Genomic DNA, 286,831 nt, shown 5'->3' on the forward strand with positions numbered 1-286,831 from the left:
CCCTGGGTCCCCTAACCATAGCTCCGGGGGCCAAACCCCTGGGGTCCCTAACCCTAGCTCCAGGGGCCCAACCCCTCGGTCCCCTGACCCTGGCTCCAGGGGACCCACAACTGGGGTCCCTAACGCTCACGACAGGGGCCCAACCCCTGGGGGCCCTTACCATGGCTCCAGGGGCCCAACCCCTGGGGGCCTCTACCCAAGCTTAAGGGGCCCAACCCCTTGGGGCCAAAACACTAGCTCCTGGGTTCGAACCCCTGGGGACCCTAACCCTAGCGCCAGAGCCCCAGCCCCTGGGCGCCCTAACCCTAGATCCAGGGGCCCCACCCCTGGGTCCCATAACTCTAGCTTCAGGGGCCCCACCCCGGGGGGTCTTAATCCAAGCTCCAGGGGCCCAACCCCTGGGCCCCCTAACCCTAGCTCCTTGGGCCCAACCCCTGAGGGCCCTAACCGTAGCTGTAGGGGCCCAACCCCAGGGGGCCCTAACCATAGCTCCTGGGGCTGAACCCCTGGGGTCCCTAACCCTAGCTCCGGGGGCTCAGCCCCTGGGTCCCCTAATCCTAGCTCCGGGGGCCCAACTCCTGGTGGTCCTATCCATAGCTCCTGGGGCCCAACCCCTGGGTCCCCTAACCCTAGCTCCAGGGGCCGACCCCCTGGGGGCCATAACCCTAGCTCCAGGGACCCAAACCCTGGGGGCCCAAACCCTAGCTCCAAAGGTCCGACCCCTGGGGGCCCTAACCCTAACTTCAAAGGCTCGACCCCTGGGGGCCCTAACCCTACCTCCGGGTCACGACCCCTGGGGGCCCTAACCCTAGCTCCGGGGGTCCAAACCCTGGGTCTCCAAAACCTAGCTCCAGGGGCTGAACCCCTGGGAGCCCTAAACTTAGCTCCAGGGATCCAACCCCTGGGTCCTCTAACCCTAGTTCCAGGGTCCTAACCCCTGGGGGCCTTAACCCTAGCTCCAGGGGCCCAAACCCTGGGTCCCCTAACCATAACTCTGGGGGCCCAATCCCTGGGGGCCCTAACCCTAGCTCCAGGGGCGCCACCCCTGGGGGCCCTAAAACTAGATCCAGGGTCCGAACCCCAGGGGGCCCAAACTCTAGCTCTGGGGGCCTAACCCCTGAGGAACCTAACCCTAGCTCCGGGGGCCGAACCCCTGGGGGACCTAACCCTAGCTTCCGGTGGCCCAAACCTTGGGACCCCTAACCCTAGCTCGAGGGGCCCGAACCCCTGGGATCCCTAACCCAACTCCAGGGGCCCAACTACTTCCTGGGGGCAAAAACCTTAGGTCCAGAGGGCCCAACCTATGGGTCCCCTAACCCTAGCTTCAAAGGCCCGACCCCTGGGGGCCCTAACCTAGCCTCCAATGATCCGACCCCTGGGTCCCCTAACCCTAACTCCAGAGAGAGAACCCCTGGGGGCCCTAAGGCTAGCTCCAGGGGCCCACCCCCTGGGTCCCCTAACCCCTAGCTCCAGGAGCCCAACCCCTGTGGGCCCTAACCCTAGCTCCAGAGGCTAAACCCCTGGGTGCCCTAACTGTAGCACGGGGGCCCAAAACTCCAGGAGCCCTAACCCATAGCTCCGGGGCCCAACCCCTAGGGGCCCGAACCCTAGCTCCGGGGGCCTAACCCCTGGGAGACCTAACCCTAGCTCCAGGGGCGGAAACCCTTGGGGGGCCCTAACCCTAGCTCCAGGGGCCCAACCCCTGTGTCCCCTAACCTTAGCTCCAAGGGTCGAACCCCCTAGGGTCCCTAACCTTAGCTCCAGGGCCCTAAACCTTGGGGGCCCTAACCCCTAGCTCCAGGGGCCCAAAACCCTGGGTCCCCTAACAATAGCTCTGGGGGGCCCAACCCCTGGGTCCCCTAACCATAGCTCCAGGGGCCCCACCCCTGGGGGTCCATAACACTCACGACAGGGGCCCCAACCCTGGGGGCCCTTACCATGGTCCAGAGGCCCAACCCCTGGGGGCCTCTACCCTAGCTCAAGGAGTCTCACCCCTCGGGGCCCAAACCCTAGCTCCTGGGACGAACCCCTGGGGACCCTAACCCTAGCTCCAGAGACCCAACCCCTGGGTCCCATAACCCTAGCTTCAGGGGCCCCACCCCGGGGTGTCTTAATCCTAGCTCCAGGGGCCCAACCCCTGGGTCCCCTAACCCTAGCTCCAGGATCCCAACCCCTGTGGGCCCTAAACCCTGGGTGCCCTAACTGTAGCACCAGGGGCCCAAACTCTGGGGAGTCCTAACCCTAGCTCCGGGGCCCAACACCTAGGGGCCCTAAACCTAGCTCCAGGGGCCTAACCCTTGGGGTCCCGTAACCCTAGCTCCAGGCGCCCAACCCTTGGGTCTCCGAAACCCTAACTCCAAGGGTCGAACCCCTGGGGGCTCTAACCTAAGCTCCAGGAGCCCAACCCTTGGGTCCTCTAACCCTTGCTCCAGAGGCCTGACCCCTGGGGGTCTTAACCATAGCTCCGGGGGCCCAACCCCTGGGGTCCCTAACCCTACCTCCGAGGGCTCAGCTCTTGGGTCCCCTAATCTTAGCTCCGGGGGCCCAACCCCTGGGGGGCGCTAAACCTAGCTCCTGGGGCTCAACCCCAGGGTCCCTTAACCCTAGCTCCAGGGGCCGAACCCCTGGGGGCCGTAACCCTAGCCTCCAGGGGTCCGAACCCTGTGTCTCCTAAACCCTAGCTCCAGGGGTCCAACCACTGGGGGCCCAAACACTAGCTCCAGAGGCCCGAACCCTGCGTCCCATAACCCTAGCTTCAAAGGCCCAAACCCTGGGGGCCCTAACCCTACATCCGGGGCCCGACCCCTGGGGGCCCCTAACCCTAGCTCCAGGGGTCCGACCCCTGGGTCTCCTAACCCTAACATCAGTGGCCGAACCCGTGGGGGCCCTAACCCTACCTCCACGGACCCAACTCCTGGGTCCCCTAACCCTAGCTCCAACGTCCCAACCCCTGGGGGCCCTAACCCTAGCTCCAAAGGTCCGACCCCTGGGGGCCCTAACCCTAACTTCAAAGGCCCGACCCCTGGGGGCCCCTAACCCTACCTCCGGGTCACGACCCCTGGGGGCCCTAACCCTAGCTCTGGGGGGTCCAACCCCTGGGTCTCCAAAACCTAGCTCCAGGGGCTGAACCCCTGGGGGCCCTAATCTTAGCTCAAGGGACCCAACCCCTGGGTCCTCTAACCCTAGTTCCAGGGGACTAACCCCTGGGGGCCTTAACCCTAGCTCCAGGGGCCCAACCCCTGGGTCCCCTAACCATAACTCTGGGGGCCCAATCCCTGGGGGCCCTAACCCTAGCTCCAGGGGCGCCACACATGGGGGCATTAAAACTAGCTCCAGGGTCCGAACCCCAGGGGGCCCAAACTCTAGCTCTGGGGGCCTAACCCCTGAGGAACCTAACTATAGCTCTGGGGGCCGAACCCCTGGGGGACCTAACCCTAGCTCCGGTGGCCCAAACCTCGGGACCCCTAACCCAACTCCAGGGGCCCAACTCCTGGGGGCAAAAAAACCTTAGGTCCAGAGGCCCAACCTATTGGTTCCCCTAACCCTAGCTTCAAAGGCCCGACCCCTGGGGGCCCTAACCCTAGCTCCAGTGGTCCGAACCCTGGGTCCCCTAACCCTAGCTCCAGAGAGAGAACCCCTGGGGGCCCTAAACCCTAGCTCCAGGGGCCAATCCCCTGTGTCCCCAAACCCCAGCTCCAAGGGCTCAACCGCTGGGGGCCCTAACTCCAGCTCCACTGCCCAACCCCTGGGTCACCTTATTTTAGCTCCAGGGGCCCCACCTCTGGGGGCTCTAACCCAAGCTCCAGGGGCTGAAACCCCTGGGGGCCCTCACCCTAGCTCCAGGGGCCCAACCCCTCGGTCCCCTAACCCTAGCTCCAAGGACCCAACCCCTGTGGTCCTAACGGAAGCTCCAGGGGCCCCCACCCCTTTGGGCCCCAGCCCTAGTTCCAGGAGCCCAACACCTGGGTAGCGAAACCCTAGCTCCAGGGGCCTAACACCTGAGGGCCCTAACCCCAGCTCCAGGGGCCCAAGCTCTGGATCCCCAAACCCTAGTTCCAGGGGCCCCACCCCTGGGAGCCCTAAACCCAGCTCCAGAGTTCGAACCCTTGGGAGCCCTAACCCTTGATCCAGGGGCACAACCCCTGGATGCCCTAATCCTAATTCCATGGGCCGAACCCCTGGGTCCCCTAACCCTAGCTCCAGGGGCCCAACCCCTGTGGGCACTAACTTTAGCTCCAGGGACCCCATCCCTGGGTCCCCTAACCTTAGCTCCAGGGGCCCCACCCCTGGGGTCCCTAACCCTCACTCCAGGGGCCCCACCTCTGGGGTCACTAACCCTGGCTCCAGGGACCCAACCCTTGGGGCCCTAACCCTAGCTCTAGGGGCCCAACCTCTGGGGTAACTAACACTAGCTCCAGGGGCCGAACCACTGGGGGCCTAACCCTAGCTCCAGGGGCCCAAACCCTGGGTCCCCTAAGCCTAGCTCCAGGGCCCGAACCCCTGGGGGCCCTAACCATAGCTCCAGGAGCCAAACCCCTTGGGACCTTAACCCTAGCTCCAGGGGTCCAACACCTGGAGACGCGAACCTTAGCTCGAGGGCCCCAACCCCTGGGGGCCCTAACCCTAGCTCCAGGGGCCCCACCCCTGGGTCCGCTAACCCTAGCTCCAGGGATCCCAACCCTGGGTGCTCTAACTTTAGCTCCTGGGGCCCAAACACTGGGGTCCCTAACCCTAGCTCCGGAGGCCCAGCCCAAGGGGGCCATAACACTATCTCCGGGGGCCTAACCCCTGGGGGACCTAACCTTAGCTCCATGGGCCGAACCCTTGGGGGCCCTAACCCTAGCTACAGGGGCCCAACCCCTGGAGGCCCTAATCCGAATTCCAGGGGCACAACCCCTGGGTCCCTAACCCTAGCTCCAGGAGCCCAACCCCTGTGGGCCCTAACCCTAGCTCCAGAGGCTAAACCCCTGGGTGCCCAAACTGTAGCACCGGGGGCCCAAACTCCGGGAGCCCTAACCCTAGCTCCGGGGCCCAACCCCTAGGGGCCCGAACCCTAGCTCCGGGGGCCTAACCCCTGGGAGACCTAACCCTAGCTCCAGGGGTGGAACCCTTGGGGGCCCAAACCCTAGCTCCAGGGGCCCAACCCCTGTGTCCCCTAACCTTAGTCCAAGGGTTGAACCCCTAGGGTCCCTTACCCTAGCTCCAGGGGCGGAACCCTTGGGGGCCCTAACCCTAGCTCCAGGGGCCCAAACCCTGGGTCCCCTAACAATAGCTCTGGGGGCCCAACCCCTGGGTCCCCTAACCATAGCTCCAGGGGCCCCACCCCTGGGGTCCCTAACACTCACGACAGGGGCCCCAACCCTGGGGGCCCTTACCATGGCTCCAGGGGCCCAACCCCTGGGGACCTCTACCCTAGCTCAAGGAGTCCCACCCCTGGGGGCCCAAACACTAGCTCCTGGGACGAACCCCTGGGGACCCTAAACCTAGCTCCAGAGACCCAACCCCTGGGTCCCATAACCCTAGCTTCAGGGGCCCCACCCCGGGGTGTCTTAATCCTAGCTCCAGGGGCCCAACCCCTGGGTCCCCTAACCCTAGCTCCATGTGTCTGAACCCTTGGGGGCCCTAACCCTAGCTACTGGGGCCCAACCCCTGGAGGCCCTAATGCTAATTCCAGGGGCACAACCCCTGAGTCCCCTAACCCTAGCTCCAGGATCCCAACCCCTGTGGGCCCTAAACCCTGGGTGCCCTAACTGTAGCACCGGGGGCCCAAACTCTGGGAGTCCTAACCCTAGCTCCGGGGCCCAACACCTAGGGGCCCTAAACCTAGCTCCAGGGGCCGAACCCTTGGGGTCCCTAACCCTAGCTCCAGGGGCCCAACCCCTGGGTCTCCTAACCCTAGCTCCAAGGGTCCAACCCTGGGGGCCCTAACCCAAGCTTCCAGGAGCCCAACCCTTGGGTCCTCTAACCCTTGCTCCAGAGGCCTAACCCCTGGGGGTCTTAACCATAGCTCCGGGGGCCCAACCCCTGGGGTCCCTAGCCCTACCTCCGGGGGCTCAACTCTTGGGTCCCCTAACCTTAGCTCCGGGGGCCCAACCCCTGGGGGCGCTAAACCTAGCTCCTGGGGCCCAACCCCAGGGTCCCTTAACCCTAGCTCCAGGGGTCCGAACCCTGTGTCTCCTAACCCTAGCTCCAGGGGTCCAACCACTGGGGGCCCCAAACACTAGCTCCAGAGGCCCGAACCCTGCGTCCCATAACCCTAGCTTCAAAGGCCCAAACCCTGGGGGCCCTAACCCTACATCCGGGGCCCGACCCCTGGGGGCCCTAACCCTAGCTCCAGGGGTCCGACCCCTGGGTCTCCTAACCCTAGCATCAGTGGCCGAACCCGTGGGGGCCCTAACCCTACCTCCACGGACCCAACTCCTGGGTCCCTTAACCCTAGCTCCAACGTCCCAACCCCTGGGGGCCCTAACCCTAGCTCCAGGGGCCGAACCCCTGGGGACCCTAACCCTTGCTCCAGGGGCCCACCCCTGGGTCCCATAACCTTAACTCCAAGGTCCCAAACCCTGTGGGCGCTAACCCCAGCTCCAGGACCCCAACCCTTAGGTCCCCAAGCCCTAGCTCCAGGGGCAGAAACCTTGGGAGCCCTAACCCTAGCTGCAGGGAACCAACCCTTGGGTCCCCAAATCCTACCTCCAGTGGCCCAACCCCTGTGGCCCTAACCATGGCTCCAGGGTCCCCGCCTCTGGGGGCACTAACCCTGGCTCCAGGGGTCCAACCCCTCGGGGCCCTAACCCTAGCTGCAGGGGCCCCACCCCTGGGGGCCCCTAACACTAGCTCCAGGGGCCGAACCCCTGGGGGCCTAACCCTAGATCCAGGAGCCGAACCCCTGGGGTCCCTAACACTAGCTCCAGGGGCCGAAACCCCAGGAGGCCCGAACCCCTAGCTCCAGGGGCCTAAACCCTGGGGGCCCTAACCCTTGCTCCAGGGGCCCAATCCCTGAGGGCCCTAACCCTAGCTCCAGAGGCCTAACCCCTGGGTCTCCTAACCCTAGCTCCGGGGGCCCAACCCCTGGGGATCCTAACCCTAGCTCCGGTGGATCAATCCCTGGGTGCCCTAACCGTAGCTCTGGGGGCCCAAACCCTGGGGGTCCTAACCCTAGCTCCGGGGGCGTAACCCCTGGGGGACCTAACCATAGCTCCATAGCCTGAACCTTTGGGGTCCTAACTCTAGCTCCATGGGCCCAACCCCTGGGGGCCCAAACACTAGCTCCTGGAGTCAAACCCCTGGGGGCCCTAACCCTACCTCCAGGGGCCCAAACCCTGAGGGTCCTTACCTTAGCTCCAGGTTGCCCAACCCCTAGAGCCCCTAACCCTAGCTCCAGGGGCCCCACCCCTCGGGTTCCTAACACTCACTACACGGGCCCCACCCCTGTGGGCCCTAACCGTGGCTCCAGGGGCCCAGCTCCTGAGGGCCCCTACCCAAGCTCCAGGGTCCCCACCCCTGTGGACCAAACACTAGCTACTGGAGTCGAGCCCCTGGGGGCCCTAACCCCAACTACAGGGGCCCAAACCCTGGGTCCCCTAAACCTAGCTCCAGAGGCCCAACCCCTGGAGGCCCTCACCCTAGCTCCAGTGGCCCAATCCCTGGGTCCCCTAACCCTAGCTCCAAGGCCCCAAGCCGTGGGGGCCCTAACCCTAGCTCCAGGGGTCCCACCCCTTGGTCCCATAACACTAGCTTCAGGGGCCACACCCCTGGGGGCCCTAAGTGTAGCTCCAGGGGCCTAACCCCTGTTGGCCCTAACCCTAGCTCCAGGGGCCCCAACCCTTGGGGCGCTAACCCTAGCTCCAGGGACTCAACCCCTGGGGGCCCAATCCTAGTTCCAGGGGCAAAACCCCTGGGTTCCCTAACCCTAGCTCCTGGGGACCAACCCCTGGAGTCCTTAACCCTAGCTCCAGGGGCCCAACCCCTGGGTCCCCTAGCCATAGCTCCGGGGTCCCAACCCCTGGGGTCCCTAACTCTAGCTCCGGGGACTCAACTCCTGGGTCCCCTAACCCTAGCTCCGGAGGCCCAATCCCTGAGGGCCCTAACCCTAGCTCCGGGGGCCCAACCCCTGGGTGCCCTAACCCTAGCTCCAGAGGCCCAACCCCTGGTTCTGCTAACTCTAGCTCCAAAGGCCCGAACCCTGGGGCCCTAACCCTACCTCTGGGGCCCCACCCCTGGGGGCCCTAACCCAAGCTCCAGGGGTCCGACCCCTGGGTCTCCTTACCCTAGCTCTAAAGGCGGAACCGCTGGGGGCCCTAACCCTAGCTCCAGAGGCCCGACCCCTTGTTCCCCTAACCCTAGCTCCAAAGGCCTGAACCCTGGGGGCCCTAACCCTAGCTCCGGGGGCTCATCCCCTTGGTCCCCTAACTGTAGCTCCCAGGGCCCAATCTTTTAGAGCCCTATCCCTAGCTCCGGGGGCCTAACCCCTGGGGGACCTAACCGTAGCTTCGGGGGCCTAACCCTTGGGGGCCCTAACCCTATTTCCAGGGGTCCAACCCCTGGGGGCACTAATCTTAATTCAAGGGGCACAACCCCTGGGTCCCCTAACCCTAGCTCCAGGGGCCCAATACCTGTGGGCCCTAAGTTTAACTCCAGGGACTCATCCCCTGGGGGACCTAATCCTAGCTCCTGGGGCCCAACACCTACGTCCCCTAACCCTAGCTCTTGGGGCCCAACCCCTGGGAGCCCTAAGCCTAGCTCCAGGGGCCTAACCCCTGGGGGCCCTAACCCTATCTCCAGGGTTTCCAACCCCTGGGGGCCCTAACCTTAACTCCGGGGGCCCAACCACTATGTCCCCAAACCCTAGCTCCAGGGGCCGAACCCCTGGGCGCCCTATCCTTAGCGCCAGGGGCCAAACCTCTTGGCCACAAACCCTAGCTCCAGAGACCAGACCCCCTGGGTCCCCTAACCCTAGCTCCAAGGGCCCGACCCGTGGGGGCCCTAACCCAACCTCCGGGGACCGACCCCAGGGGCCCTAACCCTAGCTCCAGGGGTCCGACCCCCTGGGTTTCCTAACCCTAGCTGCAGGGGTCGAACCTCTGGGGGTCCTAACTCTAGCTCCAGGGGCCCAACCCCTGGGTTCCCTAACCTTAGCTCCTGGGGCCCCACCCCTGGGGGCCTTAACCCTAGCTCCAGGGGCCCAAACGCTAGGGGAGATAACTATAGCACCTGGGACCAACCCTGAGGTCCGCTAACCCTAGCTCCAGAGTCCCAACCCCTGAGTCCCCTTACCCTAGCTGCAGGGGTCGAATCCCTGGGGGCCCTATCCATAGCTCCAGTGGTCCAAACCCTGGGGGCCCAATCCCTAGCTCCAGAGACCCGACCCCTGGGTCCCCTAACCCTAGCTCTAGGGGCCCGACCCCTGGGGGCTCAAACCCTAGCTCTAGGGCTCCGCCCTTGGGGGCACTCACCCTAGCTCCAAGGGCTCAACCCCTTGGTCCCCTAACTCTAGCTCCAGTGGCCGAACCCCTTGGTTCCCTAACCCTAGCTCCAGGAGCCGAATCCCTGGGGGCCCTCACCCTAGCTCCAGGGGCCCAACTCCTTGGTACCCTAACCCTAGCTCCAGAGGCCCAAGCCCTGGTTGCCCAAACCCTAGCTCCATGGGCCCCACTCCTGGGTCCCCTTACCCTAGCTCCAGGGGTCCAACCCCTGGGTCCTCTAACCCTAGCTCCAGGGGCCCCTCCCTTGGGTCCCCTTACCCTAGCTCCAGGGGCCCAACCGCTGGGTGCCCTAACCCTAGCTCCGGGGGCCCAACACCTGGGTCCCCTGGCCAAGCTCCAGGGGCAGCATCCTTAGGGGCCCTCACCCTAGCTCCAACGGCCCAACCCCTGGGTGCCCAAACTCTAACTCCATGGGCTCCACCCCTGGGGGCACTAACCCTAGTTACAGGGGCCTAAACCCTGGGGTAGTAACAATAGCTCCTGGGCCCCACCCCTGGGGGCCCTAACCCTAGCTCCAGGGGCCCCACCATTGGGTCCTCTAACCCTAGATCCAGGCACCCAAGAGCTGGGTGCCCTAACCGTAGCTCCAGAGGCCCAAACCCTGGGTCCCCTGGCCCAAGCTTCAGGGGCACCATCCCTAGAGGCCCTAACCCTAGCTCCAGGAGCCCCACCAATGGGTCTCCTAACCGTAGCTCCAGGGGCCCAACCCCTGGGGGCAATAACCCTAGCTCCAGAGGTCCACCCCCTTGGTCCCCTAACCCTCGCGCCAGGAACCCAACCCCTGGGGGCCCTAACCCTGGTTCCAGGGGCCCCACCCATGGGGGCCCTAACCTTACCTCCAGGGGTCCACCCCTGGGTCCTCTAACCCTAGCTCCAGGGGCCCTAACCTTGGTTTCCCTAACCCTAGCTGAAGGAGCCCAACCCCTGGGGGCCCAAACCCTAGCTCCAGAGGCCAAACCCCTGAGGGCCCTATCCGGAGCTCCTGGGGTCCCATCCCTGGGGGCCCAAGCCCTAGCTCCAGGGACCTCACTCCAGGTCCCTTAAACCTAGCTCCAGGGGCCCCATTACTAGTGTCCCTAACCCTAGCTCCAGGGGCCCAACAACTGTGTCCCCTAAGCCTCGCTCCAGAGGCCCAACCCCAGGGGTCCCTATCCCTAGCTCCAGGGGCCCCAACCCTGGGTCCCCTAACCCTAGCTCCAGGGGCCAAAACCCTGGCGGACCTAATTCTACCTCCAGGGGCCCAATCCCTGGGTCCCAAAACCCTAGCTCCAGGAACCCAAACCCTGGGTCCCCTAACCCTAGCTCCAGGGGCCCAGCTCCTGGGGGCCCTAACCCTAGCTCGAGGGGCCCAAGCCCTGGGGGCCAAAACCCTAGCTCCAGGGACACAATCCCTGTGTCCCTTAACCCTAGCTCCAGAGGCCCCACCCCTGGGGAGCCTAACCCTAGCTCCAGATGCCCCACTCCTGGGTACCGTCACCCTAGCTCCAGGTGCCACACCCCTTGGTCCCCTAACCCTCCCTCCAGGGGCCGAATCCCTGGGGCCCTAACCCTAGCTCCAGGGCTCCAACCGCTGAGTCCTCTAACCCTAGCTCCAGAGCATAACCCCTGGGGGACCTAATTCTAGCTCCAGGGGGCCAACCCCTGGGTCCCCTAAACCTACCTCCAGGAACCCAACCCCTGGGGGCCCTAACCCTAGCTCCAGGGGCCCCACCCCTGGGGGCCCTAACCCTAGCTCCAGGGGCCAAACCCCTGGTTCCCCTAAGACGTGCTGCAGAGGCCCAACCCATGGGGGCCCTAATCCTAGCTCCAGGGGCCCCACCCCTGGGTACCTAAACCTTAGTTCCACGGGCCCAACCCCAAGGTCCCCTAACCCTAGCTCCAGGGACCCAACCTCTGGTTCCCCTAAGACGTGCTGTAGAGGCCCAACTCCTGGAGGCCCTAACCCTAGTTCCAGGGGCCCAACCCCTGAGGGCCCTAACCCTAGCTCCAGGGGACCAACCCTTGTCTACCGCAACCCTAGCTACAGAGGTCAAACCCCTGGGGGCCCTAAACCTAGCTCCAGCGGCCCCACCCCTGGGTCCCTTAACACTGGCTGCAGGGGCCCAATCCCTGGGGGCCCTAACCCTAGTTCCAGGGGCCCCACCCCTTGGTCCCCTAACACTAGCTCCAGGGGTCGCACCTCTGGGGGCCCTGACCCTAGCTCTAAGGGCCCAACCCCTGGGGGCCCTAACCCTAGCTCCAGGGGCCCCACTCCTGGGTCCCTTAACCCTTGCTCCAGTAGCCCCACCCCTGGGTGACCTAATTCTAGCTCCAGGGGCCCAACTCCTGGGTCCCTTAACCCTAGCTCCAGGAACCCAACCCCTGGGGGCTCAAAAACTAGCTCCAGGGGCCTAACTCCTGGGGGCCCTAACCTTAGCTCCAGCGGCCCAACTCCAGGGTCCCCTAACCCTAGATCCATGGGCCCCACCACTGGGGACCCTAAACCTAGCTCCAGGGGCCCAACCCCTGGGTCTCCAAACCCTAGCTCCAGTGGCAAATCCCATGGGTCCCCTTTTCCTAGCTCCAGGGGCCCAACCCCTGAGTCCCCTAACCCTAGCTCCAAGGGCTGAACCCCTGGAGGCCCTAACCCTAGTTCTGAGGGCTCAAACACTGGGGGTCGTAAGCATAGCTCCGGGGCACAACCCCTGAGTCCCGTAACCCTAGCTCCAGGGGCCAAACCCCTGGGGGCCCAAACCCTAGCTCCAGGGGTCAGACCCCTTGGTCCCCTAACCCTACCTTCGAGGGCCCGAGCCCTGGGGGCCCTTACCCTAGCTCCAGGGACCGAACCCCTGAGTCCCCTAACCCTAGCTCCAGGGGCCGAATCCCTAGGTGCCCTAACCATTGCTCCAGTGGCTCAAACCCTGGGGGCCCAAACCCTACCTCCAGAGACCCGGCCCCTTGGTCCTCTAACCCTAGCTCCAGGGACCCGACCCCTGGGGGCCCAAAACCTAGCTCCAAGCCCGCCCCCTGGGGGCCCTCACCCTAGGTCCAGGGGCCCCACCCTGTCCCCTTACCCTAGCCCCAGGGGCCCAACCCCTTGGGGCCCTAATTTTAGCTCCAGAGTCCCAACCCCTGGGTCCCCTAACCCTAGCTCCAGAGTCCCACCCCTGGGTCCCCTAACCCTAGCTCCAGGGACCCAACCCCTGGGGGCCCTAACCCTAGCTCCAGGGGTCCCACCCCTGGGGCACTAACAATAGCTCCTGGGCCCCACCCCAGGGGGCCCTAACCCTAGCTCCAGGGGCCCAACCCCTGGGGGCCGGAACCCTAGCTCAAGGGGCCCCACCCCTGGGTCCCCTAACCGTTACTCCAGTAGCTTCACCCCTGGGTGACCTAATTCTAGCTCCAGCGGCCCAACCCCTGGGTCCCTTAACCATAGCTCCAGGAACCCAACCCCTTGGGGCCCAAACCCTAGCTCCAGGGGACCAACCCCTCGGTCTCCAAATCCTATTTCCAGTGGCCCAACCCCAAGGTCCCATAACCCTAGCTCCAGAGGCCCAACCTCTGAGTCCCATAACCCTAGCTTCAGGGGCCGAACCCCTAGGGGCCCTAACTCTAGCTCCAGGGGTCCGACCACTGGGTCCCATTACCCTAGCTCCGAGGGCCCGAGCCCTGGGGTCCATAACCTTAGCTCCAGGGGCCCGACTCCTGGGTCCCCTAACCCTAGATCCACGGGCCCGACCACTGGGGACCCTATCCCTAGCTCCAGAGGCCCAACCCCTCGGTCTCCAAACCCTATTTCCAGTGGCCCAACCCCTAGGTCCCCTAACGTTAGCTACAGAGGCCCAGCCCCTGAGTCCCATAACCCTAGCTACAAGGGCCGAACCCCTGGAGGCCCTAACCATAGTTCCTGGGTCACAAACCCTGGGGACCCTAACCGTAGCTTCGGGGGTCAACCCTGGGGTCCCCTAACCCTAGCTCCAGGGGCTCCACCTCTGGGGGCCCTAACACTAGCTCCAGGGGCCCAAACCTTGGGGGCCCTAACCCTAGCTCCAGGGGCCCAAACCCTCGGTCCCCTAACCCTAGCTCCAGGGGCCCAAAGCCTGGGGGCCCTAACACTGGTTCCAGGGGCACCACCCCTGGGGGCCCTAACCTTCGCTCCAGGGGCTCTACACCTGGGTCCCCTAACCCTAGCTCCAGGGGCCCAACCCCTGGGGGCCCTAACTCTAGCTCCAGGGGCCCAAACCGTGGGGCCTCTATCCCTAGCTCTAGTCGCCCCACCCCTGGGTCCCCTAATCCTAGCTCCAGAGGCCCAACTCCTGAGTTTCCTAACCCTAGCTCCAGGGACCAAACCCCAGGGGGCCTTAACCCTAGCTCCAGGGGCCCAAAACCTGGGGGCCTTACCTATAGCTCCGGGGGCCAGCCCTGGGGTCCCCTAACCCTAGCTCCAGGGTCCCAAACCCTGAGTCCCCTAACCCTAGCTCCAGGGGCCGAATCCCCAGGTGCCCTAACCCTAGCTCCAGTGGCTCAAACCCTGGAGGCCCAAAACCTAGCTCCAGGCCCTGCAACCTGAGGGCCCTCAACCTAGCTCCAGGGGCCCCACCCCTGGGTCCCCTCACCCTAGCCCCAGGGGCCCGACCCCTTGGGGCCCTAATTTTAGCTCCAGAGGCCCAACCCCTGGGTCCCCTAACCCTAGCTCCAGGGGCCCAAACCCTGGGTCCCCTAACCCTAGCTCCTGGGGACCAACCCCTGGAGTCCCTAACCCTAGCTCTAGGGGCCCAAACCCTGGGTCCCCTAACCCTAGATCCAGGGGCTCCACCATTGGGGACCCTAACCCTAGCTCCAGGGGCCCAGCCCCTATGTCTCCAAACCCTATTTCCAATGGCCCAACCCCTAGGTCCCCAAACCCTAGCTCCAGAGGCCCCATCCCTGGATCCCCTAACCCGAGCTCCAGGGTCCTCACCCGAGGGTCCCCTAACCATAGCTACAGGGATCCCAACCCTGGAGGCTCTAACCCTAGATCCAGAGACCCCACCCCGTGTCCCTTAACTCTTGCTCCAGGTGCTCCATCCATAGGGGCCCTAACCCTAGCTCCAGGAGCCCCACCAATCAGTCTCCTAACTCTAGCTCCAGGGGCCCCACCCCTGGGGATCGTAACCTTAACTCCAGCGCCCAACCCCTGGGGACCCTTACCCTAGCTCCAGTGGCCCACCCCTGGGTCATCTAACCCTAGTTCCAGGGGCCCAACCCCTCCGGGCCCTAACCCTAGTTCCAGTGGCTCAAACCCTGGGGGCCCTAACCTTAGTTCCAGGCACTCAACCGCTGGGTCCCCTAATCCTAGCTCCATTGGCCTCACCCATTGGTCCCCTAACCCTAGCTCCAGGGTCCCAAACCCTGGGGGCCCTAACCCTAGCTCCAGGAGCACAACCCCTGTGGGCCATAACCCTAGCTCCAGGGGCCAACCCCTTGGTCTCTTAACCCTAGCTCCAGGGGCCCAACCCCTGGAGGCTCTAACCCTAGCTCCAGGTGCCCCACCCCTGGGGGCCCTAACCCTAAATCAAGGGGCCCCTCCCCTGGGGGCCCTAACCCTAGCTCCAGGGGCCCAACCCCTGGGAGCCCAAACCCTAGCTCCAGGGGCCCAAACCCTGGGGACCCTAACCCTAGCTCCAGGGCCCCAACCCCTGAGGATCCTAACCGTACCTCAAGGGCCCAACCCCTGTGGGCTCTAACACTAGCTTCGGGGGCCGAACCCTTAGGTCCTCTAACCCTAGATCAATGGGCTCAATCCCTGGGGTCCTTACCCTAGCTCCACGGGCCCAACCCCTGGGTCCCCAAAACCTAGCTACAGGAGCCCAACCCCTGGGGTCCCTAACCGTAGCTCCAGGAGCCCAACCCTTATGGGCCCTAACCCTAGCTCCAGGAGCCAACGCCTAGGTCCCCAAACCCTAGCTCCAGGTGCCCAACCCCTGGGGGCCCTAACCCTAGCTCCAGGGGCCCAGTCCCTGGGTCCCCTAATCCTAGCTAAGGGCCTCAACCCCTGGTTCCCCCAAACCTAGCTCCACTCTCCCCACCACTGGGGGCCCTAACATTAGCTACAGGGGCCCCAACCTTGGGTCCCCTAAACCTAGCTCCAGGGGCCCCACACCTGCAGTCCCTAACCCTAGCTCCAGAGGCCTCACCCCTGGGTCCCCAAACCATAGCTCCAAGGGCCCTAATCCTGGGGACCCTAACCTATCTCCAGGGGCCCAACCCCTCGGTCCCATAACCCTAGACCCAGGGGCCCCTGCCCAGGGTCCCCTAAGCCTATCTCCAGGGGCCCCACCCCTGGAGCCCTAACCCTAGCTCCAGGGGCCCGATCGCTGGGTCCCCTAACCCTAGCTCCAGGGGCCCAACCCCTCTGTCCCCTAACCATAGCTCCAGAGGCCCCATCCCTGGGAGCCCTAATCGTAGCTCCAGAGGCCCCACCCCTGGGTCCCTTAACCCTACCTCCAGGGGCCGCACCCCTGGGTCTCCTAACCCTAGCTCCAGGGGTCTAACTCCCTGTGGGCCCTAACCCAAGCTCCAGGGGCCCAACCCATGGGTAACCTAAGCCTCGCTCCAGGGGCCGAACCCCTAGGGACCCTAACACTAGCGCCAGGGGCCCCACCCCTGGGGACCCCAACCCTAGCTCCAGGGGCCCAAACCCTGGAGGCTCTAACCCGACCGCCAGGGGCCCAATCCCTGGGTTCAATAACACTAGCTCCATTGGCCTCACCCCTGGGTCCCTACCCTAGCTCCAGGGACCCAAACCCTGGAGGCCCTAACCGTAGCTCCAGGAGCCCAACCCATATGGGCCCTAAACCTAGCTCCAGGGACCCAATCCCTGGGTTCCCTGACACTCACTCCATTGGCCTCACCCCTGGGTCCCTAAACCCTAGCTCCAGGGGCCCAACCCCTGGGGGCCCTAACCCTAGCTCCAGGGTTCCAATCCCTGGGTCCCCTAACCCTAGCTCCAGGGGCCCTACCCCTGGGTCCCCCAACCCTAGTTCCACTGGCCCCACCGTTGGGAACCCTAACATTAGCTCCAGGGGCCCGAACCCTGGGTCCGCAAATCCTAGCTGAAGGGGCACACCCCGTGGGGGCCATAACCCTAGCTCCAGGGGCCGCTAACCCTAGCTCCAGGGGCCACAGCCCTGGTTCCCATAACCCTACCTCCAGGGGTCCCACCCCTGGGGCCCTAACCCTAGCTCCAGGTGCCCCACCCATGGGTTCCCTAACCCTAGCTCCAGGGGCCAAACCCCTGGGGGTCTTAACCCTAGCTTCAGGGACCCAACACCTTTGGGCCCTAACCATCGCTCGAGAGGCCCCAACCCTGGGTCCCCTAACCCTAGCTCCAGAAGCCCAACCTCTGAGGGCCCTAACCATAGAGCAAGGGCCCCAACCCTGGGTTTCCTAACCCTATCTCCAGGGGACCAACCCCTGGTTCCCCTAACCCTAGCTGCAGGGGCCCTACTCCTGGGGGCAATAACTCTAGCTCCAGGGGCCTAACCCCTGGGGGCTCTAACCCTAGCTTCAGGGGCCCAACCCTTGGGTCCCCTAACTCTAGCTCCATTGGCCTCACCCCTGGGTCCCCTAAGCCTAGCTCCATTGGCCCAAACCCTGGTGGCCCTAACCGTAGCTCCAGGAGACCAACCCCTATGGGCCCTAACCCTAGCTCCAAGGGCCAACCCCTAGGTCGCCAGACCTTAGCTCCAGGGGCCCAATCCCTGCGGGCCCTAACCATAGCTCCAGAGGCCCAATCCCTGGGTCCCTTAACCCTATCTCGAGGGGTCCTACCCCTGGGTCCCCCAACCCTAGCTCCACTGACCCCACCCCTGGGGGCCTGAACATTAGCTCCAGGGGCAACACCCCTTGGTCCCCTAACCCTAGCTCCAGGGGCCTAACCCCTGGGGGTCCTAACCCTAGCTCCAGGGGCCCAACCCCTGGGTAACCTAAGCCTCGCTCCAGGGGCCCAATCCCTTGGGGACCCTAACCCTACCTCCAAGGGCCCTACTCCTGGGGGCCCTAACCTAGCTCCAGGGGCCAAACCCCTCGTCCCCTAACCCTAGCCCTAGGGGACCCAGCCCTGGGTCCCCTAACCCTACCTCCAAGGGACCTACTCCTGGGAGCCCTAACCTAGCTCCAGGGGCCATCCCCTCGTCCCCTAACCCTAGCACCAGGGGCCCCAGCCCTGGGTCCCCTAACCATACCTCCAGGAACCCCACCCCTGGGGCCCTAACCCTAGCTCCAGGGGTCCCACCCCTTGGTCCCCTAACCCTAGCTCCAGGGGCCCAAACTCTGGGGGTGCTAACGGTAGCTCCAGGGGCCCAACCCCTTTGGGCCCTAACCGTAGCTACAGGGGCCCGAACCCTGGGTCCCCTAACCCGAGTTCCAGAAGCTCAACCCCTGGGAGGCTCTACCCATAGATCCAGGGGCCCTCCCCTGGGTGCCCTAAACCTATCTCCAGGTGCCCCACCCCTGGGGGCTCTATCACTAGGTACAGCGGCCCCACCCCTGGGGGTCCTAACCCTAGCTCCAGTGGCCCAAACCCTGGGTCCCCTAACCCTAGCTCCAGGGGCCGAACCCCTCTGTCCCTAACCATAGCTCCAGCGGCCCCACCCCTGGGGGTCCTAACCGTACCTCCAGGGGCCCCACCCCTGGGTCTCCTAACCCTAGCTCCTGGGGCCCAACCCCTGGGGCCCTAACCCTAGCTCCAGGGGCCCAGCCCCTGGGGGTCTTATCCCTAGCTCCAGGGGCTCAACCCCTTTGGGCCCTAACTGTAGCTCCAGGGGCCCCAACCCTCGGTCTCCTAATCCTAGTCCCAGAAGCCAAACCCCTTGGGGCACTAACCATAGAGCACGGGGCCGCACCCCTTGGTGTCCTAACCCAATCTCCAGGGGCCCCACCCCTGGGGGCTCTAATGCTACCTCCAGCAGCCCCACCCCTGGGGATCCTAATGCTAGCGCCAGCGGCCCAACCCATGGGGGCCCTAACCCTAGCTCCAGAGGCCCAAGCATTGGTTCCCCTAACCCTTGCTCCAGGGGCCCAACCCCTGGGGCCCCTAACCCTAGCTCCAGGGGCCCAACCCCTCGGTCCCCTAACCCTTGCTCCAGGGATTCAACCCCTGGGGGCCCTAACCTTAGTTCCTGGCACTCAACCACTGGGTCCCCTAACCCTAGCTCCATTGGCCTCACCCCTGGGTCCCCTAACCCTAGCTCCAGGGGCCCAAACCTTGGGGGCCCTAACCCTAGCTCCAGAAGCCCAACCCCTGGGGGCCCTAACCGTAGCTCCAGGAGGAAACCTCTAGGTCCCCTAACCCTAGCTCCAGGGGCCCGACCCCTGGGGGCTCTAACCCTAGCTCCAGGGGTCCAATCCCTGGGTCCCCTAACACTAGCTCCATTGGCCTCACCCCTGGGTGCCCTAACCCTAGCTCCAGGGGCCGAACCCCTGGGGGTCTTAACCCTAGCTTCAGGGACCCAACACCTTTGGGCCCTAACCATCGCTCGAGAGGCCCCAACCCTGGGTCCCCTAACCCTAGCTCCAGAAGCCCAACCGCTGGGGGCCCTAACCATAGAGCAAGGGCCCCACCCCTGGGTTTCCTAACCCTATCTTGTGGGGAGCAACCCCTGGTTCCCCTAACCCTAGCTGCAGGGGCCCTACTACCTGGGGAAATAACCCTAGCTCCAGGGGCCTAACCCCCGGGGGCTCTAACCCTAGCTTCAGGGGCCCAACCCCTGGGTCCCATGACTCTAGCTCCATTGGCCTCACCCCTGGGTCCCCTAAGCCTAGCTCCATTGGCCCAAACCCTGGGGGCCCTAACCGTAGCTCCAGGAGACCAACCCCTATGGGCCCTAACCCTAGCTCCAGGGGCCAACCCCTAGGTCGCCAGACCTTATCTCCAGGGGCCCAATCCCTGGGTCCCTTAACCCTATCTCGAGGGGTCCTACCCCTGGGTCCCCGAACCCTAGCTCCACTGACCCCAACCCAGGGGACCTGAACATTAGCTCCAGGGGCCCCACCCCTTTTTCCCCTAACCCTAGCTCCAGGGGCCAAACCTATGGGGGTCCTAACCCTAGCTCCAGGGGCCCAAACCCTGGGTAACCTAAGCCTCGCTCCAGGGGCCCAACCCCTTGGGGGCCCTAACCCTACTTCCAGGGGCCCTAATCCAGGGGGCCCTAACCAAGTTCCAGGGGCCAAACCCCTTGTCCCCTAACCCTAGCCCTAGGGGCCCCAGCCCTGGGTCCCCTAACCCTACCTCCAGGGGCCCCACCCCTGGTGCCCTAACCCTAGCTCCAGGGACCCAACCCCTGGGTCCCCTAACCCTTGCTCCAGGGATTCAACCCCTGGGGGCCCTAACCTTAGTTCCTGGCACTCAACCACTGGGTCCCCTAAACCTGGCTCCATTGGCCTCACCCCTGGGTCCCCTAACCCTAGCTCCAGGGGCCCAAACCTTGGGGGCCCTAACCCTAGCTCCAGAAGCCCAACCCCTGGGGGCCCTAACCGTAGCTCCAGGGGCAAACCTCTAGGTACCCTAACAATATCTACAGGGTACCAACCCCTGGTTCCCCTAACCCTAGCTGCATGGGCCCTACTCCTGGGGGCAATAACCCTAGCTTCAGGGGTCCAACCCCTGGGTCCCCTAACCCTAGCTCCATTGGCCTCACCCCTGGGTCCCCTAAGCCTAGCTCCATTGGCCCAAACCCTGGGGGCCCTAACCGTAGCTCCAGGAGACCAACCCCTATGGGCCCTTACCCTAGCTCCAGGGGCCAACCCCTAGGTCGCCAGACCTTAGCTCCAGGGGCCCAACCCCTGGGTCCCTTAACCCTATCTCGAGGAGTCCTACCCCTGGGTCCCCCAACCCTACCTCCACTGTCCCCACCCCTGGGGGCCTGAACATTAGCTCCAGGGGCCCCACCCCTTGGTCCCCTAACCCTAACTCCAGGGGCCCAACCCCTGGGGGTCCTAACCCTAGCTCCAGGGGCCCAACCCCTGGGTAACCTAAGCCTCGCTCCAGGGGCCCAACCCCTTGGGGACCCTAACCCTACCGCCAGGGGCCCTACTCCTGGGGGCCCTAACCTAGCTCCAGGGGCCAAACCCCTCGTCCCCTAGCCCTAGCCCTAGGGGCCCCAGCCCTGGGTCCCCTAACTCTACCACCAGGGGCCCCACCCCTGGTGCCCTAACCATAGCTCCAGCGGCCCCAACCCTGGGTCCCCTAACCCTACCTCCAAGGGACCTACTCCTGGGGGCCCTAACCTAGCTCCAGGGGCCATCCCCTCGTCCCCTAACCCTAGCACCAGGGGCCCCAGCCCTGGGTCCCCTAACCATACCTCCAGGAACCCCACCCCTGGGGCCCTAACCCTAGCTCCAGGGGTCCCACCCCTTGGTTCCCTAACCCTAGCTCCAGGGGCCCAAACCCTGGGGGTGCTAACCCTAGCTCCAGGGGCCCAACTCCTTTGGGCCCTAACCGTAGATACAGGGGCCCGAACCCTGGGTCCCCTAACCCGAGTTCCAGAAGCTCAACCTCTGGGGGGCTCTACCCATAGAGCCCTGGGCCCCTCCCCTGGGTGCCTTAAGCCTATCTCCAGGTGCCCCACCCCTGCGGGCTCTATCACTAGGTACAGCGGCCCCACCCCTGGGGGTCCTAACCCTAGCTCCAGTGGCCCAACCCCTGGGTCCCCTAACCCTAGCTCCAGGGGCCGAACCCCTCTGTCCCCTAACCATAGCTCCAGCGGCCCCACCCCTGGGGGTCCTAACCGTACCTCCAGGGGCCCCACCCCAGGGTCTCCTAACCCTAGCTCCTGGGGCCCAAACCCTGGGGCCCTAACCCTAGCTCCAGGGGCCCAGCCCCTGTGGGGTCTTATCCCTAGCTCCAGGGGCCCAACCCCTTTGGGCCCTAACTGTAGCTCCAGGGGCCCCAACCCTGGGTCTCCTAATCCTAGTCCCAGAAGCCCAACCCCTTGGGGCACTAACCATAGAGCACGGGGCCGCACCCCTTGGTGTCCGAACCCAATCTCCAGGGGCCCCACCCCTGGGGGCCCTAACGCTAGCTCCAGCGGCCCCACCCCTGGGGGTCCTAACGCTAGCTCCAGCGGCCCAACCCCTGGGGGCCCTAACCGTAGCTCCAGGAGCTCAACCCCTATGGGCCCTAACCCTAGCTCCATGTGCCAAACCCTAGGTCCCCAAACCCTAGCTCCAGGGGCAAATCCCTGGGGGCCCTAACTCTAGCGCCAGGGGCTCAATCCCTGGGTCCCTAACCCTAGCTCCAGGGGCCCTACCCCAGGGTCCCCCAACCCTAGCTCCACTGGCCCCACCCCTGGGGGCCCTAACATTAGCTCCAGGGGCCCCAACCCTGCGTCCGCTAACCCTAGCTCCAGGGGCCCCGCCACTGGGTCCCTAACCCTAATTCCAGGGGCCCTACTCCTGGGGGCACTAACCTAGCTCCAGGGGCCCAACCCCTTGTCCCATAACCCTAGCTCTAATGGCCTCACCCCTGGGTCCCCTAACCATAGCTCCAGCAGCCCAAACCCTGGGGGTCCTAACCACAGCTCCAGGAGAACAAACCCCTATGGGCCCTAACCCTAGCTCCAAGTGAAAACCCCTTGGTCCCCAAACCCTAACTCCAGGGGTCCAATCCCTGGGGTCCTAACCCTAGCTCCAGGGACTCAATCCCTTGGTATCCATAACTCTAGCTCCAGGGGCCCTACCTCTTGGTCCCAAAGCCCTAGCTCCACTGGACCCACCCCTGGGGGCACTAACATTAGCTCCAGGGGCCCTAACCCTGCGTCCGCTAACCCTAGCTCCAGGGGCACTGCCCCTGGGTCCCCTAACCCTACCTCCAGGGGCCCTACTCCTGGGGACCCTAACCTAGCTCCAGGGGCCCAACCCTTCGTCCCCTAACCCTAGCTCCAAGGTCCCAACCCCTGAGGGCTCTAACTCTAAATCCAGGGGCCCAATCACTGGGTCCCCTAACCCTAGCTCCAATGGCCTCACCCCTGGGTCCCCTAACGCTAGCTCCAGGGACCCAAACCCTGGGGGCCCTATCCGTAGCTCCAGGGGCACAATCCCAGGGTCCCCTATGCCTAGCTCCAGGGGCCCAACCCCAGGGGGCCCTAACCCTATCTCCAGGGGCCAAGCCCTAGGCCCCCTAACCCTAGCTTCAGGGGCCCAACCCCTAGAGGCTCTAACACTAGCTCCAGGGGCCCAATCCCTTGGTCCCCTAACACTAGCTCCATTGGCCTCACCCCTAGGTCCCCTAAACCTAGCTATAGGGATCCAAACCCTGTGGGCCCTAACCGCAGCTCCAGGAGCCCATCCCCTATAGGCCCTAAACCTAGCTCCAGGGGCCAACTCCTAGGTCCCCAAACCCTAACTCCAGGAGCCCCACCCCTGGGGGCCCTAACCTTACCTCCAGGGTCCCCGCCCCTAGGTCCCCTAACCCTAGCTCCCGGGGCCCCAGCCCTGGGTCCTCTAACCCTACCTCCTGGGGCCCCAACCCTAGGGCCCTAACCCTAGCTCCAGTGGCCCCACCCCTGGGTCCCCTAACCCCTAACTCCAATGGCCCAACCGCTGGGGGTCTTAATCCTAGCTGCAGGGGCCCAATCCCTTTGGGCCCTAACCGTAGATCCAGAGGCCCCAACCCTGGGTCCCCTAACCCTAGCTCCAGAAGCCCAACACCTGGGGGCACTACACATAGAGCAAGGGGCCCCACCCCTGGGGGCCCTAACCATAGAGTAAGGGGCCCCACCCTGGGTGTCCTAACCATATCTCCAGGGCACCCACACCTGGGGGCTCTAACGCAAGCTACAGCGGCCCAAACCCTGGATCCCCTAACCCTAGCTCCAGGGGCCCAACCCCTGGTTCCCCTAACCCTACCTTCAGGGGCCCTACCCCTGGGGGCAATAACCCTAGCTCCAGGAGCCCAACCCTTGGAGGCCCTAACCCTAACTTAATTGGCCTCACCCCTGGGTCCCCAAACCCTAGCTCCAGGGGCCCAAACCCTTGGGGCCCTAACCCTAGCTCCAGGAGCCCAACCTCTATGGACCCTAACCCTAGTTCCAGGGGCAAACCCCTAGGTCCCCTCACCCTAGCTCCAGGGTCCCAACCCCTGGGGGCTCTGACCCTAGCTCGAGGGTCCCAATCCCTGGGTCCCCTAACCCTAGCTCCATGGGCCTCACCCCTGGGTCCCCTAATCCTAGCAACAGGGGCCCAACCCCTGGGGGCCCTAACCTAGCTCCAGGGGCCCAACCCCTCAGTCACCTAACCCTATTCCAGGGGCCCCAGCCCTGGGTTCTCTAACCCTACCTCCAGGGGCCCCATCCTTGAGACCCTAACCCTAGCTCCAGGGACCCCACCCCTGGGTAACGTAACCCTAGCTCTGGAGGCCCAACCCATGGGGCCCCTAAACCTAGCTCCAGGGGCCCAACCCCTCTGTCCCCTAACTATAGCTCCAGAGGCCGCACCCTGGGGGCCCTAATCCTGGTAGTGGTAACCCTAGCTCCTAGCTCCTAGTTCCAGATGCCCAAGCCCTTTGGGCCCTATCCGCAGCTCCAGGGCCCCCAACCTTGGGTCCCCTAAACCTAGCTCAAGAAGCCAAACCCCTGGGGGCCCTAAACCTAGCTTCAGGGGCCCAACCCCTCTGTCCCCTAACTATAGCTCCAGAGGCCGCACCCTGGGGGCCCTAATCCTGGTAGTGGTAACCCTAGCTCCAGCGGCCCAACCCCTGGGGCCCCTAAACCTAGCTCCAGGGGCCCAACCCCTCTGTCCCCTAACCATAGCCCAGAGGCCCCACCCTGGGAGCCCTAATCCTAGCTACAGGGGCCCCACCTCTGGGTCCCTTAACAAAAGCTCCAGAGGCCCAAACGCCTGGAGGCCCAAACCCTAGCACACGGGGCCCTACCCCTGGGAGCCCTAACCCTAGCTCCAGGGGACCCACCACTTGGTCCTCTAATTCTAGCTCCAGGGGGGCAAACCCTGGGGGCCCTAACCCTAGCTCTAGTGGCCAAACCCCTGGGTCCCCTAACCCTAGCTCCAGGACCCCAACCCCTGGGGGCCTTAACCCAGCTCCAGGGGCCACATCCCTGGGGGCCCTAGCCGTAGCTCCAGGGGCATACCACTGATTCTCCTAACTCTACGTCCAGGGGCCCAACTCCTAGGTCTCCTAACCCTAGTCTCAGGGGCCTAACCCCTGTGGGCCCTAACTCTAGCTTCACGGGCCAAACCCCTGGGTCCCCTAACCCTTGCTCCAGGGGCCCCACGCCTGGTGACCCTAACCCTAGCTCCAGAGGCCCCAATCCTGCGCCGCGTAACCCTATTTCCTGGGGCCCCACCCCTGGGTCCCCCAACATTAGCTCCAGGGGTCCTACTCCTGGGGGCCCTAACCTAGCTCCAGGGGCCCAACCCCTCGTCCACTAAGTCTAGCTCCAGGGGCCCCAGCCCTGGGTCCCCTAACCCTGCCTTCAGGGGCCCCACCTCTAGGACCCTAACCCTAGCTCCAGGGGCCCCACCCCTGGGTCCTCTAACCCTAGCTCCAGAGGCCGAAAGCCCGTGGGTCCTAACCCTAGCTCCAGGGGCCCAACCCCTTTGGGCCCTAACCATAGCTCCAGGGGCCCCAATCCTGGATCCCCTAACCCTAGCTTCAGAAACCTGACCCCTGGGGGCCCTAACCATAGAGTCATGGGCCCCACCAATGGGTGCCTTAACACTATCTCCATGGGCCTCACACCTGGGGGCCCTAACGCTAGCTCCAGTGGCCCCACCCCTGGGGGTGGTAACATTAGCTCCAGCAACCCAACCCCTGGGTCAACTAAACCTAGCTCCAGGGGCCCAACCCCTCTGTCCCCTAACCATAGCTCCAGAGGCCAGACCTCTGGGGGCCCTAATCCTTTCTCCAGGGGCCCCACCCCTGGGTCCCTTAAATCTAGCTCCAGGGACAGAAACCCCTGGAGGCCCAAACCCTAGCACATAGTGCCCTACCCCTGGGGGCCCTAGCCCTAGCTTCAGGGGCTCAACCCCTGGGTCCCCTAACGCTTGCTCCTGGGGCCCCACCCCTGGTGGCCATTACCCTAGCTCCAGAAGCCCCACCCCTGGGCCCCCTAAGCCTATTTCCTGAGGCCCCACCCCTGGGTCCCCCAACCCTAGCTCCACTTGCCCCACCCCTGGAGGGCCTAACGTTAACTCCAGGGGCCCCAACCCCTGGTCCAATAAGCCAAGCTCCAGGGGCCCCAACCCTGTGTCCCCTAGCCCTGCCTTCAGGGGCCCCACCCCTCGGTCCCCTAATTATAGCTCCAGGGGCCCGACCCCTGGGGGCCCTAACACTAGCTCCAGGGGCCCAAACCCTGGATGCCCTAACCCTAGTTCCAGGGGCTCCACCCCTTTGCCCCCTAACCCTATTGTCTGGGGCCACACCCCTGGGTCCCCCAACCCTAGCTCCACTCACCCCACCCCTGGGGGCCCTAACATTAGCTCCAGGGGCCCCAACCCTGGGTCCCCTAACGCTAGCTCCAGGGGTCCTACTCCTGTGGGCCCTAACCGTAGCTCCTGGCGCCCCAACCCTGGGTCCCCTAACCCTAGCTCCAGGGGCGAAACCCCTCTGTCCCCTAACCATAGCTCCAGAGGCCCCAACCCTGGGGGCCCTCATCATAGCTCCAGGGCCCCACCCCTGTGTCCCTTAACCCGAACTCCAGAGGCCCAAACCCCTGGTGGTCCAAACCCTAGCACACGGGGCCCTACCCGTGGGAGCCCTAACCCTAGCTCCAGGGGCCCAACCCCTCGGTCCCCTAATTCTAGCTCCAGGGGCCCAAACCCTGGGGGCCCTAACCCTAGCTCCAGTGGCCAAACCCCTGGGTTCCCTGACCCTAGCTCCGGGGGCCCAACCCCTGGGGGTCCTAACCCTTGCTCCAGGGGCCCCCCACCGCTAGTGGCCCTAACTCTAGCTTCAGAGGCCCCACCCCTTTTCCCCCTAACCCTATTGTCTGGGGCCACACCCCTGGGTCCCCCAACCCTAGCTCCACTCGCCCCACACAAGGGGGCCCTAACATTAGCTCCAGGGGCCCCAACCCTGGGTCCCCTAACCCTAGCTCCAGGGGTCCTACTCCTGGGGGCCCTAACCTAGCTCCAGGGGCCAAACCCCTCGTCGCCTAGCCTAGCTTCAGGGTCCCCAGCCCTGGGTCCCCTAACCCTACCTTCAGGGGCCACACCCCTGGGTCCCCTAACCCTAGCTCCAGGGGCACCACCACTGGGTCTCCTAACCCAAGCTCCAGGGGCCTCACCCCTAGGGGACCTATCCCTAGCTCCTGGGGCCCAACCCCTTTGGGCCCTAACCGTAGCTCCTGTGGCCCCAACCCTGGGTCCCCTAACCCTAGCTCCAGAAGCCCAACTCCTGGGGGCCCTAACCATAGAGCCAGGGGCCCCACCCATTGGTGCCCTAACCCTATCTAAAGGGTCCAAACCCCTGGGGGCCCTAACGCTACCTCCAGCGGCCCCACCCCTGGGGGTGGTAACCCTAGCTCCAGCAGCCCAACCCCTGGGTCCCCTAACCCTTGCTCCAGGGGCGCAACCCCTCTGTCCCCTAATCATAGCTCCAGAAGGCCCACCTCTGGGGGCCGTAATCCTAGCTCCAGGGGCCCCACCCCTGGGTCCCTTAACTCTAGCTCCAGGGGCTCAAACCCCTGGAGGCCTAAACCCTAGCAAACGGTGCCGTATCCATGGGAGCTCTAATCCTAGCTCCAGGGACCTAACCCCTCGGTCCCCTAATTCTAGCTCCAGAGGCCCGACCCCTTGGGGCCCTAACCCTAGCTCCAGGGGCCCAAACCCTGGGGGCCCTAACCCTAGCTCCAGGGGCCAAACCCCTGGGTCCCCTAACCCTAGTTCCAGGGGCCCAACCCCTTGGGGCCCTAACAAGAGCTCCAGGGGCCCCACCCGGGTCCCTTAACCATAGCTCCAGGGGCCCCATCCCTGGTGGCCCTAGCCCTAGCTCCAGGGGCATCACCTCCGAGTCCCCTAACTCTAGGTCCAGGGGCCCGACTCCTAGGTCCCCTAACCCTAGCTCCTGGGGCCCAACCCATGTGGGCCCTAAACCCAGCTCCAGGGACCCCAATCCTGCTTCCCCTAACCCTAGCTCCAGGGGCCCCACCCCTGGTGGCCCTATCCCTAGCTCCAAAGGTCCCACCCCTGGGCCCCTTACCCTAGCTCCCGGGACCCAACCCCTGGGGGTCCAAACCCTAGCTCCAGTGGCCCAACCACTGGGTCCCCTAACCCTAGCTCCAGGGGCACCACCACTGGGTCTCCTAACCCAAGCTCCAGGGGCCTCACCCCTAGGGGCCCTATCCCTAGCTCCAGGGGATTCACCCTTGAGTCCCCTAACTCTTGCTCCATGGGCCCCACAACTGGGGGCCCAAACTCTAGCTCCAGGGGCCCCACCCCGGGACCTTTAACCCTAGCTCCAGGGGCCCCATCCCTAAGGGCCATAGCCCTAGTTCCAGGGGCCCCAGCCCTGTGTCCCCTAACCCTGCCTCCAGGGATCCCAACCCTGGGGCCCTAACCCTAGCTCCAGGGGCCCCACCTCTGGGTCCCCTATCCCTAGCTCCAGGGGCCCAACCCCTGGGAGTCTTAATCCTAGCTCCAGGGGCCCAACCCCTTTGGGCCCTAACCGTAGATCTAGGTGTCCCAACCCTGGGTCCCCTAACCCTATCTCCAGTAGCCCAACCCTTGGGGGCCCTAACCATAGAGCAAGGGGCCCCACCCCTGGGGGCCCTAACCACAGAGAAAGGGGCCCCAACCCTGGGTGTCCTAACCCTATCTCCAGGGGCCCCACCCCTGGGGGCTGTAACGCTAGCTACAGTGGCCCAAACCCTGGGGGCCCTAACCCTAGCTCCAGGGGCCCAACTGCTGGTTCCCCTAACCCTAGCTTCAGGGGCCCTACCCCTGGGGGCAATAACCCTAGCTCCTGGGGCCCAACCCCTGGAGGCCCTAACACTAGCTCCCTTGGCCTCACCCCTGAGTCCCCTAACCCTAGCTCAAGGGGCCCAAACCCTGGGGGCCCTAACCCTAGCTCCAGGAGCCCAACCACTGTGGGCCCTAACCCTACCTCCAGGGGGGCAAACCCCTAGGTCCCCTAACCCTAACTCCAGCGTCCCATCCCCTGGGTACTGTAACCCTAGCTCCAGGGGCCCAACCCCTGGGGGCCCTAACGTAGCTCCAGGGGCCCAAACCCTCAGTCACCTAACCCTAGCTCCAGGGGCCCAACCCCTGGGGGCCCTAACTAGCTCCAGGGGCTCAACCCCTGGGGGCCTTAACCCTAGCTCCAGGGGCCCCAGCCCTGGCTTCCCTAACCCTACATCCAGGGTCCCCACCCTTGGGACCCAAACCCTAGCTCCAGGGGTCCCGCCCCTGGGTAACCAAACCCTAGCTCCAGAGGCCAAAGCCCTGGGGGTCCTAACCCTAGTTCCAGAGGCCCAAACCCTGGGGGTCCTAAACTTAGAGCCGGGGGACCCACACATGAGTGCCCTAACCCTATCTCGAGGGGCCCCACCCCTGGGGCCCCTAACGCTAGTTCCAGTGGCCCCACCCCTGGGGGTTCTAACCCTAGCTCCAGGGGACAAACCCCTCGGTCCCCTAACCATAGCTCCAGAGGCCCCAACTCTGGGGGCCCTCATCCTAGCTCCAGGGGCCCCACGCAGGGTCCCTTAACCCTAGCTCCAGGGACCCCATCCCTGGGGGCCCTAGCCCTAGCTCCAGGGGCATCACCACCGAGTCCCCTAACTCTAGGTCCAGGGGCCCAACGCCTAGGTTCCTTAACCCTAGCCTCAGGGGCCCAACCCCTGTGGGCCGTAACCCTAGACCCAGGGGCCCAACCCCTGGGTCCCCTAACCCTTGCTCCAGGGGCCCCATCCCTGGTGGCCCTAACACTAGCTCCAGAGGCCCCAACCCTGGGCCCCCTAACCCTATTTCCTGGGGCCCCACCCCTGGGTCCCCCAACTCTAGCTCTACTGGCCCCACCCCTGGGGGCCCTAACATTAGCTCCAAGGGCCCCAACCCTGGGTCCGCTAACCCTAGCTCCAGAGGCCCTGACCCTGGGTCCCCTAACCCTATCTACAGGGGTCCTACTCCTGGGGGCCCTAAACTAGCTCCTGGGGCCAAACCCCTCTTCCCCTAAGCCTAGCCCTAGGGGCCCCAGCCCTGGGTCCCCTAAACCTGCCTTCAGGGGCCCCACCCCTCGGTCCCCTAATTCTAGCTCCAGGGGCCCCAGCCCTGGGTTCCCTAACCCTACATCCAGGGTCCCCACCCTTGGGACCCAAACCCTAGCTCCAGGGGCCCCACCCCTGGGTAACCAAACCCTAGATACAGAGGCCCAACCCCTGGGTGTCCTAACCCTAGTTCCAGAGGCACAACCCCTTTGGGCCCTAACCACAGCTCCAGGGGCGCCAAACTTGGGTCCCCTAAACCTAGCTCCAGAAGCCCAACCCCTGGGGGCCCTAACCTTAGTGCCAGGGTCCCCACTCATGAGTGCCCTAACCCTATCTCGAGGGACCCCACCCCTGGGGCCCCTAACGCAAGTTCCAGCGGCCCCACCCCTGGGGGTCCTAACCCTAGCTCCAGCGGCCCAACCCGAGGGGCCCTAACCCTAGTTCCAGGGGCGAAACCCCTCTGTCCCCTAACCAACTCTGGGGGCCCTCATCCTAGCTCCAGGGGCCCAACTCCTAGGTCCCCTAACCCTAGCCTCAGAGGCCCAACCCCTGTGGGCCATAACCCTAGCTCCAGAAGCCCCAACCCTGTTCCCCCTAACCCTATTTCCTGGGGCCCCACCCCTGGATCCCCCAACCCTAGCTCCACTGGCCCCGCCCCTGGGGGCCCTACATTAGCTCCAAGGGCCCCAACCCTGGGTCCGCAAGCTCTAGCTCCAGGGGCCCTGCCCCCGAGTCCCCTAACCCTAACTCCAGGAGTCCTACTCCTGGGGGCCCTAACCTAGCTCCAGGGGCCCAACCCCTCGTCCCCTAAGCCTAGCTCCAGTGGTCCCAGTCCTGGGTCACCTAATCGTGACTTCAGGGGCCCCACTCCTGTTACCCTAAACCTAGCTCCAGGGGCCCAACCCCTGGGTCCCTTAACACTAGCTCCAGGGGCCCAAACCCCGGGGGTCCTAACCCTAGCTCCAGGGATCCAAACCCTGAGTCCCCTAACCCTAGCTCCACAAACCCAACCCCTGGGGGCCCTAACTATAGAGTCAGGGGTCCCACCCATGGGTGCCCTAACCCTATCTCCAGGGTCCTCACACCTGGGGGCCCTACCGCTAGCTCCAGCGGCCCCACCCCTGGGGGTGGAAGCCCTAGCTCCAGCTGCCCAACCGCTGGGTCCCCTAACCCTAGCTAAAGGGGCCCAACCCCTCTGTCCCCTAACCATAGCTCCAGAGGCCCCACCTCTGGGGGCCCTAATCCTAGCTCCAGGGGTCCCACTCCTGGGTCCCTTAACCCTAGCTCCAGGGACCCAAACCCCTGGAGGCTCAAACCCTAGCACACGGTGCCCTATGCCTGGGGGCACTAGCCCTAGCTCCAGGGGCATCACCACTGAGTCTCCTAACTCTAGGTCCAGGGGCCCAACTCCTAGGTCCCGTAACCCTAGCCTAAGGGGCCCAACCCCTGTGGGCCCTAACCCTAGCTCCTGGGGCCCAACCCCTGGGTCACGTAACCCTTTCTCCAGGGGCCCCACCCCTGGTGGCCCTAATCCTAGCACCAGAAGCCCCACCCCTGGGCCCCCTTACCCTATTTCCTGGGGCCCCACCCCTGGGTCCCCCAACCCTAGCTCCACTGGCCCCACCCCTGGGGGCCCTAACATTAGCTCCAGGGGCCCCAACCCTGGGTCCGCTAACTCTAGCTCCAGGGGCCCTGCCCCTGGGTCCCCTAACCCTAACTCCAGGGGTCCTACTCCTGGGGGCCTTAACCTAGCTCCAGGGGCCCAACTCCTCATCCCCTAAGCCTAGCTCCAGTGGCCCCAGCCCTGGGTCCCCTAACCGTGACTTCAGGGGCCCCACATCTGTTACCCTAACCCTAGCTCCAGGGGCCCCACCCCTGGGTCCCTTAACACTAGCTCCAGGGGCCCAAACCCCGGGGGTCCGAACCCTAGCTCCAGGGGCCAACCCCTTTGGGCCCTAACCGTAGCTCCAGGGACCCAAACACTGGGTCACCTAACCCTAGCTCCAGAAGCCCAACCCCTGGGGACCCTAACTATAAAGTCAGGGGTCCCACACATGGCTGCCCTAACCCTATCTCCAGGGGCATCACACCTGGGGGCCCTAACGCTAGCTCCAGCGGCCCCACCCCTGGGGTTGGTAACCCTAGCTCCAGCGGCCCAACCGCTGGGTCCCCTAACCCTAGCTCCAGGGGCCCAACCTCTCTATCCCCTAACCATAGCTCCAGAGGCCCCACCTCTGGGGGCCCTAATCCTAGCTCCAGGGGCCCCACCCCTGGGTCCCTTAACCCCAGCTCCAGGGGCCCAAACCCCTGGAGGCTCAAACCCTAGCACACGTTGCTCTACCCCTAGGGGCCCTAGCACTAGCTCCAGGGGCATCACCACCAAGTCCCCTAACTCTAGGTCCAGGGGCCCAACTCCTAGGTCTCGTAACCCTAGCCTAAGGGGCCCAACCCCTGTGGGCCCTAACCCTAGCTCCTGGGGTCCAACCCCTGGGTCACCTAACCCTTTCTCCAGCGGCCCCACCCCTGGTGGCCCTAATCCTAGCTCCAGAAGCCCCACCCCTGGGCCCCCTAACCCTATTTCCTGGGGCCCCACCCCTGGGTCCCCCAAACCTAGCTCCAGCGGCCCCACCCCTGGGGGCCCTAACATTAGCTCCAGGGGCCCCAACCCTGGGTCCGCTAACCCTAGCTCCAGGGGCCCCACCCCTCGGTCCCCTAAACCTGCCTTCAGGGTCCCCACCCCTCGGTCCCCTAATTCTAGCTCCAGGGGCCCGACCCCTGGGGGCCCTAACACTAGCTCCAGGAGCACAAACCCCTGAGATCCCTAACCCTAGCTCCAGGGGCCCAACCCCTGGTTCCCCTAACCCTAGCTTCAGGGGCTGTACCCCTGGGGGCAATAACCCTAGCTCAAGGGGTCCAACCCCTGGGGGCCCTAACCCAAGCTCCAGTGGCCCCAGCCCGGATCCCTTAAACCTAGCTCCAGGTGCGCCATCCCTGGGGGCCCTAGGCCTAGCTCCAGGGGCATCACCTCCGAGTCCCCTAACTCTAGGTCCAGGGGCCCAACTCCTAGGTCCCCTAACCCTAGCTCCAGAGGCCCAAACCCTGTGGGCCCTAACCCTAGCTCCAGGGGCCCCAATCCTGCGTCCTCGAACCCTAGCTCCAGAAGCCCCACGCCTGGTGGCCCTAACCCTAGCTCAAGAGGCCCCACTCCTGGGCCCCTTAACCCTAGTTCCAGGGGCTCAACCCCTGGGGGTCCTAACCCTTGCTCCAGGGGCCCCACTCCTGTGGGCCATAACCCTAGCTCCAGGGGCCCCACACTTGGGTCCCCTAACGCTTACTCAAGGGTCCCCACCCCTAGAGGCCCTAACCCTAGCTCCACGGGGTCCAGCCCAGGTCCTTTAGCCCTAGCTCGAGGGCCCCCATCCCTACGACAGTAGCCCTAGCTCCATGGGCGCCACCACTGGGTAACTAACCCTAGCTCCAGGGTCCCCACCCTTGGGGCTCTAACTCTAGCTACAGCGGCCCAAACCCTGGGGGCCCTAACCCTTGCTTCAGGTGCCCAACCCCCGGTTTCCCTAACCCTAGCTTCAGCGGCCGCACCCCTGGGGGCAATAACCCTAGCTCAAGGGGCCCAACCCATGGAGCCCCTAACCCTAGCTCCATTGGCCTCACCCCTCGGTCCCCTAACCCCAGTTCCAGGGGCCCAAACCCTGGGGGCCCTAATCCCAGTTCCAGGGGTAAACCCTTAGGTCCCCTAACCCTAGCTCAAGGGTCCCAACCCCTGAGGACTCTAACCACAGCTCCAGGGGTCCAATCCCTGGGTCCCCTAACCCTAGCTCCATTGACCTCACCCTTTGGTCCCCATACCCTAGCTCCAGGGGCCCAAACCCTGGGGGCCCTAACCGTAGCTCCAAGAGCCCAACCCCTATGGGCCCTAACCCTAGCTCCAGGGGCCAACCCCTAGGTCCCCAAACCTTAGTTCCTGGGGCCGAATCCGTGGGGGCCCTAACCCTAGCTCCAGGGGCCCAATCCCTGGGTCCTGTAACGCTATCTCCAGGGGCCCTACCCCTGGGTCCCCCAACCCTAACTCCACTGGCCCCACTCCTGGGGGCCCTAACATTAGCTCCAGGGGCCCCAACCCTGGGTCCGCTAACCCTTGCTCCAGGGGAATCACCCTTGGGTCCCCTAACCCTACCTCCAGGGGCCCTACTCCTGGGGGCCCTAACCTAGCTCCATGGGCCCAACCTCTCGTCCCCTAACCCTAGCTCCAGGGGCCCCACCTCTGGGTCCCCTAACCATAGCTCCAGTTACCCAACCCCTGCGGGTCCTAACCCTAGCTCCAGGGGCCCAACCCCTTTGGGCCCTAAACCTAGCTCCATTGGACTCTCCCCTGGGTACCCTAACCCTAGCTCCAGAGGCCCAAACCCTGGGGGCCCTAACCCTAGCTCCAGAGGCCCCACCCCTTGGCCCCCTAACCCTATATCCTGGGGCCCCACCCCTGGGTCCCCCAACCCTAGCTGCACTGGTCCCACCCCTTGGCCCCTAACATTAGCTCCGGGGGCCCCAACCCTGGGTCCGCTAACCCTAGCTCCAGGGGCCCTGCACCTGGGTCCCCTAACCCTAGCTCCAGGGGTCCTACTCCAGGGGGCCCTAACCTAGTTCCAGGGGCCCAACTCCTCGTTCCCTAAGCCTAGCTCCAGAGGCCCCAGCCCTGGGTCCCCTAACCCTGCCTTCAAGGGCCCCACCCCTTGAATCCTAACCCTAGCTCCAGGGGCCCCACCCCTGGGTCCCCTAACCCTAGCCCCAGGTACCCAAACCCCAGGGGTCCTAACCCTACCTTCAGGGGCCCAACCCCATTGGGCCCTAACTGTAGCTCGAGGGACGCCAACCCTGGATCCCCTAACCCTAGCTCCAGAAGCCCAACCCCTGGGGGCCCTAACCATAGAGTCAGGGGCCCCACCCATGGGTACCCTAACCCTATCTACAGGGGCCTCACCCCTGGGGGCCCAACCGCTAGTTCCAGCGGCCCCACCCCTGTTGGTGGTAAACCTAGCTCCAGCGGGTCAACCCCTGGTTCTCCTAACCATAGCTCCAGGCACCCAACCCCTCTGTCCCCTAACCATAGCTCCAGAGGCCCCACCTCTGGGGGCCCTAATCCTAGCTCCAGGGGCCCCACCCCTGGGTCCCTTAACCCTAGCTCCAGCGGTCCAACCCCTGGGTCCCTTAACCCTAGCTCCACGGGCCCAAACCCCTGGAGGCCCAAACCCTAGCACACGGTGCCCTATCCATGGGAGCCCTAGCCCTACCTCCAGGGGCCCAACCCCTCGGTTCCTTAATTCTAGCTCCAGGCGCCCGACCCCTGGGGGCGCTAACACTAGCTCCAGGGGCCCAAACCCTGAGGGACCTAACCCTAACTCCAGGAGCCAGACCCCTGGGTCCCCTAAACCTAGCTCCAGGGGCCCAACTCCTGGGGGCCCTAACCCAAGCTCCAGTGGCCCCAGCCCGGATCCCTTAAACCTAGCTCCAGGTGCGCCATCCCTGGGGGCCCTAGGCCTAGCTCCAGGGGCATCACCTCCGAGTCCCCTAACTCTAGGTCCAGGGGCCCAACTCCTAGGTCCCCTAACCCTAGCTCCAGAGGCCCAAACCCTGTGGGCCCTAACCCTAGCTCCAGGGGCCCCAATCCTGCGTCCTCGAACCCTAGCTCCAGAAGCCCCACGCCTGGTGGCCCTAACCCTAGCTCAAGAGGCCCCACTCCTGGGCCCCTTAACCCTAGTTCCAGGGGCTCAACCCCTGGGGGTCCTAACCCTTGCTCCAGGGGCCCCACTCCTGTGGGCCATAACCCTAGCTCCAGGGGCCCCACACTTGGGTCCCCTAACGCTTACTCAAGGGTCCCCACCCCTAGAGGCCCTAACCCTAGCTCCACGGGGTCCAGCCCAGGTCCTTTAGCCCTAGCTCGAGGGCCCCCATCCCTACGACAGTAGCCCTAGCTCCATGGGCGCCACCACTGGGTAACTAACCCTAGCTCCAGGGTCCCCACCCTTGGGGGCTCTAACTCTAGCTACAGCGGCCCAAACCCTGGGGGCCCTAACCCTTGCTTCAGGTGCCCAACCCCCGGTTTCCCTAACCCTAGCTTCAGCGGCCGCACCCCTGGGGGCAATAACCCTAGCTCAAGGGGCCCAACCCATGGAGCCCCTAACCCTAGCTCCATTGGCCTCACCCCTCGGTCCCCTAACCCCAGTTCCAGGGGCCCAAACCCTGGGGGCCCTAATCCCAGTTCCAGGGGTAAACCCTTAGGTCCCCTAACCCTAGCTCAAGGGTCCCAACCCCTGAGGACTCTAACCACAGCTCCAGGGGTCCAATCCCTGGGTCCCCTAACCCTAGCTCCATTGACCTCACCCTTTGGTCCCCATACCCTAGCTCCAGGGGCCCAAACCCTGGGGGCCCTAACCGTAGCTCCAAGAGCCCAACCCCTATGGGCCCTAACCCTAGCTCCAGGGGCCAACCCCTAGGTCCCCAAACCTTAGTTCCTGGGGCCGAATCCGTGGGGGCCCTAACCCTAGCTCCAGGGGCCCAATCCCTGGGTCCTGTAACGCTATCTCCAGGGGCCCTACCCCTGGGTCCCCCAACCCTAACTCCACTGGCCCCACTCCTGGGGGCCCTAACATTAGCTCCAGGGGCCCCAACCCTGGGTCCGCTAACCCTTGCTCCAGGGGAATCACCCTTGGGTCCCCTAACCCTACCTCCAGGGGCCCTACTCCTGGGGGCCCTAACCTAGCTCCATGGGCCCAACCTCTCGTCCCCTAACCCTAGCTCCAGGGGCCCCACCTCTGGGTCCCCTAACCATAGCTCCAGTTACCCAACCCCTGCGGGTCCTAACCCTAGCTCCAGGGGCCCAACCCCTTTGGGCCCTAAACCTAGCTCCATTGGACTCTCCCCTGGGTACCCTAACCCTAGCTCCAGAGGCCCAAACCCTGGGGGCCCTAACCCTAGCTCCAGAGGCCCCACCCCTTGGCCCCCTAACCCTATATCCTGGGGCCCCACCCCTGGGTCCCCCAACCCTAGCTGCACTGGTCCCACCCCTTGGCCCCTAACATTAGCTCCGGGGGCCCCAACCCTGGGTCCGCTAACCCTAGCTCCAGGGGCCCTGCACCTGGGTCCCCTAACCCTAGCTCCAGGGGTCCTACTCCAGGGGGCCCTAACCTAGTTCCAGGGGCCCCAACTCCTCGTTCCCTAAGCCTAGCTCCAGAGGCCCCAGCCCTGGGTCCCCTAACCCTGCCTTCAAGGGCCCCACCCCTTGAATCCTAACCCTAGCTCCAGGGGCCCCACCCCTGGGTCCCCTAACCCTAGCCCCAGGTACCCAAACCCCAGGGGTCCTAACCCTACCTTCAGGGGCCCAACCCCATTGGGCCCTAACTGTAGCTCGAGGGACGCCAACCCTGGATCCCCTAACCCTAGCTCCAGAAGCCCAACCCCTGGGGGCCCTAACCATAGAGTCAGGGGCCCCACCCATGGGTACCCTAACCCTATCTACAGGGGCCTCACCCCTGGGGGCCCAACCGCTAGTTCCAGCGGCCCCACCCCTGTTGGTGGTAAACCTAGCTCCAGCGGGTCAACCCCTGGTTCTCCTAACCATAGCTCCAGGCACCCAACCCCTCTGTCCCCTAACCATAGCTCCAGAGGCCCCACCTCTGGGGGCCCTAATCCTAGCTCCAGGGGCCCCACCCCTGGGTCCCTTAACCCTAGCTCCAGCGGTCCAACCCCTGGGTCCCTTAACCCTAGCTCCACGGGCCCAAACCCCTGGAGGCCCAAACCCTAGCACACGGTGCCCTATCCATGGGAGCCCTAGCCCTACCTCCAGGGGCCCAACCCCTCGGTTCCTTAATTCTAGCTCCAGGCGCCCGACCCCTGGGGGCGCTAACACTAGCTCCAGGGGCCCAAACCCTGAGGGACCTAACCCTAACTCCAGGAGCCAGACCCCTGGGTCCCCTAAACCTAGCTCCAGGGGCCCAACTCCTGGGGGCCCTAACCCAAGCTCCAGTGGCCCCAGCCCGGATCCCTTAAACCTAGCTCCAGGTGCGCCATCCCTGGGGGCCCTAGGCCTAGCTCCAGGGGCATCACCTCCGAGTCCCCTAACTCTAGGTCCAGGGGCCCAACTCCTAGGTCCCCTAACCCTAGCTCCAGAGGCCCAAACCCTGTGGGCCCTAACCCTAGCTCCAGGGGCCCCAATCCTGCGTCCTCGAACCCTAGCTCCAGAAGCCCCACGCCTGGTGGCCCTAACCCTAGCTCAAGAGGCCCCACTCCTGGGCCCCTTAACCCTAGTTCCAGGGGCTCAACCCCTGGGGGTCCTAACCCTTGCTCCAGGGGCCCCACTCCTGTGGGCCATAACCCTAGCTCCAGGGGCCCCACACTTGGGTCCCCTAACGCTTACTCAAGGGTCCCCACCCCTAGAGGCCCTAACCCTAGCTCCACGGGGTCCAGCCCAGGTCCTTTAGCCCTAGCTCGAGGGCCCCCATCCCTACGACAGTAGCCCTAGCTCCATGGGCGCCACCACTGGGTAACTAACCCTAGCTCCAGGGTCCCCACCCTTGGGGGCTCTAACTCTAGCTACAGCGGCCCAAACCCTGGGGGCCCTAACCCTTGCTTCAGGTGCCCAACCCCCGGTTTCCCTAACCCTAGCTTCAGGGGCCGCACCCCTGGGGGCAATAACCCTAGCTCAAGGGGCCCAACCCATGGAGCCCCTAACCCTAGCTCCATTGGCCTCACCCCTCGGTCCCCTAACCCCAGTTCCAGGGGCCCAAACCCTGGGGGCCCTAATCCCAGTTCCAGGGGTAAACCCTTAGGTCCCCTAACCCTAGCTCAAGGGTCCCAACCCCTGAGGACTCTAACCACAGCTCCAGGGGTCCAATCCCTGGGTCCCCTAACCCTAGCTCCATTGACCTCACCCTTTGGTCCCCATACCCTAGCTCCAGGGGCCCAAACCCTGGGGGCCCTAACCGTAGCTCCAAGAGCCCAACCCCTATGGGCCCTAACCCTAGCTCCAGGGGCCAACCCCTAGGTCCCCAAACCTTAGTTCCTGGGGCCGAATCCGTGGGGGCCCTAACCCTAGCTCCAGGGGCCCAATCCCTGGGTCCTGTAACGCTATCTCCAGGGGCCCTACCCCTGGGTCCCCCAACCCTAACTCCACTGGCCCCACTCCTGGGGGCCCTAACATTAGCTCCAGGGGCCCCAACCCTGGGTCCGCTAACCCTTGCTCCAGGGGAATCACCCTTGGGTCCCCTAACCCTACCTCCAGGGGCCCTACTCCTGGGGGCCCTAACCTAGCTCCATGGGCCCAACCTCTCGTCCCCTAACCCTAGCTCCAGGGGCCCCACCTCTGGGTCCCCTAACCATAGCTCCAGTTACCCAACCCCTGCGGGTCCTAACCCTAGCTCCAGGGGCCCAACCCCTTTGGGCCCTAAACCTAGCTCCATTGGACTCTCCCCTGGGTACCCTAACCCTAGCTCCAGAGGCCCAAACCCTGGGGGCCCTAACCCTAGCTCCAGAGGCCCCACCCCTTGGCCCCCTAACCCTATATCCTGGGGCCCCACCCCTGGGTCCCCCAACCCTAGCTGCACTGGTCCCACCCCTTGGCCCCTAACATTAGCTCCGGGGGCCCCAACCCTGGGTCCGCTAACCCTAGCTCCAGGGGCCCTGCACCTGGGTCCCCTAACCCTAGCTCCAGGGGTCCTACTCCAGGGGGCCCTAACCTAGTTCCAGGGGCCCAACTCCTCGTTCCCTAAGCCTAGCTCCAGAGGCCCCAGCCCTGGGTCCCCTAACCCTGCCTTCAAGGGCCCCACCCCTTGAATCCTAACCCTAGCTCCAGGGGCCCCACCCCTGGGTCCCCTAACCCTAGCCCCAGGTACCCAAACCCCAGGGGTCCTAACCCTACCTTCAGGGGCCCAACCCCATTGGGCCCTAACTGTAGCTCGAGGGACGCCAACCCTGGATCCCCTAACCCTAGCTCCAGAAGCCCAACCCCTGGGGGCCCTAACCATAGAGTCAGGGGCCCCACCCATGGGTACCCTAACCCTATCTACAGGGGCCTCACCCCTGGGGGCCCAACCGCTAGTTCCAGCGGCCCCACCCCTGTTGGTGGTAAACCTAGCTCCAGCGGGTCAACCCCTGGTTCTCCTAACCATAGCTCCAGGCACCCAACCCCTCTGTCCCCTAACCATAGCTCCAGAGGCCCCACCTCTGGGGGCCCTAATCCTAGCTCCAGGGGCCCCACCCCTGGGTCCCTTAACCCTAGCTCCAGCGGTCCAACCCCTGGGTCCCTTAACCCTAGCTCCATGGGCCCAAACCCCTGGAGGCCCAAACCCTAGCACACGGTGCCCTATCCATGGGAGCCCTAGCCCTACCTCCAGGGGCCCAACCCCTCGGTTCCTTAATTCTAGCTCCAGGCGCCCGACCCCTGGGGGCGCTAACACTAGCTCCAGGGGCCCAAACCCTGAGGGACCTAACCCTAACTCCAGGAGCCAGACCCCTGGGTCCCCTAAACCTAGCTCCAGGGGCCCAACTCCTGGGGGCCCTAACCCAAGCTCCAGGGGCCCCACCCTGGGTCCCTTAACCCTAGCTCCAGGGGCCTCATCCCTGGGGGCTCTAGCCCTAGCTTCACGGGCATCACGTCCGAGTCCCCTAACTGTATGTCCAGGGGCCCAACTCCTAGGTCCCCTAACCCTAGCTCCAGGGGCCCCAACCCCTGTGGGCCCTAAACCTAGCTCCAGGGGCCACAACCCTACGTCCCCTAACCCTAGCTCCAGGGGCCCCACCCCTGGTGACCCTAACCCAAGCCCCAGAAGCCCCACCCCTGGGCCCCTTAACCCTAGTTCCAGGGCCCCAACACCTGGGGGTCCTAACCCTAGCTCCAGTGGCCCTACCCCTGGGGGCAATAACCCTAGCTCCACGGTCCCAACCCCTGGAGGCCCTAACCCTTGCTCTATTAGCCTCACCCCTGGGTCCCCTAACGCTAGCTCCAGGGCCCAAACCCGGGGGGCCCTAACCCTAGCTCCAGCAGCCCAACCCCTGTGGGCCTTAACCCTAGCTCCAGGGGCAAACCCTTAGGTCCCCTGACCCTGGCCCCAGGGTCCAACCCCTGGGGACTTTAACCATAGCTCCAGGGGTCCAATCCCTGGGTCCCCTAACCCTAGCTCAATTGGCCTCACCCCTGGGTCCCCTAACCCTAGCTCCACGGGCCCAAGCCCTGGGGGCCCTAGCCGTAGCTCCAGGAGCCCAACCCCTATGTTCCCTAACCCTAACTCCAGGGGCCAACCCCTAGGTCCCCAAACCCTAGCTCCAGGGGCCGAATCCCTGGGTCCCCTAACCCTATCTCCAGGGGCCTTACCCCTGGGTCCCACAACCCTAGCTCCACTTGTCCCACCCCTAGGGGCCCTAACATTAGCTCCAGTGGCCTCAACCCTGGGTCCGCTAAACCTTGCTCCAGGGGAACCGCCCCTGGGTCCCCTAACCCTACCTCCAGGGACCTTACTCCTGGGGGTCCTAACCTAGCTCCATGGGCCCAACCTCTCGTCCCCTAACCCTAGGTCCATGGGCCCCACCCTTGGGGCACTAACCCTAGCTCCAGGGGCCCCACACTTGGGTCCCCTAACCCTAGCTCCAGGGACCAAACCCCTGGGGGTCCTAACCCTATCTCCAGGGGCCCAACCCCTTTGGGCCCTAACCGTAGCTCCAGGGTCCAGAACGCTGGGACCCCTAACCCTAGCTCCAGAAGCCCAACCCCTTGGGGCCCTAACCATAGAGCCAGGAGCCCAACCTCTGGGTGCCCTAACCCTATCTCCAGGGGCCCAACCCCTTTGGGCTCTAACACTAGCTTCAGCGGCCCAACCCCTGGGGGTCCTAACCCGAGATACAGAGGCACAAACCCTGGGTCCCCTAACCCTAGCTCCAGGGGCCCAACCCATCTGTCCCCTAACCATAGTTCCAGATGCTCCACCACTGGAGGCCCTAATCCTAGCTCAAGGGGCCCCACCCCTGGGTCCCTTAACCCTAGCTCCAGGGGCACCACACATGGCTAACCTAACCCTAGTTCCATTGGCCTCCCCCCTGGGTCCCATAACCCTAGCTCCAGGGGCACCACCCCTGGCTAACCTAACCCTAGCTCCATTGGCCTCACCCCTTGGTCCCCTAACCCTAGCTCCAGGAGCCCAACCCCTGTAGGCCCTATCCTACCTCCATGGGCCCAACCCCTCAGTAACGTAACCCTAGCTCCAGGGGCACCAGCCATGGGTCCCCTAACACTACTTCAAGGGGCCCCACCCTTTCAACCCTAACCCTAGCTCCATAGGACCAACCCCTGGGGGCCCTAACCTAGCTCCAGTGGCCCAACACCTCAGTCACTTAACCCTAGCTCCAGGGGCCCCAGGACTGGGTCCCCTAACCCTACCTCCAGGGGCCCCACCCTTGGGACCCTACCCCTAGCTCCAGGGCCCCCCCCCTCGGTTACCTAACCCTAGCTCCAGAGGCCCAACCCCTTTGGGCCCTAACTGCAGCTCCAGGGGCCCCAACCTTGAGTCCCCTAACCCTAGCTCCAGAAACCCAAACCCTGGGGGCCCTAACCATAGAACCAGGGTCCCCACCCATGGGTGCCCTAACCCTATCTCCAGGGGCCCCACCCCTGGGGGCCCTAACGCTAGTTCCAGCGTCCCCACCCCTGGGGGTCCTAACCCTAACTCCAGTGGCACAAACCCTGGGGCCCCTAACCATAGCTCCAGGGGCCCAAACCCTCTGTCCCCTAAACATAGCTCCAGAGGCCCCAACTGTGGGTGCCCTAATCCTAGCTCCAGGGGCCCCACCCCTAGGTCCCTTAACCCTAGCTCCAGGGGCCCAAACCCCTGGAAGCCCAAACTCTAGCACATGAGGCCCTACCCCTGGGAGCCCTAACCCTAGCTCCAGGGGCCCAACCCCTCGGTCCCCTAATAATAGCTCCAGGGGCCCAAACCCTGGGGGCCCTAACCCTAGCTCCAGTGGCTAAAACCCTGGGTCCCCTAACCCTAGCTCCAGGGGCCCAACCCCTGGGGGCCTTAACCCAGCTCAAGGGGCCCCACCCAGGGTCCCTTAACCCTAGCTCCAGGGGCCCCATCCCTGGGGGCCCTAGCCCTAGCTCCAGGGGCATCACTACCGTGTCCCCTAACTCTAGGTCCAGGGCCCCAACTCCTAGGTCCCCTAACCCTAGCATCAGGGGCCCAACCCCTGTGGGCCCTAACCCTAGCTCCAGTGGCCCAACCTCTGTGTCCCCTCACCATTGCTCCAGGGGCCCCACCCCTGGTGGCTCTAACCCTTGCTCCAGAGGCCCCACCCCTGGGCCCTTTAACCCTATTTCCTGGGGCACACCCCTGGGTCCCCCAACAGTTGGTCCACTGGCCTCACCCCTGGGGGCCCTAACATTAGCTCCAGGGGCCCCAACCCTGGGTCCCCTAACCCTAGCTCCAGGGATCCTACTCCTGGGGGCCGTAACCTAGCTCCAGGGGCCCAACCACTCGTCCCCTAAACCTAGCTCCAGGGGCCCCAGCCCTGGGTCCCCTAACCCTGCCTTCAGGGTCCCCACCCCTGGGACCCTAACCCTAGCTCCAGGGGCCCCACCCCGGGTCCCCTAACCCTAGCTCTAGCGGCCCAACCCCTGGGGCCACTAACCCTAGCTCCAGGGGCCCAACCCCTCTGTCCTCTAACCATAGCTCCAGAGGCCCCACCTCTGGGGGCCCTAATCCTAGCTCCAGGGGCCCCACCCTTCGATCCCTTAACCCTAGCTCCAGGGGCCCAAACCCCTGGAGGCCCAAACCCTAGCACACTGTGCCATACCCATGGTAGCCCTAACCCTAGCTCCAGGGACCCAAACCCTGGGGGCCCTAACCCTAGCTCCAGGGACCCAATCCCTGGGGGCCCTAACCTAGCTCCAGGGGCCCAACCCCTCAGTCACCTAACCCTAGCTCCAGGAGCCCAACCCCTGGGGGCCCTAACCTAGCTCTAGGGGCCCAACTCCTCAGTCACCTAACCTAGCTCCACGAGCCCAGCCCCTGGGTACCCTAACCCTACCTCCAGGGGTCCCACCCTTGGGACCCAAACCCTAGCTCCAGGGGCCCCACCCCTGGGTAACCTAACCCTAGCTCCAGGGCCCCAATCCCAGGGGGGCCTAACCCTAGCTCCAGAGGCCCAACCCCTTTGGGCCCTAACCGCAGCTCCAAGGGCCCCAACCTTGGGTCTCCTAATACTAGCTCCAGAAGCCCAAACCCTGGGGGCCCTAACCATAGAGCCAGGGGCCCCACCCATGGGTGCTCTAACCCTATCTCGAGGAGCCCCACCCCTGGGGGCCCTAACGCTAGTTCCAGCGGCCCCACCCCTGGGGGTCCTAACCCTAGGTCCAGCTGCCCAACCCCTGGGACCCCTAACCCTAGCTCGAGGGGTCCCACCCCTGGGTCCCTTAACCCTCGCTCCAGGGGCCCAACCCCTAGGGGTCCTAACCCTAGCTCCAGTGGCCCAACCCCTGGGGTCCCTAACCCTACCTCCAGGGACTCCACCACTGGGTCTCCTAACCCAAGCTCCACGGGCCCCACCCCTAGGGGCCCTAACCCTAGCTCCATGGGCTCCACCCCGGGTCCTTTAACCCTAGCTCGAGGGCCCCCATCCCTACGACAGTAGCCCTAGCTCCATGGGCCCCACCACTGGGTCCCTTAACCCTAGCTCCACGGGCTTCACCCTTGAGTCCCCTAACTCTTCCTCCAGGGGCTCCACCCCTGGGTCCCCTAACCCTACCTCCAGGGGCCCAACTCCTGGGGGCCTTAACCCTAGCTCCAGGGGCCCAACTTCTGGGGGCCATCACCCAAGCTCCAGGGGCCCAACTTCTGTGTCCCCTAACCCTAGCTCCAGGGGCTCAACCCCTGGGGGACCTAAATCTACCTTCAGGGACCCAACCTCTGGGTCCCCTAACCCTAGCACCAGTAAATCAACCCCTGTGGGTACAAACCCTAGCCCCAGGGGCCCGACTCCTGGCGGTCCTAACCCTAGCTCCACGGGCCCAACCTCTGGGTCTCCTTAGCCTCGTTGCAGGGCCCCAAATCCTCGGGGCCCTAACCCTAGCTCCAGGGGACCCACCCCGGCGTCCCCTATACCTAGCTCCAGGGGCCAAAGCCCTGGGGGACCTAATTCCAACTTCAGGGGCCCAAACCCTGGGTCCCCTAACCCTAGCTCCAGTTACCCAACCTCTGGGTCCTCTAACCCTACCTCCAGGTACCCAACTCCTGGAGCCCTAACCCTAGCTCCAGGGGCCCAACCCCTGGGGGTCATAACCCTAGCTCCAGGGGCCCAACCCCTGTGTCCCCAAACCCTAGCTCCAGAGACCACACCCTTGGGGGCCCTAATCCAAGCTCCAGGGGCCCCACCCCTGGGTCCGTTAACCCTAGCTCCAGGGGCCCAACCCTTGCGTCCCATAACTCTAGTTCCAGGGGCCCTAACCCTGGGGGCCCTAACCCTACCTCCAGGGGCCCACCCACTGGGTCCCCTAACCGTAGCTCCAGGAGCCACACCTCTCAGTCCCTTAACCTTAGCTCCAGGAGCCCAACCCCTGGGGGCCCTAACCCTAGCTCAAAGGTCCCAACTCCTCGGTCCCCTAACCCTAGCTTGAGAGGCCCAACCCTTGAGAGCCCTAAACCGAGCTCCAAGTACCCAACCCCTCGATCCCCTAACCCTAGCTCCAGGTGACCAACCCCTGAGGGCCCTAACCCTAGCTCCAGGGGCCTCACCTCTGGGGGCCCTAACCCTCGCTCCATGAGTCCAATCAATGGGGCCCTTACCCTAGCTCCAGGGGCCCAACCCCTTGGTCCCCTAAGCCTTGCTCCGGGGGCCCAACTCCTGGGGGAACTAACCCTAGCTCCAGGGGCCGAACCCCTGGGTACCGTAACCCTAGCTCCAGGGGCCCCACCCCTGGGAGTCCAAACCTTAGCTCCAGAGGCCCCACCCCTGGGTCCTAAAACCCTAGCTCCAGAGGCCCAACCCCCAGGGGCCCTAACCCTACCTCCAGGGGCCCTCCCCTGTGTCCCCTAACCCTAGCTCCAGGAGCCCAACCCCTGGGGGCCCTAACCCTAGTTCCAGGGACCCCAACCCGAGTCCCTTAACCGTAGTTCCAGGGGCCCTATCCCTAGGAACCCTAACCGTACATCCAGGGTCCCCACCCCTGGGTCTCCTAACTCCAGTTCTAGGGGCCAAACCCCTCGGGGCCCTAACCCTACCTCCAGGGGCCCCACCCCTCTTCCTCTAACCCTAGCTCCAGGAGCCCTACCCCTGGGGGCCCTAACCCTAGCTCCAAGGGCCTCACCGCTGGGTCCCCTGACCCAAGCACCTGGGGCCCCACGCCTGGGGGCCCTAACCCTAGCTCCAGGGACCCCACCTCGCGTTCCTTAACCATAGCTACAGGGGCCCCATGCCTAGGAACCCTAACCGTAGTTGCAGCGGCCCCACCCAGGGTCCCCTCAGCCTAGCTCCAGGGGCCAAACCCCTGGGGGCCTTAACTATAGCTCCAGGTGCCCAACCCCTGGTTTCCTTTACCCTAGCTCCGGGGACCCAACCCCTGGGTCCCCTATCCCTAGATCCGTAGGCCCAACCCCTTGGTCCCCTAACCCTAGCACCAGGGGTCCCACCCCTGGGGGCCCTAACCCTAGCTCCAGGGACCCCACACCGGGTCCCTTAACTCTAGCTCCAGGGGTCCCATCCGTAGGGGCCCTATCCCTAGCTCCAGGGGCCCCACCCCTGGGTCCCCTAACCCTACCTCCCGGGCCCCAACCCCTGGAGGCCCTAACCCTACCTCCAGCGGCCCCACCCCTGGAGGCCCTAACTCTAGCTCTAGGGGCCCCATCCCTTGGTCCCCTAACCCTTCTTCCAGAGGCCCAACCCCTGGGTCCCATAACCCTAGCTCCAGGGGCCAAACCCTTGGGTGCCCTAACTCTAGCTCCAGGGGCCCAACCCCTGGAGGTACAAACCCTAACTCCAGGGGCCCGACGCCTGGTTCCCCTAACCCTAGCTAAAAGGGCCCAACCCCTGGGGGCCCTAACCCTAGTTCCAGAAGCCCAACCGTAGCTCCAGGGGCCCCACCCATGGGGGTCTAAACCCTAGCTACAGGGGCCCCACCCCTGGGTCCCCAAACCCTAGCTCCAGAGGCCCAACCCCTCGGGGCCCTAACCCTACCTCCAGGGGCCTCACCCCTCGGTCCTCTAACAAAAGCTCCAGGGGTCCTACCCCTGGGGGCCCTAACCCTAGCTCCAGGGGCCCCACCATTGGGTCCCCTAACCCTAGCTCCTGGGGCCCCACCCCTGGGGGCCCTAACCCGAGCTTCAGAGGCCTCACCCCTGGGTCCCCTAACCCTAGCTCCAGAGGCCCCGTCCCTGGGAGCCCTAACCCTAGCTCCAGGGACCCCACCCGGGTTCCTTAACCCTAGCTCCAGGGGCCCCAAACCTTGGAACCCTAACCGTAGCTCCAGGGGCCCCACCCCTGGGTCCCCTCAGTCTAGCTCCAGGGACCCAACCCCTGGGGGCCTTAACCCTAGCTCCAGGGGCCCAACCGCTGGTTTCCCTTACCCTAGCTCCGGGGACCCAAACAGTGGGTCCCCTATCCATAGCTCCATGGGCTCTAACCCTAAATCCAGGGGCCCGACGCCTGGTTCCCCTAACCCTAGCTAAAAGGGCCCAACCCCTGGGGGCCCTAACCCAGCTCCAGGGGCCCCACCCCTGGGTCCCATAACCCTAGCTCTAGAGGCCCCACTCCTGGGTCCCCTAACCCTTGCTCCAGGGGTCCCACCCCTGGGGGACCTAATTCTAGCTCCAGGGGCCCAACCCCTGGGTCCCTTAACTGTAGCTCCAGGAACTCAACCCCTGGGGGACCTAACCCTAGCTCAAGGGGCCCAAACCCTGGGGACCCTAACCTTAGATCCAGGGGCCTAACCCCTGGGTCCCCTAACCCTAGCTCCAGGGGCCAAACCCCTGGGTCCCATATCCCTAGCTCCATGGGCCCAAACCCTGGGGGACCTAATTCTAGCTTCAGGGGCCCAATCCCTGGGTCCCCTAACCCTAGCTCCAGGGGACCCACCCCTGGGTCCCATATCCCTAGCTCCATGGGCCCAGACCCTGGGGGACCTAATTCTAGTTTCAGGGGCCCAACCCCTGGGTCCCATATCCCTAGCTCCATGGGCCCAAACCCTGGGGGCCCTAACCCTAGCTCCAGGGGACCCACCCCCGAGACCCTTAACACTAGCTACAGGGGCCCCACCCCTGGGTCCCCTAACCCTTGCTCCAGGGGTCCCACCGCTGAGGCACCTAATTCCAGCTCCAGGGGACCAAACCCTGGGTCCCTTAACCGTAGCTCCAGCAACCCAACCCCTGGGGAACCTAACCCTAGCTCCAAGGGCCCAACCCCTGGGGACCCTAACCTTAGCTCCAGGGTCCCAACTCCTGGGTCCCCTAACCCTTGTTCCAGAGGCCCAACCCCTGGGTCCCATAACCCTAGCTCCAGGGGCCAAACCCTTGGGTCCCCTAACTCTAGCTCCAGGGGCCCAACCCCTGGAGGTACAAACCCTAGCTCCAGGGGCCCGACGCCTGGTTCCCCTAACCCTAGCTAAAAGGGCCCAACCCCTGGGGGCCCTAACCCTAGTTCCAGAAGCCCAGCCGTAGCTCCAGGGGCCCCACCCATGGGGGTCTAAACCCTAGCTACAGGGGCCACACTCCTGGGTCCTCAAACCCTAGCTCCAGAGGCCCAACCCCTCGGGGCCCTAACCCTACCTCCAGGGGCCCCACCCCTCGGTCCTCTAACCCTAGCTCCAGGGGTCCTACCCCTGGGGGCCCTAACCCTAGCTCCAGGGGCCCCACCATTGGGTCGCCTAACCCTAGCACTAGAGGCCCCACCCCTGGGTCCCCTAACCCTTGCTCCAGGGGTTCCACCCCTGGGGGACCTAATTCTAGCTCCAGGGGCCCAACCCCTGGGTCCCTTAACCGTAGCTCCAGGAACCCAACCCCTGGGGGACCTAACCCTAGCACAAGGGGCCCAAACCCTGCGGAACCTAACCTTAGATCCAGGGTCCTAACCCCTGGGTCCCCTAACCCTAGCTCCAGAGGCCCAACCCCTGGGTCCCATATCCCTAGCTCCATGGGCCCAAACCCTGGGGGACCTAATTCTAGCTTCAGGGGCCCAACCCCTGGGTGCCCTAACCCTAGCTCCAGGGGCCCCACCCCTGGGTCCCATATCCCTAGCTCCATTGGCCCAAACCCTGGGGGACCTAATTCTAGCTTCAGGGGCCCAACCCCTGGGTCCCCTAACCCTAGCTCCAGGGGCCCCACCCCTGGGTTCCCTAACCGTAGATCCAGGGGCCCCACCCATGGGAGCCCAAACCCAAGCTCCAGGGGCCTCACCCCTGGGTTCACTAACCCTAGCTCTAGGGGCCCCATCCCTAGGGGCCCTAACCCTATCTCCAGGGGTCCGACCCCTGGGTCCCCTAACCCTAGCTTGGAGCGCCCGAGCCCTGGGGGCCCTAACCCTAACTCCAGGGACCCAACCCCTGGGTCCCTTAACCTTAGCTCCAAGGGTCCAACCCCTGGTTATCCTAACCACAGCTTCAGGGCCCAAAACCTGGGGGCCCTAACCCTAGCTCCAGGGCCCCCAACTCTGGGGGCCCTAACCCTAGCTCTAGGAACCCAACCCCTGGGTCTCCAAACCCTAGCTCCAGGGGTCCAACCCCTGGGTCCCCTAATCCAAGCTCGAGAGGCCCAAAACCTGAGTCCCCTAACCCTAGCTCCAGGGGTCGAACACCTGGGGGCCCGAACCCTACCTCCGGGGGCCCAAACCCTGGGGGTCCTAACCATAGCTACGGGGGCCAACCCTGGGGTCCCCTAACCCTAGCTGCAGGGGCCCACTCCTGAGTCTCCTAATCCTAGCTCCAGAGGCCAAACTCCTGGGGTCCTAACCCTAGCTCCAGGGGTGCGACCCCTGGGTCCCCTAACCCTAGCGCCGAGGACCGGAGCCCTGGGGGCCCAAACCCTAGCTCCATGGGCCCCACCCCTCGGTCCCCTAACCCTAGCTCCAGTGGCCCAACCCCTGGAGGCCCTAACCCTAGCTGCAGGGGCCCCACCCCTGGGTCCCTTAACACTTGCTCCAGGGGCGCCAGCCCTGGGTCCCCTAACCCTAGATCCTGGGGCCGAAACCCTGGGTCCCCTAACCCTAGCTCTAGGGGCCCTACCCTTGGGGGCAGTAACCCTTGCTCTAGGGGCCCAACCGCTGGGTCCCCAACCCTAGCTCCAGGGGCCCTAACCAGAGCTCCAAGGATCCCACCCATGGGGGCAGTAACCCAAGCTCCAGGGGCCAAACCCCTGGGTCTCCAAACCCTACCTCCAGGGGCCCAAGCCCTGGGTCCTCTAACCCTAGCTCCAGGGGCCTCACCCCTGGAGGCAATTACCAGAGCTCCAGGGCCCTCACCCCTGGGGACCTTAACCCTAGCTCCACTGGCCCAACCCCTGGGTCCCCTAACCCTAGCACCAGGAACCCAACCCTTCGGGGCCCTAACCCTAGCTCCATGGGCCCCACCCCGGGGAGCCCTAACCATAGCTCCAGGTCCCAACCCCTGGGTCCCCTAACCCTTGCTCCAGGGGCCAAACCCCTGGGTCCTATAACCCTAGCTGCAGGGGCCCCACCCTTGGGGGCCTGAACCCTAGCTCCAGGGTCCCAACCACTGAGTCCCCTAAAACTAGCTCCAGGGGCCTAACCCCTGGGGGTCCTAGCCCTATCTCCAGGGGCCCGACCCCTGGGTCCCCTAACCCTAGCTCCTAGGGCCCGACCCCTGGGGTCCGTAACCCTAGCTCCAGAGACCCAACCCCTGGGTCTCCTAACCCTAGCTCCAAGTGTCCAAACCCTGGTTGCCCTGACCCCAGCTCCAGGGCCCAAAACATGGGTCCCCTTACCTTAGCTACAGGGTCCCCACCCCTGGGGACCCGAACCCTAGCTCAAGGGGCCCAAGCCCTGGGGGTTCTAACCCTAGCTCCAGGGCCCCCACCTCTGGTGGCCCTAATCCTAGCTCCAGGGGCCGAACCCCTGGGTGCCCTCACCCTAGCTCCAGGAGCCCAACTCCTCGGTCCCCTAACCCTAGCTCCAGGGGCCCAACCCTTGGGAGCACTAACCCCAGCTCCAGGGGCCCAACCCTTCTTTCCTCTAACCCTAGCTCCAGATGCCCATCCCCTTGGGGCCCTAACCTTAGCTCCAAGGGCCCCAACCCTGGGGGTCCTAACCCTCGCTCTAGGGGCCCCACCCCTGGGACCCCTAACCCTAGCTCCAGGGGCCTAACCCCTGGGGGCCCTAACTCTAGCTCCAGGAGCCCAACACATGGGTCCCCAAACCCTAGCTCCAGTGGCACCACCACTGGGTCCCCTAACCCTAGCTCCAGGGACCCCACCCCTGGGTGCACTAACCCTAGCTCCAGGGGCCTAACCCCTGGGGGCCCTAACTAAAGCTCCAGGGACCCAGCCCCGGGGTCTCCAAACCCTAGCTCCAGTGGCTCCACCCCTGGGTCCGCTAAACCTAGCTCCAGGGGCCCAACTCCTGGGGGCACTAACCCTAGCTCCAGGGGCCCCATCTCTGGGGGCACTAACCCTAGCTCCAGTGGCCCAACCCCTGGATGCCCTAATCCTAGCTCAAGGGGACCTACCCCGTTGGGTCCTAACCCTAGTTCCAGGGACCCAACCCCTCTGTCCCCAAACCCTAGCCCAGGAGCCCCACCCCTGGGGGCCCTAACCCTAGCTTACGGGACCCCACCCCGGGTCCCTTACCCCTAGCTCCAGGTGCCCCATCCCTAGGAGCCCTAACCCTAGCTCCAGGAGACCCACCAATGGGTCTTCTAACCCTAGCCCCAGGGGCCCAACCCCTGGGGCCCTAACCCTAGCTGCAGGGGCCCACCCCCTGGGTCCCTTAACCCTAGCTCAAAGGGCCCAACCCATGGGGGCCCTAACGCTAGTTCCAGGGACCCAAACTCTGGGTCCTCTAACTCTAGTTCCAGGGGTCCCACCCCTGATCAACTAACACTAGCTCCAGAGGCCCCACTCCTGGGGGCCCTATCCCTAGCTCCAAGGGCCCATCCCCTGGGGGCCGTAACCCTAGCTCAGGGATCCGAACCCCCGGGAGCCAAAACCCTAGTTTCCATGGGCTGAACCCTTGGGGACTCTAACCTTTGCTCCAGGGGCCCAACCCCTGTGTCCCCTAACCCTAGCTCCAGGGGCGCCACCCCTGGGGGCCCTAACCCTAGATCCAAGGGCCCCACCAATGGGGGCCCTAACCCTAGCTACAGGGGCCCAACCCCTGGGTCTGCAAGTCCTAGCTCCAGACGCCCAAGCCCTGGGTCCCCTAACCCTAGCTCCAGGGGGCCAACCACTGAGTCCCTTAACCCTATCTCCAGGGGCCGAACCCCTGGGTGCCCTAACGCTAGCTCCGGGGACCCAAACCCTGGGGGCCCTAACCATATCTCCGGGAACCAAAACATTGGTCCCCTGACTCAAGCTCCCAGGGCCCAACCCCTGAGTCCTCTAACCCTAGCTCCAGGGGTCGAACCCCTGGGGGCCCTAACCCTAGCTCCAGGTGTCCGACCCCTGGATCCCCAATACCTAGCCAAAGGGCCCGACCCCTGGGGGCCCTAACTCTAGCTCCCGGGACCCAACCCCTGGGTCCCCTAACACTAGCACCAAGGGTCCAACCCCCGTGGGCCCTAACCCCAGCTCCAGGACCCAAAACCTAGGTACCCTTACCTTAGCTCCAGGGGCCCCACCCCTGGGGGCCCAAACCCTAGCTCCAGGGGCCCAAACCCTGGGGGCCCTCACCGTAGCTCCAGGGGCCTCACCTCTGGGGGCCCTAATCCTAGCTCAAGGGCCGAACCCCTGGGGTCCCTCACCCTAGCTCCAGGGGCCCAATCCCTCGGTCCCCTAACCCTAGCTCCAGGGGTCCGACTCCTGGGTCACCTAAACCTAGCTCCGAGAGCCCGACCCCTGGAGGCCCTAACCCTAGCTCCAGGGACCCAACCCCTGGGTCCCCTAACCCTAGCTCCAAGGGTCTAACCTCTGGGTTCCCTAACCCTAGCTCCAGGGGCCCCACAACTGGAGACGCTAACCGTATCTCCAAGGGCCCCACCCATGGGGGCCCTAACTGTAGCTACAGGGGCCCAACTCCTGGGTCTTCAAACCCTAGCTCCAGGGTCCTAACCCTGGGTCCCCTAACACTAGCTCCAGAGGACCAACCCCTGAGTCCCCTAACCCTAGCTCCAGGCGCCGAACCCCTGGGGGCACTAACCCTAGCTCCGTGTGCCCAAACCCTCGGGGCCCTAACCATAGCTCCGGCGGCCAACCCAGGGGTACCCTATCCCAAGCTCCAGGGGCCCAACCTCTGAGTCCCTTAACCCTTGCTCCAGTGGCCGAACCCCTTGGGGCCCTAACCCTAGTTCCAGGGGTCCAACCCCTGGGTCCCCTAAACCTAGCTCCGAGGGCCCGACCCCTGGGGGCCCTAACCCTAGCTCCAAGGGCCCCACCCATGGGGGCACTATCCAGCTCCAGGGGCCCAACCCCTTGATCTCCAAACCCTAGCTCCAGGGGACGAACCCCTGGGTCCACTAAACCTAGCTCCAGGGGTCCCACCCCTGGCGGCCCTAACCCTAGCTCCAAGGGGTCGAACCCCTAGGGGCCCTAACTCTAGCGCCAGGGGCCCCACATCTGGGTCCCCTAACACAAGCTCCAGGACCGCCACCCCTGGGGCCCTGACCCTAGCTCGAGTGGCCCTACGCCTGGGTCCCCTAAACCTAGCTCCAGGGGCCCAGACACTGAAGGCCTTAACCCTTGCTACAGGGGCCCAAACCCTGGGTCCCCTAATCCTAGCTCCAGGGGCCCCACCGCTGGGTCCCCTAACCCTAGCTCCAGGTGCCTAAACCCTTGGGGCCCTAACCCCAGCTCCAGGGTCCCAACCACTGGGAGCCCTATCCCTTGCTCCAGGGGCCCAACAACTCGGTCCCCAAACCCTAGGTCCATGGGCCCAATCCTTGGGAACCCTAACCAGAGATCCAGGGGCGCAACCCCTTGGTTCCCAAACCCTAGCTCCAGGGGCCCCATCTCTGGGGGCCCTAACCCTACCTCCAGAGGCCCTACCCCTGGGTCCCCCAACCCCTGGGGGAACTAACCCAATCTCCAGGGGCCAAACCCTGGGGCCCCTAACCCGTGCTCCATGGGCCCAACCCCTGTGGGCCCTAATCCAAGCTCCAGGGGCCTAACTCATGGGTCCTCTAACCCTAGCTCCAGGGGCCCGAAGCCTGGGTCCCCTAACCCTTGCTTCAGGGAATCCACCCCTGGGGGCTCTAACCCTAGCTCCAGGGGCCCAAACTTTTGTCCCCTAACCCTAGCTTCAGGTGCCCCACTCCTGGTGGCCCAAACCCTAGCTCCAGGGGCCCAACCCCTGGGTCTCCGAAACCTGGCTCCAGGGTCTCAAACCCTGGGTCCTCTAACCCTAGCTCCAGGGTCCCAACCCCTGGTTCCACTAACCATAGCTCCAGGAGCCCAACCCCTGGGGACCCTAACCCTAGCTCCAGGGGACTAATCCCTCGTTCCCCTAACCCTAGGTCCAGGGGCCAAACCCCTGGGTCTCCTAACCCTAGCTCCAGGGTCCCAAACCCTGGGTCCTCTAACCCTAGCTCTAGGGACCCAACCCCAGGGGGCCTTATGCCTTACTCCAAGGGCCGAACCCCTGGGGCCTTCACCCTAGCTCCAGGGGCCCCACCCCTTTGTCCCCTAACCCTCGCTCCTTGGGCCCAACCCCTGGGGGCCCTAACCCTAGCTCTAGAGGCCCAACCCCTCAGGGCCCTAACCCTAGCTCCAGGGGCCGAACCCCCGGGTCCCCTAGCCCTAGCTCCAGGGGACCAGTCCCTGGGTCTCCTAACCATAGCTACAGGGGCTCAACCTCTGAGTCCCTTAACCCTTGCTCCAGTGGCCGAACCCCTTGGGGCCCTAACCCTAGTTCCAGGGGTCCAACCCCTGGGTCCCCTAAACCTAGCTCCGAGGGCCCGACCCCTGGGACCCCCAACCCTAGCTCCAGGGGCACAACCCCTGGAGTTCCTAAAACTTTCTCCAGGGGCCCAATCCCTGGGTCCCCTAACCCTAGCTCCAGGTGCCCAAACCCTGGGGGCCCTAACCCTAGCTCCAGGGGCCCAAACCCTTGCTCCCCTAACCCTAGCTCCAGACGCGGAACCCCTGGAGTCCTTAATCCTACGTCCAGAGGCCCAACCCCCGGGTCCCGTAACCCTCGTTCCAGGGGCTTAAACCCTGAGGGCCCTTACCCTAGTTCCTTGTGCCCAACATCTGGGGGCCCTAATCCTAGATCCAGGTGCCCAACCCCTAGGACCTCTAACCCTAGATCCAGGGGCCTAACCCCTGGAGGCCCTAACCCTAGCTCAAGGGGCCAAATCCCTGCGTCCACTATCCCTAGCTCCAGGGGCAGAACCCCTGGGTTCCCAAACCCGAGCTCCAGGGACCCAACCCCTGGGGACCCTAACCCTAGTTCCAGGGGCCAAACCCCTGCATCCACTAACCCTAGCTCCAGGGGCCGAACCCCTGGGTGCCCAAACCCGAGCTCCAGGAGCCCACCCCTGGGTCCCCTAACCCTAGTTCCAGGGGCCCAAAAACTAGGGGCCATAACACTAGCTCCAAGGGCCCAACCCCTGGGACCCCCAACCCTAGCTCCAGGGGCACAACCCCTGGAGGTCCTAAAACTTTCTCCAGGGGCCCAATCCCTGGGTCCCCTAACCCTAGCTGCAGGTGCCCAAACCCTGGGGGCCCTAACCCTAGCTCCAGGGGTCCCACCAATGGGGGCCCTAACCTTAGCACCAGGGGCCCAACCCCTGGGGCCCCTATCCCTAGTTCCAGGAGCTCAACCCCTGGGGACCCTAACCCTAGCTCCTGGGGCTCAACCCCTGGGGGCCCTAACCCTAGCTCCAGGGGCCCAACCCCTTGGTCCCCTAACCCTAGATCCAGGGGCCCAACCCCTGGGGGCCCTAACACTAGCTCCAGAGTCCCAAACCCTAGCTCCCCTAATCCTAGATCCAGGAGCCCAACCCCTGGGAGCCCTAATCCTAGCTCCAGGGGCTCAACCCTGAGGGCCATAACCCTAGCTCCAGGGGCCTAACCTCTGGATCCACTAACTCTAGCTCCAGGGGCCGAACCCGTGGATGCCCAAACCCTAGCTCCAAGGTCCCAACCCTTGGGGACCCTAACCCTAGCTCCAGGGACCCAACCCCTGGGTCCCCTAACGCTAGTTCTAGGTGCCCAACAACTGGAGGCCCTGACCCTCGTACCTGCGGCCATACCCCTGGGGGCCCTAACCCTAGCTCGAGGGGCCTCAACCCTCGGAGCCCTAACTCTAGCTCCAGGGACCCAACCTCTGGGTCCCCTAACCCTAGTTCCAGGGTCCCAACCCATTGGGTCACTAACCACAGAGATAGGTGCCCCAATCCGTGGACCTCTAACCCTAGCTCAAGCGGCTCCATCCCCTAGGGGCCCAAACCGCAGCTCCAGGGGCCCCACTCCTGGGTCCTCTAACCCCAGCTCCAGAGGCCCCACCCCTTTCAGCCCAAACCCTAGCTCCAGGGGCCCCACCCCTGGATCCTTTAACCCCAGCTCCTGGGGCCCTACCCCTGGGTCCCCTAACACTAACTCCAGGGGCCTCAACCCTGGGTCCCCTAACCCTATCTCCGGGGCCCGATGCTTGTGTCCCCTAACTCTCGCTACAGGGGTTCAACCCCTGGGGGCCGAAACCCTAGCTCCTGGGGCCCAAACCCTGGGGACCCTAACCCTAGCTCCATGGGCCCAAACCCTAGGTCCCCTAACCCTAGATCCAGGGGCTCAACCCCTAGGTCCCCTAACCCTAGATATAGGGGACCAACCCCTAGGGGCCCTAATGCTACCTCCAGAGGCCCAACCCCTGGGTCCACTAACACTTGCTCCAGGGTCCGAACCCCTGGGTGCCCAAACCCTAGTTCCAGGGTCCAAAAAACTAGGGGCCCTAACCCGAGCTCCAGGGGCCCAACCCCTGGGACCCGCAACTCTAGTTGAAGGGGCCCCATCCCTAGGGGTCCTAACCCTAGCTCCAGGGGCCCCATCCCTGTGTCCCCTAACCCTAGCTCCAGGAGCCCAACCTCTGGGTTCCCTAACCCTAGCTCCAGGGGCCCCACCACTGGGTCCCCTAGGCCTAGCTCCAGGGCCCCACCCCTGGGTACCCTAACCCTAGCTCCAGGAGGCTCACCCCTGGGTCCCGTAACCCTAGCACCAGGAGCCCAACCCCTGGAGGCCCTAAAAATAGCTCCATTGCCCCACCCATGGGGGTTCTAACACTAGCTTCAGTGGTCCAACAACTGGGGGCCCTAACCCTAGCTACAGGGGCCCAACCCTTAGGTCCCCTAACCCTAGCCCCAGGGGCCCAACACCTGGGGGACCTAAATAAAGCTCCAGGGGCCCAACCCCTGGATTCCCTAACCCTAGCTTCAGGGGCCCAACCCCTAGGTCCCCTAACCCTAGATCCAGGGGCTCAACCCATGGGGGCCCTAATCCTAGCTCCAGGGGCCCAACCCTGGGGGCCATAACCCTAGCTCCAATGGCCCAACCCCTGGGGGCCCTAATCCTAGCTCCAGGGGTCGAACCCCTGGGTGACAAAATCCTAGCTCCAGGGGCCGAACCACTGGGGGCCCTAACCCTAGCTCCAGGGAGCCAACCCCTGGGTCCCCTAACCCTAGTTCCAGGGGCCCAAAAACTGGGGGCCCTAACCCTCGCTCCTAGCTCCCCACCCCTGAGGGACCGAAGCCCAGGTCGAGGGGCCCCACCCGTCGGGGCTCTAACCTTAGTTCCAGGGACCGAACCCCTGGGTCCCAAAACCCTAACTCCATGTGCCCAATCCCTGGGTCCCCTAACCCTAACTCCAGGTGCCCAACCCCTGGGGGCCCTAACTCTAGCTCCAGGGGCCCCACCACTGGGTCCCCTAAACCAAGCTACAGGGGCCTCACCCTTGGGTCCCTTAACCCTTGCTCCAGGGGCCCCACCCCTAGCTCCCCTAACCCTAGCTCCAGGGTCCCCACCCCGGTCTTCTAACCCTAGCTCCAGGGGCCCCATTCCTAGGGGCCCTAACCCTAGGTCCAGGGGCCCCACCCCTGGGTCCCCTAACCCTAGCTCCAGGAGCCCTACCCCTGGGTTCCCTAACCCGAGCTCCAGTGTTCCAACAACTGGGGGCCCTAACTCTAGCTGCAGGTGACCAACCGTTCGGTCCCCTAACCCTCGCCCCAGGGGCCCAACACCTGGGAGCCCTAACCGTAGCTCCAGGGGCCAGTCCCTAGGTCCCCCAACCCACGTTCCAGTGGCCACAACCTTGGGGGCCCTAACATTAGCTCCAGGGGCCTTACCCCTGGGGGCCTTAACCCTGGCTCCAGGGGCCCCACCAATGGGGGCCCTAACCTTAGCTCCAGGGGTCAAAACCCTAGGGGTCCTATCCCTAGCTCCAGGGGCTCAACCCCTGGGGACCCTAATCCTAGCTCCTGGGCCTCAATCCCTGGGGGCCCTAACCCTAGCTCCAGGGGCCTAAACCATGGGTCCCCTAACCCTAGTTCCAAGTGCCCAATAATTGGGGGCAATAACCCTAGATCCAGGTGCCCAACCCCTGGGGCCCTAACCCTAGCTCCAGCAGCCCATGCCCTGGGGGCCATAACCCTATCTCCAGGGCCCCACCCTTGGGGGTTCTAACCCTAGCCCCTGGGGCCGAACCGCTGTGGGCCCTAACATTAGCTCCAGGGGCCCCACCCCTGGGGGCTCTAACCCTAGCTCCAGGGGCCCCACCAATGGGGACCCTAACCTTACCTACAGTGGTGCAATCCCTGGGGGCCCTAAACCTAGAGACAGGGCCCCCACTCCTGGGTCTCCTAACACTAGTTCCAGGGGTCCAACCCCGAGTCCCCTAACATTAACTCCAGGGGCCCCACAACTGGGGTCCCTTACCCTTGCTCCAGGGGCCCAACCCCTGGGTCCCCTAACCCTAGCTCCAGGGACCCAACCCCTGGGGGCCCCATCCCTAGCTCCAGGGGTCCAACCCCTGGGTCCCCTAGCCCTAGTCTCAGGCTCCCAACCCCTGGGGGCCCTAAACTTAGCTCCAGGAGCCCCAGCCCTAGGTCCCCTAACCCTAGCTCCAGGGGCCACACCCCTGGGTCCCTTAACCCTAGCTCCAGGGGCCGAAACCTGGGGGCCCTAACCCTAGCTCCAGGGGCCCAACCCCTGGGTCCCCTAACTCTAGCTCCAGGAAACCAACCCCTGGGGGTCCTAACCCTAGTTCCAGCTACCCAAATCCTGGATTATATAACCCTAGCTCCAGGAGCCTCATCCGCAAGGGAACTAACCCTTCCTCCACGGGCCCCACCTCTGGGTCTCCTAGCCCTAGCTCCAGGGTCCGAAACCCTGGGGGCCCTAACCCTAGATCCAGGGCCCAACCCCTGGGTCCCCTAACTCTAGCTCCAGGAAACCAACCCCTGGGGGCCCTAACCCTAGTTCCAGCTACCCAAACCCTGGATTATATAACCCTAGCTCGAGGGTCCCAACACCTGGGTTCCCTAACCATAGCTCCAGGGGCACCACCCCTGGGTCCCCTAACCCTAGCTCCAGGAGCCTCACCCCTGGGTCCCCTAACCCTCGCTCCAAGGGCCCAACCACTGGGGGCCCTAACCCTAGCTCCAAGGTCCCAACCTCTGGGAGCCCTAACCCTAGGACCATGGGACCCAGCACAGGGGGGCCTAACCTTAGCTCTAGGGGCCTATCCCCTGGGGGCTCTTACCATAGGTCCAGGGGCCCAACCCCTGGGTCCCTTAACCGTAGATTCAGGGGCCCAACCCCTGGGGGCCTTTACCCTAGCTCCAGGGGCCCAACCCCTGGGTCCTCTAACCATAGCTCCAGGGGCCCAAACCCTGGGGGCCTTTACCCTAGCTACAGGGACCCTAACCCTAGAAGCCCTAATCCTAGTTCCAGGGGCCCCATCCCTCGGGTCCCTATTTCTAGCTCCAGGGGCCTAAAGCCTGGGGGCCCTAACCCTAGCTCCGGGGGCCCCATCCCTGGGGGCACTAATCCTAGCTCCAGGGGCCCCACAACTGGGTAACCTAACCCTAGCTCCAGGCGCCTCATCCTTGGGTCCCCTAACCCTTGCTCCAGGGGCCCTAACCCTAGGGGCCCTAACCCTAGCCCCACGGGCCCCACCCCGTGTCCTTTAACCCTAGCTCCAGGGGCCACATCCCCAGGGGCCCTAACCCTAGCTCCAGAGGCCCCACCTCTGGGTCCCCTAACCCTAGCTCCAGAAGGCCAAACCCCTGGGTGCCTGAACCCTAACTCCAGGGGCCCAATAAGTGGGTCCACTATCCCTACCTCCAGCGGCTAAACCCCTGGGGGCCCTAATCCTAGTTCCAGGGGCCAAACCCATGGGCCCCTAACCCTAGCTCCAGGGGCCCCACCCCTGGGGATTCTGGCACTAGCTCCAGGGGCCTAAACCCTCGGGGCCCTAACCCTAGCTCCAGGGGCCCAACTCCTGTGACCCTAACCCTAGCTCCAAGGGCCCCACGCCTGGGGGCGCTAACCCTCGCTCCAGGGGTCCCATCCCTGGGTCCCATAACCCAAAATCCAAGGGCCCCACCCCTGGTACCTTAACGCTAGCTCCAGTGGCCCCATCCCTGGGGGCCCTAGCTCATGCTCCGGAGGCCTCACCCCTGGATCCCCTAACCTTAGCTCCAGGGGCCCAACTCCTGTGTCCCCTAGCCCAAGCTCCAGGGGCCCCAACCCTGAGGGTCATAACCCTATCTCCAGGGGCCCCACCCCGTGTCCTTTAACCTTAGCTCCAGAGGCCACATCCCTAGGGGCCCTAACCCTAGCTCCAGGGGCCCCACCCCTGGGTCCCCTAAGCCTAGCTCCAGAGGGCCAAACCCTGGGTGCCCGAACCCTAACTCCAGGTCTCAAATCCGTAGGTCCCCTAATCATACCTCCTGCGGCCCAACCCCTGGGGGCCCTAATCCCAGCTCCAGGGGCCCAACTCTGGGTCCCCTAACCCTAGCTCCAGGGGCCACACCCCTGGGGTCACTAACCCTTCCTCCAGCTGCGCAACCCCTGGGTTCCATAACCAGAGCTCCAGGGGCCAAACATCTGCGATCCTGAACCCTATTTCCAGGAGCCCCACCACTGGGTCCCCTAACCCTAGCTGCAAGGGCCCCGCCCCTGGGGGCCCTAACCCTAGCTCCAGGTGCCCCACCCCTCGGGGCCCTAACCCTAGCTCCAAGGGCATCACCCATGGGGGCTCTAACCCTAGCTCCAGGGACCCCACCCCACGTCCCTTAACCCCATCTCCAGGTCCCCCATCCCCAGGGGAACTAACCCTAGCTCCACGGTCCCCAACCCTGGGTCCCCTAACTTTCGCTCCAGGGGCCCCACCCCTGGGGACATTAACCCTAGCTCCAGGGGCCGCACCCCTGGGGCCCCTAGCCCAAGGTCCTTGGGCCTCACCCCTGGGTTCCCTAACCCTAGATAAAAGGGCCCAACCCGTAGGTCCCCTAACCGTAACTCCAGGGGCCCAACCACTGGGATCCCTTACCCTAGCTCCAGGGGCCCAACCCCTGTGTCCCCTAACCTTAGTTCCAGGGCCTCAACCCCTGGGGGCCCTAACCCTAGCTCCAGGAGCCGAACACATGGGTACCCTCACCCTAGCTCCAGCTGCCCCACCCCTGGGTCCCCTAAACCTAGCTCCAGGGGCACCACCCCTGGGGGCCCTAAACCTAGCTCCAGGGGCCCAACCCCTAGGTCCCCTAATCCTGACTCCAGGGGCTTCACCGCTGGGGTCCCTTATGCTAGCTCCAGGGATCCAACCCCTGTGTCCCCTAACCCTAGCTCCAGGGGCACCACCCCTGGGGGCCCTAACCCTAACTCCAGGGGCCCAACTGATGGGTCCCCTAACCCTTGCTCCAGGATCCCCATCTCTGCGTCCCCTAACCCTATCTCAGTGGCGCAACCCCTGGGTCCCCTAACCCTAGCTCAGGGGTCCCAGCCCCTGTGTCCCGCAACCCTACCTCCAGGGGACCGACCCCTGGTGGCCCTAACCCTAGCTCCAGCTGCCCCACCCCTGGGTCCCCTTACCCTAGCTCCAGGGGCCTGACACCTAGGGGCCCTAACCCTAGCTCCAGGGATCCAACCCCTCGGTCCCTTAACCCTAGCTTTAGGGGCACCAGCTCTGGGTCCCCTAATGCTAGCTCCAGGGCCCACACCTCTGGGGAAATAACCCTAGCTCCAGAGGCCAAACCTTTGGTTTCCTTATCCCTAGCTCCATGAGCACAACCCCTGGGTCTCCTAACCCTATCTTCAGGGGCCCAACCCCTGTGGGTCCTAACCCTAGCTTCAGGGGCCCAACCCCTCGGTACCCTAACCCTAATTCCAAGAAACCAACCCCTGGGGACCCTAAACCTAGTTCCAGCTGCCGAAACCCTGGATCATATAACCCTAGCTCCAGGGGTCCAACACCTGGGTTCCCTAACTATAGCTCCAGGGGCACCACCCCTGGGTTCCCTAACCCTAGCTCAAGGGTCCCAGCCCCTGTGTCCCGCAACCCTACCTCCAGGGGACCGAACCCTGGTGGCCCTAACCCAAGCTCCAGGGGCACCACCCCTGGGTCCCCTAACTCTAGCTCCAGGGGCCCCACCCATGGGTTCCCTAACCCTCGCTCCAGGGGCCCCACCCCTGGGGGCCCAAATTCTAGTTCCAAGGTCATCACCCCTGGGGGCTCTAACCCTAGCTCCAGCGGCCCAACACTTGAGGGCCCTAACCCTAGCTCCAGGGGCCCAACCCCTGGGGGCCCTAACCCTAGGGCCAGAGGCCCCACCACTGGGTCATCTAACCCTAGCTCCAGGGGCCCAACCCCTGAGGGCCCGAAACCTAGCTCCAGGGGCCCCACCATTGGGTACCCTAACCCTAGTTGCAGAGGCCCCACCCCTGGGGACTCTAACCCTAGCCCCGGGGGCCCCACCCCTTGGGGCCCTAGTCCTAGCTCCAGGAGTCCAAACCCTGGGGGCCCTAACCCTAGCTCTAGGGGCCCAACCACTGAGTCCACCTAACCCTATCTCCAGGGGCCCCATCCTTGGGGGCCTTTACCCTCGCTCCAGGGGCCCCAGCCCTGTGTCCCCGAATCCTAGCTCCAGGGGCCTCACCCGTCGGTCCCCAAACCCCAGCTCCGGGGGCCCCACCCCTGGGGGCCCTAACCCAAAATCCAGGGGCCCCACCCCGGGTCCCTTAACCCTAGCTCCAGGAGCCCCATCCCTGGGGGCCCTAGCCCAATCTCTGGGAGTCTCACAACTGGGTCCCCTAACCCTAGCTCCAGGTGCCCAACCCCTGGGTCCCCTAATCCTAGCTCCAGGGGCCCCACCCCTGGGGGCCCTAACCCTCGATCCAGGGGCCTCATCCCGGGTCCCTTAACCCTAGCTCCAGGGGCCTCATCCCTGGGGGCCCTAGCCCAAGCTCCGAGGGCCTCACCCAATGGGTCCCCTAACACTAGCTCCAGGGGCCCCAACCCTGGGTCCCCTAACCCTGGCTCCAGGGGACCCACCCCTGGGGGCCCTAACCCTAGCACGAGTGGCCCCAACCCTGGGTCCCCTAACCCTAGCTCCAGGGGACACACCACAGGGGCCCGTAACCCTAGCTCTAAGGGCCCCACAACTGGGTCCCCTAACCCTATCTCCAGGGGTCCCACCCCTGGGCCCTAACCCTAGCTCCAGGGGCTCAACCCCTGGGGGCCCTAACCGTAGCTCAAGGGGACCAACCCCTAGGGCCCCTATACCTAGCTCAAGGGGCCCAAGCCCTGGATCCCCCAACCCTAGCTCCAGTGGTCCCACCACTGGTGGCCCTAACATTAGCTCCAGGGGTCACAATCCAGGGTCCTGTAACCCTAGTTCCAGGGGCCCCACACCTCGGTCCCCTAACCCTAGTTCCAGGGGACCCACCACAGGGGGCTGTAACCCTAGCTCTAAGGGCCCCACCACTGCGTCCCCTAACCCTAGCTCCAGGGGCCCCACCCCGCGTCCCTTAACCCTAGCTCCAGGTGCCCCATCCCCAGGGGAACTAACCCTAGCTCCACGGGCCCCATCCCAGGGTCCCCTAACCCTATCTCGAGGAGCCCAACCCCTGGGGGCCCTAACTCTAGCTGAAGGGGTCCAACCCCTGGGTACCCTAATTCTAGCTCCAGGAACTCAAGCCTTGGGGGCCCAAACCGTAGTTTCAGCTGCCCAAACCCTGGATTATATATCCCTAGCTATAGGGGTCCAACACCTGGGTTCCCTAACCATTGCTCCAGGGGAACCACCCCTGGGTCCCCTGACTCTAGCTCCAGGGGCCCCACCCCTGGGTCACCTAACCCTCGCTCCAGGGGCCCCACCCCTGGGGGCCCTAACTCTAGTTCCAAGGGCATCACCTCCGGGGGCTCTAACCCTAGCTCCAGGGGCCCAAAACTTGGGGGCCCTAACCCTAGCTCCAGGGGCCCAACCGCTGGGGGTACTAACCCTAGGCCAGGGGCCCCAACCCTGGGTCGCTTAACCATAGTTCCAGGGGCCCCAACCCCGGGGGGCCCTAAACCTATCTCCAGGGGCCCCACCCCTCGGTTCCTTAACCCTAGCTCCAGGAGCCTCAGCCCAGGGGGGCCTAACCCTAGCTCCAGGGGCCCAACCCCTGCGTCCCCTAACCGTAACTCCAGGGGCCCAACCCCTGGGGGCCTTTACCCTAGCTCCAGGGGCCCAACCCTTGTGTCCCCTAACTCTAGCTCCAGGGGCCCAAACCCCTGAGTTCCCAAACGATAGCACCAGGGGCCCTATTCCTTGGAGCCTTAACCCTAGCTCCAGAGGCCCAACCACTGGGGGCCCTAACTCTAGCTCCAGGGGCCCAACCCTGGGTCCCCTAACCCTAGCTATACGGGCCAAATCCCACGGTCCCCTAACCCTAGCTCCAAAGGCTGAACCCCTGGGGGCTCTAAACCTAGCTCCAGGGACCCCATTACTGAGAACCCTAACCCAAGCTCCAGGGGCCCCACACCTGGGGGGCCTAACCCTAGCTCCAGGGGCCCCAGCCCTGGGTCCCCTAACCCTAACTCCAGGGGCCTCATCCTTGGGTCCCCTAACCCTAGCTCCAGGGTCCCAAGTCCTGGGTCCCTTAACCCTAGCTCCAGGGGCCCCACCGCTGGGATCCCTTACCCTAGCTCCAGGGGCCCAACCCCTGAGGGCCCTAACCCTAGCTCGAAGGGCTCAGCACATGGGTCCCCTCACCCTAGCTCCAGCTACCCCAGACCTGGGTTCCCTAACCCTAGCTCCTGGGGCCGAACCCTGCGTCCCCTAACCCTAGCTCCAGGGGCCCAACCCCTGGGGGTCCTAACTCTAGCTCCAGGGACCCAACCCCTCGGTCCCCTAACCCTACCTCTAGTGGTCCAACCGCTGGGGGCCCTAATCCTAGCTCCAGAGGCCCAAGCCCTTTGTCCCCTAACCCTAGCTCTAGGGGCCACACCCCTGGGGTCCCTAACCCTTCTTCCAGGGGCCAGATCTCTGGGTTCCATAACCCTAGCTCCAGGGGCCCAACCCCTGCGTTCCCCATCCGTTGCTCCAGGGGCCTCATCACTAGGTCCCCTAACCCTAGCTGCAGGGGCCCCACCCCTTGGGGTCCTAACTCTAGCCCCAGGGGCCCCACGCCTGGGTCCCCTAACCTTCGCTCCAAGGGCCCCACCCCTGGGGACCCTAACACTAGCTCCAGGGACCCCACGCCTTGGGGCCGTATCCCTAGCTCCAGGGACCCAACCCCTGCAGGCCCTAACCCTAACTCCAGGGTCTCCACCGCTGGGATCCCTTACCCTAGCTCCAGGTGCCCCACCCCTGGGGGCCCGAACGCTAGCTCCAAGGACCCCACGAATGGGGGCCCTAACCTTAGCTCCAGGGGCCCAACCCCTGGGGGCCCTCTCCCTAACTCCAGGGGTTCAACCCCTGGGGGCCCTAAGCCTAGCTCCTGGGGCCCAACCCCTGGAGCCCCTAACCCTACCTCCAGGGGCCACATCCCTGGGGTCCCTAACCTTTGCTCCAGTGGCCAAACCCCTGGGTTCCATAACCCTAGCTCCAGGGTCCCAACCCCTGAGTTACAGAACCCTTACTCCAGGGACTCCACCAATGGGTACCCTAACCATAGCTGCAGGGGCCCCGCCCCTGGGGGCCCTAATCCTAGCTCCAGGGGCCCCACCCCTCGGTCCCTAAAACTTCGCTCCAGGGGTCCCACCCCTGGGTCCCCTAACCCAAGCTCCGGGGGCCCCACCCCTAGGTCCCCTAACCCTAACTCCAGGGGCCCCACCACTGGGATCCCTTACCCTAGCTCCAGGGGCCCAGCCCCTGGGGGCCCTATCCCTAGTTCCAGGGGCTCAACCCCTGGGGGCCCTAACCCTAGCTCCTGGGGACCAACCACTGGAGCCCCTAACCTTACCTCCAGGGGCCCAACCCATAGTTCCCCTAACCCTAGATCCTGGGGCCAAACCCCTGGGGTCTCTAACCCTAGCTGCAGGGGTCCAACCCCTAGGTCCCCTAACCCTATATCCAGGAGCCCAACCCCTGGAACCCTAATCCTAGATCCAGGGACCAACCCTGGGGGCCCTAACCCTAGCTCCAGCGATCCAAAAACTGGGGGCCCTAACCCTAGCTCCAGGGGCCCAGCCCCTGGGGTCCCTAAGCCTAGCTCCAGGGTCCCAACCCCTAGGTCCCCTAACCCTATATCCAGGAGCCCAACCCCTGGGGCCCTAATCCTAGATCCAGGGACCCAACCCCTGTGACCCCTAACCCTAGCCCCAGGGGCCACATCCCTGGGGGTCCAAACCGTAGCTCCAGGGGCCCCACTCCTGGGTCCTCTAACCCCAGCTCCAGGGGCCCCACCCGTGGAGGCCCTACCCCAGCTCCAGGGACCCCACCCCTGGTCACCTAATCCTAGCTCCAGAGGCCTCACCCCGGGGTCCCCAAACCCTAGCTCCAGGGACCCCACCCCTCGGGCCCTATCCCAAGATCCAGGGGACCCACCCCTGGGGGCCCTAACCCTAGCTCCAGGGGCCCCATCCCTGGGGGCCCTAGCCCTAGTTCCAGGGGCTCAAACCCTGGGGGCCCTAACCCTAGCTCCTGGGGCCCAACCCCTGGAGCCCCTAACCCTACCTCCAGGGGCCCAACCCATAGTTCCCCTAACCCTTGATCCAGGGGCCCAACCCCTGGGGTCTCTAACCCTAGCTGCAGGGGCCCAACTCCTAGGTCCCCTAACCTTATATCCAGGAGCCCAACCCCTGGGGCCCTAATCCTAGATCCAGGGACCCAACCCTGGGGGCCCTAACCCTAGCTCCAGCGATCCAAAAACTGGGGGCCCTAACCGTAGCTCAAGGGGCCCAACCCTTAGGTCTGCTAACCCTAGCTCCAGGGGCCCAGCCACTGGGGTCCCTAAACCTAGCTCCAGGGGCCCAACCCCTAGGTCCCCTAACCCTATATCCAGGAGCCCAACCCGTGGGGCCCTAATCCTAGATCCAGGGACCCAACGCTGGGGGCCCTAACCCTAGCTCCAGCGGTCCAGAAACTGGTGGTCCTAACCGTAGCTCCAGGGGCCCAACCCTTAGATCCCCTAACCCTAGCTCAAGGGGCCCAACCCCTGGGTCCCCCAACCCTAGCTCTAGTGGCCCCATCACTGGTGACCCTAACATTAGCTCTAGTAGTCGCAACCCAGGGTCCCCCAACCCTAGCTCCATGGGCCCCACCCATTGGTCCCTAAACCTTCACTTCAGGGGCCCCACCCCTGGGGACCCTAACCCTAGCTACAGAGGCACCACCACTGGGGGCCCTAGCCCTAGCTCCAGGGGCCCAACCCCTGGGGTCCCTAACCCTAGCTCCAGGGGCCCAACTCCTGGGTCCCCTAACCCTAGCTCCTGGTTCCCCACCCCTGGGGACCCTAACCCTCGCTCCAGGGGCCCCACCCCTGGGTTCCATAACCCTAGCTCCAGGGTCCTCACTCCTCGGTCCCCAAACCCTAGCTCCAGGGGTCCAACCACTGGGGGCCCAAACCCAAGCTCCAGGAGCCACACCCCGGGTACCTTAACCATAGCTCCAGGGGCCCCATCACTGGGGGCCCTAGCCCTATCTCCAGGGGCCTCACCCCTGAGTCCCGTAACCCTAGCTCCAGGGGGCCAACCCCTAGGTCCCCTATCCCTAATTCCAGGGGCCCCACCCCTGGGGGCCCTTACCCTAGCTCCAGTGGCCCCTCCCCTAGGTCCCCTAACCCTAGCTCCAGCAGCCCCACCCCTGGGGGTCGTAACCCTAGCTCCAGGGGCTCAACACCTGTGTCCCCTAACCCTATCTCCAGGGGCCAAACACCTGGGTCCCCAAACCCTAGCTCCAGGGGCCCCACCCTTGAGGGCCCTAACCCTAGCTCCAGGGGCCCCACCCCTGCGTCCCCTAACTCTAGCTCCAGGAACCCAACCCCTGGTGGCCCAAAAACTACCTCCAGCAGCCCAACCCCTGGGGACCATTACCCTAGCTTCCGGGGCCCAACCCCTAGATCCACTAATCATAGCTCCATGGGCCACACCCCTGGGGGCCCTAACCCTAGCTCCAGGGGCCCAACCCCGGGGGCCCAAATCTTAGAGCCAGAGGCCTCACCCCTGGGTCCCCTATCCCTAGCTCCAGGGGCCCACTCCTGGGGGCCCTAAATCTAGCACCAGGGACCCCACCCCTGGGGTCCCTAACCTTAGCTCCAGGGGCCAAATCCCTGGGTCCCCTAACCGTATCTGCAGGAGACCAACCCCAGGGGGCCCTTAACCTAGCTCCAGGAGCCCAAACCTTGTGTCCTCTAACCCTAGCTCCAGGGGCCCAAACCCCTAGGGGCCCAAACCCTAGCACCAGGAGCCCTACCCCTGGGAGCCCTAACCCTAGCTCCAGGGTCCCCACCCCTCGGTCCACTAATTTCAGCTAAAGGGTACCCACCACCGATGGCCTTGACCCTGGCTCCAGGGGCCTAAACCCTGGGGGCCCTAACCATAGCTCCTGTTGCCGAACCCCTGGATCCCCAATCCCCAGCTCCAGGGGCCCAACCCCTAGGGGCCCTAACCCAAACTCCAGTGGCCCAACCCCTGGGGGCCCTAACCCAAGCCCAGGGGCCCCACCCCAGGTCCCTTAACCCTAGCTCCATGGGCCCCACCCCTGCATCCCCTAACCCTAGCTCAAGGGGCCTCATCCTTGGGTCCCCTATCCCTTGCTCCAGGGGCCCCACCCCGTATCCTTTAACCCTAGCTCCAGGAGTCACATTCCCAGGGGCCCTGACCATAGCTCCAGTGGCCCCACCCCTGGGTTCCCTAACCCTAGCTCCAGACGCCCAACCCCTGGATGCCCGAACCCTACCTCCAGGGGCACAACCCCGGCGTTCCAGAACCCTAGCTCCAGGGGCCCGACCACTGGGTCCCCTAAACCTAGCTGCAGGGGCCCAGCCCCTGGGGGCCCTAACCCTAGCTCCAGGGGCCCCACCCCTGGGGGCCCTAGCCCTAGCTCCAGGGGCCCAACCCCTGGGGACACTAACCCTACCTCCAGGGGCCCAAACCCTAGGGACCCTAACCCTAGCTCCAGGGGCCCAAACCCTTGGGGCCCTTACCATAGCTCAAGGGGCCCAATCCTTGTGTCCCCTAACCCTAGATCCTGGGGCCCAAACCCCTGGGGGCCCAAATACTAGGACCAGGGGCCTGACCCCTGGGAGCCCTAACCCTAGCTACAGGGGCCCCACCCCTCCGTCCCCTAATTCTAGCTCCGGGGGCCCCACCCTTTGTTGCCGTAACCCTGGCTCCAGGGGCCCAAAACCTGGGGGAACTAACCCAAGCTCCAGTTGCCAGACCCTTGGGTCCCCAAACACCAGCTCCAGGGGCTCAACCCCTCTGAGACCTAACCCAAGCTCCTGGTGCCCCACCCCGGGTCCTTTAACCCTAGCTCCCGGGGCCCTATCCCTGGGGGCCCTAGCGCTAGATCGAAGGGCCTCACCACCGAGTTCCCTAACCCTAGGTCCAGGGGCCCAATTCCTAGGACCACTAACCCTAACTCCAGGTGCCCAACCCCTGAGTCCCCTAACCTTAGCTGCAGGCACCCAACCCCTGGGGGCTCTAACCGTAGCTCCAGGAGCCCCACCCCGGGTTCCCTAACCCTAGCTCCACGGGCAGCACCCCTTGGCCCCCTAACCATAGTTCCAGGGGCCGAACTTCTTGGGCAATAACCGTAGCTCCAGGGGCCAAACCCTGGGTCCCCTAACCTTAGCTCCAAGGGCCCAAATCCTGGGGGCCTTAACCCTACCTACAGGGGCCCAATCCCTAGGTCACGTAACACTAGCTCCAGGGGCCCAACTCCTGGGGGCCCTAACCGTAGCTCCAGGGGACTCACCCCTTGGTCCCCTAACCCTAGCTCCAGAGGCTCCAACCTTGGGGGCCCTAACCCTAGTTCCAAGGGCCCAACCCCTGGGATCGCTGACCTTAGCTCCGGGGGCCAACAATGGGGGGCCCTAACCCTATCTCCAGGGGCCCCACCCCAGGGTCCCCTAACCCTAGCTCCAGGGGTCCCACCCCTGGGTGCCCTAACACTAGCTCCAGAGGCCCCACCCCTGCGGGCCCTAACCCTAGCTCCAGGGGCCCAACCACTGTGTCCCCAACTCTAGCTCCAGGCGCCCCACCCTTGGGGCACTAACCCTAGCTCCAGGGGCCCCACCCCTGGGGGCCCTAACCCTCGCTCCAGGGACCCAACACTTGGGGGCCATAACCCTATCTCCAGGGGCCCCACCCCAGGGTCCCCTAACCCTAGCTCCAGGGGCCCCACCCCTGGGTGCCCTAACACTAGCTCCAGAGGCCTCACCCCTGCGGGCCCTAACCCTAGCTCCAGGGGCCCAACCACTGCGTCCCCAACTCTAGCTCCAGGCGCCCCACCCTTGGGGCACTAACCCTAGCTCCAGGGGCCCCACCCCTGGGGGCCCTAACCCTCGCTCCAGGGACCCAACACTTGGGGGCCATAACCCTATCTCCAGGGGCCTAACCCCTGGGTCATCTAACCCTAGCTCCAGGGGCCCAACCCCTGGTAGCCCTAACCCTAGGGCCAGGGGCCCCACCCCTGGTAGCCCTAACCCTAGCTCTAGGGGCCCCACCCCTGGGGACCCTATCCATACCTCCAGGCGACCAACTCCTGGGTCCCCTAACCCTAGCTCCAGGGGCCCCACCCCTGGAGGCCCAAACCCTAGCTCCAGCTGCCCCACCCTTGGATCCCCTAACCCTAGCTCCAGGGGCCCAACTCCTAGGGGCCCTAAACCTAACTCCAGGGGCCCAACCCCTCGGTCCCTTAACCCTAGCTCCAGGGGCACCAGCCCTGGGTCCCCTAACCCTATCTAAAGGGCCCAAACCTGCTGGGGCCCTAATCCTTGCTCCACAGGCCCGACCCCTGGGGGTTCTGACTCTAGCTCCAGGGGTCCAACCCTTGGGTCCCCTAACCTTAGCTCCAGGCGCCCAACCCCTGGAGGCGCTAACCGTAGCTCCAGGAGCCCCACCCCTGGGTCCCCTAACCCTAGCTCCAGGGGCCTCACCGCTGGGGGCCCTTACCCTAGCTCTAGGGGCCTCACCGCTGGGGTCCCTTACCCTAGCTCCAGGGGCACACCATTGGGTCCCCTAACCCTAGCTCCAGGGGCCCCATTACTGGGGGCCCTAACCCTTGCTCCAGGGGCCCCACCCCTGGGTCCCATACCCTAGCTCCACGGGCCTCACCCTTGGGTCCCCTAACCCTAGCTCCAGGGGCCCCACCCCGCGTCCCTTAACCCTAGCTCCCGGTGCCCCATCCCTAGGGAAACTAACCCTAGCTCCAGGGGTCCCACCGTTGAGTCCCCTCACCCTAGCTATAGGGGCCCAACCCCTGGGGGCCCTAACCCTAGCTCCAGGGGCCCAACCCATGGGTCCCCTAACCCTAGCTCCAGGAACAAAACCTCTTGGAGTCCTCACCCTACTTCCAGCTTCCCAAACCCTGGATCATATAACCCTAGCTCCAGGGTCCCAACACCTGGGATCCCTAACCATAGCTCCAGGGGCCCCACCCCTGTGTCCTCTAACCCTTTTTCCAGGAGCCCCACCCCTTGGGGCCCTAACCCTAGCTCCAAGGGAATCACACCTGGGGGCTCGAACCCTAGCTGTAGGGGCCCAACACTTGGGGGCCCTTAACCTAGCTCCAGGGGCCCAACCCCTGGGTCTCCTAACCCTAGCTCCAGGGGCCCAAAACCTGGGGGCCCGAAACTTAGGGACAGGGGCCCCACCCCTGGGTCGCCTAACTCTAGCTCCAGGGGCCCCACCCCTGCGGGCCCTATACCTAGCTCCAGAGGCCCCACCCCTGGGTCCGCTATCCGTAGCTCGAGAGGACGAACCACTGGTTCCCCTAACCCTTACTCCACCGGCCCCACCCCTTGGCACCCTCACCTTAATTCCAGGGTCCCCACCCCAGCGTCCCCTAACCCTAGCTCCAGGGGCCCAACCCCTAGGTCCCCTAACCCTAGCTCCAGGGGCACCACCCCTGGGGCCTTAACCCTAGCTCCAGGGGCACCACCCCTGGGGCCTTAACCCTAGCTCCAGGGGCCCGAACCCTCTGTCACCTAACCCTAGCTCCAGAGGCCCAACTCCTGGGGGTCCTAACCATAGCTGCAGGGGCTCGTCCCCAGGAGGCCCTAACCCTAGCTCCAGGGGCCCCAACCCTGGGTCCCGTAACCCTAGCTCCAGGGGACCCACCCCAGGGGGCCATAACCCTAGTTCTACGGGCCGCACCATTGGGACCCTAACCCTAGCTCCAGAGGCCTAACCCCTGGGTCCCCTAACCATACCTCTAGGGGCCAAACCCTTGGGTCCCCCAACCCTAGCTCCAGTGGCCCCACCCCTGGGGGCCCTAACCCTAACTCCAGCGGTCCAACAACTGGGGTCCCTAACAATAGCTCTAGGGGCCCCACCACTGGGTCCCCTTACCCTAGCTCCAAGTGCCCCACCACTAGGGGGCCTAACCCTCGCTCCAGGGGCCCTACCCCTGGGTCCCCTAATCCAAGCTCCCCGGGCCTCAACGCTGGGTCCCCAAACCCTAGCTCCAGGTGCCCCACCTCTGGGGGCCCTAACCCAAGCTCCAGGAGCCCCACCCCGTCTCCCACAACCCTAGCTCCAGGGGCCCCATCCCTTGCGGCACTAGCCCAAGCTCCAGGGGCCTCACCCCTGGGTCCCCTAACCCTAGCTCCTGGGGCGCAACACCTAGGTCCCCTAACCCTAACTCCAGGGGCCCCACCGCTGGGATCCCTTACCATAGCTCCAGGGTCCCAACCCCGGGTCCCTTAACACTAGCTCCAGGGGCCCCATCCCTGAGGGCCCTAGCCCAAGCTCCAGGGGCCTCACCCCTGGGTCCCCTAACCCTAGCTCCAGGGGCCCAACCCCTAGGTCCCTTAACCCTTACTCCAGGGGCCCCACCTCTGGGATCCCTTACCCTAGCTCAAGGGGCCCAATCCCTGGGTCCCCTAACCCTATCTCCAGAGGCCCCACCCATGGAGTCCCTATCCCTAGCTCCAGCTGCCTCACCCCTGGGTCACCTAACCCTAGCTCCAGATGCCCGACTCCTAGGGGCCCTAACCATAGCTCCAGGGGCCCAAACCCTCAGTTCCTTAACCCTAGCTCCAGGGGCACCAGCCCTTGGTCCCCTAACCCTAGCTACAGGGCCCGAGCCCCTGGGGCCCTAACCCTTCCTCCATGGGCCCAACCCCTGCAGTTTCTACCCCTAGCTCCAGGGACCCAACTCCTGGGTCCCCTAACCCTAGCTCCAGGAACCCAATCCCTTGGGGTCCTCACCCTAGTTCCAGCTGCCCAATCCCTGGATCATATTACCATGGCTCCAGGGGCCCAACACCTGGGTTCCCTAAGCATAGCTCCAGGGGCCCCACCCCTGGGTCCCCTAACCCTAGCTCCAGGGGCCCCACCCCTTGGGGCCCTAATCCAAGTTCCAAGGGAATCACCCCTGGGGGCTCGAACCCTAGCTCCAGGGGTGCAACACTTGGGGCCCAAACCCTAGCTCCAAGGCCCCAAACCCTGGGTCCCCTAACCCTAGCTCCAGGGGCCCAAACCCTGGGGGCCCTAATTTTAGGGACAGGGGCCCCACCCCAGGGTCGCCTAAACCTAGCTCCAGGGGCCCCACCCCTGCGGGCCCTATACCTAGCTCCATAGGCCCCACCCCTGGGTACCCTATCCGTAGCTCCAGGGGCCCAACCGCTGGGTCCCCTAACCCTTTCTCCACGGGCCCCACCCCTTGGCCCCCTAACAATAGTTCCAGGGTCCGAACCCCTTGGGCAATAACCGTAGCTCCAGGGGCCAACCCTGGGTCCCCTAACCCGAGCTCCAGGGGCCAAACCCCTGAGGGTCTTAACCTTACCACCAGGGGCCCAATCCCTGGGTCCCGTAACCCTAGCTCCAGGGGCACAACTCCTGGGGGCCCTAACCGTAGCTCCAGAGTCTCCAACCCCTGGGAGCCCTAACCCTAGTTCCGGGGGCCAACAACTGGGGGCCCTAACCCTATTTCCAGGGGCCCCACTCCAGGGTCCCCTAACCCTAGCTCCAAGGGCCCCACCCATGGGGGCCCTAACAGTAGCTCTAGGGGCCCCACTCCTGGGGGCCCTAGACCTAGCTCCAGGGACCCAAGCACTAGGTCCCCTAAACCTAGCTCCAGGCGCCCCACCCTTGGGGTCCTAACCCTTGCTCCAGGGTCCCCACCCCTGCGTGCCCTAACCCTATCTCCAGTGGCCCAACCCCTGGGTCCCCTAACCCTAGCTCCAGGGGCCCAACCCCTGAGGGCCGTAACCCTAGCTCCAGGGGCCCAACCCCTGGGTCCCCTAACCCTAGCTCCAGGGCCCCACCCCTGGGGGCTCTAACTCTAGCTCCAGCGGTCCAACAACTGGGGGCCCTAAACCTAGCTCCAAAGGCCCAACCCCTGGGGGCCCTAACCCTAGCTCCAGGGCCCCACCCCTGGGGGCCCTAACCCTAGTTCCAGCTGTCCAACAATTGGGGGCCCTAACGCTAGCTCCAGGGGCCTCAACCCTGGGAGCTGTATCCCTAGCTGTAGGGGCCCCATCACTGGTTACCCTAACCCTAGCTCTATGGTCCCCACCCCTGTGGGGCCTAAACCTCGCTGCAGGGGACCCACCCCTGGGTCCCCTAATACTAGCTCCGCGGGCCTCACCCCTGGGTCCCAAAACCCTAGCTCCAGGGGCCCACCCCTGGGGGCACTAACCCAAGCTCCAGGGGCCCGACTCCGGGTCCCTTAACCCTAGCTCCAGGGGCCCCATCCCTGGGGTCCCTAGCCCAAGCTTCAGGGGCCTCACCCCTGGGTCCCCTAACCCTAGCTCCAGGGGCCCAACCCATAGGTCCCCTAACCCTAAATCCAGGGGCCCCACAGCTGGGATCCCTTACCCTAACTCCAGGGGCCCAACCCCTGGGTCCCATCACCCTATCTCCAGGGGTCCCACACCTGGGGGCCCTAACCCTAGCTCCAGGTGCCTAACCAATAGGGGCCCTAACCATAGCTCAAGGGGCCTACCCCTGGGGGCCCTATCCCTAGCTCCAGGGGCTCAACCCCTGGGGGCCCTAACATTAGCTCCTGGGGACCAACCCCTGGGGGCCCTAACCCTGGATCCAGGGGCCCAACCCGTAGGTGCCCTCACCATAGATCCAGGGACCCAACACCTGGGGGACCTAACCCTAGCTCCAGGTTCCAACCCCTATGTCCTCTAACCATAGATCCAGGGGCCCAGCCCCTGAGGGCCCGAATCCAAGCTCCAGGGGCCCAACCCAGGGAACCCTAACCCTAACTCCAGGGGCCCAACCCCTGGGTCCACTAACCCTAACTCCAGGGGCCGAACTCCTGGGGGCCCAAACCCTAGTTCCAGGGGCCCAACCCTTAGGTCCCCTAAGCCTAGCTCCAGGGGCCCAACCCCTGGGGACCCTAACCCTAGCTCCAGGGGCCCAACCTCTGGGTCCCCCAAACCTAGCTCCAGAGGCCCCACCCCTGGGGGCCCTAACCCTAACTCCAGCGGTCCAAAAACTGGGGTCCCTAACCTTAGCTCTAGGTTTCCCACCAGTGGGTCTCCTAACCCTTGATCCAGGGGCCTGACCCCCAGGTCCCTTAACCCTAACTCCATGGGCCCCGCCGCTGGGATCCCTTACCCTAGTTCCAGGGGCCCAACCCCTGGCTCAGCCCCTGGGGGCCCTAATCCTAGCTCCTAGAGCCCAACCCCTGGGGGCCATAACCCTAGATCCAGGGGCCCAACCCTTAGGTCCCCTAACCATAGCTCCAGGGGCCCCACCCCTGGGTCGTCTAACCCTATCTCCAGGGTCCTCACCCCTGGGTCCTCAACATTTAGCTCCTGGGGCCCCCACCCCTGGAGGCCCTAACCCAAGCTCCAGGGGCCCCACCCCGGGTCCCTTAACCATAGATCCAGGGGCCCTATCCCCGGGGGCCCTAGCCCTAGCACCAGGGGCCTCACACCTGGGTCCTCTAACCCTAGCTCCAGGGCCCCAACCCCTGGGTCTCATAGACTCATAGACTCATAGGTCAGAAGGGACCAATCTGATCATCTAGTCTGACCTCCTGCACAAGGCAGGCCACAGAACCCCACCCATCCAGTTTTATACAACCCCTATCCCAGGACCGAGTTATTGAAATCCTCAAAAATGGTTTGAAGACCTCAAGCTGTAGAGACACCACCAGCAAGCGACCCGTGCCCCACGCTGCAGGGGAAGGCGAAAAACCTCCAGGGCACCTGCCAATCCGCCCTGGAGGAAAATTCCTTCCCGACCCCAAATATGGCAATCAGCTAAACCCTGAGCATGTGGGCAAGAGTCACCAGCTAGCACCCAAGAAGGAGTTCTCCGCAGCAACTCAGTACCCATCGCATGCAACATCTCCCCGCAGACCATTGAGCAGACCTGTCTGGTGGTAATTCAAGATCCATTGCCCAAATTAACGATCGTATCATAACATCCCCTCCATATACTTATCAAGCTTTGTCTTAAAGCCAGGAAAGTCTTTTGCCCCTACTACTTCCCTCGGAAGGCTATTCCAGAACTTCACTCCCCTAATGGTCAGAAACCTTCGTCTAATTTCAAGTCTAAACTTCCTAATATCCAGTTTATACCCATTCGTCCTCGTGGCTACATTAGTACTAAACTTAAATAATTCCTCTCCCTCCCTAACGTTAACCCCCTTGATATATTTATATAGGGCGAGCATATCCCCCCTCAGCCTTCTTTTGGCCAGGCTAAACAAGCCAAGCTCTTTGAGTCTCCTTTCATAAGGCAGTTTTTCCATTCCTCGGATCATCCTCGTAGCCCGTCTCTGAACCTGTTCCAGTTTGAATTCATCCTTCTTGAACATGGGACACCAGAACTGCACACAGTATTCCAGATGGGGTCTCACCAACGCCGTATACAACGGTACTAACACCTCCTTGTCCTTGCAGGAAATACCCCGCCTGATGCATCCCAAAATCGCATTTGCTTTTTTAACAGCCGTATCACATTGGCGACTCATAGTCATCCTGTTATCAACCAGTACCCCAAGGTCCTTCTCTTCCTCCGTCGCTTCCAACTGATGCGCCCCCAACGTATATCCAAAATTCTTATTATTAATTCCTAAATGCATGACCTTGCACTTTTCAGTATTAAATTTCATCCTATTTCTATTACTCCAGTTTACAAGGTGGTTCAGATCTTCCTGAATAGCATCCCTGTCCTTCTCCGTGTTAGCAATACCCCCCAGCTTCGTGTCATCCGCAAACTTTATTAGCACATTCCCGCTCTTTGTGCCAAGGTCAGTAATAAAAGGTTGAATAAGATCGGTCCCAAAACCGATCCTTGAGGGACTCCACTGGTGACCTCCTTCCAGTCCGACAGTTCACCTTTCAATACGACCCTCTGGAGTCTCCCCTTTAACCAGTTCCTTATCCACCTTACAACTTTCATATTCACTCCCAGCTTTTCCAATTTAACTAACAGCTCCCCGTGCGGAACCGTGTCGAACGCCTTACTGAAATCTAGGTAAATTATATCTACCGCATTTCCTTTATCTAAGTAATCCGTCACCTTCTCAAAGAAGGAGATCAGACTGGTTTGGCACGATCTACCTTTAGTAAATCCGTGTTGCAATTCGTCCCAATTACCATTGACCTCTATGTCCTTAACTACTTTCTCCCTTAAAATTTTTTCCAAGACCTTACATACTACAGACGTCAAGCTAACAGGCCTATAATTACCCGGATCACTCTTTTTCCCTTTCTTAAAAATAGGAACTACATTAGCAATCCTCCAGTCATATGGCACAACACCCGAGATTATCGATTGCTTAAAAATTCTCGCTAACGGGCTCGCAATTTCACGCGCCAGTTCCTTTAATATCCTCGGGTGGAGATTGTCCGGGCCCTCCGACTTTGACCCATCGAGCTGTTCAAGTACGGCCTCTACCTCAGTTGCAGTAATATCCACTTCCATATCCACATTCCCGTTTATCATCCCTCCATCATCGCAAGGTTCCTCACTAGTCTTATTAAAAACCGAGGCAAAGTACTTGTTTAGATGTTGGGCCATGCCTAGGTTATCCTTAACCTCCATTCCATCCTCAGTGTATAGCGGCCCCACTTCTTCTTTCTTTGTTTTCTTCTTATTTATGTGGCTGTAGAACCTTTTACTATTGGTTTTGATTCCCTTTGCAAGTTCCAGTTCAATGCGGCTTTTAGCCTTCCTCACTTTATCCCTACATGTTCTGACCTCAGCAAGGTAGCTTTCTTTACTGATCCTGCCTTCCTTCCACTCCCTGTAAGCTTTCTGCTTTTGTCTAATCCCCTCTCTGAGTTGCTTGCTCATCCAGTTTGGCCTGCAACTCCTGCCCATGGTTCTTTTCCCCTTTCTCGGGATGCAGGCTTCCGACAGTCTCCGCAGCTGCGACTTAAAGTAATTCCAGGCCTCCTCCACATTTAAATCCACTAATTCCTCCGTCCAATCCACTTCCCTAACTAATTTCCTTAACTCTTTAAAATTAGCCCTCGAGAAGTCAAAAACCCTAATCGCAGATCTACATTTGTTTATCCTTCCATCTAGTTTGAACTGGATCAGCTCATGATCACTCGAACCAAGGTTGTCCCCTACCACCATTTCTTCTACGAGGTCCTCACTGCTCACCAACACCAAGTCTAAAATGGCATCCCCTCTCGTAGGTGCTTCAACTACTTGATGAAGAAATCCATCCGCTATCACATCCAGAAAAATCTGACCCCTATTATTCGTGCAAGTACTCGTCCTCCAGTCTATATCCGGGAAGTTGAAGTCCCCCATAATCACACATTTCCCCTTTGTGTTTACTTCATTAAAGACATTAAAGAGGTCTCTATCCATATCCCAATCCGATCCCGGCGGTCTGTAGCACACCCCAAGCACTATCTCAGGGGAAGCTCTAGTTGCTTTTTTACCCAGCGTGATTTTTGCCCAGACGGACTCCGTCTTATCCATTCCATCGCATCTTATTTCGCTACATTTAATTTCATCATTGATGTACAAGGCTACTCCCCCACCTTTGCCTTTCTTCCTGTCTTTTCTGAACAGCACATAGCCTTCAATACCCGTGCTCCAGTCATGAGTACTATTCCACCAGGTTTCGGTAATCCCTATAATATCCGGCTTCACTTCCTGCACGAGTAACTCCAGTTCCTCCATCTTGTTACCTAGGCTCCTCGCATTAGTGTACAAACCTTTTAATTTTCGGCGTTTGGCGTCAGTGACATTCTTTCCCCCGTCGTGCACAAACTGTCTGCCACCAGCATCACCCATTACTCTGGTTTCTACTCCACTATTCCTCCTTGGATCAAATCTTGGGGCTGCAAGGGTATCCCCGCTCACTTTGTTTACTTCCCTCTCCAGGTTATGTTCTGGCGTGGAGATCTCCCGAACGTTTCCCAACCATCTCCCCCAACTTTCTAGTTTAAAGCCCTCTTGATGAGGTCGGCGAGCCTCCATCCTAGAATCCTATTTCCCTCCTTGCTGAGATGAAGTCCATCCTGAGCAAACAGTTGTCTATCCGTAAATGCGTCCCAGTGACCGTACATCCCAAAGCCCTCCTTGTAACACCACTCCCGGAGCCATCTGTTGATCGCCATAATCTTGTCCCTCCTTCGTTGCCCCGCTCTAGGAACCGGCAGAATCCCACTGAAGATCACCTGAGCCTCGATGTCTTTAAGCCTCTTCCCCAGTCTGAAATAGTCCTCCTTGATACAGTCCAGTGAGTAACTAGCTGTATCGTTCGTTCCCACATGAAGGATAATCAACGGATTTTTTCCCGCTCCCGCTAAGATCGTATTCAGGCTCAAGTCCACATCCTGTATCTTAGCCCCCGGCAGACAGCACACTCTTCTGTTCTCCCGATCCGGTCTAGTTACAGGCCTGTCTACTCTTCTCAATAGAGAGTCTCCAATCACGTAGACTTGCCTTTTCCTGGTGACAATGCGATTCTCCGGTCTATCCCCCACAGCAGCTGGCCGTGATTCCTCCTGATCTGTATTCGCCCTCACAATCCTCCTAGGGCTCGTACTTGATGTCGCCTCCACTGACTGCTCCCCTCCATCTGCAGGACTAGCTGCTTGCCTCTTCTTCCTTGCCGTTACTCCTTCAGCAGCCTGCTGTGTTCCATCTTCATTTCCCAACTCAGCAAACCTATTCCTGAGTTCTATTTGTCCATCGCTGGCCCGTCTTATCCTCTGTCTGGTTCTCCTAGTGACATGCTTCCACCGTCCACTTTCCTCACCCAGCAGTCCTTCCTCAGAGTCTTTAGGTCCTGCTTTTATCCGCTCTCCTGAGCTTGTCCCCTGTGCCTCATCATGTCTGTGTTCCATCATCTGCTCAAATCCCCTTCTAAACTCAGCCAGAGTTTCCACTTGCATCTCCAGTCCCCTTACCTTTTCCTCCAGCAGCTCTATCAGACGACACTTCATGCAGATGAAACTCCTTTCAGGTGCTCCCTCTAGGACCATGTACATGCCGCAGCTGCCGCACCCAGTCATCCTCAGTGTGTCTGCACCTGCTGCCTCTGCCTCCATCATAGCGCTGCAACTCTGTGCCTGGCAATCCACAGCTCACACCGCACCGCAGGACACCGACCAGCGCAGGGCTGCCTCTTCCCTGGTCTGCCTTCCCGGTTCCTCTGCCTTGGTCTCCCCTGCAACCTCCCCCTGGAAACTCCCACTGAAACTCCCCTGTTAGCCGCTCTGTTCACCGCCTCCTGTGCCGCTGCAGCTGACTGTGCCGCTGCCTGAGTGCCTGGCTCCTTATATAGGACCCCTAATCAGGTAAGCCCCGCCCCCAACTCAGGGCTCAGCCTCGCTCTCAGCACACAGCCCCTAGCAGCCTGCACACACACTCACTCACACACAAACACCACAAACTACAAAAACCACAAAAACCTGCTCCTCCAACAGCACTCCCACTGAAACTCCCCTGTTAGCCGCTCTGTTCGCCGCCTCCTGTGCCGCTGCAGCTGACTGTGTGTGATTGAAGGTCTTCCCACACTCACGGCATTCATAGGGCCTCTCCCCTGTGTGGATACTGAGATGAACAGAAAGGCTTGATCTGTGAATGAAGTTTTCCTCACACTTAGTGCATGTATTTTTTCTCTTTTGCCTAAGGATTTCCTGGTGTGTTGTGGTTTCCATGAGGACCTTCTGAGTTCCCTGAGAGGAAATACATTTACCCAATTTCTCCCCTGCCTGGTTTCCTTGCTCTCTTTCTGGTCTGTGCTGAATCTCAAAGGAGTTTCCCTGCTCATTACTCCTGGACACATTCCTTTTCAAACTTTGCAATAATGCTCTGTGTTTATCCACTTGCTCAACATTTCCCTGCTGAGAATTCTGCTCCTTTCTCACATGTCATTGCATCACCTGCTGCGATAGAGACAGAAACCTCAAAACAGGGATGGAAAGGGGAAGACCTAACCAAAACAGGCGCTGAAGACAGGTCAAATAAAAATCAGGAACTGAACTCCCCCAAACTTTTCCCCTAAATAGGATAGAGGAGGGGGATGAATTCAGCCTTCACATCCTATCCAAATACGCAGGAGGAAGGGAAGAAGCTAATGCCTGGTGTCTGCTAGGATCTAGAGGAAGCCATGAGCTATATTTACCCTGAGGATACAACCCCTGCTAGGGATAATAATGAACTGAGAGACCTCCCAAGGGCTTTACTGGGCATACCAGATGTTTCCTTCAGGCACTTACAGATTCTGACTTGGTTTAATGTTTTCTCACCTGTGCGGGGAGCTCTCAGGATCTCTCTTTCCTCGAGCCCTGGAGGTCTGGGACCCATGGCTCATCTCCTTGTTCCAGCTGGGAGATCACATCAGGCTGGGTAAGATTAAATCTTATGAGATGAAAGAAAACAAAGGAGTTCAGTTGATTTCATAAGACTTTGTCATAAAAAACATTCTGTTTATTTAATTTCAGTGCTTAGTGTGACCTGGTGGGCCAGAGGCAGTTTTCACTCAAAATGCCAAGATCGGGGCAGGCTGAAAAAGAGATCACCCACACAGGCTATCGAAAAGCTGAAAAAAAGAAATCACACAGTCCCCTTATTGAATCCCAGTTCTCTGACTCCCAGTCAGCACCTAGATCCAGCACAGTGAGAGGTTATTTAAAAACTGCTCACATAAACAAAATAATCTTCTGACCCCAAAAGTCAGCCACGTTACCAGGTCAGTATAGGTTTGGATCTTACCCAAAATACCACACTCCCAGCCAATCCTTTAGCATCTAAACTAAAGGTTTAAACGAAATAAGATAGAATGAAGTGAAATGGGAAAGCAGTCAGATACATTCCAAAATGGATAGATCAGGTTCTTAGCAGTATTAGTAAGTTGCCGGTGTGAAAGTCTGTCTGGAACACATTCACAGCTTGGATGGCTCATTCAGTCCTTTGTTCCAGGGTTCAGTTTGTAGAGAAGTTGCTCCAGAGGCAGGAAGGAGGATTGATGACAAAACGGAGATGATGCAGCTGCGCTTTATATTCCTTTTGCTATGTGGCTTGTTCTTCCTGTGTCCCAAACACAAGATTCACAGCACATGGCATGGAAAAGCCTTGGAGTTCTCATTACACAGGCTTACCCGGGAATGTCTTACTGACACAATAGGTGTATCCCCTTGGTCCTTTCCATGCGCTCATTGTACAGCTGATGACTCTCAATGGGCCATCAAACAGGCTAGGCAGTGTTGATGCCAATATGTCTGGAGGTGTCACCCAGAAACACTGCCCAAGTCTGGAAATACAGATATATCCTACATATCTATAACTCACAATACAAAGGTGATCGAAACATAGAAACAAAATGATCATACTTGGAAAATCATAACATTTTCACTGATACCTTTCATGGTTTATCTAGCCCGATTCATTGCAATTTTATCAGATTTTATTATTTTATTATTAATACCAAAGCGTCTCACAATTCCATACAGGGTCACACTTGGAAACAAGAGAATTTCCAGGTCCATGAAGATGCCGAACACTATGCTTAGAGGGATTGAAATACCCACAAAACTGCTGGGAACACAAACACAGACACTGTGTCAATCTGTACCCCTGTGTTCACTCTTCTAGAAAATTATGATCAATTTTACACACAGTATGGCTAGTGAGGTATCATTTGAAAACCTATAACCTATGGAATATTATCCTCCTGTTAAAATGTGTAGTAACACTGTATGTAAAGTTATGAGATTCTGCAGTATGATATTACTGAAAAAGTTACAGTTCTGGGGAACACCCACAGACCAGTTCCTCAGAGACAGCAAGGCAAACAGCTGGTCAAAAAGTCATTCTCCTGCAGGAGAAAAATGTGAAGAAGACATTTACATTCCATCACAGGGACCTCTTGAAGCTGTTGTGGAAAATGACCACACGACTGATTTTGAAACAGCTCAGCCTGAGGCTCTTTTCTTGGCTACAAGCATGCAAGGGCGGACATCTATTGGAATACTGTCCCCCTGAGCTAAAAATCACACAAGCCTTTTAAAGCTTAAAACCACAAACACATAGGTTGCACATTAATTACCTTATTTGGAATATATTGCAAAATATGATGCAGGTCAAAAACAAGCTGAACAATCAGTTTTCCATATTCGGCCTATCCTCATTGTTATTCTTACTCTAGTTTGTAGTTTGACTTTTCTAACACTTACACTGTGGTTATGTTTCACAATCTTGGTTATTGCAAATCAGTGTGTTTGGGGACTTTCCACTTCACCTGCTTAGGCCGCTTCGGCACACTAAGCCATTGTTCCCCAATTTTGGGGACTTTCCATTTCACTTTGCCTTTCTCTGCCCCTTACACAGAGAAACAAGCTCAGCTAATACTTTAGGCCTACTAGCTTGACCAAAGCTCCAAAACTCTTTCTGTAGACTTTCCCGCACAATTCTCACATCTCCAACAGACAGCCTGTCTCCGTGACTGAGCTGAGAACTGAAGTGGTTTCTAGTACAAAGGACTGAATTCTAAAAACAGGTGAGGAAAATGCTTGAGACTCTCTCTCTGCCCTTTCCCTCTGCTCATGACAACACCTGCAGAGCTGAACGCAGGCGGCAGGGGTGGGTTAGGCCGAGACCTGGCTGAAAGGAAAACCAGCCTGTTTCAGCACAGGGTGAGAGAAACATTTGCCTTGAATTCGTTTCAGCTTCTTAACCTGGACATTAATCTGTGTTTTATCTTGCATTTCTTTTGTAATCAATTCTGAGCTTTATGCCTCATTATCAGTATCTTAAAATATGTTTTTTGATAGTTAACAATCTTGTTTTATTCTTTATCTAACCAGTGTGTTTGTATTAAAGTGTTTTGGAAACTCCATTTGGGATAACAAGGCTGGCGCATGTCATTTTCCACTGATGAAATGACAGACTTCATATGAGCTTGCGTTGTTCAGGAGTGTGCTGGACAGAGAAAGATGCACATTTCTGGGGAAAGTCCGGGAGCAGAGAATTTTCTGTGGTTCACCTGTGAGGTACTGTAATTTGTGAGTCACTGACTAGCAGCACTCAAAACTGTGTAGCTGGGAGTGAGTTACATGCTGGAGGCTGTGTGTGAACTGCCCAGGAGTGGCTGCTCTCACAGTAGAGCAGTGGAAAAGGCACCCTAGCTTGAAAACTGAGGGGACAGAGCTGTTCAACAGTCCAGGTTGCACTGTGGTTAATATCACAGACACTCAATTTCAAAGAGTCTCCTAAAACACAGAGAAAGTAAATCTATGTCCCAGAAATCAAAGACTCCAGAGAGAAGGCAAGTCTCCCTGGCACTGCTTCTTGTTGATAGAGAGGTCCAGAGGTAGAGACAATGAGAGAGTCATGGGGAAGCTGGGAACAGTAACCATGGGCTGATGGGGTTTGGTGGAGAAAGGGAACAGGAAGGGCAGGGATATCATTGAATTCAGGATCTCAGCAGTACTAGATGTCAGGATAACACATACTGCAGCCCATTGGAAAACATAATCCCAACTATACATACAAAATGATGGGGTCTAAATTAGCTGTTTCCACTCAACAGAGAGATCTTGGAGTCACTGTGGATAGTTCTCTGCAAACATCAACTCAATCTGCAGCAGCAGTGAAAAAAGTGAACAGAATGTTGGGAATCATTAAGAAAAGGATAGATAATAAGACAGAAAATATCCTATTGCCTCTATATAAATCCATGGTATGCCCACATCTCGAATACTCCGTGCAGATATGGTCATCCCATCTCAAAGAAGTTCACTTGAGCAAACAGGAGCTATTTGACACTGTGCGATATGGCTCCTGTGCTCTGTTCCCAAAATGTACTGCAACAGGGGAGAGCCTGTGGCAGTGTGTGTGTCACTGGCATATTGAGGTGATGCTGAAACAGGGCACAGTAGAGGTGGCATTGTGGGGTTGGCATGAACCATATCTCTTCATTTCCTATTCCAAGAACCAAGGGGACAGGAATCATTACCCAACGAGGTCACATTCTCATAGTTCTCCTGCATGACATCTCTGTAGAGCGCTCTCTGAGTGGGGTCCAGCAGAGCCCACTCTTCCCTGGTGAAATACACAACCACCTCCTCGAAGGTCACCGGCCCCTGAAAGAGTAAGAATCCAACACTCAGTATGTGATGTCCTATTCTCAGCCCCACTCTCTGTGGGGGAGAGGAGCCAATTAAATGCAAGCTCTGGGTGGATCATAGTTAACAGAGTCCCACCCCCACCCTGCAAAGAGCATCCTGGAAACACCACGTTAAGGGGATCAAGAGAGAGCCCCTTGTCTCTCCCAGCAGATCCATCACCCCCCTACTAGCCACCGATCGATATAGGAGATGGAGGTCCGAGCAGGGTCCAGAGAGAGCTCCCTGGTAGGAAGCCTAATAACCTCATCGTGAGGAGCTGGATATGAAGGGAGAGGCAGCTCCCCTAAACCTCACTGATGGATGCCCCCTTCATATCTCACAGCAGCCCCTGGTTAGTCAGGTCGGGCTCCAACACTGGGAGACTCGTCAGTTTGACTAGCTCTATGAAGGTGGGTTATTCTCAGTTTCACAAATTAGGGTATTTCCACCACCTAATTTCATGGGCCTGTTCCTAGAATCTAGGTCACTTAATAAACAACTCCCAGCAGGTTTATCTCAAGCTGTCCTCCTCCCTTCCCCACCCTGTGCATTTCCTGCCCCGCTCCAACCTCCAAACAAAACTGTGCAAATCTTCCCATCTCTGGTGTATTTGCTGTCCCTCTCCCGCCCTGCAGGAACCCACCAGCAACCTCCCGATAATCCCTACCTTAATAGGCTCCCCTGCACCCATTTCTCTTCCCTCTCCCATGGGAGGATGGGATGAGCTGGAGCAAAAAAAAGGACGTCATTCTACAACCTGTCTGGGTGAGAAGGGCAGTTGTGGGGGTTTCAGAACAGGCTTTAGTTAATTTCACCAGATGATTCTCCCAGGCCCTTTCCCTGCAGACAGACACCCTAGATTCTGCCATGCTGAGAAAGAGATCAAGCATGTTATTACACTGTAGACCTGGCCCCTGCTGCCAGGCTAAGCCCACAGAGAGATTTCTAACCTCCCTTCTCCCTCCCCTCACCTCATAACAAAGTCTCTGAACACAAGACTAGAAAAGAGCAGAACCAAAGGAGTCACTGTGGGGGATCCCTCGGACACTGACCCCACGGCAGCCACACCCCAGCAGGGGAATATGGAGTCAGGACCTGGCTTTTCCTCTCTGGTCCTTGTTTTGTTCACTGGAAAGTGGTTCTGCCCAGGGATGCAGCAATACATGTGTCTGGGTGTACTAGAGAGCTGGAAATCTCTCCCTCCACTCATTTCTCCCACTGCCCCTTTCAGTCTCTCCTTCCCTTGTCCTCTCTCCCTGCCCCTCTGGCTGGGAAAGTCCCATTCCTGGGGGCTTTGCTCTCCTATGGCTGGATTTTCTCCTGGCAATTGCTAATGGGAGGAGAAACGAGGAAGGGCTGTTTGTGCAGAGTCACTTTCTTGTCAATCCCCAGCACTTTCCCTGAGGTCTTTCAGTTACCTGGAGTCTGTGGTAGAATTGGTATTAACAGGGCCCAGGTCTCCCACAAGGGGCTAGTACGAGCTGGAGAAAGCCATCACCTGGGCTGGGCAGAAAAGAAGCTTTAGCTAAGGTCACTTGCCAGCACAGAACCCCACTGGGGGAGCAGCAGCTGCCAAGCCTGGTCTCCCAGATCACAATGGAGGCTACAGCATCTGACCCAGGAAGCTGAACCCCAATATCCTGAGCAGAGAGGGACAGAGCATCTAAGCAGCTTCCCTCCTTTAGCTCTCTGGGGAGAGCAGCTAATGAGAACCCCACCTCACAGGGAGAATTGCTGATCTCATTTGCCCTACTGTCCATCTGGAGTCACTCCTTGTCTTTCCATACAGTGACTCTGGATTAACAATGGTCTCAATCACACCAGATTTCAGAAATGAGTCTAGAATAGATTCATAGATTCATAGACTCTAGGACTGGAAGGGACCTCGAGAGGTCATCGAGTCCAGTCCCCTGCCATCATGGCAGGGCCAAATACTGTCTAGACCATCCCTGATAGACATTTATCTAACCTACTCTTAAATATCTCCAGAGATGGAGATTCCACAACTTCCCTAGGCAATCTATTCCAGTGTTTAACTACCCTGACAGTTAGGAACTTTTTCCTAATGTCCAACCTAAATCTCCCTTGCTGCAGTTTAAGCCCATTGCTTCTTGTTCTATCATTGGAGGCTAAGGTGAACAAGTTTTCTCCCTCCTCCTGATGACACCCTTTTAGATACCTGAAAACTGCTATCATGTCCCCTCTCAGTCTTCTCTTTTCCAAACTAAACAAACCCAATTCCTTCAGCCTTCCTTCATAGGTCATGTTCTCAAGACCTTTAATCATTCTTGTTGCTCTTCTCTGGACCCTCTCCAATTTCTCCACATCTTTCTTGAAATGCGGTGCCCAGAACTGGACACAATACTCCAGTTGAGGCCTAACCAGCGCAGAGTAAAGCGGAAGAATGACTTCTGGTGTCTTCTTTACAACACACCTGTTAATGCATCCCAGAATCACGTTTGCTTTTTTTGCAACAGTATCACACTGTTGACTCATATTAAGCTTGTGGTCCACTACGACCCCTAGATCTCTTTCTGCCATACTCCTTCCTAGACAGTCTCTTCCCATTCTGTATGTGTGAAACTGATTGTTCCTTCCTAAGTGGAGCACTTTGCATTTATCTTTATTGAACTTCATCCTGTTTACCTCAGACCATTTCTCCAACTTGTCCAGATCATTTTGAATTTTGACCCTGTCCTCCAAAGCAGTTGCAATCCCTCCCAGTTTGGTATCGTCCGCAAACTTAATAAGCGTACTTTCTATGCCAACATCTAAATCGTTGATGAAGATATTGAACAGAACCGGTCCCAAAACAGAACCCTGCGGAACCCCACTTGTTATACCTTTCCAGCAGGATTGGGAGCCATTAACAACTACTCTCTGAGTACGGTTATCCAGCCAGTTATGCACCCACCTTATAGTAGCCCCATCTAAATTGTACTTTCCTAGCTTATCTATAAGAATATCATGCGAGACTGTATCAAATGCCTTACTGAAGTCTAGATATATCACATCCACCGCTTCTCCCTTATCCACAAGGCTTGTTATCCTATCAAAGAACGTTATCAGATTAGTTTGACACGATTTGTTCTTTACAAATCCATGCTGGCTATTCCCTATCACCTTACCACCTTCCAAGTGTTTGCAGATGATTTCTTTGATTACCTGCTCCATTATCTTCCCTGGCACAGAAGTTAAACTAACTGGTCTGTAGTTTCCTGGGTTGTTTTTATTTCCCTTTTTATAGATGGGCACTATATTTGCCCCCTTCCAGTCTTCTGGAATCTCCCCCGTCTCCCATGATTTCCCAAAGATAATAGCTAGAGGCTCAGATACCTCTTCTATTAACTCCTTGAGTATTCTAGGATGCATTTCATCAGGCCCTGGTGACTTGCAGGCATCTAACTTTTCTAAGTGATATTTAACTTGCTCTTTCCTTATTTTCTCTTCTAAACCTACCCTCTTCCCGTAAGCATTCACTATACTAGACATTCCTTCAGACTTCTCAGTGAAGACCGAAACAAAGAAGTCATTAAGCATCTCTGCCATTTCCGAGTCTCCCGTTACTGTTACCCCCTCCTCATTGAGCAGTGGGCCTACCCTGTCCTTCGTCTTCGTCTTGCTTCTAATGTATTGATAAAAAGCCTTCTTGTTTCCCTTTATTCCCATAGCTAGTTTGAGTTCATTTTGTGCCTTTGCTTTTCTAATCTTGCCTCTGCATTCCTGTGTTATTTGCCTATATTCATCCTTCGTGATCTGACCTAGTTTCCATTTTTTATATGACGCCTTCTTATTTTGTAGGTCACGCAAGATCTCAAGGGTAAGCCAAGGTGGTCTTTTGCCACATTTTCTATCTTTCCTAACCATCGGAATAACTTGCTTTTGGGCCCTTAATAGCGTCCCTTTGAAAAACTGCCAACTTTCCTCAGTTGTTTTTCCCCTCAGTCTTAATTCCCATGGGACCTTGCCTATCAGCTCTCTGAGCTTACCAAAATCCACCTTCCTGAAATCCATTGTCTCTATTCTGCTGTACTCCCTTCTACCCTTCCTTAGAATTGCAAATTCTATGATTTCATGATCACTTTCACCCAAGCTTCCTTCTACTTTCAAATTCTCAACAAGTTCCTCCCTATTTGTTAAAATCAAGTCTAGAACAGCTTCCCCCCTAGTAGCTTTTTCAACTTTCTGAAACAAAAAGTTGTCTGCAATGCAGTCCAGGAACTTATTGGATAGTCTGTGCCCCGCGGTGTTATTTTCCCAACATATATCTGGATAGTTGAAGTCCCTCATCACCACCAAATCTTGGGCTTTGGATGATTTTGTTAGTTGTTTGAAAAAAGCCTCATCCACCTCTTCCGCCTGATTAGGTGGCCTGTAGTAGACTCCCAGCACGACATCACCTGTGTTTTTTACCCCTTTTAGCCTAACCCAGAGACTCTCCACCCTTCCGTCTCCTATGTCCATCTCCACCTCAGTCCAAGTGTGTACATTTTTAATATATAAGGCAACACCTCCTCCCTTTTTCCCCTGTCTATCCTTCCTGAGCAAACTATACCCATCCACACCAACATTCCAGTCGTGTGTATTATCCCACCAAGTTTCAGTAATGCCAATAATGTCATAGTTGTATTTATTTATTAGCACTTCCAGTTCTTCCTGCTTATTACCCATACTTCTTGCATTTGTATAAAGGCATCTAAGATACTGGTTTGATTTTGCCTCCCAGCTTTGCCCTGACCCTCCTTCCTCTCTGCCATTATAGCCCGTGCTCCCTCCTGTTTCCATCCCATCTCCCAGGTCTTGTTCCCCACTTACCTGTGGGCTTTGCTCACCTGTCCCCGTCGAACCTAGTTTAAAGCCCTCCTTACCAGGTTAGCCAGTCTGTGTGCAAATAAGGCCTTTCCCCTCTTCGAAAGGTGAACGCCATCTGTTCCTAGCAGTCCTTCCTCAAGTAGCATCCCGTGGTCGAGGAAGCCAAAGCCCTCCTGGCGACACCATCTTCGCAGCCAGGCATTCACCTCCACGATGCATCTGTCTCTGCCCGGACCCCTACCTTCAACAGGAAGAATCGAAGAGAATACCACCTGCGCTCCAAACTCCTTAACCCATACTCCCAGAGCCCTGTAGTCACTCTTGATCTGCTCAGCGTCACACCTCGCAGTATCATTTGTGCCCACATGGATGAGTAGCATGGGATAGTAGTCAGAAGGCCGGATAATCCTCGACAAAGCCTCTGTAACATCTCGGATGCGGGCCCCTGGCAGGCAGCATACCTCCCGGGATGAACGGTCAGGGCGACAGATGGGTGACTCCGTCCCCCTCAGCAGAGAGTCTCCAACCACCACTACCCTACGTTTCTTATCAGTGGTGGCAGCAGACCTCCCAGCCTTAGGGGTACGAGGCTTCACCCCCTTAACTGTTGGGGGTGATTTCTTCTCTCCTGTATCTTTTACCACAACAGGAGGGTTTGCAGCAGCGGTGGAGCACTGCCCGCTGCTAGAAGTAATCAGCTGGCTGTGTCCACCCTGAGCCTCCTCCTCCACTGGTGTGTCAGGTACACCCTGAGGCATCTCCTCTTCCACTGGAGTGTCAGTAGTCCTGTCAACTGGGACAGCACCATCAGCTATCTCCACATGGATACTGTCCAGGAATTGCTCATGGACATGGATGTTCCTCAGCCTGGCCACCTCCTCCTGTAGCTCTCCCACCTGCTGCCTGAGAGATTCCACCAGTAGGCACCTTTCACATTGGATGCCACCCCCAGCCTGGATTTCAGTAAGTGGAAATTGCAAATTACAGTCTTTGCAAGCCCACACCAGAATCTGGGTAAAAGCATCCATGCTTTGGTGCTCTGTCTGGCTACAGGCGCAGGTGGAGGAGACAGAAGCAGTGCTGGCACAGGTGTTGCGGGTCCTCCTCACCATTGTATGCCTCCCTCTGTCAAACTCTCAAATTCCCGTCTACAGCTCTCTGTCCACTCCTCTTTGCTGTAAACAGAAAGGTTTTTGATGTGGCTCTGGTTATGAGTTCAGGGGACCAATGGGTCACAGATGAGACCGACAAGGGACACCCCCTCCCTTCCTACTCCCCTTCCAAACTCCCTTGCAAAACTCCCTGTTAGCAGCTCCTGTTCGCTGTGAAAAAGACCATTGTGTGGCAGTGCTGACCCCCTTCCCACCTCCCTCACCCCCAGATCTAGGATAAGGGCTGGGGGGTAGGGAATGAATATTCCCAATGGAACTGGAAGTTTCTGCAGTTTTCAAGAGAGGAGAAAAGAAAAATCAGTGATTTCACCTCACAGTGTTTGACAAGTGGATAGAAAGTTATGACAGTAACTGGGCCTGGCCGGGGACTGCCTGGCAGTGCTTGGAGCCAGGATTCTGGCACAAACTGATCAGGGAGAAGGATCAGGGTTAGTAATGGCCCCCAGACACCCCGCCAGTACCTAGAGCCCAGACCCCCCAGCCAGGGTCCCCAGATACCCCCACAAACACAGCCAGGAGCCAAGCAGATATTCCCTGGCACCCAGTCCGCAGAGTCCCTGGCCAGGGATCCCAGATACCCCTCAAAACCCCACCAGCCACGATGAGAGCTGGACACTGGCGAAATGGAGAGAAAATGGGGCACAATGGGGGGAGGGGAACAGGGAACTTCTCAGGGGTTTGAGGGAAGGGGAGGTCACCCTGGGTGTTGCTCGTTGCTCTCTAGGGAGAAAGGGAGCAGGACATAAGGAAACCATCTGTGCTCCTGAGTAGAAGTGAGGGCAGAGAGAGGGCAGCGGTGACAGCAAAGGTTACTGCACATGCTCAATTCATGTGTGCATGCTCAGTGCAGCCAAAGTGGGGAATCTGGAGCGGTAACTGATTCTGTCATTACACCAGCATCTCGCAGCGCCGGGATCTGCTCCCGCGGGGGGCAGCGCCCGCGGGGGGCTCTGAACTGCTGTCCCCGCAGGAGCCCAGCACCCCCCGGGCCCAGCCAGGCTCTGCCCTGGGGCCCCGCTGGGGGATGGCGGGGGGAGGTGCCTGGTCCCACTGGGGTCCCTGCATGGGGCCGGGCGGGGGCTGGGGGGTGAGACCGGGCTGGGGGGCTGGGAAAGGGGCGGGTGGGAAATGTCTGCACAGCCCGGACATGGCCGGGGGGGAGAAGAGCAGGTGACCCCCGAGGAGCAGGGAGAGAAAGAGGGGGGCTGAGATCCCCTCGGATTTACCGCTGCCCCCTCCCGTGGGGACCCCCCTCCTCTCCCGTCCTGCCCCCTTTCACCCTAGAGAGCAAAGAGCAACACCCAGGGTGACCCCCCTTCCCTCAAACCCCTGAGAAGTTCCCTGTTCCCCTCCCCCCATTGTGCCCCATTTTCTTTCCATTTCGCCGGTGTCTATCTCTCATTGTGGCTGGTGAGGGGTTGAGGGTTATCTGGGATCCCTGGCCAGGGACTCTGTGGACTGGGTGCCAGGGAATATCTGGTGGGACCCTGGCTGGGGGGTCTGGACTCTGGGTACTGGGGGGTGTTGAGGGGCTGCTACTAACCATGATCCTTCTCCCTGATCAGTTTGTGCCAGAATCCTGGCTCCAAGCACTGCCAGGCAGTCCCCGGCCAGGCCCAGTTACTGTCATAACTTTCTATCCACTTGTCAAACACTGTGAGGTGAAATCACTGATTTTTCTTTTCTCCTCTCTTGAAAACTGCAGGAACTTCCAGTTCCATTGGGAATATTCATTCCCTCCCCCGCAGCCCTTATCCTAGATCTGGGGGGTGAGGGGGGAAGGGGGTCAGCACTGCCACACAATGGTCTTTTCCACAGCATTCTAGACTCATTTCTGAAATCTGGTGTGATTGAGACCATTGTTAATCCAGAGTCACTGTATGGAAAGACAAGGAGTGACTCCAGATGGACAGTAGGGCAAATGAGATCAGTAATTTTCCCTGTGAGGAGGAGCTCCCATTAGCTGCTCTCCCCAGAGAGCTAAAGGAGGGAAGCTGCTTAGATGCTCTGTCCCTCTCTGCTCAGGATATTGGGGTTCAGCTTCCTGGGTCAGATGCTGTAGCCTCCATTGTGATCTGGGAGACCAGGCTTGGCAGCTGCTGCTCCCCCAGTGGGGTTCTGTGCTGGCAAGTGATCTTAGTTAAAGCTTCTTTTCTGCCCAGCCCAGGTAATGACTTTCTCCAACTCGTACTAGCCCCTTGTGGGAGACCTGGGCCCTGTTAATACCAATTCTACCACAGACTCCAGGTAACTGAAAGACCTCAGGGAAAGTGCTGGGGATTGGCAAGAAAGTGACTCTGCACAAACAGCCCTTCCTCGTTTCTCCTCCCATTAGCAATTGCCAGGAGAAAATCCAGCCATAGTAGAGCAAAGCCCCCAGGAATGGGACATTCCCAGCCAGAGGGGCAGGGAGAGAGGACAGGGGAAGGAGAGACTGAAAGGGGCAGTGGGAGAAATGAGTGGAGGGAGAGATTTCCAGCTCTCTAGTACACCCAGACACATGTATTGCTGCATCCCTGGGCAGAACCACTTTCCAGTGAACAAAACAAGGATCAGAGAGAGGAAAAGCCAGGTCCTGACTCCATATTCCCCTGCTGGGGTGTGGCTGCCGTGGGGTCAGTGTCCGAGGGATCCCCCACAGTGACTCCTTTGGTTCTGCTCTTTTCTAGCCTTGTGTTCAAAGACTTTGTCACGAGGTGAGGGGAGGGAGAAGAGAGGTTAAAAATCTCTCTGTGGGCTTAGCCTGGCAGCAAGGGCCAGGTCTACAGTGTAATAACATGCTTGATCTCTTTCTCAGCGTGGCAGAATCTAGGGTGTCTGTCTGCAGGGAAAGGGCCTGGGAGAATCATCTGGTGAAATTAACTAAAGCCTGTTCTGAAACCCCCACAACTGTTCTTCTCACCCAGACAGGTGATAGAATGACGTCCTTTTTTTGCTCCAGCTCATCCCATCCTCCCATGGGAGAGGGAAGAGAAATGAGTGCAGGGGAGCCTGTTAAGGTAGGGATTATCGGGAGGTTGCTGGTGGGTTCCTGCAGGGCGGGAGAGGGACAGCAAATACACCAGAGATGGCAAGATTTGCACAGTTTGGTTTGGAGGTTGGAGCGGGGCAGGAAATGCACAGGGTGGGGAAGGGAGGAGGACAGCTTGACATAAACTGCTGGGAGTTGTTTATTAAGCGGCCTAGATTCTAGGAACAGGCCCATGAAATTAGGTGGTGGAAATACCCTAATTTGTGAAACTGAGAATAACCCACCTTCATAGAGCTAGTCAAACTGACCAGACTCCCAGTGCTGGAGCCCGAACTGACTAACCAGTGGCTGCTGTGAGATATGAAGGGGGCATCCATCAGTGAGGTTTAGGGGAGCTGCCTCTCCCTTCATATCCAGCTCCTCATGATGAGGTTATTGGGCTTCCTACCAGGGAGCTCTCTCTGGACCCTGCTAGGGCCTCCATCTCCTACATCGGTCGGTGGCTAGTAGGGGGGTGATGGATCTGCTGGGAGAGACAAGGGGCTCTCTCTTGGTCCCCTTAACGTGGTGTTTCCAGGATGCTCTTTGCAAGGTGGGGGTGGGACTCTGTTAACTATGATCCACCCAGAGCTTGCATTTAATTGGCTCCTCTCCCCCACAGAGAGTGGGGCTGAGAATAGGACATCACGTACTGAGTGTTGGATTCTTACTCTTTCAGGGGCCGGTGACCTTCGAGGAGGTGTCTGTGTATTTCACCAGGGAAGAGTGGGCTCTGCTGGACCTCACTCAGAGAGCGCTCTACAGAGATGTCATGCAGGAGAACTATGAGAATGTGACCTCGTTGGGTAAGGATTCCTGTCCCCTTGGTTCTTGGAATAGGAAATGAAGAGATAAGGTTCATGCCAACCCCACAATGCCACCTCTACTCTGCCCTGTTTCAGCATCACCCCAATATGCCAGTGACACACACACATACTGCCACACATCCTCCCCTGCTGCAGAACATTTTGGGAACAGAGCACAGGAGCCATATTGCACAGTGTCAAATAGCTCCTGTTTGCTCAAGTTAACTTCTTTGAGATGGGATGACCATATCTGCATGGAATATTCGAGATGTGGGCATACCATGGATTTATATAGAGGCAATAGGATATTTTCTGTCTTATTATCTATCCTTTTCTTAATGATTCCCAACATTCTGTTCACTTTTTTCACTGCTGCTGCAGATTGAGTTGATGTTTGCAGAGAACTATCCACAGTGACTCCAAGATCTCTCTGTTGAGTGGAAACAGCTAATTTAGACCCCATCATTCTGTATGTATAGTTGGGATTATGTTTTCCAATGGGCTGCAGTATGTGTTATCCTGACATCTAGTACTGCTGAGATCCTGAATTCAATGGTATCCCTGCCCTTCCTGTTCCCTTTCTCCACCAAACCCCATCAGCCCATGGTTACTGTTCCCAGCTTCCCCATGACTCTCTCATTGTCTCTACCTCTGGACCTCTCTATCAACAAGAAGCAGTGCCAGGGAGACTTGCCTTCTCTCTGGAGTCTTTGATTTCTGGGACATAGATTTACTTTCTCTGTGTTTTAGGAGACTCTTTGAAATTGAGTGTCTGTGATATTAACCACAGTGCAACCTGGACTGTTGAACAGCTCTGTCCCCTCAGTTCCCAAGCTGGGGTGCCTTTTCCACTGCTCTACTGTGAGAGCAGCCACTCCTAGACAGTTCACACACGGTCTCCAGCATGTAACTCACTCCCAACTACACAGTTTTGAGTGCTGCTAGTCAGTGACTCACAAATTACAGTACCCCACAGGAGAACCCCAGAAAATTCTCTGCTCCCAGACTTCCCCCAGAAATGTGCATCTTTCCCTGTCCAGCACACTCCTGAACAATGCAAGCTCATATGAAATCTGTCATTTCATCAGAGGAAAATGACATGTGCCTGCCTTGTTATCCCAGATGGAGTTTGCAACACACTTTAATACAAACACACTGGTTAGATAAAGAATAAAACAAGATTGTTAACTATCAAAAAACATATTTTAAGATACTGATAATGAGGCATAAAGCTCAGAATTGTTTACAAAAGAAATGCAAGATAAAACACAAACTAATGTCTATGTTAACAAGCTGAAACGGATTCAAGGCAAATGTTTCTCTCACCCTGTGCTGAGACAGGCTGGTTTTCCTTTCATCCAGGACTCGGCCTAACCCACCCCAGCTGCCCACATTCAGTTCTTCAGGAGTTGTTATGAGCAGAGGGAAAGGGCAGAGAGAGAGAGTCTCAAGCATTTTCCTCACCTCTTTTTAGAATTCAGTCCTTTGTACTAGAAACCACTTCCGTTCTCAGCTCAGTCATGGTGGCTGTCTGTCTGTTGGAGATGTGAGAATTGTGCGGGAAAATCTATAGAAAGAGCTTTGGAGCTTTGGTCAAGCTAGTAGGCCTAAAGTATTAGCTGAGCTTGTTTCTCTGTGTAAAGGGCAGAGAAAGGCAAAGTGGAATGGAAAGTCCCCAAAATTGGGGAACAATGGCTTAGTGTGCCGAAGCGGCCTAAGTAGGTGAAGTGGAAAGTCCCCAAACACACTGATTTGCAATAACCGAGATTGTGAAACATAACCACAGTGGAAGTGTTAGAAAAGTCAAACCACAAACTAGACTAGGAATAACAATAAGAGGAGAGGCCGGATATGGAAAACTGATTGTTCAGCTTCTTTTTGACCTGCATCATATTTTGCAATATATTCCAAATAAGGTAATTAATGTGCAACCTATGTGTCATTGTTTGTGGTTTTAAGCTTTAAAAGGCTTGTGTGATTTTTAGCTCAGGGGGAGTGTATTCCAATAGTTGTCGCCCCCTGCATGCTTATAACCAAGAAAAGAGCCTCAGTCTGAGCTGATTCAAAATCAATCCTGTGGTCGTTTTCCACAACAGCTTCAAGAGTTCCCTGTGATGGAATGTAAATGTCTTCTTCACACCTTCCCCCTGCAGGAGAATGGCTGTTTGACCAGCTGTTTGCCTTGCTGTCTCTGAGGAACTGGTCTGTGGGTGTTCCCCAGAACTGTAACTTTTTCAGTAATATCATACTGTAAAATCTCATAACTTTACATACAGTCTTACTGCACATTTTAACAGGAGGATAATATCCAGTAGGTTATGGGTTTTCAAATGATACCTCACAAGCCATACTGGGTACAAAATTGATCATAATTTTCTAGAAGAATGAACTCAGGGGTACAGACTGACACAGTGTCTGTGTGTGTTTTCCCAGCAGATATGTGGGTATTTCAATCCCTCTAAGCATAGTGTTCGGCATCATCATGGACCTGGAAATTCACTGCTTTCCAAGTGTGACCCTGTATGGAATTGTGAGACACTTTGGTATTAATAATAAAATAATAAAATCTGATAAAATTGCAATGAATCGTGCTAGATATGCCATGAAAGGTGTCAGTGAAAATGTTATGATTTTCCAAGTATGATCATTTTGTTTCTATGTTTCGATCACCTTTGTATTGTGAGTTATAGATATGTAGGGTATATCTGTATTTCCAGACTTGGGCAGTGTTTCTGGGTGACACCTCCAGACATATTGGCATCAACACTGCCTAGCCTGTTTGATGGCCCATTGAGAGTCATCAGCTGTACAATGAGCCCATGGAAAGGACCCAGGGGATACACCTATTGTGTCAGTAAGACATTTCCGGGTAAGCCTGTGTAATGAGAACTCCAAGGCTTTTCCATGCCATGTGCTGTGAATCTTGTGTTTGGGACACAGGAAGAACAAGCCACATAGCAAAAGGAATATAAAGCGCAGCTGCATCATCTCTGTTTTGTCATCAATCCTCCTTCCTGCCTCTGGAGCAACTTCTCTACAAACTGAACCCTGGAACAAAGGACTGAATGAGCCATCCAAGCTGTGGATGTGTTCCAGACAGACTTTCATACCGGCAACTTACTAATACTGCTAAGAACCTGATCTATCCATTTTGGAATGTATCTGACTGCTTTCCCATTTCACTTCATTCTATCTTATTTTGTTTAATCCTTTAGTTTAGATGCTAAAGGATTGGCTGGGAGTGTGGTATTTTGGGTAAGATCCAAACCTATACTGACCTGGTAACGTGGCTGACCTTTGGGGTCAGAAGATCATTTTGTTTATGTGAGCAGTTTTTAAATAACCTCTCACTGTGCTGGATCTAGGTGCTGACTGGGAGTCAGAGAACTGGGATGCAATAAAGGGGGCTGTGTGATTTCTTTTTTCAGCTTCTCGATAACCTGTATGGGTGATCTCTTTTTCAACCTGCCCTGATCTTGGCATTTTCAGTGAGAACTAGCCCAGGCACACCAGGTCACACTAAGTATTACAGTTAATTTAATAGAATGTTTTTTATGACAAAGTTTGATGAAATCAACGGAACTCCTTTGTTTTCTTTCATCTGAGCAGGGTTCCCAGTTTCCAAACCTAATGTGATCTTCCAGCTGGAACAAGGGGAAGAGCCATGGGTCCCAGACCTCCAGTGCTCTGAGGAAAGAGAGATCCTGAGAGCTCTCCGCACAGGTGAAAAACATTGAACCAAGTCAGAATCTGTAAGTGCCTGAAGGAAACATCTGTTATGCCCAGCAAATCCCTTGGGAGGTCTCTCAGTTCATTATTTTCCCTAGCAGGGGTCGTATCCTCAGGGTAAATATAGCTCATGGCTTCCTCTAGATCCTAGCAGACACCAGGCATTAGCTTCTTCCCTTCCCCCTGCGTATTTGGATGGGATGTGAAGGCTGAATTCATCCCCCTCCTCTGTCCTATTTAGGGGAAAAGTTTGGGGAGTTCAGTTCCTGATTTTTATTTGACCTGTCTTCAGCACTTGTTTTGGTTAGGTCTTCCCCTTTCCATCCCTGTTTTGAGGTTTCTGTCTCTATCGCAGCAGGTGATGCAATGACGTGAGAAAGAGGAGCAGAATTCTCAGCAGGGAAATGTTGAGCAAGTGGATAAACACAGAGCATTATCGCAAAGATCGGAAAGGAGTGTGTCCATGAGTAATGAGCAGGGAAATTCCTTTGAGATTCAGCACAGACCAGAAAGAGAGCAAGGAAACCAGGCAGGGGAGAAATTGGGTAAATGTATTTCCTCTCAGGGAACTCAGAAGGTCCTCATGGAAACCACAACACACCAGGAAATCCTTAGGCAAAAGAGAAAAAATACATGCACTAAGTGTGAGAAAAAGTTCATTCACAGATCAAGCCTTTCTGTTCATCTCAGTATCCACACAGGGGAGAGGCCCTATGAATGCCGTGAGTGTGGGAAGACCTTCAATCGCAGCTCAGACCTTTCTAAACATCGGAGAATCCACATAGGGGACAGGCCCTACGAATGCAGTGATTGTGGGAAAACCTTCACTCACAGATCAACTCTTTCTGTGCATCAGAGAATCCACACAGATGAGAGGCCCTATGAATGCCGTGAGTGTAGGAAAAGCTTCACTCACAGATCAGCCCTTTCTAGACATCAGAGGATCCACACAGGTGAAACACCCTATGAATGCAGCAAGTGTGGGAAAACCTTCAATAACAGCCCAAGCCTGATTACCCATCAAAGAACTCACACAGGGGAGAGGCCGTATAAATGTTGTGAGTGTGGGAAAACCTTCACTTGCAGATCTGGCCTTTCTGTTCATCAGATTATCCACACAGATGAGAGGCCCTATGAATGCCGTGAGTGTGGGAAAAGCTTTATTACTAGCTCAGCCCTTTCTATACATCAGAGGATCCACACAGGGGACAGGCCCTATATATGCAGTGAGTGTGGGAAAACCTTCAATCACAGCTCAAACCTTATTACCCATCAAATAATTCATATAAGGGAGAGGCTGTATAAATGCTGTGAGTGTGGAAAATGCTTCACTCACAGATCAGCCCTTTCTAAGCATCAGAGAATCCACACCGGGGAGAGGCCCTATGAATGCCGTGAGTGTGGGAAAAGCTTCACTGACGGATCAGCCCTTTCTAGACATCAGAGGATCCACACAGGGGACAGGCCCTATGTATGCAGTGAGTGTGGGAAAACCTTCAATCGCAGCTGAAACCTTATTACCCATCAAAGAATTCACACAGGGGAGAGGCCGTATACATGCTGTGAGTGTGGAAAATGCTTCATTAAGAGTTCGGCCCTTTCTGAGCATCAGAGAATCCACACAGGGGAGAGGCCCTATGAATGCTGCGAGTGTGGGAAAACCTTCTCTTGGCTCTCAGCCCATGTTAGCCATCAGAGAATCTGCAAGGGAGATCAACATTTTAACAATCTCTAGGGCTATCAAGACTTTCTTTTCTTTAATACTTTTCCTGATTCCCACCCACATAGTAACTTCTAAAGCTCTTTGAACTGTTTGCAGCACCGTTATCCCTCTGCTTGTCCAGATGAGTGGCCCATTTTTGCCTTTTCCAGTTCGCCCTTTTTTGAGATGGACCTATTTGTCCTTTCTATTGTCCCACAAGTAATTTGAGTGTGCCCTTCCTATGAGGAACTAGGGAACGTCACATTTGTACCATTCCTCCTATTGCAAAGTTACTGTTAGTCACCAATGATACAGATTGTATCATTGCCAGTTGTTCTCACGTTGCTCTGGGATGTGCTGAAGAGCTGTTATATTGGGAATTTTTCAAATTAGATGTAAATGAAGAGGAGCAGGGGCAGGAAAAAAGTATAATTTCAGCTTCCGTGACACTGGAAGGAGATAGGGTGACTCAAAGATTCCCTCCTTCCCCTTCACTGCAGAACTGTTACCTTTTGCCTGGGCCATGCAGAGTTTATGTTCATCACATTCTATCCATCCACTTCTCATAAGTGTCATGTGATGAAGCATTCTCTGTTGTCTGTGCTTGCAGATGATGTTTTTACTACTTTAATCCTATATCAGAATCGCTGTGACTGGAGATGAGTGTCAAAAGTCCTGGGAGGGGAATTCAAATGGATTCCAAATAGAGTGTGATCATTTAGAGTTTAAATCCCAGGTTCCATCTATTGTATAGCCACTTCTGGCAAGAGGGCTGTTTTTCCCTTATTATGGGGATGCTAGAATACTAAACATTTTGTAAATAACATAACTGACTATGGAGACAGGGATGAGGGAAGCAGGTTTGAATGGATCAGAGGACAATGTGGTGGGAGAATCTCTTGTCCTGGTTCTGAATAATCAGATGTAACCTGCTCTGGAATTTCACTTGACACTTTCTTTGTAATGTATTCTCTCTCTGTGATATGGGTTTCTATCTTTCCTGAAGGCTGTTTGGTCACCCAATTGGATATTAGTTCAGTTTGATAGGATGTAGCTCAGATTTATTGAAGAATTTAAGACAATGACCCTTTGCTAAAATCCTCATTTATGATTTCAGCTTTGCTTTTTCCCCATCCCTCCATGATGACATGGAGAAAGTTGAAGTGCAGTTCTATCAACAGGAGAGAACTCTCTAATTTACTGGATAGGCTAACAAAGAAACAGCAGTGATTTAAAATCTCCACTCAGAAATGGTGAACAACAGCACAACCCCAACTAACTGAAGGAAGTGCATATGATCACAGTGTATTTCAGTTGTTTAAGGTAATATTGTCTCCGATGATCTGGGAAGAGAATTCCATGGTAAGTGGTTTTGAACTAGGCAAAATGTTCATGTGTTTGGTTCCCAAAGTGTTTCTAACCCAGGCCCTACAGAAGTTCTCTCCTAGCTAATCCTATGCTATGGGAAATGCAGCCGTTCATGACACAGATGTTGAGGAAATAGAAGTGGAGTTTTTGTCGAATTTATCCTTTGTAGGTTCTAAAGATGTGTATAAAAAAGCAGTGTTGAAAATGTAATATCTTCAGAAAAATAGCCATTTTTTAATAGAATCTCGAGCTCTGGTAACTAACGAAGATTCTGATCCAGGCCTATATCCTGTCCCTTCCCTGGACCTGTGCCACTGAATTAAAGAAAAGCTGGGCATGTTTCAGGAAGCCATTCCTCATTAACACTGCTGAGATTTTAAGTGGTTTTGTAAAATATTCTACTTCAGAGAAGTTTAACTTAACCCTATCCAAGACCAAGGATTTGGAAAGAGCTGAGGCTGAAAGAGTCCACACCCAGTTCTTGGTTTCCACCCCAGTAAAGGAAGCTATGGTGACACAAGGAAAATTGTTTGTACAACTCCACTTCCTACTTCAGTGTCCCTGATTACACTTCCCAAGTACGCCAGGGTTAGACTGAGAAGAGTCATCCTTCACTGTTTGGATGCAAAGAGGGAGTGCTTCATAGGACATTCCTTCCCTGTGGATCCCAAACTGGCTGCCTGGTTGGGTAACAAGGACTTTCAGGCTGTAGAAATGATGGTAACCAATGAGGCAACGAATTTGTCAGCTTCCGATTTCAGATTTCCGCATGTTGAGTCCTGATACTATGGTTTTGTGTCTGACGCTGTGGCTACACAATTAAATTGATGTTGGCAAAGTTGCACCAACGTAGCTGCGCTGCTGTAGCACTGCTATTACAGATGCTCTAAGCCAATGGGAGAGATTTCTCCCATCGGACTTGATTAGTGCAACCCCCGCAAGCAGCGGTGGCTTTGTTGGCAGGAGAAGCTCTCCTGCTCATGTAGCACTATCTACACAGGGGGTTAGGGCTGTGTAACTACGTTGCTCAGTTGTGTGGATTTTTCACACCCCTAAGCAATATAGTTATCCTAATAAATGTCTTTAGTGTAGACCAGAGAAGTTTCTCTTGTGCTTTATGCATTTACATTACTTCTCTAACTCCTCCTACTTTGAAAGATTAAAAAGTGTGAAAAGAGAGGTATTTTTCTCCATGATGCAAACATTCCGACATAGAAGACCCCTTCTACCAACACATATGGCAGAAATCCTGAGATATATGAACTCACAGAAGTGGTTGGGGCAAACCACAATAAGAACCAGGGGTCAGTTGTTGGAAATGGGGATTAAAAGAAAACTAGCACATACGACAAGAATTTGTGATCTTTGAATATTGTGATAGACCCAAGCCAGCTGGTACAGCAGAATAGCAGAAAGCAGATAAACTGGCCACTGAATTAACAGTTTTCTGTTCCCTGACTGAGCAGAGAAGGGGCTGCTCCAGGCTAATGAGAACACCTGACTCTAATTAACCTGCAAAGAGTCAGGTGAGGCCATTCAGTTAATGTGACCACCTGACTCTAATTAAGGCCCTGCTGATACTATAGAAAGGGCTCACTCCAATCAGACAGGGAAGAGTCAGGGAGCCAGAGGTGAGGAAGTGCAGCTGAAGGGCTGGTTACTGAAGACAGCCTCAGACCATCGTTGAAGAAGCCCTAAGGTAAGGGTGAAGAAGGGAGAAGCAGGAGAGCTGTGGGGAAGTGGCCCAGGGAAATGTAGCAACTCTGGCAGTGAAAGATTGGCTGCCAACAATTGCTACCATTAGGGTCCCTGGGCCGGAACCCAGAGTAGAGGGCGGGCCCAGGTTCCCCCCCACCCACCACTACAGGAACATCTACTGGGAGGGGAAGTCAGGCCCCTATCAGGACAGGCGGCTGAACAGAGACTGTGGGAGTTCTCTCACCAACCTCCTTGCAGGCCTATGATGAAAAGGGCTCAGTAGACTGTAACCCTGGCCCTAGAGAGAGAAGGGCTATGTGGAGGGTCACAGTGAGCCACTGAGGCTAGCATAAACTGCCTAGAAGTGCAGGACCCACGGGAGCAAGGTCAGAGCTCTGCCACAATATATTCTTGTTACCAATTAAAATGAAATTATAAATGAAGTTATTGATTAAAGAGTAAGAGACTGTGTGATAATCTGAATTATTTTGGAAAACTGAAAGCTGTCTTGTTTTTGTGTTTTGTTAGTCATACAGGAAATCATGGCTAATCTTGAAAAGTTAATTTGATTTAATTTACCCTGGTTCCTCAACTGTTGCTACAGCTCTAGTACCCATCAATACAAAAATGGAGAGAAATGGAGAGTTCCAACCATTGTCCTTTCAGTATCTTATTGTTCCTCTCTCTGTTTTTTGTGCTGGCCTTTCTCTTCTATCATTTTCTGCCTTTGTTTAGTTGGTAATGGTTGGTTTCCATCGCTCACATTTGTTTGTTTAAATATCTATCCGTTGTGAAATAATTTTTTTTGCTTGTTCAATAACGGTACTCAAGTGCTGTGTGAGATACCGTAGCAATGGTCCACAGTAATATTAGTTACCTGGAATACTTTGGGAAGAGAGGATCTAGGATTTCACTGAGGATCTGGTGATCCAGGCTGGACCCCAGAGGGGGACACACTGAAGGAACTCAGGGGTTAGGGTGGCTGCTGTAGCTCAGAGGAGGGTCCTTGAGTTCCAGCAGGCTGGTGAGTTTGGTCACTAACATCCAGCTGCCAAATGCAAAACTCCCTCTTCCTTGTGGCAAGTGGCAACAAGGAGACTCACAGTCCTCAGTACCCTGAGAAAGGTCACAATGTCTCTCTATGCTGATTCGCCTGTCAAATTCACACAGGGAAAGCTCCCGATAGCACAGAACTCTGTCCTATGAAATCATGGAACATATGCTCTTCGCTCTGTGAAAGCATGTAAAGAATCCAAGCGCTGGAGGACAGGGTTTGGGTCCAGAGTGACCTAGACAAATTGGAGGATTGGGCCAAAAGAAATCTGCGGAGGTTCAACAAGGAGAAGTGCAGAGTCCTGCACTTAGGGTGGAAGAATCCTATGCACTGCCACAGACTGGGTACTGACTGAGTGAGGGGGGATTTGATAGCAGCCTTCAACTACCAGAAAGAGCAGCATTGTGGGCTTTCTCCTGGCCACTTTTGCTGGGCTGGGCAGGCATCCCAGAGGCCTTTCTAGAAGAGAATTAGGAACTGAGTTAGAAAAACCAATGTGAAAACTAGAACCTCAGGTTTAGACTCATTTATTTATAATATTAAATCTTCAATTCTAGTGTCACAGTCAATATAATTGCTTCAGCCTGATAGTTGCCCAAAGGGAAACTTAACTTCTCTCCAAAGGGAGTGGAGAGAAAACACTTTTCAGAGGCCAAGAGAGACAAGGTGAGTGAGGGTAAGCGCTTGTCAAGGAGCAACCTCTGTTGGTGAAAGAGACAAGTTTTGGAGCTAACCCAGCACCCTGCTCCAGTTCTGTGTAGCCTGAAAGGTCGTCTCTTTCATAAACAGCAGTTAGAACATAAGAACAGCCATACTAAGTCAGACCAGTTCATCTAGCCCACTGTCCAGTCTTCTGAAAATGACCAATGTCAGGCGCCCCCCAGAGGACCCCTGGGACCAACATAGATACAACACCACTGCAACCAAGGTTAAAAGTCAATGCACATGGGAGAAGCATCTTGTGTTTCATTCCTTATGTGCAAGGCCCATTGGGTTGCCATCTCCTTTTCTTCCTTTCTGTTAAAAGCTTTGGTGTTTTGCACAGAAACATTATTTCCCCAGGAGAGACCCAGGAGTGGTGGCTGCATTCCGGTACCAAACAGTCACTAGAAGGGGGCAGACAAAGGCCTTTAGGATGAGGCGTCTGTCACTGTCAAAAGGTCATCTCCCTCCTGCAGGTCACTGGCAGCCTGAATTTGTTCCTTATCCTCCCAGAGTCTGGGGGCTGGAATCAGCACTACCCAGCCCCTCCGTATGTAGCAGGAACAAACACAAACCTGGTCTTTAAAACAAGCTGTCCCCTTCCTTCTCAGCGAAGATTTTTCTGTGAGTGAAGTTGATCTTCAGTTCCCCTCTCCTGGGAGTGGGACCAGCTCCCAATGAGCTCTGTTTTCACCTTTGCCCCTTTCAGTCACTCTGGGATCCTAACTCTGCTCCCAGCTGTCAGGCAGCTTCCAGCCCATCCACCCTGCTCACCAACTCTGTGGTCAGGTGTCACCCCCTTTGCCAGCACACAGAGCCTGTAGGAAAGCTATTTTTACCAGATGCATTAGTGGTATACTGGTGAGCATAGGTGCCTTTCAAGCAGTTGATGTGGGTTTGATTCCAAGCCAATGCAATAATGGCTTTTCCTCTTCTGGAAGTGACTTAATTTTAGTCACATTGTATTACAATCACATTATCAATAGAATAAGACAATAAATGTCTCAAAGCCCAGAAGGTCATACAGGATAGAGGCATACAAGGGGCTGAAATGTGCCATCTGAGACGGACAGAACATTTGGAAACCTGCATCTCCCATCCCTGGCCTTCCATGTTATGATTCCAGCTGTGTGAGCTGTTTGTATGATGTTCTGGCATGATGGGGAAATAAAGTATTGAGTCAGTTTTTGCTCCTGCAGATTCCTTTGCAATTACAATTATAATGACATGAACAAAAGGGAGGCAAAATAAAAATAATCCCCAAATTGCAATACAGGTGGGGAAAGAGAAGATCACGGTTAAGCCAAACACGTCAAAATAAAAATTAATACTAAAAGGGGAGGGGAGAAGAGATCAGGTCTGTGGAGATCCCCTTGATATTTGAACTCAAATTGTTAGAATCAAAGTTCAGACTTGACACTGGAAAACCTGCAACTACCTGTCTCTCTGAACATCTGTGATGAGCAGGATCAAGTTGGGACACCTGTTCTGCTTCAACCATTTATTATCTCTCTGTTCTCTCCTTCTCCCTCCAATTCCTCGTCTACAATGTCTCTGCCTTTCTCCTCTTGCTCCCTCTCCCCTGCCCTTTCCCAGTGGCAGCGACTCACAGGGCTTCTCCCCTGGTAGCAGGTGCTCATTTTCAATCAAATAAATCAAAACGCTTCCACCTGCAAGTGGATTTAGCCCAGGACCCTCAGAGTCAGCAGCTGTTACGTCCCCAACTCTCTGGTCAGGTGTCTTAGCACTGAAAGCCTCCTGTTTAGATCCTAAAATAGCATTTTTGCAGCAGGGGGCTCAAATTTTGGACCGGACGTTATAGCTCCACCGTTATTTTATTGAATTGCTTCAAAACAGCAAGTGTAGAAAGTCTCCTAAGTGCCAGGCTCTCTTCCCTGGAAACAGCTGCCCCTGCTCTGCAGGAGTCTGTGCATTCCACACAGCAACGTACAAACCTGCTCTGAGCTGAAGGGGGGTCAGACAGTGATGGTAACACAAATCTTCAGACTATTAACTCAAGTCCCTTCCTTTCTTTAACCCAGGACGTGCCAGTCACCTGTAAGCCATGGTGTTATCTTCATCTTCAAATACCTCTCAGGATATTTCACAGAGGGAGTGAAACCCCCACCCCACGGCTCCCTGTTGAGGCGTTATACCGTACCTGCCCCTGGAGACTGTCTGGTTTTATACTCAGAGCTTTTTCTCTTCAAACCTCTTATCCCAATCTCTTGGCCACCGCTGCATTTCAGAGTTTAGAATTTACCCTCATCACTCTTGTGTGGCACTTTCCATGTGAATTAGACAAAGCAATGGGGGAAGCTCCGTGGCTAATGAAAACCGGTGCGTTGGGTGAGGCCTGAACTAATAACCCCAGCAGTGTGCCTCCCTCACTAGCCAGTTGTATCCCTACAGGTGCTACTCAGACAGGCTTGGGCAGTAGGCAGTTACCTGTGTCTGTGATTAACAAACTTGGTGGCTATTTGAAAGGCTGATGGTTCAAACCCAGGTGAAGATAGAGGTGCTTGGCTTTCTTGTAAAGAGAATACAGTACATTTTAACAGGCAGGAAAATGCCTCAATTCTGGCCTAGCCTCATTGGGCAAGCATAAGCAATAATTTCACAAGATGTGTTGGTGGTATAGTGGTGAGCATAGCTCCCTTCTAAGCAGTTGACCTGGGTTCAATTCCCGGCCACCACACTGAGGTGCTGTTTTCTCAGCTGGAAACTAGTTTAATTTCAGTCACATTGTATCAGTTTATCAATGGAATGAGAGAATCCATGTTCTACAGATCATTAAACACCCAGGGGAGGAATAAAGGGGCAGGACTATACTGTGAGCAGGTGGAGTCACCCTGGTATTACAATGTTTGGGTTTTTTTCCCCTTACTTCCCTCTCCCTTTTAGACTCAGAGCATTTAAGGTTAGAAGGGACCAGCGTGATCATCTAGTCTGACCTGCTGCATCTTGCGGGCCAAAAGAGCCCACTCACCCACTCCTGTAATAGACCCGGGAGGGGAGGCAGCTCTGTGCTCTGCCCCTACTCCAGGCAGCGCATGGAGGACCTCTGCCTCCCTTCCCCCAATGGGTGTGCAGAGATGTGCCAGCAGCACTAAGATGGCTCCCTGCCCACTCTGCCTCCGTCCCTCTGTGCCACTCCCAGAAGTGTCTGGCATGTCCCAGCATCCCCTGGGGTGGGGGGAGTGTCTCCATGTGCTGCCTCTGCCCCGAGAACCAACTCCCCAGCTCCCATTGGCCAGAAACTGCAGCCAATGGGAGCTCTGGGGGCCACGCCTGCAGGCAGCAGCACATGGAGACTCACTGTCCCCGCTGACCTGGGAGCTGCTGTCACAGGGTTGTGTGTACTGGTCACTTTGGGTGTTGCAGTGCCCGGGGTAAGCACCACCCCTCCTGCACCCCAGGTCCCGAGCAGAAAGCCCGCACCCCGCACCCAAATTTCCTCCCAGAGCTTTGCTTGTCTTCCTTTCACCCAGAACCATCCTTCCTCTCCTGGGTTGCAAGTAGCCAGCCCTGGGAAGCCAAGAGGCAAGCACAAGATTATACCTCCCAGCAGCCAACCGCATCTCCCCAGATTTTGCAGAATGAAGGGTGATGCTCTACTAACCTCACTTAGCCACACTGAGGTGCTTAGCTTCTGCCCTGCCTTCCTCAGCTCAACTTTCCTCTTTTGCCCCATTCTTGCCTCACTTCCTCCTTTGGCAAGTCACACAAAGGAGGCCAGCAGGAAGAGCCGGCCTCCACCATCCAACTTCCCAGGGCAGAAGCTAGGGATACCATTTCTTACCCATCCTGGCTAATATCTATTCATGGACTTAACCTCCATTAATTTATCTAGTTCTCTTTTAAACCCTCTTATAGTCCTAGCCTTCACAACCTCCTCAGGCAAGGAGTTCAACATGTTAACTGTGCACTGTGTGAAGAAGAACTTCCTTTTATTTGTTTAAAACCTGCTGTGCATTAATTTCATTTGGTGGCCCCTAGTTCTTATATTATGGGAACAAGTAAATAATTTTTCCTTATTCACTTTCTCCTCATCGTTCATGATTTTATGTACCTTTATCATTCCTCCCTTAGTCTTCTCTTTTCCAAAATGCAAAGTCCTAGTCTCTTTAATCTCTCCTCATATGGGACCCATTCCAACCCTAATCATTTTAGTTTCCCTTCTCTGAACATTTTCTAGTGCCAGTATATCTTTTTTGAAATGAGGAGACCACATCTATACGCAGTATTCAAGATGTGGGTGTACCATGGATTTATATAAGGGCAAATATTCTCTGTCTTATTCTCTATCCCTTTTTAAATGATTCCTAACATCCTGTTTGCTTTTTTGACTGCTGCTGAACACTGCATGGTCGTCTTCAGAGAACTATCCACGACGACTCCAAGATATCATTCCTGATTAACCGTAACTAAATTAGCCCCCATCGTATTGTATGTATAGTTGGGGTTATTTTTCCCAATGTGCATTACTTTACATTTATCCACATTACATCTCATTTGCCATTTTTTTGCCCAATCACTTAGTTTTGTGAGGTCTTTCTGAAATTCTTTCACAGTCTGCATTGGTCTTAACTATCTTGAGCAGTTCAGTATCATCTGCAAACTTTGCCACCTCACTGTTTACCCCTTTCTCCAGATCATTTATGACTAAGTTGAATAGGATTGGTCCTAGGACTCACCATTGGGGAACACTACTAGTTACCCCTTTCCATTCTGAACACACCGATGGGTGAACCTGGAGAAAGTGATGGCAGCCCTTCGATGGGTCAACTGGCAGAGCAATGGACTGGAGCTGGAACTTAGGAAGTCATCCTTATGTTGTCCTTCTGACTCCAGCTTGAAGGAGAGCTTCTTTTTCTTCCCCTTGCTGAGAAAGAGCAGGAGAAGAAAGAAAGATCACTTGAGTCAACTCTTGCTTGGGAGCCACCCACTGAAAATGTAAAAACAAAAAAGTAAAGCCATAAAAGACTTCAAAGCCCACCAGGCCCAACCTCTCTTCTAATATGGCAGAAAAGCCACACATCTCCTGTCTAGGTAGGGACATCCTATTGCCCCACAAGAAGTGGAAGGTCATGTTCAGCCTCAGCAGCACTCGTGGAGCAGGGGGAAATACATGGCTGAGGAAGTTCCCTGTAGCCAAAAGATAGGTCTTGAGCATCAGAGCTTTGTAGGTAATTACAAGGTCCACTTACGCCACCGGCTGAGCCATTCCTCACAGGCCAGCAACTGCTTCTCCCAGTTTGCGTTCCTCACCATGTACACAGCTAAATGCTAGAAGGCCCAGCTCATCAACCTGCCCACTCTTGCAGCCCTCCTCTTCCACCCTGACTGATAGGGAGGAGTATTACGCCTCCCTCCCTTAGGCCTTTCAGCATTCCTGGGGAACACCAACACCGCCCAAGTTGGTCAACCAACAGGACTGCCTCCTAGGCCAGGCTGCAGCCCAGCTTCAGGACTCAGAGGAAATGGAGCTCCCATCCCTACCTACAGGACTCCAAGCATGACCAGCCTTCTGGATCAAACATCCCCTCTTGTGCTCAAGTCACAACAGCTTGCAGGCGAAAGGCAGGCTTTCATATCATTTGAGAGAGCAAGACAGAGCTTTGGAAGACCCAGCAGGATTAGGTCGCACAGGAATTGTCCTCAGATCCTACTGAGACTTCAACTCAGATTGCAGGATTCAAAATCCTGAGGGCTGCTCTTACACCATGGGACCAATAGGGAACCCCCAGATCTCTGCTGAGTTCTGGTGTGGATGACCCTGCGGGTGCAGCCCTGCATTTTCTCACCAAGTTGGCATGTAACAGTTTGCTGCAACTCCCAAAGGCTTTTCTTAGTCCAGACTGAGAGGCCAGTGGCCATGTGAGGAAGTTGCCCCTTCCGTCCTAGGAAGTACATGGCCCTTTCTAGGAAAGACCAAGTCCTGGAGGAAAAAAGGCTGTTGTGAAATAACATCCTGAAGAGATGCCTTTTTCAGTTGTTGGAGGAGTACAAGATGGGGAAATGCTCCCTTTTCACCTGACCAGGGATGTGAACCATGGACCCTCAGATTAAAAGTCTGATGTGCTACCAACTGAGCGAGCCAGGCTCACAGAAAAATGGCCAAGTTTGGTGCAGAAGAGAAACTAGTCAAGAAAAAGAGGGCAGAAAATTTGCTACTCTTCCTTCTTTAGCAGCCCTAGGCCCATCTTGCTTCTCCATGTGGCACCCAGAGACATTCTTCTTTTTTTAGTTAAATATCAGATCCAGGAGAAAACACAGTTATACAAAGCAAAATAAAATTGACCTGTCTCATGCAGTGCTACATTGACCTCTATTCAGACTGAGCCTAAGGGAGGGCCTTGCTTCCTGATCAAACATGCCCTCTTGTGTGAGTCACAACAGCTAGCAGGCAAGAGACAGGCTACCATGTCATTGGAGAGAGCAAGAGGAAGTGTTGGAAATCCCATAATAATTAGCTGGCAGTGAAAGGACCCCACAATTCTACAGGGACTTGAACTTTGATTTCAGGATTCATAGGTCTGAATACCAGCCCTTACACCATGGGACCAGCAGGGGACCTATTAAGTGTGCTTGACTTCTGGCATGAAAGACTCTGTGGGGACAATTTTTTCTGTTAGGGAATACCCAGTGGGAACATGCCTTTCTGGCCAGCCCTACATTTGCTCAAAAAATCAGCACACAGCACTTTGTTGCAGGCCCAGAGGCCTTTCTTCCTCCAGACTGCAATGCCACTGGACAGGTGAGGAGGTAGCACCTTCAGTCCCAAGCAGTAAAGGGCCCTTCCTAGGAAAGGCCAAGTTCTGAAAAGGAAAAGCTGAAGTCAAAGAGAGTCCTCAAGAGAAGCCTTCTGAAAATCTTGGGGAATTGTTCTTCTACCTGACCAGGGACTTGAACCCTGGACCCTCAGATTAAAAGTCTGATGCTCTACCAACTGAGCAAATTTCATGCAGAAAAAAAAACTACTCCGAAAATGAGGGCAGGAAACAATACAGAAAACCTGATGCTTTCGCTCTTTTAGCAGTCCTAGCCCCAGCCTGCTCCTCCATCCGGCGCCCTGAGTGAGGCCTTATTCTTTTTTTAGTTAAATAGCAAATCCAGGAGAAAACACAGTTATACAAAGCAAAACGAAATCACAAACAGAAATGTCACTGGAAATACAAAAATTAAAAAGGAAAATGCAATTCCCATCACTTTATCATGTCTGGGCCATTCCTGTATCAAGAGCACTTGCTAAGGGCCCTGTGTGCTTACAAGAAACCTGGAGAAACTCATACAACAGCCTGTACATGTAACTCAACTGCTCCCAGGTGCTGCAGTAAAACCCTTTCCCTGCTATGACGTTGCACTCCATATGACTTCATTAAAATATGCTAATGAGTGTGAATATAATGTAACTGAAATATGCTTTATGCATGTAAGGTAGCATTACAAAGTTTATAATCTACTGTGTGTGTTCATCTTATTTGTATGAACCGATCATTCTTGTATCTGAAACTAGAAATATGAAATATAACTCTGAGGTCCTGTTCTAATGATGAAAAGTGTGGGCCATTAATAGTGGTTTAGACTCTTGATGTCTCCCATTAACCAGGACAACTGATTGTAGATGGCTCTGTCCTGCACCATCTGTGAGTCAGGCCAGGAAGAATGAAGGCTTGGGGTCTCATGGGACATGTGAGCATGTCACCTGGTACAGGAATCCATCTTAAACCTGGGGCTCTTCCCCAGGAGAGACACAAAAGATTCCTGCCTTGTACCAAAGTTATATAAGGGGAAAGAACGGAAGAAAGGTGGCTGCAGTCATAAGAAATCCCCTAGCTACCACCTGAGCTGGAACAAGGATTACGCCAGGTGAAAAGATTGGGCCCAGACTAGAAATAAGCCTAGTCTGCAAAAGAAGCTTATTGGAAGATCTCCGAGGGTGAGATTTTATCTGTATTGAGTTTCATATTGTATTAGGTTTAGACTTGCATGTTTTTGATATATTTTGCTCTATAGAGAATACAAACTCCATAGAGAAGGAAAAGTTAATGCCTTAGAAGATTCTATGTGTGTGTTTGTGTGTTAGATGGGTGTGAAGGTGTCTAGAAAACACTCTCCTGTAGTCTCTTTTCTCTGATTTCCTTTAGAAAATTTGAAGCAGGGAGCAAAAACCATTGTCTTCTGAGAAGCTTGAACTCAAAGCCTTCAGATTATGAGACTGAGACACTACCAGCTGTGCTAAGAAGGCTTAGAAAAGAGTTAGACTCAATGCATATGGAATCTACAGCAGTGACAGAGCCAGGGGTGCGCTGGAAGAAGCAGGGGGATATGGTGCCCAGACACCTTTCCTGGCAGCTAATAGATCAATTTTCACTGACAGTGAACAATCTACTGGAATTCATGGCAGCAGAGGCTGGATATTTCCAAGCTGAGCATCAGCTTCCACATTTCAGAACTTATTCTCCTTTTCCTAGTAGGGTACTTTCCATGTGAATTGGGCAAAACAAGTTGGGGAAGCTACAGGTGTAATACAAACCAGTATTCAAGGTAAAGCTTGAACTCATAACCCCAGCAGTAGTACCTTTTGCACTAACCAGTAGCACCACTGCAGGTGCATCTTAGGCAAAGCTGGGAAGCAGGCAATTCTCAGTCTCTGTGGTTCACACCTTTGCCTGGTAATTGAAAGGCTGCTGGTTCATACCTAACTAAAGATGCAACTTTTCAGCCATGAGACTCCAGGATATTTTAACAGGAAGAAAATCTCCTCGTTTCTGGTTTAGCCCCATTTGACCCCTTCTACCTGTCTTCTCCCCCACACCACCTCTTTCCTTCCCCATTGGGGCCATACAGAGAGGAGCCCCAGTCACTGAGAAGTTCCCTTTTCTCCTTCACAGAGGGCTTTAACGCCCCTTATCTCACTCAGGCTCACAACCACCCAGAGTTCAAGAACTGTCCCTGTTCCCATTGGACAGATGAGAGAAGCCTGAAGTCCAGAGAAGGGAAGTGACTTACCCAAGGGCCTACAAAGCAAAGCGGTGGCAGAGCCAGAAAGAAAAGCCACCAGTTCCGACTCCTGTTCTAATGGACAACAAACCCCCCAGAGGCAGGGATAGAGCCCAGAAATCGAGATGGTGGGGAAATATCATTCCAACTGTTTCTGTCAGAAAATCCCATTCAGTCTAAACCAGTTTGTTTCTCGAAATCATAACAAGTGGGATAAAAGTTCTTTGCAAAAAGATTTTGTTGCAAAACAAAAGCATCTCCTGTCCGTCACAGTGTGTTAAATTGTCTTGTCGCACACAAAGAGGAGACACTTAGATCTCAAACATTAGATAAGATGCTTCAGTCTGAGCTAAGTCGTTGCTGCTCTTAACAGTTTCAAAATAAAAACATACAAATCAAATAGACTATTTCAGCTATTCTATTCTGTGTTAATCTGCTCTGAGTAAACGTGATAGGACACCTCATATTATGCCCTACTCCTAGTGACACTCTCCAATAGATCCCCATCCTCCACCCACTGTGAGGTAGGTAGGAGCAGATCATTATTATCTCTACTTGAAAGAGGGAGAAGCTAAGGCTGAGAAATGAGAATTGACTTCTCTTATGTCACACAGCCAGTCAGTGGCAGAGTTGGGAATAGGACCCAATAACCCTGATTTTCAAACTAACCATAGGAACTTGAATTTCAGACATTGAATGACCTGAATAAAGTGCTCTCAGATGAACTCCAGACAGACAACAGTGACAGTAATTATTCAGCAAGTATTTGAGGAGAACTGCAATGTTAGAGAGAATCATGAACTGCTCAGAGACAATTAATGCAGAGAAGCAGCAAAATTTGTCAAACATAGAACTGGTTCTGACTTATTTCCTTGGTCTTAAAAGAGAACAAGGACCTGAGTCTCCTCCCCCTGCTCAGCCAATCAGGGTAGAGCCTGAGGAGGGGAGCCTGAGGGTTCTCACCAGATAGCACAAAGGATGGGCCAGGTCACCTGTGGGGATCACTGTCCGAGCACTATTTCAGCCCTACAGTTTTGGATGGACCGCCCACAGTGGGAGCTGCAGAGCACTCCCCCGCAACACACACACACACACACACACCCTGGTGTTGGGAGGGGAACAGGAGAAAGGACAAAAGAAGCAAGAGACGAAGAGAAAGGAGGGAGGGATGGATGGATGGAGGGAAAGGTGAAACAAAAAGGACAAACCCTAATGTCTCCAGTGATTCTAAGGGACAAAATCCCAGGTGTGGAATAAAATTCTGCCTCCTTAAGCTCGTGTTTTCCATGTCTAGAATTCAACTCTCACCAGATGGATCAGACTGAACAGGTTTCAGACGTCCAGGAGGCTCTTGCCTTCTAAAGAGGGACGGCTGTTTTCTAGTAAAATCACTACAAGGGAAGGAGAAAACTCGAAAGAGGTTCCTCCTGGTGCTCACATCCGTGAACCCGAATACTCTGTCAGTCCTCAAGGAGAGACCTGGAGAAGGAGATTTGCTGAAGCAAAGCCACAGGGGTCTCTGAGGTTTCCCTGGCCCCTCGCCCCTGTTCTGCCTGGATGATGTCAGCATCTCTCTGTGAGGTCACCACCTCCCCACCCCCTTTGACCAATAGTCTGAGGTGCTGGAAAAGGCCTTTGTGATGTCACTGCCACACCCCTCCCTTGCTGTGCTAATGTCCTGCCCCTGGCCAGGCACTTTGGAGGTTTGAGCTACTCCCTGTGGATCACCCCAGTCAAGGAGCGTTCGTTCTAGGAAGTAAGCTGGCTAGACAGGAAAATATCAGACGCTGCTGCCAATGCTACACTCAGTTTTTCAGAAATTAGTCGACTTTATGGCCAGAAGAGATCATTAGAGCTTCTAATCTGAACCCCTGCATATCACAGGCCTCCTGTACGACTCAAGAGCTACCTTGAGGGCAAACACATTCCAGAAAGGCATCTAGTCTTCATTAAATGACATCAGGAGATGGCAAATCCACCACTTTCCTTGGTAACCTGTTCCTGTGGTGAATCATCCTCGCTGTTGAATATTTGTGCCTTAGTTGTAATATGAATTTGTCTCTTTTTACCGTCCAACCGTTGGGTCTTGTTATGCCTTTCTCTGCTCAATTAAAAAGCCCTCTAACACCCAATATTTTCTCTCTATTAAGGCCCTTCAACACTTCAGTGAAGTCACCTCTCAATCTTCTTTTGATAAGCTAAACACACTGAGCTCTTTCAATAGCTCACTAGAAGGCATTTTTCTCCAGCCCTCAGAACATTTGGTGGCTCTTTGCTGCCCCAGCTCCAATTTCACCTCATTGTTTTCAACCGAGGACACCAAAACTGGAGGCAGCATTCCAATGTCAGTCTCACTGATACCATGTCACCTCCTGTGACATTAATGACTTAATCTGTAACTGTATAGATCACCATTGCGACCACTGTTCTATATTTGCAGCCAATATTGTAGAAAGGTTGTTGTGTAAGGGGTCTATGGAGAGGTTATGATTGGCTGATTATAATGATGCTATCTCTAGATGTGTATCATTTTTGTAGTCGACGTTATGAATATTGGTTCTATGCTGTCCATATTTCAAACTCGTGCTCTGCTTCTGGGGAACACTCTAGACAAGTTGGTGTCAGTTCTGCCTAGCCTGCTTGATGGCCCACTAAGGACCATCAGCTATACAATCGACCCATTGAGAGAAAGCAGATACACCTTGTGACTCATCAAGGTATGCAGGGACCTGCCTGTGGACAGAACTCAAAGGTTTTTCTATGCCACGTGCTGGATAGAGTGTCCTTGGGACAAAGAAAGCAAAGACCACGTGGCAAGAGACTATAAAAGGCTGATGCCTCATCTCCATCTTGTCTTCAGTCCTGCTTCATACCTCTGGAGGGACTTTGCTACAAACAAGCTTCAGCTCTGTACAAAGGACTGAATACCCCATCCCAGCTGTGGATGGACTCCAGAGACTTGATTTGAACCTGCAGTTTATTCCATCGCTACTACAGGCCTGAATCAAGAGCTTTGCCATTACTTCATGTGAAGGATTAAAAATCTATTTGCTCTTTATGTAGCAACCTGGTGCATGGATTGTGCCAGCTCTTTTCCAGACTCAAAGTCCAGAGTATGGTCAAGGATCAGAGGCCTAGCAAATAGTGATAAGCTAAGAGAAAGCTGGGGTAAACAGAAAGCCTTGCTTGCTAAGATAGGCCTGGTCAGCAAATTGCCAGGTGTTGGAGCTAAGAACTAAAGAATTGTGTCTTATTCAGAGTTGCAGATTGAACAAAGAATCCCTGTTCCTATTGTGTTTGTTTCTTCTGTAGGGAGACGTTCTTCCCACAGATCCAATCTTGAGTTTATGAAAAGTTGGCAGATGTCAGTATAAGATATTTCATTCTTCCACGTCCCTTCCCATGGACCAATGCCTGCCTTTAGACTCACAGAAAATCTTTATTGCCATATACTTTCACTGTTTCTTTGCTTTAACCCCTAGGAATGTACCTCTTGGACAATCAAAGGAGTTGCTCCATTCCTATGGACCCCAAATCAGAATTCAACATAGATATTTTATACTAACAACATTTTATCAAAGTATTAATGAAATGTTAACTTGCTAACTTGAGACCATGGGTGGAGATATTATGTAATCTGTTAACTATTGGCTAATGTGCTTATCTTGTCTTGCTGCAAAACCTATCCTGGGGTGTGGAACTGCCTACTCCATCACTTTCCCCCACTTGTGGAAAATCTATATATTCTATTGCAATTAATTAATTAACAATGTCTCTGAGCCTAATAAGCAAGGTGACACTCCGCCAGCGCTGTGTGTAATAAACTCCTATTTTTGACCTCTACACGGTGTAGATTTGTGTCTTTCTCGGACACCTGCTGAATAAAGAGAAGATTCAGGATCCAGCCTGGCTGAATGTGTATCCTCTCCTCACAGCTTGGTGATCTTTTGAGGAAATGGAGAAGACTGCCTTTGCCTAGCTGTACATTGCTTGCAAAGGAAACAGGTCTTTTTGGTGACAAGTGTTGAAAGGAGGCACTAGACAAATGTGGAGACAGGAAAAATGTCCCCCAACTGAACTGGCAACTGTGGATGCTGAAGTCACAACACAGAGCACTAAACACTATTTGAGAATGGCTGGTGTCAGAAGAGTCTCTAACAAGGCCTTTTCTCCCCAGCAGGGGCCTATCTGTGCACAGAACTCCTGGTAGCTTGATGGCTGCAGGCAGTGGAGAACTCTATTTTGGCATCTCTTTGCCTGTTTTGTGGTCAGCATCTGCAGTGGCTGTTAAAAGGTCTCTAGATAGTGATCTTTGGGAAGAGCTGTCTGAAGAGCCTTCCTACTAACCAGGAGAGCCTGGCTTGGCCTGCCAGTTCTTCCTTGCTGAACGTAGTGTGTCTGTTGGCTCCTTTTTTGTATCTCTTTTCAGAAAAAGAAAAGACCTGTCAGCAGAATACTTCTAAGTGCTTGTTCAAGACAGATAGAGCCTTCCTTGCAGCTAAGTCTTGGTGTAATAGGGCATGTGGTGCCTCTTCCTGGCCATCCTGGTAATTAGTTCTGGTTCACCAGTGCGCCTTCATCTAGTGGCATCTGGCTGCATCTGTTTTATCATTAGGACCCATGTCACTCTCAGGACTTCAGTGTCCTCTTATGGACACAGCCCTCTGGCTGTGCCTCACTCAGTTCTCTCCCCCCTTCCCGGGGGCAGCTGTTCTCTACCCAGACACTTGCCTGAGTGGTCGGCTGCAGTCCAGGGTGTAGCCACCTGTGTCAGTGGCTACGGAGGCAAAAGTGGTGAACCTCCAACCATGCATCTGTTTCCCTGGACCACTTCCCCACAGCCCCAGCATCTTCCTCTGCCTTTGTATTAGGGCCTCAGTCTGGCAGCACTCAACCAGAAGGTCACTCATGCTCCCCTTACCCACCCAGCACTACTCTGATCATGGTGCCCACCCTTCCCCTTCCCCTTCCCCTTCCCCTTCCCCTTCCCCTTCCCCAGCCAGACCTCCCTCCTCAAACTCCAAGCAGTGACTAACTCTTGCTGTGCTGAGCAGCCCTTTATATATGGGCTGCTCCAGCAAGCGTTCTCCTGATTGGCTCTCCCAATAAGCCCTTTCCTGATAGGCCGGGTTCTGTGCAGCCTCTGCAAGGCTGTCTTAATCTTTCTCCTGCTTGGTTGGGGGCAGACACCTCCTCACACTTGGAAAATGGCAAATGAGAAGTTTAGAGCTGGTGGAAAGGTTACCATGACTGAGAACTGAGCTGATGTTGATGCGATCGAAACACAGATCACTAACCGCTATATGATCACAGTGGCTGGTGGGAAAAGCACATGTTAGAAGCCCTCTGTCATCTCAGCTGTGGCTTTCTGTGCCCGGAGAGCCAGACACCTCAAGGTCTGCAGGTCCTGAGGGAAATGTGGAACATCTGTCCTTTAGAATTTGCAGGTGTTGTCCTGGGCCGTCAAATGGAACAGTTGCAAACACTTTCTGGAGGCAGGCACCATGGCTTAGCTGGCTAAAACACCTGCCTCCTAAATAGGAGATCCTGGGTTCAACTCCCAGTGTTGTCTTCGTGTATGGCTTTTGTCTCCTCTGCTCACATTTTCCTGTGTCTTCCTAGGAAACAGAAGAGACCTCCCTTGGTATCCAAGTCATTGCTTGCTAAGGAAAAGGCTTCTTTGGAGAGAAGCATTGGAAAGAATCAAATCACAAGCCTGGAGTTGATGAAAAGGCTGCTGTGACTGGCATTAGCATGGTGGTTGCTTTGACTGCAATAGCTGCAACACGAGAGCCTGCGCCACACGTCCTTGTGATTCACTGGGGATGTCCACACGCAGATGTCAAGTCATCTTCCTTTTGATAGTCACTGATGAAAAATGGAGCAGTTGGGAGAAAAGTCCCAGAGAGTGGCACCGTGGCTAAGCTGGCTGACTCACCTGCCAGGTAAAGTGGAGTTAGGGATGCAGCACCCAGTGGTGCCTTGCCAAATGTGTCTGCTCTTCCCATCTTTTGGTTAAACTTCTGAGGAAACAGAGAAGACTGCCTCTGCCTTGCAATGCAAATGCTTCCAAAAGAAACCGGTCCTTTTTTCTGACAAGCGTTGGAAGGAGGCACCTAAGAAATGTGGAGACAAGGAAAAGGTCATCGTAACTCAACTTGCATCCATGGCTCTTGGGGCCAAAACGCAGAGCACTAAGCACTGTATGACCACAGCAAAATCTAAACTTTACGCCTTATTACACTAGGCAGTAGTTAGGTGAAGCATTTTTCTCACCCCACTGGATGTTACCCTCCTTAATACATAGAATTCCCCCCTTCATTTTCTCAGGATTCTTGCTGCTTCCAACATAGGTGGGGGAGGACAACGGCAAAAACATGATGCCACAGTCTCCTATTTTATATCCTTAGTTCAAGTGTCTAGAAGACACTTGCCCAGACGTGTCCGGGAGGGCTCTGCTGAGTCACTAGGTTGGGGAATCCTCCTGGTGTGGTCTTGTGCAACTGAATCATAGACTTGAGCAGTCCCCACAGGGTTGTGTTTGGGCATCTGTCATTGAATTGGAAATCCCTTAATTACAATTCCTCTGCTGATTCATGGTTGTTGAACTCCCTCCTTGGCAGGGGTCACTAGCAAAATTATAGCAAATTTCAGTAACAACCATACAGCAAAATGCACAACTTCATAAACCCTCATGCTATACATATTTGGACAGAATAAGTAATTTCAGCAGATCATGACTTTTCATGTGATAACTTACATGGAATGGTTTGTATGAGATATCACAGTCATATATGAATGATGAATATGTGAGCTACAGGGGGCTATTTTGAGGTACATCATGTCACAAAAGCCTCCAGAGACTGGTCTTTGGGAAGAGCTGGCTGAAGAGCCTTCTGAGTAACTGAGAGATCCTGGCTTGGCCGGCCAGTTTGTGCTTGTGAATTAAACTTGTCCTCTGGGCTCCCTTTTTTTGTCTTTTTCACATAAACAGAGCAGAACTTCTTGGCCAATCCTTGACAGTGCTTGTTCAAGACACAGAGAGCCTCTGTGCTGGAGCAGGGGTAAGGGTGCAGGAGGTGGTCAGAGGGGGGTGCTTACCTCAGGCAGTACAGCTCCCAAAGTGACCGGCACACACTCCCCTCCTGCAGTGGCTTCTAGGCAGTGGGATCCGGGGGCAGGTCAGCTATGGAGTTTGCACTCAGGGTCGCAGGGATATGCCAGCTGCTTCCAGGAGCAGTGCAGCATGAAGGGAGGGGACAGAGTGGGCAGGGAGCTGCCTTAGCTCTGCTGGCACATCTCTGTGCGTTGCTTGGGGAGGCATCAGGTCTCTGTGGGCTGCCTGGGGCAGGGCAGTTCCGGAGGGGGCTCAGGCCACCCCTTTGCCTCCTCTCTCCCGGCTCCTAGCCCATTTTGCCAGCCGACAGGGATTTTAGGGTGCAGCAGCGCAGGGAGCAGGAAGGGCAAACCACAGTGGCTGCCTCCCCTAGAATTATTTGCAGTCGGGATTTCCCCCACAGTGCCCCACAGGGGTCCAGGGTCAGCTCCAGCACAGGCCACACAGGAAGGATTAATGCTCGAGCTACAGCACATGCTAGGCAGGCTTGAGGCCGGGCTCCCCATGGCAGGAGAGAAGAAGAAGACTTGGCCCCTGGAGGGGCAGGCTGGGCTTCCTGGATCCCATTTGCTCACAGCCAGGGCCCTGCCCCCACTCCCAAGTCGTTCATGGTGCCCCCAGGTCAGCCAGAATGGAGCAGCAGTTTTCACTGCACCAAGTCTACTTATGGCTTACAGGCAACTCCCAGACTCACCACAGCCCACCATCTTGGCCAGAAAGGAGCCTACTCAGCCTCACCATTGCTTCTTTTCCTTCCACCCAGAACCCCGCTTCTCCTGGGCTGCAAGTAGCCATCCCTGGGATGCCAACAGGTAGCCACAGCGGTCTATCTCCCAGCAGCCAACCGCACCTCCATGGGTTTGGCCCTCAGAAGGGCAGGCAGGGGTTTCCTGGATCCCAGTTGCTCACAGCCAGCCCAGCTTCCACCTCTAAAACCATCAGTCATGCCCCCAGGTTGGCCATAAAGGAGCAGCCATTCTCCACTTGGACTCAGCTTTGCTTGTTTTCCTTTGACCCAGAACCCCCCTTCTTCTCCTGGGCTGCAAGTAGCCATCCCTGGGAAGCCAAGAGGCAGGCACAGGATTCTGTCTCCGAGCAGCCAACCACACCTCCCCATGCTTTGCAGAATGAATGATGGTGCTCTACTAACCCCACTTAGCCACAATGATGTTCTTAGTTTCTGCCCTGCCTTTCTCAGCTTGACTTTCCTCTTTTGCCCCATTCCTGCCTCACTTCCTCCTTTGGCAAGTCATGCAAAGGAGGCCAGCAGGAAGAGCCGGCGTCCACCAGCCAATCTCCAAGGGCAGAGCAGGCCAAGCCACAAGCCTCTGAAAGGTAACATGCCTAACTCCTCTACATTCTCCAGCCTGACACCAAGGTGCTTTCTCCACTGCTGTCAGCACCTTCTGTCATGCAGGGGTTGGAGTTATCCCAGGGACAGGCCAATAGGAGAAGGAGGAGCACCTTCCTTAACAGCAAGGGGATCTGGGAAAAGGAAACCAGCATGTTTTTACCTGGTTTTGAACCAGGGACCTTTTGCATGTTAGGCAAATGTGATAACCACTACACTACAGAAACTCCATCTGCTTGGTTATTGCTCACCGTGCCACAGACCGATGGCCAAACCTAGAGAAAGTGGTGGCAGCCCTTTGATAGGTCAGCTGGCAGAGCAGAGGACTGGAGCCGGCACTCAGGAAGTCGTCCTTACCTCGCCCGTGTGACTCCAGCTTGAGGGAGAGCTTCTTCTTCTTCTCCTTGCTGACAAAGAGCAAGAGAAGAATGAAAGATCAGGCGGGCCAACTCGATGCAAAAGCCCATGCTGTCTTTTCCTGCTCCATAGCCTGAAATGAGGGACTTGTGGCAGTTAAAGGCAATGCTGCACTTTCCGAAAATATACCTCCTGGGCACAAAGAGGAATAGAAGAGACTGTTAGTCTAGCACGCTCCCAACCGAACTACTTCAGCAGCTGCTAGGTTTCTTTTTGGCCTATTACTTTTCTGTCTGGGATGTTTTTGTCAGCTGTGGCACAGAAAAAGGATGTCATTGCGAGCGACCCATGAAGACAAGATTCACTTTTGCCTTCCTTGCTCGGCTTTACTTGCTTCCTCACCCTATTCCTGCCTTAGTTCCTGTGTTACCTGAAGGCGACAGGGGCCCAGCAGTACGAGGAGGAAGTTGGGCAGGTAGACCCTGGTGGAAAAAGTCCTGCCACCACTTGCCACCCCACTTTCTTCTCCCAGCTTCACATATTGGCCACCAGAGACTTGGTGCCCAGCAGCGCAACGGAAGGCAGCAGACAGACCCACCCTCGCCTTGAAGCTCCAGCTCATTAAACCACATCTTCAGTCGCTGATGGCCAATGAGAGAGCGACATCACTTGCTATATTAGCACTTGAAAATGCCATTGGCCAATCTTTGGATCTCTTTAATGCTGCGCTTCAGTTCATGGGGGAAAGGTGAGAGAAGCGACCTTTCAGCTAAAGGCCTGGGGTTAACATCCTAACGCTGTCTCCTACTGTAACACTACTTAATACTGGCCAGCCATGTGCTGGTGACAATTCCATTTCTAGATGTTAGTACGTTTCAGTTACCGTTAAAATTAAAAAGTTTCTATATGTTTAAAGAAAATGCATTTGTTTTGTTTGCCTATATATGGCATGAATAAATACAGGTTTACAGAACCTAGCCCGCAAATTTATCATCTTATATGACAGAGAAAATCATGCATCGAAATTGTGCATTGAAATCATGAACTGAGCTACAAATGCCATGAAAAATAAGATATTCAAAATTTTAACATGGGGGGGCACCAAAAACACGTCTTGCTTGGGGTGCCACTTGGTCTAGGGGAGGCCCTGTCAGGGAGAACAGGAGTTAGTCTCACATGTCTATTTTAAGGCTGTAATCTGTGGGCACCCTGCTCTGCAGGAGGGATCATGGTAACCCAGACTCAGGGCTGGAACAGGCCCCTGATTGAGGGGGTGGCTGCATGGTTTACAGCGCTCTGATGTCTCAGACAATGTGTCTCTCCCAAAGCCTCAGATCTGCGTCCCCAGAAGGCTCCTGTGCTGCCTCCGCTCCTTTCACCTTCTACAGCAAGGAGCAGCAGCAAGGGTCAGGGATGAGTCATAGGGCACTAGGTGGGGGGCAGAGGCTTCAGGAGCCCAGAGTGGTTGCCTGTCTGGGCATTTTGGCTGAGACCTCAGGGACACACTATGAGGCAGAATCCCAGGCATCTGTATGAAAGGAGCATAAGGACGTAAGAGCAGCCAGACTGGGTCAGACTGGGTTCATCTCGCCCAGTGTCCTGTCTTCCCATAGCGGCCAAAGCCGGGTGCCCCAGAGGGAATGAACAGAACAGGTAATCATCAAGTGATCGATCCCCTTCCACCCGCTCCCAGCAAACAGAGATTAGAGACACCTTCTCTGCACATCCAGGCTCAGAGCATGTCCTCCATGAATTAATTTAGCTCTTTTTTTGAGCCCTGTTATAGTCTTGACCTTCACAACATCCTCTGGCAAGGAGTTCCACACATTGACTGTGCATTGTGTGAAAAAATACTTCTGTTTGTTTGTTTTAAATGTGATGACCATTAATTTCACTTGGTGACCCCTAGTTCTTGTGTTATGAGAAGGAATAAGTAATACTTCCTTATTTACTTTCTCCACACCAGTCATGATTTTATAGACCTCTATCATATTTTCCATTGGTCATCTTTTCTCCAAGCTGAAAAGTCCCAGGCTTATTATTCTCTCTTCATATGGCAGACACTCCACACCCCTTTTCTGAACTTTTTCCAATTCCAATACATCTTTTCTGAGATGGGGTGACCATATCTGCATGCAGCATTCAAGATGTGGGCGTACCATGGATTTGTACAGCGGCAATAAGATTTTCTCTCTTATTTTCTATCCCTTTCCTAATGATTCCCAACATTCTGTTCCCTTTTTGCCAACCGCTGCACACTGAGTGGATGTTTGCAGAGAACTATCTACAGTGACTCCAAGATCTCTCACTTGAGTGGCAACAGCTATTTGACATCCCATCGTTTTATATGTAGAGTTGAGATTGTGTTTGCCAATGTGCATCACTTTGCATTTATCAGCATTGAATTTCATCTGCCATTTTGTTGCCCTTTTACCTAGTTTTGTGAAATCTCTTTTTAGCTACTCACAGGCTGCTTTGGACTTAACTGTCCTCTGTAGTTTTGGATCATCTGCAAATTTTGTCACCTCTCTGTTTAGCAGATCGTTTATCAATATGTTGACTAGTCCTGGTCCCAGTATAGACACCACTAGGTACGAGTTTGCATCCTGAAAACTGACCATTTATTCCTACCCTTTGTTTCCCAGCTTTTAACCAGTTATTGATCCATGTGAGGACCTTTCAGAGGTGAAAGTAAGCTGGTACATTCTGGTATGGGGTACTGGCAAGAGCGGGTACGCTGTGCCAGGCCAGCCTGGCTTTCCCAGTCTGGTGATTTAAAGGGCCCAGGGCTTCCTGCAGTGGCCGGAGCCCCAGGCCCTTTAAATCACCTCCTGAGCCCGCCTGCCAGAGCCCTGGGACCTTTAAATCACCTCCCAAGCCCTTCTGCTGGAGCCCCCGGGAGCAAATCACTGCCATGGATGCTGCTCTCTCCTGCACTACGAACACAGAGTAGGGGCAATGGGAGCTTCCTTACAGTGGGGTGGGGGCACCGTTGTCTGAACTGTGGCGCTCTCATGACACCCCTTCCCCAAGGAACCACACTCACTCCACCCCTCCCCCTGAGGCCACACCCACAGAACACCTCTTCCTCCCAAGACTCCACCCTTCCCCCCCTCCATCACTTGTCCTAACAGCCGGTAAAGAGTGGTGGGACCATGACCCCCTAACCCCCCTGTTCCAGCATACCTGACACAGAGCTAAGCAGGCCGCAGCATGCATGTGTGACAGAGGCTGCTGTGCTGAGCTGAGCCAGTGAGGGAAGCAGGGGCTGATGTTGAGGCTGTCCCCTTCCCCCTGCCTCAGGACTGGTTGATTCCAGCAGCTGTCTGAACTTAGAAATAGTGTGACCACACACTCCCACTCCCCACACACACAAACACACCCTCTACCCCACCAGGAGCATTGCAGTGGAAAAGCAGCTGGCAATCTAGTAGGATTCCCATGGAACAATGGGATAGAAGAAACCTGCATCATGTGACGCTGTACCAGCACAGGAGGCATTGCAAACCCTTCCCAAAGCACCTGCAGCCAGTTGCACAGCTACCCACAGTGCACTGCTCTCTGTGGCCATCCAAGAGTCTAGCATGGATGTGCTCTGGTAAGACAAGAGGCATAGTGTGGACATTCAACAGCTGTTTAATTCAAACACTTTAAAGCCACATTACCCAATAGTGCAGACAGAGCTTGAAACAAGACCCAGCTCCCTTGAAACTAAAGGACCACAACTTCCCCCGTAGTTGACAGGATTTGAACCTGCGCGGGGGAGACCCCAATGGATTTCTAGCCCATCACCTTAACCACTCAGCCACAACTACTTGCTTGAGATGTGTCTTGCACTACACTCCAGTTCTGTTTTCACTGAGTGATCAATTCCAGTTGTTTCCTCACACCAGCTTCCAGAACACACACACTGCTGTGCCATTGTGTAAGTGTGTCCCTGGCTGAACTGCAAGAATTCTTGTTCATTTCCCTTCTGGCTGGAGCATGAGGAGAGTGTGTTTGTGGTCAATGACGTTCCTGTAGATTGTTGTCCATTTCCTGCCTTGATCATTCAGACAGTTCCTTTACCATCATATCCCCAGCACATCAGGGATTGCAATAGCAGGGGGCAGGTTTTCTCTGGGGCACTGAGCTTTGCCAGGGGGTTGGTGGCTCCTTTCTTTCCTCAGCCTGGAGTAAACTCAGCTTTTTATTCTATCTTTGATGTTTCAAGGAATAACAAGAGATGACCGAGGAAAGAGGTGGACAGGGTGGGCCTCAGGTGAGGGGCAGAGAGGTGCAAGTGGTGGGCAGGGCCGGTCTCATGGGCGGGGAAAAGAGGTGTGGGTGGTGGACAGGGCAGGTCAGGGGAGGGGATAGAGAGGTGTGAGTGCTGGGCAGGGCTGGTTTTAGGGGAGGGGCCAGAGAGGTTTGGGCAGGGTGACTCTCGGGACGGGCAGAGAGGTGGGGGCAGCAGGCAGATCTTGGGAGCGGGGGTGGAGAGACACAAGGAGGCTTTCGGGGAGGAGAGGAGTGAGCAAAAGGTGGACCAGCAGGTCTCAGCCAAAGAGAAAGAGCAGGGGTGGGAGAGTGGCCAAATGGGAGTGAAAGCAGAGCACAGGTGGGGCCTCAGAGGGAGGAGAATGAGTCAAGGGGGTGGAGTGGGCAGGGCTTCCCAGAGGATTCAGGGGGCCTGAGGCAAAACAATTTTGGGGGCCCCATTCATAAAAAAAAGTTGCAATACTATAGAATAATATATTCTCATGGGATCCCTGCAGGGCCTGGGGCAAATTGCCCCACTTGCCTCCCCCCCTCTGGGTGGCCCTGCTCTCAGCCTCTCCTCATAAGTCCCCTGGCCCCTAATCATTTTTATTGCCCTTCCCTAGACTCTCTCCAATTTGTTTCTGTAGTGGAAGGGCAAAAATTGGATGCAATGCTCCAGAAGGAGGGGACGGATAGCTCAGTGGTTTGAGCATTGGCCTGCTAAACCCAAGGTTGTGAGCTCAATGCATGAGGGGGCCACTTAGGGATCTGGGGCAAAAATCAGTACTTGGTCCTGCTAGTGGAGGCAGGGGGAAGGACTCAATGACTTTTCAAGGTCCCTTCCAGTTCTAGGAGATAGGTATATCTCCAATCATTTATTAAAAAAAAGATGTGGCCTTACCACTGCTGAGTAGAGGGGAATAATCACTTCCCTCAATCTGCTGACAATGCTCCTACTAATCCAGCCCAGCATGACCAGTTACCCATATTGAATGCAGACCCAGCAATATTTGATCAATTGGTTCCTATCCATTCAGGAGGTTATTTCCTACCTATTCATAAAGAATGAAGATGCTCTAAGCAGAGGAAAGAGCTGTCCTGTCCGTGTAGTTAACCCATCTCCCCGAGAGGTGGTAGCTATGTCACTCGGGGAAGCTATGTCGGTGGGTGTGCAAGCTGTGGTGTCTTCATGTATCTATAAGTTTAATCAAACCCCATTTTTAAAAGCACTGTGGTCTGGGAAGAGAACAGGAGATCTCTGAGGCAGGGCCTGTCCTTCAAAATCTTTAAGATCACCGACTTACCTCTACAGCAGTCATGGGGGTGTAGCTCAGTGGTAGAATGTTTGACTGCAAATCAAAGGGTCCTTGGTTCAAATCCTATTGCCACCTTATAAACCTCTTCCTTCAACAAAAATAATGGCATTTCCTTTATGTTCAGGAGTTCCACTGAATAGGGATCCCTGAAATGAATAGGAACACTCAATATTTTCCTGTGCAAATGCATAAAAACCTAGCAAACATGTGCCTCCACTGAAATCAGTTCCAGTCCTCTAAAGGATTAAAGAGTCTCTATTGAGGTTGCAGGAAAAAAAATCCCGATGTGTAGAAAGAATAGTAAATATGGCAGGCGACCAGCTTGGCTTAACAGTGAAATCCTTGCTGATCTTAAACACAAAAAAGAAGCTTACAAGAAGTGGAAGATTTGAGAAATGACCAGGGAAGAGTATAAAAATATTGCTCAGGAATCCAGGAGTGAAATCAGGAAGGCCAAATCACACATGGAGTTGCAGCTAGCAAGAGACGTTAAGAGTAACAAGAAGGGTTTCTTCAGGTATGTTAGTAACATGAAGAAAGTCAAGGAAAGTGTGGGCCCCTTACTGAATGAGGGAGGTAACTTAGTGGACAGAGGATGTGGAAAAAGCTAATGTACTCAATGCTTTTTTTGCCCCTGTCTTCACAAACAAGGTCAGCTCCCAGACTGCTGCACTGGGCAGCACAGCATGGGGAGAAGGTGACCAGCCCTCTGTGGAGAAAGAAGTGGTTTGGGACTATTTAGAAAAACTGGAGACCAGCACATGTCCATGGGGCTGGATGTGCTCCATCTGAGGGTGCTAAAGGAGTTGGCGGATGTGATTGCAGAGACATTGGCCATTAACTTTGAAAACTCATGGCGATTGGGGGAGGTCCCAGATGACTGGAAAAAGGCTACTGTAGTGCCCATCTTTAAAAAAGGGAAGAAGGAGGATCCTGGGAACTACAGGCCAGTCAGCCTCACCTCAGTCCCTGGAAAAATCATGGAGCAGGTGCTCAAGGAATCAATTCTGAAGCACTTAGAGGAGAGGAAACTGATCAGGAACAGTCAGCATGGATTCACCAAGGGCAAGTCATGCCTGACTAACCTAATTGCCTTCTATGAGGAGATAACTGGCTCTGTGGATGAGGGGAAAGCAGTGGATGTGTTATTCCTTGACTTTAGCAAAGCTTTTGATGTGGTCTCCCACAGTATTCTTGCCAGCAAGTTAAAGAAGTATGGGCTGGAGGAATGGACTGTAAGATGGATAGAAAGCTGGCTAGATCATCAGGCTCAATGGGCAGTGATCAAAGGCTCCATGTCTAGTTGGCAGCCGGTTTCAAGCGGAGTGCCCCAAGGGTCAGTCCTGGGGCCGGTTTTGTTCAATATCTTCATTAATGATCTGGAGGATGGTGTGGATTGCACCCTCAGCAAGTTTGCAGAAGACACTAAACTGAGAGGAGTGGTAGATATCCTGGAGTGTAGGGATAGGATACAGCGGGACCTAGACAAATTAGAGGACTGGGGCAAAAGAAATATGATGAGGTTCAACAAGGACGAGTGCAGAATCCTGCACTTAGGATGGAAGAATCCCATTCACTGTTACACACTAGGGACCGAATGGCCAGGCAGCAGTTCTGCAGAAAAGGGTGAGCTGGGGCAGGAGGGTCGCCCGCACCGCAGCAGATAACCCGGGGGGGCACTGGGGAACCGCTCCCCACACCAGCTCACCTACCTCCCCTCTGCCTCCCTGGGCCTGAGCACGAAGCTGCCGTTTGCTTCTCAGCCCTCCCAGCCTTCCCACGTGAACCGTCAGGGGAAGGGGTTCCAGGGGCCATCAGGGGACAGGGAGAAGGGTGGTTTAATGGGGCAAGGGTCCCAGGGGGCATCAGGAATGAGAGGAGAGGTTGGATGGGGCAGCAGGGGACAGGGAAGGAGGGTAGATGGAGTAGGGGTCCCCGGGGGGGCGTCAAGGAACGTGGAGGGTTGGATGGGGCAGGAGTCCCAAGGGGCAGGGGTGGGCCACAACCCCCACGTGGGGTGAGTAGGGAACTGGTTGTTAAGATTTTGGCAGCTCATCACTGGCCAGGGGGTGGTAGGCTGAGAAGGCGAGCTGGTGGGCAATGGCGAGGGGTGAGTATGTGAGCCGGGGAGGGGGGAACGGAGGTGAGCAGGGGGGCAGGTGAGCTGGGAGGTGGGGGTCTGTGGAGGGAAGTGGGTGGGCATTGGTGGGGGGTCAGGTGAGCTGGGGGAGTGGGGGTCTGAGGAGGGAAGCGGGCGGGCATTGGCAGGGGGTCAGGTGAGCTGGCGGTGGGGGAGGAGAGCTGAGGAGGCAAGTGGGTAGGCAGGCAGGTGAGCCATGGGGGCGGAGGCGAGTGGGTGGGCAGTGACAGGCGGGGCAGGTGAGCCAGCAGCAGGGGAGGGGGTGTGAGGAGGTGAGCGGGGGGCTGAGGAGGTGAATGGTGAGTCAGTGGCTGACCTGTTCTACTGATCTGCTCTGGCTCCCAGACCCTCGCCAAAGGGTGCAGCTGTCTGGAGGTGCTGCCTTCCACGCCTTCCTCAGTCACCTATCATTCACTCAACAGGGCAACTGATTACCAAGTGGGGGGAAGATCTTATTCTTCTTCTAGCAAAGAGAGTTTTCTTTTACCTTAATTACACTACCTTAGGGGCCCCCTATAACATATTAGCAAGGTTCACTACCCCTGTTTTGGCAGGACGGTGCTGGGGAAGGAGGGTTTGTTTCCACGAGGCGGGTGGCACTTGGGGGGGATTGTTTCGGGGGGCCTGGGCAGCGCTGGCGCCGTTGTTTTTGCAGGGTGGGTGGTGTTGGGGGGGTTGTGTTTCGGAGGGGCTGGGTGGGGGGTTCTGTGGGGTTTCAGCCCTTAGCTGTTTTCTTTGGAGTAATATTGTCCTTGCCACTTTACGAGTTATGCAGGCCTGGACTAAACCACAGCCTCGGGACTCAGCATTCACGTACCCTGCAGTCTGAACTTGGAATCTGATACATTCCCTCATTGGCTACCATTGTTTGCCCAGCAGGGAAGTGCTGCTTGTATAGTGAGGCAGCCAGATTGGGACCCATAGGCATGTAGGGCAGGTCTCCAGTGTGGATTTTCTGATGTCTAATAAGGCTTGAGCTCTGATTGAAGCTTTTCCCACACTCATGGCATGTGTACTGTGTGTCTTCCAAGTTGATTCTCTCATGGGGAATAAGGTCTGAGTGGCTATTGAAGTTCTCCTCTGGCCTGTGCTGAGTCTCACAGGCTTTGGCTTTTTCTGGGAGTGCACAACTCCCGGAAACATTCCCTTTGGATCTTCCTGATAACATCCCATGTGGCTCTACTTTCTCAGCATTTTCCTGTTGGGGTTTCTCCTCCTCATTCTCACCCACCTTCCCATCACCTGATGGGAGACAGAGAGAATCCAGACACACGTCACTCCCTGCACCGGAAAGAAAGGAAATATCAGTGAGAGGAATGGAAAAAGGAGGAAACAAACCAAAATATGTGTAGGAGAGATCATTCCTATCAGGAGCTGATTTTCCCCAAACCCTTCCCCAGAGGAGAGAGGAAAGGATCACTTTTGATCCACATCTCACTAGAACACTCAGGGGAAAACGAGATGGGGAGGGACCTGCTTCCAGTTGTCAGTCAGAATAGGTGGGAAGCCTTGAGTCACATCTGCCATAATGATTCACATCTGCAGGGAACAATCTTGAACTTGGAGAGCTCACAAGGTCTTTGTACGGCATCCTGAATGTTTTCTATATTCACTGACAATTTTTGAGTTGGTTTAACCAATTCCCTACCTGTGCAGGCAGCTCTCAGGAGCACTTTTTTCTCAGAGCCCTGGAGATCTTGGACCCACGGTTCTTCTCCTCGTTCCAGCTGTGAGATCACATCAGGTTTGCAAACTGGAAATCCTACTCAAGGCAAAGAAAATGAGAGGTCAGTGGAATTTGTGGGATACTTGTCACATGATATATTGTATGATTTTACTCCCCAGCTCATTTTTAAGCAGTAATATCCCAAGACAAGCTTCCTTAGCTCAAAGTGGCAGGAGGGTTACTATGATTATAAATCATATTCATTAACTTAGTGCTAAGGAGCAACTAACAGTGGGTCCCCATTGTGCTAGGACAAGTACAAACACAGAATAGTAGATGGCCCATGCCCTGAAGAATTTACAATCTAAATACACAAGACAGACACAGAATGGGGGAAGGGATAGAACCCACTGTTCGAATAGAGATATTCCAGCCTGCTGGTAAAACCTATAGTTTAAGAACTTAGGGGTATTTTTATCACTTAGCTAGTTACAGAAGTATGAAAACAAAGAATCAAAATTTCAGTCTGCCTGTGTCTGGGCCTTCTCTTACCATGACAGTCTATAGATAGGCAAGATTAGAAAGGCAAAGGCACAAAATGAGCTCAAACTAGCTATGGGAATAAAGGGAAGCAAGAAGACTTTTTATCAATACATTAAAAGCAAGAGGAAGACCAAGGACAGGGTAGGCCCACTGCTCAGTGAGGAGGTGGAAACAGTAACTGGAGACTTGGAAATGGCAGAGATGCTTAATGACTTTTCTTTGTTTCGGTCTTCACTGAGAAGTCTGAAGGAATGTCTAATATAGTAAATGCTTACAGGAAGAGAGTAGGTTTAGAAGATAAAATAAAAAAAGAGCAAGTAAAAATTCACTTAGAAAAGTTAGATGCCTGCAAGTCACCAGGGCCTGATGAAATGCATCCTAGAATACTCAAGGAGTTAATAGAGGAGGTATCTGAGCCTCTAGCTATTATCTTTGGGAAATCATGGGAGACGGGGGAGATTCCAGAAGACTGGAAGGGGGCAAATATAGTGTCCATCTATAAAAAGGGAAATAAAAACAACCCAGGAAACTACAGACCAGTTAGTTTAACTTCTGTGCCAGAGAAGATAATGTAGCAGATAATTAAAGAAATCATCTGCAAACACTTGGAAGGTGGTAAGGTGATAGGGAATAGCCAGCATGGATTTGTAAAGAACAAATCGTGTCAAACTAATCTGATAGTATTCTTTGATAGGATAACGAGCCTTGTGGATAAGGGAGAAGCAGTGGATGTGATATACCTAGACTTTAGTAAGGCATTTGATACGGTCTCGCATGATATTCTTATAGATAAACTAGGAAAGTACAATTTAGATTGGGCTACTATAAGGGTGGGTGCATAACTGACTGGATAACTGTACTCAGAGAGTAGTTATTAATGGCTCCCAATCCTGCTGGAAAGGTATAACAAGTGGGGTTCCGCAGGGGTCTGTTTTGGAACCGGCTCTGTTCAATATCTTCATCAACGATTCAGATGTTGGCATAGAAAGTACGCTTATTAAGTTTGCAGACGATACCAAACTGGGAGGGATTGCAACTGCTTTGGAGGACAGGGTCAAAATTCAAACTGATCTGGACAAATTGGAGAAATGGTCTGAGGTAAACAGGATGAAGTTCAATAAAGATAAATGCAAAGGGCTCCACTTAGGAAGGAACAATCAGTTTCACACATACAGAAAGGGAAGAGACTGTCTAGGAAGGAGTATTGCAGAAAGAGATCTAGGGGTCATAGTGGACCACAAGCTTAATATGAGTCAACAGTGTGATACTGTTGCAAAAAAAGCAAATGTGATTCTGGGATGCATTAACAGGTGTGTTGTAAACAAGACACGAGAAGTCATTCTTCCGCTCTACTCTGCGCTGGTTAGGTCTCAATTGGAATATTGTGTCCAGTTCTGGGCACCGCATTTCAAGAAAGATGTGGAGAAATTGGAGAGGGTCCAGAGAAGAGCAACAAGAATGATTAAAGGTCTTGAGAACATGACCTATGAAGGAAGGCTGAAGGAATTGGGTTTGTTTAGTTTGGAAAAGAGAAGACTGAGAGGGGACATGATAGCAGTTTTCAGGTATCTAAAAGGGTGTCATCAGGAGGAGGGAGAAAACTTGTTCACCTTAGCCGCCAATGATAGAACAAGAAGCAATGGGCTTAAACTGCAGCAAGGGAGACTTAGGTTGAACATTGGGAAAAAGTTCCTAAGTTTCAGGGTAGTTAAACACTGGAATAGATTGCCTAGGGAAGTTGTGGAATCTCCATCTCTGGAGATATTTAAGAGTAGGTTACATAAATGTCTATTAGGGATGGTCTAGACAGTATTTGGTCCTGCCATGAGGGCAGGGGACTGGACTCGATGACCTCTCGAGGTCCCTTCCAGTCTTAGAGTCTATGAGTCTGAGGCCTTGTCCTTAGGCTAAGGCCTTTGGCTAAGCAGCAGGGGCAGCCATAAGCTGGGAAGCAAAGAGTCACATCCTCACATCCCAAACCAGTCACACCGAAATAAGGTGCTATTGGGCTGTTAGGAAGACGATCCTGTCGAGATAGTGCCCATCACCACCAGATAAAGAAACAGATCTTAAGATGGTTAGAGAAAACTTAGTTTGACAGCAGCCCGTCTGGCAAGAAATCACTTCTTAATGGTGGTGAAACTCTCATTTCTGTATTGCTTTATATTTATGTCCTACACTTTGCTATTGTAAATCTGTCTGGTTCTCTAATTGCTTCTGTCTGCTGTATAATTAATTTTGCTAGGTGTAAGTTAATAAGGGTGGTGGGATATTATTGGTTAGAGAATTATATCCCAATATGTTAGGATTGGTTAGTTAAATTTCAGTAAAATGATTGGTTAAGGTATAGCTGAGAATATTACTATATAAACAGGGTCAAACAAGAGGGAGAAGGGAAATTGGAATCATGTTTGTTACGGTGTGTGGGGGGAGAAACAGGAACACAGGCAAGGTTCAGCTGCATCAGAGCTGGGAAGGGGGACACGGGATAAATTCTCTGCAGCATCAGAGCTGGGAAGGGAACACTGGGGAACAGACTGTTTCAGGATATCGAGATAAGTCCGAGTGGTGTGAAGCGCTTCAGAATATGCTTCTTTGGAAACTAACCCCAATAAACTTTGCATTGCCTGCACTTCGGACTTCTGGTCATTTGCTGCTTCCTGTCTGCATGACAAGAACCAGGGAAGTGGGAGGGTGAGGGGAAAGCCTCTAATGAAACTAACAAGACCTGATACCAAGAGGTAAGCCTTAGAGGAAGGTTTTAATACACTTTGGAATGGATCAGGGATTCCCACAAGGACTGATGAGGGGCTGATGGTAAATACACATTTAGATCCTTGTCTTGTTTTATATCTTTTCCCCATAAGGCTGAACCTCTGGTACACTGTCATGGATCCATAGGATCTGGGCAATGCCCTGGCTTTTAAACAGTCCTTGGGAGGTGCCCCTTGAGTGCACTAGACCCCCAAGGGCTCTCACTCTCCCACAAGGACAGGCCATGTAGCTTCGGCACCTAAGACTGAGCCTCTGGCTTCAATACTCCCATTTCACCCTGTGAGCTCTGCAGCAGGTCCAGCTGAACTGCACTCCTGTTCAGAGACTGTTCCTCAGCCAATGCACAGAGCAAGTTTTTGCTGTGACACTGGTCAGACTTTTAAAACATAGCAGGGTTTATTAGTCAACTGAAACACAGCACTGGAAAGTCCTTAGATTAGCACAGAGAAGCAAAGAAGACAATATAGTCAATACTGGCCAATTCCCTTGAGCCAGGCTGCTGAAGAAAACGCTTTGGTTTCCTTTCACTGTGCCTGTCTATTTGTTTTCACTCCAGTAGAGCTCCCTGCATCTGCGAGCCCAGTTCTTCCTGTTCCCCAAAACATAAGTCTATGTATGCTTCACTCAGCCAAGCTGAGATACACAGGTGACAATTATTCCCTTCTCTCTGTCGGGTATTCCATTGATGTAGGTTGGTCCCAGCCAGTCCTTAATGACCCATTCATATCACCCCATGACAGCTGTGTGACAAAACACCTCATGTCTCCTGCTCGTTCTAATCATAGCAATACAAACCACAGAGGGAAACTGAGGTGTGTATTGGCATCATGCAAGTATCACCAAAATTCCCACCTCTATCTCACACACATTGTTCACCAGCCCCTGGAGAGAAAGCAAAGCACAGGAACTGGACGTTAGTCCAGTGAACAAAGTGGAGGACAAGCTGCAATCCTCAAACCCTGGTCAAAAAGGAGAGGCTTGTGAGTCCTTATCCAAGTTGTCATAACATATTCCCAGATTTGGACCTTAGCATCCAAAATATGGGTGTTAGCATGAAAACCTCCAAGCTTAGTTACTAGCTTGGACCTGGTAAAGCTGCCACCACCCAAAAAATTAGAGTGCTTTGGGGCACTCTGGTCCCCCCAACAACCTTCCCTGGGGACCCCAAGATCCAAATTCCTTGAGTCTTACAACAAAGGGGAATAAACCATTTCCCTTCCCCTTCTCCCTTCCAGGTGTTCCCTCCCTGGGTTCCTGGAGAGATACACAGAAGCAAGCTCTGTGAATCTAAACAGAGGGACTCCACCCTCTCTGTTTCCAGTCCTGGAAAACACAAGTACCGAGATATCTAATCTCTCTTCCCCCTTACCCAGAGGGCATGCAAAGTCAGGCTTAGTAAATCTAACATACAGAGATTTTATTTTCCCCCTGACTTCTTCCTCCCACCAGTTCCCTGGTGAGCTACAGACTCAATTCCCTGGAGTCCCCCACTAAAGAAAAACTCCAACAGGTCTTAAAAAGAAAGCTTTATAAAAAGAAAGAAAAATACATAAAAATGGTCTCTCTGTATTAAGGTGACAAATACAGGGTCAATTGCTTAAAAGAAATATGAATAAACAGCCTTATTCAAAAAGAATACAATTCAAAACACTCCAGCAACTACACACATGTAAATACAAAAAAACCCACAATCTCTCTGTACTTACAACTGGGAAACAGAAGATTAGAAAGGCAGGAGACAGAAAAACCCTCTCATAGCCGAGAGGGCCAGGCACAAGACAAAGAACAAAGGACTCACTCCCAAACTTCCCTCCACCCAGATTTGAAAAAGTCTTGTTTCCCGATTGGTCCTCTGGTCAGGTGTTTCAGGTTACTCCTTTCCAGGTGAAAGAGACATTAACCCTTAGCTATCTGTTTATGACACGCCCCCCAAATTGCAGACAGTGGGGAACCTCACTGGCGGTGATTTCCTCCCAGAACTTTAAAATAAACAGATTAATACAACACATGCACCTTTACATATACCACTAAGTATATAACTAACAGACTTTTACATTTTAAGAACACTTTTTAACTACTGGATTCTGGGAAACTCTCACGGGAGAGAGCATCAGCTACTTTGTTAGAAGCTCCTGAAATGTGCTGAATTTCAAAATCAAAATCTTGGAGAGCTAAACTCCAACGAAGAAGTTTCTTGTTGTTCCCCTTGGCAGTATGAAGCCACTTTAGCGCAGCATGGTCAGTTTGTAGCTGGAACTGCTGTCCCCAAACATATGGGCGTAGCTTCTCCAGGGCGTACACAATGGCATAGCATTCCTTTTCACTGACTGACCAGTGACTTTCCCTCTCAGACAGTTTCTTGCTGAGAAACACTACAGGATGGAAGTTGTGATCCGTTGCTTCCTGCATGAGAACTGCTCCTATACCATGCTCAGATGCATCCGTGGTTAGTAGGAATGGCTTGTTAAAGTCCGGGACCCTGAGCACAGGGTCAGACATCAGTGTTGCCTTAAGTTGGGTAAAGGCCTTTTGACACTCATCAGTCCACTTAACTGCATTCGGCTGGGTCTTTTTGGTCAGGTCGGTCAGTGGGGCAGTGATTTGGCTGCAGTGTGGTACAAATCGTCTGTACTACACGGCCAAGCCTAAGAAGGATTGAACCTGTTTCTTAGACTTTGGGACAGGCCACTTTTGCATAGCATCCACCTTGGCCTGTAGGGGGTTTATGGTTCCTCGATCCACCTGGTGTCCCAGGTAAGTCACTCTGTTTTGGCCTATTTGACACATATTGGCCTTAACAGTTAGTCCAGCCTGCCTGATGCGCTCAAAGACCTTTTCCAGGTGTAGTAGGTGTTCGGGCCAGGAGTCTGAAAAAATGGCCACATCATCGAGGTAGGCAACTGCATATTCTCCCAGTCCTGCTAGTGGACCATCTACCAGCCTCTGGAAGGTGGCGGGTGCATTTTGAAGCCCGAAAGGAAGGACATTAAATTCATACACACCCGCATGGGTGACGAATGCTGACCTTTCCTTGGCAGGTTCATCTAGCGGTACTTTCCAGTACTCCTTGGTTAAGTCTATTGTAGAGATGAACTGGGCACGTCCCAACTTCTCCAATAGCTCATCGGTGCGTGGCATTGGATAGTTGTCCGGACGAGTTATCGCATTTAGCTTATGGTAGTCCATGCAAAAGCGTATTTCCCCATCTGGTTTGGGTACCAGAAAAACTGGAGATGCCCATGCACTGGTAGATGAGCGGATTATACTCATCTGTAGCATGTTCTGGATCTCCCGTTCTATAGCAGCTTGGGCGTGAGGAGACACCCGGTAGGGTGGGGTTCTAATGGGATGAGCATTACCTGTGTCAATGGAGTGGTATGCCCGTTCAGTCCATCCTGGGGTGGCTGAGAACAATGGGGCGAAGCTGGTGCACAGCTCCTTGATTTGTTGCTGCTGCAGACGTTCCAGGGTGGTTGAGAGGGTCACCTCTTCCACGCCACTGTCTTTTTTCCCTTCGTAGTAGACACCTTCAGGCCACTCAGCATCATCTCCCTGGACTGTAAACTGACAAACCTGTAAGTCTCCAGAATAGAAAGGCTTGAGAGAATTAACATGGTACACTCTGGGCTTTAGTGAGGAATTGGGAAATGCTATGAGGTAGTTCACAGTTCCCAGGCGCTCTTAGACAGTGAATGGCCCTTCCCATGATGCTTCCATCTTATGGGCCTGTTGCGCCTTCAAGACCATAACCTGGTCTCCTACTTTGAAGGAACGTTCTCTGGTATGTCTATCATACCAGGCCTTTTGCTCTTCCTGAGCATCCTTTAGGTTTTCTTTAGCAAGGGCTAAAGAGTGTCGGAGGGTGCTTTGTAGGGTGCTTACAAAGTCCAGAATGTTAGTTCCTGGAGAAGGCGTAAACCCCGCCCATTGCTGCTTCACCAACTGTAATGGCCCCTTAACCTCATGGCCATACACAAGTTCAAATGGTGAAAACCCTAAACTGGGATGTGGTACAGCCCTGTAGGCAAACAGCAACTGCTGCAACACTAGATCCCAATTATTGGAGTGTTCGTTGACAAATTTACGTATCATGGTCCCCAAAGTTCCATTAAACCTTTCCATCAGGCCATTGGTTTGATGGTGGTACGGGGTGGCAACCAAGTGGTTCACTCCATGAGTTTCCCACAGTTTTTGCATGGTCCCTCCCAGGAAATTAGATCCTGAATCTGTAAGGATGTCGGAGGGTCAATCTACCCTGGCAAAAATGTCTGTTATGGCCTGACACACAGCGTTAGCCCTGGTGTTGCCTAGAGCTACTGCTTCTGGCCATTGGGTAGCAAAGTCCACGAAAGTCAGTAAGTACTGTTTTCCTCTGGGTGTCTTTTTTGGGAAAGGACCCAGAATATCCACAGCTACTCGCTGAAATGGGACCTCAATTATGGGGAGTGGCTGGAGACGGGCCTTGACCTGGTCTGGGGTTTTCCCACTCTTTGGCATACCTCACAAGACCAGACATACTTTGCAACGTCCTTGCCCATCCCCTCACAGTGGAAGAACTTCCCCAACCGGTCCTTGGTTCTGTTCACCCCAGCATGGCCACTGGGATGATAATGGGTTAAGCTTAAGAGCTTCCCCCAGTACTTAATTGGAACCACCAACTGTTTTTGCGGCTGCCGTTCTTCCCGGTGTCCACCAGAAAGAATCTCCTTGTATAAAAGTCCTTGGTCTATAACAAACCGGGATCGGTGAGAAGAGCTGAGAGGCGGTGGAGTGCTCCGTGCCGCCGCCCAAGCTTTCTGAAGGCTGTCATCTGCTTGCTGCTCAGTCTGGAACTGTTGCCTTGAGGCTGGGGTCACCAGTTTTCCCTGAGACTGGGGACTTGGGCTTGGTCCCTCTGGAAGCAATGTAGGTGATGGAGTTATTTCTGTTGCTGGTGAACCGCTCTCCGCTGGTGCACCTGAGGGTATTTCAGGCTCTGGCTGAGCCTTTTGGGTATGGCTGTCTGTTGCTTCTGCCAGTTTTGGCTCACTGGCGCCCTCTGGTGTTGAGTTTGAAGATGTAGTTGCAATTGCTGGTGCTGGTTGCTGTTCCAGTTCCGGACCTGGGACTGGAGGTGCTGTGGCTGTTTCAGTGGTTGGCATGGAATCCGGGTCCACTACCTCTGTCTGGGTCTCTGGTAACACAGACGGGATGTCTGTGGACGGCTGAGGAACAGGAATGGGTCTGGAAGCTTGCCTGGTTTGGCTACATGTAACCATTCCCACTCGCTTGGCCCGCTTCACTTGGTTGGCCAAGTCTTCCCCCAGTAGCATGGGGATGGGATAATTGTCATAAACTGCAAAAGTCCACATTCCTGACCAGCTTTTGTACTGAACAGGCAGTTCAGCTGTAGGCAAGTCTACAGCTTGTGACATGAAGGGGTAAATTGTCACTTGGGCCTTTGGGTTGATGAATTTGGGGTCTACGAATGATTGGTGGATAGCTGACACTTGTGCCCCCGTGTCTCTTCATGCAGTAACTTTCTTTCCGCCCACTCTCAAATTTTCCCTTCGCTCCAAGGGAATTTGAGAGGCATCTGGGCCTGGGGATCTTTGGTGTGATGGTGGTGTAATGAACTGCACTCGGTTGGCGGTCTTTGGGCAGTTGGCCTTGATATGTCCCAGTTCATTACACTTGAAGCATCTTCCAGCTGACTGGTCACTGGGTCAAAGTGGGTTACTGGATATTGGTGAGGTGGAAGAATAGGGTGTCTGTGGCTTTCCTTGGGTTGTAGGTGGGATCTTTGGTTGCCCTCGGTTGTAGGGTTTATTGTCAGTGTGCCCTCTGGGGTATTCGTTCCCCTTGACAGTAGCTTTCTTGCTTTCTGCCACTTCCATCCATCTGGCTCCAATCTCCCCCGCCTCGGTGAGATTTTTGGGTTTTCCATCTTGTATGTACCGTGTTATGTCCTCAGGAACACCATCCAAGAACTGCTCCATTTGTATGAGGAGGTGCAGTTCGTCTATGGATTTAACATTGTTTCCTGATATCCAGGCCTCATAATTTTTCCCAAGGTAGTAGGCATGTTTGGGAAATGACACATCTGGTTTCCACTTTTGGGTTCTGAAATGCCAACGGGCATGATCCGGGGTTATCCCCATTCTGTATCTGGCCTTGGTTTGAAAAAGTTTATGGTCATTCATTTTCTCCTTAGGCATTTCAGCTGCCACCTCTGCTAAAGGTCCACTGAGCTGTGGCCTCAATTCTATCATGTACTGGTCTTCAGGGATGCTGTATCCAAGACAGACTCTTTCAAAATTTTCTAAGAAGGCCTCAGTGTCATCACTTGCCTTGTAGGTGGGAAATTTCTTGGGATGTGGAACCATAATTGGCAAAGGGTTGTTAGGATTGGCTGGCGCATGCTGCACAGCCTGCGCTAAGTCCAGTTCATGTTTTCTCTGTTTTTCCTTCTCTTCACTTTCTTTTTGTTGTTTTTCCATGTCTCGGCGGTAGGCTGCCTCTTCTTCTTGTAGTTTTCTGTGGTGGGCTGCATTTTTGGCTTCTTCTTGTTTTTGTAGCCTTTCCATCTCTTGTTTGTGAGTTGCCTCATCTCTGGCCATTTGTCTTCTGAGCACTTCTGTTTTTCCATTGTTTCGAGCTGTACTGCTTCTGGTTTTCGTGACATTCTGGTTCCTGTTTTCTTGTGTTGGGGTGCCCTCCGGTGTTTATTCTCTGAACTGCAGGTTCTCTGTTGCCTCCTGGTGTCTGCCTAGCAACAGTGCTTTTCCCCTTTCTTCCTCTAGCTAATCTTTTAAATGTAAAGTAAACCAGAAAAACCACTTTATTTGCATGTGTATTGCTGGATACTTGACTCACAATTGGAGTGCTATTGTCTGACAAAAGACCCGTTTGTCACAGCTTAATGGTTCCTTGCTTAATATGCAAGCTACTGCCGGGAGACAACAGAAAAAAAAATTCTCTCTGGTTCCTTTTAACACCAAACCCTCTCTGTTAAAAGCCCCTAGCAGAGAAAATAAAAAAGAATCCAGAAGCCAGTAGGAATATTATATCTTTCCCACAACGCTGCCACTCATGTCATAACATTTTTCCCAGATTTGGACCTTAGCGTCCAAAATATGGGTGTTAGCATGAAAACCTCCAAGCTTAGCTACCAGCTTGGACCTGGTAAAGCTGCCACCACCCAAAAAATTAAAATGTTTTGGGGCACTCTGGTCCCCCCAACAACCTTCCCTGGGGACCCCAAGACCCAAATTCCTTGAGTCTTACAACAAAGGGGAATAAACCATTTCCCCCCCTTCTCCCTTCCAGGTATTCCCTCCCTGGGTTCCTGGAGAGATATACACAAGAAAGCTCCATGAATCTAAACAGAGGGACTCCACCCTCCCTGTTTCCAGTCCTGGAAACAGAAGTACCGAGAGGTCTAATCCCTCGGCCTCGCCTTTCACCCAGAGGATATGCAAAGTCAGGCTTAGTAAATCTAACACACAGAGATTTTCCCCCTGACTTCTTCCCCCCCACCAATTCCCTGGCGAGCTACAGATTCAATTCCCTGGAGTCCCCACTAAAGAAAAACTCCAACAGGTCTTAAAAAGAAAGCTTTATATAAAAAGAAAGAAAAGGACATATAAATGGTCTCTCCGTATTAAGGTGACAAATACAGGGTCAATTGCTTAAAAGAAATATGAATAAACAGCCTTATTCAAAAAGAATACAATTCAAAATATCCAGCAACTACACACATGTAAATACAAAAAGAAAACAATATAAACCTTGTTGTCTTACTATCTTGTACTTACAACTTGGAAACAGAAGATTAGAAAGCCAGGAGACAGTAAAATCACTCTCATAGCCGAGTGGGTACAGACACAAGACAAAGAACAAAGAACTCACACACAAATTTCCCTCCACCCAGATTTGAAAAAGTCTTGTTTCCTGATTGGTCCTCTGGTCAGGTGTTTCAGGTTACTGGTGTTACCCCTTTACAGGTAAAAGAACATTAACCCTTAGCTATCTGTTTATGACAGGAGCTCTGATCAGCACAGGTGGTGATGCCGTCCCAAATCCAAAAAGAGCTCCACCATGGACCATACGGGAGATACTGGATCTGATCACTCTATGGGGAGACAAATCTGTTCTATCACAGCTCTGTTACAGAAGATGAAATGTCAAAGCATTTGAAAAGATCTCCAGGCTATGATACAGAGTCCACAGCACAGTGCTGCGTGACAAGCGTAACGGAAAGCCAAAGAATCAAATGGATGCTCATGGAGGGAGGGAGAGGGTACTGAGGACTCCAGCTATCCCACAATCCCTGCAGTCTCTGAAAAGCATTTGCATTCTTGGCTGAGCTCCCTGTGCCTGAAGGGTCAAAAACATTTTTCCGGGTGTTTCAGGGTATATGTCATCAATTTATACCCTTCCGCCCCCCGAAAGAAAAGGGAAAAAAAAGTTTCTCGCCTTTTTTCAATGTCACCCTATGTCTACCGCATGCTGCTGGTAGACGAGGTGCTGTAGCACTGAACACCAGCATCCTCTTCCTGGTGGTACAATATGACTGCTATCCATTGTCACCATCAGCCTGTGAGTGCTCCTGGCTGGCCTCGGTGAGGTCAGCCGGGGCACGTGGGTAAAAATGAGAATGACCCCTGGTCATTCCTGGCAGATAGTACAGAACGGCTGGTAACTGTCTCCATCACAGCAACTGGAGGCTGAGCTCCATCAGCCCCTCCCTGCCCTTTCAAGTCTAATGAAAAGATTCCGTACTGCCTGGACTATCATAGCAGCGGGAGGCTGGGATCCTCTCCCCCCCACCGTTTAATGTCCTGCCTGGACTATCATAGCAGCTGGAGGCTTCCTCCCCCTCATTTTATCTCACTAAGAAGTCGGTGTTTCTCACTCCTGCATTCTTTATTACTTCATTACACAAATGTGGGGGGGGGGGCACTGCCACTGTAGCCCAGAAGGGTTGGGGGAGGAGGGAAGCAACAGGTGGGGTTGTTGCAGGGGCACCCCTTAGAATGGCATGCAGCTCATCATTTCTACGGGATCTCTGGGGCTCTGACACGGAGCAGCTGTGCTCTCTGGTTCTCTAGTACACTTGCCTCATATTCTAGGCAGGACTGTGACTGTCCTGCTCCAAGCAATTTGTCCTGAATTGATACTCTCAGCAGTGTCCTGCCAGAGGCCAATTGTTACAGGGGTCGTCCGGGATTACAGCTGGGAACTCTCTGAAGCTCAGGATGCGCTTCCTCAGCTAGGGGACATATGTAACTCACACACCTCCAGGGTGTGGTACTGTGTCCCAGCTAGTGGCACCAAGATCACTTAGAGGGAGAGAGAAAACGAGTCTTTTCTACAGTCTTAGCTAGCAGCCAGGTGGCTTTTAGTTCATGCTGTGGAGGCCCATGCACTAAGCTCTTGAGTTCCCACTTCGAACCCACCCACTGACAAGTCACCAACCCGGATCTGTCAGCGTAACTGAGACAGCTGCCGCCCCAAGAAGGAGAAAGCTGCCATGACATGCCCAGCTGAGAAGAGGTGCCAAGCTGTGAGCTGACACCCATCAGAGCTTCCTATGATAAACTGCAAACTTTGGACAAAAGCAGGGTTGTAGGAAGTGTTGCCCTCAGAGTGGCCTGGGTCAGAGCCCATGGAAAGCCCTGGGCTCCCCTGCCATCTGCTGCACCCTCCCGTCCCGCGGGACCAAAACCCTGACCACTAGGCGACATCCCCGCGAGCAAAGGCCATCACCAGGCATCTGTCTTCAAAAGTTTGCAGAGGATGTGGAGCAGAAAGGGCAGAGAGGATGAGGATGGCTCTTGGGAAGAGGGAGGGAGGGAGCCTTATGGGAATGTCTTGTTTACCTCCAACAACCCAATGATCAGATCATTGATGCCTAGAATCTTCCCTGACGTGTTGTAATTGATTGGATCTAGATTTTAAAATGGGTACCACATTTGCAGATGGAGAAATGTCAGCGAGTTGAGTGGAAGGCCATTGCAAGCTCAGCTAATTATTCAACGTGGCTTATGCCCCATCTAACAAGCTCCTTAAACAACAGCTTCCAATTTTCATTTACAGTGTTCTGTTAAGTGTTTTTCTCCAAAACACTTTCACTAATCATTTTGGTCACCTTTGCAAAGTTAGCCCTTTCAGTGCACCAAATATAAATATTGCTGGTTGGGACTGCCCTCTATTGGTCATAAGAACAGCCACACTGGATCAGACCAATGGTCCAGCCACCCTAGAATCCTATCCTCCCATAGTGGCCAATGCCAGGTGCCCACAAGGGAATCGACAGAACAGGGAATCATCAAGCAATGCATCCCGTCACCCATTCCCAGCTTCCGGCAAACAGAGGTTAGAGACACTTCAAGAACATGGTTTTGTATCCTTGCTCATCCTGGCTAATAGCCAATGATGGACCTCTCCTCCATCAACTTATCTAGTTCTTTAGTGTTATAGTCTTGGCCCTCACAGCATCCTCTGGCAAAGTTTGCCTAGGTTGACTGTGTGTTGGGTAAAGAAATACTTTCTTTGGTTTGTTTTAAACCTGCTGTATATTCCTTTCATCGGGTGACCGCTAGTTCTTGTGTTATGAGGAGTAAATAACTCTTCCTTACAGATCCAGACTAACATGGCTACCCCTCTGATACTTCCTTATTTACTTTCTCCAAACTTGTCATCATTTTATAGATCTCTATCCTAGTCCCCCCTTAGTCATCTCTTTTCCAAGCTGAAAACTCCCCTCAGTGTTATTAATCTCACCTCACACGGAAACTGTTAAAGACTCCTAATTATTTTGGTTGCTCTTTTCCGTACCTTTCCCAATTCCGATATCTCTCTTTGAGATGGGGGACCAGCTCCAATATTCAAGATGTGGGCATACCATAGATTCATAGACAGGCAATATTATATTTCTGTCTTGCTAGCCATCCCTTTCCTAATGACTTCCCAACATTTTGCTCGCTTTTTTGACTGCCGATGCACATTGAGTAGATGTTTTCAGAGAAGTATCCACAGTGACTCCAAGATCTCTTTCTTAAGTTGTAAGAGCAAAATTTAGACCCCATCAGGTTAGATGTAGAGTTGGGATCATGTTTTCCCATGTGCATTACTTTACATTTATCCACATTGAATTTCATCTGCCGTTTTGCTGCCCAGTCACACAGTTTGGTGAGATCCCTTTGTCACACTTTGCACTCTCTTTTGGACTTAACTAACTTGAGTTGGTTTGTATCATCTGCAAATGTTTCCATCTCACTGTTTACCCCTTTTTCCAGATCACTTAGGAGTATGTTGAACAGTGCTGGACCCAATACAGACGCCAGGGGGACACCACTATTTACCTCTCCATTCTGAAAATCAGACCCTTTCTTTCTTGCCTTTGAACCATACCTATCCCAGAGAGGACCTTTCATCTTATCCCATTTTGCTTCAGAGCCTTTGAGGAGAGACCTTGTCAAAGATTTTCTGAAAATCTAAGTATATTATATCCACGGGATCACCTTTATCCACATGCTTGTTGACTCTCTCAAAGAATTATAGTAGATTTGTGAGGCATGATTTTCCTTTACAAAAACCATGTTCATTCTTCCCCAATGTAAGCAGGGGCAGACTCACCTGGCGGCACCGCCTGCTGATCATCTTGGGAATTAGCTCTCCAGACGTCAGAATGCCCACCGCAGGCTGGTGATCTGCCTTACTGCAGCTGGCCCCCTGTCCCTCCCAGGACCCCGGTGCCCCTTTTAACCTGGCAGTACCCCCTGGCAGTACCCCTACAGCTATGGGTCTCCCCATCCCAGGGGAACCTCCACCCGCTCTCCCCACTTCACCTCAGTCTTAGCTACTGCCCAGTCTCCATCTAGCCCTCATTCACTGGGGCAGACTGCAGTATGAGCCACTCATCCCAGGCAAAGGGGGTTTTGGCCCTCAGCTGTTTACTTTAGAGTAATGTGGCCCTTGCCGCTTTACGAGTTGTGCAGGCCTGGATTAGGGCATTGCGCCACTCTGTGGGCATTTCATGTCCCTCCTCAGTTTCACATACCGACACAATTTCCTTTGCTGTTCAACGAACAGCAAAATCTTTCTGTGTCTCTCATTTGAGCCAGGGCATTCAATTCCATTGAAACCTTCTCTCCTGCAATGGCAATGGTCAGACAGAGGGGACGTGGCCACCTTCAGCAGCTCAGAGAATGAGATAGTTACTCTCCTCTTTCTTCAAGCTGCTGTTGTTATTCCATAAAACATGTACCATGGAATAAAAAACTGAGTTTACTCCAGAGTGAGGAAAGAAAGGAGCCACCAACTCCCCCAAATATCTCTGTGCCCCAGAGAGAACCTGCCCCTGCTATTGGAATCACTGATGTGCTTCAGCTACAATGGGGAAAGTATCTGCTCTCATTGGGGTAAAGCTCAGTGGTAGAGTGTTTGACTGAAGATCAAGGGGTCCTTGCTTCAAATCTAAGTGCCCTCTAATAAGCCTCTTATTTTCTTATTTTTATTTTTGAAAAAAGGGAAAACATTTTCATTTCCATTCTCCATTATGTTCAGGAGCTCCACTATACGGGGATGCTTGAAATGAATGTAAACACTCAACATTTCACTGTCCAAATGCATAAAAACCTAGCAAACCTGACCATCAGCTGAAATCAGTTCCAATCCTCTAAGTGTAGAGTTTATGTTTTCATCCATTAAACAAAGGGATCATATGAATGTACATTTGCAGATCCCTCCTGTCCAGGGCTGTGCTGTGCAGAAGAACAAGAGCCACGTCCAGTTGGGGTTCAGGAGTCTGACAAGCAAAGGCAGCTTGGTGCGGGATAAAGTCACCAGCACTTTGGCTCCTTCCCATTCAACCAGCAGCTGGGCCTCCAGAACAAGGCATGAGAAGATGACAGTCGCTGTGAGCAGGAAAATAGCCCCCAAGAAGCTGGCTAAAGCTGTCAAGATCCTCAGGAAAGTCACCATGCCCATGTCTAGCATGTACTGACTGCAGCGGGGACCAAAAAGGCAGAGAAAAGCCCTCAAAAGTTCTAAGCTGCCAAGCCCCAGAAGGTGATCAAAATCCTACCTAAAATCAAGACAGGATAAGGCTAATGTCATCTCCAAAGCCAGGGATAAGAAGGTAACACTAAGAAAGAAGTGAAGAGATTTCCATTGGAATGACTCCTGCTCTTTTATGAATCACCATGGACCACCCAAAGAGATCCAAGTCCTGCAAGACAAACAGCCTCATGGACAGTATAATGAAGTGGTGGCAGTAGGGAGAGGTGTTTCTCTTCCAGAGGGGAAGTGCTGTGTTTTGTGTAACACCTGCCAGGTGAGTGATGCACTGACAGGGCAGCTGCCCATAGTTCCCACATGAGCTCATTCTCTTCGATCTGCTTCTGCCGTTATTTCAGAGCCTGCACTAGTGGGAGTGTGTCCCTATCACTTCACCAGCTGTAGAACAGGCTCGGTCTGCACCCCAGCTCTGATTAATCCCACTTTTTTAATGTATTCCTACTGCGATACTTTCCCAGTTCTCTGCCTCATTCTAACATTCCGGTCAGAGACTGACTATGGGGAGGAATGGACTAATTTGCGTGACATTCAGTAAGTTGCGATAGTATGTGATTGAAACCTCTGCTGGAGGTGGGCAGGAGTCTGTTACACACATAAAATAGCTAAGCTTTATCAAACTACCTGCTACACATTCAAACCTTCCTGTACACACACAATAGAAATTGGGGCACTGAGAAATGGCAACTTGCCTTTAACACAGATCATTGTTTTCTGTACTTCCAGAGGCATTGAAATAGAAGCATATTACCTTTCAACAGCTGCTATTTCATGATCAGCAGCAAAGCCTGTCAATTTACCACCCATAGAGCTGATTGTTTCTAACTGCAGGGTTAGCCAGACCATTCAGTAATATTATTGCTCTGTTTACAAAGCCTAGATTAGTGACGAATCATGAGACTTATCCCTTCCTGCTGTAATTCCACTGACTCCAGTGTTCTCTTTCCCCAGTTCTGGTTCCAAGAAAAGAAAGAAATTAAAACAACCTTCAGAACTACATGCTGTGGGAAAGTGGAAATGTTGATAGCTCAAATTATTCAGTTTCTTCTGTGTCTTGTGTGCGTCTATCTGCTTCGTGTGTGTGACCGGTGGGGCTTTTTGTTTGCTCCAGGCAGGTTCAACCCTGTCAGATTTGTCTGTGGGGAGGGGCCAGAGAAAACAGACATCCTGGCCTTCCAGGTTGGGGTTAGGCAAAGGAGTAACAACCCTGTCCCATAAAAAACAAAATATGTTACAGAAACAGTGGTAGGAACAGTGCTAGAGAAACTGGTTAATAATCACAATGCCCAGGCTTGAAGCAATCGGAAATACAGAATTCAAAAAGCAAAGCTCAGGGGAGATTTGGGGTTTATTCTCTGAGCTTAGCCATGGGCTGTAGCACAGGGAGCACTTTTGGAAGTCTCCCATCCCACAACTGGGGAAAGGAAAAGTATTCTTAGGTTCTAGCACGGATTGAAGGAGGACAGTGATGGGGAATAAGGGACTCCCTCTGACTTACCCTATGTCTGTTGTTACAGAGGAGGAAATGACTTTTTTCCCTATCCCTGCCCTGTTCCTGCTCTTTGTTATAGTTCAATATATTTTAAGTGCGGAAAATAATAATAAAAATATCTGCTCTCCAGCACAACCTGAAGCAACATCAGAACAACTGGGAATGAAACAATTTGTTCCCCAAGGGAGAACTCAATGACTTAACAATTGCTTTGAAATGGGGTAACAGGATAACTGTGATGCTCAGGGTTAGTTTAGACTAGGAAAAGTGATGGAGTTTAGGTCAGGTCAAGGAGAAAGCTAATGCCAACCACTGCACCTGGGCTGCATCTGCACTACAACTTTTTACATTAAGATCACTAACTTGAGCAGCCAACGCCATGTACAGTCCTACTGGATGGAAGGCACAGGTAGTTTTTGCCTCAGTGTACCTTGCTGGGATCAAACCTCTCTCCCCAACTTGGAACTCATGAACATTCCTGGCTGGAGGGATACACACTCCTATAACTCAAAAGGAAAGGAGCTGATAGAAAAGATCATAGGACTGACCCCAAAGAAGGATGAGCTGCAAAAGGCGGCAACTTATCTGGTGGAGCTGAGACACCACGGTGAAGATGATGCAAAAATCACTATGTGGGAATTAGCTAATGTGATTTTTTTTAAAAAAATTCATTTTTGCCAACCCTAGTCAAGGGATTTATTACAATTCTCTCTCCTGTGCATTTTCTGATGTCTAATGAGCCTTGAGCGCTGATTGAAGCTTTGCCTGCACTCAGAGCATGTGTAGGGCATCTCCCTTGTGTGGATTCTACGATGTGTGTTCAGGGTAGAGCTCCGATTGAAGCTTTTCCCACACTCAGTGCACGTGTAAGGTGTCTCTCCCGTGTGGATTCTCTGATGTGTGATAAGGTTTGAGCGCCGACTGAAGTTTTTCCTACACTCAGTGCATGTGTAAGGTGTCTCTCCTGTGTGGATTCTACGATGTGTGTTCAGGGTAGAGCTCCGATTGAAGCTTTTCCCACACTCAGTGCACGTGTAAGGCGTCTCTCTCGTGTGGATTCTCTGATGTCCGATAAGGTGTGAGCTCTGACTAAAGCTTTTCCCACACTCACAGCATGTGTAGGGCTTCTCTCCTGTGTGGATTCTCTGATGTCCGATAAGGTGTGAGCTCCGATTAAAGCTTCTCCCACACTCAGTGCATGTATAAGGTGTCTCTCCTGTGTGGATTCTCTGATGTCTGATAAGGTCTGAGCTACAACTAAAGCTTTTCCTGCACTCAGAACACGTGTAGGGCTTCTCTCCTGTGTGGATTCTCTGATGTCCGATAAGGTCTGAGCTCCGACTAAAGCTTTTTTCACACTCAGTGCATGTGTAGGGTAACTTGCCTGTGTGGATTCTACGATGTGTGTTCAGGGTAGAGCTCCGATTGAAGCTTTTCCCACACTCAGTGCACGTGTATGGCGTCTCTTCTGTGTGGATTCTCTGATGTCTGATAAGATGTGAGCTCCGACTAAAGCTTTTCCCGCACTCAGAACACGTGTAGGGCTTCTCTCCTGTGTGGATTCTCTGATGTGTGATAAGATTTGAGCGCTGACTAAAGCTTTTCCCGCACTCAGAGCATGTGTGCGGTGTCTCTCCTGTGTGGATTCTCTGATGTCCGATAAGGTGTGAGCGCCAACTAAAGCTTCTCCCACACTCAGTGCACGTGTAAGGCGTCTCTCCTGTGTGGATTCTCAGATGTCTGATAAGGTCCGAGCGCCAACTAAAGCTTTTTCCACACTCAGTGCATGTGTAGGGCATCTCTCCTGTGTGGATTCTACGATGTGTGTTCAGGGTAGAGCTCCAACTGAAGCTTTTCCCACACTCAGTGCACGTGTAAGGCTTCTCTCCCGTGTGGATTCTCTGATGTGTGATAAGGTTTGAGCTCTGACTGAAGCTTTTCCCACACTCAGTGCACGTGTAAGGCGTCTCTCCTGTGTGGATTCTACAATGTCTGACAAGGGTAGAGCTCCAATTGAAGCTTTTCCCACACTCATGGCACCTGTAGCGTGTCTCTTCCAAGTTGATTCTGCCGCTTGTTATAAGGTCTGAGAGGCTACTAAAGTTTCCCTCTGGCCTGTGCAGAGTCTCACAGGCTTTGGCTTTTTCTGGGAGTGCACAACTCCTGGAAACATTCTCTTTGGATCTTCCTGATAACATTCCATGTGCTTCTCTTCGCTCATCATCTTCCTGATGGGATTTCTCCTCCTCATTCTCACTCACCATCCCATCACCTGATGGGAGACAGAGAGAATCCAGACACAGGTCACTACCTGCACCGGAAAGAAAGAAAATCTCAGAGAGAGGAATGGAAAAAGGGATGAACAATCCAAAATATGTGTGGGAGAGATCAAACCTATCAGGAGCTGACTTTCCCCAAAACCTTCCCCAGAGGAGACAGGAAGGGATCAGTTTTGGTCTGCATCTCATGAGAACACTCAGAGGAAAGTGAGATCGCGGAGCGACCTGCTGCCAGTTGTCAGTCAGAATAGGAGGGAAGCCATGAGTGACATCTGCCATTATGATTCCATATCTGCAGGGAACAATCCTGAACTTGGAGAGCTCACAGGGTCTTTGTAGGGCATCCCAAATGTTTCCTGCATTCCCACACAGTTGTTGAGTTGGTTTAACCAAGTCCTCACCTGGGAAGGCAGCTCTTGGAAGCACTTCTTTCTCAGAGCCCTGGAGGTCTGGAACCCACGGCTCTTCCCCTCGTTCCACCTGGGAGATCACATCAGGTTTGGAAACTGGAAACCCTACTGCAGGCAAAGAAAACCAGGGAGGTCAGTAGAATTTGTGGGATACTTGTCACAAAGAATAGTCCATGGTTTTAACCCCCACCTCATTGTTAAGCAGTAACATCCCAAGGCCATCTTCCTTGGCTCAAAGAGGCAGGAGAGTTATTATGATTATAAATCATATTCATTACATTAGTGCTAAGGAGCAACTAACAGTGGGTCCCCATTGTGCTAGGTAAAGTACAAACACAGAATAGTAGATGGCCCATGCCCTGAAGAATATACAATCTAAATACACAAGACAGGCACAGAATGGGATAAGGGACAGAATCCACTGTTAGAATAGAGATATTCAGGCCTGCCTGTAAAGCCTATAGTTTAAGAACTTAGGTGTATTTTTATCACTTAGCTACTTATAAGAGTATGAAAACAAAGAATCAAAATCACTGTCTGTATTTGTAAGGGCCTTCTCTTACTGTGACAGTCTGAGGCCTTGTCCTTAGGCTAAGGCCTTTGGCTAAGCAGCAGGGGCAGCCATAAGCTGGGAAGCAAAGGGTCACATCCTCACATCCCAAACCAGTCACACTGAAATAAGGTGCTACTGGGCTGTTAGGAAGATGATCCTGTCCTGATAGTGCCCAGCACTACCAGATAAAGAAACAGATCTTAAGATGGTTAAAGAAAACTTAGACTGATAGCAGCCTGGTTTGGCAAGAAATCACTACTCAATGCTTGTGGTTGTGAAACTCTCATTTTTGTATTCTTTTATCTTTATGGCCACTGCTTTACAATGTTAATCAGTCTGGTTCTCTAATTGTTTTTGTCTGATGTATAATTAATTTTGCTAGGTGTAAGAATTAGGTAGTGGGATACAGTTGGTTAGAGAATTATGTTTCAATGTGTTAGGATTGGTTAATTAAATTTCAGTACAATGATTGGTTAAGCAAAGGTATAGCGGAGAATATTACTATATAAACTGAGTCAAACAGGAGGGGGAACAGGAACAGGGAAACAGGGCAAATGCTCTGCGGCATCAGAGCTCATAGACTCATAGATTCTAGGGTCAGAAGGGACCAATGTGATCATCTAGTCCAATCCCCTGCACAAAGAAGGCCACAGAACCCTATCTATCCACTTCTATAACAAACCCCTAACCTATGTCTGAGTTATTGAAGTCTTCAAATTGTGGTTTGAAGACCTCAAGCTGCAGAGAATCCACCAGCAAGTGACCCATGCCCCACGCTGCAGAGGAAGGCGAAAAACCTCCAGGGCCTCAACCAATCTGCCCCGGAGAAAAATTCCTTCCCGACCCCAAATATGGCAATCAGCTAAACCCTGAGCATGTGGGCAAGACTCACCAGCCAGCACTCAGGAAAGAATTCTCTTCAGTAACTCAGATCCCATCCCATCCCATCCAACATCCCATCATCAACCACTGGGCATACTTATCTGCTGATAATCAAAGATCAATTGCCAAAATTAGGCTATCCCATCATACCATCCCTTCCATAAACTTAACAAGCTTAATCTTAAAGCCAGATATGTCTTTTGCCCCCACTAATCCCCTTGGAAGGCTGTTCCAGAAATTCACTCCTCTAATGGTTAGAAACCTTCATCTAATTTCAAGTCTAAACTTCCTAGTGTCCAGTTTATACCCATTTGTTCTTGTGTCTATATTGGTACTAAGCTTAAATAATTCCTCTCCCTCCCTAATATTAATCCCTCTGATATATTTATAAAGAGCAAGCATATCCTCTCTCAGCCTTTTTTTTGGCTAGACTAAACAAGCCAAGCTCTTTGAGTCTCCTTTCATATGACAGGTTTTCCATTCCGAGGATCATCCTAGTAGCCCGTCTCTGAACCTGTTCCAGTTTGAATTCATCCTTCTTAAACATAGGAGAGTAGAACTGCACACAGTATTCCAGGTGGGGTCTCATCAGTGCCTTATATAACGGTACTAACACCTCATTATCTTTGCTGGAAATACCTCGCCTGATGCATCCTAAAACCTCATTAGCTTTTTTAACGGCCATATCATATTGGCGGCTCACAGTCATCCTGTGATCTACCAATATCCCAAGGTCCTTCTCCTCCTCTGTTGCTTCCACCTGATGCGTCCCCAATGTATATCTAACCTTCTTATTATTAATCCCTAAGTGCATGACCTTGCACTTTTCACTATTAAATTTCATCCTATTACTATTACTCCAGTTTACAAGGTCGTCCAGATCTTCCTGTATGATATCCTGGTCCTTCTCCGTGTTAGCAATACCCACCAGCTTCGCGTCATCCGCAAACTTTATTAGCACATTCCCACTTTTTGTGCCAAGGTCAGTAATAAAAAGGTTAAATAAGATTGGTCCAAAAAACGATCCTTGAGGAACTCCACTAGTAACCTTCTTCCAGCTGGTAAGGGGGACACGAGGAAAATGCTCTGCAGTGTCAGAGCAGATAAGGGGGACATGCCACCGAAGACCCCAGGCCCCCTGAATCCTCTGGGCAGCCCTGGGTGACAGTCATTCTCTTGTCTCTGTTGGGTATTAGATTGATGTAGGTTACTCCCAGTGAGTCCTAAATGACCCATTCATATCACCCCATGACAGCTACGTCACAAAACACCTCACGTCTCCTGCTCTTTATAATCATAGCAATACCAATCACAGCAGGAAACTGAGGTGTGTATTGGCATCATACAAGTATCAACAAAAGTCCCACCTCTATCTCAGACACACTGCTCACAACCCCTGGAGAGAAAGCAAAGCACAGGAACTGGACGTTAGTCCAGCAAACACAGTGGAGGACAAGCTGCAATCCTTACACACTGGTCAAAAAGGAGAGGCATGTGGGTCCCTATCCACAGAGAAGGGCTGGCTAGAGGCCTGATACCTGAGGGGCCATTCCTTGAGCAGACCATGGAGGCAGGTCAAAGGCTTAGCTACCCCTGAACTGTGACATTGCAAAAGCACATTTTGGGGAATTAGGAAATCTAGTGACTCAGGTGGAATGGGAGGGAGAATTACACTCCCCCAGTGGGAGGAGAAGGCTGGGGAATTAAGCACTAACATTCAGGAGCAACAGCCTCTAATTCTTCTGGAAAAGGAGAATGTAAGAAACAAGAACTGGGCTACGTAACCTCAGGAGGGACAGGCTCAAAGATCCAAGGAGCCTGGAGGGAAGACAGCTTGTGGCTGCCGCAGATGGGGAGAGGGGGGACAAGACTCTCTCCAAACCCTCACTCTTCTTGACCCTGCCCTGATTTTATGATCTATGAGCTAGTCTCACGTCTTGTGGGCAATTTTATACTTGCTAGGGGTAAGATACCATGATCAGAGTATTACTTATTATTTTGGAACATGCGTGGAGGCAAAGAGGTGAGCATAAAGAAATGGGTTATTAAGGGCAGGTCAACATTACAGCCGGGATTGACGCTCTGAGATTGATCTAGCCGTGGTCGATTTAGTGATACGATTTAGTAAACGTAGCCAAAGCTTGCTACAGTTCAAGGCCTTATATTAAGTTGAGGCTTTGCGAGAGTGGTTATGCTGAAGTCTAGGATTTACCTGAGGTTTGGGTAGGGATTCAGGGTTAAAAGTCTGGGATCCCCCACAGCTCTAGATCCCCAAACCTCTCCTCCCTCCCACTGACCCACCCAGCCCACTTCCTGGGTGCCCTTCCTCCACACTCCCCTCTCCTCCTTCCCATTACTCGCAGCCGGCACCACCTCCCGGCACCTTGGGAGCTTCTTGTGTTCCCTCCTCATCCCTTATTACCTCCTCCCTCCCTGCTGCCTGCTAGTGTATGGGAGATAAGGAAAAAAAGGGGGACAAAGAAACTTGTCAAAACTTCAATGATGAATAAAGGTATAAAGTTATTACTGCTCAGGTTCTTTATAGACCCCACAGCTTTTAATAACCCCGGGGACAGGACGCCTTACCCAGCGAGGTCACCGTCTCATAGTTCTCCTGCATGACATCCCTGTAGAGGGCTCTCTGAATAGGGTCCAGAAGAGCCCATTCCTCCCTAGTGAAATACACAGCCACCTCCTCGAAAGTCACCGGATCCTGAAAGAACAAGAATCCAAACCTCAGGACCTGCTGCCCCACTCACAACTCCACTATTCATGGAACAGCAGCACCAGGTAAATGGAAGCTCCAGGAGGCACATGTTAACAGAGTCCCACCCCACCTTGCCTAGAGCAGCCAGGAGGAAGAGAGAACCTTTGTGTCTCCCAGCTGACAGACGGAAGCAGGGTCATCACATTTATCACATAGTTACTAGCCAGAGCTTAATATAGGAGATGGGGCTGTCTCTGGAGCCTGCTGGTAGCTCCCTGGTAGGAATCCCAACACTCTCCAAATAAAATATATGGAAGAAAGGGGAAGTCAATAGCAAAGAATAGAAGTTCGAAGGTCAGAATTGTAGAAAGTTGGCAAGGGAAGCTATCAGAAATCAATGATCAACCAATGAAAATAAGAAGGAAGTTTTTAAAAGGACAAAATTAATCCTAACAATGGTCCAGATAACTAGAGTTTTGAAAGACCTGCTGGAGGAGCATGGTGGACTGTTAATGTTGATTTTAATTAGGACTTGGAACACTTGGGAAATTCCAGAAAACTGGAATAAAGCTAATGCTGTGCCAATATTTAAAAAGCATAAAAGAGATGACGCAGCTAATTACAAATGTGTCAGTCTGAAATCGATACTGGGCAAGAGAATGGAGCAGCCAATACTGGATTTCATGAAGAAAGAAAGGAGATTAATATAATTAGTACCCATTAAAAAGGTTTAGACACAATAGATCCTATCAAACTAACTAGATATCCTTATTGGATGAGATCAAAAGTTTACTTGCAGCTAATAGTCCTGATGTAATATATGTAGGCACATGAGTTGGTTCAGCACAATATTTTGACTAGAAAGATACAAAATACACATGGCATACATTAAATAGATTAAAAACTAGGATTTTAAATAGGGAACCATGGTCGAGTGGATTTCTTTCTAGCGGGTTCCCACAAGGATTGGATCTTGGCCCTGTGCTATTTAACATTCTTATCAATGACCTGGAAGAGAATATAAAATCATCACCGATAAAGTTTGCAGTTGCCACAAAGTCTGGGGATGGGGGTAACTAACGAAGTGTCAAGAGGTTCAGGTTTCAGCACTGGGAGTCTGGGAAGTTGTCCCAGCCCTGGCTGGAGGGTTATTTCCTGTTCCACAAAGAGGGGAAGTTTCATTCCCAAAGCCTGTGCCTTGAAATTAGAACCTATCTGACACTACAGCCCATATTCAACATAGTGGCAGGATTATAATATGATTAGGACATGACTCATTTTGTACAAAATGAGTCATGTGTGGTGTCACTGGAAAAGTTATGATTTGCTGAATATGATTATCCTACCTGTGTGCACGGATCATGTTTGTAGCTGAAGTTATGGATATTGACTCTGTATGTGTCTTTCAAATGTGCTTACTCTGGGTTAACAGCCACAACGAGCCTTTCAGGTACAACAATGAAGAAGCCAGATAGTGTTCATGGCTCATCAACAAAGACAATGGACTGTGGAAGAGCTTAGCCCTCCTCTGAACGGTTCAGCCAGCGTAGGAGTCATGGCTACTGTGACTCATCAGGGCATGCTAAGGCATGTGACCAGACCACATGACAATGAACTTCATTTTGGTACCTGTATTTTTCCACAAACTGGACTAGGAACTGAGTTTAGAACAAAGGGTTCCTGTCATATGGAACAGCTACATAAGGTGGGGTGTGACATCATCTCAAGGCCTCATTCCCCGCACAAGAGAACTCCTGGAAACACCTGAGGAACAAAGATTAAACTGGAGGAAGTATTGGTCCCAGTGCAAAGGGATTTCTAGCTTGTGTATGGACTCTTGGTGGACTGCTTGTAGCATCAGTCAGGGTGAGAAACTGCTAATTCAAATTCTATCCATCTAGGCTATCCATGTTAGGCTTGGTTTGAGTTTTTGGTTATTTGCTAAGTAATCTGCTTTGATCTGTTTGCTAACACTTATCGCTGGGAAATTGGCTGTTGTCTTCTCTCTCCTTGAGTGGCTTAGGTAAAGCACTCAGGTAGCTTACTTCGCTGCATGGCGCCACCTGCTGTCGAGCTGAGTGATAACAGGTCCTGGAGAGGCTGGCTGAATCTCTAGCAAAGCAGTGTGAGAAGGGCCAGCCCAGCTTGAGGGTTAGAGAGCACAGCGGTTCCCAGAAGCCCCCCAGACTGCACCCCGGGGTAACAACCCATCACGCCCTGGAGTACACAATTCTCAGCAGGTTTGTCACATCCTGTCCCCTCTCTTTCTCCACCCAAGATATTTCCTGCCTCCCACCACCTCTAGCAGATCCCACCAGTGGTGAGCTCCAGCCGGTTCGCATGAACTGGTTGTTAAATTTAGAAGCCTTTTTAGAACAGGTTGTTCCAGGACAACTGGTTCTAAAAAAGCTTTTAAATTTAACAAAGGCTTGGGCAGCTGTCCACCTGGCCTATCATAACCTTAGTCCCAGATTTGGACCTTAGCGTCCAAAATATGGGGGTTAGCATGAAAACCTCCAAGCTTAGTTACCAGCTTGGACCTGGTACTTGCTGCCACCACCCAAAAAATTAGAGTGTTTTGGGGCACTCTGGTCCCCCTGAAAAACCTTCCCTGGGGACCCCAAGACCCAAATCCCTTGAGTCTCACAACAAAGGGCAATAATCCTTTTTCCCTTCCCCCCTCCAGGTGCTCCTGGAGAGATACACAGACACAAGCTCTGTGAATCCAAACAGAGTGACTCCCTCTCTCTGTTCCCAGTCCTGGAAACAAAAAGCACTTTCTTCTTCACCCAGAGGGAATGCAAAATCAGGCTAGCAAATCCAACACACACAGATCTCCCCCTGATTTCTTCCTCCCACCAATTCCCTGGTGAGTACAGACTCAATTTCCCTGAAGTAAAGAAAAACTCCAACAGGTCTTAAAAGAAAGCTTTATATAAAAAAGAAAGAAAAATACATACAAATGGTCTCTCTGTATTAAGGTGACGAAATACAGGGTCAATTGCTTAAAAGAACATTGAATAAACAGCCTTATTCAAAAAGAATACAAATCAAAGCACTCCAGCACTTATATTCATGCAAATACCAAAGAAAAGAAACCATATAACTTACTATCTGATCTTTTTGTCCTTACACTTAGAAACAGAAGAGTAGAAAGCAGAAACTACTTCTCCAAAGCTCAGAGAAAGCAGGCAGACAGACAAAGACTCAGACACAAACTTCCCTCCCCCCAGAGTTGAAAAAATCCGGTTTCCTGATTGGTCCTCTGGTCAGGTGCTTCAGGTGAAAGAGACATTAACCCTTAGCTATCTGTTTATGACACGGCCCCCGGCCCCAGCTCACACCCCCCTCCTCTGAATGCTCCACCCTCCTTCTCCTCCCCATCCCCTGCTTCCCGCGAATCAAATGTTCGCGGGAAGCCTGAAACAAGCTGCAGGCAGGTAACCCAGGACCGGGGGGGGGGGGGGGGAACGGCACACGTGGCTCAGTCTGGCTCCACCTGAGCGGCTCCCCCTGGCCCCAGCCGAGCGCCCCAGCCGGGTCCCGTCTAAGCACCCCTGGCTCGGGCTGGTCCTGGTCGAGTGGCTCTGACCCGGCCCAGCTCAGGCCCCGCAGCACCGGTCCCGGCCGAGCGGCTCCAGCCCGGCTCGGGGAGTTGGGTCCTGCGGCGCCAGTCGCGGTCCCAGGAGAGCGGTCCCAGTCTTGGCCCCAGGCAGTGTGGTAAGGGGGCAGGGAGGGAGTGTTTGGTGTGTTGTGGGCGCGTGGATAGGGGTCAGGGCGGTCAGAGGGCAGGGAACAAGGGAATTGAATGGGGGCAAGGGTCCCACGGGGAAGTCAGGAAGGAGCAGGGGTTGGATGAGGTGGTGGGGGGCAGTCAGGGACAGAGAGAAGGGGTGGTTGGATGGGGCAGAGGTTCTGAGGGGACATCAAGAATGAGAGGAGGGGTTTGATGGGGCGGCAGGGGGCAGTCAGGGGACAGGGAAGGGGGGGATGGGTCAGGGGTACCCAGGGTGTGTGTCAAGGAACACGGGGGGTTGGATGGGGCACGACCCCCGGAGGGGGGCATGAGCCCCTCCTGAGGTGAGGAGGAAGGAACCTGTTGTTAATATTTTGGCAGCTCATCACTGGTTCCCACCCTCCCATACATTTACTGCTTCTCTCCCTCCAAGCAGAACCCACCACCAGCTCCCTGAGAATCCCTTACCTGAGCCAGCTCCATTGCAACCCTTGCCTTCCCCCTGGGAGGATGGGATGATCTGGAGTAAAACGTGGACGTTATTCTGTAGCCTGCCAGGGCGAGAAGGGCAATGTGAGAGAATTCAGACAGGGTTTCTCTCCTTTCCACATGTCGATTCCCCCCAGGATTTTCCCTGCTAATGGACATTCTAGGTTCTGCCACATTGGGAAGCACAGAGTGACCTTATTCCAGAACAGATCTAGCCTCCTCCTACCAGGATGTAACCCTCTGACCCATGGTGAAACCCTCCCAGCAGCCGAGTCTCTCTGTTACACTTCTCAAGTTTGCAGGAGATACCAAGCTGGGAGGGGTTGCAAGGACTTTGGAGGATAGAACTGAAATTCAAAATCATCTGGACAAACTGGAGAAATGGTCTGAAGTAAATAGGATGAAATTCAATAACGACAAATGCAAAGTACACCGCTTAGGAAGGAACAATAATACAAAATGGGAAATAACTGCCAAGGAAGGAGTGCTGTGGAAACAGATCTGGGGGTAATAGTGGATCAGAAGCAGAGTATGAGTCAACAGAGTTACGCTTTTTTTGCAACAGTAAGTATCAATTGGGGATGTATTAGCAGGAGTATTGTAAACAAGATACGAGAAGTAATTCTGCCGCTCTACTCTGCACTGATTAGGTCTCAACTGGAGTAGTGTTTCCAGTTCTGGGGGCCACATTTCAGGAAAGATGTGGACAAAATGGAGAAAGTCCAGAGAAGAGTAACAAAAATGAATAAAGGTCTAGAAAACATGGCCAATGAGGCAAGATCGAAAAAACTGGGTTTGTTTAGTCTGGAGAAGACTCAGAGGGGACATGATCACAGTTTTCAAGTAGATAAAAGGTTGTTACAAGGATGTCAGAGAAAAATTGTTCTTCTTAATCGCTGAGGATAGGACAAGAAGCAATGGACTTAAATTACAGCAAGGGCAGTTTAGGATAGAGATTAGGAAAAAAACTTCCTAACTGTCAGAGTGGTTAAGCACTGGAATAAATTGTCTAGGGAGGTTGTGGAATCTCCATCACTGGGGATATTTAAGAGCAGGCTGGACAAACACCTGTCAGGGATTGTCTAGATAATATTGAGTCCTGCCTTGAGTGCAGGGGACTGGCCTAGATGACCTCTCGAGGTCCCTTCCAGTTCTATAATTCTATGAACCAAAGGCCAGAGAAGAACAGAATCAAAGGAGTCACTCTGGGGGATTCTCTCTGTCACTGTTCCCAAGGCAGCTCTCTCAGGTTTACAAAGCTGTTTGATGCTCCAGCCTTTATACAGTCTCTCCTGGCAGTGCCCCTTTCATGGGCTGGGCCTAGTTTTAGCTTTTGGGAAGTGTGACCCCTGGGGCTCTGAGACTGGGCCTTCTTGCTTCAGCATATCTTGTTTCTTTCTGTGGCCCCCCAGTGAGTCCAAATGAATAGATACTCCTGACAGAGACTGTGAACATAAGAACATCAGAGCTGCCCACTGCATCAGACCAATGGTCCATCTAGCTCAGTGGCCAATGCCAGGTGCTTCAGAGAGAATGAATAGAACAGGTAATCATCAAATGATCCACCCCGTCACCCATTCCCCGCTTCTGGCAAACAGAGGCTAGAGACACCATCCCTGCCCATCCTGCCTCTGACACTGGCAGATGAGGTGTTAGCTCTTGCAAAAGCCCCCATGTCTTCATTGAACAGGGACAAACACATAGCTGGAATCAGTCTGACTCACCTGTTAGTATTAGGGACTAGGATTATAAGAATGTGTTTACACTTCATTGAATGCTTGTGAGTTGCTGCCTGGGTTAATATCTGACTAGTTGCATTGTGAGCCTCTGTGGCTCTGTAAATCACCAGACGGGAGAGAGACTTTACCTAGGTGAAGTGCTGACAGGCAACCGAATGCATTACATCCTGCCTGGCAGGAAAGGTTCATCAACACCAGATAGACTATTATGGGATGTTAAAGACGACAAAAGACTGTTGTGCTCTTGACTTCCCATTAGCTCAGTTTGCAGCTCAGAGCACATGGCAGGAAGGGGATAAAAAGCCCCATACAGAAGGAACTGATTATCTGTATGCTGCTTGGACTCTGGGGGGCAAAGATTCTAGGCATAAGCAAGAGATCCTGAGCTGATTAGCCTGGGTTAGTCCTAAGGAAGATATACGGCTTGCTTATTATAGAGGCTTCTATTACCTTTTGAAATTTAAGACTGTAACTTGTCTCCAACTATAGGATTACCTGTTTTAACTTCGTAAACAACTCTCGTTTCCTTTTAAATAAATCTTAATACAGGTTATTACAGGACTGGCTACAAGTATTGTCTTTGCTGTGAGATCTAAGATTCAACTGACCTCAGTAAGTGACTGGTCCTTTGGGACAAGGTCAGGCGTGACAAAGCCCTGGCTGGGATGATTTAGTTGAGGATTGGTCCTGCTTTGAGCAGGGGGTTGGACTAGATGACCTCCTGAGGTTCCTTCCAGCCCTGATATTCTATGATTCTATGACTGGTCGTAACCTGAACATTGCTGTGATTCGTGAGCTAAGGTAGTGGTTCTCAACTAGGGGTCCTGGGCCCGCTAGGGGCCACTAGCAGGTTTCAGGGCGGGCGCCAAGCAAGGCCACTATTAGACTCACTGAGGCCCAGGGCAGAAAGCTTAAGTCCCAGCGCATGGGGCTGAAGTCCAGGGCCCTGAGCCCTACCTGGGGCTGAAGCCAAACCCTAAGCAATGTAGATTTGTGGGGCCCCTGTGGCATGGCACCCCGAGAGAGGAAGAAAGTGCCCAGAGGACTCAGCCAGAAGGTTGAGCCCTGACACACTACTGGCTTAGAGGGTCTCTGACAGTCAGGAAGGGCTAGCAGCGAGGGAAGACTGGCAACTGATGGATGGAGGAGTGAAGAGGTTTGGGGTATGGTGGTGGAAGAAGCGTCTGGGACTGGATAACCTGGGGCTGGGCAGTCTCCATAGAGGACACTTACTCCTCCTGTGCCCTTTCCACACCCTCTTGTGAGTAGAGAATGACCACCCTGTCCCCACCCCCAGAGGCAGCCCTGCCTCAGGACTCTCCCAAGTTCCACCCACTAACTCTCTTCCCATTTGGGGTAGAGCTTAGGGCAACAAATTACCACCAAGATGAACCCAGCTGAATGCTGCTTGTTCTGGTACTACAGGGGCCTCTGGAGGCTGAAAGGCAGAACTGCAGGACTTCTCAGGCAGAATATGTCTTCTTCATGTCAAAAAAAAAAAATCTACACTGGACGTGAATTCTGTGCATACGCAGTGGTGCAGAATTCCCACATGAGTAACTCACACCTGGCACAAACATAACCTGCTCACTCCCATCTCTTCTCCCTATGGGTCGAATCCCAGAGCTGCTGCTGTCATTCATGCACACAGGCTTTCACTCCCGTTAGTGCTGGCAAGACCCAATCCAGTTACAGGACTGAACCCTTATTTTCCTAGCACATGGGACAGTCTCAGCTGAGGGGGAGGTGAGATGGGGAGGGGTTACAAAGGGGAAAGTTGTTGTACCCATGTTGGTCCCAGGATAGCAAGAGGTATTTTTAATTAGTTCTAAAAAAATTACCTCACCCACCTTGTCTCTCCAAGAGATCTGAAAGTGGCAGAAGGAGACAAACAGGAAGACAGAGCTCAGGACTCTAAAGCAAACATTTCAAACCCCTGGAAGAAACAACATTTCCCTTCTGCCACTGGGTATCTTTGTGTCCTATATGAGGGACCACCCCATTCCCCTCACAGCAGCAAAGGGAGACTGCAGCCAGCCCCAGATGGTCTTTTCCAATCCTGGCATGTTTGTCGTGACAGTTTGTGTGTGGTGGGTGCACGGGCTGGGTACAGCTGGACCCATCTGCAGATCAGAAAGTCAGGGCAACTCTAGCACAGCTTGGGGGCTGTGGGCAGGGGGAGCAGTTCTGGAGCTGGGTCTCTGTCCTCTCTAGCTCCCATGGCACATGGCTCTGGCAGCATCAAGTGGGTCAATCACTGCAGGGGAAGGTTGGGGTAATGTCTGAGATCAGGGTGAGAATTGGAGGGGGGTCCATGCTCAAGAATGGGGGATGGAATTCACCCCCCCACCCCTCTGCAGAGCTCAGCAACTAGGGATTTATCCAGTGAAGTGAATTTCACTCTGGGTGACTTTGAGTCAGACACGGAAAGATCCTTGGGCCTTAGGTTCCACACTGGCCACAGGAGTTTACTAGTTCTCCCTCCCCAGACGGCCGGGGGCACCCAGGGATAATTAGTGGGTTAATGGAATTAGAAGATGAAAATTCACTAAGAACAATGATATTTGTGTGTTTATTATTAAATCCCCAGACACCCACCAATCCCCGTCTTCCTTCCGATGAGCTATAAATATCTAAGGGACTCAGCTACTGATCCTGCAGTCAGTTCCTGCCCTTCCCCACTTTCTAAAGCAGCACTTTTAACAACAGAGCAGGGAAACATGTAAATACTTTGAACCAAATTCCAGAAGCTGCTGAGCATGGAGAAGTTCAAATGAAACCAAGGTTCCATCTCTTCAAGGACCTGGCCCCTAGTGCAAAATAACAGGCACTCCCCAGAAATCTGAAATGGCCACTTTATAACTGACAAAATGTTATTAATCTGTTCATTTCTGGGAATTACCAACAAGAGAAACAGCCCAGTGACGGTGATATCCTGAGGAAAAGATCTCATGTGTCTTTAGACCATACCCATTTGTAACCTGGAACTTTATACACTAAAATGCCTAATTCATAGCCCTACGGTGATTACCTGGCATCGCTACAGGGCAGAATTAAGGTTGGGTGCCTTAGTTGTGAATTTCCATCCCCTAACATATTGCAATTGCGGTTAAGTGGGTTTGACAAAATTCATTTTGTCTATTTCTTTCTTTTAATTTCAATAGATAGCGATATTTATTTTTAAGCCCTTTTTTCAATGTTTACAATTTCAATGTTCAGAGTTGTGGGAAGTTATGGGAGCCCCCGGGAAACAATTATTTAATCATAGTAACTGCTGAGATTCCAAAAGCCAAATCATATAACTGTTCAAAGAGAAATTGTCAATGTCACATGCAAAATATACAGTGTAAATACCCTTAAATCAAACTCAACTTTTTCCAGAAGCATTTCTGTATATTACTTATACAAATATTTTTTCGTCCGTGTACAGTGAAATCAGCATTTGCTGCAATTTATTCATAAAAATCTAATCATTTCAAACATAATTTTAAGTAATGAAGTACTTGAATTCTTTCACTTCCTAGACTGGAATGTTTCATTTCAGGATAATTACTCCCTCCCTGTAATGTATTTTTCTCTCAGTACCATAAGCCTCTTGTGATGTAGCTCTTGTCTGGGTGCTCTCCTGAGGCCAGTGGCATTATGATCAGAAGGTGACACACTGACACATGAGCAGAGACACATGGAGGAGGGTGGAGGACGAGGTAACATGGAGCCTACCGGGGTTGAACATGGCCCTAAGAACAAACACCCTCTCAGCCTCTCCTCTCTCCCACCTCCCAGAGTCAGTAACTCGGATAAATCGTTCCTTGAAATCTAAACAGCCCCAGTTTGAGAGACTGTGATTAATTCAGGTACCTTAGGGGCTGCTGCACCAACCCCCTGCCTGGATGAGGAGGATGAAGAATATCAGTAAAAATGGGTTAGGCTGGGAGAGGGCACAGCTGATGTGAGACTGGGAGCCAAGTTGACCAAGAGGCCAGAACTCATGAAGGGTTTAGGAGAAGAAGTCAACAGGACTGGGTAGAGGCATTTCAGTGTATTTTCCCCATTAACCATTCTGCCATGTTTTTAATTTAGAAACTTTTCATTCCCATCTAAACACCTTGGAGCTAAGCTGGGTTGATGCATTTCCACTTACAGTGGTAGAGTTTTATTAGGTGTTTAATCAGATGCTCATGCAACACAAAGCAGTGAATAATGGGTGTGCTTTCATTCATTAACTTGACTGTGTGCTGTGCATCACTTTTAAAAAAAGATGGTGTGAGGGAGTGTCAAAATTTTAGATATTAAGAAATGGTACATAGGTGCTGGTTCCTTTCTCATGCGTTTCTCTCCTAATTTTAATGTCAGTTTTGAATTAGTATTAATACCATGTTGTTTTAACAGCAGTAGGGTCCTTTTGTATAATTGTTTGCAAGATTTCAATGGATATTGCGAACCAACCGTCTTAACCTCTTATTTTGAGATTCCTAAATAGAACTCAGTGCACCTCTCCTGAACGACTGCAAGCCCTGGCCGGTGACATGTTCCTTAGAGAGCAAACACTTGATGAGCCCTTTCACCCTAAAAGCGCGCATTTGGCTCTTTGACACTGCTTTATTCGCCCAGCCAGAAAATGCTATAGGGAACCCAGTCATTACAGCCGACCGTCACTAGGTACAGTTCTGCCAGCTATGGGCCAACATTCAAATGGTTCTGTTTGTTTATCTTTCATTCAGCTTTGCAATTCTTAGATCCTATTTAAAAACTGGAAGTGAAATAACTGAAGCAAGTTAAGAAGAGAGCGGCATCAGGCAAAGGTGGGGGTAAAACAACAAATGGAAAGAACTGACTATGCAGAAAGGAACATCGCAAACTATCAGAGCCCCAGACCCCCGTCCAACTGAACCTACTAGAGCCGGGCATATCAAGCTGGGTCCTTGAAAAATTGCCCAGCCCATCTGGCAGTGAATGCTGCGTGTTTCAGGCAGAGCTACGCTGTGTGCACCTGCTCTGCTGACATGCTGCTTTGGTACGGAACGCACCACGGCCACAGGGAGCAGAGACATGGACTCCTACAAAACACGTTCCCAGACACACCTCCAATGCCGCATCCCCTCCCCACCTCCCTACTGTCTGCCAATATGGAGGAGGACAGGAAAATCATACAAGAAAATCTACATGTCCTTGAAAGCTGGAGTAATAGAAATGGGATGAAAATGAATAGTGCACTAATTCTAGTTGTTAGTCCCCAAGTGTATAATTTTGCAGTAAACTGGGGATTTATCGATTGGAAGTGACAGAGGAGGAGAAAGCCCTGGGTGTATTGGTTGATCACAGGACAATTATGAGCTGCCAACATGATGCAGCCGTGAAATAGGTTAATGCAGTCCTAGGATGCATCAGGTGAGGTATTTCCAGCAGGCACATGAAAGGTTTAGTACTGTTATAAAAGGCACTGATGAGACCTCATCTGCAATACACCTCTACCTTCTGCCCTTAAAGTCTGTGAGTCTATAAACTGTGCTTTGTGTTGCACAGACACCGATGGAGATCAGGGCCCCATCATGCAGCACATGGCAGAGAACCTGACTGAGATCAGCACCCCCATTCTGCTGCGCACTGCACAGACAGAGAGGGACAGTCCTTGCCCCAAAGAGATCACAATCCAAGGAGACAACGGGTAGGAGGAAAACAGAGAGGGGCTGTGACTTCCCCAAGGTCACCGAGCAGGTCAGGGACAGAGCCAGGAACAGACCCCGTTAACGCCAGAGCCACATCACCCACAGCTTGGAAAGGTCCCCAGACCCCATTGTATTAGGCTGCAGGAAGAGGTGGTTTGTCCACGGATGCACAGGCTGTCTTGGCAGGGCAGCTCAGCTGCAGGTCCCTGCACACAGCTGGGTGTGTGTGTCATGGGTCAGGTGAAGTCAGTGTCCAGTCCTGTTGGGCTGTGCTCCTGGCTCATACCTCCAGCACTCACTGCTGCCCCTCCCTTAGCAGCTGCACTAGTCAGCCAGACCCAGGCCTCTGTGAGGTCACTGACCCTCCCACTTCAAACCTTCAAACAGGGACATGGTGCACCAGTGCCAGAGTGCACTAGTGTAAAGTCTGTCTGTACTAAGGTTTGCACCAGTGCCTAAAACACCAGGGTGGCAGAGGACTTCAGTGTCCAAAACAGCAGTAGGGTGGCACTAGAACTGGGATCTAGTTATAGCTCTGTCACAGACCTTGCACACATCAATGTTTCTCCTCCCAGCTTTAGTTTCTTTACCCAGCTGCCCACTCACTGGGGTCTCCTCTCTCTCCAGAGCTGCTCACCACTAAAATCTGTGTGCATGTCACCAGAGCTGAGGTAGTTCAGCTCTGGAATAGTCTTACAAGGGGGGCTGTGGAGTCTCTTTTCCTGCAAGTTTTTAAGAATAGGTAGGAAAAACCTATGTCAGAGATAATCAACATATACTTGGCCCTGCCTCGGCAGAGACAGCTGGACTTGATGACATCTTGAGGTCCTATCTAGCCCTACATTTCTAGCATGCTATGCAATATATACATATAAAACAACATACAGAGAAAAACTGCACGACAACATGAAGTCAGGCCATTCAAAGAACACCACCATCACCACAAAAAACTACATGGCACAGCATAAAATGACACAATACTAAGGAAAAGAAAGCAACACAATGCAAACTAACACACCTTAGGACCAAAGTACACAATGCAAAATAACAACTCAAACCAACATAACACAGACACCAAACAAGCTAAAGCAAAACAACGCATCAGAAAACTATGCAACACAACATGGTGCATCATAGGTCCAAATGGCACCATCCAAAACAGCTCAGCGTACAACAGGACACAGCACAAAAGAGAATTATTTCAATGTAGGCCTGGAAGGGATCTTGAGAGGTCGTCTACTCCAGCCCTCTGTGCTGAGGCAGAGTCAAGTACCCCTAGACATTCCCAGACTGCTGTATCTCTAACCTGGTCTTAAAAACCTCCAGTGAAGGAAATTCCACAGTCTCCCTTGGAAGCCAATGCAACACAGGCCAAAACATCCCTGTACACACACACGCTGGGCTTGTGCATAAGGGGAGAGGCAAGAACTGAAACCATCTGGGTTCAGTTCCCAGTTTTGCCCCAAATTCTCCATGCAAACTTGAGCAAATCACTTCAGCTCTCTGAGCTTCAGTTTCCCCATCTGTAAAATGGAGAGTCGTCTCCCGCTATTGGCCTATTTAGCCTTTCAGCTTTTTGTGGCAAGGCCTCTCTGTCACTGTGGGCATGTCGACACTGCAGTCAGACACCAGCGGCTGGCCCGTGCCCACTGACTTGGGCTCACACGGCTCAGGCTGCAGGGCTGTTTAATTGTGGTGTCGACGTTCTGGCTGGGGCTGCAGCCCAAGGTCTGGCACCCTCCCACCTCGCAGGGTCCTACAGCCTGGCTCCAACCCGAGCCCAGACATCTACACTGCAATTAACACCCCTTCGCCTGAGTCCTGTGAGCCTGAGTCAGTTGGCATGAGCCAGCTGGGGGGTTTTAACAGCAGGGTAGAGATACCCTTGGCGTCTTTTCCGCACCTGTCAGAATGGGGACTCTGATCTTGGTCAGTGTCTGTGCAGAGCCCTGCACCACAGGAAGCCTGATCTCAGTTGGGGACTCTGCAGCTCCCAGCATTACAGGATCCCTGATTTTGTTTAGGGCCCCTGCAGCAACTGGCAAAATGTGGGGGCAGGATCTTTGTCAGGGTCTGTGCAGTGCACAGTACAGTGGTGGGGTCTGATCTTTGTTAGGGTCAGTGCAATGCCAGACCCAACGGGGACACAGATCTCAGTCGAGGTCTCTGAAGTGCTCAGAACAATGGAGGCAGCAGTTTGGGTCGCAGTCGTGCGCTGCCTGGCACAAGGGGGGCCGTGATCTCAGTGCAGGTCTCGGTTTTACCTGGCAGAACAGTGGGGTCTGATCTCACCTGGGATCTCTTCAGTGCCTGGCAGGACAGGGTCCAGATCTCAGTTGGGGTCTCTTCAGTACCTGGCAGAACAGGGCCACGCTCAGTACGATAGGAGCCCTGATCTCAGTCACACACCTGGAGAGAAAAGCAGGAAGAGTTTTGAGAATTTGAAATCAGTATTTCAGAACTGAGGAGAAAATGGGGCACACACTAAATATTTGCCAATATAAGGGACAAGGATCAACATGTGGGGAGATTTTATGTCACCATTCAACAGTTCAAGAGAAAAGAGGGGAAATTGGAGGGGATTATACAGGGATATTGAATCAACAACAGGATGGGACGGATTCTTCTTGCCTCACACTCGCAGGGCCAGAAAGGAGCCCTGGGTGATGTCTTTTCACAGGGGAAAGGAGCGGCGCTGGAGTCAGAAGGTCACTGGCTGTGGGGAGGGGCTGGCAATGGGAGTATTGTGGCCACAATGGGTCTGGGAATGTGACTAGCAGGTGATGGGGGGGGGGAGTAGCTGGACTAGGAAACCTGGGGCTGGGCCATCTCCATGGGGGACACTTGCTCCTCCCTCCCCTTTCTGGCCCTTCCCACGCCCTGTTGCCAGCAGAGAGGGGCCCCCCAGCCCAGCCCAGAGATGTCCCTGTCTCAGGGCCCCCCCAGCCTCTGCCCATTAACCCTCTGCCCAGTTCAGAAATCACTCGAGGGAACGATTTCCCACCTACACAAGGACAAATCTCTGCAGGTGAAAAAGGGGGGAAACACCCCAAACCTGAGATCTGAACTGGCCATTGGCGAAGGGGAGAGAAAATGGGGCACAATGGGGGGAGGGGAACAGGGAACTTCTCAGGGGTTTGAGGGAATGGGGGGTCACCCTGGGTGTTGCTCGTTGCTCTCTAGGGAGAAAGGGGGCAGGACAGGAGGGGGGGGGTCCCCACGGGATGGGGCAGCAGTAAATCCGAGGGGATCTCAGCCCCCCCTTTCTCTCCCCGCTCCTCGGGGGTCACATGCTTCCCCCCCCCCCAGCCATGTCCGGGCTGCACAGACATTTCCCACCCGCCCCTTTCCCAGGCCCCCAGCCCGGTCTCACCCCCCAGCCCCCGCCACCCCCCGCGGGGCCCCAGGGCAGAGCCTGGCCGGGCCCGGGGGGCGCTGGGCTCCTGCGGGGACAGCAGCTCCGAGCCCCCCGCGGGCGCTGCCCCCCCCCCGGAGCAGATCCCGGCGCTGCGAGATGCCGGGTCCCCCCCCGGACATTGGGACAGAGTCACTGCCCGGCCCCGGCTCCGGCCCCCCCCCGGGGCTCGCTCCAGGACCTGGAGGCTGCAGCTCCGCAGCGGGGCGGGCAGCGCCCGGGGCGGCTCCAGGGGGCAGGGCCCGGGCCGGGCACAGGGGTGTTAATGAAGGGCTCTCCCGCCGCGATCTGCGCATGCCCAGAGCCCCAACGGCACAAACCCTTCTCCGGCCCCGGGAGAGGCTCCAACGGCCCCGCGCGAGCCAGGCAAAGCCGGAACAGCCCGCGCGCGTTTACAACTCCGCTTCGTCTCTCCCACCCAACGTCACTTCCGGTCCAGGAAAATCAGGAACTACATCTCCCAGCCTGCCCCGATGGCGCTTCCGCTTTTTCTATCCTAGGTAAGGGAGGTCCTTGGAGCCTGACCCTGCTCCCGCCCCGTCTTCCTCTGCTAGTTGGTGCTTCTTAGAACCCGCCCCCGCCTTTCCAGGGGAGGGGCAGAGCTGGGGGGGCTTGTGACTCCCACGCAATAACCACCGCCCCCCCACCCCGACCCCCAGCCCTGACCCCCCCCCCGGCTGGAGCGTGTCCGCCCCACGCGTGTCCCCGCCCCCCCAGGACCCTGCCCGCCCCGCGCTGCCCCGCAGGCTGGAGCAGCCGCCGCGCTGCGCTCCCGGCCCGGCCATGGCCCCGCTGCCGGCACAAAGGGGCGGGGGCAGGAGAGGGGCAGGGGCTGGTGTAGCAGCTCGCCCCATCCCAGCCCCTGCAGAGGGTGTCAGCTGGATCCCAGCAGCTGCAGCCAGCCCCGGCGACCGCTGCAGCCCGAGGGGAGGAGGGTTACAGGGCACAGGAAGGGGCTGGAGCACCTGCGAGCGGGGGGTTGCAGGACACAGGAAGGCATTAATCCCTCCGTGCCCGGCCGGGGCGGGGCTCTCTGGCTGCAGTGGCGCCAGCTCAGGTAGGGATTCTGGGTGGTTGCTGGTGGGTTCCAGCTGGAGGGGGAGGGGCAGGAAATACTGAAGAGGTGGCAACTTGTGGGGAGTTAGGGCTGGAGGGGGCAGGGAATACCCTGGGTGAAAAAAGGGAGGGGGACAGAGTGTCACAAACCTGCTGGGACTTGTTTAACGTGGGCCTAGATCCTCAGAACAAACACTTGGGTCTTGGGGGAGAAAATTCCCTAATTTGTGAAACAGGAAATAGAGAAACCAACCCCCTGGGCAGGGCTGGGAAAACTGACCAGACTTCCAGTGCTGAACCCTCAGCCTGCTAGCCAGGGGCTGGTGTGACATGGAAAGGGGGCACCCACCAGGGAGGTGCAGGGAAGATGTCCCTGCCCCTCACATCCAGCTGCTGGCAGTGGGGAGGGTGTTGGGTTCGTACCATGGGGTTGTATCAGCCCCTGGGTAGTAGGTGTGTGATGGATCTGCAGGCAGAGACAAGGGGTCTCTCCTTGTTCTCTCACCATGGTGCCCCTGGCTGCTCTCAGCAGTGTGGGGATAGGACTCTGCCGACTGTTTCTCTCTCAGCGCTTCCATTTGATTGGCTGCTTTCTCCCATGAATAGGGGGGCTGTGAGTGGGGAGCAGGTACTGAGTGTTGGACTCTTGCTCTTTCAGGGGCCGGTGACCTTCGAGGAGGTGGCTGTGTATTTCACCAGGGAAGAGGGGGCTCTGGTGGACCCCACTCGCAGAGCCCTTTACAGAGACATCATGCAGGAGAACTATGAGAAGGTGACCTTGCCGAGTAAGGATTCCCGTCCCCTCGGTTCTTAGAAGGGGAAATGAAAAGTTTAGGTTCACATCACTCCCACAATGCCAACTCTGCTCTGTCCGGTTTCAGCAGCGCCCCAACATGCCAGTGACACACACACTAGTCCTTTGCCCTCCCCTGTTACAGAGCGCTCTGGGAACAGAGCAGTCCAGCAGAAACTCTCACAGCTTCTCTTTGCTAAGATAATCGGGTTCATCTCCATCATAGCAAACAGAAGCTTCCTCCTCCTGGGCTGCTCTCCATTACTGAACCTCCTGCACACAGACCATCTCAGACTTGCAAAGTGTTACCACCCCTTTGCCCTCAACTTGAGTTTTCCTTGTGAGTCACTGCCTTCACTTATCCCTCACTAAGCCCAACAGATCACTCGAACATATGCCACCAGGGTGCTGACAATCCCCATGGCAAGAACACACCCTTGGGCATCTTTGCTGACAAAGCCTACAACACTCAGCACAGAAATGAGGCAGAATTGGCCCCCCAAGTTTCACATGCACCTCTCTGCCCAGCACAGGCACAGCTCTGCCCAGCTGCTGCGACCCATCCCTCCATCAGCCAGTCACAGCTACAGCTGGCCCAGTGCATGCAGCTGGAGGCATGTGGGTAGACGCTCGGATTCCCATCTGTGAACACAGCACAGACAGTGACACGTTCTCTTAGTCTTTCCTCAGATCGATTATAGGTTCATAGCTTTGAAAACCAGATGTGACTATTAGGTCATCTGCTCTGACGTCCTTTATAACACAGACCATAGAATTCATCCCGTTACTGCTGCATTGAGCTGAATACCTGAGTCCCTGTGGCAGTTTGTTAACCGTTGCATGGCCCACACAGAACCATCCTCAGTGGTTCTTGCCAGCTGCAGGGTTGAGGATTGGGGGCAAAGTTAAGGTTGCATTGGAGGGGGAGGTGTTTACATTAACTTCTCATTTCCTGGTTCGCAGAGGTTTGTTTAGTTACCATCTATACCAGAGGTGGGCAAAGTACCCTCCTACCTCCCTTGTTTTCTTTCCCTTGAGCAGGGTTTCCAGTTTCCAAACCCTCTGTGATCTCCCAGCTGGAAGGAGGGGAAGAGCCGTGGGTCCTGGATCTCCAGGATTCAGAGGAAAACGAGATCCTGAGAAGTCCCTGGACAGGTGAGGAAACATTAAACCAACCCAGAAACTGTAAGTGCCTGAGAGAACCAGCTGGGATTCCCCACACAGACTCTGTGAGCTCAGAACAGTCCCCAGCAGATCTCACTCCTGGCTTCCTACAGATGGTGATTGACACCTTGGCTGGAGCTGCCTCCCTTCCGACTGAGTGTTCGGATGGGGTGTGGGCAGGGCCGGCCTTGGGGAAATGGCACCCGGGGCAAACTTGCATTTTGGTGCCCCTGGCTCCCATAGGCATGGCACCCCCCCATTCCCTCTGTCCCCCATGGGCTCGCCAGGCTCCCGACTCTCCCTTCCCCCCAGCCCCTTCGCTCAAAATACCTGCTCCCCCTTCACTCCTAACTTCTGCCCCCTCCAGCCCCTCCCAACACCTGCCCCCTCCTGTGCCCCCTTCACCCCAACCCCTTCCCCTCCCTCATGTGCCCCTAATCCCAGGACTGTGCCCCCTTCTCTCATACCCCCTGTGCCTCCCTCCTGCACCCTGAACCCCTGCGTGGTGCAAACCCCCTTCACCCCAAACCCTGCCCCCTGCACCTTAACACCTGCCCCTCCCTGAGCCCCCAACCCCTGCACTGTGCCCCCTTTGCCCCTAACGCTTGCATCCTCCTGCACCCAAGTGGGGAACCTGACCTAGATGCACAAAGCAGCTGGCATTGCTGCTCGCTCCCCCAATGGACTGCTGCTCCCCTGCCCCACGCAGCCCTGGGGGGCTGGGAGAGGGGAGCAAGGAGCGACCTCAGGGCTTCCTGCACCCAGGTAACTTTTCCTGCAGGCTGTGTAGGGGGAGGGCAGGAGAGCAGCTGCTCATGATGTCTCAGCATAGCCCAGGTGGGGAAGTGACCTGCATGCAGGGACCCATGTTGTGTGTGTTGGGAGGACTCTGTGTGTGTGCCCGTGTGTGTTTCCGTAGGAGAGGATATGAGGAGTGTGTGTGTGTTGATGGGAGTGTGTGAAGGACTGTGTGTGTGGAGTATCAGAGGGGTAGCCGTGTTAGTCTGGATCTGTAAAAGCAGCAAAGAATCCTGTGGCACCTTATAGACTAACAGACATTTTGGAGCATGAGCTTTCATGGGTGAATACCCACTTCCTCAGATACATGCATCTGAGGAAGTGGGTATTCACCCACGAAAGCTCATGCTCCAAAACGTCTGTTAGTTTATAAGGTGCCACAGGATTCTTTGCTGCTTGTGTGTGTGGAGAGGCCTCTCTGCTCTGGAGCAGTCACCTGGCTCTGACAGCTGGTTGTCCAACTGCCCCCTGCAGCTCAGGTCTCTCCCACTCCCCCACGCAGCTGTTTTTCTGCCTCCCTGTGCCATTTTCATCAGCCCAGCAAGCCTCTCGGCAGCGGGTCAGATGGGAATCCAAACCCTACGCCCAGCATCCCCTTGGGTGGGGCACCTGTACGGCCCACCCTAAAGGCCGGTCCTGGGTGTGGAGCAGAATTGATCCCCTCCACTCTCCCCTGTGGGGATGAGTTTGGGGGAATTCAGTCCCTGATTTTTATTGTCTGTCTCTCCAGCACTTACTTGGGTTTCCTGTCTGCCTTTCCATCCCCAGTTCTGAGATTTCTCCTCCCTTCTAGCAGGTGATGGGGTGGTGTGGGAGAGCGAGGAGCAGAATCCTCACCAGGAAGATGCTGAGCTCGCCGAAGCGCATGGGGAATTACTGCGAAGATCCAAAGGGAGCGTGTCCAGCCCCCGTGATCAGGGAAAAGGTGATGAAAGTTACCATAGACAAGAGAGAGAGTAGGGAAACCACTCAGAGGAGAGAGTGGATGAATCCATTAATTGTCAGGGAACTCACAGGGACCTCAAGGAAACTATGTCCCCGGAGAAAATCTTCACGGAGAAGCGAGAGAATACATGCAGTGAGTGTGGGAAAAACTTCAATTACCATTCAGCCCTTATTCGACATGAGATAATCCACACAAAAGAGAGACCCTACAAATGCTGTGAGTGTGGGAAAAGCTTCAATCGTACCTCTGCCCTTAGTAGGCATCAGCAAATACACAGAGGAGAGAGACCCTATGAATGCTGTGAGTGCGGGAAAAGTTTCACTAGTGATATACCCTTAACTCTCATCAGAATCCACACGGGAGAGCGACCCTACAAATGCTGCAAGTGCGGGCTAAGCTTCACTCAGAGATCAGCCCTTATCTCTCATCAGATAATGCATACGGGAGAGTGACCCTACGAATGCTACGAGTGTGGGAAAAGCTTCTCTCGGAGCTCAAACCTTACTATACGTCAGCGGACCCACACAGGAGAGAGACCCTATGAATGCCGTGAGTGCGGGAAACGTTTCACTCACTTCTCCTCCCTTACCTCTCATCAGAAAATGCACGCAGGAGAGCGACCCTATGAATGTTGTGAGTGTGGCAAAAGCTTCTCTCGGAGCTCAAACCTTACTATGCATCAGAGGATCCACATGGGAGAGAGACCCTATGAATGCAGTGAGTGTGGGAAAAGCTTCTCTCGGAGCTCAACCCTTATTACACATTACAGAATCCACACCGGGCAGAAACCCTATGAATGCTGCGAGTGTGGGAAAAGTTTCACTCATAGTTCAGGCCTTTCTAAACATCAGAGAATCCGTAAAGGAGATAAACTTCATAAAAACCTTCTCTAGAGCTGTCAGAAGATTTTTTCTTTAATTCTTTTGACAGTTCCCACGTAGTGAGTGTTAAGGCTGTTTGCAGCTTTTGCACATTGAGGTCCCTCAGCTCCCACACACAAGTTGCGCACTTTTGAAGCTCGCCCGTCTTTGGGGTGGATCCTGTGGTCCTTTCTATCAACTCCATTGTCCTGCGAGTCATGAGAGTGGGTGTCCTTTCTACCAGGAATGTCATCACCCCAGGTGGGGGAGATGGGGAGTATCTTCAACCAGCTACATTGAGATAAAATCTACCTAGGTCTCATCACTGTGGTTGCCATGAAATTAGCTAGCTTGAGTTCACTTTCCTGATGTAAAAAGACAGCTATTCTTGCAGTAAAGGCATGGGCCATGGATAGTGGGTGGGGTTATCTAGCACATTTCCTCCTGATCTGACCTAACCACCGTCACATTTCCTTGTGTGAACAAACCTGGAGATTCACATTTATACTCCTCCTCTCAGTGCAAAGTTATTGTTCAAGTTGCCATATTCCTCTCTGAGGACAGATCGTCTCATTCCCAGTTGTTCTCACATTACTCTGGATTGTGCAGAACAGCAGTTATTTTGTTGACTTTTTTTCTCATTTAAAATATATTTAAATATGATGAAGATCTGGAGCAGTATCAGGGAAATAAGGGTCATTTCAGGCTCTGTGACACTGAGGTGGGGTGACTCAGAGATTCCATTCTTCCCCATCACCCCAGAACTGTTACCTTGTGTCTGAGCCATGCAGAGTTCACCTCTTCATATTCCTTCACTTCCCAACGTGTCTGGTGAGGTCATGTTCTTGGCTGTCCATGCTTGGGAATGGTGCTTGGACATCTTTGATCCTAAATCAGAGTCAGTCTGGCAAGAGCTGAAAGTGTCACAGACCTGGAAGGGGATTTCAAATGGATCCCAAGCACTGTTCAAATCCCCTTTTCCCACTATTGGCAAAGCCACTTCTGGGAAGGTTGGCTGTTTTTTCCACCCACTATGAAGGTGCTAAAACTTCTGTGAATAACACTAATGAGACAGCGCTGGGTGAAGCAGGTTTCAGTGGATCAGGGGAGAATTTATCTTCCTAATTCTGAGACATCAGATGTAACCTAGTCTGGAATTTCACTTTAAATTAAAATGAAAGTGTCTTCTACCTGTCTGTGATATGGGTTTTCTATCTTTCATGAAGGCTCCTTGGTCATTTAACTGCATTTTAGTGTTGTTTGACAGATTGTAACTCAGATTTCTTGGGAAATTTCAGATAAATGACCATCATTTTTTACTTTAGGTTTGTTTTTTCCCCTATCCCTGCATGACGACATGGAGAAAATTCAAATGCAGTTCAGTCAACAGGAGAGAATACTCCAAGCTGCTGGACATATTATCAGAGAAACAGTATGTTTTTAAATCTCCACTCTGAAAAGATGAACAGCAGCAGACCCCAAATGGTGCAACTAACGGAAGTAAGTGCACATGGACACAGGGTAGTTCAATTGTTTAAGACGATATTGTCTCAGATGATCCAGGGATAGAATTCCACAGCAAGTGACTTGGAACTAGGCAAAATGCCCAGGTTTTTGTTTCCCAAGGTATTTGTGACCCAGTCCCTACAGGAGGTTACTCCTGAAGAGATCTCCTGGCTAATCCCAAAATTTGGGAAATGCTGTCTGTGATGAGGTGTATCAACCCTGAACTGGCACTGCTAGGGTTAACTGTACCATGTGGGCTAAAGAGACCACAACCCCTCACCCTCTCTGGGCATGCTCTGACTGGAGACGGAATATAAAAGGGCGCAGCTTAGCCTGGGTGGACTGAGGAGAAGAACAAACCTATGTTGTTGGCTTCTGCCAGGAAGCTGCTGGACTGCCACGCTGCAGCGTCCAGCTACCCTGAGGCCCCTGCAGTCTCTCAGTTGACTGCCAAGGATGCGACACTGGCTGCCAGGACATTACCGACACTGGAAGTAAGGGTGGGAAGTGACTCAGGGAATGGGACTGTTGCAGTGAGAGATCAACCCTGGACATGGGAGTATTGGTTCCTCAAGGCCCTGCGTCATGGCATGTCCCCCCTCCAGCTCCTACACACAGGGGCAACCAGTGGGCTCCACACACTGCCCCCATCCCAAACACCACCTCCACAGTTCCCATTGTCCAGGTACTGCATCCAATGGGAGCTGCCTGGCCGTGCCTCCGTGTAGGAGCCAGAGCGGGGACATGCTGCTGCTTCCAGGAGCTGTTTGAGGTAAGTGACAACCAGAGACTGACCCCCTCTCTTGCCCCAACACCCTGCCCCAGCCCTACCACTCTCCTAACCCCTCAATCCTAGCCTGGAGCACCCTCCTGCACCCCCAACCCCTCATCCCTAGCCCCACCCCAATCCCCTGCCCAAGCCTGGAGCCCTCTCCCACACCCTGAACTCATTTCTGGCTCCACCCCAGAGCCCACTACCCAAGCCAGAGCCCCCTCCCACACCCCAACCCACAATTTTGTGAGCATTCATGGCCCCATACAATTTCCATACCCAGATGTGGCCCTCGGGCCAAAAAATTTGCCCACCCCTGATCTAATCCCTAACCACAACTGTACTCAAGGGTTCACTAGTGGAAAGAGGGATTAAAGGAAAACTACCATTTATGAGAATTCTTTAATTGTTGAGGATTTATTATTACCAATGAAAATAAAATTAAACACGAAGTTACTCTGTAATGAAGAAGAGACTTAATTATGTGATCAACTGAATTATACTGGAGAAATAAAACTTGTTTTGTTTTTCTTTTTGTTAGTAATATAAGAAATTGGGGGCTAATCCTGAAAAGCTTCTTTGATGTTACTTACCCCCTTTGGCCTAAAATGTTTGGATGTAAAACCTCACTGCAAAGGATGGGGTGGGGGAATGTGTGTGTGAGAAATAGAGTAGAGGAGAAAACTGACCCAGTGTTGATTTTGAAATACAAATCATTCAAAGTAACTTATTTTGATTAGCTTCCAAGTCCATTTCTGTGTAGGTGTGTTAGCAAAAAGAAGGTTAGAGAACGTGTGGGCCCCTTACTGAATGGGGCAGGCAACCTAGTGACAGATGATGTGGAAAAAGCTGAAGTGCTCAATCCTTTTTTTGCCTCGGTCTTCGCAGACACTGGCAGCACAGTATGGGGAGGAGGTGAGCAGCCCTCAGTGGTGAAAGAACAGATTAAGGACTGTTTAGAAAAGCTGGACATGACCAAGTCCTCAGTTCCAGATCTAATGCGTCTGAGGGTCCGGAGGGAGTTGGCAGATGTGACTGCAGAGCCGTTGGTCATTATCTTCAAAAACTCGTGGTGATTGGGGGAGTTCTCAGATGGTTGGAAAAAGGCAAATCTAGTGCCTATATCTCTGCACTGCAATTTTAGTCTTGCAGCCCAAGCCCCATAAGCCTGAGTCAGCTGGCCGGGCTTTGAGACAGGTGCCCTGGGTGTGTTAATCACAGTATAGACAAAACGTTAGGCTACATCTACAGTGCAATGAAGCACCCACGGCTGGACCCTGTCACATTAATCAGGGACATGTGGCTTGGGCTGTAACGTTGCAGTGTCCATGTCTCGGCTCAGGCTCTGTACCCTGCTCTAGGAGCCCAGAAGGTTGGGAGGGAGTTTAGTGAGTGGAAATGGTAAAACCACGGTGAAGTATTACCCTGGACTCAATGGCATTTCTCCATTGGTCTGTCTGCTTTGGGGCAGGGACAATAACATGTTCTGCTGCTTTTCTTATTTCAAAGGGCAGTTTAGGATTTTCATTCTCACACATGGTGCACAAAGCAGGACTCAACCCTTGGTGTAAACTAAATGAGCTGCCCACAGATTCCCGCAGCCACAATGAGCCTTTTGGTGTGAGAGCTCAGACCTGCCCCTGTCCCAGAGGGAGGGGGTCATCTGTGATGGGCTGGAACACTGACCTATCAGCTCTTAACTCCCAAACTTTCAATAACTCAATTATCAGTGCCTGTGAGCATAATTTAAACCATAAGAACAGCCATACTGAACTAAAGGTCCAACTAGTTCTGTCCTCTGGCTGTAGCCAATACCAGGTGCCCCAAGATCTACTCAACAAGGCACCCTGGGAGTTGAACCCAGGATCTCCTGTTTACAAGGCAGGTGTTTTAGCCATCTAAGCCATGGTGCCTGCCTGTGGCTAAGGGACGTTTTCTGCTCACACCTGACTCCCTGCCATCCCCACCAGGGCCTGACAAGCTTTGCATGTGTTTGGATTCTGCAGGTGACATTTTTCTTGCAAGCTGTGTGTGTGCAGACCTGGCCAAAGATTCACACTACAAAGTTATTTTAGCATCATTATATTGCACAGGTGTGTGAAAAACACACAACGCTCCCTCAGTCACCCACTTTTGGCTGGGTCACACACTGCAATGCCACATCTGGCCACAAAACTGCCCTGTTTTGGTGACAAAATAAAACCACCTCGACGAGAGGCCTAGAGCTTTTTGCAGCAAACTTAAAGCAACAGATTGTCAGTGTAAATGCTGCTGTTCATTATATCACCATAACTGGCCTCCTGCAGTATCCCACAATGCCTGCTGTGAACTCGCCTGCCCTTCATTCCTGCTAGAGGCTGGGCCCCTCCCCTTTCATAGCTCCAGAAAGTTCTGACAGCTGAGCTCCTAACTACACCGGCATTAGTTTGCTATAACTGCATTGCTTGGGGGAGTGTAAATTTTTTATACATCTAAGTAATGTAGTTACACCAACCTAATTTTGTAGTGTAGACCTGTCCAAATAATCACTGACACACCTTGGGAGTAAACCTTCCCCTGCTCCTCTGCTTTACAGAATCCAAACACGAGCAAAGCTTGTCAGGGCTCAGTGGGGATTGGCAGAGTCAGGTGTGGGCAGACACGATGCTTTAAGTAACAGAAGGCACCATGGCTTAGCTGGTGACAGCATGTGTTTTGTAAACAGGAGATCCTGGCTTCAACTCATAGTGGTGCTTGGTTGAGGCACCAGGTGTTGGCGACTGTCAGAAAACAAGATTCAGAGCTAGACGGACCTTTGGACTAGCCCAGTGTGGTTTTTATTATGGTTTAAATTACACTCACAGGCACTGCTAACAGAGTTACTGAAAGTTTGGGTGTTAAGAGCTGGTAGGTCAGTGGTCCAGTCCCCTCAATGCAGTTTTACCATTTCCACTCGCTAAACTCCCTCCCGACCTTCTGGGCTCCTAGAGCAGGGGACTGAGCCTGAGCCCAGACACGGACCCTGCAACTTTACAATAGACCAAACCGCATGACCCTGATTAATGTGACCTGGGCCAGCCGTGGGTGTTTCATTGCACTGCAGACGTAGCCTAATGTTATGTCTACACTGTGATTAACACACCCAGGGCACCTGTCTCAAAGCCCGGCCAGCTGACTCAGGCTTGTGGGGCTTGGGCTGCAAGACTATAAAATTACAATGCAGACATAGGGGCCTGAGCCCAACCTCTGAACCCCAGGAGGGGTGAGGATTTCTCAACCCAGGCTTCAGTGTGAACACAAATATCCGCACCACAGTTTTTAGCCCCTCACCTATAGCTCCATGGGCCCAAGTCAGATGACCCAGGCCGGCCATGCTGCCATCTTTATCCTAGGAGAGATGGACTTTATGGGTACGTCTCCACTGCAATGTCAGCTCAGGTGTGGCATGCTGTGCTCAAAGCAGCACCTGGAAGCCCCATATTCACCACTCTCATATAATGATGATACGGTTTGTACAAAGTCTGCCTAGTGAGATATCATTTCAAAAGTCCCGATTTGTTGAACATTAATATTGTGTTGGACTGTGTGTGTAGCATTGGTTGGGGAGTTATGAAGTTTGCTGTGTGTGCGTTACTGAGATATGTTATGAAGTTGGGAAATGCCCACCACCAGCATTTCAGGTGCGACAATGGAGGAGCCAGACTCGCTGCTGGCCCATTAAAGGGATCCACACTCCCAAGGACTATGCCAGGAACCGTGTACAATGCAGACTTCTCCGAGATAGCACAGCGACAATGAACACTGATTGACTCACATCCTAGCAAAGGTACTTCCTAGCAAGTTGGAAGAAACTATGAAAGAGAGGAAGAGACATCATGACTTGGGCTCTCTCCCCCACAACTCAACACCTGGAAACACATCTGGAGGACAAACACTGAACTGAAATAAATCAGAAGAGAATAATAATAATACATTCAAATCAAAGTCTCCAAACAGACTAGTATTGATTTTTCAGCAAAAATTTTCAGTTTGGGGAATTTTCTTTTCTGAGTCAGACTTTGCCAAAGGAAGTGGAGAAAAAATGTTTTTGAGTTACCTCTTTCAGAACAGCCTGGCCTAGACACTAGCTCTGGTTCACTGTTTTGGTCTTGCTCAGGATGGGGGTATTTTAATTATTTGGGAAGGTCCCAGGGTGTTTGGGGGAGATTATGAGGATGTTCCCTTTTGAGATAAAAACTAAGAAATACAGGACTAGAGAATTTTTTAGAAATCTGAGATTTAGACTTTTTATTTTAAGCAAGGGAAGGGGCTGAGATTCTGAGAAGGGTTTTGTTTGCAAGAGCCAACATTGCTAGAGCTGTTATTCTGCCAAAGGGGGAGATGGTTGTCTATAAAGGAGGGGTGAAGACTAAATGCATCTAAGGACGATGGGATTTGAACCCACACGTGTAGAGCATAATGGATTAGTAGTCCATCACCTTAACCAGTCGGTCACCTCACCTAAGCTGTCAAAAAAAGGCACAGGAGGAGAAATCTAAGGCTGGCAGAGATAAGGATACTAAGGAGTTTTTAAATACTAAGCATAAGCAGGGTCTGACTGAGCTCCCCCCTCACATCTAGTGAGGACCTGGGAAAAGACTTAAGGAACAGACCGTGTTTGCACAGACACACCTACTCTGCCTAGCTATGCAGCATGGTGGGGCCGCTTCCCCAAAATGACCAGTTTGGGATGGTGGTGGGTTACAAATCACTTTAGGATTGAGTGAAATGAAATGTTATTCTCCTTCCTGTATGAGTGAAGGGCACCAGAACATACCTAGTGCGTCCTGATGGAGGGGTAGGAGGGTGAGGAATAGCTTTTATTGGACTGCAGAGAAGTGATTGAGGAGGTCACCTTAAACCAGTGGTCCCCAAACATTTCACATTGTGCCCTCTTAGCCATGGCTGTGGCCCCTCGAAAGCTGCGATCGAGAACCGGGGCTGGGAGGAGTGGGGCTGTTGCTTGCTGGGGAGAGGGGTGCGGACAGGGGTAAAGGGGTCGATGCCGGGCTGGAAGTCAGAGTCTCAGGCTGAGTGTGGGGTTGGGAAAGAGCTGGGACAGAGTGGGGCTGAGTGGTGCTTCCTCCCTGCCCTCCAGGGGGGCTGGCTCAGGCCCTGAGGTGCTCCCATGAATGTTCCTCTGTGTCCCCCTAGAAGTCATGCCCCACACTTTGGGGACCACTGACCCCTACTCGCTAAGAAGGGGCTAGTGATACCCAAGCCCAGGAAAAGGGAGAACAAGTGTGGAGGCCCCAGCACCTTAACCATGGCCCCCCCTTCTGTCTGTGGCTCTGCCCCCTTCCACACCTTCCCCCACTGGCCCCACCCTGTCACTCCTTTACCTCTGCCCCACTGCGGCCCCAAGATCAGAGAAGCTCTGTGCCCTTGCTGCAGCCCCTGGGCCATAACAGGGAGTGGGAGCTCCTCTGGCCCTGAGGCTGACATAGAGGAGACTTTTCCAGGGGGACCTAATTTGACCAGGGCCCCTGGTCATGGGCCCTACTGTCCCCTTGGCAAGGTAAGGTTTGGGGAGGCTGAGCCCCCTCCCCCCCCAAGCCTCCATTACGAGCCACCCAGGCTACTACTGCTCAGTGTGTGGCCAGTCTCTGTGTTTTCTGCTGCTCGTTCTGGGGAGCCTTTCCGGCCTTAGGGGTGGGGCCCCCTGGCAGCTGCCTAGGGCTCCATGGGGTCAAAGGGCACTGTGTGGCAGTGCAAAGGTGCTCACTGCTCTCCCCTGCCCCAGTGCTCCTCCGTGGCCCCAGAGAGGGTTGAGGGGAGTGAGGATCAACACTATGTGCTCCATGCGTCCTGGTCACTTTCCCCACCCAGGCTGTGCTGTGAGGGGAGCATCAGAAGCTGCTGCTCTCTGCCCTCCCCTTATGCAGCCTAGCTGAGGAAAGTGACCTGGATGCAGGGAGCTCGGATGATCTCACTTCTCCCCCCCCCCCACATCCCACAGCCCCTAGGGGTGCCTGGAGGAGCAGCATTCCAGGGAGGAGCAGGGGGCAGCAATGCCAGCTAGTCCATGCACACAGGTCAGTGTCCCCACATTGGTGCAGGAGGGACTGCAGGGGTTTCTGTGATGCCTCTTCTATCAATATTGTCACTCAGTACCAGGCACTCAAATTCACCCGTCTTAGTACTTAGACATCTAGCATTTGTATTTAAGCATTTATAAAATGTGTCCCATTTTAGCTGTCTGCTATTACATGATGTAATTGAGGGAGACTCTTTCATTTCACTGTTTCTCATCAGATCCTATCTGTACATCATCTTCCATCCTCTCCTCCTTACTAGGCTATAGAGAATCCCTGTGAATAGTTCCTCTCCTAACAGATGTCTCTGTCTGAACCCCATGCTCCTCAGCACCTGTCGGCTTTCCCCCAGCTCTGAGGCTGTGTCTACACCGCGCACCTTACCACGGTGCAGCTGTGCCACTCTAACCGTGTCATTGTAAGGTGCGCTGTGTGGCTGTCCTTATCGCTGGGAGAGAGCTTCCCCTGCAACAAAACCAAACCACCTCCAACGAGGGGCAGGAGCTTCGTCACTGGGAGCACAGCTCCACCTACAAAGCGCTGTTCACACTGCTGCTTTGCATGGCTCAAATTTTGGCATTCGGGGAGTGTTTTTTCTCACCCCTGAGCGACAAAATTTTTAACAACAAAAGCCTAAGTTTAAAAAAAACTCCTCTGCAACCTATTTAATTTTACCTTTATACAACCTTTGTACTGTCTCCGGTTTTCGTGCCCAAAGTCCCCCAGGAAAAGGAAAACAACCAGCACTGGAACCAATAGGAAACCCAGCAATAGAAATCAGGAATCCTGGGGGTGTGCTAGGCTGACCAGATGTCCTGATTTTATAGGGACAGTCCGAATTTTGGGATCTTTTTCTTATCTAGGAACCTATTACCCCCCCCACCCCCTGTCCCGATTTTTCACACTTGCTCTCTGGTCACCCAAGGGTGTGCACGTGTGGGTCCCATCTGCTCCCTGCCCCCCTCATTGAAGCAGATGTGCAGGGTTACTGCCCTGGGAACTGCAGGGCACCAGTGGACATGGGGTTGGCTGGAGGTAGGGTCTAGCTGCAGGCAGGGCAAGGGATGCGGGGCTGGCTGGCTTCAGGCAGGGGGGTGCATCAGGGGTTGGCTGGAGACAGGGCAGGGGGTGCGGGGCTGGCTGCAGACAGGGGGTGCAGGGCTGATGCAGGCTGGAGAGGTGTGGGGGCTGGCTGGCTTTGGGCAGGGCCACAGGGGGTTGCGGCAGTAGTTGGCTGGAGACAAGGCAGGGGGGGTGTCAGGAGCTGGCTGCAGGCAGGGCAGGGAGGATGCGGCTGGTGCAGGCAAGGCAGGGGGTGCAGGGCTGGCTGCAAGCAGGGCATGGGGCTGGGCCACTGCAAGGATGTTTCACGCCCTAGGTGAAACTTCCACCTTGCGCCCTCCCCCCCTGCGCACCCGCCCTAAGGCGCCCCATCCGTGGCAGCTTGCCCCCTCCACCCTGAGGTTCCCTTCTTGTGGAAATTCCCCCGCTCTGCCCTGCATCACCCCCCTCGCCCCAGCTCACCCCTGCTCTGAGCACGAGCACCCCGAGCACGTCGTGGCCTCTTCACTTCTCCTGCCTCCCAGGCTTGTGGTGCCTAAGCCTGCCAGGCAGTCAAAGACCCTCCTCTGAGCCACAGCAGCCCTGACAGTTGACAACAGAGGCACCTTAACCCCTGAGTTCCTTCAATGTGTCCGCCTCCGGGGTCCAGCTCCGATCACCAGATACTCAGGGTATGTCTATACCACCTGCCGAATCGGTGGGCAGCGATCGATCCAGCGGGGTTCAATATATCGAGTCTAGTGTAGATGCAACACATCCAGTGCTCTCTCCTCGCCTGCTGTACTCCAGCTCGGTGAGAGACGCAGGCAGAGTGTACGAGGAGCTGCAGCAGTCGACTCACCATGACTGTGACATTATAAGTATAATCTAATATCTCATTGAAAGGTGACAGGGCCAGAAAGAGTTAATTAACTCACCTCACCGACTGACCTGACCCGTGGGTGAATCTTAACAACTGGTTAGCAAGATATGTAAATGAACAGAGCTTTGAAATGCAAGTCTGTATTGTTAGAGGTAGAAGGGGAGATGTTTGCTCAGCTCTTGTGATGTAAGCAAACAAGTCTTGTCTGTTGCTGTAGTTTTAATTCAAAGAGCAAAAAAGGAATATTAACATTTATGATGATACTTGAGTGAAATAGTATTATTGTCTATGTGTCTCTTTGAAGGTTGTGGTAACCTGTATTTGAACTGTTTGATGGATAATTTACCCTGTACTAATTGCCAGGATGTTTGGAAGGAGAGTTAAGCCTATTGCTTTCTCAGGCCGAAAGGCTGCTGGAAATGTATAAGAAGCCTGGGACACGATCCTTCTTCATCTCAGATCTGCTTTGGGTTTCAAGAGGAGGAAACCTTAAGCCACAAGGATTGAGATCCCCAGTCATTGACTGGAGCCACCCTGAATATGGAAATTGGACTATAACGTATGGACTATTTATTAAAGGACTTTTGGCAACAACAAGCTCATCTCTACTATGTATCTGAACCTCAAGAATTGAATTCAAGTCTATATGTCTATTAATCTTTTAACCAACACTCTCTCTCTTTTCTTTTCTAATACATTTTAGCTTACTTAATAAGAATTGGCTATAGCATGTATTTTAGGTAAGATCTAAGTTATAATTGAACCTGGTTATGTGGCTGATCCTTTGGGATCGGAAGAATCTTTTCTTTTATATGTTGAAGTAAGATTTTCAGGAATCATCATCATATCTGACAGGTGTGTCTGGAGGGAGGCCTGAGGCTGGGTACTTTAAGGGAACTGCGTGGTTTAAACTTGTAAGTAACCAGTGAGGTACTACAGAAGCTGTTTTGTGTTGGCTTGGTAAATCTAAGTATTGAAATCACCACCAGCGTTTGGGATTTGTGTGCCCTGTTTTGTTTGCAGTTCTCCCTGATTGAGTGAACTCAGCTGGCTCCCACGGGCAGCACCGTCACACCTACATCCAGGCTCTAGGGGTCCGGGGGATCTTAGGGGCCTTGGGGTGCACAGATACCTATGTCCAGGCCGTTGGGGTCCTGGGGAGGGCTTAGAGAGTTTTGGGGGGGACACAGATACCAATCTCCAGGCTTTAGGGGTCCCAAGGGGGCTTAGGGAGTTCGTGGGGTGCACATATTCCTAAATCCAGGCTGTAGTGGTACCAAGGGGGCTTAGGAGGTTAGTGGGGGGCATAGATACCTACGTCTAGGCTGGAGGCATCCTGGGAGTCTTAGGGGATTTTTGGTGGCCCAAGATACCTATGTCCAGGCTGTAGGGGTACCAGGGGGTCTTAGGGGTTCGGGTGGGCACAGATACGGATGTCCAGGCTGTATCGGTCCCGGGGGGGTAAGAGGTTTCGTGAGGGGCACAGATATCTACGTCCAGATTGTAGATGTCCCGGGGGCGGTGGGGGGTTGGGGGGTACAAATACCTACGTCCAGGCTGTAGGGGTTCCTTGGGAGTTAGGGGGTTTCTGAGGGGCACATATACCTACATGCACACTGGAATGTCCCAGGGGCTTCTGGAGTCCATATTGGGCACAGATACCAATGTCTTGGCTGTATAGGTCCCTGAGGGGCTTAGGGGGTTTGTGGGGGGCACAGATACATAAGTTCAGACTGGAGGGGTCTCCAGGGGTCTTAGGTGTTTGGTGGGGGTCACATATACCTACGTCCAGACTGCAGGGGTCCCGGAGGGGCTTAGGGTCTGTCACAGAGTTTGGGGGAGTCCGGTCCGGCACCCCTCTTCCTGGGACTCACAGTGACTCTCAGCCAGCCAGTAAAACAGAAGGTTAATTGGACAACAGGATTCCAACCACCCAGACCAAAACCAAAACTGAACTAACCCAACTCCCTCCATCCGGCCCCTTCCTGTGTCCAGCTTCCTGGGCAAAGTTGCTCACCCCCTCTCTCCTGCCTAGCTCGAGTTACAGGCTGAGCATGTGTCTGGTCCTAAAGTCACCCCGTGCTCTCCCGTCCCCCACACAGACAGTCCCCACTCCATCACAGTAATGCCCAGAGCATTTCCCGCATGGAGCAACAGTGACACCGTGTGGCCACGCAGGGTAATGCACAGAGCATTTCCCGCAGGGCAGGGGTGACACCGTGTGGCCAAGAAGGGTAATGCACAGAGCATTTCCCACACGGAGCAACAGTGACACCATGTGGCCATGCTGGGTAATGCACAGAGCATTTCCTGCATGGAGCAACAGTGACACTGTATCAGAGGTGTAGCCGTGTTAGTCTGGATCTGTAAAAGCAGCAAAGAGTCCTGTGGCACCTTATAGACTAACAGACGTTTTGGAGCATGAGTTTTTGTGGATGAATACCCACATGGACTTTTTTTGAGGGTCGAAATGACAGTGTGGACCTCTACGTTGAATGCTTCCGCCGACGTGCACAGGCAGAAATTGTGGAAAAACATCGCTTGCCTCATAACCTAAGTCAGGCAGAACACAATGCCATCCACAGCCTCAGAAACCACCCAGAGATTATCATCAAAGAGGCTTACAAAGGAGGTGCTGTTGTCATCATGAACAGGTCTGACCACCAAAAGGAGGCTGCCAGACAACTCTCCAACACCAAATTCTACAGGCCACTTCCCTCAGATCCCACTGAGGAATTCACTAAGAAACTGCACCATCTACTCAGGACACTCCCTACACTGACACCGGAACAAATCAACATACCCTTAGAGCCCCGACCAGGGTTAGTCTATCTACTACCCAAGATCCACAAACCTGGAAATCCTGGACAACCCATCATCTTTTGCATTGGCACTCTCACTGAAGGACTGTCTGGATATGTGGACACTCTACTCAGACCCTATGCCACCAGCACTCCCAGCTATCTCTGTGATACCACTAATTTCCTGAGGAAACTACAACGCATTGGTGACCTTCCAGAAAACACCATCCTAGCCACCATGGATGTAGAGGCTCTCTATTCGAACATCCCACACACAGATGGAATACAAGCTGTCAGGAGCACTATCCCTGATGATGCCACAGCACAACTGGCTCCTGAGCTCTGTGCCTTTATCCTCACACACAACTATTTCAAATCTGATGACAATATATATCTCCAGATCAGTGGCACAGCTATTGGCACCCGCATGGCCCCACAATATGCCAATATTTTTATGGCCGACCTGGAACAACGCTTCCTCAGCTCTAGTCCACTCACGCCCCTTCTCTAGCTATGCTACATTGATGACATCTTCCTCATCTGGACCCATGGGAAGGAGACTCTGGAAAAATTCCACCATGATTTCAACAGCTTCCACTCCACCATCAACCTCAGCCTGGACCAATCTATATGGGAGGTCAACTTCCTAGACACCACGGTGCAAATAAATGATGGTCACATTATCACCACCCTATACCGAAAACCTACCGACTGCTATGCCTACCTTCATGCCCCCAGCTTCCATCCCAGGCACATCACACGATCCATTGTCTACAGCCAAGCACTGAGGTACAACCGCATCTGCTCTAACTCCTCAGACAGAGACCAACACCTACAAAATCTCCACCAAGCATTCTCAAAACTACAATACCCACACGAGGAAATAAGGAAACAGATCAACAGAGCCAGACGTATACCCAGAAGCCTCCTACTGCAAGACAAACCCAAGAAAGAAAACAACAGGACTCCACTGGCCATCACATACAGTCTCCAGTTAAAACCTCTCCAACGCATCATCAGGGACCTACAACCCATCCTGGACAATTATCCCACTCTTTCACAGGCCTTGGATGGAAGGCCAGTCCTCACCCACAGGCAACCTGCCAACCTGAAACATATTCTCACCAGTAACTGCACACCGCATCATAGTAACTCTAGCTCAGAAACCAATCCATGGAACAAACCTCGGTGCCAACTCTGCCCACATATCTACACCAAGGACACCATCACAGGACCTAACCAGATCAGCCACGCCATCACTGGTTCATTCACCTGCACGTCCACAAATGTAATATAGGAATGGCAATATACAAAAACCTGTAGGAGAACACTTCAACCATCATGGCCAAACTACAGCAGACCTTAAGGTGGCCATCCTGCAGCAAAAAAACTTCAGGACCAGACTTCAAAGAGAAACTGCTGAGCTTCAGTTCATCTGCAAATTTGACACCATCAGCTCAGGATTAAACAAAAACTGTGAATGGCTTGCCAATTACAGAACCAGTTTCTCCTCCCTTGGTTTTCACACCTCAACTGCTAGAACAGGGCCTCATTCTCCCTGATTGAACTACCTCATTATCTCTAGCTTACCTGCATATATAACCTGCCCCTGGAAATTTCTACTACATGCATCTGAGGAAGTGGGTATTCACCCACGAAAGCTCATGCTCCAAAACATCTGTTAGTCTATAAGGTGCCAGAGGATTCTTTGCTGCTTTTACAGATCCAGACTAATATGGGCTACCCCTCTGATAAGTGATACCATGTGGCCACACAGGGTAATGCACAGAACATTTGCTGCATGGTGCAACAGTGACACCTTGTGGCCACCCAGGGTAAGTCACCCTCGATTTCCTGAATGGAGATACAGTGACACTGTGTGGCCACACAGAGTATTGCACAGAGCATTTCTCTCATAGAGGAACAGTGACACCGTGTGGCCACACAGGGTAATACACAGAGCTTTTCTCTCATAGAGGAACAGTGACGCTGTGTGGCCACGCAGGGTAATGCACAGAGCATCACACCTATGCAGAGGCTGTAGAGATCCTTGTGGGGCTTAGGGGTTGTGGAGGGCACAGATAGCTACGTCTAGGCTGGAGGCATTCCAGTGGGGATTAGGGGCTTCATGGGGGACACAAATATATACATCCGGGCTGGAGAGGTCCCTGGATGGCTTAGGGGGTTGTGGTGAGCACAGATACATACGTCCAGGCTGTAGTGGTCCCTAGGGGTTTAGGGAGTTGGTGAGGGGCACAGAAACCTCTGTATGGTCTGGAGGGGTCCCTGGGGGACTTAAGGGGCTGTGGTTGCGCAGATACCTACGTCCTGGTTGGAGGGGGCCCTGGGGAGCTTAGGGGGTTTGTGTGGCATACACATAGCTACAACCAGGCTGGTGGGGGCCCTATGGGTCTTAGGAGGCTTGTGGGGGGCAGAGATACCTATGTCCAGGCTGGAGAAGTAGTGGGGAGAGCTTAGGGGATTCCTGGAGGTCACAAATATCTACGTCCAGGCTGGAGGGGTTCTGGGGGTATTAGGGAGTTGTGGGGGGCACAGATACCTATTTCGATGCTGTAGGGGTCCCGGGGTTGCTTTGGGGCATTTTGGGGTACAGATACCTACATCCATGCTGTAGGGGTCGCTAGGAGGATCAGTGTGTTCGTGAGGGTGCACAGATACCTACGTCTAGGCTATAGGGATCCTGGGGGGGCTTAAGGGTTTGTGAGGGGCACAGATACCTTCATCCAGACAAGAGGGGTCCTGGGGGCCTTAGAGGGTTTGTGTTGTGCACAGATACCTGCGTCTAGGCTGAAGGGGTTCTGGGGGGCTTAGGGGGGGTTGTGAGGATCTCAGATAACTATGTCGAGGCTCGAGGTGTCCCATCGTGGCCTAGGGGGTCTGTAGGGGGCACAGATACCTGCGTCTAGGCTGGAGGGGTTTCGGGGGTCTTAGGAGGGATGTGGGGGCACAGATATCTATGTCCGTGCTGGAGGGGCCCCATCGTGGCTTAGGGGATTCGTGGGGTCAGAGATACCTACGTCTAGGCTGGAGAGGTCACGAGGGGGATTAGCTGTGTTGGGGCGGAACAGATACCTACGTCCCATTGTAGGTGGCCCTGGGTAGCTTAGGCGGTTTGTGGGGGACACAGATACAAACATCCATGCTGTAGGGATCCCGAGGGTCTTTGTGTGGGTCTGGGGGTCACAGATACCTACCTACAGGCTGGAGGGGTCCTCTGGGACTTAGAGGGTTTGTGGGGCATACAGATGCCTACATCTGGGCTTGTGGGTTCCCTGGGCGGCTTAGAGGTTTCTGGGGAGCACAGATACTTTTATCCAGCCTAGATGGGTCCAAGTGGGATTAGGGGGTTGTGGGGGACACAACCTATGTAAGCAGAAGCAGGATGAACTCTACCCTGACATCTGGTGGTGAATTATGGAGAGTGTGGAAAATAATTCCAGGGGCTGATCGTGTTTGCATAGGCACATCCACTTCGCCTGATACGGCCACAGCAGCTTGGGATGGTTGCTTTGGCAGCTGTGGTATACCCAGTTTATTTGTTGTTGGGGCATGAGATATGGAGTGTTGTCACCCTGATTGTGTGGATGAGGAACTGTGAAACTGCTTTGAGACAGTGATTCTCACCATCAATTAAGTGGCACTCGCTAGACAAGGGAGTGGGCTCCTTGAGTGAGCCAGAAACGCCAATTACACCTTCTTCTTTTTTAACAGTTCAATAGCAAAGCTGATTTTTGAGTTTGGTAAGAATTGATGTTCTAGGTTCCTCAACTGAAATCAGTGAAGAGCTGTACTAGCTAATTGGGGAGTCTGAAGCTATATTGCAGAGCAGAGCAGAGCAGAGCAGCTGATGGAGAGAAGCGGTTTGTGAGATGGTTGGAGTGGCCCATAGAGTGAGATGAGCCGAGCAGTATTTGGGGACAGCTGGAGCAGATCACAGGTTGGCTGGTGGAGCAAAGCAGCTGGTTGGGAAAGCGAAAGTAGAATCCCATGGAAGGCAGCGGCAGTCGGCAGTGGACCACTTAAGGTGCCCCTTTCTACCCAGGCTGGTGGGGGAAAACCCTGCAGATAGACTCTTGAACTCTGGGGCTGCGGGACTGTGGGTGATTTTGGGGTTGCTGGACTGTTGAAACATTTGAGATATCGGACTTTGGAGTCTTGGGGTGATTTGGGGATTGCTGGATTCAAGAGCCCAGGGAAAAGGACACAGCCTAGTTGAGGTGTTTTCCCAATATAATGCTATGTTGTTTATCTCACATTATTAAACGTTTTCTGCTACACCTAGACTCTGTGCTTGTGAGAGGGGAAGTATTGCCTCTTTGAGGCACCTAGGGTGCGTGTGTAAAATTTTCCCAGGTCACTGGGTGAGGGCTCGAGCTAGTTTGCATTACGTTGTAGGGAAGGGACTCCTATGTATTGAACCCAGTCCTTACTGCCATCAGTTCAGTCTGGCAGAAGGGTTCCACCTACATCCAGGCTGTAGGGGTCCCTGTGGGGCTTAGGGGGTTCGTGGGGGGCACAGATACCTATGTCCAGGCTGCAGGGGTCCCAAAGGGGCTTAGGGGGATCGTGGGGGGCACAGATATTTAGGTCACGGAGTGTGGGGGAATCTGGCCCTGCACCCCTCTTCCTGGGACACACAGTGACTCAGCCAGCCAGTAAAACAGAAGGGTTTTTTTGGCCAACAGGAACGAAGGATACAGCAGAGCTTGTGGGCACAACCAGGACCCATAAATCGAGTCCTTCTGGGGGTTCAGAAAGCTTAGTTCCCAGTTTGGGATTCCCTGAATTCCAACAACCCAGCTCCAAACCAAAACAGAACTAGCTCCCTCCAGCCGTTCCCTTCCTGTGTCCAGCTTCCCAGGCAAAGGTGCTGACCCCTCCCTGCTGCCTAGCTCAGGTTACAGGCTTAGGTCTTGTCCCTCACCTAAAGTCACCTGCTGCTCTCCCCTCCCCCACACAGACAGTCCCTACTCCATCACAGTAATGCACTGAGCATTTCCCTCATGGAGCAACAGTGGCACCGTGTGGCCACGCAGAGTAATGCACAGATCATTTCCTGCATGGAGCAACAGTGACACTATGTGGCCACCCCTAATCCACCCGGGGATCCCTACAGCATGGACCTAGGTATCTGTGCCCCCCAGGAACCCCCTAAACCACACAGGAACCACTCCAACCTGCACATAGATATCTGTGCCTCCCAAAAAAACCCTAAGCCCCGCAGGGACCCCTAAAGCCTGGAGATAGGTATCTTTGCTGTCCGCAAAAGCCCCTAATCCTCCCCGGAACCTCTCCAGCCTGGACGTACATATCTGTGGCCCCACAAACCCCCTAAGCCCCCCGGGACCCCTCCATCCTGGATGTAGGTATCTCTGCCACCCTGATGCTCTAAGCCCCCCCAGAATCTCTATAGCCTGGACGTAGGTATCTGTGTCCCCTACAATACCACTAAGCCCCCCCAGGGACCCCTCCAAGACATACATAGGTATCTGTGCCCCTCACCAAGTCCCTAAACCCCCAGGGACCACTGTGCTCACCACAGCTCCTTAAACCATCCAGGGACCCCTCCAGCCCTGAAGTAAGTATTGGTGTCCTCTACGAAGCCCCTAATCCCCACCAGGACCTCTACAGCCTGGACGCAAGTACCTATGCCCCCCACAGCCCCCCTAATTCCCTCAGGGTCCCGACCATCCTGGACGTAGGTATCTGTGACCCTATGAACCCCCTTAAGCCCCCCGGAATGCCTCCATCCTGGACGTAGCTATCTGTACCTCCCATGACCCCTAAGCCCCCAGGGAGCTCTACAGCCCCTACGTAGGTGTGATGCTCTGTGCATTACCCTGCGTGGCCACACGGTGTCACTGTTCCTCTATGAGAGAAATGCTCTGTGCAATACCTTGCGTGGCCACACGGTGTCATTGTTGCTCCATGCAGGAACTGCTCTGTGCATTACCCTGCGTGGCCACACGGTGTCACTGTTGCTCCATGAGGGAAATGGTCTGTGCTTTACTGTGATGGAGTAGGGACTGTCTGTGTGGGGGATGGGAGAACAGTGGGTGACTTAAGGTGAGGGACAGGATCTAAGCCTGTAACTCGAGCTAGCCAGCGGGGAGTGGTCGGAACCTTTGCCCGGGAAGCTGGACACAGGAAGGGGCAGACTGGAGGGAGTTAGTTCAGTTTTGGTTTGGAGCTGGGTTGTTGGAATTCAAGGAATCCCAAACAGGGAGCAAAGCTTGCTGAACCCCCAGAAGGACTCGACTGAGGGGTCCTGGTTGTGCCCAAAAGCTCTGCTGTATCCTTCGTTCCTGTTGGCCAAAAAAACCTTCTGTTTTACTGGCTGGCTGAGTCACTGTGTGTCCCAGGAAGAGGGGTACAGGGCACGATTCCACCACACTCTGTGACTTCCCCTAAGCCCCTCCGGGACCCCTGCAGCCTGGACATAGGTATCTGTGCCTCTCACTAAACCCTTGAGCCCGCCAGTGAACCCTACAGCCTGGACCTAAATATCTGTGCCCCCCACGAACCCCCTAAGCCCCGCAGTGACCCCTACAGCCTGGACCTAAGTATCTGTGCCCCCCACGAACCCCCTAAGCCCCACAGGGACCCCTACAGCCTGGACTCTTGAGTCCAGCAATCCCCAAATGACCCCAAGACTCCAAAGTCCAATACCTCAAATGTTTCAAGAGTCCAGCAACCCCAAAATCACCCACAGTCCCGCAGCCCCAGCATTCAAGAGTCTATCTGCAGGGTTTTCCCCCGCCAGCCTAGGTAGAAAGGGGCACCTTACGTGGTCCACTGCTGACTTCCCTGCCTCTCTGTGGGATTCTGCTTCCGCCTTCCCCATGAACTGCTCAGCTCCGTCCACCAGCTGCTCTGCTCTGCCAGTCGACCTATGATCTGCTCCAGCTGTCTAAAAAAACTGCTCTGCTCACCTCACTCCGTGGGCCACTCCAACCATCCCACAAACTGTTTCTCTCTGTCAGCTGCTCTGCTTCACAATATAGTTTCAGACTCCCCCACTGGCTAGCAGAACTCTTTAGTGATTTCAGTTCAGGAACCTAGAACTTCAATTGTAAGAAAATCAAACTTCAGCTCTACTATTCAACTACTAAAAAAGAAAAAAGTGCAATTCATGTTTCTGGTTCACCCAAGGAGCCCACTCCCTTGTCTAGCGAGTGCCACTCAATTGATGGTTAGAATCCCTGTCTCAAAGCACTTTCACAGTTTCTCATCCACACAATCAGGGTGACAACACTCCACATCTCATGCCTCAACAACAAATAAACCGGGGATACCACAGCTGCCAAAGCAGCCATCCCAAGCTGCCGATACCTTGTCAGGCGGGGTGGGTGTGCCTATGCAAACACGATCAGCCCCTGAAATTCTTTTCTACATTCGCCATAATTCACCACCAGATGTCAGGGTAGAGTTCCTCCTGCTTCTGCTTACATAGGTATCTGTGCCCTCCACAACCCCCTAATCCCACCGGGACCCATCTAGCCTGGATAAAGGTATCTGTGCTCCCCTCAAACCTCTAAGCCCCCCACGGTACCTGCAAGCCCAGATGTAGGCATCTGTACGCCCCACAAACCCCCTAAGACCCACAGGACCCCTCCAGCCTGTAGGTAGGTATCTGTGACCCCCCAGAGCCACACAAAGACCCTCAGGACCCCTACAGCATGGATGTTTGTATCTGTGACCCCCACAAAGCGCCTAAGCTACCAGGGACCCCTACAATCGGGACGTAGGTATCTGTTCCCCCCAACACACCTAATTCCCCCCGAGACCCCTCCAGCCTAGACATGGGTATCTCTGACCCCACAACCCTCCTAAGACCCCCGAAACCCCTGCAGCCTAGACACAGGTATCTGTGCCCCTCACAAGTCCCCTACGTCACGATGGGACCCCATCCAGCCTCGACATAGTTATCTGAGCTCCCCCACCCCCCCTAAGGCCCCCAGGACCCCTCTTGCCTGGATGAAGATATCTGTGCCCCCCACATACCCCTAAGCCCCACCAGGATCCCTATAGCCTGGACGTAGGTATCTGTGCACCCTCACGAACACACTGATCCTCCTAGCGACCGCTACAGCATGGACGTAGGTATCTGTACCCCAAAATGCCCCGAAGGAACCCTGGGACCTCTACAGCCTCGAAATAGGTATCTGTGCCCCCCCACAACTCCCAAATACCCCCAGAACCCCTCCAGCCTGGACATAGTGCCTCCAATCTCTGCTGTATCCTTCGCTTCTGTTGTCCAATAAACCTTCTATTTTACTGGCTGGCTGAGAGTCACTGTGTGTCCCAGGAAGAGAGGTGCAGGACCGGAGTCCCCCACACTCCGTGACAGACCCTAAGCCCTTTCGGGACCCCTGTAGCCTGGACGTAGGTATCTGTGCCCCCCACCAAACACCTAAGCCCCCTGTAGACCCCTCCATCCTGAGCTTAGGTATCTGTGCCCCTCACAAGCCCTCTAAGCCCCCCAGGGACCTATATAGCCAGGACATTGTTATCTGTGCCCCATATAGACTCCATAAGCCCCCCCCCCGGGACACTCCAGTGTGCACGTAGGTATATGTGCCCCTCAGAAACCCCCTAACCCCCCAGGAGCCCCTACAGCCTGGATGTAGGTATTTGTAGCCCCACAACCCCCCTAACCCCCCGCCGGGACATCTACAATCTGGATGTAGATATCTGTGCCCCTCACGAAACCTCTAATCGCCCCTGGGACTGATACAGCCTGGACATACGTATCTGTGCCCACTCGAACCCCTAAGACCCCCTGGTACCCCTACAGCGGGGACATAGGTATCTTGGGCCCCCCAAAATCCCCTGAGACTCCCAGGAAGCCTCCAGCTGGACGTAGGTATCTATGCCCCCCACGAACCCCCTAAGCCCCCCTGGGACCCCTAGATCCTGGAGATTGGTATCTGTGTCCCCCCAAAAAACTCTCTAAGCCCCCCAGGGACCCCTACGGCCTGGACGTAGTTATCTGTGCACCTCAAGGCCCCTAAGATCCCTTGGACCCTTACAGCCTGGATGTAAGTGTGACAGTGCTCCTTGTGGAAGCCAGCTGAGGTCACTTAATCAGGGTGAACTGCAAACAAAACAGGGCAGACAAATCCCAAATGCTGGTGGTGATTTCAATACTTAGATTTACCAAGCCAGCACAAAACAGCTTCTGTAGTAACCTCACTGGTTACTTAGAAGTTTAAACCACGCAGTTCCCTTAAAGTACCCAGCCTCAGGCCTCCCTCCAGACACACCTGTCAGATATCATGATGATTCCTGAAAATCTTACTTCATCATATAAAAGGAAAGATTCTTCTGATCCCAAAGGATCAGCCACATAACCAGGATCAATTACAACTTAGATCTTACCTAAAATACATCCTATAGCCAATTCTTATTAAGTAAGCTAAAATGTATTAGAAAAGAAAAGAAAGAGAGTGTTGGTTAAAAGATTAATAGACATATAGACTTGAATTCAATTCTTGAGGTTCAGATAAATAGTAGAGGTGAGCTTGTAGTAGCCAAAAGTCCTTTTTGAAATAGTCCATACGTTATAGTCCAATTTCCATATTCAGAGTGGCTCCAGTCAATGACTGGGGATCTCTATCCTTGTGGCTTAAGGTTTCCCCCTCTTGAAACCCAAAGCAGACCTGAGATGAAGAAGGATCATGTCCCAGGCTTCTTATACATTTCCTGCAGCCTTTTGGCCTGAGAAAACAATAGGCTTAACTCTCCTTCCAAACATCTTGGCAATTAGTACAGGGTAATTTATTCATTAAACAGTTCAAATACAGGCAGGGCCGTCCTTAGGCATGAGCAGAATAGGCAATGGCGTAGGGCCTCACACTGCCTGGGGGCACCACTCTGCAGGCAGCCCAGACAGTGTAGAAGCAGGGCTGCTGGGTCCTAGAGAGAGCCGAATGCAGCACAGTCTGAGGGACGGGATTGGCTGCTGGGGTCTCTGGGGGGGGTAGGGGCTGGGGAAGGAGCTCACCTGTGAGTGTGACTCTTTCCCCCAGCTGAGGTCAGGTGAGGCTGTGGCTCTGGAACCAGTATCCTTTGTTGTCTCCCATAACATCCATTCTTCTCCCCCCTGCCCCATGGAGCACCCCCTCCTTTCTCCCTCCTCCCCAGGAGCACCCCTCTCTCTCTCCTCCCTCCCCTCCGTCAGGGCTGGGTTGGGTGAGGTGCTGGGGGTAGGTGGGGGGAGGGGAGGCTGGCTGCTTGCTGCGGAATGAAAGTGAAAGTAACTCACTTCCTGGGTAGGCAGCCAGAATTGGAATGTCACACAGGGCTTGGCTGGGGTTAGCCAGATGTGTGAAAAATCGGGATTGGGGTAGGATGAGCAGATATCCCTATTTTATAGGGACAGTCCCAATTTTGGGGTCTTTTTCTTATTTAGGCTCCTTTTACCCCCCCCCACACCCCCGCCATCCCTGTCCTGATTTTACACACTTTCTGTCTGGTCACTCTAGGTGGGGGTAATTGGTGCCTATATAAGACAAAGCCCCAAATATCAGGACTGGCCCTATAAAATCAGGACATCTGGATCTGGCCACCCTAGCTGGGGAGCGCTTTTCCCCCGGGCTGGCAGCTGCCAGCTATCCATCTCATCCGGGGGGAGCTGCATAGGGCAGGATGAGCTGCTGTGGCTCCATGGGTGCCCTGTCCCTGAGATCAGATGCTGTGCTAACTTCACCATGGTCCATAAGGCTGGTGGTGGTGCCCATTGGCGTGTGATTGGACCTGAGGGTTTGCTGCTGCTGTTGCCACTCTGTACCCCAAGAGGTAGATTTTGGTGTCCTGCAGTTTTCCACCTATCTCCTCCTCTACTGCAGCTGTTGGACCAGCGGTCTGGGGGGTGAGCCAAGCATGAAAGCAGTACTGTGTTGCCATTTAGATTGTCATTTAACAACTTTGTTTGCCAAAAATTCTTGCTAACAAACCTGAATCCAATTTCAATATTATTTTAAAAAAAATCAATATCTTAGCCAAAAACAGAAAATTAAGTTGTTGACAATTATTAGTGACAGGTTTGGTTTGAGGCAGGGAGTGGGCCAGTTTTCATCAGAGAAACAAAAAATGTTGACTGACTTTCCTATAGCCTGTTACTCCTGATAAGAGCCCTTCAACAACTGTAATATGCTCATCTCCTTACTAGTGTATAAAGTAGGAGTCGGCAACCTACGGCACACGTGTCAAAGGTGGCAGGTGAGCTGATTTTTGATGGTATGCAGCAGCAGGCTGAGCGGCTCAGCCCATCACTGCTCTGGGGTTCCGGCTGCTGCCCTATTGCCAGCTGGGATACCAGCCATCGGCCCCACTCAGCACCTGCTACTGGCCTGGGGGCCCCCAAGGTACCCCAGGCTGGCAGTGGGCTGAGCAGGCCAGCTGAACCACTCAACCTGCTGTCAGCCTGGGGTTCCATTCACTCAGCCGGCAGCGGGCTGAGTGGGCTGGTAGCGGGCTGAGCAGGGCCAATGGGTGGTTGAGTGGCTCAGTCTGCTGCCAGTCTGGGGTGCCAGCAGCACTCAGCCTACTGCTACTCCAGGGTTCCGGCTGCCGGCCCCTTGCCAGTCAGGAGCTCAGCCGCCAGCCCCACTCTGCCTCCTGCCAGCCTGGGTGAGCAGAATACCAGGCTGGTAGCGGGCTGAGGGGGGATTGGCAGCCAAGACCCTGGCTGGCAGGAGTTGGTGGTCAGAACCCCAGACCAGCAGCGGGCTGAGCAGGGCCTGGGATCCTTGTCTAGGGTTCCAACCACCAGCCCGCTGCCGGTTTGGGGTTTCATTTACTCAGCTGGCAGTGGCCTGAGCAGGATCGGTGGCCAAGACCTCAGATAATAACAATAGTTTATTTATATAATATAGACATAGAGAGAAACCTTCTACAAACATTAAAATGTATTACTGGCACTAGAAACCTTAAATTACAGTGAACTTGGCACACCACTTCTGAAAAGTTGCCAACCCGACCCCTGGTATAGAGTGACCATATGTTGTACTAAGATTCTCCTGCTTTTTTTTTTCCCTGTGAGTCAGTATAACTTTTGCCAGCCCAGAAGTTGGGCAGCCAATGTTTTACGTTTTCACAATGTTTTCTCCAACTTTCATAAAGTAAATACATAGTTAATATGAGTTAAAAAGGCCAGGGACACTTCTTTGTGAAGAATCTGTACAGCAGATCATGCCCATAGACGATCCAGAAAAGAAATTTGAGGTTGAATTTTTTAATGTTGTGATGGATAAAGCAGTATCTGCTGTTGATGAAAGGTTTAATACCTTGCAAGTACACCATGAACAGTTTGGATTTTTGTATGACATAAATAAATTCAACGAAATAGGAAAACAAGAGCAACTAATGACAAAGTGCAAGAACCTAGAGAGCCTCCTGAAGCACGGTGATAGTTTTGATTTAAATGGACTTGAACTGTACGAAGAATTGAGTATGCTGTCATCAATGTTACGACATGCAAAATCAGTGATGGACATTGTACAGTTTATTCATACCCGCAAACTTGTTGACATATATCCTAATGTGTACATTGCCACTCGTATTCTACTGACAATTCCTTTAACAGTAGTGTCAGGAGAACGGAGTTTCTCAAAACTAAAGCTCATTAAAAACTATCTCTGCTCTACAATGAGTCAGGAACGCTTAACTGGTCTTGCTATTCTTGCAGTCGAACAAGACAAGACTTTGCCTTTGTCATACGATGACATTATTACTGATTTTGCAGCCAAAAAAGCCAGAAAGATTTGCTTTTAATTAAAAACAAATCTTTGTTTCAATACCTCTTCATATAAATTTCCAATAAAATTTTGATAAATTAAAAAAAAAATTGCATCATTCTGTCATCAGAATTTTTTCTATAGTGCTGCTTCTTTAGTGCTAGTCCATCAGCATTACAGTGTGCTTAATTAAGTTAAACTGGTTTTAATAACGTGAATGTGGCAAGTTTTCCAATACTGTAAGCTTATGTTTGTGTTGCTAAGAGCAGACCAGGCACAGGGGCACCAGTTTAATAATCTCGCCTAGGGTACCATAAATCCTAAGGCCGGCCCTGAATACAGGTTACCACAACCTTCAAAGAGACACAGAGACAATAATACTATTTCACTCAAGTATCATCATAAATGTTAATATTCCTTTTTTGCTCTTTGAACTAAAACTATAGCAACAGACAAGACTTGTTTACTTACATCACAAGACCTGAGCAAACATCTCCCCTTCTATCTCTAACACTGCAGACTTGCATTTCAAAGCTCTGTTCATTTACAGATCTTGCTAACCAGTTCTTAAGGTTCACCCACGGGTCAGGTCAGTCGGTGAGGTGAGTTAATTAACTCTTTCTGGCCCTGTCACCTTTCAATGAGATATTAGATTATACTTATAATGTCACAGTCGCGGTGAGTTGACTGCTGCAGCTCCCCTTAGAATCTGCCTGCGTCTCTTACCGAGCTGGAGTACAGCAGTCGAGGGGAGAGCACTCGATGTGTTCCATCTACACTAGACGCGATATATCGACCCTCGCTGGATCGATAACTGCCCACCGATTCGGCAGGTGGTATAGACATACCCTGAGTATCTGGAGATCGGAGCTGGACCCCAGAGGGGCCACTCTGAAGGAACTCAGAAGCTAAGGTGCCTCTATTGTCAAATGTCAGGGCTGCTGTGGCTCAGAGGAGGGTGCTTGACTGCCTGGCAGGCTTAAGCGCTGCAAGCCTGGGAGACAGGAGAAGTGAAGCGGCCACGATGTGCTCGGGGTGCTCGTGCTCAGAGCAGGGGTGAGCTGGGGCGAGCGGGGGTGCTGCAGAGCAGAGCGGGTGAGTTGCCACAAGAGGGGCGCCTCAGGGTGGAGGGGGGAGCTGCCACGGGTGAGGCACCTCAGGGTGGGTTCGCGGGGGGGGAGGCGCAAGGTGGAAGTTTCACCTAGGGCAAGAAACATCCTTCAACCGGCCCTGCCCCATGCCCTGCCTGCAGCCAGCCCTGCACCCCTTGCCCTGCCCTGCCACAGCCAGCCTCTGTCTGCAGCCAGCCCTGCACCCCCTGCCCTGCCCTGCCCTGCCCGCAGCCAGCCTCTGTCTCCAGCCAGCCCTGCACCTTCTGCCCTGCCTCCACCAGCCGCATCCTCCCTGTCCTGCCTGCAGCCAGCCCTGCAGCAAGCCCCTGACAACCCCCCTGCCCTGTCTCCAGGCAACTCCTGCCGCACCCCCCTGTGGCCCTGCCCAAAGCCAGCCAGCCCCCACACAACCCCAGCCTGCACCAGCCCTGCACCCCCTGTCTGCAGCCAGCCCTGCACCCCCTGCCCTGTCTCCAGCCAACCCCTGATGCACCCCCCTGCCTGAAGCCAGCCAGTCCCGCACCCCTTGCCCTGCTTACAGCCAGACCCTAAATCCAGCCAATCCCATGTCCACTGGTGCCCTGCAGTTCCCAGGGCAGTAACTCTGCACATCTACTTCAATGAGGGGGGCAGGGAGCAGCTGGGACCCACACATGTGCACACCCTAGGGTGACCAGACAGCAAGTGTAAAATATCAGGACAGGGGGTGGGGGATAATAGGATCCTAGATAAGAAAAAGACCCCAAAATTCAGACTATCCCTATAAAATCGGGACATCTGGTCACCCTAGCACACCCCCAGGACTCCTGAGTTCCATTGCTGAGTTTCCTATTGGTTCCACTGCTCATTGTTTTCCTTTTCCTGGGGGACTTTGGACAAGTTGCTCCCCTCTCTAGGGCTCTGTCCCCAGCAGTCAAATGGGGATTTCATACTTTCCCGCTATTGGAAAGTGCCGGGAGAATCCCCCAGCAAAAGCTGCTCTGAAAGTGCTAAGCAGCATCTGACCATTCAAGGTCGGAGCGCACTGCCCAGGAGGAGTGTTTGGCTCTGGGGTTTCAGTTCAGCCCAGTCTAGAGAGAAGGGCCCAACCATGGAGTTTGGATCAAGAAGACCAAGACTCCAATTTGTTAAGGGTGTTTTGAATTCCAATCCTGTGCTCCTAAGCGCTTGGTGTCAGTTGCAAATTTTAGAAGCATGCTCTCCACTCCATTTTCCAAATCATTAAGGAAACTACTGAATACTACCGGACCCCGGACTGATCCCTGCCAGACCCACTAGGTACACCCTCTCCGTTGGACAGCCAAACATGGAGAAGGGCTCTTGGAGTCTGGGCTTTCAACCAGCTCTGCATCCGCATTACACTGATTGCAGCTGGACTGCATTTCCCTCGTTCACTTGTCAGAATGTCCTACGGGACTGTGTGAAAAGCCTTACTAACACCAAGATAGATCCCATCTACCATTTACCCACCTCCACCAGGCCCGGAACCCTGCCAAAGAAGGAAAGAGGATTGATTTGGAATGATTTGTTTTTGACAAATCCATGCTCACTCGTCCTAAGAACCAAATTATCCTGTAGGTGCTGCTTATAAACTCAGTTTTCAAGAATGTATTGCAGTATCTCTCCAGCTATGGAAGTGAGGCTAGCTAGTCTGTAAGTCCCAGTGGTCTGTTTGTTTCCCTTTGAAAGACAGGTCCTGTCTTGTTAATGGATGGGAAGATGTTCTTTTTCAGGGATCTCAGACAAGAACTGGTGCACATCATCTGGTTTGTTAAGGCCACAAAAATGGAGGCAGGAACCTCTTCTCTCCTGCTGGCAAAGAACCACAGGTACCTAAAAGACAGGACTCACATCCCTGAATGGGCTTTAAACAAGGCAGTGGCTAAAAAGTTTGGCCCGGAATATTTCTTGTTTCTGCAGACTAGACATTTTAGCAAACTTTAGAATTCCTTGGTGCAAACACCAAGAAACTCCACTTTTTCCTTCAGAGAGGGCTTCAACACTCCTTCTCTCACTCAGGCTCACAACTACCCAGAGTTTGAGAATTGTTCCTGTTCGGATTGGACAGATGGGGAGGAACCTGAGGTCCAGAGAAAGGAAGTGACCTACACAAGGGCCTACACAGCAAGGTGGTGGCAGAACCAGAAAGATAAGCCACCAGTCCTGACTCCTGTTCTAACGGACAACAACCCCCGCCCCAGAGGCAGAGATAGAGCTCAGGAACCGAGATGGTGGGGAAATTTCATTCAAACCGTTTCTATCAGAAAATCCCATTCAGACTAAACTAGTTTGTTTCTTGAAATCATAACAAGTGGGATGAAAGTTCTTTGCAAAAAGATTTTGTTGCAAAACAAAAGCATATCCTGTTTGTCACAGTGTGTTAAATTGTCCCATCGCACACAAAGAGGAGGCACTTAGATCTTAAAAATTAGATAAGATGCTTCAGTCTGAGCTAAGTTGTGGCTGCTCTTAACAATTTCAAAATAAAGAAATACAAATAAAATAGAATATTTCAGTTATTCTATTAAGTGTTAATCTGCTCTGAATAAACGTGATAGGACACCTCATATTATGCCCTACTCCTAGTGACACTCTCCAATGGATCCCCATCCTCCACCCACCGTCAGGTAGGTAGGAGCAGATCATTATTATCCCTACTTGAAAGAGGGAGAAGCTAAGGCTGAGAAAGGAGCATTGACTTGTCTTAGGTCACACAGCCAGGCAGTGGCAGAGTTGGGAATAGGACCCAAGAGCCCTGATTTTCAAACTAACCATCGGATCTTCAATTTCAGACATTGAATGACCTGAATAAAGTGCTCTCAGATGAGCTCCAGACCAACAACAGTGACAGTAATTATTCAGCAAGTATTTGAGGAGAACTGCAATGTTAGAGAGAATCATCAACTGCTCAGAGACAATTAATGCAGAGAAGCAGCAAAATTCATCAAACATAGAACTGGTTCTGACTTATTTCCTTGGTCTTAAAAGAGAACAACAAGGACCTGAGTCTCCTCCCTGTCAATAACCCCCTGCTCAGCCAATCAGGGTAGAGACGGAGGACGGGAGGCTGAGGGTTCTCACCAGAGAGCCCAAAGGATGGCCCAGGTCACTGGTGGGGGTCACTGCCCAAGTGCTAGTTCAGCCCCACATTTTTGGGTGGACCTCCCACAGTGGAAGCTGCAGAGCAATCCCCCACAACACACACACACACACATGCCTCCTGATGTTGGAAGGGGAACAGGAGAAAGGACAAAAGAAGCAAGAGACAAAGAGAAAGGAGGAAAGGATGGAGGAAAAGGTGAAACAAAAAGGACAAACCCTAATGTCCCCAGTGATTCTAAGGGACAAAATCCCAGGTGTGCAATAAAATTCTACCTCATGTTTTCCATGCCTAGGATTCATCTGTCACCAGATGGATCAGACTGAACAGGTTTCAAGCCTCCAGGAGGCTCTTACCTTCTGAACAGGGACAGCTGTTTTCTAGTAAAATCACTACAAGGAAAGGAGAAAACTCAAAAGAGATTCCTCCTGGCGCTCACGTCCGTGAACCTGAATACTCTCTCAGTCCTCAAAGAGAGATCTGGAGAAGGAGACTTGCTAAAGCAAAGCCACAGGGGTCTCTGAGGTTTCCCTGGCCCCTCGTCCCTGTCCTGCCTGACTGATGTCAGCATCTCTCTGTGAGGTCACCACCTCCCCACCACCTTTGACCAATAGTCTGAGATCCTGCAAAAGCCCTTTTTGATGTCACTGCCACACCCCTCCCTTGCTGTTCCAATGTCCTGCCGCTGGCCAGCCTCTTTGCAGTTTTAAGCTACTCCCTGTGGATCACCCCACTCAAGGAGCATTCGTTCTAGGCAGCAAGCCAGCTAGACAGGAAAACCTCAGATGCTGCTCCCATTGCTACACTCAGTTTTTCACAAATTAGTCGACTTTATGGCCAGAAGAGACGATTAGACCTCACTGGAAGGCATTTTTCTCCAGCCCTCAGAACATTTGGTGGCTCTTTGCTGACCCAGCTCCAATTTCACATCATCTTTTTCAAATGAGGACACCAAAACTGGAGGCAGGATTCCAGTATCAGTCTCACTGATACCGTGTCACCTCCTGTGACATTATTGACATAATCTGTACCTGTCACCATTGCGACCACTGTTCTATAGTTGCAGCCAATATTGTATAAAGGTTTTTATGTACGTAAGGGGTCTATGGAGAGGTTCTGATTGGCTGATTATAATTATGCTATCTCTAGATGTGTTTCATTTTTGTAGTTGATGTTATGAATATTGGCTCTGTGCTGCCCGTATTCCAAACTTGTGCCATAATGGGGGACAGAACAGCCACCTTGCCAGAAGTGGCTTTACCAATAGATGGAACCTGGGATTTGAACTCCCAATGATCACACTGTGTTTGGGATCCGTTTGAATTCCTCTCCCAGGTCTTCGACACTTTCATCTCCACTCATAGCAACTCTGACATAGGATTAAAGCAGTCAAAACATCATATCCAAGCACAGACAATGGAGAATGCTTCATCACACGACACTTTGAGAAGTGGATGGATAGAATGTGATGAAGATAAACTGTCTGGCTCGGACAAAAGGTAACCGTTCTGCAGTGAAGGTGAAGGAGAGAATCTCTCTATCACTCGTACACGGTTGAGTCTTCACAGTGCTCCTGAGCTGGAGAGTGAAGACCCATCGTGAGACTGAGGAACAGGAGGCCTGTCACTCCCATTCCTGCCATCCTGCATTCCTGGTTTCCAGCATCCCAGAGGGCCTCCCTGCCAGCGACGAACCCAACTGCCATCCGGACTCCCCAGTGTTGCTCCTCAACGGCTCTAAATCAGCCGGAGAGTGGAAGGTCCTGGGCATCGTGCCGGCACGTGGGATCCACTGCACCTGAACAGTGGGAAAAGGTTTCTGTGCTGGGGCATCGTTTAGTGTTTTCCAGTTTCCAAGGGAGGGTTTATGGGCCTGAGCGTTAAGCTCCCAAAGCCAGTCACTGTTTCATTGTATTCATTACATTTGCATTTTCCCCTGTTCCCCCAGTTTTCTGTACCTTTACCCTGACTACACTTACTTGGTTTGTGCCAAACCACCTTATCTCCTCTTTATTTTATTTACAGCACATGAGGAGGGAGGCTAAATCCACTGGTGATAGAGACAGAAGGAAGTCGAGTTTGTATCTCCTGAGAAAAGGGGCTTTTTCCTTTCCTATTTCTCCCCTACCATTTCTAACGTTTTCCTTTGAAGCGTTGCCTTATTCAGCTTGCGGTAACATTACCTTTTTAGATAAAAACTACGAAATACAGAACTAGAGACATTTTTTAGAAATCTGGGATTCAGACATTTTATTTATAGCAAGGGGGAGTGTCCGAGTTTCTGAGAAGGTTTTATTTGCAAGAAGCAACATTGTTGGGTCTGTTATTGTACCAAGGGGGGAGATGGTTGTCTATAAAAGAAGAGTCAAGACTAACTGCATCCAATGAGGATGGGATTTGAACCCATGCATACAGAGCACAATAGATTAGCAATCCATCACCTTAAACACTCGGCCACCTCATCTGAGCTGTAAGAAAAGGGACAGCAGGAGAAATCTAAGGCCAGCAGAGATAGGGCCACTAAGGAGTTTCCCAATACTAAGCGTAAACAGGGTCTGAATGAGTTCCCCCCTCACATCTAGTGAGGAGCCGGGGAAAGACTTCAGGAACAGACCGTGTTTGCATAGACACACCTACTCTGCCTAGCTATGCAGCATGGTGGGGCCGCTTCCCCAAAATGACCAGTTTGGGATGGTGGTGGGTTAGAAATCGCTTTAGGATTGAGTGGAATAAAATGTTATTCTCCTTCCTGTATGAGTGAAGGGCAGCAGAACATACCTAGTCCGCTCTGATGGAGGGGTAGGTGGGTGAGGAATAGCTTTTATTGGACTGCAGAGAAGTGATTGAGGATGTCACCCTAAAACAGTGGTCCCCAAACATTTCACACTGTGCCCTCTTAGCCATGGCTGTGGCCCCTTGGAAGCCGAGATCGAGAACTGGGGCTGGGGGTGGGGCTGTTGCTTGCTGGGGAGAGGGGTGCAGACAGCGGTAAGGGGTTGAGGTCGGGCTGGGAGCCAGAGGCCCAGACTGAGGGTGGATTGGGGAAGAGCTGGGACAAGTATCTTAGATGCCTATATACAAATGCGAGAAGTATGGGTAATAAGCAGGAAGAACTGGAAGTGCTAATAAATAAATACAACTATGACATTGTTGGCATCACTGAAACTTGGTGGGATAAAACACGATTGGAATGTTGGTGTGGATGGGTATAGTTTGCTCAGGAAGGATAGACAGGGGAAAAAGGGAGGAGGTGTTGCCTTATATATTAAAAATGTACACACTTGGACTGAGGTGGAGATGGACATAGGAGACAGAAGTGTTGAGAGTCTCTGGGTTAGGATAAAAGGGGTAAAAAACAAGGGTGATGTCGTGCTAGGAGTCTACTACAGGCCACTTAACCAGGTGGAAAAGGTGGATGAGGCTTTTTTTAAACTACTTACAAAATCATCCAAAGCCCAAGATTTGGTGGTGATGGGGGACTTCAACTATCCAGATATATGTTGGGAAAATAACACTGCGGGGCACAGACTATCCAATAAGTTCCTGGACTCCATTGCAGACAACTTTTTATTTCAGAAGGTTGAAAAAGCTACTAGGGGGGAAGCTGTTCTAGACTTGATTATAACAAATAGGGAGGAGCTTGTTGAGAATTTGAAAGAAGAAGGAAGCTTGGGTGAAAGTGATCATGAAATCATAGAGTTTGCAATTCTAAGAAAGGTAGAAGGAAGTACAGCAAAATAGAGACAATGGATTTCAGGAAGGCGGATTTTGGTAAGCTCAGAGAGCTGATAGGTAAGGTCCCATGGGATTCAAGACTGAGGAGAAAAACAACTGAGGAGAGTTGGCAGTTTTTCAACGGGACACTATTAAGGGCCCAAAAGCAAGCTATTCCGATGGGTAGGAAAGATAGAAAATGTGGCAAAAGACCACCTTGGCTTAACCACGAGATCTTGCATGACCTACAAAATAAAAAGGAGTCATATAAAAAATGGAAACTAGGTCAGATTACAAAGGATAAATATAGGCAAAACACAGGAATGCAGGGGCAAGATTAGAAAGGCAAAGGCACAAAATGAGCTCAAACTAGCTATGGGAATAAAGGGAAACAAGACAACTTTTTATCAATACATTAGAAGCAAGAGGAAGACCAAGGACAGGGTAGGCCCACTGCTCAGTGAGGAGGGAGAAACAGTAACAGGAAACTTGGAAATGGCAGAGATGCTTAATGACTTCTTTGTTTCAGTCTTCACTGAGAAGTCTGAAGGAATGTCTAACAAAGTGAATGCTTATGGGAAGGGGGTACGTTTTTATTTTATCTTCTAAACAGAGCAAGTTAAAAATCACTTAGAAAAGTTAGATGCCTGCAAGTTACCAGGGCCTGATGAAATGCATCCTAGAATACTCAAGGAGTTAATAGAGGAGGTATCTGAGCCTCTAGCTATTATCTTTGGAAAGTCATGGGAGACGGGAGAGATTCCAGAAGACTGGAAAAGGGCAAATATAGTGCCCATCTATAGAAAGGGAAATAAAAACAACCCAGGAAACTACAGACCAGTTAGTTTAACTTCTGTGCCAGGGAAGATAATGGAGCAAGTAATTAAAGAAATCATCTGCAAACACTTGGAAGGTGGTAAGGTGATAGGGAATAGCCAGCATGGATTTGTAAAGAACAAATTGTGTCAAACCAATCTGATAGCTTTCTTTGATAGGATAATGAGTCTTGTGGATAAGGGAGAAGTGGTGGATGTGGTATACCTAGACTTTAGTAAGGCATTTGATACGGTCTCACATGATATCCTTATCAATAAACTAGGCAAATACAATTTAGATGGGGCTACTATAAGGTGGGTGCATAACTGGCTGGATAACCGTACTCAGAGAGTAGTTATTAATGGCTCCCAGTCCTGCTGGAAAGGTATAACAAGTGGGGTTCCGCAGGGGTCTGTTTTGGGACCGGTTCTGTTCAATATCTTCATCAACAACTTAGATGCTGGCATAGAAAGTACACTTAATAAGTTTGCAGACGATACCAAACTGAGAGGGATTGCAACTACTTTGGAGGACAGGGTCAAAATTCAAAATGATCTGGACAAATTGGAGAAATGGTCTGAGGTAAACCGGATTAAGTTCAATAAACACAAATGCAAAGTGCTCCACTTAGGAAGGAACAATCAGATTCACACATACAGAATGGGAAGAGACTGTCTAGGAAGGAGTATGACAGAAAGAGATCTAGGGCTCATAGTGGACCACAAGCTAAATATGAGTCAACAGTGTGATACTGTTGCAAAAAAAGCAAACGTGATTCTGGGATGCATTAACAGGGGTGTTGTAAACAAGACACGAGAAGTCATTCTTCCACTCTACTCTGAGCTGGTTAGGCCTCAACTGGAGTATTGTGTCCAGTTCTGGGCACCACATTTCAAGAAAGATGTGGAGAAATTGGAGAGGGTCCAGAGAAGAGCAACAAGAATGATTAAAGGTCTTGAGAACACGACCTATGAAGGAAGGCTGAAAGAATTGGGTTTATTTAGTTTGGAAAAGAGAAGGCTGAGAGCGGACATGATAGCAGTTTTCAGGTATCTAAAAGGGTGTCATCAGGAGGAGGGAGAAAACTTGTTCACCTTAGCCTCTAATGATAGAACAAGAAGCAATGGGCTTAAACTGCAGCAAGGGAGATTTAGGTTGGACATTAGGAAAAATTTCCTAACTGTCAGGGTAGTTGAACACTGGAATAAATTGCCTAGGGAGGTTGTGGAATCTCCATCTCTGGAGATATTTCAGAGTAGGTTAGATAAATGTCTATCAGGGATGGTCTAGATAGTATTTGGTCCTGCCATGAGGGCAGGGGACTGGAATCTATGACCTCTCGAGGTCCCTTCCAGTCCTAGAGTCTATGAATCTATGAATAAAATAGACTAATTTGTGAAAAACTGAGTGTAGCATTGGGAGCAGCATCTGAGGTTTTCTTGTCTAGCCGGCTTGTTTCCTAGAACGAACGCTCCTTGAGTGGGGTGATCCACAGGAAGTAGCTCAAACCTCCAAAGTGCCTGGCCAGGGGCAGGACACTAGCCCAGTAAGGGAGGGGTGTGACAGTGACATCACAAAGGCCTTTTGTAGGACCTCAAACTATCGGTCAAAGGTGGTGGGGAGGTGGTGACTTCACAGAGAGATGCTGACATCAGCCATGCAGGACAGGGGCGAGGGACCAGGGGAACCTCAGAGACCCATGTGGCTTTGCTTTAGCAAGTCTCCTTCTCCAGGTCTCTCTTTGAGGACTGAGGGAGTATTCGGGTTCACGTACATGAGCTCCAGGAGGAACCTCTTTCGAGTTTTCTCCTTCCCTTTTAGTGATTTTACTAGAAAACAGTCGTCCCTGTTTAGAAGGTAAGAGCCTCCTGGAGGTTTGAAACCTGTTCAGTCTGTTCCACCTGGTGACAGTTGAATTCTAGGCATGGAAAACACGAGCTTAAGGAGGCAGAATTTTATTCTGCAAGTGGGATTTTGTCCCTTAGAATCACTGGGGACATTACGGCTTGTACTTTTTGTTTCACCTCTTCCTCCATCCCTCCCTCCTTTCTGTTCTTCTCTTGTGTCCTTTGTCCTTTTACCTGTTCTCCTCCCAACACCAGGAGGGGTGTCTGTGTGTACATGTGTGTGTTGTGGGGGAATGCTCTGCAGCTCCCACTGTGGGAGGTCCACCCATAAATGTGGGGCTGAACTAGTGCTCAGGTAGTGATCCCCACCAGTGACCTGGGCCATCCTTTGGGCTCTCTGGTGGGATCCCGCAGCCTCCCGTCCTCAAGTCTCTACCCTGATTGACTGAGCAGGGGTTATTGACAGGGAGGACACTCAGGTCCTTAGTGTTCTCTTTTAAGACCAAGGAAATAAGTCAGAACCAGTTCAATGTTTGATGAATTTTGCTGCTTCTCTGCATTAATTGTCTCTGAGCAGTCCATGATTCTCTCTAACATTGCAGTTCTCCTCAAATACTTGCTGAATAATTACTGCGCACTGTTGCTAGTCTGTAGCTCATCTAAGAACACTTTACTCAGGTCATCCAATGTCTGAAATTCAAGATCCAATGGTTAGTTTGAAAATCAGGGCTCTTGGGTCCTATTCCCAACTCTGCCACTGCCTGGCTGTGTGACCTAAGACAAGTCAATGCTCCTTTCTCAGCCTTAGTTTCTCCCCCTTTCAAGCAGAGATAATAATGATCCGCTCCTACCTACCTCACAGTGCGTGGAGGCAGGGCTGGCTCTAGGTTTTTTGCCGCCCTAAGCAAAACAAATTTTGGCTTCCCCCACCCCAGCCCTGGGCTCCCTGCCACACTCTCCTGCTGACCAAGCACTGGGCTTCCCCTCACCTGCAGCCTCCTGCCACCCAGCCCTGGGCTCTCCCCCCCACACACCCCGTGCCAACAACATAGGTTTGTTCTCCCCAGTCCGCCCAGGCTGAGCTGCTCCCTTTTATACTCCATCTCCAGTCGGAGCATGCCCAGAGAGGGTGAGAGGCTGTGGCCTCTTCAGCCCACAGGGTGCAGTTAACCCTAGCAGTGCCAGTTCAGGGTTGATGCACCTCATCACAGACAGCATTTCCCAAATTTTGGGATTAGCCAGGAGATCTCTTCAGAGGTAACCTCCTGTAGGGACTGGGTCACAAATACCTTGGGAACTAAATACCTGGGCATTTTGCCTAGTTCCAAGTCACTTGCTGTGGAATTCTATTCCTGGATCATCTGAGACAATATTGACTTAAACAATCGAACTACTCTGTGACCATGTGCACTTACTTCCGTCAGTTGCACCATTTGGGGTCTGCTGCTATTCACCTTTTCAGAGTGGAGATTTAAAAACAGACTGTTTCTCTGATAATATGTCCACCAGCTATGAGTATTCTCTCCTGTTAACTGAATTGTATTTGAATTTTCTCCATGTCACCATGCAGGGATGGGGGGAAAACAAACCTGAAGTAAAGAATGATGGTCATTTGTGTGAAATTTCCCAATAAATCTGAGCTACAATCTGTCAAAAAACACTAACATGCAGTTATATGACCAAGGAGCCTTCATGAAAGATAGAAAACCCATATCACAGACAGGTAGAAGACACTTTCATTTTAATTTAAAGTGAAATTCCAGACTAGGTTATGTCTGATGTCTCAGAATCAGGATGAGAAATTCTCCCCTGATCCACTGAAACCTGCTTCACCCAGCGCTGTCTCATTAGTGTTATTTACAGAAGTTTTAGCACCTACAGAAAGGGCGGAAAAAACAGCCGACCTTCTCAGAAGTGGCTTTGCCAATAGAGGGAAAAGGGGATTTGAACAGTGCTTGGGATCCATTTGAAATCCCCTTCCAGGTCTGTGACACTTTCAGCTCTTGCCAGACTGTCTCTGATTTAGGATCAAAGACGTCCAAGCACCATTCCCAAGCATGGACAGCCAAGAACATGACCTCACCGGACACGTTGGGAAGTGAAGGAATATGAAGGGGTGAACTCTGCATGGCTCAGACACAAGGTAACAGTTCTGGGGTGATGGGGAAGGATAGAATCTCTGAGTCACCCCATCTCCTTCCAGTGTCACAGAGCCTGAAATGACCCTTATTTCCCTGACACTGCTCCAGATCTTCATCATATTTAAATATATTTTACTTGAGAAAAAAAGTCAACAAAATAACTGCTGTTCTGCACAATCCAGGGTAATGTGAGAACAACTGGGAATGAGACGATCTGTCCTCAAAGAGGAACTTGACGTCTCTAACAATAACTTTGCACTGGGAGAAGGAGTATAAATGTGAATCTCCAGGTTTGTTTAGACAAGGAAATGTGACGGTAGTTAGGTCAGATCAGGAGGAAATGTGCTAGATAACCCCACCCACTATCCATGGCCCATGTCTTTACTGCAAGAATAGCTGTCTTTTTACATCAGGAAAGTGAACTCAAGCTAGCTAACTCCATGGCAACCACAGAGATGAGACCCAGGTAGATTTTATCTCAATGTAGCTGGTTGAAAACACCCCCTATCTTTCCCACCTCTGGTGATGACATTCCTGATAGAAAGGACACCGACTCCCATGACTCGCAGGACAATGGAGTTGATAGAAAGGACCACAGGATCCACCCCAAAGATGGGCGAGCTTCAAAAGTGCGCAACTCGTGTGGGAGCTGAGGGACTACAGTGGGCAAAAGATGCAAACAGCCTTAACTCTCACTATCTGGGAACTGTCAAAAGAATTAAAGAAAAAATCTTCTGACAGCTCTAGAGAAGGTTTTTATGAAGTTTATCTCCTTATGGATTCTCTGATGTTTAGAAAGGCCTGAACTATGAACGAAGCTTTTCCCACACTCGCAGCATTCATAGGGTCTCTGCCTGGTGTGGATTCTATAATGTGTAATAAGGGTTGAGCTCCGAGAGAAGCTTTTCCTGCACTCACTGCATTCATAGGGTCTCTCTCCTCTGTGTATTTGCTGATGCCTACTAAGGGCTGAGGGATGATTGAAGCTTTACCCACACTCACAGCATTCGTAGGGTCTCTCTTTCGTGTGGATTATCTGATGTCGAATAAGGGCTGAGCAGTAACTGAAGATTTTCCCACACTCACTACATGTATTCTCTCTCTTTTCCCTGAGGATTTTCTCCTGGGATGTATTTTCCTTGAGGTTCCTGTGAGTTCCCTGACAATTAATGGGTTCATCCATTCTCTCCTCCGAGTGGCTGCCCTGCTCTCTCTCTGGTAACTTTCACCAGCTTTTCCCTGCTCACGGGGGCTAGACACGCTCCCTTTGGATCTTGGCAGTAATTCCCCATGCGCTTCAGCGAGCTCAGCATCTTCCTGGTGAGGATTCTGCTCCTCGCTCTCCCTCACCTGCTAGAAGACAGGAGAAATCTCAGAATTTGGGATGGAAAGGCAGAGAGTAAACCCAAGTAAGTGCTGGAGAGACAGAAAGTAAAAATTGGGGACTGAATTCCCCCAAACTCTTCCCCATAGGAGACAGTGGATGGGATCAATTCTGCTCCACACCCAGGACCGGCCTTTAGGGTGGGCCGAATGGGTGCCCCACCCAAGGGGATGCTGGGCGCAGGGTTTGGATTCCCCTCTGACCTGCTGCCGAGAGGCTCGCTTGGCTGATGAAAGCAGCACAGGGAGGCAGATAAGCAGCTGTGTGGGGGAGTGAGAGAGACCTGAGCTGCAGGGGGCAGTTGGACGACCAGCGTCAGAGCCAGGTGACTTCTGCAGAGCAGAGGGGCCCCTCCTCCGCCCTCCTCTACGTGTACAGCTGCTGCTGTTCCTGTCCCTCCATCTCCCCACTCTCTGTTCACCCCTGGAGTCGCCCCTGTCCACTCTTGACTGGGATCATCCTCCTGACTGCTCTGTGGGGGGAGGTGCTGATTGACGGTGGGGTGTCCCCCTCCCCCCCACCCGGGTAGACGATTTACACTGAGTTGGGGTGACGACACAGGGGGAATCTGCGTGTGCTGCTGCCTCTCTGGGGCCGGAGCCGCAGGCAGCTGCTTGTGTTTGAACAAGCCTAGTTCAGGATCCTGATCCTGAGAACTTTCTTAAAGAGACAGCGCTCTCACTCACTGAGGCGCACACACACACACTCCTTCACACACTCCCTTCAGCACACACACACACACAGTCCTTCACACACTCCCTTCAACACACACACACAGAGTCCCTCATACACTCCCTTCAACACACACAGACACACACACAGTCCTTCACACACTCCCTTCAACACACACACACACAGTCCTTCACACACTCCCTCCAACACACACACACACACAGTCCCTCACACACTCCCTTCAACACACACAGACACACACACACAGTCCTTCACACACTCCCTTCAACACACACACACACACACACAGTCCTTCACACATTCCCTTCAACACACACACACACACACACATAGTCCTTCACACACTCCCTTCAACACACACACACACACACACAGTCCTTCACACACTCCCTTCAATGCACACACACACACAGTCCTTCACACACTCCCTTCAACATACACACACTCCTTCATATCCTCCCCACAACACACACACCAGGGCTCCCTGCATCCAGGTCACTTCCCCACCTGGGCTATGCCAAGGCATCAGGAGCAGCTGCTCTCCCGCCCTCCCCTTACACAGCCTGCAGGGAAAGTGATCTGAGTGCAGGAAGCCCTGACGTCGCTCCTTGCTCCCCTCTCCCAGGCCCCCAGGGCTGCGTGGGGCAGGGGAGCAGCAGTCCAGTGGGGGAGTGAGCAGCAATGGCAGCTGCTTTGTGCATCTAGGTCAGGTGCCCCACTTGGGTGCAGGAGGATGCAAGGGTTAGGGGCAAAGGGGGCACACTGCAGGGGTTGGGGGCTCAGGAGGGGGAAGGGATTGGGGTGCAGGGGGCAGGGTTTGGGGTGAAGGCGGTATGCACCACACAGGGGTTCAGGGTGCAGGAGGGAGGTGCAGGGGGTACTAGTGAAGGGGGCACAGTCCTGGGATTAGGGGCACATGAGGTAGGGGAAGGAGTTGTAGTGAAGGGGGCACAGTGCAGGGCTTAGGGGCACAGGAGGGAGGGGAAGGGGTTGAGGTGAAGGGGCACAGTGCAGGGCTTAGGGGCACAGGAGGGGGCAGGTGTTGGGAGGGGCTGGAGGGAGCAGAAGTTAGGAGTGAAGGGGGAGCAGGTATTTGGAGCGAAGGGGCTGGGGGGAAGGGAGAGTCGGGAGCCTGGTGAGCCCATGGGGGACAGAGGGAATGGGGGAGTGCCATGCCCATGGGAGCCAGGGGCACCAAAATGCAAGTTTGCCCTGGGTGCCATTTCCCCAAGGCCGGCCCTGCCCACACCCCATCCGAACACTCAGTCGGAAGGGAGGCAGCTCCAGCCAAGGTGTCAATCACCATCTGTAGGAAGCCAGGAGTGAGATCTGCTGGGGACTGTCCTGAGCTCACAGAGTCTGTGTGGGGAATCCCAGCTGGCTCTCTCATTCACTTACAGTTTCTGGGTTGGTTTAATGTTTCCTCACCTGTCCAGGGACTTCTCAGGATCTAGTTTTACTCTGAACCCTGGAGATCCAGGACCCACGGCTCTGCCCCTCCTTCCAGCTGGGAGATCACAGAGGGTTTGGAAACAGGCAACCCTGCTCAAGGGAAAGAAAACAAGGGAGGCAGGAGGGTACTTTGCCCACCTCTGGTATAGATGGTAACTAAACAAACCTCTGCGAACCAGGAAATGAGAAGTTAATGTAAATGCCCCCCCCTTTCAATGCAACCTTAACTTTGCCCCCACCCTTAAGCCTGCAGCAGGCAAGAACCACTGAGGATGGCTCTGTGTGGGCCATGCAAAGGTTAACAAACTGCCACAGGTAGGATTAGGGGGTTATGCGGACAGCAGAGATACCTATCTCCATACTCTAGGGGTCCCTGGGGGGCTTAGGGTTTTTTGGGAGGCACAGATATCTATGTCCAGGTTGGAGTGGTTCCTGGGGGGTTTAGGGGTTCCTGGGGGGCACAGATACCTAAGTCCATGCTGTAGGGGTTTCTGGGTGGATTAGGGGTTTTCTGGGGGGCAGAGATACCTACATCTAGGCTGTAGGGGTCCCTGGGAAGCTTAGGGGGTTTGTGGGGGGCAGAGATACCTACGTCCAGGCAATAGGGCTTCCAGGGGGAATTAGAGTGTTGGGGGAGCACAGATACCTAGGTCCAGGCTGGAGGGTTCCCGGGGGAGTGCTTAGGCAGTTTGTGTTGGGCAGAGATACCTGCATCCAGGCTGGAGGGGTCCCTGGGGGTTTAAGGGGGTTTCTGGTGGGCATCAGCGAATACACAGAGGAGAGAGACCCGATGAATGCAGTGAGTGGGGGCTAAGCTTCACTCAGAGATCAGCTCTTATCTCTCATCAGACAATGCACACGGGAGAGCGACCTTACGAATGCTGCGAGTGTGGGAAAAGCTTCTCTCGGAGCTCAAACCGTACTATACATCAGCGGATGCACACAGGAGAGAGACCCTATGAATGCAGTGAGTGCGGGAAACGTTTCACTCACTTCTCCTCCCTTATCTCTCACCAGAGAGTCCACACGGGAGAGAAACCGTATGAATGCAGTGAGTGCGGGAAAAGCTTCTCTCAGAACTCAACCCGTATTACACATTACAGAATCCACAGTGGGCAGAGACCCTATGAATGCTGCGAGTGTGGGAAAAGCTTCACTCATAGCTCAGGCCTTTCTAAACATCAGAGAATCCGTAAAGGAGATAAACTTCATAAAAACCTTCTCTAGAGCTGTCAGAAAATTTTTTTTCTTTAATTCTTTTAACAGTTCCCAGGTAGTGAGTGTTAAGGTTGTTTGCATATTTTGCACACTGTAGTCCCTCAGCTCCCACACATGAGTTGCCCACTTTTGAAGCTCGCCCGTCTTTGGGGTGGATCCTGTGTTCCTTTCTATCAACTCCATTGTCCTGCGAGTCATGGGAGTGGGTGTCCTTTCTACCAGGAATGTCATCACCCCAGGTGGGGGAGATGGGGGGTGTCTTCACCAGCTACATTGAGATAAAATCTACCTGGGTCTCATCACTGTGGTTGCCATGGAGTTAGCTAGCTTGAGTTCACTTTCCTGATGTAAAAAGACAGCTATTCTTGCAGTAAAGACATGGGCCATGGATAGTGGGTGGGGTTATCTAGCACATTTCCTCCTGATCTGACCTAACCACCATCACATTTCCTTGTCTGAACAAACCTGGAGATTCACATTTATACTCCTCTTCCCAGTGCAAAGTTATTGTTAGAGACGTCAAGTTCCTCTTTGAGGACAGATTGTCTCATTCCCAGTTGTTCTCACATTACCCTGGATTGTGCAGAAGAGCCGTTATTTTGTTGACTTTTTTTCTCATTTAAAATATATTTAAATATGATGATGAACTGGAGCAGTGTCAGGGAAATAAGGGTCATTTCAGGCTCTGTGACACTGAAAGGAGGTGGGGAAGGACGGAATGTCTAAGTCACCCCATCACCCTAGAACTGTTACCTTGTGTCTAAGCCATGTACAGTTCATCCCTTCATATTCCTTCACTTCCCAAAGTGTCCGATGAGGTAGTATTCTTGGCTGTCCATGCTTGGGAATGGTGCTTGGACGTTTTTGATCCTCAATCAGAGTCACTCAGGCATGAGGGGAAAGTGTCACAGACCTGGAAGGGGATTTCAAATGGATCCCAAGCACTGTTCAAATCCCATTTTCCCTCAATTGGCAAAGCCACTTCTGGGAAGGTGGGCTGTTTTTCCCCTCTTTATGAAGAAGCTAAACCTTTTTGTAAACAAGACTAATGAGACAGCACTGAGTGAAGCAGGTTTTATGGGAGAATCTCTCATCCTGATTCTGAGTTATCAGATGTAACCTACTCTGGAATTTCACTTTAAATGAAAAGAAAAGTGTCTTCTACCTGTCTGTGGTATGTGTTTTCTATCTTTCATGAAGGCTCCTTAGTCATATAACTGCATGTTAGTTTTGTTTGACAGAATGTAGCTCAGATTTATTGGGAAATTTCACACAAATGACCATCATTCTTTACTTCAGGTTTGTTTTCCCCCCATCCCTGCATGGTGACATGGAGAAAATTCAAATACAGTTCAGTCAACAGGAGAGAATACTCCAAGCTACTGGACATATTATCAAAGAAACTGCAGTGTGTTTAAACCTCCACTCTGAAAAGGTGAACAGCAGCAGATCCCAAACCATGTAACCGAAGGAAGTAAGTGCACATGGTCACAGGGTAGTTCAATTGTTTAAGTCAATATTGTCTCAGATGATCCAGGGATAGAATTCCACAGCAAGTGACTTGGAACTAGGCAAAATGCCCAGGTATTTGGTTCCCAAAGCGTTTGTGACCCAGTCCCTACAGGAGGTTACTCCTGAAGAGATCTCCTAGCTAATCCCAAAATTTGGGAAATGCTGTCTGTGATGAGGTGCATCAACCCTGCACTGACACTGCTAGGGTTAACTGCACCCTGTGGGCTGAAGAGGCCACACCCCCTCACCCTCTCTGGGCATGCTCCGACTGGAGATGGAGTATAAAAGGAAGCAGCTCATCTCAGCCTGGGTGGACTGAGGAGGAGAAGAAACCTGTGTTGTTGGCTCTTGCCAGGAAGCTGCTGGATCCCCAGGCTGCACCATCCAGCCACCCTGAGGCCCCTGCAGACGTCCAGTTGACCACCAAGGATGGGATGCTGGATGCCAGGACATTACCAACTCTGAACATAAGGGTGGGAAGTGACTGAGGGAACGGGACTGTTGCAGTGAGAGATCAAGCCTGGATACAGGATTGTTGGTTCCTCAAGGCCCTGGGTCAGGACCTGGTGGAGTAGGGTGGTCCCAGGTCCCTCTTCCCCACACTGCACCCCCGCTGGATGGAGTTGCCACCTGAAGACAAGCTGTCTTGACCCAGGGGACAGATTTCTTCCCCCCTCAAATCCCTGCCTTCTTCCTTACATGGGCATACATCCTGTGACAGGATGTATCAACCCCATGACACTGTCTATAATGATGTAGATGTGGAGGAAACAGAAGTAGTGTTTTTGTTGAACTCGCCATTTGTGGGTGATATAACTGTGTGTAGGATGAAATCAGTGTTGAATGTGAGATGGCTACAGAAAAATAGCTATTTTTTAACAGGAACCTCATCTCCGTTATTTTACCGAAATTCTGATCCACGACTCTATCTAATCCGGGGTGGGCAAACTACGGCCAGGGGGCCACATCCAGCCCTTCAGACATTTTAATCCAGCCCTTGAGCTCCCACTGGGGAGCAGGTTCTAGGGCTTGCCACATTCCGACACTCCAGCCGGGGAGCGGGTTGGGGGCTTGCTCCGCTCCACATGTACTGTGGCTCCGTGCAGCTCCTGGGAGCACTGGCATGTCCCCCCTCCAGCTCCTACATATGGGGGCAGCCTGGGGCTCCACAGACTGCCCCCACCCCAAGCACCACCTCCGCAGTTCCCATTGGCTGGGAGCTGCCTGGCCATGGCTCCGTGTAGGAGCCGGGGCAAGGACATGCTGCTGCTTCCAGGAGCTGTTTGAGGTAAGTGACAACCAGAGCCGGACCCCTTCCCTTACCCCAACACCCTGCCCCAGCCCTGATCCCCCTCCCAACCTCTGAACACCTCGGTCCTAGCCCGGAGCACCTTTCTGCACCGCCAACCCCTCATCCCTAGCCCCACCCCAATCCCCTCTCCAAACCTGGAGCCCTCTCCCACACCCTGAACTCATTTCTGGCTCCACCCCAGAGGCCACAACCCGAGGAAGAGCCCTCACCCCCTCCCATACCCCAACCTCCAATTTTGTGAGCATTCATGGCCCCATACAATTTCCATACCCAGATATGGCCCTCGGGCCAAAAAATTTGCCCACCCCTGATCTAATCCCTAACCATACCTGTACTCAAGGGTTCACTAGTGGAAAGGGGAATTAAAGGAAAATTACCATATAGGAGAAAATTCTTTAATTGTTGAGGATTTATTATTACCAATGAAAATAAAATTAAACACAAAGTTACTCTTTAATGAAGAAGAGGCTTAATTATGTGATCAAGTGAATTCTACTGGAGAAATAAAACTTGTCTTGTTTTTCTTTTTGTTAGTAATATAGGAAATGAGGGCTAATCCTGAAAAGCTTCTTTGATGTAACTTACCCCCCTTGGCCTAAAATGTCCAGATGTAAAACCTCACTGCAAAGGATGGGGTGGGGGAATGTATGTGTGAGAAATAGAGTAGAGGAGAAAACTGACCCAGTATTGACTTGAATGATTTGTATTTCTAAAGTAACTTATTTTGATTAGCTTCCAAGTCAATTTCAACACAGGTGTGTTAGGAAAAAGAAGAAGGTAGAGAAAGTGTGGGCAACCTAGTGACAGATGATGTGGAAAAAGCTGAAGTGCTCAATGCTTCTTTTTTGCCTCGGTCTTCACAGACATGAGCAGCACAGTATGGAGAGGAGGTGAGCAGCCCTCAGTGGTGAAAGAACAGATTAAGGACTATTGAGAAGAGCTGGACATGACCAAGTCCTCAGTTCCAGATCTAATGCATCTGAGGGTCCGGAGGGAGTTGGCAGATGTGACTACAGAGCCATTGGTCATTATCTTCGAAAACTCGTGGTGACTGGGGGAGGTCTCAGACGGTTGGAAAAAGGCAAATCTAGTGCCTATATCTCTGCACTGCAATTTTAGTCTTGCAGCCCAAGCCTCATAAGTCTGAATCAGCTGGCCGGGCTTTGAGACATAACGTTAGGCTACATCTACAGTGCAATGAAGCACCCATGGCTGGCCCCTGTCACATTAATCAGGGTCATGCAGCTTGGGCTGTAAAGTTAGTGTCCGTATCTCGGCTCAGGCTCTGTACCCTGCTCTAGGAGCCCAGACGGTTGGGAGGGAGTTTAGCGAGTGGAAATGGTAAAGCCACAGTGGAGTATTACCCTGGACTTATGGCATTTCTCCATTGGTCTGTCTGCTTTGGGGCAGGGACAATAACACATCTTGTTGCAGTCGTTATTTCAAAGGGCAGTTTAGGATTTTCATTCTCACACATGGTGCACAAAGCAGGATTCAACCCTCGGTGCAAACTAAAGGAGCTGCCCACAGATTCTGGCAGCCACAATGAGCCTTTTGGTGTGAGAGCTCAGACCTGTCCCTGTCCCAGAGGGAGGGGGTCATCTGTGACGGGCTGGAACACTGACCTATCAGCTCTTAACTCCCAAACTTTCAGTAACTCTATTATCAGTGCCTGTGAGCGTAATTTAAACCATAAGAACAGTCACACTGGACTAAAGCTGCATCTAGCTCTGTGTTTTGTCCTCTGGCTGTAGCCAATACCAGGTGCCCCAAAAGCTACTCAACAAGGTAGCCCTAGGAGTTGAACATAGAATCTCCTGTTTACAAGGCAAGTGCTTTAGCCAGCTAAGCCACAGTGCCTGCCCGTGCCTAAGGGCCATTCTCTGCCCACACATGACTCCCTGCCATCTCCACCAGGGCCTGACAAGCTTTGCATGTGTTTGGATTCTGCAAAGCAGAGGAGCAGGTGACGTTTTCCTTGCAAGGTGTGCGTGTGTGTGTGTGAATTTTTGGCCAGGTCTGCACTATAAAGCTATTTTAGCATCATTATATTGCTCAGCTGTGTGAAAAACACACAACGTTCCCTCGGTCACCAGTGTTTGGCTAGTACACACACTGCAATGCCATGTCTGGCCACAAAACTGCCCTGTTTTGGTGACAAAATAAAACCACCTCGACGAGAGGCCTAGAGCTTTTTGCAGCAAACTTAAAGCAACAAATTGTCAGTGTAAATGCTGCTGCTCATTATATCACCATAACTGGCCTCCTCCAGTATCCCACAATGCCCGCCATGAACTCGCCTGCCCTGCATTCCTGCTACAGAGTCTGGGCCCCTCCCCTTTCATAGCTCCAGATGTTCTGACAGCTGAGCTGCTAGCTACACAGGCATTGGTTTGCTATAACTGCATTTCTTGGGGGAGTGTACATTTTTTACACCTCTAAGTAATGTAGTTACACCGACCTAATTTTGTAGCATAGACCTGTCCAAGTAATCACTCACACACCTTGGGAGTAAACCTTCCCCTGCTCCTCTGCTTCACAGAATCCAAACACAAGCAAAGCTTGTCAGGGCTCAGTGGGGATTGGCAGAGTCAAGTGTGGGCAGACACGATGCTTTAAGGAATAGCAGGCACCATGGCTTAGCTGGTTACAGCATGTGTTTTGTAAACAGGAGATCCTGGGTTCAACTCCTAGTGGTGCTTGGTTGAGTGGCTTTTGTGCCGACTGTCAGAAAAGAAGATTCAGAGCTAGACAGACCTTCGGTCTAGCCCAGTGTGGTTTTTCTTATGGTTTAAATTACACTCACAGGCAGTGATAATAGAGTTACTGAAAGTTTGGGTGTTAAGAGCTGGTAGGTCAATGGTCCAGTCCTCTCAATGCAGTTTTACCATTTCCACTCGCTAAACTCCCTCCCGACCTTCTGGGCGCCTAGAGCAGGGGACTGAGCCTGAGCCGAGACACGGACACTGCAACTTTACTATAGACCAAGCCGCATGACCCTGATTAATGTGACAGGGGCCAACCGTGGGTGTTTCATTGCACTGGAGACGTAGCCTAATGTTATGTCTACACTGTGATTAACACACCCAGGGCACCTGTCTCAAAACCCGGCTAGCTGACTCAGGCTTATGGGGCTTGGGCTGCAAGACTATAAAATTACAGTGCAGACATAGGGACTTGAGCCCAATCTCTGAGACCCCAGGAGGGGTGAGGGTTTGTGAACCCAGGCTTCAGTGTGAACACAAATATCTGCACCACAGTTTTTAGCCCCTCAGCTTTAGCTCCATGAGCCCAAGTCAGATGACCCAGGCCAGCCATGCTGCCATCTTTTATCCTAGGAGAGATGGACTCTAAGGGTACGTCTCCATTGCAATGTCAGCCCGGGTGTGACACGCTGTGCTCAAAGCAGCACCTGGAAACCCCATATTCACCGCTCTCCTATAATGATGATATGGTTTGTACAAAGTCTGCCTGGTGAGGTATCATTTCAAAAGTCTTGATCTGTTGAACATTAATATTGTGTTGGACTTTGTGTGTAGCATTGGTTGGGAAGTTATGAAGTTTGCTCTGTGTGTGTTACTGAGATATGTTATGAGGTTGGGAAATGCCCGCCACCAGCCTTTCAGGTGCAACAATGGAGGAGCCAAACTCGCTGCTGGCCCATTAAAGGGATCCACACTCCCAAGTAATATCCCAGGAACCGTGTACAATGCAGACTTCTCTGAGATAGCACAGCAACAATGGACACTGCTTGACTCACATCCTAGCAAAGGAGCTTTCTAGAAAGTTGGAAGAAACTATGAAAGAGGGGCAGAGACATCATGACTTGTCCTCTCTCCCTACAACTCAACAGCTGGAAACACACCTGGATGACAAAACTGATTCAGAAACCGGAAGAGAATAATAATAATACATTCAAATCAAAGTCCCCAAACAGACTAGTATTGGTTTTTTAGTAGAAAATTTTCAGTTTGGGGAATTTTCTTTTCTCAGTCAGACTTTGCCAAGGGAAGCAGAGAAAAAATGTTTGAGTTGCCTCCTTCAGAACAGCTTGGCCTAGACACTAGCTCTGCTTCACTGTTGTGGCCTTGCTCAGGATGGGGGTATTTTAATAATTTGGGAAGGTCCCAGGGTGTTTGGGGGAGATTATGAGGTTCTTACCTTTCAAGATAAAAACTAAGAAATACAGGACTAGAGAAAAACTTCTTTTAGAAATGTGGGATTTAGACATTTTATTTAAAGCAATGGGGGGTTTGAGTTTCTCAGAAGGTTTTTGTTTACAGGAAGCAACATTGCTAGAGCTGTTATTGTACCAAAGGGGGAGATGGTTGTCTATGAAGAAGGGGTGAAAACCAAATGCCTCCGATGAGAATGGAATTCAAACCCATGCGTACACAGCACAATGGATTAGCAGTCCATCACCTTAACTACTCAGCCACCTCATCTGAGCTGTCAGGAAATGGACAGGAAGAGAAATCTAAGGCAGGCAGAGATAGGGACACTAAGGAGTTTCCCAATACTAAGCGTAAACAGGGTCTGAATGAGTTCCCCCCTCACATCTAGTGAGGAGCTGGGGAAAGACTTCAGGAACAGACCGTGTTTGCACAGACACACCTACTCTGCCTAGGTATGCAGCATGATGGGGCCGCTTCCCCAAAATGACCAGTTTGGATGGTGGTGGGTTACAAATCACTTTAGGATTGAGTGGAATGAAATGTTATTCTCCTTCCTGTATGAGTGAATGGCAGCAGAACATACCTAGTCCGTCCTGATGGAGGGGTAGGTAGGTGAAGAATAGCTTTTATTGGACTGCAGAGAAGTGATTGAGGATGTCAGCCTAAACCAGTGGCCCCAAACATTTCACACTGTGCCCTCTTAGCCATGGCTGTGGCCCCTCTGAAGCCACGGTGGAGAACAGGGGCTGGGAGTGGGGCTATTGCTTGCTGGGGAGTGGGGTGCAGACAGGGTTAAGGGGGTCGAGGCCAGGCTGGAAGCCAGAGGCCTAGGCTGAGGGTGGGGTTGGGGAAGAGCTGGGACAGAGTGGTGCTGAGTGTTGCTCCCTCCCTGCCCTCCATGGGGGCTGGCTCAGGCCCTGAGGTACCCCGATCATTCTTCCTCTGTGTCCCCCTAGAAGTCATGCCCCACATTATGGGGACCACTGACCCCTACTCGCTAAGCAGGGGCTAGTGATGCCAAAGCCCAGGGAAAGGGAGAACAAATGTGGGGGCCCCAGCACCGGAACCATGCCCCCCCTTCTGTCTCTGGCTCTGCCCCCTTCCACCCCTTCCACCAATGGCCCCATGCACTTTCACCTCTGTTCTACCCCTTCCCCCACTGGCCCCACCCTATCACTCCTTTACCTCTGCCCCACTGCGGCCACGAAACCAGAGAAGCTCTGTGCCCCTGCTGCAGCCCCTGGGCCCTAGCAGGGAGTGGGAGCTCCTCCGGCCCTGAAGCTGATATGGGGGAGACTTTTCCAGGGGGACCCAATTTGGCTAGGGACCCTAGTCATGGGCCCCACTGTCCCCTTGGCAACGCAAGGTTTGGGGAGGCTGAGCCCCCCCGAGCCTCCATTACGAGCCGCCCAGGCTACCACTGCTCAGTGGGTGGCCCATCTCTCTGTGTTTTCTGCTGCTTGTGCTGGGGAGGCTGGCCGGCACTAAGGGTGGGGCCCCCCAGTAGTCGCCCAGGGCTCCAGGGGGTCAAAGGGCACCGTGTGGCAGTGCAAAGGTGCTCACTGTTCTCCCCTGCCCCAATGCTCCTCCATTGGCCCATAGAGGGTTGGGGGGAGCGAAGAGCAACACTATATGCTCCATGCGTCCTGGTCACTTTCCCCACCCGGGTTGTGCTGTGAGGGGAGCATCAGAAGCTGCTGCTCTCCGCCCTCCCCTTATGCAGCTCAGCTGAGGAAAGTGACCTGGATGCAGGGAGCTCGGATAATCTCACTTCTTGCCCCCACATCCCACAGCCCCTAGGGGTTCCTGGAGGAGCAGCGTTCCAGGGAGGAGTGGAGGGCAGCAATGCCAGCTGCTCCATGCACACAGGTCAGTGTCCCCACATTGGTGCAGGAGGGACTGCAGGGGTTTCTGTGATGCCTATTCTATCAATATCGTCACTCAATATCAGGTACTCAAATTCACCCGTCTTAGTACTTAGACATTTAGCATTTGTATTTAAGCATTTATAAAATGTGTCCCATTTTAGCTGTCTGCTATTACGTGATGTAATTGAGGGAGACTCTTTCATTTCACTGTTTCTCATCAGATCCTACCTGTACATTATCATCTTCCATCCTCTCCTCCTTACTAGGCTATAGAGAATCCCTGTGAATAGTTCCTCTCCTAACGGATGTCTCTGTCTGAACCCTGTGCTCCTCAGCGCCTGTCGGCTTTCCCCCAGCTCTCAGGCTGTGTCTACACCACGCACCTTACTACGGTGCAGCTGTGCCACTCTAACCGTGCCATTGTAAGGTGAGCTATGTGGCCGTCCTTATCGCTGGGAGAGAGCTTCCCCTGCAACAAAACCAAACCATCTCCAACGAGGGGCAGGAGCTTCATCACCGGGAGCACAGCTCCACCTACAAAGCGCTGTTCACACTGCTGCTTTTCATGGCTCAAATTTTGGCATTCGGGGAGTGTTTTTTCTCACCCCTGAGCGACAAAATTTTTAACAACAAAAGCCTAAGTTTAAAAAATCTCCTCTGCAACCTATTTAATTTTACTTTTATACAACTTTTGTACTGTCTCCAGTTTTCGTGCCCAAAGTCCCCCAGGAAAATGAAAACAACCAGCAGTGAAACCAATAGGAAACCCAGCAATAGAACTCAGGAATCCTGGGGGTGTGCTAGGCTGACCAGATGTCCTGATTTTATCGGGACAGTCCTAATTTTGGGGTCTTTTTCTTATCTAGGATCCTATTACCACCCACCCTCTGTCCTGATTTTTCACACTTGCTATCTGGTCACCCTAGGGTGTTCACGTGTGGGTCCCAACTGCTCCCTGCACCCTCATTGAGGCAGATGTTCAGGGTTACTGCCCTGGGAACTGCAGGGCACCAGTAGACATGGGGTTGGCTGGAGGTAGGGTCTGGCTGCAGGCAGGGCAAGGGGTGCGGGGCTGGCTGGTTTCAGGCAGAGGGGTGCATCAGGGGTTGACTGGAGACAGGGCAGGGGGTGCGGAGCTGGCTGCAGACAGGGGGTGCAGGGCTGGTGCAGGCTGGAGAGGTGTGGGGGCTGGCTGGCTTTGGGCAGGGCCACAGGGGGGTTGCAGCAGGAGTTGGTTGGAGACAGGGCAGGGGGTGTGTCAGGAGCTGGCTGCAGGGCTGGCTGCAGGCAGGGCAGGGAGGATGCGGCTGGTGCAGGCAGGGCAGGGGGTGCAGGGCTGGCTGCAGGCAGGGCATGGGGCTAGGCCGGTGCGAGGATGTTTCACGTCCTAGGTGAAACTTCCACCTTGCACCGTCCCCCCCTGCGCCCCCGCCCTAAGGCGCCCCACCCATGGCAGCTCCCCTCCTCTACCCTGAGGCTCCCCTCTTGTGGCAACTCCCCCGCTCTGCCCTGCAGCACCCCCCTCGCCCCAGCTCACCCCTGCTCTGAGTACGAGCACCCCGAGCACACCGTGGCCGCTTCACTTCTTCTCCCTCCCAGGCTTGTGGCACCTAAGCCTGCCAGGCAGTCAAGCACCCTCCTCTGAGCCACAGCAGCCCTGAAAGTTGACAATAGAGGCACCTTAACCCCTGAGTTCCTTCAATGTGTCCCCCTCCGGGGTCCAGCTCCGATCACCAGATCATCAGGGTATGTCTATACTACCTGCCGAATCGGTGGGCAGCGATCGACCCAGCGGGGATCGATATATCGCTACTAGTGTAGATGCAACACATTGAGTGCTCTCCCTTTGACTGCTGTACTCCAGCTCTGCAAGAGACGCAGGCAGAGTCTACGGGGAGCTGAAGCAGTCGACTCACCACGACTGTGACATTTTAAGTATAATGTAATATCTCATTGAAAGGTGACAGGGCCAGAAAGAGTTAATTAACTCACCTCACCGACTGACCTGACCCGTGGGTGAACCTTAAGAACTGGTTAGCAAGATATGCAAGTGAACAGAGCTTTGAAATGCAAGTCTGCAGTGTTAGAGGTAGAAGGGGAGATGTTTGCTCAGCTCTTGTGATGTAAGTAAAAAAGTCTTGTCTGTTGCTATAGTTTTAATTCAAAGAGCAAAAAAGGAATATTAACATATATGATGATACTTGAGTGAAATAGTATTATTGTCTCTGTGTCTCTTTGAAGGTTGTGGTAACTTGTATTTCAACTGTTTGATGGATAAATTACCCTGTACTAATTGCCAGGATGTTTGGAAGGAGAGCTAAACCTATTGTTTTCTCAGGCCGAAAGGCTGCTGGAAATGTATAAGAAGCCTGGGACACGATCCCTCTTCATCTCAGATCTGCTTTGGGTTTCAAGAGGGGGAAACCTTAAGTCACAAGGATTGAGATCCCCAGTCATTGACTGGAGCCACCCTGAATATGGACATTAGACTATAACCTATGGAATATTTCTAAAAGGACTTTTGGCAACTAGAAGCTCACCTCTACTATGTATCTAAACCTCAAGAATTGAATTCAAGTCTGTATGTCTATTAATCTTTTAACCAACACTCTCTTTTCTTTTCTAGTACATTTTAGCTTAGTTAATAAGAATTGGCTATAGCATGTATTTTGGGTGAGATCTAAGTTATAATTGAACCTGGTTATGTGGCTGATCCTTTGGGATCGGAAGAATCTTTTCCTTTATATGTTGAAGTAAGATTTTCAGGAATCATCATGATATCTGACAGGTGTGTCTGGAGGGAGGCCTGAGGCTGGGTACTTTAAGGGAACTGTGTGGTTTAAACTTCTAAGTAACCAGTGAGGTACTACAGAAGCTGTTTTGTGCTGGCTTGGTAAATCTAAGTATTGAAATAACCACTAGCGTTTGGGATTTGTCTGCCCTGTTTTTCTTTTTATTTGCAGTTCACCCTGATTGAGTGACCTGAGCTGGCTCCCATGGGCAGCACCGTCACACCTACATACAGGCTGTAGGGGTCCGGGGGATCTTAGGGGCCTTGGGGTGCACAGATACCTACGTCCAGGCCGTAGGGGTCCCGGGGGGGCTTAGAGAGTTTTTTGGGGGGACACAGATACCAATCTCTAGGCTTTAGGGGTCCCAAGGGGGCTTAGGGGGTTCGTGGGGTGCACATATTCCTAAATCCAGGCTGTAGTGGTACCAGGGGGGCTTAGGGGGTTAGTGGGGGGCATAGATACCAACGTCCAGGCTGGAGGCATCCTGGGAGTCTTAGGGGATTTTTGGTGGCCCAAGATACTTATGTCCAGACTGTAGGGGTACAAGGAGGTCTTAGGGGTTCAGGGGTGCACAGATACATATGTCCAGCCTGTATCGGTCCCAGGGCGGGGTTAGAGGTTTCGTGAGGGGCACAAATATCTATGTCCAGATTGTAGATGTCCCGGGGGGGTTGGGGAGTTGTGGGGGTACAAATACCTACGTCCAGGCTGTAGGGGTTCCTGGGGGGTTAGGTGGTTTCTGAGGGGCATATATACCTACGTGCACACTGGAGTGTCCCAGGGGGCTTCTGGAGACTATATGGGGCACAGATACCAATGTCCTGGCTGTATAGGTCCCTGAGGGGCTTAGGGGATTTGTGTGGGGAATAGATACCTAAGTTCAGGCTGGAGGGGTCTCCAGGGGTCTTAGGTGTTTGGTGGGGGGCACAGATACCTACGTCCACGCTGCAGGGGTCCCGGAGGGTCTTAGAGTCTGTCATGGAGTGTGGAGGAGTCCGGTCCTAAACCCCTCTTCCTGGGACTCACAGTGACTCTCAGCCAGCCAGTAAATCAGAAGGTTTATTGGACAACAGGAGTCAAAGATACAGCAGAGTTTGGAGGCACAAGCAGGACCCCGCAATCGAGTCCTTCTGGGGTTCAGGAAACTTAGTTCCCAGTTTGGGATTCCCTGAATTCCAACCACCCAGACCAAAACAGAAACTGAACTAACCCAACTCCCTCCAGCTGGCCCCTTGCTGTGTCCAGCTTCACGGGCAAAGTTGCTGACCCCCTCCCCCCTGCCTAGCTCGAGTTACAGGCTGAGCACGTGTCCAGTCCTAAAGTCACCCCCTACTCTCCCATCCCCCACACAGACAGTCCCTACTCCATCACAGTAATGTCCAGAGCATATCCCGCATGGAGCAACAGTGTCACCGTGTGGCCACGCAGAGTAATGCACAGAGCATTTCCTGTATGGAGCAACAGTTACACCGTGTGGCCACACAGGGTAATGCAGAGAGCATTTCCCGCATGGAACAACAGTGACACTGCGTGCCCACGCACGGTAATGCACGAAGCATTTCCCGTGGAGCAACAGTGACACTGTGTGGCCTTGCAGGGTAATGCACAGAGCATTTCCTGCATGGAGCAACAGTGACACTGTATCAGAGGAGTAGCCGTGTTAGTCTGGATCTGTAAAAGCAGCAAATAGTCCTGTGGCACCTTATAGACGAACAGACGTTTTGGAGCATGAGCTTTCGTGGGTGAATACCCACATGGAATTTTTTTGAGGGTCGAAATGACAGTCTGGACCTCTACACTGAATGCTTCCACTGACGTGCACAGGCAGAAATTGTGGAAAAACAACATCGTTTGCCTCATAACCTAAGTCATGCAGAACGCAATGCCATCCACAGCCTCAGAAACCACCCAGACATTATCATCAAAGAGGCTGACAAAGGAGGTGCTGTTGTCATCATGAACAGGTCTGACTACCAAAAGGAGGCTGCCAGACAACTCTCCAACACCAAATTCTACAGGCCACTTCCCTCAGACCCCACTGAAGAATAAACTAGGAAACTGCACCATCTACTCAGGACACTCCCTACACTAACACTGGAAGAAATCAACATACCCTTAGAGCCCCAACCAGGGTTATTCTATCTACTGCCCAAGATCCACAAACCCGGAAATCCTGGATGCCCCATCATCTCGGGCATTGGCACTCTCACTGAAGGACTGTCTGGCTATGTGGACTCTCTACTCAGACGCTATGCCACCAGCACTCCCAGCTATCTCCGTGACACCACTGATTTCCTGCGGAAACTACAACGCATTGGTGACCTTCCAGAAAACACCATCCTAGCCACCATGGATGTAGAGGCTCTCTACACGAACATCCCACACACAGATGGAATACAAGCTGTCAGGAACAGCATCCCTGATGATGCCACAGAACAACTGGCTGCTGAGCTCTGTGCCTTTATCCTCACACACAACTATTTCAAATTTGATGACAATATATATCTCCAGATCAGTGGCACAGCTATTGACACCTGCATGGCCCCACAATATGCCAATATTCTTATGGCCGACCTGGAACAACGCTTCCTCATCTCTCGTCCACTCACGCCCCTTCTCTACCTACGCTACATTGATGACATCTTCATCATCTGGACCCATGGGAAGGAGTCTCTGGAAAAATTCCACCATGATTTCAACAGCTTCCACCCCACCATCAACCTCAGCCTGGACCAATCTATATGGGAGGTCCACTTCCTAGACACCATGGTGCAAATAAATGATGGTCACATTACCACCACCCTATACTGAAAACCTACCGACCGCTATGCCTACCTTCATGCCTCCAGCTTCCATCCCAGGCACATCACACGATCCATTGTCTACAGCCAAGCACTGAGGTACAACCGCATCTGCTCTAACTCCTCAGACAGAGACCAACACCTACAAAATCTCCACCAAGCATTCTCGAAACTACAATACCCACATGAGGAAATAAGGAAACAGATCAACAGAGCCAGACGTGTACCCAGAAGCCTCCTACTGCAAGACAAACCCAAGAAAGAAACCAACAGGACTCCACTGGCCATCACATACAGTCCCCAGCTAAAACCTCTCCAATGCATCATCAGGGACCTACAACCCATCCTGGACAATGATGGCACACTTTCACAGGCCTTGGGTGGCAGGCCAGTCCTCACCCACAGGCAACCTGCCAACCTGAAACATATTCTCACCAGTAACTGCACACCGCACCATAGTAACTCTAGCTCAGGAACCAATCCATGCAACAAACCTCAGTGCCAACTCTGCCCAAATATCTACACCAGTGACACCATAACAGGACCTAACCAGATCAGCCACACCATCACCAGTTTATTCACCTGCATGTCCACAAATGTAATATACACCATCATATGTCAGCAATGCCCCTCTGCTATGTACATCGGCCAAACTGGACAGTCGCTATGGAAAAGGATAAATGGACACAAATCAGATATTAAGAATGGCAATATACAAAAACCTGTAGAACACTTCAACCTCCCTGGCCACACTATAGCAGACCTTAAGGTGGCCATCCTGCAGCAAAAAAACTTCAGGACCAGACTTCAAAGAAAACTGCTGAGCTTCAGTTCATCTGCAAATTTGACACCATCAGCTCAGGATTAAACAAAGACTGTGAATGGCTTGCCAATTACAGAACCAGTTTCTCCTCCCTTGGTTTTCACACCTCAACTGCTAGAACAGGGCCTCATCCTCCCTGATTGAACTACCTTATTATCTCTAGCTTGCCTGCATATATATACCTGCCCCTGGAAATTTCCACTACATGCATCTGAAGAAGTGGGTATTCACCCACGAAAGCTCATGCTCCAAAACGTCTGTTAGTCTATAAGGTGCCACAGAACTGTTTGCTGCTTTTACAGATCCAGACTAACACGGGCTACCCCTCTGATAAGTGACACCATGTGACCACACAGGATAATGCACAGAACATTTGCTGCATGGTGCAACAGTGACACCTTGTGGCCAAGCAGGGTAAGGCACTATCGATTTCCTGACTGGAGATACAGTGACGCCGTGTGGCCACACGGAGTATTGCACAGAGCATTTCCCACATGGAGCAACAGTGACACTGTGTGGCCACCTAGGGTAATGCATACAGCATTTCTCTCGTGGAGGAACAGTGACACTGTGTTGCCACGTAGGGTAATGCACAGAGCATCACAGCTATGTAGACTCTGTAGAGATCCCTGGGGGGCATAGGGGTCATGTGGGGCACAGATAGCTATGTCTAGGCTGGAGGCATTCCAGTGGGGATTAGGGGCTTCATGGGAGACACAAATATCTACATCCGGGCTGGAGAGGTCCCTGGACAGCTTAGGGGGTTGTGGTGAGCACAGATGCATACGTCCAGGCTGTAGTGGTCCCTAGGGGTTTAGGGAGTTGATGAGGGGCACAGAAACCTATGTATGGTCTGGAGGGATCCCTGGGGGACTTAAGGGGTTGTGGTTGCGCAGATACCTACATCCCAGTTGGAGGGGGCCCTGGGGAGCTTAGGTGATTTTAGTGGCATACACATAGCTAGAACCAGGTTGGTGGGGGCTCTATTGGTCATAGGGGGCTTGTGGGGGGCAGAGATACCTATGTCCAGGCTGGAGAAGTCGTAGGGAGGGTTTAGGGGGTTCCTGGAGGTCACAAATATCTACTTCCAGGCTGGAAGGGTTCTGGGGGTATTAGGGAGTTGTGTGGGGGGGACACAGATACCTATTTCGAGGCTGTAGGGGTCCCAGGGTTCCTTTGGGGCATTTTGGGGTACAGATACCGATATCCATGCTGTAGGGGTCGCTAGGAGGATCAGTGTGTTCGTGAGGGTGCACAGATACCTATGTCTAGGATATAGGGATCCTGGGGGGGGGGTTTAAGGGTTTGTGAGAGGCACAGATACCTTCATCCAGGCAATAGGGGTCCTGGGGGCCTTAGGGGGTTCGTGCTGGGCACAGATACCTGCGTCTAGGCTGGAGTGGTTCTGGGGGACTAAGGTGGGTTGTGGGGATCTCAGATAACTATGTCGAGGCTGGAGGGGTCCCATCATGGCCTGGGGGTCTGTGGGGGGCACAGATACCTGCGTCTAGGCTGGAGGGTTTTCGGGGGTCTTAGGAGGGTTGTGAGGGCACAGATACCTATGTCCGTGCTGGAGGGGCCCCGTCGTGGCTTAAGGGATTCGTGGGGTCAGAGATACCTACGACTAGGCTGGAGGGGTCATGGGGGGGGATTAGCTGTGTTGGGGGGGAACAGATACCTACGTCCCGATTGTAGGTGGCCCTGGGTAGCTTAGGCAGTTTGTGGGGGTCACAGACACAAACATCCATGCTGTAGGGGTCCCGAGGGTCTTTGTGGGGCTCTGGAGGTCACAGATACCTACCTACAGGCTGGAGGGGACCTCTGGGTTTTAAGGGGTTTGTGGGGCATACAGATGCCTACATCTGGGCTTGTGGGTTCCCTGGGGGGCTTAGAGGTTTGTGGGGAGCACAGATACCTTTATCCAGCCTAGATGGGTCCCAGTGGGATTAAGGGGTTGTGGGGGGCACAACCTATGTAAGCAGAAGCAGGACGAACTCTATCCTGATATCTGGTGGTGAATGATGACGAGTGTGGAAAAGAATTTCAGGGGTTGATCGTGTTTGCATAGGCACACCCACTCCGCCTGACACTGCCACGGCAGCCTGGGATGGTTGCTTTGGCAGCTTTGGTATCCCGTTTATTTCAGGGATTGATCGTGTTTGCATAGGCACACCCAATCCGCCTGACACGGCCACGGCAGCCTGGGATGGTTGCTTTGGCAGCTGTGGTATCCCCAGTTTATTTGTTGTTGGGGCATGAGATGTGGAGTGTTGTCACCCTGATTGTGTGGATGAGGAACTGTGAAACTGCTCTGAGACAGGGATTCTCACCATCAATTGAGTGGCACTCGCTAGACAAGGGAGTGGGCTCCTTGGGTAAGCCAAAAACTGCAATTGGACCTTTTTCTCTTTTAACAGTTGAATAGCAGAGCTGATTTTTGATTCTCTTAAGAATTGAAGTTCCAGATTCCTGAACTGAAATCACTGAAGAGCTGTGCTAGCTGTTGGGGTAGTTTGAAGCTATATTGCCAAGCAGAACAGTTGATGGAGAGGAGCAGTTTGTAGGATGGTTGGAGTGGCCCATAGAGTGAGGTGAGCTGAGAAGTTTTTTGGGACAGCTGGAGCAGATCACAGATTGTCTGGCAGAGCAGAGCAGCTAGTGGACCTAGCTGAGCAGTTCATGGGGAAGGCAGAAGTAGAATCCCACAGAGAGGCAGGGCAGTTGGCAGTGGACCACGTAAGGTGCCCTTTTCTACCCAGTCTGGCTGGGGAAAACCCTGCAGATAGACTCTTGAACTCTGGGGCTATGGGACTGTGGGTGATTTTGGGGTTGTTGGACTCTTGAAACATTTGAGGTATCGGACTTTGGAGTCTTGCGGTGATTTGGGGATTGCTGGACTCAAGAGCCCAGGGAAAAGGACACAGCCTAGTTGATGTGTTTTCCCAATTTAATGCTATGTTGTTTATCTCACATTATTAAACATTTTCTGCTACACCCAGACTCTGTGCTTGTGAGAGGGGAAGTATTGCCTCTTTGAGGCACCTAGGGGTGCATATGTAAAATTTTCCCAGGTCACTGGGTGGGGGCTCGAGTTAGTTTGCATTACGTTGTAGGGAAGGGACTCCTGTGTATTGAACCGAGTCTTACTGCTATCAATTCAGTCTGGCAGAAGAGTTCCACCTATGTCCAGGCTGTAGGGGTTCCTGTGGGCTTAGGGGGTTCGTGGGGGGCATAGATACCTAGGTCCAGGCTGTAGGGGTCACTGGGGGGCTTAGGGGGTTCGTGGGGGCACAGATACCTACGTCCAGGTTGCAGGGGTCCCGGAGGGGCTTAGGGGGTGTAACAGAGTGTGGTGGAATCTGGCCCTGAACCCCTCTTCCTGGGACACACAGTGACTCAGCCAGCCAGTAAAACAGAAGGTTTTTTTGGCCATCAGGAACGAAGGATACAGCAGAGCTTTTGGGCACAACCAGGAACCCTCAATCGAGTCCTTCTGGGGCTTCAGGAAGCTTAGTTCCCAGTTTCAGATTCCCTGAATTCCAACAACCCAGCTCCAAACCAAAACTGAACTAACTCCATCCAGCCAGCCCCTTTCTTTGTCCAGCTTCCCGGGCAAAGATGCTGACCCCCTCCCCGCTGCCTAGCTCTAGTTACAGGCTTAGGTCCTGTCCCTCACCTAAAGTCACCCCCTGCTTTCCCATCCCCTACACAGACAGTCCCTACTTCATCACAGTAATGCCCAGAGCATTTCCCGCATGGAGCAACAGTGACACCATGTGGCCACGCAGGGTAATGCATAGAGCATCACACCTACGTAGAGGCTGTGGAGTTCCCTGGGGGACTTAGGGGTCATGGGAGGTACAGATAGCTACGTCCATGCTGGAGCTATTCTGGGGGGGCTTAAGGGGATTAATAGGGTCACAGATACCTACGTCCAGGATGGTCGGTACTCTGGAGGAGTTAGGGGGGTTGTGGGGGGCATAGGTACTTGCGTCCAGGCTGTAGAGGTCCTGGTGGGGATTAGGAGCTTCGTGGAGGACACCAATACCTACGTCAGGGCTGGAGGGGTCCCTGGATGGCTTAGGGAGTTGTGATGAGCACAGTGATCCCTGGGGGTTTAGGGACTTGGTGAGGGGCACAGATACCTATGTATGTCTTGGAGGGGTCCCTGGGGGGGCTTAGTGGTATTGTAGGGGACACAGATACCTACATCCAGGCTATAGGGATTCTTGGGAGGCTTAGCGCATCAAGGGGGCACAGACACTTACATCCAGGCTGGAGGGGTCCCTGAGGGCTTCGGGGGTTTGTGGGGGCACAGACATGTACGTCCAGGCTGAAGAGGTTCCGGGGAGGATTAGGGGCTTTTGCGGAAGGCAGAGATACCTATCTCCAGGCTTTAGGGGTCCCTGCGGGGCTTAGGGTTTTTTTGGGAGGCACAGATATCTATGTGTAGGTTGGAGTGGTTCCTGTGGGGTTTAGGGGGTTCCTGGGGGGCACAGATACCTAGGTCCATGCTGTAGGGATCCCCAGGTGGATTAGGGTTTTCTGGGGGACACAGATACATACGTCTAGGCTGTAGGGGTCCCTGGGCTTAGGGGGTTTGTGGGAGGCAGAGATACCTACGTGCAGGCAATATGGCTTCCAGGGGGAATTAATGCATTGAGGGGGCACAGATACCTTGGTTCTGGCTGGAAGGTTCCCGGGGGTGGGGGGCTTAGACAGTTTATGAGGGGCACAGATACCTGCATCCAGGCTGGAGGGGTCCTTGGGGGGCTAAGGGGTTTCTGGTGGGCACAGATACCTCCGTCCAGGCTGGAGGGACCCTGGGGGGCTTAGTGGGTTCGTGGGGGGCACAGATACCTAAGTCCAGGCTGGAGGGGTCCAGGGGGGCTGAGTAGGTTCGTGGGGGGCACAGATATCTAAGTCCAGGCTGGAGGGGTCCAGGGGTGTCTTATGGGGTTCGGGGGGGTACAGATACTTATCTCTAGGCTGTAGGGATTCCTGGTGGGCTTAGGGGGGTTTGGGGGGCCCCAGATACCTAAGTCCATGCTATAGGCATCCCTACAGGTGCTCATGGTTTGGTGGGTGCACTGATACTTATGTCCAGGCTGTAGGAGTCCCAGGGGGGCTGTGGGGGTACTCACTCACTCACTCACGCCCGTCACCCTAATCGGGGTATGGGCCGCCAACAACAGATCTCCAGAGTCCTCTATTCTGGGCTATTCGTTCTAACTGGTTCCAGGTATAGCCCATTTTTTTGCTATCAGCCTAAAGGTCACGTAGCCAGGTGTTTCTTGGACGGCCTCTGCCTTGGGGGTTCCACCGCAGTGCCTGTCTGGTGCCTCACGTTCCATGTGCCTATGGTAATCCTCCTGGTTGCAAGAAGGGTAATCGGCTTAGTGGCTTCCTCATGGCTATTACCACGCAGCATCATGCATCTTCGAATTGAAGACCCTTCTTTTTCCAGGGTAAAAGTCTCTGTTGTCTCTATTGTTGGCTTTTCTGTAGCAGGTTGATTTTTTATGAGGTGGAGTTGCTAGCCCCACGCCCAACCCTCCTCCTTTAGCCTGACTTGGGACAGGCAGATGGCCCCAAAGGACCTCTCTGGTGGAGTTTGTGGGGGTCAGATACCTACATCTAGGCTGGAGGGGTCCTGAGGGGTATAGGGGTTTGTGGGGGGCACAGATACCTAGGTCCAGGCTGTCGGTGTCCCAGGGAGATTAGGCGGTTCACTGGGGGCTCAGATACATCCAGGCTGGATGTGTCCCGAGGAGCTTAGGGGGTTCGTGGGGTGCTGAGACACCTGTGTCCAGGCTGTAGGGATCCGTGGGGGCTTAGGGGATTCGTGGGGGTCAGAGATAGGTACATCCAGGCTGAAGGGGTGGCTGGGGCATTTAGGGGGATTGTGGGAGCACAGATACCTATGTCCAGGCTAAAGGGGTAATGGGGGTGCTTAGGGGATCGGGGTGGACACAGATACCTACGTCCAGGGTCTAGGGGTCCCTAGGGGATTGGGAGTAGAGGGGGGAACAGATGCCTAAGTCCTAGCTGGAGTGGTCCTGGGTGGTTTAGGAGGTTTGTTGGAGTCACAGATACCTATGTCCAGGCTGTAGGGGTTCCTGGGGCATTAGGGGGTTTCTGCGGGTCACAGATACCTACGTGCAGACTGGAGGGGTCCCGGAGGGCTTAGGAGATTTATGGGGGGCACAGACACCAACGTCCTGGCTGTAAAGGTCCCTGGGGGACTTTTCGGGTTCATGGGGGGCACAGATACCTACATCCAGGCTGTACGGGTTCCCGTGAGTTTTAGCGGGTTTATGGGGGGCACAGATACCAACGTCCTGGCTTTAGATGATCCTGGGGCACATAGAGGGGCTGAGGTGGCACATAACCCTACATCCAGGCTGTCAGGGTCCCGTGGGAGATTAGGGGGTTCGTGGGGAGCTCAGATACCTACATCCAGGTTATAGATGTCCTGGGAAGGATTAGGGAGTTTCTGGGGTGCACAAATACCTATCTCCAGGCTGTAGGGGTCTCTGTGGGCCTTACGGGTTTGTGGGAGGCAGAGATAACTATCTGCCATCTTTAGGGGTCGCTGGGAGGCTTAGATGGTTTGTGGGGGGCCCAAATACCTACGTCCAGGCTCGAGAGGTCCCTGAGGGGTTATAGGGTTCATGGGTGGCACAGATACCTACATCCAGGCTAGAGGGGTGGCTGGGGGGCTTAGAGAGGTTGTGGGAGCACAAATACCTAACTTCAGGCTATAGGGGTCCCAGGGGTGCTTAGGTGGTGGGGGGCGCACATACCTATGTCCAGCCTGTAGGGGTCCCTTGGGAGGCTTAGGGGATTGTGGGGGTAAAGATACCTATATCCTGGCTGAAGGAGTCCTCAGGGGGTTCGTGTGGGTCAGAGATACCTACGTCCAGGCTGTAGGGGTCTTGGGGGGCTTAGGGGGTTTCTGGAGGTCACAGATACTTCCGTGCAGACTAGACGGGTCCCGGGGGGATTAGGAGGTTTATGCGGTGCACAGATGACAACTTCCAGGCTGTACAGGTCCCTGGGGGGCTAAGGGAGTTGTGGGGGGGCACAGTTACCTATGTCAAGGCTGGAGGGGTCCCTGGAGGGCTTAGCAGTTCATGGAGGCACAGATACCTATGTCCAGCTGAGCTTTTCCCTGAGGGCAGCCTGCGCACAGCTGCGATCAGCTATTTGCTGGGCAGGCTCCACTCAGCTGCTCCCCTCTTCCTGCTCCTGCGGGAGCTGAGTGAATACTGCCCCAAACAGCCTCAGGGTTCGGGGTGGGAGGTTAGGGGGAGGAGAAGCGGTACAATATGGTAATAACAATAATAATGATAATTACTGCAGCCAGGAGAGGTGAGGCATTTTAGAACTCATTACTCAAAGAACTCAATTTAAGCATAAGAAAGAAATAAAATGATGAAATGCACTGACCTGTTATAAAGCCCCCCGAGATGGGAACTTCAGCCCCACATCTTCTGCCAGGGTCCAGGGCTTCTCCTCCCTGCCCCAGGGCGGATCCTCTCCCCCTTCACCCCCTCTCCACTGCAGCTCCTGCTGGGGTCTGGGCTTCCCCTCCTCCATCCCCCTCCCCAGCATGGCTCCAGCCCTGTTTGGGGCTTCACCTCCTCCACTCCAGCTCGACTCCTCTCCCTCCCAGCCCCCTGCCAGTATCTGGAGTTTCTCCTCCCTCCAGCCTACCACTGCCCCCAGCCTCAGCCTAGCCAGGCTTCCTGGGCACCCGATGCTGCTGTGGCCGGAGCCGAGCCTGGCGGACGGGGAGCAGTGATTCACGCGGAGGCTATGGCAGAGCCATCAGCCCGAGAGATGAGGGGCAGCCCCAGGGAGTGGGGTGGGCTGTGCTGCTGCTGGACCCGCACCCCCGCCTACCCCGACCCCTGAGGCTGTTTGGGGAGGGATTCACTCATCCCCCGCAGGAGCAGGGAGGGGGGAGAAGCTGAGCGGAGACTGCCCAGCAAACAGCTGATCGCAGCTGCGCGCAGGCTGCCTCCAGGGAAAAGCTCAGCTGGACGTAGGTATCTGTGCCCCCATGAACCGCTAAGCCCTCCAGGGACCCCTCTAGCCTTGACATAGGTATCTGTGCCCCCCACAACCCCCTAAGTCCCCCAGGGACCTGTACAGCCTGGAAGCTGTCATCTGTGCATCCCATAAACCTCCTAGTCCCCCTGGGACCCGTCTAGTCTGCACGGAGGTATCTGTGACCTCCAGAAACCTCCTAAGCCTTCCAAGACCCCTACAGCCTGGACGTAGGTATCTCTGACCCACACGAACCCCCTGAGGACTCCTTCAGCTGGGATGTAGGTATTTTTACCTCCACAACCCCCTAAGCTCCCCAAGGACCCCTACAGGCTGGACATTGGTATCTGCACCCCCCACCTCCTAAGAACCCTGGGATCCCTATAGCCTGAAGTTAGGTATCTGTGCCCCCCACAATCCCCTAAGGTTCCCCCGGGACCCCTACAGCCTGGACGGAGGTATCTGTGACTCCCACAAATGCACTAAACCCCCAGGGAGCCCTCCAGTTTGGACATAGGTATCTCTGCCCCCCACAACCCCCAATCCCATCGGGATCCCTACAGCCTGGACTTAGATATCTGTGCCCGCCCCATCCTCTAAGCACCTCCGAGACCCCTATAGCCTGAAGTTAGGTATCTGTGCTTCCACAACCTCCCTAAGCCCCCCAGCCACCCCTCTAGCCTGGACATGGGTATCTGTGCCACCCACGAACCCTATAAGCCCCCCAGGGACCTCTCGAGCCTGGATGTAGGTATTTGGGCCCCCCACAAACCATCTATGCCTCCCCAGCTACCCCAAAAGATGGGATATAGTTATCTCTGCCCCCCAAGAACCCGTAAGACCCACAGGGATCCCTACAGCCTGGAGATAGGTATTTGTGCACTCCAGAAACTCCCTAATCCTTCCCAGGATATCTCCAACCTGGACGTAGGTATCTGAGCTCCCCACGAACCCCCTAATCCCCCACGGGACCCCGACAGCCTGGATGTAGGGTTATGTGCCACCTCAGCCCCTCTATGCACCCCAGGAACATCTACAGCCAGGATGTTGGTACCTGTGCCACCCATAAACTCCCTAATCCCCACGGAAACCCCTACAGCCTGGACGTAGGTATCTGTGCCCCCCACAAACCCGCAAAGCCCCCCAGGGACCTTTACAGCCAGGACATTGGTATCTGTGCACCCCATAAATCTCCTAAGCCCTCTGGGACCCCTCCAGTCTGCATGTAGATATCTGTGACCCCCAGAAACCCCCTAACGCCCCAGCCACCCCTTCAGCCTGGATGTACCCGTGACTCCCACGAATCCCCTATGCCCCCAGGGATTCCTAAAGCCTGGACACAGGTGTCTGAGCACCCCACGAACCCCCTAAGCTCCTCGGGACACATCCAGCCTGGATGTATCTGAGCCCCCAGTGAATCACCTAATCTCCCTGGGACACGAACAGCCTGGACCTAGGTATCTGTGCCCCCCACAAACCCCCTATACCCCCCATGACCCCTCCAGCCTAGATGTAGGTATCTGCACCCCCCACAGCCCCCCTGGGACTCCTACAGACTGGAGGTTCGTATCTGTGCCCCACACGAAACCCCAGCCCTCCCGGGACCCCTCCAGCCTTGACATAAGTATCTGTGCACCCCACGAAACCATAAGCACCTGTAGGGACGCCTACAGCATGGACTTAGATATCTGGGGTCCCCCAAAACCCCCTAAGCCCACCAGGGACCCCTAGAGCCTAGAGATAAGTAACTGTGCCCCCCGAACCCAATAAGACTCCCCTGGATCCCTCCAGCCTAGACTTAGGTATCTGTGCCCCCCACGAACCTACTCAGCCCCCCAGGGACCCTCCAGCCTGGACAGAGGTATCTCTGCCCCGCACAATCCCTAAGTGCCGAGGAACCCCTCCAGCCTGGAGGTAGGTATCTGTGCCCACCAGAAACCCCCTAGCCCTCCAGGGACCCCTCCAGCCTGGATGCATGTATCTGTGCCCCTCATAAATTGCCTAAGCCCCCCACCCTGGGAACCCTCCAGCCTGGACCTAGGTATCTGTGCTCCCCCAACACACGAATTCCCCCTGGAAGCCCGATTGCCTGGACGTAGGTATCTCAGCCCCCACAAACCTCCTAAGCCTCCCAGCGACCCCTACAGCCTAGATGTATGTATCTGTGCCCCCCAGAAAACCTCTAATCCACCCCGGGAACCCCCACAGCATGGACCTAGGTATCTGTGCCCCCCAGGAACCCTCTAACCCCCACAGGAACCACTCCAACCTGGACATAGATATCTATGCCTCCCAAAAAAACCCTAGTCCCTCAGGGACCTCTAGAGCTTGGAGATAGGTATCTCTGCCATCCGCAAACCCGCCTAATCCTGCCCGGAACTTCTCCAGCCTGGATGTACATATCTGTTCCCCTCACAACCCCCCTAAGTCCCCCAGGACCCCTCCAGCCTGGATGTAGGTATCTGTGACCCCCAATGCCCTAAGCCCACCCAGAATCCCTATAACGTGGACGTAGGTATCTGTGTCCCCTACAATACCAAGCCCCCCCAGAGACCCCTCCAGGACATACATAGGTATCTGTGCCCCTCACCAAGTCCCTAAATCCCCAGGGATCACTGCGCTAACCACAACCCCCTAAGCCATCCAGGGACCCCTCCAGCCCGGACGTAGGTATTGGTGTCCTCCATGAAGCCCCTAATCCCCACCAGGACCTCTACAGCCTGGACGCAAGTACCTATGCCCCCCACAACCCCCCTAACTCCCCCAGGGTCACGACCATCCTGGATGTAGATATCTGTGACTCTACGAACCCCCTTAAGCCCCCCAGAATGCCTCCAGCCTGGACATAGCTATCTGTACCTCCCATGACCCCTAAGCACCCCAGGGATCTCTATAGCCTCTAAGCAGGTGTGATGCTCTGTGCATTACCCTGCATGACCACAGGGTGTCACTGTTCCTCTATGAGAGAAATGCTCTGTGCATTGCCGTGCATGGCCACAGGGTGTCACTGTTCCTCTATGAGAGAAATGCTCTGTGCATTACCCCGCATGGCCACAGGGTGTCTCTGTTCCTCTAGGAGAGAAATGCTCTGTGCATTACCCTACGTGGCCACACAGTGTCACTGTTGCTCCATGCGGGAAATGCTCTGGGCATTACTGTGATGGAGTAGGGACTGTCTGTGTGGGAGATGGGAGAGCAGGGGGTGACTTTAGGTGAGGGACAGGACCTAAGCCTGTAACTCGAGCTAGGCAGCGGGGAGGAGGTCAGCATCTTTGCCCGGGAAGCTGGACACAGGAAGGGGTCGGCTGGAGGGAGTTTGTTCAGTTTTGGTTTGGAGCTGGATTGTTGGAATTCAGGGAATCCGAAACTGGGAACTAAGCTTCCTGAAGCCCCAGAAGGACTCGATTGAGGGGTCCTGGTTGTGCCCAAAGCTCTGCTGTATCCTTCGTTCCTGTTGGCCAAAAAAACCTTCTGTTTTACTGGCTGGCTGAGTCACTGTGTGTCCCAGGAAGAGGGGTGCAGGGCTGGATTCCACCACACTCCGTGACAGACCCTAAGCCCCTCCGGGACCCCTGCAGCCTGGACATAGGTATCTATGCCCCACCAAACCCCTGAGCCCCCCAGGGACCCCTACAGCCTGGACCTAGATATCTGTGCCCCCCACGAATCCCCTAAGCCCCCCAGGGACCCTTTCAGCCTGTATGTAGGTGGAACCCTTCTGCCAGGCTGAATTGACAGCAACAAGGACTGGATTCAATACATGGGGGCCCTTCCCTATAAAGTAATGCAAACCAGCTCGAGCCCGCACCCAGTGACATGGGAAAATTTTACATACGCACCCCTAGGTGCCTCAAAGAGGTAATACTTACCCTCTCTCAAGCACAGAGTCTGGGTGTAGCAGAAAATGTTTAATAACGTGAGATAAACAACATAGCATTAAATTGGGAAAACACCTCAACTAGGCCGTGTACTTTTCCCTGGGCTCTAGAGTCTAGAAATCCCGAAATCACCCCAAGACTCCAAAGTCCAATACTTCAAATGTTTCAAGACTCCAGTAACCCCAAAATCACCCACAGTCCCAGAGTTCAAGAGTCTATCTGCAGGGTTTTTCCCCTGCCAGCCTGGGTAGGAAGGGGCACCTTACGTGGTCCACTGCCGACGACCCTGCCTCTCCATGGGATTCTGCTTCCACCTTCCCCACGAAGTGCTCAGCTCCATCCACCAGCTGCTCTGCTCCACCAGCGGACCTGTGATCTGCTCCAGCTGTCTCCAAAAACTGCTCCACTTGCCTTGCTCTATGGGCCACTCCAGCCATCCCACAAACTGCTCCACTCCATCAACTGCTCTGCTCCACCATATAGTTTCAGACTCCCCCACCAGTTAAAACAGCTCTTTAGTGATTTCAGCTCAGGAACCTGTAACTTCATTTCTTAAAAGAATCAAAAATCAGCTCTATTATTCCACTGTTAAAAAAGAAAAAGGTGCAATTGGTGTTTCTGGCTCATCCAAGGAGCCCACTCCCTTGTCTAGCGAGTGCCACTCAATTGATGGTGAGAATCCCTGTCTCAAAGCATTTTTACAGTTCCTCATCCACACAATCAGGGTGACAACACTCCACATCGCATGCCTCAACAACAAATAAACTGGGGATACCACAGCTGCCAAAGCAACCATCCCAGGCTGCCGTGGCCATGTCAAGCGGGTGGATGTGCCTATGCAAACACGATCAACCCCTGAAATTCTTTTCCACACTCGCCATAATTCACCACCAGATGACAGGGTAGAGTTCATCTTGATTCTGCTTACATAGGTATCTGTGCCCCCCACAACCCCCTAATCCCACTGGGACCCATCTAGCCTGGATAAAGGTATCTGTGCTCTTCATAAACCTCTAAGCCCCCCAGGGAACCCACAAGCCCAGATGTAGGCATCTGTACGCCCCACACACCCCATAAGACCCACAGGACCCTTCCAGACTGTAGGTAGGTATCTGTGACTCCCAGAGCCCCACAAAGACCCTCAAAATCCCTACAGCATGGATGTTTGTATCTGTGACCCCTACAAACCGCCTAAGCTACCCAGGGCCCCCTACCATCATGATGTAGGTATCTGTTCCCCCCCCCAACACACCTAATTCCCCCCGGGACCCCCCCCCAGCCTAGACATAGGTATCTCTGAATCCCCAAAGCCACGGCAGGACCCCTCCAGCATGGAAATAGGTATCTGTGCCCCCACAACTCTCCTAAGACCTCCAAAACCCCTCCAGCTTAGACACAGGTATCTGTGCACCCCACAACCCTCCTAGGCCACGATGGGACCCCTCTAGCCTCGACATAGTTATCTGAGCTCCACACAACCCACCTAAGTCCCCCAGAACCCCTCCAGGGTAGATGCAGGTATCTGTGCCCAACATGAGCCCCCTAAGGTCCCTAGGACCCCTCTTGCGTGGATGAACATATCTGTGCCCCTTACAAACTCCTAAGCCCCCTCAGGATCCCTATATCCTGGACGTAGGTATCTGTGCACCCTCACGAACCCACTGATCCTCCCAGAGACCCCTACAGCAATGAAGTAGGTATCTGTACCCCAAAATGCCCCAAAGCAACCCTGGGACCCCTACAGCCTCGATATAGGTATCTATGCCCCCCTACAACTCCCTAATACCCCCAGAACTCCTCCAGCCTGGACGTAGATATTTGTGACCTCCAGGAACCCCCTAAGCCCTCCCCAGGACTTCTCCAGCCTCAACATAGGTATCTCTGCCCCCCACAAGCCCTCTAAGATCCATAGAGCCCCCAGAAGCCTGGTTGTAGCTATGTGTACACCACATAAACCCCCAAGCTCCCCTGTGCCCCCTCCAACTGGGACGTAGGTATCTGCACAACCACAACTCCTTAAGTCCCCCAAGGACCCCTCCAGACCATACGTAGGTTTCTGTGCCCCTCACCAACTCCCTAAACCCCCAGGGACCACTACAGCGTGGACATATGTATCTGTGCTCACCACAACCCCTTAACCCGTCCAGGGACCTCTCCAGCCCGGACGTAGATATTTGTGTCCCCCATGAAGCCCCTAATGCCCACCGTAACACCTCCAGCCTAGATGTAGCTATCTGTGCCCACCACAATCCCTAAGCCCCCCAGGGATCTCTACAGTCTCTACATAGGTGTGATGCTCAGTGCGTTACCCTGCGTGGCCACAGAGTGTCACCGTTCCTCTATGAGAGAAATGCTCTGTGCATTACCCTGTGTGGCCACACGGTGTCACTGTTGCTCCATGCAGGAAATGCTCTGGGCATTACCCTGTGTGGCCACACGGTGTCACTGTTGCTCCATGTGGGAAATGCTCTGTGCGTTACTGTGATTGAGTAGGGACTCTCTGTGTGGGGGATGGGAGACCAGGGGGTGACTTTAGGACTGGACACGTGCTCAGCCTGTAACTCGAGCTAGGCAGGGGGGAGGGGGTCAGCAACTTTGCCCGGGAAGCTGGACACAGCAAGGGGCCAGCTGGAGGGAGTTGGGTTAGTTCAGTTTCTGTTTTGGTCTGGGTGGTTGGAATTCAGGGAATCCCAAACTGTGAACTAAGTTTCCTGAACCCCCAGAAGGACTCGATTGCGGGGTCCTGCTTGTGCCTCCAAACTCTGCTGTATCTTTGTCTCCTGTTGTCCAATAAACCTTCTGATTTACTGGCTGGCTGAGAGTCACTGTGAGTCCCAGGAAGAGGGGTTTAGGACCGGACTCCTCCACACTCCATGACAAACTCTAAGACCCTCCGGGACCCTTGCAGCCTGGACGTAGGTATCTGTGCCCCGCACCAAACACCTAAGACCCTCAGAGACCCCTCCAGCCTGAACTTAGGTATCTGTGCCCCCCACAACCCCCCTAAGCCCCCCAGGGACCTATACAACCAGGACATTTGTATCTGTACCCCATAGAGACTCCATAAGCCCCCTGGGAAACTCCAATGTGCACGTAGGTATATGTGCCCCTCAGAAACCCTCTAACCCCTCAGGAACCCCTACAGCCTGGACATAGGTATTTGCACTCCCACAACCCTCTACCCCCTCCAGTGACATCTACAATCTGGACATAGATATCTGTGCTCCTCACGAAACCTCTAACCCCCCTGCGACCGATACAGCCTGGACATTCGTATCTGTGCCCATCCGAACCACTAAGACCCCCTGGTACCACTACAGCCTGGATGTAGGAATATGTACCCCCCACGAACCCTCTAAGCCCCCCTGGGACCGCTAGAGCCTGGAGATTGGTATCTGTGTCCCCCTCAAACTCTCTAAGACCCCCAGGGATTCCATGGCCTGGATGTAGGTATCTGTGCACCCCAAGGCCCCTAAGATCTCCTGGACCCCTACAGGCTGGATGTAGGTGTGACGGTGCTGCCCGTGGGAGCCAGCTCAGGTCACTCAATCAGGGTGAACTGCAAACAAAACAGGGCAGACAAATCCCAAACGCTGGTGGTGATTTCAATACTTAGATTTACCAAGCCAGCACAAAACAGCTTCTGTAGTACCTCACTGGTTACTTAGAAGTTTAAGCCACGCAGTTCCCTTAAAGTACCCAGCCTCAGGCCTCCATCCAGACACACCTGTCAGATATGATAATGATTCCTGAAAATCTTACTTCATCATATAAAAGAAAAGATTCTTCTGATCCCAAAGGATCAGTTACATACCCAGGTTCAATTATAACTTACATCTTACCTAAAATACATGCTATAGCCAATTCTTATTAAGTAAACTAAAATGTATTAGAAAAGAAAAGAGAGAGAGAGTTGGTTAAAAGATTAATAGACATATAGACTTGAATTCAATTCTTGAGGTTCAGATACATAATAGAGGTGAGTTTGTAGTTGCCAAAATTCCTTCTAGAAATAGTCCATAGGTTATAGTCCAATTTCCATATTCAGGGGGGCTCCAGTCAGTGACTGGGGATCTCAATCCTTGTGGCTTAAGGTTTCCCCCTCTTGAAACCCAAAGCAGATCTGAGATGAAGAAGGATTGTGTCCCAGGTTTCTTATACATTTCCAGCAACCTTTCGACCTGAGAAAACAATAGGCTTAACTCTCCTTCCAAACATCCTGGCAATTAGTACAGGGTAATTTATTCAGCAAACAGTTCAAATACAGGTTACCACAACCTTCAAAGAGACACATAGACAATAATACTACTTCACTCAAGTATCATCATAAATGTTAATATTCCTTTTTTGCTCTTTGAATTAAAACTATAGCAATAGACAAGACTTGTTTGTTTACATCACAAGACCTGAGCAAACATCTCCCCTTCTTCCTCTAACACTGCAGACTTGCATTTCGAAGCTCTGTTCATTTACATATCTTGCTAACCAGTTGTTAAGGTTCATCCACGGGTCAAGTCAGTCGGTGAGGTGAGTTAATTAACTCTTTCTGGCCCTGTCACCTTTCAATGAGATATTAGATTATACTTATAATGTCACAGTCGCGGTGAGTCAACTGCTGCAGCTCCCCGTAGACTCTGCCTGCGTCTCTCACCGAGCTGGAGTACAGCAGTCGAGGGGAGAGCTCTCGATGTGTTGTATTTACACTAGACGCGATATATCAACCCTCGCTGGATCTATCGCTGCCCACCGATTCGGCAAGTAGTATAGACGTACCCCGAGTATCTGGTGATCGGAGCTGGACCCCGGAGTGGGACACAATGAAGGAACTCAGGGGTTAAGGTGCCTCTATTGTCAACTGTCAGGGCTGCTGTGGCTCAGAGGAGGGTGCTTGAATGCCTGGTCGGCTTAGGCGCTGCAATCCTGGGAGGCAGGAGAATTGAAGTGGCCACAGTGTGCTCGGGGTGCTCGTGCTCAGAGCAGGGGTGAGCTGGGGCGAGGGGAGGTGCCGCAGGACAGAGCGGGGCAGCTGCCACAAGAGGGGAGCCTCAGGGTGGGGGGGGAGCTGCCACAGGTGGGGCGCCTCAGGGCGGGGGCACAGGGGGGAGGGCGCATGGTGGAAATTTCGCCTAGGGCAAGAAACATCCTTGCACCGGCCCTGCCCCATGCCCTGCCTGCAGCCAGCCCTGCACCCCCTGCCCTGCCCTGCCCGCAGCCAACCTCTGTCTCCAGCCAGCCATGCACCTTCTGCCCTGCCTGCACCAGCTGCATCCTCCCTGCCCTGCCTGCAGTCAGCCCCACAGCCAGCACCTGACACACCCTCTGCCCTGTCTCCAGCCAACTCCTGCTGCACCCCCCAGTCGCCCTGCCCAAAGCCAGCCAGCCCCCACACACCCCCAGCCTGCACTAGCCCTGCACCCCCAGCCCTGCCTACAGCCAGCCTCGCACCCCCTGCCTTGTCTCCAGCCAACCCCTGATGCACCCCCCTGCCTGAAGCCAGCCAGCCCCGCACCCCTTGCCCTGCCTGTAGCCAGACCCTACCTCCACCCAACCCCATGTCCACTGGTGCCCTGCAGTCCATAGGTTAGTAACCCTGCATGTCTGGTTCAATGAGGGAGGCAGGGAGCAGCTGGGACCCACACATGTGCACACGCTAGGGTGACCAGACAGCAAATGTGAAAAATTGGGACGGGGATGGGGGGTAATAGGATACTACATAAGAAAAAGACCCAAAAATTGGGACTGTCCCTATAAAATCAGGACATCTGCTCACCGTAGCACACCCCCAGGACTCCTCAGTTCCATTGCTGGGTTTCCTATTGGTTCCTCTGCTGGTTCTTTTCCTTTTCCTGGGGAACTTTGGGCAAGTTGCTCCTCCTCTAGGGCTCTGTCCCCAGCATTCAAATGGGGATTTCATACTTTCCCGTTATTGGAAAGTGCTGGGAGAATCCCCCAGCCAAAGCTGCTCTGACGGTGCTAAGCAGCATCTGACCATTCAAGGTCGGAGCGCACTGCCCAGGAGGAGTGTTTGGCTCTGGGGTTTCACTTCAGCCCAGTCTAGAGAGAGGGACCCAGCCATGGAGTTTGGCTCAAGAAGACCAAGTCTCCAATTTGTTAAGGGTGTTTTGAATTAAAATCCTGTGCTCCTAAGTGCTTGATGTCAGCTGCAAATTTTAGAAGCATGGTCTCCACTGCAGTTTCCAAATCATTAATGAAAATATTGAACAGTACCGGACCCCAGACTGATCCCTGTCGGACCCACTAGGTACACCCTCTCCATTGGACAGCCAAACATGGAGAAGGGCTCCTGGAGTCTGGGCTTTCAACCAGCTCTGCACCCCCATTACACTGATAGCAGCTGGACTGCATTTCCCTCGTTCACTTGTGAGAATGTCTTGTGGGACTGTGTGAAGAGCCTTAGTAACCCCAAGCTAGATCCCATCTACTGTTTACCCACCTCCACCAGGCCCAGAACCCTGCCGACGAAGGAAAGAGGATTGGTCTGGAATGATTGGTTCTTAACAAATCCACGCTCACTAGTTGTAAGAACCAAATTATCCTGTAGGTGCTGCTGACAAACTGAGTGTTTAAGAATGTATTGCAGGATCTCTCCAGCTATGGCAGTGAGGCTAGCTAGTCTGTAAGTCCCAGGGGTCTCTTTATTCCCCTTTTAGAGAAAGGTCCTGTCTTGTTCATGGATGGGAAGATGTTCTTTTTCAGTGATCTCAGATGAGAACTGAGGCACAACACCTGGTTTGTTAAGGCCACAAAAATGGAGGCAGGAACCTCTTCTCTCCTGCTGGCAAAGAACTCCAGGTACCTAAAAGACAGGGACTCATATCCCTGAATGGGCTTTAAGAAAGGCACTGGTTAAAGATTGGCCCTGACCATTTCTTGTTTCCACATACTAGACATTTTAGCAAACTTTAGAATTCCTTGGTGCTAAACATTGTGAAACTCCCCTTTCTCCTTCACAGAGGGCTTTAACGCCCCTTCTCTCACTCAGGCTCACAACTGCCCAGAGTTCGAGAACTTTTCCCTGTTCCCATTGGACAGATGGGAGAAGCCTGAGGTCCAGAGAAGGGAAGTGACCTCCCCAAGTGCCTACACAGCAAGGCGGTGGCAGAGCCAGAAAGAGAAGCCACCAGTCCTGACTTCTGTTCTAACAGACAACAAACCCCACCCCTCAGAGGCAGGGATAGAGCCCAGGAATTGAGATTGTGGAGAAATGTCATTGAAACCATTTCTGTCAGAAAATCCCATTCAGGCTATTCCAGTTTGTTTCTCTAAATCATAACAAGTGGGATGAAAGTTCTTTGCAAAAGTATTTTGTTGCAAAACAAAAGCATCTCCTGTTTGTCACAGTGTGTTAAATTGTCTCGTCACACACAAAGAGGAGACACTTAGATCTCAAACATTAGATAAGATGCTTCAGTCTGAGCTAAGTCGTTGCTACTCTTAACAATTTCAAAATAAAAACATACAAATCAAATAGACTATTTCAGCTATTCTATTATGAGTTAATCTGCTCTGAGTAAACGTGATAGGACACCTCATATTATGCCCTACTCCTAGTGACACTCTCCGATGGATCCCCATCCTCCACCCACCGTGAGGTAGGTAGGAGCGGATCATTATTATTTCTACTTGAAAGAGGGAGAAGCTAAGGCTGAGAAAGGAGAATTGACTTGTCTGAGGTCACACAGCCAGTCAGTGGTGGAATTGGGAATAGGACCCAAGAGCCCTGATTTTCAAACTAACCATCGGACCTTGAATTTCAGACATTGAATGACCTGAATAAAGTGCTCTCAGATGAGCTCCAGACCAACAACAGTGACAGTAATTATTCTGCAAGTATTTCAGGAGAACTGCAATGTTAGAGAGAATCATGAACTGCTCAGAGACCATTAATGCAGTGGAGGAGCAAAATTCTTCAAACATAGAACTGGTTCTGACTTATTTACTTAACCTTAAAAGAGAACAACAAGGATCTGATGCATCTGAGGAAGTGGGTATTCACCCACGAAAGCTCATGCTCCAAAACGTCTGTTAGTCAATAAGGTGCCACAGGATTCTTCGCTGCTTTTACAGATCCAGACTAACACGGCTACCCTCTGATACTTAACAAGGATCAGAGTCTCCTCCCTGTCAATAACCCCCTGCTCAGTCAATCAGGGTAGAGACTGAGGACGGGAGGCTGAGGGTTCTCACCAGAGAATCCAAAGGATGGCCCAGGTCAATGTTGGGGATCACTGCCCGAGCACTATTTCAGCCCCACATTTATGGCTGAACCTTCCACAGTGGGAGCTGCAGAGCACTCCCCCGCAACACACACACCCTCCTGGTGTTGGGAAGGGAACAGGAGAAAGGACAAAAGAAGCAAGAGATGAAGAGAAAGGAGGGAGGGAGGGAGGGAGGGAAGAAAAGGTGAAACCCTAATGTCCCCAGTGATTCTAAGGGACAAAGTCCAAGGTGAGCAATAAAATTCTGCCTCCTTAAGCTCGTGTTTTCCATGCCTAGAATTCAACTCTCACCAGATGGATCAGACTGAACAGGATTCAAACATCCAGGAGGCTCTTACCTTCTAAACAGGGACGGCTGGTCTCTAGTAAAATCACTAAAAGGGAAGGAGAAAACTCGAAAGAGGTTCCTCCTGGCACTCACGTCTGTGAACTCAAATGCTCTCTCAGTCCTCAAAGAGAGACCTGGTGTCATAACATTTTTTCCCAGATCTGGACCTTAGCGTCCAAAATATGGGTGTTAGCATGAAAACCTCCAAGCTTAGTTACCAGCTTGGACCTGATAACGCTGCCACCAGCCAGGGATTTATACAGTGCCTAGCTCACTGTGGTCTCCCCAAAACCTTCCCTGGGGGACCCCCAGACTCAGATGCCTTGAGTCTTACAACAAAGGGAAATAACCCCTTCCCCTTGTTTCCTGGTTACTTCCTCCCAGGCTCCCCTCCCTGGACGACACTAGGAGATTCCCTGGAAACACAAGTACCGAGAGAGCTAATCTCTCTTCCCCCTTACCCAGAGGGTATGCAAAGTCAGGCTTAGTAAATCTAACACAAAGAGATTTTCCCCCTGACTTCTTCCTCCCACCAATTCCGTGGTGAGCTGCAGACTCAATTCCCTGGAGTCCCCACTAAAGAAAAACTCCAAGAGGTCTTAAAAAGAAAGCTTTATAAAAAGAAAGAAAAATACATTAAAAATAGTCTCTGTATAAGGTGAAAATATACAGGGTCAATTGCTTAAGAAAAAAAAATGAATAAACAGCCTTATCCAAAAAGAATACAATTCAAAACACTCCAGCAACTACACACATGTAAATACAAAAAAAAAAAAAAAAACCAATATAAACCTATTATCTTACTATCTTTGTACTTACAACTTGGAAACAGAAGATTAGAAAGCCAGGAGATAGAAAAATCACTCTCAGAGCCGAGAGGGTCAGACACAAGATAAAGAACAAAGAACTCACACCCAAAACTTCCCTCCTCCCAGATTTGAAAAAGTCTTGTTTCCTGATTGGTCCTCTGGTCAGGTGTTTCAGGTTCCCTGTGTTAACCCTTTACAGGTAAAAGAACTTTAACCCTTAACTATCTGTTTATGACACGCCCCCCAAATTGCAGACAGTGGGGAATCTCACTGGTGGCGATTTCCTCCTAGAACTTTAAAATAAACAGATTAATACAACACATGCACCTTTACATATACCGCTAAGTATATAACTAACAGACTTTTACATTTTAAGAACACTTTTTAACTACTGGATTCTGGGAAACTCTCATGGGAGAGAGCATCAACTACTTTGTTAGAAGCTCCTGAAATGTGCAGAATTTCAAAATCAAAATCTTGGAGAGCTGAACTCCAACGAAGAAGTTTCTTGTTGTTCCCCTTGGCAGTATGAAGCCACTTTAGCGCAGCATGGTCAGTTTGTAGCTGGAACCGCCGTCCCCAAACATATGGGCGTAGCTTTTCCAGGGCGTACACAATGGCATAGCATTCCTTTTCACTGACTGACCAGTGACTTTCCCTCTCAGACAGTTTCTTGCTGAGAAACACGACAGGATGGAAGTTGTGATCTGTTGCTTTCTGCATGAGAACTGCTCCTATACCACGCTCAGATGCATCCATGGTTACTAGGAATGGCTTGTCAAAGTCCGGGACCATTAGCACAGGGTCAGACATGAGCGTTGCCTTCAGTTGGGTAAAGGCCTTTTGACATTCATCAGTCCACTTAACTGCATTCAGCTGGGTCTTTTTGGTCAGGTCGGTCAGTGGGGCAGCGATTTGGCTGTAGTGTGGTACAAATCGCCTGTAGTACCTGGCCAAGCCTAAGAAGGATTGGACCTGTTTCTTTGACTTTGGGACAGGCCACTTTTGGATAGCATCCACCTTGGCCTGTAGGGGGGTTATGGTTCCTCGACCCACCTGGTGTCCCAGGTAAGTTACTCTGTTTTGGCCTATTTGACACTTTTTGGCCTTAACAGTTAGTCCGGCCTGCCTGATGCACTCAAAGACCTTTTCCAGGTGTAGTAGGTGTTCGGGCCAGGAGTCAGAAAAAATGGCCACATCATCGAGGTAGGCAACTGCATATTCGCCCAGTCCTGCTAGTAGACCATCTACCAGCCTCTGGAAGGTGGCAGGTGCATTTCGCAGCCCGAAAGGAAGGACATTAAATTCATACACCCCCACATGAGTGATGAATGCTGACCTTTCCTTGGCAGGTTCATCTAGCGGTACTTGCCAGTACCCCTTGGTTAAGTCTATTGTAGAGATGAACTGGGCGCATCCCAACTTCTCCAATAGCTCATCGGTGCGTGGCATTGGATAGTTGTCCGGACAAGTTACCACATTTAGCTTATGGTAGTCCACGCAAAAGCGTATTTCCCCATCTGGTTTGGGTACCAGAACCACTGGAGAAGCCCATGCACTGGTAGATGAGCGGATTATATCCATCTGTAGCATGTTCTGGATCTCCCGTTCTATAGCAGCTTGGGCTTGAGGAGACACCCGGTAGGGTGGGGCTCTAATGGGGTGAGCATTACCTGTGTCAATGGAGTGGTATGCCCGTTCAGTCCATCCTGGGGTGGTTGAGAACAATGGGGCGAAGCTAGTGCACAGCTCCTTGATTTGTTGCCGCTGCAGACGTTCCAGGGTGGTTGAGAGGTTCGCCTCTTTCAAGCCACCATCTTTTTTCCCTTTGTAGAAGACACCTTCAGGCCACTCAGCATCATCTCCCTGGACTGTAAACTGACAAACCTGTAAGTCTCTGGAATAGAAAGGCTTGAGAGAATTAACATGGTACACTCTGGGCTTTAGTGAGGAATTGGGAAATGCTATGAGGTAGTTTACAGTTCCCAGGCTCTCTTGGACCATGAATGGCCCTTCCCATGATGCTTCCATCTTATGGGCCTGTTGCGCCTTCAAGACCATAACCTGGTCTCCTACCTTGAAGGAACATTCTTTGGTATGTTTGTCATACCAGGCCTTTTGCTTTTCCTGAGCATCCTTTAGGTTTTCTTTAGCAAGGGCTAAAGAGTGTCGGAGGGTGCTTTGTAGGTTGCTTACAAAGTCCAGAATGTTAGTTCCTGGAGAAGGCGTAAACCCCTCCCATTACTGCTTCACCAACTGTAATGGTCCCTTAACCTCGTGGCCATACATAAGTTCAAATGGTGAAAACCCTAAACTGGGATGTGGTACAGCCCTGTAGGCAAACAGCAACTGCTCCAACACTAGGTCCCAATTATTGGAGTGTTCGTTGACAAATTTATGTATCATGCCCCCTAAAGTTCCATTAAACCTTTCCACCGGGCCATTGGTTTGATGGTGGTACGGGGTGGCAACCAAGTGGTTCACCTCATGAGTTTCCCACAGTTTTTGCATGGTCCCTGCCAGGAAATTAGATCCTGAATCTGTAAGGATGTTGGAGGGCCAACCTACCCTGGTAAAAATGTTTGTTAGGGCCTGACACACAGCGTTAGCCCTGGTGTTGCCTAGAGCTACTGCTTCCGGCCATTGGGTAGCAAAGTCCATGAAAGTCAGTACGTACTGCTTTCCTCTGGGCGTCTTTTTTGGGAAAGGACCCAGAATATCCACAGCTACTCGCTGAAATGGGACCTCAATTATGGGGAGTGGCCGGAGAGGGGCCTTGACCTGGTCGTGGGGCTTTCCCACTCTTTGGTATACCTCACAAGACCGGACATACTTGGCAACGTCCTTGCCCATCCCTTCCCAGTGGAAGGACTTCCCCAACCGGTCTTTGGTTCTGTTCACCCCAGCATGGCCACTGGGATGATCATGGGCTAAGCTTAAGAGCTTCCCCCGGTACATAGTTGGAACCACCAACTGTTTTTGCAGGTGCCAGTCTTCCCAGTGTTCACCAGAAAGAATCTCCTTGTATAAAAGTCCTTGGTCTATAACAAACCGGATCGGTGAGAAGAGCTGAGAGGCGGTGGGGTGCTCTGTGCCGCTGTCCAAGCTTTCTGAAGGCTGTCATCTGCTTCCTGCTCAGTCTGGAACTGTTCCCTTGAGGCTGGGGTCACCAGTTCTTCCTCAGACTGGGGACTTGGACTTGGTCCCTCTGGAAACGATGTAGGTGATGGGGTTGTTTCTGTTGCTGGTGAGCCGCTCTCCGCTGGTGCACCTGAGGGTATTTCAGGCTCTGGCTGAGCCTTTTGGGTAAGGTTGTCTGTTGCTTCTGCCAGTTCTGGCTCGCTGGTGCCCTCTGGCATTGAGTTTGAAGCTGTGGTTGCAATTGCTGGTGCTGGTTGCTGTTCCAGTTCCGGGCCTGGGACTGGAGGTGCTGTGGCTGTTTCAGTGGTTGGCATGGAATCCGGGTCCACTACCTGTGTCTGGGTCTCTGGTAACACAGACGGGGCTTTTGTGGACTGCTCAGGAACGGGAATGGGTCTGGAAGCTTGCCGGATTTGGCTATGTGTAACTATTCCCACTCGCTTGGCCCGCTTTACCTGGTTGGCCAAGTCTTCGCCCCAGTAGCATGGGGATGGAATAATTGTCATAGACTGCAAATGTCCACATTCCTTACCAGCCTTTCTACTGGACAGGTAGTTCAGCTGTAGGCAAATCTACAGTTTGTGACATGAAGGGGTAAATTTTCACTTGGATCTTTGGGTTGATGAATTTGGGGTTGACGAAGGATTGGTGGATAGCTGACACTTGTGCCCCCGTGTCTCTCCACGCAGTAACCTTCTTTCCGCCCACTCTCAAAGTTTCCCTTCGTTCCAAGGGTATTTGAGAGGTGTCGGGGCCTGGGGATCTTTGGTGTGAAGGTGGTGTAATGAACTGCACTCGGTGGGGGTTCTTTGGGCAATTGGCCTTTATATGTCCCAGTTCATTACACTTGAAGCATCTTCCAGCTGACTGGTCACTGGGTCGAGGTGAGTTACTGGAGACTGGTGAGGTGGAAGAATAGGGCGTCTGTGGCTTTACTTGGGTTGTAGGTGGGGTCTTTGGCTGCCCTCAGTTGTAGGTTTTATTGTCTGTGTGTCCTCTGGGGTATTCGTTCCCCTTGACAGTAGCTTTCTTGCTTTCTGCCACTTCCATCCATCTGGCTCCAATCTCCCCCGCCTCGGTGAGATTTTTGGGTTTTCCATCTTGTATGTACCGTGTTATGTCCTCAGGAACACTATCCAAGAACTGCTCCATTTGTATGAGGACGTGCAGTTCGTCCAAGGATTTAACATTGTTTCCTGATATCCAGGCCTCATAATTTTTCCCAACGTAGTAGGCGTGTTTGGGAAATGACACATCTAGTTTCCACTTTTGGGTTCTGAAACGCCGACGGGCATGATCCGGGGTTATCCCCATTCTGTATCTGGCCTTGGTTTGAAAAAGTTTATAGTCATTCATTTTCTCCTTAGGCATTTCAGCTGTCACCTCTGCGAAAGGTCCACTGAGCTGTGGCCTCAATTCTACCATGTACTGGTCTTCAGGGATGCTGTACCCAAGACAGACCCTTCCAAAATTTTCTAAGAAGGCTTCAGTATCATCACCTGCCTTGTAGGTGGGAAATTTCTTGGGATGTGGAACCATAATTGGCGAAGGGTTGTTAGGATTGGCTGGAGCATTCTTAGCCTTTTCTAATTCCAGGGCCTGCTGGTGGGCTTCCCTCTGGAGTTCCAGCTGTTTTTGGTGGTTTGCATATTTGGCTGCTTGCTCTCTTTTGTAGGCTGCCTCTCTTTCTCTTTCTCTCAGCTCCATCTCTTGTAGTTTTTTTCCCATATCTCACCTGTGCTCGGTATCTTTGATTTGTGTCTCGTCCTCCATTTTTGCCTTAGAAGTCATGGTTCCTTTTTTCTTGTGTTGGGGTGCCCTCTGGTGTTTATTGTCTGAACGGCAGGTTCTGTTGCGTCCTGGGGTCTGCCTAGCAACAGTGCCTTTTTCCCTTTCTTCCTCTAGCTAATCTTTTAAATGTAAAGTAAACCAGAAAAAACTACTTTATTCGCATGTATATTGTGCTGTGTACTTGACTGTCAATTGGAGTGCTATTGTCTCACAAAAGACCCTTAATAGTTCCTTAATGGTTCCTTACTTAATATGGAAGCTACTGTCAGGAGAGAACAGAAAAAAAATTTCTCTCTGGTTCCTTTTAAAACCAAACCCTCTCTGCTTAAAAGCCCCTAGCAGAGAAAAGGAAAATATAATATTCCTACTGGCTTCTGGATTCTATCTATCCCACAACGCTGCCATTCATGTCATAACATTTTTTCCCAGATCTGGACCTTAGCGTCCAAAATATGGGTGTTAGCATGAAAACCTCCAAGCTTAGTTACCAGCTTGGACCTGATAACGCTGCCACCAGCCAGGGATTTATACAGTGCCTAGCTCACTGTGGTCTCCCCAAAACCTTCCCTGGGGGACCCCCAGACTCAGATGCCTTGAGTCTTACAACAAAGGGAAATAACCCCTTCCCCTTGTTTCCTGGTTACTTCCTCCCAGGCTCCCCTCCCTGGATGACCCTAGGAGATTCCCTGCTTCCAGTCCTGGAAACACAAGTACCGAGAGAGCTAATCTCTCTTCCCCCTTACCCAGAGGGTATGCAAAGTCAGGCTTAGTAAATCTAACACAAAGAGATTTTCCCCCTGACTTCTTCCTCCCACCAATTCCGTGGTGAGCTGCAGACTCAATTCCCTGGAGTCCCCACTAAAGAAAAACTCCAAGAGGTCTTAAAAAGAAAGCTTTATAAAAAGAAAGAAAAATACATTAAAAATAGTCTCTGTATAAGGTGAAAATATACAGGGTCAATTGCTTAAGAAAAAAAATGAATAAACAGCCTTATCCAAAAAGAATACAATTCAAAACACTCGAGCAACTACACACATGTAAATACAAAAAAAACCTATATAAACCTATTGTCTTACTGTCTTTGTACTTACAACTTGGAAACAGAAGATTAGAAAGCCAGGAGATAGAAAAATCACTCTCAGAGCCGAGAGGGTCAGACACAAGATAAAGAATAAAGAACTCACACCCAAAACTTCCCTCCACCCAGATTTGAAAAAGTCTTGTTTCCTGATTGGTCCTCTGGTCAGGTGTTTCAGGTTCCCTGTGTTAACCCTTTACAGGTAAAAGAACCTTAACCCTTAGCTATCTGTTTATGACACCTGGAGAAGGAGACTTGCTGAAGCAAAGCCACAGAGGTCTCTGAGGTTTCCCTGGCCCCTCCCCCCTCTCCTGCCTGGCTGATATCAGTGAGGTCACCACCTCTCTGTGAGGTCACCACCTCCCCACCAGTTTGGACCAATAGTCTGAGGTCCTGCAAAAGGCCTTTGTGATGTCACTGCCACACCCCTCCCTTGCTGTGCCAATGTCCTGCCCCTGGCCAGGCCCTTTGGAGGTTTGAGCTTCTCCCTGTGTATCACCCCACGCAAGAAGCGTTCGTTCTAGGCAGCAAGCCGGCTAGACAGGAAAACATTAGATGCTGCTGCCAGTGTTACACTCAGTTTTTCGGAAATTAGTCGACTTTATGGCCAGAAGAGACCATTAGAGCATCTGATCTGACTCCCTGCATATCACAGGCCTCCTGTATGACACAAGAGCTACTTTGGGGGCAAACACATTCCAGAAAGGCATCTAGTCTTCATTAAATGACAGCAGGAGATGGCGAATCCACCACTTCCCTTGGTAGCTTGTTCCTGTGGTGAATCATCCTCACTGTTGACTATTTGTGCCTTAGTTGTAATATGAATTTGTCTCTTTTCACCTTCCAGCCACTGGGTATTGTTATGCCTTTCTCTGCCAGATTCAAGAGCTCTTTAATACCCAATCTTTTCTCTCCATTAAGGCACTTCAACACTTCAGTGAAGTCACCTTTCAATCTTCTTCTGATAAGCTAAGCAGATTGAGCTCTTTCAATAGCTCATTAGAAGGCATTTTTCTCCAGCCCTCAGAACATTTGGTGGCTCTTTGCTGCCCCAGCTCCAATTTCACAACATCTTTTTCAAATGAGGACACCAAACCTGGAGGCAGTATAAAGGTTGTATAAAGGTAAAATTAAATAGGTGGCAGAGGAGTTTTTTTTTAAATTTCGGCTATGTTGCTAAAAATTTTGTCTTTCCGGGGTGAGAAAAAACACTCCCCGAATGCCAAAATTTGAGCCATGAAAAGCAGCAGTGTGAACGGCGCTTCATAGGTGGAGCTGTGTTCCCGGTGACGAAGCTCCTGTCCCTCATTGGAGGTAGTTTGGCTTTGTTGCCGGGGAAGCTCTCTCCCAGCGATAAGGATGGCCACACAGCTCACCTTACAAAGGCACGGTTAAAGTGGCACAGCTGCACCGTGGTAAGGTGTGCAGTGTAGACACAGCCTCAGAGCTGAGGGAAAGCCGACAGGCGCTGAGGAGCACAGGGTTCAGACAGAGACATCCATTAGGAGAGGAACTATTCACAGGGATTCTCTATAGCCTAGTAAGGAGGAGAGGATGGAAGATGATAATGTAGAGGTAGGATCTGATGAGAAACAGTGAAATGAAAGAGTCTCCCGCAATTACATCATGCAATAGCAGACAGCTAAACTGTGACACACTTTATAAGTGCTTAAATACAAATGCTAGATGTCTAAGTACTAAGACGAGTGAATTTGAGTGCCTGGTATTGAGTGACGATATTGATAGAATAAGCATCATAGAAACCCCTGCACCCCCTCCTGCGCCCATGTGGGGACACTAACCTGTGTGCATGGAGCAAGTGGCATTGCTGCCCCCCACTTCTTCCTGGAATGCCGCTCCTCCGGGCACCCTTAGGAGCTGTGGGGGTGGAGGCAAGAAGCGAGATCATCTGAGCTCCCTGCATCCAGGTCACTTTCCTCAGCCGGGCTGTATAAGGGGAGGGCAGAGAGCAGCAGCTTCTGATGCTCCCCTCACAGCACAGCCCAGGTGGGGAAAGTGACCAGGACGCATGGAGCACATAGTGTTGCTCCTCGCCCCCCCCAGCCCTCTATGGGGCCACGGAGGTACGTTGGGGATGGGTGAGCTGTATCTTTGTGTCACCACTTGCCCCTCCTCCCCACAATACTCCTCCACCGGGTACACACAGGGAGAAATGTGGGAGTCCCCCCAGGAAGCAGCGTCTGACACTACACCCGCAGCGTGCACCTTTGCACTGCCGCATGCTGCCCGAGTGCCCCGGCTGATTTGGGACCCTTGGAAAAGTCTCCCCTATGTCGGCCCGAGGGCTGAAGGACCTCCCAGTCCACACTATGGCCCGGGGGTTGCAGCAGGGGCACAGAGCTTCTCTGGTCTCAGGGCTGCAGCGTGGGTGGGGGGGAGTAAATGAGTGAGTAGGGTGGGGCGGAAAAGAGCTGACTAGTGGATGGGGTCATGGGTGGAAGGCGTGGAAAGGTGGAAAGAGGGCAGGGACGCAGGCAGAAGAGGGTTTGGAGACATGGTTCTGGTGCTGGGGCCCCCACACTTGTTCTCCCTTTCCCTGGGCTTTGGTATCATTCGCCCTTGCTTAGCGACTAGGGTTCAGTGATCCCCATAATGTGGGGCGTGACTCCTAGGGGGACACAGAGGAAGATTGATGGGGGCACCTCAGGGCCTGAGCCACTCCCCATGGAGGGCAAGGAGGGAGCAACACTCAGCACCACTCTGTCCCAGCTCTTCCCCAACCCCACCCTCAGCCTGAAACTCTGGCTCCCAGCCCAGCATTGACCCCTTTACCCCTGTCCACACCCCTCTCCTCAGCAAACAACAGCCCCACTCCCAGCCCCGGTTCTCGATCGCGGCTTCCGAGGGGCCACAGCCATGGATAAGAGGGCACAGTGTGAAATGTTTGGGGACCTTTGGTTTAGGGTGACATCCTCAATCACTTCTCTGCAGTCCAATAAAAGCTATTCCTCACCCACCTACCCCTCCGTCAGGACAGACTAGGTATGTTCTGCTGCCCTTCACTCATACAGGAAGGAGAATAACATTTCACTCCACTCAATCCTAAAGTGATTTGTAACCCAACACCATCCAAAACTGGTCATTTTGGGGAAGCGGCCCCATCATGCTGCATAGCTAGGCAGAGTAGGTGTGTCTATGCAAACACGGTCTGTTCCTGAAGTCTTTCCTCCAGCTCCTCACTAGATGTGAGGGAGGAGCTCAGTCAGACCCTGCTTATGCTTAGTATTTAAAAACTCCTTAGTGGCCCTATCTCTGCCGGCCTTAGATTTCTCCTCCTGAGCCTTTCTTGACAGCTCAGATGAGGTGACTAAGTGGTTAAGGTGATAGACTGCTAATCCATTATGCCCTGCATACATGGGTTCAAATCCCATTCTCTTCTAATGCATTTAGTCTTTACCTCTCCTTTATAGACAACCATCTCCTCCTTTGGTACAATGACACATCAAACATTGTTGCTTCTTGCAAACAAAAACCTTCTCAGAATCTCAGCCCCTTCCCTTGCTTCAAATAAAAACTCTAAATCTCAGATTTCTAAAAAAATTCTCTACTTCTGTATTTCTTAGCTTTAATCTCAAAAGGGAACATCCTCATAATCTCCCCCAAACACCCTGGGACCTTCCCAAATAATTAAAATACCCTCAACCTGAGCAAGACCACAACAGTGAACCAGAGCTAGTGTCTAGACCAGGCTGTGCTGAAAGAGGTAACTCAAACATTTCTTCTCCACTTCCCTTGGCAAAGTCTGACTGAGAAAAGAAAATTCCCCAAACTGAAAATTTTTGCTGATAAACCAATACTAGTTTGTTTGGAGATTTTGATTTGAATGTATTATTATTATTCTCTTTTGATTTATTTCAGTTCAGTGTTTGTCCTCCAGATGTGTTTTTGGGTATTGAGTTGTCGGGGAGAGAGGCCAAGTCATGATGTCTCTTCCCTTCTTTCATAGTTTCTTCCAACTTTCTAGGAAGTACCTTTGCTAGGATGTGAGTCAAGCAGTGTCCATTGTCGCTGTGCTATCTCGGAGAAGTCTGTATTGTACACAGTTTCTGGGATAGTCCTTGGGAATGTGGATCCCTTTAATGGTCCAGCAGAAAGTCTGGCTCCTCCATTGTCACATCTGAATGGCTGGTCGTGGGCATTTCCCAACCTCACACCATATCTCAGTAACACACACAGAGCAAACTACATAACTTCCCAACCAATGCTACACACACAGACCAGCACAATACTAATGTTCAACAGATCAAGACTTTTGAAATGATACCTCACCTGGCAGACTTTGTACAAACCATGTTATCATTATATGAGAGTGATGAATATGGGGCTTCCAGGCTGCTGCATTGAACACAGCATGCCACACCCGGGCTGACATTGCAATGGAGATGTATCATTAGAGTCCATCTCCCCTGGGATAAAGATGGCAGCATGGCTGGCCTGGGTCATCTGACTTGGGCTCATGGAGCTAAAGCTGAGGGGCTAAAAACTGTGGTGCAGATATTCGTGTTCACACTGAAGCCAGGGTTCAGAAAGCCTCACCCCTCGTGGGGTTTCAGAAGTTGGGCTCAAGTCCATATGTCTGCACTGTAATTTTATAGTCTTGCAGCCCAAGCCCCATAAACCTGTCAGCTGGCTGGGCTTTGAGACAAGTGCCCTCGGTGTGTTAATAGCAGTGTAGACATAACATTAGGCTACGTCTTCAGTGCAATGAAACACTCACGGCTGGCCCAGGTCACATTAATCAGGGTCATGCGGCTTGTTCTACAGTAAAGTTGCAGTGTCCGTGTCTCGGCTCAGGCTCAGTCCCCTGCTCTAGGAGCCCAGAAGGTTGGGAGGGAGTTTAGCGAGTGGAAATGGTAAAACTGCATTGAGGGGACTGGACCACTGACCTACCAGCTCTTAACACCCAAACTTTCAGTAACTCTATCCTCAGTGCCTGTGAGTGTAATTTAAACCATAATAAAAACCACACTGGGCTAGAACAAAGGCCCATCTAGCTCTGAATCTTGTTTTCTGACAGTCACCTACACGAGGTGCCCCAAAAGCCACTTAACCAAGCACCACTAGGAGTTGAACCCAGAATCTCCTGTTTACAAAACAGATGCTGTAACCAGCTTAGCCATGGTGCCTGCTGTTACTTAAAGCATCGTGTCTGCCCACACCCGACTTTCTGCCAATCCCCACTTAGCCCTGACAAGCTTTGCTCGTGTTTGGATTCTGTGAAGCAGAGGAGCAGGGGAAGGTTTACTTCCAAGGTGTGTGAGTGATTATTTGGACAGGTCTACGCTACAAAATTAGGTCAGTGTAACTACATTACTTAGAGGTATAAAAAATTTACACTCCCCCAAGTAATGCAGTTATAACAAACCAATGCCGGTGTAGACAGCAGCTCAGCTGTCAGAAACATTCTGGAGCTATGAAAGGGGAGGGGCCCAGCCTCTGTAGCAGGAATGCAGGGCAGGCAAGTTCACGGTGGGCATTCTGGGATACTGGAGAAGGCCAGTTATGGTGATATAATGAACAGCAGCATTTACACTGACAATTTGTCGCTTTAAGTTTGCTGCAAAAAGCTCTAGGCTTCTCTTCGAAGTGATTTTATTTTGTCACCAAAACAAGGCAGTTTTGTGGCCAGACGTGGCATTGCAGTGTGTGTACCAGCCAAAAGCTGGTGACTGAGGGAGCGTTGTGTGTTTTTCACACAGCCGAGCAATACAATGATGCTAAAATAACTTTGTAGTGCAGACCTGGCCAAAGATTCACACACACACAGCTTGCAAGGAAAACGTCACCTGCTCCTCTGCTTTGCGGAATCCAAACACATGCAAAGCTTGTCAGGCCCTGGTGGGGATGGCAGGGAGTCAGATGGGGACAGATAGTGTCCCTTAGCCACAGGCAGGCACCATGGCTTAGATGGTTAAAGCACCTACCTTGTAAACAGGAGATCCTGGGTTCTATTCCCTGTGGTGCCTTGTTGAGTAGCTCTTGGGGCACCTGGTATTGGCTGCAGCCAGAGGACAAAACACAAGAGCTACATGCAGCTTTAGTCCAGTGTGATTGTTCTTATGGTTTAAATTATGCTCACAGGCACTGATAGTAGAGTTTTGGTTTCTTTTATACAAAAAGCTTTTTTTTTTCTGTTCAGTGAAAAATAATTAACTGATATGCATACATGAAGCACTGTTAACTAATGTTACATAAATCACAAAGTAACACAAAAGAACAAAGTGTTATCACATGAAAGAATAAGATACAAGTCTACATTTTAAAAAGTAGAGTTTCATAAGGTTACTGAAAGTTTGGGAGTTAAAAGCTGATAGGTTAGTGTTCCAGTCCATCACAGATGACCCCCTCCCTCTGGGACAGGGACAGGTCTGAGCTCTGGCACCAAATGCTCACTGTGGCTGCCAGAAACTGTGGGCAGCTCCTTTAGTTTACACCGAGGGTTGAGTCCTGCTTTGTGCATCGTGTGTGAGAATGAACATCCTAAACTGCCGTTTGAAATAACGAATGCAGCAGGACATGTTATTGTCCCTGCCCCAGAGCAGACAGACCAATGGAGAAATGCCATGAGTCCAGGGTAATACTCCACTGTGGTTTTACCATTTCCACTTACTAAACTCCCTCCCAACCTTCTGAGCTCCTAAAGCTGAGCATTGAGCAGGAGCTAAGACATAGACACTGCAACTTTACAGCCCAAACCGCATGACCCTGATTAATGTGACAGGCGCTGGCCGTGGGTGCTTCATTGCACTGTAGATGTAGCCTAACGTTATGTCTACACTGTGATTAAAACACCCAGAGAACCTGTCTCAAAGCCCAGGTCAGCTGACTCAGACTTATGGGGCTTCAGCTGCAAGACTAAAATTGCACTGCAGAGATATAGGCACTAGCTTTGCCTTTTTCTAATCATCTGAGACCTCCCCCAATCACCAAAAATTTTCAAAGATAATGACCAATGGCTCTGCAGTCACATCTCCCAACTCCCTCCGGACCCTCAGATGCATTAGATCCGGAACCAAGAACTTGGTCATGTCCAGCTTTTCTAAACAGTCCTGAATCTGTTCTTTCACCACCGAGCGCTGCTCACCTCCTCCCCATACTGTGCTGCCAGTGTCTGTGAAGACCGAGGCAAAAAAAGCATTGAGCACTTCAGCTTTATCCACATCATCTGTCACTAGTTTGCCTGCCCCATTCAATAAGGGGCCAACACTTTCTCTGACTTTCTTTTTGCTAACACACCTACACAGAAATTGACTTGGAAGCTAATCAAAATAAGTTACTTTTGAAATACAAATCATTCAAATAAATACTGGGTCAGTTTTCTCCTCTACTCTATTTCTCACACACATTCCCCCATCCCAGCCTTTGGAGTGAGGTTTTACATCCAGACATTTTAGGACAAGGGGGGTAAGTTACATCAAAGAAGCTTTTCAGGATTAGCCCCCATTTCCTATCTTACTAACAAAAAGAAAAACAAGTTAAGTTTTATTCTTCCAGTATAATTCAGTTGATCACACAGTTAAGTCTCTTCTTCATCAAAGAGTAACTCTGTGTTTAATTTCATGTTCACTGGTAATAATAAAAGCTCAACAATTAAAGAATTTTCTCCTATATGGTAGTTTTCCTTTAATCCCCCTTTCCACCAGTGAACCCTTGAGTACAGGTGTGGTTAGGGATTAGAACAGGGTGGGCAAATTTTTTGGCCCGAGGGCCAGAACTGGGTATGGAAATTGTATGGGGTCATGAATGCTCACAAAATTGGGGGTTGGGATGTGGGAGGGGGTGAGGACTCTGCCTGGGATTGTGGCTTCTGGGGTGGAGCCAGAAATGAGTTCAGGGTGTGGGAGAGGGCTCCAGGCTTGGAGAGGGGATTGGGCTGGGGCTAGGGATGAGGGGTTGGGGGGTGAAGGAGGGTGCTCCAGGCTGGGACTGAGGGGTTAGGAGAGTGGGAGGGTTGGGGCAAGAGAGGGGGTCAGTCTCCGGTTGTCGCTTACCTCAAACAGCTCCTGGAAGCAGCAGCATGTCCCCGCTCTGGCTCCTACACGGAGGCACGGCCAGGCAGCTCCCACTGGGGATGCAGTTCCCGGACAACGGGAACTGTGGAGGTGGTGCTTGGGGTGGGGGCAGCATGTGGAGCCCCCTGGCAGCCCTTATGTGTAGGAGCTGGGGGGGGACATGTCAGTGCTCCCAGGAGCTACAGCACATGTGGAGCGGGGCAAGCCCCCAACCCGTTCCCAGGCTGGAGTGTCGGAATGTGGTAAGCCCAGTGGGAGTTCAAGGGTTGGATTAAAATGTATGAAAGGGCCGGATGCGGCCCCCTGGCCGTAGTTTGCCCACCCCTGGATTAGATAGAGTCCTGGATCAGAATGTCTGTAAAATAACAGAGATGAAGTTACTGTTAAAAATGCAGCCATCTCACATACAACACTGATTTCATCCTACACACAGTTATATCACCCACAAAGGCGAGTTCAACAAAAACACCACTTCTGTTTCCTCCACATCTACATCGTTATGGACAGTGTCATGGGGTTGATACATCCTGTCACAGGATGTATGCCCATGTAAGGAAGAAGGCAGGGATTTGGGAGGGAAGAAACCTGTCCCCTGGGTCAAGACAGCTTGTCTTCAGGTGGTGACTCCATCCAGTGGTGGGTGCAGTGTGGGGAAGAGGGACCTAGGACCACCCTACTCCACCAGTCCTGGCCCAGGGCCTTGAGGAACCAATGCTCCTGTGTCCAGGCTTGACCTCTCACTGCAACAGTCCCGTTCCCTCAGTCACTTCCCACCCTTATGTTCAGAGTTGGCAATGTCCTGGAATCCATCACCACATCTTTGGCCGTCAACTAAGTGTCTGCAGAGGCCTCAGGGTGGCTGAATGGTGCAGCCTGGGGGTCCAGCAGCTTCCTGGCAGGAGCCAACAATACAGGTTTGTTCTCCTCCTCAGTCCACCCAGGCTGAGCTGAGCTGCTCCCTTTTATACTCCGTCTCCAGTCAGAGCATGCCCAGAGAGGGTGAGGGGGTGTGGCCTCTTCAGCCCACAGGGTGCAGTTAACCCTAGCACTGCCAGTGCAGCATTGATACACCTCATCACAGACAGCATTCCCAAATGAGATCTCTTCAGGAGTAACCTCCTGTAGGGACTGGGTCACAAATGCTTTGGGAACCAAATACCTGGGCATTTTGCCTAGTTCCAAGTCACTTGCTGTGGAATTCTATCCCTGGATCATCTGAGACAATATTGACTTAAACAATTGAACTCCCTTGTGACCATGTGCACTTACTTTGGTCAGTTGCGCCATTTGGAGTCTGCTGCTGTTCACCTTTTCAGAATGGAGATTTAAACACACAACTGTTTCTTTGATAACACTGCTCTACAGCCAAAATGCTTCTGAAATAAATGTAGTCCCACTTTACTAATTCTGGGTCACTGAGAACAAAAATGATTCTTAAAATTGTTGATTGGCTCTAGTTTTCAAGATATGCTATTGGGTCAGTATATACGACCCTTGACTCGGGAATGGCAGAGGATAAGTGAGTTATAAAGGGAAGGGATCTCAATTTAAACCAGAAATGACTAAAATACATCTTTGACTGGATCTATGAATAAATCTATGACTGGATTTGGACAGTACTTGCTTTTTAGGCAAAACAATGAATGATGCAATCTGAAGCTGGTATTGCGTCATACATGATATGAATTGCATCATGTTATTCCTAGAAGTCATGGATGATGCAATCATAATGAAGTTTACATCACTCTGCTGAACAAATTGCCCTATATCAGCTCTAGAAATCATACAGTGTCATGCTCTCTTATTTGTCAGTGTTTGATTTTGCAAAGGGACATATTTCTGGTTAGCCAAAGTGAGCAGAGAAACCTCGTACTTGTGTGAACAGTGCAGAAAACTTCTGCTATGTTTGTGGTGAAGTGACTTTTGCATCACAAAAGCGCAGTATAACCACTATGGTTAAGAAAGCCTATCACCTTTATTTTGGCTGCAAAATTGGAGCTCAGGACAAGAGGTGGGCCCCACACATATGCTGCAACACTTGTGCAACAAATCTTCACCAGTGGTTGAACAGGAAAAGGAAATTATGCCTTTTGCAGTGCCAATGATTTGGAGAGAGCCAACAGATCATACCAGCAATTGTTACTTCTGCATGGTGCCTCCAGTTGGGAAAGGTGTGCCAAAGAAGAAAAAATGGACTGTGCATTACACAAACATTCCATCAGCTATATGCCCAGTACCCCACGGAGAAGGACTGCCAGTTCCTGATGAACCAGAATCCTTGTCACTTGAGTCAGACGAGGAAGAGGATGAAACTTCTGGTCCTGAACCATCAATGTCACAGGACCCACATTTTCTCCCATCATCCTCCTCTGAAGCACACCTCATAACACTAGGTGAACTGAATGACCTTGTCAGGGATTTGGAACTACCCAAGAGTAAGGCAGAGCTGTTGGGCTCCAGACTACAGCAGTGGAATCTCCTGTCAGGCTATCAGGGCAATTGGAGCCCATCAATGCTTGCAGACTATTGCTGGACAGTGACAAGAGATGCTCCATTGAATGAACACGAGAGACAAGCCAAGAAGCGCCGAGTAGACACAGAACAGGACTAAACTATGTACATAACAGTTTTTTGCCTTTTGTTTCATAATAAATTTTATTTATATAACCCTTCTGCTGATTTTTAAAGTGTTTCATAAACAGGACAGGTGAAATATTATCATGTAAAGCAACCATAAACACATGAAAAGACTTAGGTTTACAATTTATGATTCAAACTCTACTAGCTACACAAAATACATAGACATAAAATGTAAAAACTTAAATATCTTAGAAACAGTAGCCAATCAGTTGTTTTAATTGTCATATTTGAATTCAGCTCATCAAAATACATAATAAATAGCACATTTTATCTCTGAAGCAGACGACTTCTCAAAAATTGTAGACCAGTGTAATATGTCCAGCAGTTTGCAGTAATCTCTCCTGCTGACTGAACTGCATTTGAATTTTCTCCACGTCATCATGCAGGGATAGGGGGAAAAACAAACCTGAAGTAGAAAATGGTTATTTGTCTGAAATTTCCAAATAAATCTGAGCTACATTCTGTCAAACAAAGATAACATGCAGTTATATGACCAAGGAGCCTTCATGAAAGATAGAAAACCCGTATCACAGACAGGTAGAAGACACTTTCATTTTAATTTAAAGTGAAATTCCAGAGTAGGTTACATCTGATGTCTCAGAATCAGGAAGAGAAATTCTCCTCTGATCCACTGAAACCTGCTTTACCCAGCTCTGTCTCATTAGTGTTATTTACAGGAGTTTTAGCACCTTCATAAAGGGTGGAAAAAACAGCCGACCTTCCCAGAAGTGGCTTTGCCAATAGAGGGAAAAGGGGATTTGAACACTGCTTGGGATCCATTTGAAATCCCCTTCCAGGTCTGTGACACTTTCAGCTCCTGCCAGAGTGACTCTGATTTAGGATCAAAGACGTCCAAGCACCATTCCCAAGCATGGACAGCCAAGAACATGACCTCACCAGACACGTTGGGAAGTGAAGGAATATGAAGGGGTGAACTCTGCATGGCTCAGGCACAAGGTAACAGTTCTGGGGTGATGGGGAAGGATGGAATCTCTGAGTTGCCCCATCTCCTTCCAGTGTCACAGAGCCTGAAATGACCCTTATTTCCCTGATACTGCTCCAGCTCTTCATCATATTTAAATATATTTTAAACGAGAAAAAAAGTCAACAAAATAACTGCTGTACTGCACAATCCAGGGTAACGTGAGAACAACTGGGAATGAGACAATCTGTCCTCAGAGAGGAATTTGACGTCTCTAACAATAACTTCGCACTGGGAGAAGGAGTATAAATGTGAATCTCCAGGTTTGTTTAGACAAGGAAATGCGACGGTGGTTAGATCAGAGCAGGAGGAAATGTGCTAGATAACCCCACCCACTATCCATGGCCCATGTCTTTACTGCAAGAATAGCTGTCTTTTTACATCAGGAAAGTGAACTCAAGCTAGCTAACTCCATGGCAACCACAGTGATGAGACCCAGGTAGATTTTATCTCAGCGTAGCTGGTTGAAGACACCCCCCATCTCCCCCACCTGGGGTGATGACATTCCTGGTAGAAAGGACATCCACTCCCATGACTAGCAGGACAATGGAACTGATAGAAAGGACCACAGGATCCACCCCAAAGATGGGCGAACTTCAAAAGTGGGTATCCCAGCATCCCCATAATGGGGGAAAAAACAGCCACCTTACCAGAATTGGCTTTACCAATAGATGGAACCTGGGATTTAAACTCGAAATGATGACACTGTATTTAGGATCCATTTGAATTCCCCTTCCAGGCCTTTGATACTTTCATCTCGAGTCATAGCGACTCTGGTATAGGATTAAATAAGTCAAAGCATCATCTCCAAGCACGGACAACTGAGAACACTTCATCACATGACACTTTGAGAAGTGGAGGAGTAGAATGTGATGACGATAAACTCTGCCTGGCTCAGACAAAAGGTTACAGTTCTGCCGTGATGGGGAAGGAGGGAATCTCTGAGTCACCCCATCTCCTTCCAAGTATCAGAGGGGTAGCCGTGTTAGTCTGGATCTGTAAAACGTGACAAAGAGTCCTGTGGCAACTTGTAGACTAACAGACGTATTGGTGCATAAGCTTTCGTGGGTGAATCCTCACTTCGTCAGATGAATGTAGTGGAAATTTCCAGAGGCGGGAATAAACATGCAAGCAAGAATCAGGCTAGAGATAACAAGGTTAGTTCAGTCAGGGAGGATGAGGCTCCCTTACAACAGTGGAGGTGTGAACACCAAGGGAGGAGAAAATGCCTTTGTAGTAGGCTAGCCATTCACAGTCTTTATTTAATCCTGAGCTGATGGTATCAAATTTGAAAATAAACTGAAGCTCAGCAGTTTCTCTTTGAAGTGTGAGTCTGAAGTTTTTTTGCTGCAGGATGGCTATTTTTAAATCTGCGATTGTGTGTCCAGGGAGACTGAAGTGTTATTCTACAGATTTTTGTATATTGCTTATGCTCTAAAACGTCTTTTAGTCTATAAGGTGCCACAGGACTCTGCCGCTTATTACATTTCCTTCCAGTATCACAGAGGCTGAAATGACACTTTTTTCCTCCCCTTGCTCCTCTTCATTTAAATATAATTTGCAAAGTTCCATGATAACTGCTCTTCAGCACAACCCACAGCAACGTGAGAACGGCAATGATACAATCTGCATCACTGATGACTAACAATAACTCTGCAATAGGAGGAATGGTATAAATCTGATGCTCCCTTGTTTCTTGTGGGAATGGCACACTCGAATTACTCATGGGAGAATGGAGTTGATAGAAAGGACAAATGGGTCCACCTCAAAGAGGTCAAACTGCAAAAGGCAGAACTGGGCCACTCATCTGGACAAGCTGAGGGATATTGGTGCTTCAAACAGTTCAAACAGTTTTTAAAAGTTACTCTGTGGGAATCAGGAAAAGTATTAAAGTATTGATAGCCCTAGAGGGTTTTATGGTGTTGATCCCCCTTGCAGATTCTCTGACGGCTCACATGGGCTCAGTGGCAAGACAAGGTTTTTCCACACTCACTGCTTCCCTTGGGTCTCACACCTGTGTGGATTCTCTGATGTCTAGAAAGATGAAAGCTGTGAAGGAAGCTTTTCCCACACTCATGGCATTCATACGGCCTCTCCCGTGTGTGGATTCTCTGATGGGTAATAAGCTGCTGGTGGTGAATGAAGTTTTTTCCACAATCACTGCATTTACAGGGCCTCTCCCCTGTGTGGATTCTGAAATGGCAAAGAAGGTGCGAGCTGTGATTGCAGGTTTTCCCACACTCATGGCATACATAAGGCCTCTCCCCTGTGTTGATTCTCCGATGCCCAGTAAGGTGAGAGCTCTGAGTGAAGCTTTTCCTACACTCCCTGCATTCATAGGGCCTCTCCCCTGTGTGGATTCTCTGATGAACAGAAAGGTTTGAGCTGCTAGTGAAGCATTTCCCACACTTATGGCATTCATAGGGCCTCTCCCGTGTGTGGATTCGCTGATGTTTAGAAAGGTCTGAGCTACTAATGAAGCATTTTCCACACTCACGGCATTCATAGGGCTCTACCCTGTGTGGATTCTCTGATGTTGAGAAAGGGCTGATTTATGAGTGAAGGTTTTCCCACACTCCCTGCATTCATAGGGCCTCTCCCCTGTGTGGATTCTCTGATGAACAGAAAGGTGTGAGTTGCTAGAGAAGCGTTTTCCGCACTCACAGCATTTATTTTTCCTCTTTCCCACGAGGATTTTCTGCTGTGTTGTGGTTCCCTTGACGCTCTTCTGAGATCCCCAACAGAAAATAAATTTACCCATTTTCTCTCCTGGCTGCTTTTCCTGCTCTCTTTCTGGTGTGTGCTGAGTCTTGCATGATTTTCTCTGCTCATGACTCTTCGACACATTTCTTTTTTATCTTTGTGATAATTCTCTGTGTTTATCCACTTGCTAGACATTTTCCTGCTGAGAATTCTGCTCCTCTTTCTCACTTACCATTGCATCACCTGCTGCGATAGAGACAGAAACCTCAAACAGGGATGGAAAGGGGAACACCAAACCAATACAAGTGTTTGAGAGAGGTCAGATAAAAACAAGAATTCCAAAATCTTCCCCTAAATAGGAGAGAGGAGGGGATCAATTTGGCCTTCACATCCCATCCAAATTCACAGGGGAAAGGAAGGAAGCCATGGCCTGGTGTCTGCTAGGATCTACAGGAAGCCATGAGCTATATTTACCCTGAGGATGCGACCCTTGCTAGGGACAATAATGAACAGAGAGACCTCCCCAAGGGCTTGGTTGGGCATACCAGATATTTATTTCAGGCACTTACAAATTCTGAGGTGGTTTAATGTTTCCTGACCTGTGAAGGGAGCTCTCAGGATCCATCTATCCTCTGAACCATGGAGGTCTGGGACCCATGGCTCTTCTCCTTGTTCCAGCTGGGAGATTATATGACGTTTGGAAACTGGAAACCCTGCTCAGATGAAAGAAAACAAAAGAGTTCCGTTGATTTCATACGACTGTGTCATAAAAACACTCTATTAATTGAACTTCAGTGCTTAGTGTGACCCAGTGTGCCTGGGGCAGTCCTCACTGAAAAGGCCAAGACCAGGGCAGGCTGAAAAAGGGACAGCAGATGCTCCCAAAACTGGTGGTTGACATGGAAGTTAAACTCACCGACCAGTCACCAACTGTGCTTCTGATCCCCCACACTGGTTATCAAGAAACTGAAAAAAGAAATCACACGCCCCCTTTATTGCATTCTAGTTCTCTGACTCCCAATCAGCACCTAGGTCCAGGACAGTGAGAGGTTATTTAAAAACTCTGCTCACATAAACAGTGTTCCTCTGACCCCAGGGTCAGCCACATTACCAGGTCAGTATGGGTTTGGATCTTACCCAAAATACTATGATGCCAGCCAATCCTTAGCACCTAAACTAAAGGTTTATAAGCAATAAAGCATCTCAACGAAAGGTTTATTAGAAAAGAAAAGAAAAGAAAAGAAAAAGAAAAGAAAAGAAAAGAAAAGAAAAGAAAAGAAAAAGAAAGAGAGAGAGTTGTTACATGGGAAAGCAATCAGATATATATATAAATATTTCTGAATGTATCTGGTTCTTAGCAATATTGGTGAGTTTCTGGCTTGAAAGGATCCCTGGTACACATCCACATTATTCAGTCCTTTGTTCAAGCCTTCGTTTTGTAGAAAAGTTGCTCCAGAGGTAGGAAGGGGGATTGAAGACAAAATGGAAATGATGCAGCTGCCCTTTATATTCTTTTTGCCAAGTGGCTTCTACTTCCTGTGTCCCAAACACAAGCTTCATAGCACATGGCATGGAAAAGCCTTGGAGGTCTCAGTACACAGGCATACCCCTGCATGTCTTGCTGACTCAATAGGTGTATCCCCTTAATCCTTTCAGTGGGTTTATTGTATGGCTGATGACTCTGGATGGGCCATCGAACAGGCTGGGCAGCGCTGATGCCAATATGTCTGGCGGTGTCATTCAGAAACACTACAAAAATCTGGAATACAGATATACCCTACATATCTGTAACTCACAATACAAAGATAGAAACAAGATTATCATACTTGGAACATCATAACATGTTTCATTGACACCTTACATGGCATATCTAGCACGATTTATTGCAATTTCATCATATTGTTATTTATAATAAAATAATAATAATAATAATATAAGGTGTCTCTCAATTCCATACAGCGTCACTTAATAAACTGGTCAATTCCCAGGACCGGTTCCCCAGGTGTTTGAAGATGCCGAACACCTTGCTTGTGGGGGATTAAAATACCCACATATATGTTGGGAACACACAGACAGACCATGTGCAAGTCTGTACCCCTATGTTCACTCTTGTACAAAATTATGATCAATTTTGTTCATAGTATGTCTCAGGGTCGAATCCCCAATCTGTCACTCCGAGTGTAGAAAGCGGGGGCCCACCAGGATTCTAAAGATTAATTTGTCCCACTCTAGGCTTGTATTAAAGCCCCAAAGTTACAGCTTTTCTCTGACCTTGGCTTGGTAAATGCTGCCGCCACCCAAATGCAGAAAACCCCAAACCCTTGGAGCCAGGAAGAAGCACTTGAGAATTCTTCCCTCTGGGGCACCCTCAAGCCTTTTCACCTCCCTTCCGGGAAAGAGCTGAGAAAGAAAACAAAGGAAATTAACTGTGGCTACCAGATAATCAAATCACATGCACAAACCTCTTCGGACACCAAAAATCCAATCCTGTTCTTAAAAGAGGTAAATTTTATTAAAATTGAAAAGGAACACAATACATCTGGAATGTAGGCTTTTGCTAGATCTTAAAAGAAAATTTTTGTAAGCATCCAAAATAGTTTTCTTCAGGGTTCAGCTTAAAGCTTACAAGCAAACAAAAACATCTGGGATAGCACAGAGGAGATCCAAAAGCCAAAATAAAAAATAAATCTGATTGTGTCTGTCTAAACATTCCCTAGCCAAATCATTTCTTCTAGGTATGGAAGGTGAATTTTCATACCTGTTTCAAGCTTTACACAGCATTGCTACTCCGCGTCGTCTTCTCTGGAGAACAACAGACAAAGGGAAAGTTACTTTCCCATTTAACAAAGTTGTAGCCTTTCCATTGGCTCTTTTGGTCAGGTGCCCAATACTTTTTTTTTTAAAAAACCCTGTTGGTTTGTTAACCCTTTAGAGGTAAAGCAAGCAGAGAACTCACACCAACAGGGATTTTACAGCCAACTGGCTGGCTGGGTGTTTATAAAAGGGAGATCCCACCCCTCCTCTTCATTTATCACTGTGAAGTATCATTTGAAAAGACATAATCTACTGAATAGCCTCCTGTTAAACTGTGTAGCAACATTGTATGTAAAGTTATGACATTTTACGGTGTGAAATTACTGAAAAAGTTGCAACCCTAACCCTAACCCTAGGTTCCTCAGAGACAGCAAGGCAAACAGCTGGTCAAATAGCCATTCTCCACCAGGGAGAAGGTGTGAAGAAGACATTTACATTTCATCACAGGGATCACTTCAAGCTCGTATCTATGACAGCCTGTCACCATGACTCAGCTGAGAACTGAAGTGGTTTCTAGTACAAAGGACTGAATTATAAAAAGAGGTGAGGAAAATGCATGAGACTCTCTCTCTCTCCCCTTTCCCTCTGCTCATGACAACTCCTGAAGAACTGAAAGTGGGCGGCAGGGGCAGGTTAGGGGGGAGTCCTGGCTGAAAGGAAAACCAGCCTCTCTCAGCAGATGGTGAGAGAAACATTTGTTTTAAACCCGTTTTAGCTTGCTAAGTTAAACATTAGTTTGTGTTTTATCTTGCATTTCTTTTGTAAACAATTCTGACTATTATGCCTCATTACTTGTAGCCACTTAAAATCTTTTTTTTCAGTAGTTAATAATTTTGTTTCCTTTTTTTTCTAATCAGTGTTTTTGGATTAAAGTGTGTTGGAAACTCCATTTGGAATAACAAGGCTGGTGCATGTCATTTTCCACTGATGAAACAACAGATGTCATACGACCTCCAATTGTTCAGGAGTGTGCTGGACAGGGCAAGATGCACATTTCTGGGGGAAGTCTGGGAGCAGAGAATTTTGTGGGGTTCTCCTGTGAGGTACTGTAATTTGTGAATCACTGACTAGCAGCACTCAAAACTGTCTAGCTGGGAGTGAGTTACATGCTGGAGACTGTGTGTGAACTGCCCAGGAGTGGCTGCTCTCACAGTAGGGCAGTGGAAAAGTCATCCCAGCTTGGAGAACTGAGGGGACACAGCTGTTCAACAGTCCAGATTGTACTGTGCTTAATGTCACAGACACTCAATTTCAAAGAGTCTCCTACAACCCAGAGAAAGTAAATTAACGTCCCAGAAACTGAAGTCTCCAGAGAAAGGGTAAGTCTCCCTGGCACTGCTTCTTGCTGACAGATGGGTCCAGAGAAAAAGACAGAGTCCCGGGGAAGCTGGAAACATAAGCGTGGGGTTCAATGGAGAAAGGGAATAGGAAGGGCAGGGATATTACTGAATGCAGGATCTGAGCAGTACTAGATATCAGGGCAGCACATAGTGCAGCCCATTGGAAAACATAATCCCAAATAAACATATAAAATGATGGGGTCTAAATTAGTTATTTCCATTGATTTATATAAGGGCAATAAGATATTCTCTGTATTACTGTCTATCTCTTTTTAAATAATGCTTAACATCCTGTTTGCTTTTTTGACTTCCTCTGCACACTGCTGGATGTCTTCAGACAACTATCCACAATGACAAAAAGATCTTTTTCCTGATTAGCCTAATTTTGCCTCCATCATATTGTATGTATAGCTGGTTTTTTTTTTTTGCAATGTGCATTACTTTACCTTTATACACATTTGCCATTTTGTTGCCCAGTCACTTAGTTTTGTGAGCTCTTTTCGAAGTTCTTCACAGTTTGCTTTGGTCTTAACTATCTTGACCAGTTTAGTATTGTGACGTTATTGATATCATCTGGGACCATATAGAACATGGTTGCAACCAAGGTCCTGTAGTGGCACCAAATCTTATGTAAAGGGGGTCATGTAAGGTGTCCAAGACCAGGTTATGGGTTCTTGGTTATAATTATGGTGTTTATATGTATGTAAAATTTTGTAGTTGAAGTTATGAGTATTGGCTTTATACTGTCTGTATTTCGAACTTATGCTGTGCTTCTGGGAGACATCCCAGACAAGTTGGTGTTAGCTCTGCCTAGCATGCTTGATGGCCCATTAAGGGCCATCAGCTATTCAAATGACCCACTGAGAGAAGGCAGATACGCCTTGTAACTCAGCAAAGTATGCAGGGACTTGCAAATCTGACTTCAGACTCCATTTTGCTGTAATTTTCCACAGTAAGAACAAAAGTGTTCTTACACCTGGAAAAGCCTATAAAAGACTGTTGCCTCATCTCCATCTTGTTTTCAGTCCTGCTTCTTATCCCTGGAGGAACTTTGCTACAAACTGAAGCTCTGAACAAAGGACTGACTGACGCATCCCAGGGGGGGATGTACTCTAGAGACTTGATTTGAACCTGCAGTTTACTCCATCACTGGTACAAGCCTAAATTAAGAACTTTGCCATTACTGCATGTAATTGATTCCATTTAACCAATTCTAGCTCTCAGCTCTATCTTTTTCCTTTCATGATTTTAGATTCTAAAGGATTGGCAACAGCGTGATTTGTGGGTAAGATCTGATGTGTATATTGACCTGGGTCTGGGGCTTGATTCTTTGGGATCGAGAGAACCTTTTTCTTTTATTGGGGTGTTGGTTTTCATAACCATTCATCCCCAGGACGAGTGCACTGGTGGTGATACTGGAAGACTGGAGTGCCTAAGGGAATTGCTTGTGTGACTTGTGGTTAACCAGTGGGGTGAAACCAAAGTCCTCTTTGTCTGGCTGGTTTGGTTTGCCTTAGAGGTGGAAAAACCCCAGCCTTGGGCTGTAACTGCCCTGTTTTAAGTGATTTGTCACTCTCAGTTGGGTCCCACCAGAACCGCATCATCACAAGTATCATCTGCAAACTTTGCCACCTCACTGTTTACCCCTTTCTCCAGATCATTTATGAATAAGTTGAATAGGACTGGTCCTAGGACTGACCCTTGGGGAACACCACTAGTTACTCCTCTCCATTCTGAAAATTTACCATTTATTCCTACCCTTTATTCCCTGCCTTTTAAACAGTTCTCAATCCATGAATAGATCCTCCCTCTTATCCCATGATAACATAATTTATGTAAGAGCCTTTGGTGAGGGACCTTGTCAAAGGCTTTCTGGAAATCTAAGTACACTATGTCCACATGCTTGTTGACACCTTCAAAGAACTCTAATAGATTAGTAAGACATGATTTCCCTTTACAGAAACCATGTTGACTTTTGCTCAAAAATTTTTGTTCTTCTATGTGCCTGACAATTTTATTCTTTAATATTGTTTCAACTAATTTGCCTGATACAGACATTAGACTTACCAGTCTGTAACTGCCCGGATAGCCTCTAGAGCCCTTTTTAAATATTGGCTTTACATTAGCAATCTTCCAGTCACTGGGTACAGAAGCCGATTTAAAGGACAGGTTACAAACCATAGCCAAAAGTTCCTCAATTTCACATTTGAGTTCCTTCAGAACTCTTGGGTGAATAACATCTGGTTCCAGTGACTTGTTACAGTTAAGTTTATCAATTAGTTCCAAAACCTCCTCTAGTAACACTTCAATCTGTGGCAATTCCTCAGATTTGTCACCCAGAAAAGGTTTGGGAATCTCACCAACATCCTCAGCAACGAAGACTGAAGCAAAGAATGCATTTAGTTTCTCCGCAATGACTTTATAGTCTTTAAGGGCTCCTTTTGCAACTCGATCATCCAAGGGCCCCACTGGTTGTTTAGCAGGCTTCCTGCTTTTGATGTACTTAAAAAACATTTCGTTATTACCTTTTGAGTTTTTGGCTAGCCCCTTCTTCAAACTCCTCTTTGGCTTTTCTTATTACATTTTTACACTTAATTTGGCAGTGCTTATGCTCCCTTCTATTTACCTCACTAGGATTTCACTTCCACTTTTTAAACGATGCCTTTTTATCTCTCACTGCTTCTCTTACATGGTCGTTAAGCCACAGTGACTCTTTTTTAGTTCTTTTGCTGTGTTTTTTAATTTGGGGGATACATTTAAGTTGGGCCTCTAATATTGTGTCTTTGAAAAGTGTCCTTGCAACTTGCAGGGATTTCACTCTAGTCATTGTACGTTTTAGTTTCTGTTTAACTAACCCCCTCATTTTTGCATAGTTCCCCTTCCTGAAATTAAATGCCAGTGTTGAGCTGTTCTTCTCACCTCAGGAATGTTAAATGTTGTTATATTATGGTCACTATTTCCAAGTGCTCCTGTTATAGTTACCTCGTGGACTAGATCCTGTGCTCCACTCAGGACTAAATCAAGAGTTGTTTCTCCCATTGCAGGTTCTTGTACCAGCTGCTCCAAGAAACAGTCATTTAAAGTATCGAGAAATTTTGTCTCTGCATTTTGTCCTGAGGTGACATGTACCCAGTCAATATGGGGATAATTGAAATCCACCATTATTATGGAGTTCTTTATTTTGACAGCCTCTCTAATCTGCCTTCGCATTTCATCCTCACTATCACCGTCTTTGACAGATGGTCGATAAAAGATCCCTATTGTTATATTCTTATTCGAGCATGGGAATTACTATCCATAGAGATTCTATGGAACATGTGGTTTCATTTAAGATTTTTACTTCATTTGAGTTTACATTTTCTTTAACATACAGTGCCACTCCCCTCCCCACCCCCTGACTATGACCTGCTCTGTCCTTCCAATATATTTTGTACCCTGGAATGATTGTGTCCTATTGATTGTCCTCACGCCACCAGGTTTCTGTGATGCCTATTATGTCAATATCCTCCTTTAACACGAGGCACTCTAATTCACCCATCTTATTAGACTTCTAGCATTTGTGTACAAGCACTTTAAAAACTTGTCACTGTTTATTTGTCTGCCCTTTTCTGATGTGTCAGATTCCTTTGTGTGTGAATGCTTCTCGTTTGATCTGGCCCCTACTTTATCCTCTTCCAGCCTCTCTTCCTGACTAAAACTAGAAAATCTCTATCACTAGATTCTTCTCTAAAACAAGTCTCTGTCCGATCCACAAGCTCCTCTGCAGCCACTGGCTTTCCCCCATCTCTTAGTATAAAAACTGCTCTGCAACC

The 286,831-nt window shown here is 52.9% G+C and overlaps 2 protein-coding genes, 1 non-coding gene and 1 pseudogene across 6 annotated transcripts; 2 read left to right on the forward strand and 2 right to left on the reverse strand.

Annotated features, from left to right (window-relative positions):
- Positions 1 to 98,280: 98,280 nt before the first annotated feature.
- LOC127058553 (zinc finger protein 850-like) lies at positions 98,281 to 222,299 on the forward strand (annotated as a pseudogene).
- Positions 127,615 to 127,697, reverse strand: TRNAS-AGA (transfer RNA serine (anticodon AGA)). Its single transcript has one exon. It is a non-coding gene; the product is annotated as a tRNA-Ser (tRNA).
- On the reverse strand, positions 149,050 to 173,428 carry LOC127058334 (gastrula zinc finger protein XlCGF57.1-like). The gene is made up of 5 exons (XM_050968209.1): positions 173,315 to 173,428; positions 162,154 to 162,236; positions 157,829 to 157,955; positions 153,799 to 153,915; positions 149,050 to 153,429 (listed from the first exon to the last, which is right to left on the reverse strand). The coding sequence occupies exons 2-5, from the start codon at positions 162,166 to 162,168 to the stop codon at positions 151,802 to 151,804; spliced, it is 1,887 nt and encodes a 628-aa protein (XP_050824166.1). The 5' UTR covers positions 162,169 to 162,236; positions 173,315 to 173,428; the 3' UTR covers positions 149,050 to 151,801.
- On the forward strand, positions 174,195 to 177,808 carry LOC127058413 (zinc finger protein 620-like). Of its 4 annotated transcripts, none has more exons than XM_050968461.1 (3): positions 174,195 to 174,835; positions 175,885 to 176,028; positions 177,599 to 177,808. In XM_050968461.1, the coding sequence occupies exons 1-3, from the start codon at positions 174,418 to 174,420 to the stop codon at positions 177,763 to 177,765; spliced, it is 729 nt and encodes a 242-aa protein (XP_050824418.1). In that variant the 5' UTR covers positions 174,195 to 174,417; the 3' UTR covers positions 177,766 to 177,808. The 4 variants fall into 4 exon arrangements, with proteins under 4 accessions (XP_050824418.1, XP_050824419.1, XP_050824421.1 ...); XM_050968462.1 differs by having other exon boundaries at positions 177,602 to 177,808; XM_050968464.1 differs by having other exon boundaries at positions 174,197 to 174,835; positions 175,885 to 175,998; positions 177,602 to 177,806.
- Positions 222,300 to 286,831: the final 64,532 nt, after the last annotated feature.

Source organism: Gopherus flavomarginatus, chromosome 9 (genome assembly GCF_025201925.1).
Source record: "Gopherus flavomarginatus isolate rGopFla2 chromosome 9, rGopFla2.mat.asm, whole genome shotgun sequence".
NCBI classification, from domain to species: domain Eukaryota; kingdom Metazoa; phylum Chordata; order Testudines; family Testudinidae; genus Gopherus; species Gopherus flavomarginatus.

What these genes read in the sequence shown, in the direction of transcription:
- LOC127058334 (XM_050968209.1), bottom strand. An exon ending in TGAGACGGTGACCTCGCTGG is followed by an intron (nt 153,916 to 157,828) that starts GTAAGGCGTCCT and finishes CTTTGCCTGCAG; the next exon opens with TAGGGTTTCCAGTTTCCAAA. An exon ending in TCCAAGAGCTGCCTTCCCAG is followed by an intron (nt 153,430 to 153,798) that starts GTGAGGACTTGG and finishes TTTCCGGTGCAG; the next exon opens with GTAGTGACCTGTGTCTGGAT.
- LOC127058413 (XM_050968461.1), top strand. Translation starts at nt 174,418, where the DNA reads ATGTCCCTGCCCCTCACATCCAGCTGCTGGCAGTGGGGAGGGTGTTGG. An exon ending in TGAGAAGGTGACCTTGCCGA is followed by an intron (nt 174,836 to 175,884) that starts GTAAGGATTCCC and finishes TCCCTTGAGCAG; the next exon opens with GGTTTCCAGTTTCCAAACCC. An exon ending in ATTAAACCAACCCAGAAACT is followed by an intron (nt 176,029 to 177,598) that starts GTAAGTGCCTGA and finishes CCTCCCTTCTAG; the next exon opens with CAGGTGATGGGGTGGTGTGG.